At 44.3% G+C, this 227,228-nt stretch overlaps 3 protein-coding genes across 5 annotated transcripts; 1 reads left to right on the forward strand and 2 right to left on the reverse strand.

The window, feature by feature from the left end:
• The first annotated feature begins 3,939 nt into the window (after positions 1 to 3,939).
• LOC121566879 (chloride channel protein 2-like) lies at positions 3,940 to 173,111 on the forward strand. The gene is given in 25 exon segments (XM_045216188.1): positions 3,940 to 4,133; positions 47,343 to 47,493; positions 93,844 to 93,975; positions 94,827 to 94,955; positions 95,067 to 95,200; positions 95,800 to 95,877; positions 105,086 to 105,164; positions 107,616 to 107,741; positions 113,075 to 113,159; positions 114,603 to 114,704; positions 115,100 to 115,156; positions 115,158 to 115,182; positions 115,757 to 115,912; positions 129,589 to 129,658; positions 129,817 to 129,927; positions 134,292 to 134,505; positions 137,102 to 137,235; positions 137,872 to 138,062; positions 144,429 to 144,546; positions 147,333 to 147,403; positions 147,673 to 147,768; positions 163,492 to 163,530; positions 164,999 to 165,103; positions 167,468 to 167,554; positions 172,037 to 173,111. Coding segments are annotated over 25 exon segments (2,745 nt in total). The 5' UTR covers positions 3,940 to 4,088; the 3' UTR covers positions 172,247 to 173,111.
• A 5,583-nt stretch (positions 173,112 to 178,694) lies between these two features.
• On the reverse strand, positions 178,695 to 187,188 carry LOC121566996 (heat shock protein beta-7-like). Its single transcript, XM_041876943.1, has 4 exons — positions 186,942 to 187,188; positions 186,347 to 186,362; positions 181,627 to 181,783; positions 178,695 to 178,865 (listed from the first exon to the last, which is right to left on the reverse strand). Exons 1-4 carry the CDS (start codon positions 187,186 to 187,188, stop codon positions 178,695 to 178,697), a joined length of 591 nt encoding a protein of 196 aa, XP_041732877.1.
• Positions 187,189 to 193,921: 6,733 nt separating this feature from the next.
• Positions 193,922 to 217,857, reverse strand: LOC121566880 (protein FAM131A-like). 3 transcript variants are annotated; one of them, XM_041876776.2, is made up of 5 exons: positions 217,593 to 217,857; positions 202,550 to 202,643; positions 202,199 to 202,381; positions 195,496 to 195,627; positions 193,922 to 194,635 (listed from the first exon to the last, which is right to left on the reverse strand). In XM_041876776.2, exons 2-5 carry the CDS (start codon positions 202,617 to 202,619, stop codon positions 194,031 to 194,033), a joined length of 990 nt encoding a protein of 329 aa, XP_041732710.1. In that variant the 5' UTR covers positions 202,620 to 202,643; positions 217,593 to 217,857; the 3' UTR covers positions 193,922 to 194,030. The 3 variants fall into 3 exon arrangements, with proteins under 3 accessions (XP_041732710.1, XP_041732709.1, XP_041732708.1); XM_041876775.2 differs by lacking the exon at positions 217,593 to 217,857 and adding an exon at positions 217,036 to 217,156; XM_041876774.2 differs by lacking the exon at positions 217,593 to 217,857 and adding an exon at positions 206,150 to 206,569.
• Between the last annotated feature and the right edge of the window lie 9,371 nt (positions 217,858 to 227,228).

Raw genomic sequence — 227,228 nt, forward strand, 5'->3', positions numbered from 1 at the left:
ATGCCTTGCGAATGTTAACCTGTTTAAAGGTCTTACCCACATCGGCTACGGAGAACAAGATCAAACAGACGTCCGGAACAGCTGGTGCTCTCATGCATGGTCTAGTGTTGCTTGCCTCGAAGTGAGCATAGAAGGCATTTAGCTAATCTGGTAGGCTTGCGTCGCTGGGCAGCTTGCAGCTAGGTTTCCCTTTGTCATCCATGATAATTTTGCAAACCCTGCCACATCCGTCAAGCGTCAGAGCCGGTGTTGTAGAATTCAATCTTAGTCCTGTATTGATGCTTTGCCTGTTTGATGTTTCATCTGAGGTCGTAGCAGGATTTCTTATAAGCGTCCGGATTACTGTCCCGCTCCTTGAAAGCGGCAGCTCTAACTTTTAGCTCAGTGCGGGTGTTGCCTGTAATCCATTGCTTCTGGTTGGGGGAATGTACAGTGCATTTGGAAAGTATTCAGACCCCTTGACTTTTTCCACATTTTGTTACGTTACAGCCTTATTCTAAAATGTATTAAATTAATGTTTTCCCTCATCAATCTACACACAATTCCCCAAATGTATAAAAAATAAAAAACTGAAATACCTTATTTACATAAGTATTCAGACCCTTTGCTATGAGATTAGAAATGTAACTCAGGTGTATCCTGTTTCCATTGATCATCATTGAGATGTTTCTACAACTTGATTGGAGTCCAACTGTGGTAAATTCAATGATTTGGAAAGGCACACACCTGTCTGTATAAGGTCCCACAGTTGCCAGTGCATACCAGAGCAAAAACTAAGCCATGAGGTCGAAGGAATTGTCTGTAGAGCTCAGAGACAGGATTGTGTCGAGGCACAGATCTGGGGAATGGTACCAATTTGTTTTTGCTGCATTGAAGGTCCCCAAGAACATAGTGGCCTCCATCATTCTTAAATGGAAGAAGTTTGGAACAACCAAGACTCTTCCTAGAGCTGGCCGCCCGGCTAAACTGAGCAATCGGGGGAGAAGGGCCTTGGTCAGGGAGGTGACCAAGAACCCAATGGTCACTCTGACAGAGCTTGAGAGTTCCTCTGTGGAGATGGGGAACCTTCCAGAAGGACAACCATCTCTGCAGCACTCCACCAATCAGGCCAGGCGGAATCAACTCCTCAGTAAAAGGCACATGACTGCCGGCTTGGAGTTTGCCAAAAGGCACCTAAAGGACACTCAGACCATGGGAAACAAGATTCTCTGGTCTGACGAAACCAAGATTGAACTCTTTGGCCTGAATGCCAAGCGTCACGTCTGGAGGAAACCTGGCACCATCCCTACGGTGAAGCATGGTGGTGGCAGCATCAAGCTATGGGGATGTTTTTCAGCGGCATGGACTGGGAGACTAGTCAGGATTGAGGGAAAGATGAACAGAGCAAAGTACAGAGAGATCCTTGATGAAAACCTGCTCCAGAGCACTCAGGACCTCAGACTGGAGTGAAGGTTCACCTTCCAACAGAGCAACGACCCTAAGCACACAGCCAAGACAAAGCAGGAGTGACTTCGGGACAAGTCTCTGAATGTCCTTGAGTGGCCCAGTCAGAGCCCGAACTTCAACACGATCGAACATTTCTGGAGAGACTTGAAAATAGCTGTGCAGCGACTCTCCCCATCCAACCTGACAGAGCTTGAGAAAATATGCAGAGAACAATGGTAGAAACTCCCCAAATACAGGTGTGCCAAGCTTGTAGCGTCATACCCAAGAAGACTCAAGGCTGTAATCGCTGCCAAAGGTGCTTCAACAAATGACTGAGTAAAGGGTCTGAATACTTATGTAAATGTAATATTTCAGTTTTTTATTTGTAATACATTTGCAAAAATGTCTAAAAACCTGTTTTTGCTTTGTTATTATGGGATATTGTGTGTAGATTGATGAGGGGGGGAAAACAATTTAATCATTTTAGAATAATGCTGTAACGTAACAAAATGTGGAAAAAGTCAAGGTGTCTGAATACTTTCCGAATGCACTGTATGTCTTGAAGGTGCTCAGAAATACGTAAAGGATGTTTTGTATGGCTCTGAGGCCAGGCTGCACTGGTACATGCTGGAACTGTCTTTTATAATCATGTGTTCTGAGTGTTTCTCCATAATCTCCAAAGTATTCTCCTTCAATTTATACCATGCCTACGTGTACCCATCTCATATTTGCTATGCTCTTAGCATTTACATTTGGGTGTCCATATGGGTAAAAAGTCCTGTAGGCTATGAATGAATGGATTAAGGATTTAGGATTATGGTGGCAGTAACATTTCAGAGGAAGGTCTCACCAGAACATTTGATTCCTGAGTGACTGAGTCCAATTCCAGGGTGTGGATTACTGTCTGTCTGGCTTGTGTTCCCAATATAAATGTTATAAGCCATTTTATGGAATCACCTGGCAATGCAATTCAATGACACATAACATATTTGTTTTTTCCCAAAAAATAATTATTGTGGGGGGGGTTATTGAGCTATAAAAGAAGAAAGGAAATACTTTTTGATCTTGTCTCATCACTGCAACTCCCCAACGGGCTCGGTAGGTGAAGGTCGAGTCATGCGTCCTCCGAAACATGACCAGCCAACCCACGCTTCTTAACACCCTCCCGCACCAATGTGTCGGAGGAAACACTGTTCACCTGATGACCGAGGTCAGCCTGCAGGCGCCCGGCCCGCCACAAGAGCGCAATGAGCCAAGTAAAGCCCCCCCGGCCAAACCCTCCCCTAACCCAGATGACGCTGGGCCAATTATGCGCCGTCCTATGGGACTCCAGATCACGGCCGGTTGTGATACAGCCCGGGATCAAACCCGGGTCTGTAGTGATGCCTTTAGCACTGCCATGCAGTGCCTTAGACCGCTGTGCCACTCGGGAGGCCCACGAATGAGCTTTTAACAGACTGATTTCTATCTTTTAATTTTAATGTGATACACACGTGCTCTGCAATAAAAACTAAATAATACATTAGGACACCCCTAGAACGGTATCTTCAGACACTCCCCTCTGAATTTACCTGGCCACTGAATCAAGTATGGTTAACCGCATACTTGGAGTGTCTGAAAGTGGGTGTTGCAAAATAAGTGGTTGGATCAACAGCGATGGGTGTAACATCAGCGCTCCATTATTGGTTAGACCGGCCATTGCCAGGTGCACCCACCGCTGGTCAGCTTAATCTTTACATAGCAGGTTAAGAGAACTAACGTATGCAGGTTAGGAGAATTAACATAGCAGGTTAGGATAATTAACGCTGGCAGGTTAGGAGGATGAGGTTAAGGTTAAGGTTAGGAAAAGGGTTAGGGTTAGGCTTAGCTAAAATGCGTAGCAGGTTAGGATAATTAACATGGCAGGTTAGAAGATTTAATGTGGCAGGCTAGGAGAATGAGGTTAAGGTTAGGAAAAGGGTTAGGTTTAGCTAAAATGCTACAGTTGTCAACAATTGACTCATCATGCAGCCCAATCAGCCACGCAAAACGGACTTGAGTGGCATCAAATCTGCCCAATTAGCTGATTCGCTTTCCATCCATCCCCTTCTGTTGATCCTTCCACTTATTTTGACACGCCCACTTTCAGACACTCTAGGTATGACTCCACTGAATTGACATTCACGATACCTGGAAAATAAAACAGCTTTCAACACAGACACACCAGTTTCTAAACATTTCAGAACAGCGTAGCAGAAGAGAACAACAAAGTATCTTTCAACGTTATATTTGACTGACAAAACGTCAAGGTGCAAGCAAGCGTTTAAAAGATTTTGCTAAAATTAAGCGGAACCCTGAATTTTCGCTGTTCGTAAAACTTCAGAGGACAGACTGTACCATTTGAACAAGCTAGAGGGGCGTGTCGTACAACTCCAAGCCACACAAGTCCCGCCTCTGTGTAGATCCTGGAAGAGATTTGGGGATATAAAATGAAGGAACTCTGGTATGCAGCACTTCTGAGTTCATCTCATAAACGTCATCAGCTTCATGACACATTAATTAGACTCATGTTCTAATCACTCGAAAACAAGAGAGAGCATTTGTGTCTCACTGCAACCTCAAAATATTTCCTCACCCGGTCTCTCTGGCACTTCTGCCTGTAGCGCAAGCCACACAGCGCAGCCATGGCCGGCGACGATCAGCGGGCGCTACAGTATGAACAAACTTTGGTAAGTTAACTTGTTGCCACTTCAACTTCACTTCTTTACAAAGTGACAGCGGTGTGTGTTGGCCGTGGTGCCTGTTGAGCCAATGTCGTTCATTGTTTTTACGTTGCTGAGAAGCGCTCAACCCCGGGGTTGCTGAGAAGCGCTCAACCCCGTTCTCTTTAGAGGAGTTGAGCGTTCCTCAGTTAGCGCCTGGGCTGGTTAGACTACGTTTGGTAAAATGAGAGGTCACGACATGCTTATGACAGAGGTTTATGATTTCACTCTCACAGTTGGTCAAAGAAAGGGTATTTTAAAACTGCATTGAATGGGTATAAATTCGTTCAGTTATTCACAATGTACATACAGTAAAGACAGTCCTTGTCAGGCGCTATTTTGAAAACACATCTGGATTTGGCCAGAACAATTATCTCTCTCTCTCTCTCTCTCTCTATCGCCAACGCTTAATGCATAGGCTACAATAGGTACATAGTAGGAGTAGTAGCGATCTATTCCGTGCACGAGTAAATTGTGTTCTCATCTTCAAACAAACAATACAGTAGTCAGTGCATCTATGTGCCTAGTGCGACCGTGCTTGTGGGTTGCATCGGCATGTTCGACCCAACAATGGGTGCCTTTATTGTTTCCTGGTGGATTGAGAGCCATAATGCGAGGATAATTAATAGGCAAGAAATCCCCACGTGTATACAACAACACACAGTTGACACGTGGAATATTAATAGATTAATTAAGGATGACCTGTTCTAGGGAAGTGAGGGTCGATATAGTTTCAAAGAGGATATTTGACACGTTCTCCTTTGGGCATGACGGGCTCAACAGGTGGTCCGCACCAGCGCACCTGAGGCGAAATGTTTATTAATGTATGCCGCACATATCTGAGCCCTTTCCCCACTTGGTTTAGGCTATATAACCAGTGGAGTGCTTTGACTGAGTGCACTGCTTTGAATAGAAATCAAATGCGTCCTTTGCTGCTGTTTGGTATGGAAACCAACAGCCCCGATACGCACTGTGGTCGACCTAGGCCTATTCTATGGCCCCGGGATTGAATGGGTGAATTGGATCGAGGCGCAGAAGCGGTTGTCAGCCATGCGTGATGATTTTAACCCTAAAAGCGCCAGATTTATAGTTTAAAAGGTAATTTTTGACCCCAAATTGATAATCATTGCAAACAGACACTGTCAGTGAAGCAGTAACACTGTTTTATTAACCTTTTGTAACACTGGTAAATGGTTTAAATTCCCCCAAAATAAGCATTTACTTTTAACACACTTATAGTCAAAACGTGTTGTGTTTCTGTGATACTCAAAAGCTGAGAAATTGTCAATTAAACTAATCTGACATATCGATATTTAGGCGCTGGTGCATTCAGACTTTTAGCTCCAACTTTGGAATGCAATGGGGTATCAACTCGGCAGTGTTTCGGTTAGGAAAATGTGGCTCTGGACATTTGACCGGCTGCATTTAAAATTTAATTGACATTTGAGAAATTTTATGGACACATATGCAGTGGGTGCGTAACCTGATTAGGGCGTCCACTCATGGTGCTCAGAATGACAGAAATCACATTTACATTTTTATTTATCTGCGTAAAAAAATGTATGTCAAAAGCCGGCTATTACCGGCTAATGTAAACCCTGCAACTCAGTTCCAATTGCATCTGAAAGATGAGACTCTTGACTTGGTATAAAGACATTGACTGGAAGCTAAATATGTATTTACATTTTTTGTAATTTTTTTAGTTAGTGGCTGCCACTCCCCACAGAGGCCACATCTGGGGTGGCTCCATATCTATATCTTAACAGGGTCCATACATCTACCTCTGTGCCAAATTTGGTGCTTTTTATCACAAAGTTTACTATTGAGTCCAGATTTTCAGTTTAGCCATGCACCACTAGTTTACAAAATAGATCATTTTTAATTCCTCCATATTAACACAGAAATCATGGTAAATTGTTTTGTTTTTTGTCGGGAACTAGTTGCATGACAGTCCTAACATTTCAGAAGGATAAAAAAAAGGTTTGGAAATTATGACATTTTTGAAAAATGTACCCGTCTGTGCTTTTAGGGTTAAAGTATCTCCGCTTAACTTTAAAGTATCTCGCTAATGTGTAGCCCAGGACAGACCGTCCTAGGCTACACATTAGCGCAGATACTTTAAATGTAAAGGCCCACTGAAGCGCGCAACTGTAACTTCTGAAAAGAACAGTTGGGTCTGTTTTTCTTCTATTTAAAGTTTATTTTTACTGAGACTTCCCCCTCGCTGTGTGTGTGTGTGTGTGAGAGAGATTACACAACGAGCTGCCCTCTGATTCATCGCTGGGCACTCTGTCACCCTTGCGGGGTCTCCAACAGGCTGTCTGTGAGCTCCTATCTCTGAGGAGTCACTGAACCGATTCATTTTCTAGTCTCTCTCTCTCTTTTCTCTCAGACTTCCTCTCTCTATTCCCTTCCTCTTTAGCTACACTGTGAGTCACCGTGACACTGTTCCTTTGTGCCACATTGGCAGCGGCGGTGGTTGTGTGGGCATCGTATGTGAGGTAGAACTGAGAGACTACTGTAGCTATATCAGAAAGACTAGTTCCACATCACGACACCACAACAAACAGCTATAATAAACAAACCAGCTGTCCCACTTACATTGGGTGTTGTATGTCACCCTTTATGTAGTAAGTATGATATAGATTCAATATAGGAGTGCTTATGAAGACTATATGCGTGCTCTATATATGTTTTGGTTCATTTAAAGTGGGACCATCACCGACAGAAGAAAATGGTTGATAAACAGCAAAGGGTGGCCCTCAGCTGTCTACCCCTCTATTTAGTGCATGGCATTCTGCCACACTTGTCCCCCCTCTCTCTCTCTATCACCTTGTCTCTTTGAATTCCAGGTACCATCCCTCTATCCTCTTGTGGCTTCTCACACAGTCCACTCTCAATCTTCCTGTCTCCTCTCAGACATACACATGCACGTGCACACACACACACTCTCCTCTCTCTCTGTCTTGTCCTCTCACTTTCACAGCAGTTTTTATGATTCTTTGGCCCACTTTGACATGCATCTTTTAATGTGACTATTGGCTAGCTCCAGCTCAGGGCCTATCCATAAAGAATAAGTTGAAGTCCAAGCGCTCCGGCGTTCAGGACAAATGGGGCATTAATGGGTTTAGCCCGCAGGAGACGCGATGTCCCTGGACATCCCTAAATGTCAGTTGTCCCTCTCTGAACCCCCCCAATCTGTCTGTGTTCCCACTGTATTCTTTGGAAGTTCTGTATTCCAAAGTAGGCCACGGGACTACAGCGCTAGTGTTCCGAGGTCTGTTTATTTTTTGGAACGCTGTTACATTCTGCTCGTCATTACCCCTGCAACACCCCCTCGTTCCCAGGAGTCTTAACTCATTGATTTTCCTGTTCTTTATTTCTCTCCTCCCTCACTCCCTTCCTCTGTGTCCCTCATTTACAGACAGCAGATTGTCAGGGCCTGTTCTCTCTGGCTGGGTTTAATGGCTTGTTGTTTTTGTGGGGCTCATGCCTCGACCTGGCTAATGGGCCGTGGGTGGGAGTGTGTGTGTCGGTTGGTGAGAGAGTATACTTGTGTGTGTGTGTTCAGGTAATGAATCGTCACACAACCCTGATAGAGGTGATGAGGGGTCTTTTTAGTGTGTGTGGAGAGGAAATTGTTCAGTGGTTCAGATGAGAGCTATTAGAGCTGATAGATAAGGCAGGACTGAGCCACAGGACAACCTTGGGCCACATTGACTGATGTTTGATCTCCTTTAGCACTGAGCAATAGAGCTGTCGTAGAGCTGTCATATAACTGTCATAGCTTTCACTAAATGACAGGCCACTCTGGAACTTAGCATGGCTGCAGATGTGGAGGCGGGAGAGTGGTCATTGTGATTTGTAAATGACATGAATTCCATTATGACATGAGCCTATGTTATGGAGATAACATGGTTTTCCATTGTGACTTATGTAGGTAACATGATTTTCCTTTCCATTATGACTTATGACATATGGGGAAGATGGATGTTATGTCTGGTGGCAACCAAGGTCTATTTACATTCAGAATAAATCAAGGGATTGTTGATGTTTGTGTGAATATTATAATGATGACCCAAGGCTTTATAGGAAGTGAGGGGAACGAAGTGTCAATCTAGTGTGTGTGTGTGTGTGTGTCTGGCTGTGGCACAAGGTAATTTGTAACCAAGTGTTCTTTGCCTGCTGGTCCTTTCTGTGGTAATCTGGTTTTATGTAGCCGCCAGCTCGTTTGATGTCAGCTCCTGTAGCCATAAAGGAATTTTACCTCTGTTAGTCCCACACACTGCATCCCTTTTTCTTTGTCACTCTTTCCCTCTCTTTAACTATCACTACATCATTCCTTCTCATTAAATGATGGTTGTTTTGTCTTGAGGTCCTATGCGCGCACGTGTGTGTGCGTTTACTGGCAGGAGAAAGGGAACCTTGCATAAGTTTGTTAATAAGGCAATAGGGGATTCCAGATAAGATCAAAAGCATGTGAAGTTCATAGGAGCATGTCAAATGAAAGATACAGTGCCTTGCAAAAGTATTCATCCCACTTGGTGTTTTTTCCTATTTTGTTGCATTAACCTGTAATTTAAATGGATTTTTATTTGGATTTCATGTAATGAAAAATATAGGCCTCCTGTAGCTCAGTTGGTAGAGCATGGCGCTTGCAACGCCAGGGTTGTGGGTTCGATTCCAACTGGGGGCCAGTATGAAAAATGTATGCACTCACAGTTGCCTTATTAACAAACTTACTGTAAGTCGCTCTGGATAAGAGCGTCTGCTAAATGACTAAAATGTAATGGACATTGGTGAAGTGAAATGAAAAAAAATAACAGAAGTGGTGCGTGCATATGTATTCACCCCCTTTGCTATGAAGCCCCTAAATAAGATATGGTGCAACCAATTACCTTCAAAGTCACATAATTAGTTAGATTGCACACAGGTGGACTTTATTTAAGTGTCACATGATCTGTCACATGATCTCAGTATATATACACCTGTTCTGAAAGGCCCCAGAGTCTGCAACACCACTAAGCAAGGGGCACCACCAAGCAAGCGGCACCATGAAGACCAAGGAGCTCTCCAAACAGGTCAGGGACAAAGTTGTGGTGAAGTACAGATCAGGGTTGGGTTATAAACAAATATCAGAAACTTTGAACATCCCATGGAGCACCATTTAAATCCATTATTAAAAAATTGAAAGAATATGGCACCACAACAAACCTGCCAAGAGAGGGCCGCCCACCAAAACTCATGGACCAGGCAAGGAGGGCATTAATCAGAGAGGCAACAGAGACCAAAGATAACCCTGAAGGAGCTGCAAAGCTCCACAGTGGAGATTGGAGTATCTGTCCATAGGACCACTTTAAGCCGTACACTCCACAGAGCTGGGCTTTACGGAAGAGTGGCCAGAAAAAAGCCATTGCTTAAAGAAAAAAATAAGCAAACACGTTTGGTGTTCACCAAAAGGCATGTGGGAGACTCCCCAAACATATGGAAGAAGGTACTCTGGTCATATGAGACTAAAATTGAGATTTTTGGACATCAAGGAAAATGCCATGTCTGTGCAAACCCAACATCTCTCATCACCCCGAGAACACCATCCCCACAGTGAAGCATGGTGGTGGCAGCATCATGCTGTGGGGATGTTTTTCATCGGCAGGGACTGGGAAACTGGTCAGAGTTGAAGGAATGATGGATGACGCTAAATACATGGAAATTCTTGAGGGAAACCTGTTTCAGTCTTCCAGAGATTTGAGACTGGGACGGAGGTTCACCTTCCAGCAGGACAATGACCCTAAGCATGCTGCTATAGCAACACTCGAGTGGTTTAAGGGGAAACATTTAAATTACTTGGAATGGCCTAGTCAAAGCCCAGACCTCAATCCAATTGAGAATCTGTGGTATGACTTAAAGATTGCTGTACACCAGTGGAACCAATCCAACTTGAAGGAGCTGGAGCAGTTTTGCCTTGAAGAATAGGCAAAGATCACAGTGGCTAGATGTGCCAAGCTTATAGAGACATACCTCAAGAGACTTGCAGCTGTAATTGCGGCAAAAGGTGTCTCTACAAAGTATTGACTTTGGGGGGGTGAGTAGTTATGCATGCTCAAGTTTTCAGTTTTTTTGTCTTATTTCTTGTTTGTTTCACAATAAAAAATATTTTGCATCTTCAAAGTGGTAGACATGTTGTGTAAATCAAATGATACAAACCCCCAAAAAATCCATTTTAATTCCAGGTTATAAGGCAACAAAATAGGAAAAATGCCAAGTGGGGTGAATACTTTCGCAAGCCACTGTAAGTAACAAGTAAAGGTAGACCTACCAATTAGTTTGTTTTTATTGATATCAAGTTTATGAATTATTAAGCGTCAAACTCTTAATTCTGTTACCAAATCAGTAACTGAATTACTGCAATTAAATTGGCTACGATGGGAAATGTATAGTAGTCACAAACCACAGTTGGGTCACCTGCTACTGTCCTCCCTTCCAATGGCCTACTGTTATGTTCAGCTCATAACTTTTTTTCTTTCTCTTTCGATCTGATGGTCAAAGCAAGACTGTGAAAACAGTCTGGACAACCAGTCCCTTTCACTCTCCCTCTCTCTCTCTGCCTCTTTCTCTCTTTGTCTCTGTCTGTCTGTGTGTGTGCATATTCTCTCCTGTTAATGTCATCTCTCCCGGCTCTTACTGACACCTACCATGACACACACCTACCACCTACCCTCTTTCCATCTACTGTAAAAGCATCCTCACCCACTGAACACCGACTGACATTCGATGTCCATGGACGTTGAAATTTAGTCAATCCACCCTGGCTGGACCAAATCTGAACCAATCATAGACGTCTATGTTTCACAAGTTTGGACAGCACAGTTGAGAAGAGCATGGTAGAGTACATAACAGTAGAGTAGAGTAAAGGACAGTATAATGTAGCCTATTGTACTGTACTTTACTGAACATAGGTGCTGAACTGAAATGCGCTGTCCAAACTTGTGAAACATAGACGTATATGATTTGTTTCAGATTTGGTCTGGTCCGGACCAACCAAATGTGGTCTTGTTTGGGGGCGGTGTTAATTAGAATAATAGCCAGTGTGTAGAATAATACCCAAATATGCAGAGGATATTGCATATTTCTACTTTTGTTTACCTATTCAGGATACATCACCATAAAGAGAATGATATTTATATCCATAATTATGCATTTCTGTATAGTACAGGTCAGGGACCCATGATGTAATTCTGTTACAGGATGTAAATCCACTTCACTTCTACACCTTTCAAACCAAGACGTTTTTCCGCCGACTTTAGCATCCCGACAACTTTTTTCCGACTTTTCTTTATATCTGAAAGGTGTTGTCGTTATCAAAGCCTGAACTTTTATTTTCGTGAACCGACCTAGTCATGATTGCGGTAAAGTTCTGCCTACGGCTTAGTGTGAAATGTAGCTTTTATGCTGAGCCGGCATTGGCACGCACTACACTCTTAAGGTGTTGATTGTTGCTAGGCAGCGCCCATAACTAGGCTGTTACCATCCTCCTGGCAGTTCTAAACTTTGCGAGGCATGTCACTTCACCAATCTCTTCACATAGCCCACCGCATACACTGTTTTCTTAACCACAACTGGATGGATCCATAAAGAATTACTGTTGGAATAAATATCACTGAATGATGAATATATTGGAATAAAGTAGCCTAATGCAACTGAAGACAACAAATTGTTGCTTACTGAAACTCCCAAAGTCATCCAATTGTTATTATACATTTGAAGCAATAGCCTACCTGCGTGTGTTCAACTAGCCTATTTCAGCAATCAGTCTTCATAAATCAATCAATGTCTTTTTTTGTATTTTATTTTTTAATACTGAATCTCCATTTGGATATTGGTTAAGCTACAATTAGGCTGTGGAAATGTTAGCTAAGATGAGGTGAGTACTGCTCATGATCATCTTGTCTAGTTGGCATGGTTATGTAGCTTAACAAGTGGATTATTTTGTTCTTTACTCGAAGTCGCTTAGTAGCCTAGGCCTACTCCCGACCAAAAGCCTGTGACTTGTTTTAATCAATCAATATGATTTTTGTTTCACTGAATCTCTGTCTGTATATTTGGTTAATTATCTGGCTGGGCAAGTAAGTGGAAGTGGTATAGCTCATCTATCATTTTTTTACATTTTAATCATTTAGCAGACTCTCTTATCCAGAGCGACTTACAGTTAGTGAGTGCATAAATTTTTTCATACTCACTGATCAGAAACATTTAGCATGCAATAATGTAGCCTAAATCAAGAGTAGGCCTATCATTTTGCTAACTCACGTATAGGCAATATGTTGTGAAAACTGTTATGAATGTATTGTAATGTTTTTAAAATGTATAACTGCCTACATTTTGCTGGACCCCAGGAGGAGTAGCTGCTGCCTTGGCAGCAGCTAACTGGGATCCATAATAAATAAATAAATAAATACAAACTCCAAAAGCCTGAAGATACTCTCAATGTAAGACCCAAACAAAGCGGAGTGAGGGTAGGAAAGAGATGAAACGTGTATCAAAAAAGCATGGGCTCTGTTTCAAAATATCGCTTTTTTTAAATTTCATATAACAGCGGTTGTGTGGGAAAAATATTATTTGTATTTGATTGTTATATTATTAGCTTACTATAAAATATGTGTGTTGACTGTGATCAGGGTAAGTGAGTATTGTCTGTTTTAATGAACAAAGTAACTAGTGATTTAATGTGTATGGACAGCCAGATTTTTCACTTCAAAATGTTACCAAACAAAAACCATTGATTTCAAAGTTTAACAAACCATACAATAAATAATTTTAACAGTTTCCACTATAGACTGCACAGACCAGAGACTGAATTAATAATGGATTTATTTGTGATGGTGTATATAGTATTAAAATAGACGTCCACCCACATCTGCCCACGCCTACTTCCACTCCTACTTGCCTGCATGTGTACGGGAGGTATAAAATGCTTATCCCGGCAAGAATGTGGTAAAAATGGGACTGTGTGGATTGGGTTCTTAAAAACATTGCCTTATTTTTATGGGCAACCTACTGTAAAGTCTGTCTGTAAAGGGTATTACTGTAGATCAATTACCAAAATATATTTTTTTCAAAGTCAAGGTGTCATGTCATTGCTGACAACCCATTATTTCTGCAGACATCTTTGACTCGTCACATACAAAACTGAGGGAGATCTTACCGAAAATGTTGTTACCAAACTTTGCATCTGCACAGTTCTTCCATTTTACACAGGAAGCGGCACAGGTCCTAATCCAGGCACTTGTCATCTCCCGTCTGGATTACTGCAACTCGCTGTTGGCTGGGCTCCCTGCCTGTGCCATTAAACCCCTACAACTCATCCAGAATGCGGCAGCCCGTCTGGTGTTCAACCTACCCAAGTTCTATCACGTCACCCCGCTCCTCCGCACACTCCACTGGCTTCCAGTTGAAGCTCGCATCTGTTACAAGACCATGGTGCTTGCCTATGGAGCTGTGAGGGGATCGGCACCTCTGTACCTTCAGGCTCTGATCAGTCCCTACACCCAAACGAGGGCATTGCGTTCATCCACCTCTGGCCTGCTGGCTCCCCTTCCTCTGCGGAAGCATAGTTCCCGCTCAGCCCAGTCAAAACTGTTCGCTGCTCTGGCACCCCAATGGTGGAACAAGCTCCCTCACGACGCCAGGACAGCGGAGTCACTCACCACCTTCCACCTTCCGGAGACATTTGAAACCCCACCTCTTTAAGGAATACCTGGGAAAAAAAGATATTGTAAAGTGGTTATCCCACTGGCTATAGGGTGAATGCACCTATTTGTAAGTCGCTCTGGATAAGAGCGTCTGCTAAATGACGTAAATGTTAAATGTGTTTTTGTCAAATGTTCAGTGGAAACTGTTAAAATTATTTATTGTATGGTTTGTTAAACTTTGAAATCAATGGTTTTTGTTTGGTAACATTTTGAAGTGAAAAATCTTAGTCTCCGTGTAATTCCGTTAGTCTAATTGCCCAGCATCAATCCAGTCCTATCATATTCACGGTGTTTCATCATCCATGATAAATACAATACCCCATCTGTAACTTTGTCTAAAGCACAAACTCTAGAACAAAATGAAACGGCCTTTAGAAGAGAAAATAACTATTCTAGTCAACTATTAGCAATAAGGAGGGAGTTGGGACTAAGAACGAATTTGGAGACAAAAGTGTTTTTGATTAGTTGAATAGGAATGAAAGATGGAACTAGAAATGCAAATTTCTTGAAGAAAACGTGGTGTGCTTGTGAGTCCCAAGTAAAGGGTTACCCACTGGCAAGGGGAACGCACCAATTTGTGAGTCGCTCTGGCTAAGAAAAGGAAATAAGCTCCTGTGCTCTGGATAAGAGCGTCTGCTAAATGACTAAAATGTAAATGTAAATGAATGAGTGTGTTGGCATGTTTTAAGGAGCCTTTGATCCAAAGAAAGGTGTGAGGGGTGTGTCGACATAATCCATCATCCATCAAGATTGTGTAAAGATTGTATCTGTGGGGGAGAGGGTGGGGCACTTTTGAATGATAAAAACATATTCCACCTGCATAGCAATCAGTGTTCATAGTTGAGATAAGAGAGGACAAAGAGAGGGAGGCTAGGTGTGACTATTGAGCCCCAACCCAGAGGAGTCTAGGTGCGACTATTGAGCCCCAACCCAGAGGAGTCTAGGTGCGACTATTGAGCCCCATCCCAGAGGAGGCTAGGTGTGACTATTGAGTCCCAACCCAGAGGTAGGTATAGATGGGGTGAATGGTGGGTTCAGAGTCAGATAGTGAAGCCTCTTTCAGTTCCATACCAATTCATCTCACTACTCCGCAGACAGACAGGGAGCAACACATACAGATACCTGTACCTCTGTAATAAAAGGCTTCTTCCCTAAGAGCCAAAGGTCTGAGCACAGGCAGAATTACCATTTATATAGGGTTCATCTAGCAACCTATTTCATTCTCTCTCTCTGTCGGTCTCTTTCATTCTCTCTCACACACACACACACACAGATATATAGAACAGGTAATAAGACTAGCACCAGAGGGTTTGCTGCTCACACTCTCTCAGAAGCACCCACACACATGCATGAGACCAACATACACCCACCTGCTGCTCAACACAATTTCTGCTGCCAATAGACTGAATATGAGCGAATGAGAACGAGAGGAGGAGCAAAAGAGAGGGTGAAAGACCAAACTGCGTGAGGGAGTGTGTATTATCATCCACCAACTAGCCACCCCAGGGGCCACACTATGGGGCCAAAATGAAGGGGATAGTACCAGAGTTAAAAACCATCTCTCTCCTTTTGAAAGTCGATGGGAGGAGTGTACCTGGGGAATGGTAGCCCAGGTAGATGTGAGTTGTCCCCCATCGATCCTGTCTGCTCGCCCTGTCTGCTTGTTCCATCTCTGTGGTCCAGGAGCTGAGCCAAACTTCTGAAGCCTGACAGAGTTCAGTGGAGTCAAAACCCCACCATACAGCCCATCTAAATATAGCAACACCATCCTTCTAGAAACACAGTTCATACTGAAACACTTTTGCACACCTGAAGTGAAGATTTTGTAAATAGAAATCAGGTGTATATAGGCTAAGCCAAAATAAAAACAGTTAAAATAGTCCACCTTCCCCCATTTATAATGGCATAAAATTCTTAGAGCCTCATCTCATCTTGAACTGTCTTTTTAAGAAGTCAGTCTGTAAGGAGGGCCGAACACGCCCCCATTCACATCGACGGGGCTGTAGTGGAACAGGTTGAGAGCTTCAAGTTCCTTGGTGTCCACATCACCAACAAACTATCATGGTACAAACACACCAAGACAGTCATGAAGAAGGCACGACAACACCTTTTCCCCCTCAGGAGACTGAAAAGATTTGGCATGGGGTCCCCAGATCCTCAAAAAGTTATACAGCTGCACCATCGAGAGCATCCTGACTGGTTGCATCACCGCTTGGTATGGCAACTGCTCAGCATCCGACCGTAAGGCGCTACAGAGGGTAGTGCGTACGGCCCAGTACATCACTGGGGCCAAGCTTCCTGCCATCCAGAACCTATATACTAGGCGGTGTCAGAGGAAGGCCCAAAAAATTGTCAAAGACTCCAGTCACCCAAGTCATAGACTGTTCTCTCTGCTTCCGCATGGCAAGCGGTAACGAAGCGCCAAGTCTAGGTCCAAAAGGCTCATTAACAGCTTCTACCCCAAGCCATAAGACTGCTGAACAATTAATCAAATGGCCACCCAGACTATTTACATTGACACTCGCTGTTTATTATCTATGCATAGTCACTTTACCCCTATCTACATGTACAAATTACCTCGACTAACCTGTACCCCCGCACATTGACTCGGCACCCCCTGTATATAGCCTCGTTATTTTATTTGATTGTGTTACTTTTTTATTTTTTTACTTTAGGTTATTTAGTAAATATTTAACTCTATTTCTTGAACTGCATTGTTGGTTAAGGGCTTGTAAGTAAGCATTTCACTGTAAGGTCTACACCTGTTGTATTCGGCGCATGTGACAAATAGAATTTGATTTTTTTATTAAAACAATTCTAAATAAATATTATTTTCACTTTCTGCCTTCTGCCAGTCACCTTGAGTGGAATGTATAGCATACCAAGGCAACTCATGCTAAGTTGACAAATCAAAATATGTCTGCTTCCATTATCGTGTGTGTTTGTGTTCACTCCTGCTATCTATCCAACAGATTTTTGATAGACGTTTTTTTTTTTTTACATATCAGCTGGCTCTCACGAGACAAAGGGCCTACAGGGGATAACACACACCTAAATCACATTGCCACCTCACGCTTGCCCTCAGTCACTAACAACCCCACCATCTCTCCATGGCCGATAAATGTGTCCTTTGATTGCAATCTGCCATTTTATCACCATTTTAAATGTCTGCTGTTTCTTCCTGCTCTAAATGGGGACTGTTTCATTGAGTGCTAAGGCAACCATTCTTTCCAGTGGGGTAGAGGTGCTTAAAGGTAGACCGATATGGATTCTTTTTAGGGCAGATACCAATTTTTGGGTCAAGGAGGCCAATGACCGATATTTTAGGCTGATATTCAATATCATAAAATGTGAACATTTTAATGACAACATTTTCCGGAGACAGCCATGTATGCATTAATGCAACAATTTAATAATACATTTGGCTTTGCTTTTACCCATCTAACTACATAACATAATGGTAATAATTTTATTGGCAAATCTCTTGATAAACTGGGTAACTGAATATGTCATAGGCCTACTCACGATACAGGTGAATGCATATTCAGTAGGAGTGTGTGCATGCGTTGAGTTATTGAGTTTGTTTTGGCTGTTCAGTGGCTGACTTGCTGATCAACAACATTTGCATAGAAGCATCACTCCAGCATGTCAAGCATGTATGGACGGACATCATATAGGCATCGCTGTTGGATTGAGAATATAAAATAACATCTATTCAATGCAAATAGGTCCAAATAGGTGATTTGTGATCACGGATGCTTATGAAACTAGTATTTTAAGGAATATTTTTGTGATCTGAAAAAAATATTTTTTTTCAGCTGTCAGGACGCATCTCTAAACAACTCAACTGCCAGGACGAAATTCGAAACAACTCAATTGGCAAGTTCAGCCATCTGTCAAGAAATGGGCGTGTTGTAACTTGATCCTACTGCTACGATTGAATAGAGCGAGGCTGTAACTCCGCTCCCTTTCACATCTCCTCACGTCTCTCTCCATCGCTCACATCACTTGGTGCGGTTTACTGCTACTATGATAACTAGCTCAATGGCGATGACGTTTGCTAACAAGCCATAAATGTGCATAATATCTAACAAGGAGATCGGGGGTAGGAAAAAAGATGAAACGACGATGCACGTTCTGTCTGAATGACTCAAATCTACCCATCATTTGAGATGTGAGAACACACGCACACTGATATACGGCTTTCTTGGTCCATAAACATGCAGGAAGATTCTTAGATAGCTAAACCTATTGTCAACCTTTTATTTAGACATTTTAAAACACTTCCTGGCTCGTTGCCAAAAATGGTGCATGTTCAAAATGATAACACGCTAACATTAGCTAGCTACGTTGGCTATTAGCTCCTAGCTGATATCTTAGCACCATATTTATCTAGCCAGCTAGCTAGCATAGTAGCTCATATACAGTAGCTAGCTAACATCACATATGAAAGGGTTAGTTATCGTAATCTTTGCTAACAGGTCACATAGCTATCTGCTTAGCTAGCTTGCTTATTGCATGCATGTCTGGGCACGTCCACACAAGCCTTATTAGTGAATTACCTAAACTAATATTTGCAACCGGAGTTTGATTTTGGTTACTGTGTCAATTAATCAATTTCTCAATACTGCACCTTCTGTTGGAGAATGAGCTTGCTTGCTCCTGCTGATTTCACCAGCTTGACATTCTTCAGCATTGTGCAGTGCTCGTGGCTCAGGTGGTGATTGGCGGCTGGCATAGCAGCAGTTTTGCTATCGGCAAAGCCGATAGAGAAGGGGCGATAGACTAGAAAAGGCCAGTATCGGCCCGATATATCGGCACGGCCGATTATCGGTCGTTCTCTAGTTAAAGGGCCTGCATAATGGCTCGGTCTAATTGTTGACAAGGCTGTGTGCAAATACCTCGCATTTGTTTAATAAGTACAGCACTCTAACACACTCCCACACAGATCAAAATAGAGACAGTGGTGGGGTGGGTAGAGACAGAAATAAGAATGTGTGTCATGTGGAAGTTTGTCACTTCGAGAGGGCATTCTGTGAGGCTGGCCCTTCCTCTTCTTGTCCCAGTGACACCACATTGTCAACCATCCTGTTGTCTATCTTTGGGCAAGAGTCACCCAAGTGTGTCACCAAGTCACCCCAGAAACACATACACACACAACACACACACACACACACACACACACACACACACACAGCGTTGGATACACACACACAGCGTTGGATACACACTCAGCTTTGAGGATGTGACCCATCATCTCTATCTCCCAGCAGTCCTGTGACCAAACAAATAAAAAGTCAATGTTTCCAGGAACAGCCCAATCCTGTGACACAGGGGGAGCTAGCCTTCATCAATTGTGAAACCATTTTGATATCACAAGACAAAGGGCGTTGCTGACGCATGCCAGATCTTACAATGCCTGGATAGGTATTTTACCTATCAGCTACAGTGGGGAAAAAAGTATTTAGTCAGCCACCAATTGTGCAAGTTTTCCCACTTAAGAAGATGAGAGAGGCCTGTAATTTTCATCATAGGTACACGTCAACTATGACAGACAAATTGAGAAATTTTTTCTCCAGAAAATCACATTGTAGGATTTTTAATGAATTTATTTGCAAATTATGGTGGAAAATAAGTATTTGGTCACCTACAAACAAGCAAGATTTCTGGCTCTCACAGACCTGCAACTTCTTCTTTAAGAGGCTCCTCTGTCCTCCGCTCGTTACCTGTATTAATGGCACCTGTTTGAACTTGTTATCAGTATAAAAGACACCTGTCCACAACCTCAAACAGTCACACTCCAAACTCCACTATGGCCAAGACCAAAGAGCTGTCAAAGGACACCAGAAACAAAATTGTAGACCTGCACCAGGCTGGGAAGACTGAATCTGCAATAGGTAAGCAGCTTGGTTTGAAGAAATCAACTGTGGGAGCAATTATTAGGAAATGGAAGACATACAAGACCACTGATAATCTCCCTCGAACTGGGGCTCCACGCAAGATCTCACCCCGTGGGGGTCAAAATGATCACAAGAATGGTGAGCAAAAATCCCAGAACCACACGGGGGGACCTAGTGAATGACCTGCAGAGAGCTGGGACCAAAGTAACAAAGCCTACCATCAGTAACACACTACGCCGCCAGGGACTCAAATCCTGCAGTGCCAGACGTGTCCCCCTGCTTAAGCCAGTACATGTCCAGGCCCGTCTGAAGTTTGCTAGAGTGCATTTGGATGATCCAGAAGAGGATTGGGAGAATGTCAGATGAAACCAAAATCGAACATTTTGGTAAAAACTCAACTCGTCGTGTTTGGAGGACAAAGAATGCTGAGTTGCATCAAAAAAAGAACACCATACCTACTGTGAAGCATGGGGGTGGAAACATCATGCTTTGGGGCTGTTTTTCTGCAAAGGGACCAGGACGACTGATCCGTGTAAAGGAAAGAATGAATGGGGCCATGTATCGTGAGATTTTGAGTGAAAACCTCCTTCCATCAGCAAGGGCATTGAAGATGAAATGTGGCTGGGTCTTTCAGCATGACAATGATCCCAAACACACCGCCCGGGCAACGAAGGAGTGGCTTCGTAAGAAGCATTTCAAGGTCCTGGAGTGGCCTAGCCAGTCTCCAGATCTCAACCCCATAGAAAATCTTTGGAGGGAGTTGAAAGTCCGTGTTGCCCAGCGACAGCCCCAAAACATCACTGCTCTAGAGGAGATCTGCATGGAGGAATGGGCCAAAATACCAGCAACAGTGTGTGAAAACCTTGTGAAGACTTACAGAAAACGTTTGACCTGTGTCATTGCCAACAAAGGGTATATAACAAAGTATTGAGAAACTTTTGTTGTTACTTTTGTTATATTTCCACCATAATTTGCAAATAAATTCATTAAAAATCCTACAATGTGATTTTCTGGATTTTTTTTTCTCATTTTGTCTGTCATAGTTGACGAAATGATGAAAATACAGGCCTCTCATCTTTTTAAGTGGGAGAACTTGCACAATTGGTGGCTGACTAAATACTTTTTTCCCCCACTGTAACCACATATTATAGAAATCTAGTGCCACAACCATTGGTTGATACATGCAATGTCTGAGAAAGGGAACACAACCAAACATTTCAGTGAACAATTGTGACATGTTCACAGATGTCTTACTATGACATCATCATGGAATCCATGCAATGACATCACATATCTCTTATTATGACATCTTCATGGAATCCATATAGATGTGGTAGAGGTCAATGGAACTCAACCAAAACAATGGAAATGCCATGGAAACGTGTCGGGGAAAGATGCTGTGGGGGAAAGATCCAGAATCTCCTCATTGCCCCTCAGCACAGTTAGTCTACATTTACACTAGTGTTTATGTGTATTTCACACTACGTTGAGGTACAAATCGGAGTATAATGCTTGTATGGGTGTCAACCCCAATACATGTTCATGTCATTATTCGTTTTTTATGACCATGTTCTTTCTGCTTGCATTTTGTATTTATATTTTGATGTGTGTATTTTCTGTAATTTATGTAATCTATAAACGAGACCTTGGTCTCAGGATGACTCCCTGATAAAATAAAGGTTAAATAAAAATGGTCACCCATCAACTGAATTAGAGTTAAAAACGACTGGGACTACCACAACCGATTTCTGTATGCTAGCTATGCTACCAGCTTACTGTATACGAACAGGAGTTAGCATTTAGCAGTCACTTCTTCTAAACCTGAAAAGGGACAACTTCTAAATATTATGCAGCCAAAACATCCAAATATATCCAAATCAGACATTAGTAACCACATTGTGGGCCTGTTTACAATACATAAATCATGACGGATTTCCACTTTGTTAGAACAGATTTGTTGAATGTGAGCCAAGCCTGCGACCTTCTATCCATTTTTTACATTTTAGTCATTTAGTAGACACTCCAGAGCGACTTACAGTAGCGAGTGCATACACTTTCGTACTGGTCCCCCGTGGGAATCAAACCCACAACCCTGGGGTTGCAAGTGCCATGCTCTACCAACTGAGCCACACAGGAAAAGGTTAATGCAGGGAACACAAATGATGAGAATCATTAGAGGAGTAGAGAATACGCTCTCAACTCTAGTGTAATGATGTTCTCTCATCTTGGGTTTGTAATTAAAGGATTCTAACTGCTGTTAATGAGTCCAGGCTCAGGGTAGAGTAGAGCAGGGGTGTAGTGCTGCCGGAGTGCGGAGGAGCGGTGCTCCCTCACTTTTTTCAATTTGAGAATACACGGAGCAGGGAAAACTACAGTATTTCTGGAAAATTAATTCTGAAATTCTAAATCAATTTGATTTAATTACCACTAAAATTCTATGAAAAATGATAGAATGACAAACCAAATAAATATGTATAGTAGCCTAAAGGTAGGTAAATGTTGGTTTCTTCCCTCTCTGAATGATGAACTATAGGCTATGTGTGTGCACTCAGAGGCCCGTTGGACGCTTGACCACTTTGGCCAATAAGAACGTTTAACAAAAATCCAAATTCACTGTGTGTCTGCCTTGATGTTCATAAAACTTGGGCTGTGGAACCCAGAACGATATGTGACCACTTGGTTACAGCGACACAGCTCTGCCGAGGACACCCAAACCAGAGTGGCCACTGCAAAGCCCAAGGAGCCTGATCCTCACTGGAAGTTGCTGTAGCAATGCTTGGGATATTTAGCTTACATTGGTTGAGACGCAGGGCCCGTTCTAGCTTGGTATGTCAGGGTGGGCAATTGGAAATTGAATATGGCCAAGTTGGACGTAATAATGCATTTAGGTTATAGTTTATTGAGATGCAAAAATACACCACACCAAAAGCTGGATTTTATGGCTGTTTAAAAATGAATTTCCTGAAATTCTACATAGTAATGGTTTATGTTCACTACTTGGTCAATTGATTTGATGGGATGTTTAATCTATGCAAATATATTTTATGAATTGATAGTTCACCTCTCTTTTATTTTATTCTGTAATCGGGAATATTGTAGCCATGTGTTCAAGCTAATCAAATCAAACTGTATTTATGATACAGCGTGTATTCGAATACTAACGTCCGTTTGGATATTTGAATATTCGAATAACCGTGCACATCCCTAGAATGGACATCTGGGTACAGATTGCTGTGTGATGTTTGAATGGATAGGCTGTGAGTACAGGGCCGGCAGAACAGAGCGTTTAATAGGATGTGACCGGTGAGGAAAGCGAGATTAAGTTGGAGCGTTTGGCTGAGAGTTAAAATGGGCCAGCAGCTCTACTACAGAGAACTACGCATGCACACGCACACTCTTCTTTCATGAGATAAACAGTGTTTATTTGAAACCACAGTGGTGTTTGTGTTTGGTGTACTTGATCGACATTAATGGGCAGAAATGTTGTCAAGATGTGAAGACTGCCAACAAACTCGGTCAATACAGTGTCTGTGTGTTTTTGAAGTAACCGGTGAGTTTGCAGAATATTTTGGAGTGATGAGGTGTCCTGGTCAGGTCGGGATGTGGTCAAGAAACTCCGGACCCTAGTTCCAAGAGCATCCAATTTTCATAGTCTCTTTTTGCCTTAGTTTTCATACTTCCAATCTCATGTATTGGATTTATGCATCTCCCTCTCTCTTTGTCCTTTTTTCCATTGGAGTTTGTTTTCTCCTGTAGTTTTTTTTTCTTTTTTTCTCTGTGGATGAAAACAAATTCAACATTCCACTCCTTGGAGAACAGACTGTTTGGCTTTGAATGCCCCCTCTCTTTCCGACCACAACATATGATTACGCGCACACACACACTCACGCAAACACAGACACGCAAACGTACATTCACACACATACGATTACTCACGTGCTCTCACACAAGCCGAGGTCTACCCACACAGTGCTAGTTACAGTGGAGTGTGTATGTGTGACCGGAGTGCTAACTGGTCTACACTGGATTTGATCCAGTACTGACACAAAAATCACAAACTGGCCCCTCTCTCCCTCACCCCTCCTCACTCCACCCTATGCATGTGTGGGCCAGTAGGATGTCTTGGTAACTGCCTCTGGACTTTGTGCTATGAGCCTGCTACTGAGGACCGCTCTGTACTGGGGACGCTGTAAATGTGTGTGTGTGGCCAGCCCATAACTCTTTCCCACAAATATAGTGAAGTACAGTCCGAATGGCTAAACATTCCAGATGGCCCTGTCTTTGTATAACATAGCCCAATAGAGACCCATGAAGGGAGTGAGCTAATTGAACTCAGTTCAATTATTATGTTGGTAGTGTTGACAGTCATTCTACCCCCCGACAGACGCATTGGCATAGGGCCACAGAATGGGTATAGGGCCACAGAATGAGCATAGAGAGTTTGGCTGGGTAACATGGGCATAATGCTCAGTCTCCTGTCTCCAGTGGTATTGTCATGCTAACAGTGTTATCCTGTAGAGATCTGTGTTCTGTCTGTCCCTGACTCACTGTCACTAACTGATGACACAGCTAAAGTGATGTCATCCTCTGTGTGGGGGGCACTGAGGGGCCTCCTGGTAACGATTGGTGTGGGGGGTAGGGTTGGCACTGGTTGCTTGTAGTGCTTTGAGAGCACCATTCACCCAGTCCAAAACGTTCTTTTTTTGTGGCTAGCCACTGACCAGTCCCTTTTATAGCAGATTGCTGATAATATCCACCCTTGGCATTTGCCAATTAAGTGTTTGTGTGAATGGGACAGACGGGTAATCCATTTATGCAGTCATCCTTTCATTTTCCTCCCTCCCTCATCACTCATTCTCCAGTGAAAGCATGTGAAGGGTCCAGGAGGGCAGAGGCATAGGCACTGACTGGTGTCACTGTGCCACCTGTAGACTGGCGGGCACGTCAACTCAGTGTGTGTGTGTGCTTCACACATTAGTGTGTGTTTCACACAGGAGTGTGTATCTGAGGAGAATCAGTGGAATTGTGTTCCAGGACAGTGGGTGCCACCTGATGCCACTCCGCTCTCCTGCCTGCCCTGACAAAGGGGGTGATGACAGGGGACACTGATACTAGGGACTGGTACTGTTCCCATAGTGTGGCCCCTGGGGTGGCTAGTAGGTGGATGATAATACACACTCACTCCCACTGCTGCTGCAGTCCCTCTTTGTTCTCTCTCTCTCTCTCTCTCGTTCTCTCGCTTTCGTTCTTGTTCAGTCTATTTGCAGCAGAAATCATGCAGGGTTTTATAGCAGCAGGTGGGTGTATGTTGGTCTCTTGCTTTAGTGTGTGTGTGTGTGTTGTCAAATGCACTGCCGCTGTCAGATGCTAGACACAGTATGAGCACGTAGGAGGCATCTAAATCCCCTCTCCTCTCTCTCTCCTCCCTCCTTTTTCTGCACCTCTGTCTCTGTCTCTCTCTCGCTCTCTGTCCCTCTGTCTCCGTCAGTGTGTTTGTGAGCATATACTAACTGACTCCAGGTGACATGACCAACCCAAAAAGCCAGAACAATCTGTCTGCAAACAATCTCCAGTCATCCATCAGGGGGGCAGAGACCAGTGTGAGCGTGTGTGCATGTGGTTGTTGCTGAATGTGTTTTGCGTATGTTTTGGTGTGTGTGTGTGTGATCTCTGATTTCACACTGGATGGTTTTACGTTTGATTGAGTTGGAGACAGACGGTGCTGCAGCATTTCTTTACTCTATTCTAGTTCAAGTCGGTTTGGTCCATAACACAGAGCTTACGGATGATATGAATTCATGGACGTGCACGTACACGCGCACACACACTTGACCGAGCACATCTCCGATAGTTTGACCTTGAAAACCACCAACTTGCTTCTTCAGTGTATGCTTTACTCTGCTGTGTGTTTTAAGTAGGGAGAGGGATCGACAAAGTGCTTTCTCTCTCTTTCTTTGTCTCTCTGTCTCTCTCAATTCAAAGGGCTTTATTGGCATGGGAAACATGTTTACATTGCCAAAGCAAGTGAAATAGATAATAAACAAAAGTGAAATAATCTATCAAAAATGAACAGTAAACATTACACTCACAAGTTTCAAAGGAATAGACACATTTCAGATGTCATAGTATGGCTATGTACAGTGTTATAATGATGTGCAAATAGTTAGAAAGTACAAAAGGGAAAATAATGTATTTACAATGGTGTTTGTTCTTCACTGGTTGCCCTTTTCTTGTGGCAACAGGTCACAAATATTGCTGCTGTCATGGCACACTGTGGTATTTCACACAATAGATATGGGAGTTTATCAAAATTGGGTTTGTTTTCGAATTCTTTGAGGATCTGTGTAATCTGAGGGAAATATGTGTCTTTAATATGGTCATACATTTGGCAGGAGGTTAGGAAGTGCAGCTCAGTTTCCACCTCATTTTGTGGAGAGTGTGCACATAGCCTGTTTTCTCTTGAGAGCCAGGTCTGTCTACGGCGGCCTCTCTCAATAGCAAGGCCATGCTCACTGAGTCTGTACGTAGTCAAAGCTTTCCTTAATTTTGGGTCAGTCACAGTGGTCAGGTATTCTGCCACTCTGTACTCTCTGTTTAGGGCCAAATAGCATTCCAGTTTGCTCTGTTTTTTGTAAATTCTTTCCAATGTGTAAAGTAATTATCTTTTGGTTTTCTCATGATTTGGTTGGGTCTAATTGTGTTGCTGTTGTTGTCCTGGGGCTCTGTGGGGTTTGTTTGTGTTTGTGAACAGAGCCCCAGGACCAGCTTGCTTAGGGGACTCTTCTCTAGGTTAATCTCTCTGTAGGTGATTGCTTTGTTATGGAAGGTTTGGGAATCACTTCCTTTTAGGTGGTTGTAGAATTTAATGGCTTTTACTGGATTTTGATAATTAGCGGGTATCGGCCTAATCCTGCTCTGCATGCATTATTTGGTGTTTTACGTTGTACACGAGGATGTTTTTGCAGAATTCTGCATGCAGAGTCTCAATTTGGTGTTTTTCCCATTTTGTGAATTCTTGGTTGGGGAGCAGACCCAAGACCTCACAACCATAAAGGGCAATGGGTTCTAGAACTGATTCAATTATAATTGGTATGTCGAATTTTATGTTTCTTTTGATGGCGTAGAAGGCCCTTCTTGCCTTGTCTCTCAGATCGTTCACAGCTTTGTGGAAGTTACCTGTGGTGCTGATGTTTAGGCTGAGGTAGGTATCGTTTTTTTGTGTGCTCTAGGGCAACGGTGCTCTAGATTTACTGTCAGGGCCCAGGTCTGACAGAATCTGTGCAGAAGATCTAGGTGCTGCTGTAGGCCCTCCTTGGTTGGGGACAGAAGCACCAGATCATCAGTAGACATTTGACTTCAGATTCTAGTAGGGTGAGGCCGGGTGCTGCATACTGTTCTATTGCCCTCGCCAATTCGTTGATATGTATGTATGTATGTATGTGTGTTGTGTGTGTGTGTGTGTGTGTGTGTGTATGTTGAAGAGGGTGGGGCTCAAGCTGCATTCCTGTCTCGCTCCATGGCCCTGTGGAAAGAAATGTGGTTGTTTTTTTTGCCAATTTTAACTGCACACTTTTATAATATCGTATGTTTATCCCCCAACATCGCTTTCCATGAATTTGTATAGCAGACCCTCATGCCAAATTGAGTCAAAAGCTTTTTCAAAATCAACAAAGCATGAGAAGACTTTGCCGTTTGTTTATCAATTAGGGTGTGCAGGGTGAATACGTGGTCTGTCCTACGGTAATTTGGTAAAAAGCCAATTTTACATTTGCTCAGTACATGGTTTTCACTGAGGAAATGTACAAGTCTGCTGTTAATCATAATGCAGAGGATTTTCCCAAGGTTGCTGTTGACGCTTATCAACCTTGACGCAACTCTATCTTGCTCTCTGTCTGTCTGTCTGTCTGTCGCTCTGTCGCTCTGTCGCTCTCTCTGTCTGTCGCCTCTGTCTGTCGCTCTCTCTGTCTGTCGCTCTCTCTGTCTCTATCACACTCACACATGCGCCACACACACTGATTGGTCACAGTATCACATTCTTCTTTTTAGAGGGCATCGACTAATATAGCGAAGATAGTCCCCTGTAGCTCAGTTGGTAGAGTATGGCGTTTGCAACGCCAGGGTTGTGGGTTCGTTTCCCACGGAGGGCCAGTATGAAAATGTATGCACTCACTAACTGTAAGTTGCTCTGGATAAGAGCGTCTGCTAAATGACTCAAATGTAATGTAAAATCACTAATATCACAGTGTTACACACTTTCTCTCATGTGAGGAGAAACAACATCCATTGTTTTGAATGTTGTAAACAATGAGAATTTCAGTTACTTTTATCTGGTGGAGGTGATGTTAGAATGGCTGTTTTCCTTTAGATGGGAGATTGTTATATTGGCTGGTTAGATGGTGTCTGAACAGTTTAGTTTATTAATTCGACCATTTAAAAAAAACAAGCACACATAAAAATTGAAAAAGCCATACATGCACATGAGTAACATCATATAGCATAACACAGGGACTTATTTCCATTGTGGTCTTCTAGAGACCAGATGGCTGGGCAAGATCCAACACGGTTGAACACAGTATGACAACGAGATAATAACGTCTAAAAACCAAGAAGAACAACATATCTCATCAGTTACATCGTAGGGGACATTCATATGGGAACCGAAGACATCCGTTTTTTACTTTATATTTAAAGCTGCCCAGAGAAGGTAGAGGGAGAGGGGGGAGATGGGGGTAGAGAAAGGGAAGCATAGCTGATTGTGATTGATAAGCACGGTCCCTGGTGTTGATGATGTTATTGATCACCATCACAGCTCCCTGCTAATGACCCCACCCCCTTCCTCTCTTCTACCTGTGTCACCACACTGTTAACATGAAGGAGAGATTACAGCACACACGCACACAAACGGGGAGGGAGGGAGAGTTAATTAAGGAAATCTACAGGGGTGGAGAGAGAAGGATGGAAGGAGGAGTAGATCATTTGGGAGGGATGGCGTAGTGAGAGAGGGAGGGAAAGGTGTAGAGAGAGTGATAGAAGGAAGGAAAGGGGTAGAGAAAAGGAGGGAGAAAGCAAGAGTAACTTAATAGAGGGGAGGAAGACTGGGTTCAATTATTGGGTTCAAAGACTGCTGTCCTGTTTGTTAAACATACAGAATATAATGTTATCTCTCCCTGTCTAGAATTACCTCACAATCAATTTTGGCCCTCGTAAAATGTGAAACATTCACTCCCAGCCGAGGTGTGTGTGTGTGTGTGTGCTACCACATTCCTCTGTGAGGTTAAGTGAGCTCCATTGATCTCCTGCTGTCCTCATTAGAAGTGTATTAATCCTCTGAGCCAGTAGAGTCTCTGCAGACCACAATACAACTCCATTACCACAGCTAGGCATGGCAAATGAGTTTAGTCCTATTCTTTTAAAGCTAGTGTCATTTATGTAATTTGTGTATATAAAATATCAAACTGTCGCCCCGACAAAACACTGGGTTAGTTTACTTTTTGGTAAACAAAACCAGGATGGATGTGATAATGTGCTCTATCTGAGAGTCGTCAAGCGGCTGCTGGGCCAGCCACCTTTTGATCAGTAGCAGCCAGTATTAGTTACAACAACCATGTAGGCTACTGTATTATAACAAATTATTTACGAGTCAAGTCAGCAATGAACGGTACAGGAGTAAATGTGTGTGTGTGTGTGTGTGTGTGTGCGCGCTGTGGAGCATGTCAGAAGACTGTGTGTATGGCAGACAGCAGGGGTTTGAACGGAGAAGATGGCTGCCGTTTTACAGCCCTCTAACCAATTGTACTATTATGTGAGTTTTTCCGCGTTATTTGTAATTTATTTTGTACATAATGTTTCTGCCATCGTCTCTTTATAACCAAAAAGAGCTTCTGGATATCAGGACAGCGATTACTCACCTCGTATTGGACGAAGATTTATTTCTTCAACGAGGCGGCCGCGAAGGATATCCTACAGACACCCGACAAGGCCCAAATCCCTGTCATTCGCATGAGGAAGAGACAGAGATATCGTGGACGTAGGTCGGGGTGCCTTGTAAGGATCCGACGGCGAGCGAATAAACTGCCGCTCCCATCAATCCTATTAGCCAATCTTCAATCATTTGAGAATAAATTGGATGACCTAAGATTACGGTTATCCTACCAACGGGACATTAAAAACTGTAATATCTTATGTTTCACTGAGTCGTGGCTGAACGGCGACATGGACAACATACAGCTAGTGGGCTATACGCTACATCGGCAGGATAGAACGGCTGACTCCGGTAAGACAAGGGGTGGCGGTCTGTGTATATTTATAAACAACAGCTGGTGCACAAAATCAAACACTAAGGAAGTCTCGAGGTTTTGCTCGCCTGAGGTAGAGTATCTTATGATAAGCTGTAGACCACACTATTTACCAAGAGAGTTTTCATCTATATTTTTCATAGCTGTCTATTTACCACCACAAACCAATGCTGGCATTAAGATTGCACTGAATGAGCTGTATAAGGCCATAAGTCAACAGGAAAACGCTCATCCAGAGGCAGCGCTCCTAGTGGCTGGGGACTTTAATGCAGGGAAACTTAAATCCGTTCTACCTAATTTCTACCAGCATGTTAAATGTGCAACCAGAGGAAAGAAAACTCTAGACCACCTTTACTCCACACACAGAGACGCATAAAAAGCTCTCCCTCGCCCTCCATTTGGCAAATCTGACCATAACTCTATCCTCCTGATTCCTGCTTATAAGCAAAAACTAAAGCAGGAAGCACCAGTGACTCGGTTAATAAAAAAAGTGGTCAGATGACGCAGATGCTAAGCTACAGGACTGTTTTACTAGCACAGACTGGAACATGTTCCGGGATTCTTCAGATAGCATTGAGGAGTACACCACATCAGTCACTGGCTTCATCAATAAGTGCATCGATGATGTCGTCCCCACAGTGACCGTACGTACATACCCCAACCAGAAGCCATGGATTACAGGAAACATCCGCACTGAGCTAAAGGGTAGAGCTGCCGCTTTCAAGGATCGGGACTCTAACCCGGACGCTTATAAGAAATCCCGCTATGCCCTCCGACGACCATCAAACAGGCAAAGAGTTAATACAGGACTAAGATTGAATCGTACTACACCGGCTCTGACGCTCGTCGGATGTGGCAGGGCTTGAAAACTATTACAGACTACAAAGGGAAGCACAGCCGCGAGCTGCCCAGTGACACAATACTTCCAGACGAGCTAAACCACTTCTATGCTCGCTTCGAGGCAAGCAACACTGAAGCATGCATGAGAGCACCAGCTGTTCCGGATGACTATGTGATCATGCTCTCCGTAGCCGATGTGAGTAAGACTTTTAAGCAGGTCAACATTCACAAGGCCGCAGGGCCAGACGGATTACCAGGACGTGTACTCCGAGCATGTGCTGACCAACTGGCAAGTGTCTTCACTGACATTTTCAACATGTCCCTGACTGAGTCTGTAATACCAACATGTGTCAAGCAGACCACCATAGTCACCGTGCCCAAGGACTCTAAGATTGACTACCGACCCGTAGCACTGACGTCTGTAGCCATGAAGTGCTTTGAAAGGCTGGTCATGGCTCACATCAACACCATTATCCCAGAAACCCTAGACCCACTCCAATTTGCATACCGCCCCAACAGATCCACAGATGATGCAATCTCTATTGCACTCCACACTGCCCTTTCCCACCTGGACAAGAGGAACACCTAAGTGAGAATGCTATTCATTGACTACAGCTCAGCATTCAACACCATAGTGCCCTCAAAGCTCATCACTAAGCTAAGGATCCTGGGACTAAACACCTCCCTCTGCAACTGGATCCTGGACTTCCTGACGGGCAGCCCCCAGGTGGTAAGCCCCCAGGTGGTAAGGGTAGGTAACAACACATCTGCCACAATGATCCTCAACACGGGGGCCCCTCAGGGGTGCGTGCTCAGTCCCCTCCTGTACTCCCTGTTCACCCATGACTGCATGGCCAGGCACGACTCCAACACCATCATTAAGTTTGCCGACGACACAACAGTGGTAGGCCTGATCACCGACAACGATGAGGGAGCCTATAGGGAGGAGGTCAGAGACCTGGCCGTGTGGTGCCATGATAACAACCTATCCCTCAATGTGACCCAAGACAAAGGAGATGATTGTGGACTACAGGAAAAAAAAAGAGGACTGAGCACGCCCCCATTCTCATCGACGGGGCTATAGTGGAACAGGTTGAGAGCTTCAAGTTCCTTGGTGTCCAAACACACCAAGACAGTCATGAAGAGGGCACGACAAAGCCTATTCCCCCTCAGGAGACTGAAAAGATTTGGTATGGGTCCTCAGATCCTCAAAATTATACAGCTGCACCATCGAGAGCATCCTGACTGGTTGCATCACCGCCTGGTATGGCAACTGCTTGGCCTCCGACCGCAAGGCACTACAGAGGGTAGTGCGTACGGCTCAGTACATGACTGGGACCAAGCTTCCTGCCATCCAGGACCTCTATACCAGGCGGTGTCAGAGGAAGGCCCTCAAAATTGTCAAAGACTCCAGCCACCCTAGTCATAGACTGTTCTCTCTGCTACTGCACGGCAAGCGGTACCGGAGTGCCAAGTCTAGGTCCAAAATACTTCTCAACAGCTTCTACCCCCAAGCCATAAGACTCTGAACAGCTAATCATGGCTACCCGGACTATTTGCACTGCCCCCCACCCCATCTTTTTACGCTGCTGCTACTCTGTTAATTATTTATGCATAGTCACTTTAACTCTACCCACATGTACATATTACTTCAACTACCTCAACTAGCCGGTGCCCCCGCACATTGACTCTGCACCGGTACCCACTGTATATATAGCCTCCATACTGTTATTTTATTTTACTTCTGCTCTTTTTTTCTCAACACTTTTTTGTTGTTTTATTCTACTTTTTTATTTTTAAAAAATGCACTGTTGGTTAAGGGCTGTAAGTAAGCATTTCACTGTAATGTCTGCACCTGTTGTATTCGGCGCATGTGGCCAATAAAATTTGATTTGATGAGATGTGCTCATGAGGTAGTCTTGGGGTGTGTGTTCAGCATTTCGGTTGTGTCAACTGTGTTCTGTGAGGGAAGATTTAGGTTACGTCTATGACATTACAGTAATCTCTGAAACTGATCTCTGAATCTCTGAAAGTGTATGTATGCAAAGTCCAGTATCCAGCAGTGAGTTCTCTCTTACGTAACGTGTGTGAGTGTGACTGTGCAGAGACGCCATGCTGCTGGAGTCAAATGTCATGTTATCATTACCTGCATGAGTGACCACAGCTGGTGAACTCTGACCCCCAGGCCAACCCCTACAGTTGCCCTTTAGAACAGATCTAGCACTGATCTAAACCTTCACCATTATAAGTGGAGCCGCAAAGGGGGCCCTAGGTCAATGTCTAGGTAACTTCATCCTACTCCAGACCCCACTGCCTGCAGCTGAAGGCCTGTCTGGGCCCTGCTTTAAAATGGTTCAAATGTATCCTTTTGTCTCTGTATTAATCACTGATCTGATTGGATATGTGAAACCTGTGTTTAACTTTTACTACCACCTACTGTATTCCATTGTGTTAGATCAGGGAGGAGTTCAAGAAAAATAGGAGGTTCGAAGGGATTTTTACAGTAGAGGAATGGAACAGGGCCCAGCCACAGGAGGGTTGCCAGATCATCAGATTATTTGGGTTGCCAGGTGTGTTAGTGTAGATTGTCTGGGTTGCCAGGTTAAGATCCCCCTGGCTTTGGTGTGCGGTGCTGAGAGGAAATGAGACCAGAGCTGATCTTATTGACCACGTGGGGAGAGGTTTGGTCAGCTGCACTTCCCTGTGGACTGGACACACACACACACACAGACACAGTTGAACAGTCAGATCCCTTCCCAGGCTCTGTGTATCCCAGTAATGTGCCAGTGTAATAAACAACAGCTTTCTCTGAGCTGAAGTTTTCATCCCCGTCACATGCTCCAACACACTGAGTGATTTAGCTTGTTTTAGGAGATTAACTTTCTCCGTTTTATCACGAGAGATTTGAGTTTTTATCCACGTCATTCATTTTTTACTTTTTTTTATGTGATCTTCATCATACCTTGTACCATTATCATCAGCATCATCATCGTCTTCTCATCATTCAGACTTTCTATCTCTACTCTTCTTTTCCAATCCAAACATCCTCCCTTCATTTTACATCTCTCTCTCTTTCCCTCTCCCCCTCCCTCTCGCTAATCTGTGTCCAGTGGCTGCAGACTGCAGTGTGTTTCAGTGTAAACTTGATTGAGTTAATCTAATTTCTCGTGATAAAGCTGAGAAAGTTAATCTCCTAAAACAGCCTAAAAGTCACTTGCAGTGTGTGTGTCTAGAGTTTCTGCGGCAGGCTGTATGTGGTTGAGAGAGCAGGACTGCAGGCATTGTGACTGCATCTGTGTGTTAGAGGCTTCAGATTGTACACTCACAAATTATTTAAGTCTTTGTCAGGGGAGAATCTTGTCAATAGCAGTGTAGTGAGACACGTTTGCCACTGCTGCGTAGCTCTTACTCAGCAATATTGTGAGAGAAGCCAGCTCTCTAATCCAATAGAAAAACTCCTCATTCTTTTTCCATAGGGATCAGTTCAGATCTTAGACACCAGCTTTATCTCCCCTAGCCACAAACACCTCAGCCCTATGTCTGCTCTATAGTAAGGTTAGAGGGCATTTATTAAGATAATGGCCAAACTGGGTGTGGAAGAGTGGAGGGTGCTTGCTGATGGCTGCAAGTTTTGACACACACACTCGCTACGGTTGATTGGATATTGTCTCAGCCTTTATTCCATTACAGATATTGATACAGGACTCTGGCACCATGCATTAAACCTCCTCCTCCCTCTCTTCTATCCCTCCTTCTGTTCTCTCTCTCTCTCTCTCTCTCTCTCTCTCTCTCTCTCTCTCTCTCTCTCTCTCTCTCTCTCTCTCTCTCATTCCAGTATCTGTTGCTCTCTCCCCATGTCTGTTCTTTCTCATGCCCCCGTACTCGTCCCCTGTCCTCTTCCCCCTCTCTCAGTAGGTATTGTTACAGCTGTAGGCTCAGTCAGTCACAGATGTCAGTGTTGAGGCTGCTGTGGACAGACTGTCCTGTCCCGTTCTCTACTGCACTGCAACCCTTGGAATGCTGACACTCAGCTTTGTGTGTGTGTGTAATTCCCTGTTGGTACGGAGTGGTGCCGTGCTGATGCCTTACCACTGTGCCACCCTGCCACAGAGAGCATGTGTGTTGAGGGGAACAGTGTAGTCCTCTGTGCCCACTGCCCACACCCTCTGAGTTCTCAGCTCCAAGGTCAGGCCCTTACTTTGTCATATCATACCTACTTTGTCTAATTCAACATTAGGTTGACAGTGTTTCTGGCAGATCAGATTTGACGGCTTGAAAGAACCCATATTCTGTCCTTGTGTGTAGATGTGGAGAGGGAGAGACAGCAGAGATGGAGGGAGCAAACTATAACTGGGTTAGATAAAAGCCCAGTGGGGTGGACAGAGTGAGGGAACAGAGAGTCTAAAGAGAGAGAGCGTCCCAGCAGTGAAGAACGTGCCCAGGCAAATATGGGTTTTCCTAATGAGGCAGAGAGAGGGGGCACCTGCTGATAATTTCAATGCTGTCTCACTCTCACACACACACACACACACACACACACACACACACACACACACACACACACACACACACACACACACACACACCTCCACAGGTTTCCACTTCCCCTGCATCAGTTCCTGTCAGACAGACAGGCATTGATGGCATGATCCTCCCCTTCTCTCTCTCTCCTTCCATCTCTCGTTCCTGTAATCAGGCAGTGCCAAGCTGCCAGCTGCACATTGGCATGAGTGTCACGTTCAAACCAGTGGCTTCAGTGACAGGGGGAGATGCCAGGACAGGGCAGAGCACTGAGCGCGACCACAGACTCACCTGGTGTGTGTGTGTGTTTGTAGTGTAGGTAAAGGATCTATTTTCCTTTGTGTATTGTAGTGTGGTTGACAGTGGTGAGGCAGCAGGGCTGTACAGGGAGGGAACGGTACGACGAGGAACGGTACAACAGTTCTGTCTGTGGGACTAGTGTTGCACGGCATACCAAAACCTCAGTACTTTTTCGAATACTAGAACATGAAAAAAGTGTTACTTTCGGTATTTCTTTCAAATGTGTCTCACGTCATATACGGATTGAGTCTGTTTAGTAATTTGTCTGAATCTTCTCAAGGGGGCAGTAGTAAGCTAGCCAGGCTACTTGCGCTTGCACATTCAGCTGACACAGTGCGAGCCATTTTTAAGAAGCAAGCGATAGGCGAGATAAAATGCCAACAGCATAGTTTCTTCAAAAGAAAACATCATACCTCCACGCCCGCAGCTTGTTGACAAAACCGGCTGCAGGGGCGAACTCTGGGAATACTTTGCTTGCCGAGCAGATGAGGGCCAGCCCACCGAAACAACTAAGCGAAAGGTGTTATCAAGCAGTGCCATGCAAGGGAGGTTTAGTTCCAAAACAACACAAAACTATTTTGCATGTGACATTTGCATTGTAATGTTATTCTACTAGTCTACATGAACATACAGTGCATTCAGAAAGTATTCTGACCCCTTGACTTTTTTCATATTTTGTTACATTACAGCCTTATTCTAAAGTATTAAATGTTTTTTTCCCCTCATCAATCTACACACAATACCCCATAATGACAAAGCAAAAACAGGTTTTTAGACATTTGTGCAAATGTATAAAAAAAAAAAAAACTGAAATATCACATTTACATAAGTATTCAGACCCTTTACTCAGTACTTTGTTGAAGCACCTTTGGCAGCAAATACAGCCTTGAGTCTTCTTGGGTTTGATGCTACAAGCCTGGCAAACCTGTATTTGGGGAGTTTCTCTCATTTCTTCTCTGCCGATCCTCTCAAGCTCTGTCAGGTTGGATGGGGAGCGTCGCTGCACAGGTATTTTCAGGTCTCTCCAGAGATGTTCGATTGGGTTCAAGTCCGGGCTCTGGCTGGGCCACTCAAGGACATTCAGAGACTTGTCCCGAAGCCACTCCTGCGTTGTCTTGGTTGTGTGCTTAGGGTGGTTGTCCTGTTGGAAGGTGAACCTTCACCTCAGTCTGAGGTCCTGAGCGCTCTGGAGCAGGTTTTCATCAAGGATCTCTCTGTACTTTGCTCCTTTCATCTTTCCTTCGATCCCTGACTAGTCTCCCAGTCCCTGCCGCTGAAAAACATCTCCACAGCATAATGCTGCCACCACCATACTTCACCGTAGGGATGGTGCCAGGTTTCCTCCAGACGTGACGCTTGGCATTCAGGCTAAATAGTTCAATCTTGGTTTCATCAGACCAGAGAATCTTGTTTCTCATGGTTTGAGAGTCTTTAGGTGCCTTTTGGCAAACTCCAAGCGGGCAGTCGTGCCTTTTACTGATTAGTGGCTTCCGTCTGGCCACTCTACCATAAAGGCCTGATTGGTGGGATCTGCAGAGATGGTTGTCCTTCTGGAAGGTTCTCCCATCTCCACAGAGAAACTCTGGAGCTCTGTCAGAGTGAACATCGAGTTCTTGGTCATCTCCCTGACCAAGACCCTTCTCCCCCGATTGCTCAGTTTGGCCGGGTGGCCAGCTCTAGGAAGAGTCTCGGTGGTTCCAAACGTCTTCCGTTTAAGAATGATGAAGGCCACTGTGTTCTTGGACCTTCAATGCTGCAGAATTGTTTTGGTAACCGTCCCCAGATCTGTGCCTCAACACAATCCTGTCTCGGCGCTAATACGGAAAATTCCTTTGACCTCATGGCTTGGTTTTTGCTCTGACATGCACTGTCAACTGTGGGACCTTATATAGACAGGTGTGTGTTCCTTTCCAAATCATGTTCAATCAATTGAATTTGCCACAGGTTGACTCCAATAAAGTTGTAGAAACATCTCAAGGATGATCAATGGAAACAATTTTAGTCTCATAGCGAAGGGTCTGAATACTTTAAAAAGGTATTATTTTAATTTATTTTTATATACATTTGCAAAAATGTCTAAACCTGTTTTTGCTTCGTCATTATGGGGTATTGTGTGTAGATTGATGAAGAATGAAAAAATATATAAAAATCAATTTTAGAACAAGGCTGTAACGTAACAAAATTTGGAAAAAGTGAAGGGGTCTGAATACTTTCCGAATGCACTCTATATTCAGCATGACTCTTCAGAAAACAGCTTCAAAGTGTTTTTTCATGTCGTTTTGGAACTAATCTATTCATTTAATACATTCAATTATTTAGCTGCAATGAATAATGAATCATAGGTCTAATTAATGTCATTTGACCCAATATTCTGTCCAGAGATCAGCAAATTAACCCTGATTTATGTTTCAAATTACATTTTAAAACAGTTTAGTATGGTTTTGCATAAGGACAATTTAAGATATTCTTCTGTTATTTAATATGGTGTTTTATTTTAGCAAGAAATTGAATATAGAATATATTCTATTTATTTTAGTTGTTCTACCAGTTACCAACATATTGTTCAATGTTTTAAAAACAAATAAAGCCCAGTGGTTATTCTGTGACTTTAGCTAATACGCATTCTTTTTTTTTTTGCCGTGATATCGTTTTGGTATTGCGTATCATTTCGGTATCGTGATACTACACATGGTATCGGTATCGACGTTACAAATCTGGTATCGTGACAACACTATGGGACTGTCACCAAACCTACAGCACTGGAACAGTACCATACCTAACCCCTCTGTGTCCTGTGTGAATGCTGCAGTATAAAGCAGTTTGTGCCTGTGTGTGTGGTAGTTAGCTGACCCCTAGCAGCCCAGTGTGAGACCTACGTCATTAATCACTGATATCCCAGTGTTCACACAGCTGCACTCTTTCACTCCCTCCCTCCCCTATCCTCCTCCCTCCCTCTCAACATTTAAATTTAGCTCACATAGCAGAATGAATTAAAGTTCTGTACATTCTGCCAACTGCTCCAAACTCTCTCTCTACATGTCTCTTCCCTCCCTTCTGTCTTTCCTGCTTCCTTTCTAGTCCCATCCATCTATCAACCCGCCTCTGTTTTCACCCATACCTCCTGTTGAGCTCTCTCTTTCTCCTCGGTCTGCCCTTCCTCTGCACCTCTCTTTCTTCCCTCACCGCTCACCACTGTTTTCACACACAAACCTCCTGTCAAGCTATCCCTCTCTTCCTTCTCTCCCTCTCTTTTTTTCTGTCCGTCCCTCTTGTCTTGTCTGTTTGTCCTGCTCTGTGCCCATGTTGATGTGGCACACAGAGAGGGGCCCTTGGGTTGGCATGGTACCCTGGCACAAGTGCCCAAACCTTTGTTACAGCCCCCCGCGTTCCCCCCTTCCAATGTACACATCTTAATTTACAGTCATCCATATTTTATTTATCTCAATGTACCCCCCCTCTCAACGTACCCACTCTCCCTCTCTCATTCCCATGATAACATAGTGATCTGTTTGTATGGGTTCTTAGCTTCGTCCCACACTGACTCAGTCTAGAGTGGGCTTCCCCTCCCTCCTCTTTCACTTTCCTCTCTTTCTCACTCTTTCTGTTATTCCTTCTCTCACGTGCTCTGCAGAATCTCATATTTTATTATTCTATGTTCGCTTGTTCACCCTCTTTTTCTCTCCCTCTCATAGACTCATACACACACACACACACTGTAACAGCAGGAAAAAGTGTTCTACTCCCTGGGAAATCCTCTACATGTTATTGTGCAGTGTTATGTTAAGGAAGGTCGCTGATAGAGGAAAACGCACATCTCGGACTCTCCCTTTCAGACTCCCTTTACGCTTTCTCTTTCAATATCCAGCTTTTTTTCTTGACACTCTCTCTCAGATGAAAGAGAGCACACACTTATCTCTCATGTTGTCTCTTCAATCTTCCACTCACTCAGTCTCACACTCATTAGCTGCAGTAAGCGATAGCGTGCTGGGTCAGTGCTGTGCTTGGTCTTTTAGGGTTGACCAGTTGAACCGTGGCCAGCTCATTACTTGCCCGCTGTGTGTGTGTGTTCAGGTCTCCAGTGCTGGCCCTGCATCCTAAGCCCCTAATTTGGGACCCCTCACTGGCACTGCCTGCCTTGTGCTGTCGGCACGTACCACACAGAGCTGCATGCAATACACCAAAGGGGTTAGCTTAGGCCATAGTGGCCTCTGTACCGCTGTCAGTAACTTGACATACAGGGATGCAGGGCTGTGCAGAACCTGGCTGGTAGCTCTTGGGGGGAAAGACAGAGTGTATCTCACCACAGCAGGTCAGGAACAAAGAGAAGAGACAATGAATCTGAGACCCCTTTATAACATCTGAGTTGTTTGGATTCAAAATCTTGAGTTGTTGACCAATAGCATTACTGTTGCGTTAACCTCCAATCAGACATCAGACCTACAGGACGTTATCACAACAGAACCTCTGCTAACCAAGGGTGTAACAGAACTCTGGTTGGAGAGAGCAACACAGAGAAGGCTGAATTCCTGGGAAGATAATAACTCCTCTTACATAGAGTTGATAAGTCACTTCAGTGGCTGAGTTGCCCTACATAATCCTCCCTTGAACACATCTGATTCTGGATCAGACAGAAGTGTTCAAAACTGGACGGCCAGCGCTGTAGTCACTGTAGACAATCTTCAGAGCAGCAGTTCACGTTCCTAGCTGCATCACTTCAGGAGTGTCCTTGTGCCGGGTAGCATTGTCTTCTTTAGATATGCAAATGTACTTAGGTAACACATTCCTGCAAACAAGCTAGAGAAGGAATGCTCCATTCTTCTTGTGAGAGCAAAACACAGAACTGAAGGTGCATCACAAAATCACAGATTGATTCAACATTTCAATGAACATAGACTATTTTATCTGATTGGATTGGTCAATAGCAACTTCAGATGTGGTTTTATCAAGTTTGTCAGATTAATATAAAAGATGATCAGAGATCACTGCATCATAAAAGACATAAAAACTCTCCAACTCTCCTCCCTTTCAGAGAAAATGTATTTGCCTTGAACATGAGAAAATAAACTAAAGAACCAGAATTTTTAAATCAAGAAAGATTATTGAAGTGAAATCAACACAACTTTCAAGCAACTGGTTTCACAAGCAATTTGAAAATGAAGTGTATCTCAGTTTACAGCACAAAACAATAGCATACCAATGGTGAACATCCTACATTTTAGGATTAAGCTCCAAATCTACACTAATCCTGTACATAGAATCGAGACTGTCTGCCAAACCCTAAATCCCAACATCTATGCATTGTGTGACCACTTCTCTGACAAGAGTTGCAAAACCCAACTAAATAGTTGGTTTTACTCTGTGGGACAGAAGGCTAAAATAAAGAGGAGGATTTCCTCTGCCTAGGTTCCGACAGTGCCTGACCATTACAACAAGGCTTTGTGGGCTGTTTGGAATTAGTCTATGTACCTGTCCTAATAGATGCAATAGAGGCTGTTTCGGTAGCTTGGCCCGCTCACACACTAGAGAGCGGCGTGGACACGCACACCACACCAGTAGGTCGGACTGACTGTGCGTCCATCCTGCTATCTGTATCCAAGTCAGACAAGTCGCTTTGGAGCCTATTTGTGCTTTGTTCTAACAAATCTCGCTGCGCGTCATGTAGAAATTACCTAGTCAGATCATGCTCTTTTTCGCATGCTTGAAGTTCTGACTGCAACTGCTTTATTTTGCGCTCTGATATCCTCTGGGACAACACAGTGGTATCAAGCATGTTCATCGCTAGTTTGCTGTGTCACAAATAGTTTTCCCTTAGTCAAAACACAGCAAGCTTTAGAATTGACATCCTCTTACATTTTTTCTTATGCATGCCAATACATTTCCAGTACTGAAGAATTGCATCCCTAGTCGAATCAAATGTGAGACCGTTCTTGCCTTTTTTTAAATCAAATAATTAATACGAGTCGATTGCCGAATCTATTGGCATAAACTCACTATTTACTGTAATTGGGTAATATTTTATAAAAATGCATATTACACTGAGTGTACAAAACATTAGGAACACCTTCCTAATATTGAGTTGCACCCCCTTTTTGCCCTCAACAGCCTCAATTCATTGGGGCATGGACTCTACAAGGTGTCGAAAGCTGGCCCATGTTGACTCCAATGCTTCCCACAGTTGTGTCAAGTTGGTTGGATGTCCTTTGGGTGGTGGACCATTCTTGATACACACAGGAAACTGTTCAGCGTGAAAATCCCAGCAGCGTTGCAGTTCTTGACACACTCAAACCGGTGTGCCTGGCAACTACTACCATACCCTGTTCAAAGGCAATTAAATATTTTGTCTTGCACATTCACCCTCTGAATGGCACACGTGTATATACAAGTCTCAATTGTCTCTTGGCTTAAAAATCCTTCTTTAACCTGGCTCCTCCCCAATATGCAAGAGACTGTAGTTAAGTTACATGAATTGTCTATCAAGAAAAGTCAGTTGTCTATCAAAAGCAAATAGACATATCATTGTAAAATGAACTATACGTTATACAAGGCATAAACTTAAATAACAAGGCAATACTGACATTAATTAAATATTAAGTATCTGAGCAGAGCGGAAGACAAAGAATCCATGGCTTGTGCCATGGCCAATAGCTCTTGGGGGAGAGAGAGAAAGAGTATATCTCACCACAGCAGGTCAGGAACAAAGAGAAGAGACAATGAATCTGAGACCCCTTTATAACATCTGAGTTGTTTAGATTCAAAATCTTGAGTTGTTGACCAATAGCATTACTGTTGCGTTAACCTCCAATCAGACATCAGACCTACAGGATGTTATCACAACAACCTCTGCTACCCAGAGGTGTGACAGAATGGGGGATGGAGAGAGCAACACAGAGAAGGTTAAATTCCCTGGAAGATAATAAACTCTGTTGCATACAGTTGAGTCACTTCGGGGGCAGGGGTGCCCTACAGGGGTGGAAGTGGGGCTCTAAATGGGACTTTCTATTGGCTGCCTGAGACAACAGCCAATTTTGTCCTCATCTTTTCCTCTCACCGTCTCTCTGGCCACATCTTAAAATACTTAGATGGCCTCCTCTGACCACTGAGTTCTCTGGACATGACATACAGCAGAAGGCTAGGGTGGTGGAATTCTAGGATGCATCTCAATAGTCTAAAATGGCTTCCTCATCTGTTCTCTATTGAGATTCACCCCTATTCAGCCAAGGCAGAAGAATACCTAAATTCTCAATTCGAGGGGCTCTAACAATACTGGGACATAGCCACACTGCTCAGTTGTCCACTCCAGCACACTGTGCAGGTCAGGGTCAGAGTTCAGAGGTCACAGAGAGAGCAGCAAGGTCACACTCCTATTGACCCTGTCTGATTTGGTTGTTTGTGTTTGGTCAGAGACCAGTGTTCGCCTGATCCTTGTCAGACACTTGTTTGTCAGGTGAAGATGAGCTTCCATCAACCTGTGTTCATGTCTTATACTTGTCTTATTCATATCTATATCTTATTCAAATCTATATACATTTGCTACTGCCTCTGCCACTGTCCTGTGTCTCAACCATTGTTTAGTCCCAGTTAGGCTTGGGCGGTATCCAGATGGTGATACCTTCATACTGACCTTGTGCCATACCAGGATATTCAGTAGTACGGAACTGATCACAAGGGGCGCTGTTTTTAAACCCCACTGATACTGTTATCCAAAGGTTAGCAATGCTAACAAGTACATGTAAAATCCCATAGAGAATGCTAACTAAATGCTGATGAGCGCATTGCGAACATTCTGTACAGTTTCTGACCTAAACTATACAAGTAACTCAAAAATGCTACTCACATTTTGCTGCACGCACAAAACAAATATTTGCCAGCAAGGCTCTTGATCCAGGAGGGTATTCTATGCTGTTACCAAGCGAATGCTTGATTTTGGAGAAGCTAATCACTTAGCTATCTAGCTAACTAGCTATTAAATTAGCAAACCAAATGCACAACTGCAGAGCATTTAGCACATTTTAGACAGTTAACTTAATAGCTATAAGATATCTAGCTGGCAAACAGTTGTGAATTCCATACTGTAATTAAATCACCTGGCGCATGCTGCACAACAGTGAGTGACTCACAAGGCTCCAGTCTCTCGTCGTTGTGTGCTTGTAAACAAACACCACGTGACATGTGACTGGGGACTACTGTAAGCTTCATAATAATGTGACAGGTGAAATTAAGAACTCAATGTTCTTTATCTCCTAACGTATTACACAAGTTGACTGCAGATATTTACTTAAAAAGTAGCTACAAATATTCAAATGAATGAATTAAAAAACAAACAGTATTGACGGTATTGAAAAACCATCCCGTGGCTTAGTCCCAGTAAGACGTAATTCCCCTCACCCAGGCCTTGTCCTGCCTCCTGCCCCATCTAAGACCTTGGTCAGGGGGGTGAGTCGAGCACATATCTTCAATTCATCTGGGATCAATTAAACCAGCCAGGCACGCAGAGCCGAGTGCCTATTTCTGAGCTGCCTATACTTGGCATAATTATAGGGTTTCAACTCACCATGGCTTTGTTCTGGAAGTGTGTATTTGTTTCTTCTTCTTTGGTCTTCTTTGTACATTCCGGTTTGTTGAGCGGCTTCCACATCCTCATCTGTGAAAAGCTATTTCCGACATCTTTTTTTTTCCGGGCCTCTTATTGCTTTTCCGCCGCGTTTTGAAGTTTCTTTGCTTAAATAAAATGTTGGGCTGAAGATCGTCAATGTAGCCGCAGAGCGCAGCTTAGAATCTTGGGTAATGGAGGTCAGTGTCTGAAGTCAAAAACCAAAATCTCTTCCGCTCCTCACACCCATTTTCCCTCTCTCCGTTCTCTTTTTTTTTAGCACTCTTGCATTCTTTCCAATCCTTCTCTTTCTCTCTTGCTGCAACTCCTTCTCCTTGGATATTCTCCTTATAGATCAGGTGCTTTGTAAATCCGGTAATGACTTTGCTAACAAGTAATGCTGCGGACTTGTCCTGTAGCGCGCGCACACACACACACACACACACACACACACACACACACACACACACACACACACACGTAGACTGTTCAATTCAACCTCTTATCTGATAAGCCTGGGACAGGACAGACAGTCTCAAACGCTCCCCGCTGCTCCGCTGAGCTGAGCAGCCTGTGTTTACTCTACTGAGGCGTTTGTCATCAGCTCCATCATGCTGCTCTTTACTCATACTGTATAAGGTCAAGCAGCTCCTTCCTCTGAGCAGAGGCACATGTGCTCTTATCTGGCAAACACAAATACATGCTCTTGCACATACACACACATACGCATCAGACTATTATACACACACATGCACAGATGACACACATCAAACTACTGTAGTGTTCAGGCATACACATACACCTTTTTTTTGACAGAGTACTCAGCTGCCTATTGATCTGAACATCAAGCTACTGGACCTAATGTACCACAGGTTATCTAACTTTATCTCTGTGTCTATCTGTCTGGCTGTCTATCTTATCTTTCGATCCATACTATGTATCTCTTTCTATCACGCTTTCGACTGCTATCGCTCGAACTTGCTAAAAGCTGCTTCCCTCTGTATCTGTCACAGGTCTTTTCCAGTTCTCCCCTGTTCTCTTTCTCAATTTCTCCCCACATTTCACTCTTTATTTCCTCCTCCCACTGTTTCTTAGACAGCATCACATTCTCAAATGAATGTCTATAAATAGCTTGGTGGTGTGGCTGAGTGTAGCTTGGTGGCAGCTGTGTTTACATGGGGCCAATGCTGGCTGCTACCTCCATCTCCGCCATCATCTCCACTGCCATCATCTCCATCTCCACCTCCATCATCTCTTTCTCCATCATCTCTACCTCATCATCTCTACCTCCATCTTCTCTACCTCCATGTGTCCCTGTCATCTGGGGGTGGCCAGCGCTATCTTCAGCTAGCTGTGTTTAGCCAACAAACACTAGGCTCACACTATAGGGGAGATATTCTTAGGAATGTTCTACCTGTTCAGAACGTCCCTGTTCAGGAAATAACTCTCTGACCCTTCAAGGAACGCTGTTGCATACACTGTGTGAGATCCGGTGTGTCTACTGCATTTGTATGCATGTATATTAGACTGGTGAACTGGTACTGATATTAGAGAGTGTGTGTGTGTGTGTGTGTGTGTGTGGGTGGTTGGGTGGGTACAGGTAGTGAAAATTAAAGTGTCTGTAAATCAGTGAATGTGTGTATGCATATTAGTCTGGTTAACTGGTACTGAGTGTCAGTGTAAATCCAGGAATGTGTGTATGCTGCATAAATAATGTGGATACTGTATGCTGCAGAAATGCCCTGTGATAAATGTTGGTTCCAGCGATTTATATCTTATGCCCTTGTTTTGTGTAATGAGTGTGTGCATGTGTGTGGGTGGGATAAGGGAGGTTTTTATGGAAGATGAGATTAAAGTGAAGGTCCTCTTGGTACAGGAACCTGTGTGTGCATCTGACATTTGTGTGTGATAATGTCTATGTGTGTGTGTGTGTGTGTGTGTGTGTGTGTGTGTGTGTGTGTGAAGTGACTGATATGGTGACCTGTACGTGTGTTGTGTTGTGGATGAGTGAGTGTGTAAAGGGGAGGGGTGAGGGCGGTGGCTTCAGAAGCCTGGCGGCAGACTCCGATGACCTCTAACCCCTAACCTGGGAGGAGGTCCAGTCAGTCGGGGAATAACACAAACACCCAGAGTCAGCACAATTAGCTTAGCTGGCATACTCCCCAACCTGTCTCTCTCTCTCCCTCCCTCTCCCTCCCGCTCTCATATATATTATCTGTCCTTAGACCTGTTGTTCTGGCTGATACAGTCCTATACACTAGATAGGGCCTGGAATTTTTACTGACTTAAATAGACCATCCATTTCAGACCAGGCATACGCCTCGATCAGACTGACATCGTCATTGCGTTTTTGGTACACCAGAAGTACATTCATTTTCAATGGAATGCTGCGATTGCGATGCAGAGGCAGTTGCAGTGCGTTCTGTGTGGCATGTACGTTGGATTTATCTAACATATGCATCAAATTGTATGCGCAGACTTGACAGAACTAGTAGCAAAAGGTGAATGTTGAACTTTGGTTGCACACATAGCCACAAAACATGTTGGATTACATCATGAAAAAAGTTTGACTGCAGAATTTATTACGCAGCATTGATGCAATAACATTGTCATTCTGATTGAGGCGTTAGACTGCCATTGCAATGTGCTGGTGTGACTCATTCAGTCAACAAGATGTGTAAGTAAAATAGTGTTGTAGTAAATAGGGTTGTCTAGTCTGATAACCAGTCCATGCTGGAAGTACATGGCATGTTGTTTTTATGTGTATGTATTGCACAGGAGGCTGCTGAGGGGAGGACGACTCATAATAATGGCTGGAATGGAGTGAATGGAAACCATGTATTTGATGTGTTGGATACCGTTCCATTAATTCCATTCCAGCCATTACTATGAGCCTGTCCTCCCCAATTAAGATGTCACCAGCCACCTGTGTGGATTACCTACTGCTCTCCCTTAATAACCCTTTCTGTGTGTTCTTCCAGATGTATGGTCGATACACCCAGGAGCTGGGGGTGTATGCTAAAGAAGAGGCAGCTCGCATGAGGGAGGAGGGGCGGAGGCGCTCGGTCACAGAACGCTCACGCTCCCTGGAACTCCTGGAGTACAACAAGGGCCGCTGTGCTAAGTGTCGCCGTGAGTACTGACCAATACTGACCACTCAAGCTGACGTACTGTAACCACACCGTATTCTCTGACCAGGTCTCTCGCTCTCTCTGACTGTGCTTTCTTACTGTGAAACATGCCTCACTTCACATCAACTTTCCCAGATACCATGTAGTGAGATTTTTACTAACAAAAGACAACTGGAGTGTATTGAAGGAGTGATTTGAGGGGAGAGTTTTGGAGTGTTTGTGCAGTCAGTGTGTGCATGTGTGTTTGCATGTGTGTGAGCCACCTCATTCCATGTACTGTTGATGGTGATAATAGTGATTATGTTTGGGTGACTGAAAAGGACATCTCCACTGTGTACAAGGACACTATTTGTACTGGGACACAAAACAAGACGCCACACCAGTCTAAATGCTGCAGGGGTATTCAACTGGGGGTCTGCGGAGGTACTGCAGGGGGTCTGCAAAAAAGGAAATGATACATCAGGAAAGCAGAACTTAATATTTGGTACAGAAACCTTTGTTTGCAATTACAGAGATCATACGTTTCCTGTAGGTCTTGACCAGGTTTGCACACACTGCAGCAGGGATTTTGGCCCACTCCTCCATACAGACCTTCTCCAGATCCTTCAGGTTTCGGGGCTGTCGCTGGGCAATACGGACTTTCAGCTCCCTCCAAAGATTTTCTATTGGGTTCAGGTCTGGAGACTGGCTAGGCCACTCCAGGACCTTGAGATGCTTCTTACGGAGCCATTCCTTAGTTGCCCTGGCTGTGTGTTTCGGGTCGTTGTCATGCTGGAAGACCCAGCCACGACCCATCTTCAATGCTCTTACTGAGGGAAGGAGGTTGTTGGCCAAGATCTTGCGATACATGGCCCCATCCATCCTCCCCTCAATACGGTGCAGTTGTCCTGTCCCATTTGCAGAAAAGCATCCCCAAAGAATGATGTTTCCACCTCCATGATTCACTGTTGGGATGGTGTTCTTGGGGTTGTACTCATCCTTCTTCTTCCTACAAACACGGCGAGTGGAGTTTAGACCAAAAAGCTCTATTTTTGTCTCATCAGACCACATAACCTTCTCCCATTCCTCCTCTGGATCATCCAGATGGTCATTGACAAACTTCAGATGGGCCTGGACAAACTGTTCTTGGATGGTTGGGAGAAGTTGCTCTCGGAGGATGTGTTGGTACCATTCTTTATTCATGGCTGTGTTCTTAGGCAAAATTATGAGTGAGCCCACTCCCTTGGCTGAGAAGCAACCCCACACATGAATGGTCTCAGGATGCTTTACTGTTGGCATGACACAGGACTGATGGTAGCGCTCACCTTGTCTTCTCCGGACAAGCTTTTTTCCGGATGCCCCAAACAATCGGAAAGGGGATTCATCCAAGAAAATGACTTTACCCCAGTCCTCAGCAGTCCAATCCCTGTACCTTTTGCAGAATATCAGTCTGTCCCTGATGTTTTTCTTGGAGAGAAGTGGCTTCCTCGATGCCCTTCTTGACACCAGGCCATCCTCCAAAAGTCTTCGCCTCACTGTGCGTGCAGATGCACTCACACCTGCCTGCTGCCATTCCTGAGCAAGCTCTGCACTGGTGGTGCCCCGATCCCGCAGCTTGCTGGACTTTCTTGGACGCCCTGAAGCCTTCTTCACAACAATTGAACCACTCTCCTTGAAGTTCTTGATGATCCGATAAATGGTTGATTTAGGTGCAATCTTACTAGCAGCAATATCCTTGCCTGTGAAGCCCTTTATGTGCAAAGCAATGATGACGGCACGTGTTTCCTTGCAGGTAACCATGGTTAACAGAGGAAGAACAATGATTTCAAGCACAGCACCACCCTCCTTTTAAAGCTTCCAGTCTATTATTCTAACTCAATCAGCATGACAGAGTGATCTCCAGCCTTGTCCTCGTCAACACTCTCACCTGTGTTAACGAGAGAATCACTGACATGTTGTCAGCTGGTCCTTTTGTGGCAGGGCTGAAATGCGGTGGAAATGTTTTTGGGGAAGTGCTCATCAAGCCAATCCAACTTGTGGGAGGTGCTTCAGGAAGCATGGGGTGAAATCTCTTCCGATTATTTCACTAGCAAAGATTTTTCTTTTATATTGCATACCTGCAGTAGACAAGAGGAGAATATCTTCTTTCTAATGATGTCAACTTTATTTCTCAACTCGAAAAATCACCTGCAAATAGGCTACTAGTCAATAGGCTACCAGTGTGGCAAGTGCCACTGGCTGCTGGTAAGCTTTTTTGACTTGGACATACAAGGCTAACCTTTGTTTAACCAGCTAAACAGCTGCTCTTAATGAAAATGTGTTTCGGAGTTACCTTTCTAGCTAATAGGCTATGGTAGAGTTTACACTTCCTCTTCCAATTATACTGTGGGGAGTTCAAAATGATGAAAAACTATATACCAGATCTGTTCATTTTAAAATGTTTATTTCTCCTTGCCATTATCATCATTTACCTGATAAGACAAGATGTTATATAATTTTTTATTTTATTTTTATATTTTTTGCTAACGTATGATGGGGGTCCCTGAACAAGAAAAGGTTGAAGACCCCTGTAGGACTGGGCGATATATCAAATTACTTTGAATGTATGTTTTAGTGTGAAATTCCAAATGCAAGAATCAAAGTAAATTTTTTTCAGTTTTTAGCGTTTGTCCGCTTGTTCTCATGTTGTCTTTTTGTTCTCGTCTCCTTCGCTCCTTCTGTGCTGGGTGGACCTTCCCACTCATACACCAAGCCCCTCCCCCTGCTGACATTTACAACAATGAAGAAGAAAGATCACTTCTTCCTCTCTGACAAGTAGTTTGAACTCGTTATTTGCGTTTGAGGTTTTGTCCAACAGAATCGGTCATGTGGACACTGAAACACATTGAGACATTAGTTTACTGTAATAGAGGAGAACTTAACCTTTTTAACGATACCCTTTTTATGTCTCAACTCCCAAAATGTACAGAGAGCAGACCCTACTAATGTGAGAGTATCAATGAACATTGTTTCTGGAAAATTCCTGCTCAGTTTCTGTCAGACGCAGATTTGCGGTACCACATACCACTTGCAGCATTTTAGCCACAGACTGTTATGTGCCAACTGTCTAGTCTGTGTTTTATATATGAGCATTGGCATCTCAATCTGAGAAAAAAGCATATTCTTATCCAGGTAGGCCACTTTCAACATCTAAGCAAAGTGGACAGGCTAGTATGTTGTTGAAACAGTTGGAGACAGACAGGGTTTGTTCATAACAGTTCAACTGTTATACCTTGTTAGCTAGCTAATAGATCCAAGTTGGCTAGACTTGGAAAATAAAGACTAGCTGGGTATTCACTAGCACATGGGCTTGTGCTTGAGAGATTGTTAGAGACCGGTCTTAATTTTCTATAATGCCTGTTACAAGAAGTTGGTCATTATTAATGGTGGATGTGCAATGTGAATGGTTCAGTTTTTTTTTTTTTTTTTACAAATAGGCAATTTTCATAGACGGGCATGAAAGCTAGATCAGTGATTATTGCAACAAAAGCAGGTTAAACTATTTTGATAAAATAATGACAGTAGTGAGTCTTATGGTTGTGGAATAATTATATTTAGCCATGTATAATACCACAAGCCCTTAATTCATTAGTTTATTGCTGACTGTTTTGAAATGCAGTGTATTGATTTTTATTGTGCAACAAGCTTGTTAAGAGTGTACAAAACATTATGAACTAATCTTTGAAATAGACTGACCAGGTGAATCCAGGTGAATCCAGGTTGAAGATATGATCCCTTATTGATGTCACTTGTTAAATCCACTTCAATCATTGTTGAAGGGGAGGAGACAGGTTAAAGAAGGATTTTTAAGCCTTGAGATAATTGAGACATGGATTGTGTATGTGTGCCATTCAGAGGGTGAATGGGCAAGACAAAAGATTTAAGTGCCTTTTGAACGGGGTATGGTAGTAGATGCCAGGAGCACTGGTTTGAGTCAAGAACTGCAACGCTGCTGGGATTTTCACGCTGAACAGTTTCCCGTGTGTATCAAGAATGGTCCACCACCCAAAGGACATCCAGCCAACTTGACCCAACTGTGGGAAGCATTGGCGTCAACATGGGCCAGCATCCCTGTGGAATGCCTTCAACACCTTGTAGAGTCCATGCCCCAATGAATTGAGGCTGTTCTGAGGGCAAAAGGGGGTGGAGCAACTCAATATTAGGAAGGTGTTCTTAATGTTTTGTGCACACAGTGTATATTGTGAATCGGTCATGAGTTAGAAAAAATGTAGATATGATTTTTAGACCATATCGCCCAGCCATAGACCCCTGCTACAAGGGATTAAGTGCCACATGTTAAACTTGTTCCAGGTGATAAATCTGTGACATTCACATACAGTACATGTCCTTGGACAATCAGGTGTGTCTTGTGCATGTTAATGAGATCCGGATTAATAGAGCAGGACAGTTGAAATGGAACAATTGTTTACACTACACACACTATCAAAACAGCACAGAACTCTAATTTGTGTATGTCAGAGTTCAGTCACAGATCCCAGCTCATTGCATGTGAATGAAGTGCCCTCTACTGTTAATACGTGCTCATTGCAATTTGTTTCCCTGCTCACTTCTGCAGCAAGGTGTATGTGTGTACAGTAATTATTTGTGACAATTCTTTGTGTGTGTTAGGCTGAAGATCTAAAATACTGCAAGAGTTGGGGTGTGTGTGTGTGCATGCTTCTCAGCTCAGTGATTAGTTTCCAGTGTTGTGGCTGTATAGTGTTGACTCAGCTATAGTCTCCCTTCAACCTCTCAACACTGTTTTGTTTGGGGACATGATGCAACTGATGAATTCTTCATACCCAGTTAACACCAGATATCTTCCATGTAGACTCTGTCTTTCCCCTGGAATGACAATAAGGGAAGGAGAGGCGCACACACACAGCTCTGCTCTATGACATTAGCTGTAGAGGGAGATACGGTGGTTTATTCTGTCACTGTGTGTTACTGTCACACAAACACTCCACTCTAGCACGACAAAAGACACCTCTGCCTAGCTCGGCAGAATCTCTGTTTTCATTATTGCTCGCTTTCTCACACGAACACACACACACACACTTTCTCTCTAGGATACACACACTCTCTTCCTCTCGTACGTACACACACACACAGAGTAAATTAAGCTGAACGTTGTAGCAGTGCCTCTCCCCTCATCACACTCAGTTCCAGCCTAGCGCTCCTGGGAGGTGTGTGTGTTGATGATGAGCTGCAGTGATGGGCCTCTGTCTATGCAACGGCTCTATACAGTTGCCTAGGTGTGTGTAATTGCCTATCTAGAGGAGAACATTTGGTAATGACATTCGCAGAACAAATTAGTATTATTTAAAGAGCACACTGAACACTTATCAATCAAATGTTACTTCTATATGGCACATTTTACAAGTACATTCTATCACAAAGTGAGTCATGCTATAATAAATTATAAATGTAGTGGAAGGGTTGCTATTGCATGGATATGCCAGTAGGGGGAAGAGTTGAGCTATAGAACAACTAGAGCGAAAGAGCAGGAGGATGGAGAGAGGAATCCATAGTTGAAAAAGAGAAACGGAGAGAGGACAGGAGAGTGAGGCTGAAATATACAGGCTGGTTCTGTGTTACCACGGTGTTGCGTTACCAGGGATACAGGGTGAAATCTCAACTACAGAGGTTTGGTTACGGTCGCTAGGATCAGCAAGGCTGGGTGGGGACTGTCAGGACGGGGGTACACACACAATTACATTTACATTTTAGTCATTTAGCAGACGCTCTTATCCAGAGCGACTTACAGGAGCAATTAGGGTTAAGTGCCTTGCTCAAGGGCACATCGACAGATTTTTCACCTAGTCGGCTCGGGGATTAGAACCAGCGACCTTTCGGTTACTGGCACAATGCTCTTAACCACTAAGCTACCTTTTCTCTCTTTTGACATTATTAGGATAATATGATAGTTTGATTCTGTCTTATTTTACTGTTTTACTAATCAAAAGTTCACAACAGATTTAATTACGTTAATTATTTTAATTATATAATTTTGGAGACGTAATAATAAACCAACTGATTTGAGGCCATCCACTTTTTGGTTTGCGGTTGAGGGAGATATTTGAAGTAGTGGTTATACAAGTATGTTCTGTGCGTACTTGTGTGTGTGTGTGTGTGAGTGAAACGGGGATTGTTGTGTAATGAATTCTGTTAAAAGAGCTCAGCCATGAGAACAGGCATGAAATATTCAGAGACTAGTCCACTGGACTAGCCGTCACAACACACACACATGGAGAGTCAGAAACGTTCACTCTCTCTTTCACACACACGCACAGGCTGATATTTTCCAGGTGGATCAGTGGGGGTCCCATGCGGGGGGGGGTTTGGAGGGGGGTCAAAGGTACCCCAGGGTTCTGTCTGTAGCCCAGTGGGGGTTGAGGGACTTGATGGGGGGGCAGATGACAGGCCTCAGGGTGCTGTCACTCACTCCTGCTGCTATTGATGTTACATGTCCCCAAGAGGGTACATTGTGCTAGGACACACACACACACACACACACACACACACAACATCTGCAGCTGTTTTTTCAGAGGAATGACACTGTGACAGTCTCTTTTCCTCTGTTCTGTCTTTCTCTACACATCTCCCCTCTCTCTCCCCCTCTCTCTCCCTCCCCTCTCTCTCTCCCCCTCTCTCTCTCTCCCCTCTCCCCTCTCTCTCTCCCCCTCGCTCTCTCTCTCTCTCTCCCCCACTCTCTCTCTCCCCCTCTTTCTCTTCCCCCTCTTTCTCTCCCCTCCCAGTCTCTCTCTGCCCCCCCGTCTCTCTCTCTCCTTCTCTCTCTCCCCTCTCTCAATCTCTCTCTGCCCCCTCGCTCTCTCTGCCCCATCTATCTCACGCTCTCTCTTCTCTCTCCCCTTCTCTTTCTCCCCACCTCTCTCCTTTTCTTCCTCCTCTCTCTCCCCCTCCCTCCCTGTCTCTCTCGCCCCCCTTCTCTCGCTCTCTCTCTCCCCCTTCTCTCTTTCTCCCCCTTCTCTCCCCCCCTCTCTCTTGCCCCACTATCTCTCTCGCCCCACTATCTCTCTCCCTCCACTATCTCTTTCTCCCACCTTTCTCTCTCTGCCCCCATATCTCTCTTCCCCACATCTCTCTCTCTCTCTCTGACTCCTTCTCTCTCTCCCCCCTCCCCCCTCTTTCTTCTCTCTCTGCCCCTCTCTCTTGCTTTCTCTGCTCCCCCTTCTCTCTCTCCTCTCTCGCTCTCTTCTCTCTCTCCCCTTCTCTCGCTCTCTTCTCTCCCCTTCCCTCTCTCAAGCTCTCTCTCTCGCTCTCTCCCCCTCTCTCTCTCCCCCTTCTCGATCTCTCTCTCTCTCTCTCTCTCTCTCTCTCTCTCTCTCTCTCTCTCTCTCCCCTCTTCTTTCTCCCCCTCTCTCTTTCTTCCCCCACTATCTCTTTCTCTGCCCCCGTCTCTCCTCTCTCTCTCTGACTCCTTCTCCCTCCCCCCTCTTTCTTCTCTCTCTCTTCCCCTCTCTCGCTCTCTCTCTGCTCCCCCTCTCGCTCACCCTTCTCTCTCGCTCCCCCTTCTCTCTCAAACTCTCTCTTCTCTCTCCCCTTCTCTCTCTCAAGCTCTCTCCCCCCTTCTCTCTCTCTCTCGCAGCCCTTGGCTCTCTGTTTTGGTATATTCATAGATCTCAGCTGTCCACCTGCTCCATTCTCAGTGCTCAGGGGGGTCAGTATGTTATTTAATTGGTTCCAAGAACACACAGGCACACACACGTTTTTCCCTGCAACCGGTGTGATGTCAGTAGGAGCACGGCATGGCGCCACACGTCACCATGGATACTAGCTGGCGCCAGCCCTCCTTCTCTCCGTCTCTCTGTCATCATCCATCCATCCCTCCCCTCCCTCAGTCCCCCTCTTCTTCCCATCTCTTGCTGCATTTCTTTGTCGGTCCTCTTTTTGTCTCCTTCTCTGGTCCCTCTCCTCTGGGCGGTGTGGTGAAAGGCATTCTGGGATAGACAGGCTAGTGAAGAGGCTGATAGGGCCAGGCAGGAGATGGACAAATGGGTTGTCATGGGAACAAACCGATGACATGGCTGTGCTGCTGTCACTTGTGGCACCGCTTGCATCACATCGCATTGCCATGCCAACCCCAGATGAACTACGTCTGTTTTCTCTCCCCTCTCATCAGCCAGTACACAACCTGCCTTTTCCTTGCATTTCCACTCTTTGTCTCTTTTTCTCTCTCACTCTATCTACTGTCTCCTGTTTTCTACTCGGACCACATGATAGACTTTTATCCCCTCTGTGATATAGAAATTCAGAGGCAACCAGGTTTTTGGCTAAAATGTCCTGGTACTGGGCAAAGTTCATGATGCCGTTGACCTTAACAAGGGCCCCAGGACCAGTGGAAGCAAAATAGCCCCCAAACATCAAAGATCCACCACCATATTTTACAGTAGGTATGGGGTTCTTTTCAACAAATGTAATCGCCTGCAGTTTGATAAACGACATTGGTATTTGGATTAGAACCGGTGCTATGGTCAGATTACATGAAAATTGAGCTCTTTGGCTGTGCACACTAGTGGTAGGTTTGGCGTCTCAAAAAAAGAGTACTTGTTCAACAAAATCTTTCTCTGAGCAATTGTATTAGTATAAAATAATATAAGTTCCCAATTGTTTTTTGCGTACAATATAGCTCTGTGTTTGTATTATTTATTTTATACAGTATTTTTTTGCTCATCTGTATCAAGGATGCCAATAATTTTGGACCTGACTGTATGTGCGTGGTGAGAGCGAGAGAGAGACAATATATGGCGCTACTTTGATAGAATTCTCTGCTCTGCTAAACCATCGTCTGTCACCATCATGATGTCATCGTCGATAGACGATACTAATCATAATATCGCCCAACCCTAGAGTGTGCGTATGGACAGTTACTTTCTAGTCTTAAGTGTAGTATTTCTAATGAAGGCTGACAGGAAAAAATATTCACCCTGGCCTTGTGTAACACGGACTCTTCAATATTCATATTGAACACACACACACCTTTTAACACCAACACTATAGCTCCACACAAACACGTGCTGTACTGTAGACAACCATCATAAAGACCCAGATTTCCAAAGAGTTGCCACCTGCTATTTCTCAGCACTGTTGAAAAATGAAACTATACACTTTTTTAGGTCAACATGTTTATATTTTTTTCTCTCTTTAAAAATTGTCTCTTAACTTTGAGTTGTTGGTGCCAATGCTTAGTTAGTCATGCTTTTAAGACACCATGCTGTTTTGTCCCTTTTTAAAATTCCTACTGTACACACAAAAACACAAACACACTTTTTGAATATTCATGTGAAACACATGAGTGTGTCCTGTCAGTCTGTCGGACGCCATGCTGACTCACTGTGGGGGTGTGTGTACGTCACTTACATTCACCTGCTGGCCAAGACAGGAACGCGCGCACACACCACACACACACATATATATATATATATATATATATACTACCGGTCAAAAGTTTTAGAACACCTGCTCATTCAAGGGTTTTTCTTTATTTTTACTATTTTCTACATTGTAGAATAATAGAGAAGACATCAAAACTATGAAATAACACACAGGGAATCATGCAAAAAAGTGTTAAACAAATCTAAATATATTTTATATAGATTCTTCAAATAGCCACCCTTTGCCTTGATGACAGCTTTGCACACTCTTGGCATTCTCTCAACCAACTTCATGAGCTAGTCACCTGGAATGCATTTCAATAACAGGTGTGCCTTCTTAAAAGTTAATTTGTGGAATTTCTTTCCTTCTTAATGCGTTTGAGCCAATCAGTTGTGTTGTGACAAGGTAAGGGGGGTATACAGAAGATAGCCCTATTTGGTAAAAGACCAAGTCCATATTATGGCAAGAACAGCTCAAATAAGCAAAGAGAAATGACGGTCCATCATTACTTTAAGACATGAAGCTCAGTCAATACGGAACATTTCAAGAACTTTGAACGTTTCTTCAAGTGAAGTAGCAAAAACCATCAAGCGCTATGATGAAACTGGCTCTCATGAGGACCAGCCTCAAACTGCAGCCCAAATAAATGCTTCATGGAGTTCAAGTAACAGACACATTTCAACATCAACTGTTCAGAGAAGACTGCGTGAATCAGGCCTTCATGGTCGAATTGCTGAAAAGAATCCACTACTAAAGGACACCAATAAGAAGAAGAGACTTGCTTGGGCCAAGAAACACGAGCAATGGACATTAGGCCCTTTAGGTCTAGAGTCCAAATTTGAAATGTTTGGTTCCAACCGCTGTGTCTTTGTGAGATGCGGTGTGGGTGAACGGATGATCTCTGCATGTGTATTTCCCACCGTAAAGCATGGAGGGGGAGGTGTTATGGTGTGGGGGTGCTTTGCTGGTGACAGTCTGTGATTTATTTAGAATTCAAGGCACACTTAACCAGCATGGCTACCACAGCATTCTGCAGCGATACGCCATCCCATCTGGTTTGGGCTTAGTGGGACTATCATTTGTTTTTCAACAGGACAATGACCCAACACACCTCCAGGCTGTGTAAGGGCTATTTGACCAAGAAGGAGAGTGATGTAGTGCCGCATCAGATGACCTGGCCTCCACAATCCCCCGACCTCAGCCAAATTGAGAGGGTTTGGGATGAGTCGGACGGCAGAGTGATGGAAAAGCAGCCAACAAGTGCTAAGCATATGTGGGAACTCCTTCAAGACAGTTGGAAAAGCATTCCAGGTGAAGCTGGTTCAGAGAGTGTGCAAAGCTGTCATCAAGGCAAAGGGTAGCTATTTGAAGAATCTCAAATATAAAATATATTTTGATTTGTTTAACACTTGTTTGGTTACTACATGATTCCATATGTGTTATTTCATAGTTTTGAGGTCTTCACTGTAGAAAACAGAAGATCAAAAGTCAAAGTAAAGAAAAACCCTTTGAATGAGTAGGTGTTCTAAAACTTTTGACCGGTTGTGTGTGTGTGTGTGTGTGTGTGTATATATATGTATATATATATATATATACACACACACACACACACACACACACACACACACACACACACACACACACACACACACACACACACAGGTAACCAAGGGGACTAGGGCATGTGAATAAGGCAATCAATATTTTATTCAGTGCCACTGGGGCAGAGGTGTCTGCTGTGATCTTCACCTGCTGTAGTAGCACAGTGTCCCATTGCCATACACTCACTGGCTTTGCAACTTAGCCACTATTGCCATACACTCACTGGCTGTGCAACTTAGCCACTAGAAAAGTGAACTGAGCCAAAATGGCCACCCCTATAGCTATAGACTGGAGGGTTGTTTAGCAACAAAACCGATGCGTGCAACAACCGTGAAGCAAAACAGACAGGGTTGGCTTACAATCAAAGGATTGTTGACAACATGCAAGTTATATTTCCTCTTCAAATCTTTATTGAAAAGATAAATACATAATGCACAATGAGCACTTTCTTTCTTTCCCTCCCTCCTTTCTTTCCCTCATCTCTCTCTACTCATCCTCGGACTCTCTTCAACTCTCCTGTCTTCACTCCACTGTTCTTCTCTGCTGTCCTTCATGTCCGTGATACATCACTGCTCCCTCCACCCCTTCCTCCCTCTCTCCTTATCTGCTGAATATATATATATATATAATCTGTTTATTTATTTCTGCAGAAGAGGAGAGAGGGAGTGGAGGAGTGCAACATGTTTGCTGACGGGAGGGCTGTTGATGCATTATTCTGTTTGCTCCTCCTCCTTCTCTCTCTCTCTCTCTCTCTCTCTCTCTCTCTCTCTCTCTCTCTCTCTCTCTCTCTCTCTCTCTCTCTCTCTCTCTCTCTCTCTCTACCCTTCACTCTGAGCCCCTGTTCCTGAGTTATTATACTCTAATCACCAGTGAGCTGAGAGCTTCACCCACTGACAGGCCAATCCACACACACACAATCTCTCTGTCTTTTCTCCTCGTCCCACAGTAAAGATTCCTCCAACTCTCTGCCTGTCCTTTCCTCTCTATTATAACGTTTGTTCAGTTTTGACATTACCAGTACACTATTATAAAGTAGATTTACTGTGTGAATTGATTGAGCTAGCGTCGCTTAATGAGGTGTTTGTGTATGTGCACCCCATTATACAGGACGGACAGGACACTGAGTCCTGTACTAAAGTGAAAAACCTGTCTATGTGCATGCATGCATTATAATGTCCCATGATTAGATAGTTTGATTAATGAGTCATTATTAGTGATGTTTCTATCCCTCTCTCCATCCCTCGCCTACACACACACCTCTGAATGACTCATCCTGGGTGAGGGTGCTAGCGTGTGTGTGCTAGCACTTGTCTGTCCCCACTTGTAGCATACAACCCTCAGTGTGCTTATGAGTTTGTGCTTTGCAGTGTTTTAATTGGGCACTCTCATTGAGCTTATAGAGTGTAGTTCTACTCTGCCAAGTCAGCCATTACACAATATTGAACTACCTACAGTGGCTTGCAAAAGTATTCACCCCCCTTGGCATTTTTCCTATTTTGTTGCCTTACAACCTGGAATTAAAATTGATTTTTTGGGGGGGTTTGTATCATTTGATTTACACAACATGCCTACCACTTTGAAGATGCAAAATATTTTTTTTTGTGAAACAAACAAGAAATAAGACAAAAAAAACTGAAAACTTGAGCATGCATAACTACTCACCCCTCCAAAGTCAATACTTTGTAGAGACACCTTTTGCCGCAATTACAGCTGCAAGTCTCTTGGTATGTCTCAATAAGCTTGGCACATCTAGCCACTGGGAATTTTTCCCATTCTTCAAGGCAAAACTGCTCCAGCTCCTTCAAATTGGATGGGTTCCGCTGGTGTACAGCAATCTTTAAGTCATACCACAGATTCTCAATTGGATTGAGGTCTGGGCTTTGACTAGGCCATTCCGAGACATTTAAATGTTTCCCCTTAAACCACTTGAGTGTTGCTTTAGTGTTAGATTAATTTGTATTTTAAGAATAATGACTAAAGGATTTCACCCCAAATTCTTTAGCAGTATGCTTCTCTCTCTTTCTTTTTCTCCTTCTTTCTCTCTACCTCTTTCTCTCATTCATGCCCTTCCTCTTTTTTCTCTCTTGCCATATTGTTCCTTAGTCTCCTCTCCCTCTTTCTCCTATAGTGTTTCTCCCTAGCCTCCTCCCTCTCTTCTTATCCTCTCTCTTCTCTCCCTCTTTCTTTGTTTAAATTTTAGTAATTTAGCAGACACTCTTATCCAGAGCGACTTACAGTTAGTGCATTAATCTTAAGATAGCTAGGTGGGACAACCACATATCAGTCATAGTAAGTACATGTTTTCTGAATAAAGTAGCTATCAGCAAAGTCAGAGCTAGTAAGGGGGAAAGAAGTCAAGTGTTAGTTGGGGGGTGGGGGGTGCCGTGGGATTATTTGAGATACAATTTGAAGAGGTAGGGTTTCGGAAGATGGGCAGGGACTCTGCTGTCCTAGCTTCAAGGAGAAACTGGTTCCACCATTGGGGTGCCAGGACAGAGAAGTGCTTGGACTGGGCTCTACACTGGCTGCCTGTGAGTTTTATAATTAATTTTAAGATTATTCTATTGGGTTTTTAAATCAATCAACGATTGTGCACCCCAATACATGTCAGACATGCTTTTAAGCTGTGTACCCAGTAGGTACTCAGCTTAAAAGCATTTCAACAAGCATTTTGCTACAGCTGGCCATGCTTTCCACTTGGCTACCCCTACCCCGGCCACCAGCTCGGCACCCTCTGCTGCAACTTGCCCATGCCCCCTGCTTCTCCTTCACCCAAATTCAGATAGCTGATGTTCTGAAAGAGCTGCAAAATCTGGACCCCTACAAATCAGCTGGGCTAGACAATCTGGACCCTTTCTTTCTAAAATTATCCGCCGAAATTGTCGCAACCCCTATTACTAGCCTGTTCAACCTCTTTCTTATCGTCTGAGATCCCCAGAGATTGGAAAGCTGCCGCGGTCATCCCCCTCTTCAAAGGGGGTGACACTAGATCCAAACTGTTACAGACCTATATCCATCCTGCCCTGCCTTTCGAAAGTATTTGAAAGCCAAGTTGACAAACAGATCACCAACCATTTCGAATCCCACCGTACCTTCTCCGCTATGCAATCTGGTTTCCGAGCTGGTCATGGGTGCACCTCAGCCACGCTCAAGGTCATTAACGATATTATAACCGCGATCGATAAAAGACAGTACTGTGCAGCCGTCTTCATCGACCTGGCCAAGGCTTTCGACTCTGTCAATCACCGCATTCTTATTGGCAGACTAAATAGCCTTGGTTTCTCAAATGACTGCCTCTCCTGGTAAACCAATTACTTCTCAGATAGAGTTCAATGTGTCAAATCGGAGGGCCTGTTGTCTGGACCTCTGGCAGTCTCTATGGGGGTGCCACAGGGTTCAATTCTCGGGCCGACTCTATTCTCTGTGTATATCAATGATGTCGCTCTTGCTGCTGGTGACTCTCAGATCCACCTCTATGCGGACGACACCATTTTGTATACATCTGGCCCTTCATTGGACACTGTGTTAACAAACCTCCAAACGAGCTTCAATGCCATGCAACACTCCTTCCGTAGCCTCCAATTGCTCTTAAACTCTAGTAAAACTAAATGCATGCTCTTCAATCGAACGCTGCTTGCACCCGCCCACCCGACTAGAATCACTACTCTAGGCGGGTCTGACTTAGAATATGTGGACAATTACAAATACCTAGGTGTCTGGTTAGACTGTAAACTCTCCTTCCAGACTCACATTAAGCATCTCCAATCCAAAGTTAAATCTAGAATCGGCTTCTTATTTCGCAACAAAGCCTCCTTCACTCATGCTGCCAAACATGCCCTCGTAAAACGGACTATCCTACCGATCCTCGACTTCGGCAATGTCATTTACAAAATAGCCTCCAACACTCTACTCAGCAAATTGGATGTAGTCTATCACAGTGTCATCTGTTTTGTCACCAAAGCCCCATATACTACCCACCATTGTGACCTGTACGCTCTCGTTGGCTGGCCCTCACTACATATTCGTTGCCAAACCCACTGGCTCCAGGTCATCTACAAATCACCGCTAGGCAAATCCCCACCTTATCTTAGCTCATTGGTCACCATAGCAACACCCACCCGTAGTATGCGCTCCAGCAGGTATATCTCACTGGTCATCCCCAAAGCCAACACCTCCTTTGGCCACCATTTCTTCCAGTCCTCTTCTGCCAATGACTGGAACGAACTGCAAAAATCTCTGAAGCTGGAGATACTTATCTCCCTCACTGTCTTTAATCGTCAGTTGTCAGAGCAGCTTACCGATCACTGCACCTGTACACAGCCCATATGAAATTAGCCCACCCAACTACCTCATCCCCATATTGTTATTTATTTTGCTCATTTGCACCCCAGTATCTCTATTTGCACATCATCTTCTGCACATCTATCACTCCAGTGTTAATACTAAATTGTAATTATTTTGCACTATGGCCTATTTATTGCCTTACCTCCATAACTTACTACATTATAATATCGTTTAGGACCTTGAGCGTGGCTGAGGGGGGCAGGGGGCATGGGCAAGTTGCAGCGGAGGGTGCAGAGCTGGTGGCCGGGGTAGTGGTAGCCAGGTGGAAAGCATGGCCAGCCGTAGCAAAATGCTTGTTGAAATTCTCGATTATTGTAGATTTATCGGTGGTGATAGTGTTTCCTAGCCTCAGTACAGTGGGCAGCTGGTAGGAGGTGCTCTTATTCTCCATGGACTTTAGTGTCCCATAACTTTTTGGAGTTAGTGCTACAGGATGCACATTTCTGTTTGAAAAAGCTAGCCTTTGCTTTCCTAACTGCTTGTGTATATTGGTTCCTAACTTCCCTGAAAAGTTGCATATCGCGGGGGCTATTTGATGCTAATGCAGTACGCCACAGGATGTTTTTGTGCTGGTCAAGGGCAGTCAAGTCTGAGGAGAACCAGGGGCTATATCTGTTCTTAGTTCTTAATGGGGCATGCTTATTTAAGATTGAGAGGAAAGCACTTTTAAAGAACAACCAGGCATCCTCTACTGACGGAATGAGATCGATATCCATCCAGGATACCTGGGCCAGGTCAATTAGGAAGGCCTGCTCGCTAAAGTGTTTAAGCCACCTCCAACGTCGTTTTAGAGAATTTGACAGTACAACCAACCGGCCTCACAACCGCAGACCATGTGTAACCACGCCAGCCCAGGACCTTCACATCCAGCTTCTTCACCTGCTGGATCATCTGAGACCAACCACCCGGACAGCTGATGAAACTGTGGGTAATTTCTTCACAAACTGTCAGAAACCGTCTCAGGATAGCTCATCTGCGTGCTCGTCGTCCTCACCAGGGTCTTGACCTGACTGCAGTTCGGCGTCGTAACCGACTTCAGTAGGCAAATGCTCACCGCTGATGGCCACTGGCACGCTGGAGAAGTGTGCTCTTCATGGATGAATCCCGGTTTCAACTGTACCGGGCAGATGGCCGACAAGCGTGTATGTCGTTGTGTGAGCGAATGAGCTGTTTGCTGATGTCAACAATGTGAACGGAGTGCCCCGTGGTGGTGGGGTTATGATATGTGCAGGCATAAGCTATGGACAATGAACACAATTGCATTTTATCTATTTGAATGCAGAGATACCGTGATGAGATCCTGAGGCCCATTGTCTTGCCATTCATCCACCGCCATCACCTCATGTTTCAAGATGATCATGCAAACAATACATGTATTACTAGTAAGAAGTAATGTGGTATATTGTTACATTTTTTGTGACCTGAGTCTTTTAAGGAGAATATCACAGATGAGACAAATTTCACCTGCCCCTTTAAATGCGGGAGGTTACCGTGGTAATGCGACTCAGTCATGTTTGTGTCTGTGAGATTGAGAGTCTGACTAGTAGCAGCGTTGTCTTCTCTTCCCTAGCAGTTTAAACTCAAAAATTGTTTTGTTCATAAGCTAGGTTGTTTTTCAATGTAAATAGCCAAGAAACACAAGGACTTTCATTTCAAGTAAATTAGACCAATTTTTATGCCTGAGTGCAGTGCTTCTAAAAATGAATTTTTCACTCAGATCTTCACCTGCGCACTGCCCCCAGCAGTGTTGCAGCGCAAGGTGGGATTGGCTATACAGGATTCGTAGTTCTTTGGCTTTGTGTGATTAATTTACCAGCTATGAAAGAAAACGGCAGAAATACTTTGAAATAGCTACTGCAGCATTTATTTTACTATAAATATGATCATACTTGACTATTTTTATTCACAAATGGGAGTGAAATGCTCGCACTGTGGAGCCCTGACCACCTGCCAACTTGGCTAGTGAAATAGACATCTTCCCCGCAAATGCCAAAATCTACCTGCAGGTGGCGGGTGTTTAATTTTAGGCCCTGAACATATTCTATTCTTATTTAGAATAAAGGTGACCTCAAAATTACCCCAAAGGGGTCATATTAGATTGTGTAGAAATGCAGGAAATGAGCTTTAGATGCCCAAAGAATTCTGAGGGAGGACCCACCGACCCCCGTCAGGTTATGTCCCCCCCACTTCTAAAACCAAAGTTGCACCACTGGGGCCTAATTAATTTATTTAAATTGACTGATTGATTTCCTTATATGAACTGTAACTCAGTAAAATCATTGAAATCATTGTATGTTGCATTTATATTGTGTATTTTTTTCCTGTGAAGCACATTGCATTCCATGTCTGGAATGTGCTGTATAAATAAAGCTTGATTTGATTGATTTAGGCTGAGCGGGAGCTGTAGGGGTGGGAGGGCCAAGAGACCAAAGGTGGCAGAACGGAGTACTCTGGTTGGGATGTAGGGTTTGTGCAGAGCTGCTCCGTAGGCAAGTACCATGGTCTTGTAGTGGATGCGCACTTCGACTGGAAGCCTGAGGAGTGTGCGGAGGAGCGGGGTGACATGGGAGAACTTGGGAAGGTTGAACACCAGGCGGCTGCAGCGTTCTGTTTCTTTGATTTCTTTGCCACTGTTTCTCCTAGCTTAGAGTGTAGCTCTACAATGCCAAGTCAGCCATTACACAATATTGAACTACCTACCTCCCTCTCTCTTGCAATATAGCTGATTTCCTTTCCCTCTCTTTTTCTCCCTCTCCTCCTTTGTCTCTACCTCTACCTCTCTTGCTGTATTGCTCCTTTGTCTCCTCTCTTCTTATCCTCCTCTCTCTCCCTCTTTCTCTCTCTCCTACGGTATTGCTCCCTAGCCTCCTCCCTCTGTTCTTATCCTCTTCTCTTTCTCTCTCTTTTGTTAACTCAGTGTCTCTTGTTTGTTCTGTCTCAGATTTATTTGCCTCTATTTCTCCTTGGCCACTGACTCTCCTCTTAGGTCCCAGCCATCCTGAAAGAGCCGTGGTGGATTTAAACAAAGACTCGTACAGGTAACTGCCAAAATAAAGGAAACGCCAACATAAAGTGTCTTAATAGAGCATCGGGCCACAACGAGCCAGAGCTGCTTCAATGCACCTTGGCATATATTCTACAACTGTCTGGAACTCTATTGGAGAGATGAAGACACCATCTTTCCACGAGCAATTCCATAATTTGGTGTTTTGTTAATGGTGGTGGAAAACGCTGTCTCAGGTGCCGCTCCAGAATCTCCCATAAATGTTCAATTGGGTTGAGATCTGGTGACTGAGATGGCCATGGCATAAGGTTTACATCGTTTTCATGCTCATCAAACCATTCAGTGACCACTCGTGCCCTGTGGGTCGGGGCATTGTCATCCTATGGGGGCATAGCCATGGTAGACAAAATAATGGCCTGCCCAGCATTTTTATACATGACCCTAAGCATGATGGGATGTTAATTGCTTAATTAACTCAGGAACCACACCTGTGTGGAAGCACCTGCTTTCAATATACTTTGTATCCCTCATTTACTTGTGTTTCCTTTTTTTGGCAGTTACCTGTATGTGATATGTAGGGCCAGGGGTTCTTCCTGGTCACATCATGGAAACACTCCAGTACCTAGTGATTTATGTTGAATGTTATTTAAGCTGTGCTTTGTATTGACATATGTACTGTACTGTGAGATATATGGCCTTCCAGCACGCACGCACGCACCCATGGACTCACAAACTCTCTTTCTCTCACCCACACATACGTTCCCTAACTGTGTTGTGTGGTTTGTCCCCAGGGTCAGGGTATCCCTACACTCAGGCTCCACCCCGGGACTTTCTGTCTGGTAAACCCAAACAATCATTATGATTATCACCACATCCTAACGTATTAAAACATTATTAAACAATAATAAGACCTACTGAACTGTATTAAACGCATTGAAGGTGGGTCCCCCCATCCCCCCCCCCCTATTAATAATGGCATCAATTAAACAACAACACCATCTGTCTGTCTCAGTGTGAAGGCTTCAAAGTGTGTTTTCTGATGCTGTGTGTGTGTGTGTGTGTGTGTGTACACACATGATTTACTATACTTGTGAGTACCAGAAGTCCTCACAAGAATAGCAAACCAACTAAAATTAAGATAAGTGAGGACATTTTGCCGGTCCTCACTTGGGCCCCGTGTAGCTCAGTTGGTAGAGCATGGTTTGCAAAGCCAGGGTTGTGGGTTCGTTTTCCCACGGGGGGCCAGTATGAAAAAAGTATGAAAATGTATGCACTCACTAACTGTAAGTCGCTCTGGATAAGAGCGTCTGCTAAAATGACTAAAATGTAAATGTTAAATGTAAAAAGGCCTTAGCCTTAGGGGTTAGGTAGGTTTAGGGTTAGGGAAAATAGTTTTTTGAATGGGAATCAATTCTTGGTCCACAAAAAGTCCTCACAAGTATAGTGACATAGGTGTGTCTGTGTGTGTCAGGAACAGGTTGAACTAGGGCTGGCACAATTAATGTGTAACCGTGTAACCAACGGTTATGGATAAAATAACTGGGGGGGGAGTTTAAAGGAGAAAAAAAAGACTGAAGATGGGATGGCCGGGCATTCGTGCAGTAGTCAGTTTCTGCTGTAACATGGACTTTTAACAACATGATTAAACTTTGTTGCCTCTTACTGAAACAAGGGTTAGTGCTATCCGGAATCCTTTGGACGCCCCTACCCTAACCATAACACTTACAGTTGAAGTCGGAAGTTTACATAAACCTTAGCCAAATACATTTAAACTCAGTTTTTCACAATTCCATATTTTTCAGTTCTACCCACACATTTTCTATAGGATTAAGGTCAGGGCTTTGTGATGGCCACTCCAATACCTTGACTTTGTTGTCCTTAAGCCATTTTGCCACAACTTTGGAAGTATGCTTGGGGTCATTGTCCATTTGGAAGACCATTTGCGACCAAGCTTTAACTTCCTGACTGATGTCTTGAGATGTTGCTTCAATATATCCACATAATTTTCCTTCCTCATGATGCAATCTATTTTGTGAAGTGCACCAGTCCCTCCTGCAGCAAAGCTCCCCCACAGCATGATGCTGCCACCCCCGTGCTTCACGGTTGGGATGGTGTTCTTCGGCTTGCAAGCATCCCCCTTTTTCCTCCAAACATAACGATGCTCATTATGGCCAAACAGTTCTATTTTTGTTTCATCAGACCAGAGGACATTTCTCCAAAAAGTACAACCTTTGTCCCCATGTGCAGTTGCAAACCATAGTCTGGCTTTTTTATGGCGGTTTTGAAGAAGTGGCTTCTTCCTTGCTGAGCGGCCTTTCAGGTTATGTCGATATAGGACTTGTTTTACTGTGGACATAGATACTTTTGTACCTGTTTCCTCCAGCATCTTCACAAGGTCCTTTGCTTTTGTTCTGGAATTGATTTGCACTTTTTGCACCAAAGTACGTTCATCTCTAGGAGACAGAACGCATCTCCTTCCTGAGCGGTATGACGGCTGCGTGGTCCCATGGTGTTTATACTTGCGTACTATTGTTTGTACAGATGAACGTGGTACCTTCAGGCGTTTGGAAATTGCTCCCAAGGATGAACCAGACTTGTGGAGGTCTACAATTTCTTTTGATTTTCCCATGATGTCAAGCAAAGAGGTACTGAGTTTGAAGGTAGGCCTTGAAATACATCCACAGGTACACCTCCAATTGACTCAAATTATGTAAATTGCCTATCAGAAACTTCTAAAGCCATTCTGGAATTTTCCAAGCTGTTTAAAGGCACAGTCAACGTAGTGTATGTAAACTTCTGCCCCACTGGAATTCTGATACAGTGAATTATAAGTGAAATAATCTGTCTGGAAACAATAGTTGGAAAAATTACTTGTGTCATGCACAAAAGAAAATATAGTTTGTTAACAAGAAATTTGTGGAGTGGTTGAAAAACAAGTTTTAATGACTCCAACCTAAGTGTATGTAAACTTCCGACTTCAACTGTGCTTAACCCTTATCTTAAAGGAGAAGTTAGATTTTTTTTTACAACCAAAAAACAACAACATGTAAATGGCTTGTTATAGAAGGGTCCAGGCACTTTTTGGGGGATTTCACTTGTTTTTGAGAAACTTACCACAACCAGCGATTCATTTCCTCATCCAGTTGTGCAGTACTGGGGCTCTGAAAGAACATGAGCAAATGCTCCAAAAACACCTAACTACATCATTTTAGAAACGGAAACTCTCTCACTGTAGTAGTGCAGGTCTTTAGATGTTGTACACGTGAAATTGTGTCATTCCGAATTTTATCCGCACTGTTATATTCTATTTTGAGCGACTCGAGCCGTTTCCTCTATCCAGCTGTTCTGTTCTGTGTAGTCTGCTGCTATATGTAACTACCATAATAAAGGAAACTTGGTGTCTTAATAGGGCGTTGGGCCACCACAAGCCGCCAGAACATGCCTTGGCATAGAGTCTACGTGTGTCTGGAACTTCCTGTGTGGAAGCACCTGCTTTCAATATACTTTGTATCCCTCATTTACTAAAATGTTTCCTTTATTTTGGCAGTTACCTATAGAATGGAGAGCGAGGTATCGCTCGAGTTGCAACAAAATGGAATATAACGTTGCGGATAAAGTTCAGAATGACACAATTTCATGAGTACAACATCTAAAGATCTGCATCAATATACGGAGAGCTATTCCATTTCTTACGCTTTGAACACACCGACTGCGTCATTGTGCAAAATAGTATGCAGCATCATCTAGATATGTGTGCAACAAAAGTTCAACATTCACCTTCTGCTACCATTTCTGTCAACCCGTTTACGCATACAGTTTGACGCATACGTTCGATAAATCCAACGTGTTTTTCAGAGTCCCCCAAACGTTTTTTTTTTAATGAGGGTTACATTTATAAAAAAATGTACACACTTAAAAATATATATTTTACTGTGTTAATGTCTTTTTTGTAAATGTTTTGGGGCCAAACAACATGTTGTGAAAAAAGACAATAGTTGGAAGAAATGCAGAGTTAATTGATAAAAATGCCATTGCTACCTCTACGGAAGCACAGTTCCCGCTCAGCCCAGTCAAAGCTATTCGCTGCTCTGGCACCCCAATGGTGGAACAAGCTCCCCCACGACGCCAGGACAGCGGAGTCACTGACAACCTTCCGGAGACACTTGAAACCCTACCTCTTTAAGGAATACCTGGAATAGTATAAAAGTAATCCTTCTACCTAATTGTTAATTATACTGAACAAAAATATAAACGCAACATGCAATAATTTCAACGATTTTACTGAGTTACAGTTCATATAAGGAAATCAGTCAATTGAAATAAATTAATTAGGCCCTAATCTATGGATTTCACAAGACTGCGCAGGGGCGCAGCCATGGGTAGGCCTGGCTCCCAAGTGGGTGGGCCTATGCCCTCGTACTGCCAAATTCTCTAAAACGACGTTGGAGGTGGCTTATGGTAGAGAAATTAACATTCAATTATCTGGCAACAGCTCTGGTGGACATTCCTGCAGTCAGCATGCCATTTGCACGCTCCCTCAAAACTTGAGATATCTGTGGGATTGTATTGTGTGACAAAACTGCACATTTTAGAGTGGCCTTTTATCGTCCCCAGCACAAGGTGCACCTGTGTAATGATCATGCTGTTTAATCAGTTTATTGATATGCCACACCTGCCAGGTGAATGGAAACACACAAACACTAGCTACACTGCCTGAAGTCATGCATTAATCAATGATGTGTGTACTTCTGTGAGGGAAAAACTACAGCTCTTTTCTGCCCAGGGTTATGATGCTAGACTAATAAAAATAAATAAATGTATTAGTATGGGTCTCGTCTGGAGAGAGACGGATGGCTTTGATTAAGCAGTGAGAACTGCAGTGTGACAGAGTGATCAATATACAGGCCAGTTCGCCCTGTTTTAAGAACACTGGAATGATCCATGACCACACACTACACGCCCACACACTCTTATTAATGCCTTAATTAACAGGCCGTGTGTGTGTGTGTGTGTGTGTGCGCTGCTCCCCTATTTGTTCCTGAGGAACTGTGGTACAGACCAGAGGTGAGTGTTTCAATGGGTGTACAGTACATTCGGAAAGTAGTCAGACCCCTTGACGTTTTCCACATTTTCTTACGTTACAGCCTTATTCTAAAATGGATCAAATAGTTTTTTTCCCTCATCAATCTACACACAATACCCCATAATGACAAAGCAAAAACACGTTTTTAGAAATGTTTGCAAATGTATTAAAAATAAAAAACGGAAATATCTCATTTACATAAGTATTCAGACCTTTTACTCAGTACTTTTGTTGAAGCACCTTTTGCAGTGATTACAGCCTCGAGTCTTCTTGGGTATGACGCTACAAGCTTGGCACACCTGTATTTGGGGAGTTTCTCCCATTCTTTGCTGCAGATCTTCTCAAGCTCTGTCAGGTTGGATGGGGAGCGTCGCTGCACAGCTATTTTCAGGTTTCTCCAGAGATGTTAGATCGGGTTCAAGTCCGGGCTCTGGCTGGGCCACTCAAGGACATTCAGAGACTTGTCCCAAAGCCACTCCTGCGTTGTCTTGGCTGTGTGCTTAGGGTCGTTGTCCTGTTGGAAGGTGAACCTTCGCCCCAGTCTGAGGTCCTGAGCACTCTGGAGCAGGTTTTCATCGAGGATCTCTCTGTACTTTGCTCCGTTCATCTTTCCCTCGATCCTGACTAGTCTCCCAGTCCCTGCCGCTGAAAAACATCCCCACAGCATGATGCTGACACCACCATGCTTCACCGTAGGGATGGGGCCAGGTTTCCTCCAGACGTGACGCTTGTCATTCAGGCCAAAGAGTTCAATCTTGGTTTCGTCAGACCAGAGAATCTTGTTTCCCATGGTCTGAGTGTCCTTTAGGTGCCTTTTGGCAAACTCCAAGTCGGCAGTCATGTGCCTTTTTTACTGAGGAGTTCATTCCGTCTGGCCGGATTGGTGGAGTGCTGCAGAGATGGTTGTCCTTCTGGAAGGTTCTCCCATCTCCACAGAGGAACTCTGGAGCTCTGTCAGAATAACCATCGGGTTCTTGGTCACCTCCCTGACCAAGGCCCTTCTCCCCTGATTGCTCAGTTTTGTCTTGGTGGTTCCAAACTTCTTCCATTTAAGAATGTGTTCTTGGGGACCTTCAAAGCTGCATAAATGTTTTAGTACCCTTCCCCAGATCTGTGCCTCGACACAATCCTGTCTCTGAGCTCTACGGACAATTCCTTTGACCTCGTGGCTTGGTTTTTGCTCTGACATGCACTGTCAACTGTGGGACCTTATATAGACAGGTGTGTGCCTTTCCAAATCATGTCCAATCAATTGAATTGACCACAGGTGGACTCCAATAAAGTTGTAGAAACATCTTAAGGATGATCAATGAAAACAGGATGCACCTGAGCTTAATTTCGAGTCTCATAGCAAAGGGTCTGAGTACTTATTTATTTCTGTTTTTATTTTTAATAAATTTGGAACAATTTCTAAAAACCTGTTTTCACTTAGTCATTTTGGGGTATTGTGTGTAGATCGATGAGGGAAATTTTTTTATTTTATAATAAAGCTGTAACATAACAAAATATTGAAAAAGTCTGAATACTTTCCGAATGCACTGTAAGCCCATAGAAATAAGAATGAATAGAATGGGTGTCCCCATTCAAATCAATGATGTCATAATGGGTGGACTCGGGGCCATTGCAAGTGTACCCATAGGAGCAAAGTAGGAAGTAAAAGCAGGAAGTGTACCCAACAATCTATGCTGTGAATTGTTGAATCGACTCAAATTACATATAAAAATATATATTAAATAGTCCCAGTCGATATTAGATAGAACGTTGCGGCCCCACCCGCCTGTGGGGAAACAAACTGGTTACCTAGGTTACCCCAATGGCTCACAGTAAAAACTTGACCTTTTTCAAACGCAAGTTTCTTGTCTGCTTGTTTTAGTCAATAACAAAACTACATTTAAGAAAAGTACAACATGTCTAAATATTACTTTTCAATGTTACCTGCTCCTGAGCGTTCTCACTACTTAGAAAATTTTAATATTGTAGGGCTTCCCGCATGCCCTTTTTCATGACGTTGCAAGCAGCCACGAGAGTGAGTGCTAGCTAGCTACCAACCGGAACATTAAGATGGCCAAGACCAACAACACAAACAAACGGACTATACAGCTACAAGTATTGACTGGAGTTACAAACAAACTATACTAAAGAAGTTAAATGTCTTACCTGTGATTAAATGTTTTCCACACACATAGCTACGTGTAGCCCTACATCGGGTCCCTACATTTTCCCACTCTCCCACGCCAAATAGCCTGAAGCCACACACGGCTCTTCTCACAGGCTTCATTTCCCTAAGTGGGAGCATTGCGAACCGTAGGTCGGAATTTTTGACTTGGTTACATTGAACAACACAGCAACTTTTAGGCATGTTTTGTTATTTCTTTATTATACAAATCGATGACGAGGTTGGCTCTTTTACAATGGGGTCAACGGGAAATAATGTTTGTTTTCCAGAATTTGTGGGCGTGGTCGAGGGGAAATCCTGATGACATGAATATCGACTCTGAGTATTGCATGAGCAACATTAGTTAACATCATTTTAACTAACATTCTACATTACCATGGAAATTATTACTTCACAATACCAGGCTGCCATTGCGAATGTACCAATGAGTTTACCAGTCAAATTGCCAGGGTTAGAGGTTCCAAGCCGTTCTATTCATTCTTATTTCTATGTGTAAGCCTGTGATCTCATAATGTATTTTATATGTATTATACGTATCTATACAACTATTGGCATCAATATGTATGTGCATATTTGAGTGTGTCTACAGTATGTGAAATGCCTACAGTATATATTTATGCACATTTATGAATGTGTTACAAAATCATTGTGATGAGGTATGTGTGTCAGCAGAATGGTTGAAACAGTGAAAAGTGTGTTGCGTAGCTGCAGTGATGGCGCTGGCAGGGATGGCTGCGTTTTATGGATTCTTAACCAACAGTGCTATTTTGTGTGTTTCTTCGCGTTGTTTGTAACTTATTTTGTAAATCAATTTTCAATTTTATTTTATATAGCCCTTCTTACATCAGCTAATATCTCGAAGTGCTGTACAGAAACCCAGCCTAAAACCCCAAACAGCTAGTAATGCAGGTGTAGAAGCACGGTGGCTAGGAAAAACTCCCTAGAAAGGCCAAAACCTAGGAAGAAACCTAGAGAGGAACCAGGCTATGAGGGGTGGCCAGTCCTCTTCTGGCTGTGCCGGGTGGAGATTATAACAGAACCATGCCAAGATGTTCAAAAATGTTCATAAGTGACAAGCATGGTCAAATAATAATCAGGAATAAATCTCAGTTGGCTTTTCATAGCCGATCATTAAGAGTTGAAAACAGCAGGTCTGGGACAGGTAGGGGTTCCATAACCGCAGGCAGAACAGTTGAAACTGGAATAGCAGCAAGGCCAGGCGGACTGGGGACAGCAAGGAGTCACCACGGCCGGTAGTCCCGACGTATGGTCCTAGGGCTCAGGTCTCTCAGTTGGCTTTTCATAGCCGATCATTAAGAGTTGAAAACAGCAGGTCTGGGACAGGTAGGGGTTTCGTAACCGCAGGCAGAACAGTTGAAACTGGAATAGCAGCAAGGCCAGGCGGACTGGGGACAGCAAATAATGTTGCTGCTACCATCTCTTATGACCGAAAAGAGCTTCTGGACATCAGAACAGTGATTACTCACCTTGAACTGGATGAATAATTTTTATTTTATGAGTCGGACGAGAGGGATTTGCCCCAGACACCCGACAGGGCCCTCATCCCCGTCATTCGCAGTAGAAAGAAAAGGCGATATCGCGGAAGGAGATCGGGGTGCTTGGTAAGGAGCCGGCGACGAGTGGCTAATCTGCCTTTGCCATCGATACTATTGGTCAATTTACAATTGCTTGATAATAAAATGGACGAACTACAGGCACGAATATCCTACCAATGGGACATTCAAAACTGTAATATCTTATGTTTCACTGAGTCGTGGCTGAACGATGACATGTTATACACTGTATCGGCAGGATAGAACAGCAGCCTCTGGTAAGACAAGGGGTGGCGGTCTAAGTATATTTGTAAACAACAGCTGGTGCACGATATCTAAGGAAGTCTCGAGGTTTTGCTCGCCTGAGGTAGACTATCTCATGATAGGCTGTAGACCACACTATCTACCAAGAGAGTTTTCATCTATATTCTTCGTAGCTTTCTATTTACCACCACAAACCGATGCTGGCACTAAGACCGCACTCAATGAACTGTATACGGCCATAAGCAAACAGGAAAACGCTCATCCAGAGGCGGTGCTCCTAGTGGCCGGGGACTTTAATGCAGGAAAACTTAAATCCGTTTTACCTAATTTCTACCAGCATGTTAAATGTGCAACCAGAGGTAAAAATAACTCTAGACCACCTTTACTCCACACACAGAGACACATACAAAGCTCTCCCTTGCCCTCCATTTGGAAAATCTGACCATGATTCTATCCTCCTGATTCCTGCTTCAAGCAAAAACTAAAGCAGGAACCACCAGTGACTCGGTCAATAAAAAAGTGGTCAGATGACGCAGATGCTAAACTACAGGACTGTTTTGCAAGCACAGACTGGAACATGTTCCGGGATTCTTCCAATGGCATTGAGGAGTACACCACATCAGTCACTGGCTTCATCAATAAGTGCATCGATGACGTCGTCCCCACATTGACTACGTACATACCCCAACAAGAAGCCATGGATTACAGGCAACATCTGCACTGAGCTAAAGGGTAGAGCTGCCGCTTTCAAGGAGCGGGACTCTAACCCGGAAGCTTATAAGAAATCCCGCTATATCCTCCGACGAACCATCAAACAGGAAAAGCATCAATACAGGACTAAGATCGAATCGTACTACACCGGCTCCGACGCTCGTCGGATGTGGCAGGGCTTGCAAACTATTACAGACTACAAAGGGATGCACAGCCGCGAGCTGCCCAGTGACACGAGCCTACCAGACTAGCTAAATTACTTCTATGCTCGATTGGAGGCAAGTAACACTGAAACATGCATGAGAGCATCAGCTGTTCCGGATGACTGTGTGATCACGCTCTCCGTAGCCGATGTAAGACCTTTAAACAGGTCAACATTCACAAGGCCGCAGGGCCAGACTAATTACCAGGACGTGTACTCCGAGCATGCGCTGACCAACTGGCAAGTGTCTTCACTGACATTTTCAACCTCTCCCTGTCTGAGTCTGTAATACCAACATGTTTCAAGCAGACCACCATAGTCCCTGTGCCCAAGAACACGAAGGTAACCTGCCTAAATGACTACCGACCGGTAGCACTCTGTAGCCATGAAGTGCTTTGAAAGGCTGGTCATGGCTCACATCAACACCATTATCCCAGAAACCCTAGACCCACTCCAATTTGCATATCGCCCCAACAGATCCACAGATGATGCAATCTCTATTGCACTCCACACTGCCCTTTCACACCTGGACAAAAGGAACACCTATGTGAGAATGCTATTCATTGACCACAGCTCAGTGTTCAACACCATAGTGCCCTCAAAGCTCATCACTAAGCTAAGGATCCTGGGACTAAACACCGCCTTCTGCAACTGGATCCTGGACTTCCTGACGGGCCGCCCCCAGGTGGTAAGGGTAGGTAACAACACATCTGCCACGCTGATCCTCAACACGGGGGCCCCTCAGGGGTGCGTGCTCAGTCCCCTCCTGTACTCCCTGTTCACTCATGACTGCATGGCCAGGCACGACTCCAACACCATCATTAAGTTTGCAGATGACACAACAGTGGTAGGCCTGATCACCGACAACGACGAGACAGCCTATAGGGAGGAGGTCAGAGACCTGGCCGTGTGGTGCCAGGACAACAACCTCTCCCTCAACGTGATCAAGACAAAGGAGATGATTGTGGACTACAGGAAAAAGAAGAGGACCGAGCACGCCCCCATTCTCATCGACCTGGCTGTAGTGGAGCAGGTTGAGAGCTTCAAGTTCCTTGGTGTCCACATCACCAACAAACTAACATGGTCCAAGCACACCAAGACAGTCGTGAAGAGGGCACAACAAAACCCCTCAGGAGACTGAAAAGATTTGGCATGGGTCCTCAGATCTTCAAAAGGTTCTACAGCTGCACCATTGAGAGCATCCTGACTGGTTGCATCACTGCCTGGTATGGCAACTGCTTGGCCTCTGACCGCAAGGCACTACATAGGGTAGTGCGTATGGCCCAGTACATCACTGGGGCCAAGCTTCCTGCCATCCAGGACCTTTATACCAGGCGGTGTCAGAGGAAGGCCCTAAAAATTGTCAAAGACTCCAGCCACCCTAGTCATAGACTGTTCTCTCTGCTACCGCACGGCAAGCGGTACCGGAGCGCCAAGTCTAGGTCCAAGAGGCTTCTAAACAGCTTCTACCCCCAAGCCATAAGACTCCTGAACATCTAATCAAATGGCTACCCAGACTATTTGCATTGCCCCCTCCCCCCCACCCCTCTTTTACGCTGCTGCTACTCTCTGTTTATTATCTATGCATAGTCACTTTAATAACTCTACCTACATGTACATATTACCCCAATTACCTCGACTAACCAGTGCCCCCGCACATTGACTCGGTACCGGTACCCCCTGTATATAGCCTCGCTATTGTTATTTTTACTGCTGCTCTTTAATTATTTGTTACTTTTATTTCATATTATTATTATTTTTAATTGTTTTGGTATTCATTCTTAAAACTGCATTGTTGGTTAAGGGCTTGTAAGTAAGCATTTCACTGACAAATAACATTTGATTTGATTTGAACTGCAGAGTGGAAGAGCTGACTGCACAATGAGAGAGAGGGATAAATAGAGAGGGAGAGCGGGACCGGAAAAGTACAGTTTGAGAGTTAGGGGGGATTGGAATGAGGGAGAGTGTGGTCAGGAAGAGAGGGGGAGTTTGAGAGAGAGAGAGAGAGGGAAGGCCTGGGAGAAGGAGAGTGGGGTCAGGGAGAGAGCGGGAGTTTGAGAACGAGAGGGAAAGTGAGAGGGAGAGGAAAAATAAAGGCCGAAAAGAGGGGGAGCACAGAAGTGGACTGACTAAGGGAGAGAAAGTGAATGAGAGAGGAAGATGGAGAGAAGGGCAGATTAACAAGAAAGAAAGAAAGAAAGAAAGAAAGAAAGAAAGAAAGAAAGAAAGAAAGAAAGAAAGAAAGTTTTTCTGCCCTTTGGTAAGCCAGGAAATTAAGCAGCAATCCCAGCCTACTGCTCCTCTGTGTGTCACCATGGATTATTACCCTGGCTCTCTATCCATCTCTCTCTCCATCACTCTCTTTCTCCATAATTTTCTCCATCACTCTCCACCTCTCTCTCTCATCACTCGCTCTATCATATCTCTCTCTCTCTCTATCTAACTTTCTCTCTTCCTCTCTCTCACTTCTGACATTCTCTCTCCACCTTCCTTTCTCTCCTTCTCCTCACATTCTCGCTATCTCATGCACACACATTCACACTCTCCCACTTATGGTAATGATTCTTCATTGTGATCATGAATGGCACCATCTGGCCTTCTACAGTCAGAGTTGACTGTTGTTTTAATGGATCAACTCTGGTGTGAGATTTTAGTTACTGTAAGGGGAAGGGACAAGGGACATGTGGTGAGCATCATCATTGTTCTCATCATCATGATGATTAGCATCATCTTCATAATTTTGTCCTCTCCAACATCATCATCAACATTGCCCTCACTAACCATCATCATCACTGCACTGCCATCATCATTATCAGTATTGTGATAAAAATGAAATAGTAGCATAGTGGGCCTCTGAGTACTGGGTCAGTATCAGTGTTGTAAAAGTCATCAGATTACTTTTATGTGTAATGGAATAAAGTAAAGCCTTTTTCAAATTGGGTAATATTATTACAGTTACTTTGAGAATCACATCTCTACCGGGCTCGTGTTTCCATGAGCCGATCTTGACTTGTTTCCTCATTTAGTTCTCAAGCAAGCAGAGAAAGGCTGTTTGGAGAAATGTCACGACAGCTGCTGTCCATAGAAATGTATAAAGGGTGCACCTCTGATCTTTGCATTGATCGCTTCTGTGATAGCAAAGCCCATATACGACTTTCCCGTCTAGTGGCAAGTGTGCCCTCTGTACATCTCTATGGGTCCGTGTACATGCGGTCTACAGTCGTGGTCAAAAGTTTTGAGAATGACACAAATACTAATTTTCACAAAGTCTGCTGCCTCAGTTTTGATGATGGCAATTTGTATATACTCCAGAATGTCATGAAGAGGAAATGGCGTGACCCTGGACAACACCCTGTCGTTCTCCGCTAACATCAAGGCGGTGACCCGATCCTGCAGGTTCATGCTCTACAACATTCGGAGAGTACGACCCTGCCTTACACAGGAAGCGGCACAGGTCCTAATCCAGGCACTTGTCATCTCCCCGTCTGGATTACTGCAACTCGCTGTTGGCTGGGCTCCCTGCCTGTGCCATTAAACCCCTACAACTCATCCAGAATGCCGCAGCCCGTCTGGTGTTCAACCTTCCCAAGTTCTCTCACGTCACCCCGCTCCTCCGCACACTCCACTGGCTTCCAGTTGAAGCTTGCATCTGTTACAAGACCATGGTGCTTGCCTATGGAGCTGTGAGGGGAACGGCACCTCCGTACCTTCAGGCTCTGATCAGTCCCTACACCCAAACGAGGGCACTGCGTTCATCCACCTCTGGCCTGCTGGCTCCCTTCCTCTGCGGAAGCATAGTTCCCGCTCAGCCCAGTCAAAACTGTTCGCTGCTCTGGCACCCCAATGGTGGAACAAGCTCCCTCACGACGCCAGGACAGCGGAGTCACTCACCACCTTCCGGAGACATTTGAAACCCCACCTCTTTAAGGAATACCTGGGATAGGATAAAGTAATCTTTCTACCCCCCAAAAAAAATTGTAAAGTGGTTATCCCACTGGCTATAGGGTGAATGCACCAATTTGTAAGTCGCTCTGGATAAGAGCGTCTGCTAAATGACGTAAACGTAAACGTAAGAGTGATCAGATGAATTGCAATTAATTGCAAAGTCCCTCTTTGCTATGAAAATGAACTTAATCCCAAAAAAACATTTCCACTGCATTTCAGCCCTGCCACAAAAGGACCAGCTGCCATCGTGTCAGTGATTCTCTCGTTAACAAAGGTGAGAGTGTTGATGAGGACAAGGCTGGAGATCACTCTGTCATGCTGATTGAGTTAGAATAACAGACTGGAAGCTTTAAAAGGAGGGTGGTGCTTGAAATCATTGTTCTTCCTCTGTTAACCATGGTTACCTGCAAGGAAACATGTGCCATCATCATTGCTTTGCACAAAAAGGGCTTTACAGGCAAGGATAGTGCTGCTAGTAAGATTGCACCTAAATCAACCATTTATCGGATCATCAAGAACTTCAAGGAGAGAGGTTCAATTGTTGTGAAGAAGGCGTCAGGGCGCCCAAGAAAGTCCAGCAAGCGCCAGGACCGTCTCCTAAAGTTGATTCAGCTTCGGGATCGGGGCACCACCAATGCAAAGCTTGCTCAGGAATGGCAGTAGGCAGGTGTGAGTGCATCTGCACGCACAGTGAGGCGAAGACTTTTGGAGGATGGCCTGGTGTCAAGAAGGGCAGCAAAGAAGCCACTTCTCTGCAGGAAAAACATCAGAGACAGACTGATAATCTGCAAAAGGTACAGGGATTGGACTGCTGAGGACTGGGGTAAAGTCATTTTCTCTGATGAATCCCTTTTCCGATTGTTTGGGCCATCTGGAAAACACCTTGTCCGGAGAAGACAAGGTGAGCGCTACCATCAGTCCTGTGTCATGCCAACAGTAAAGCTTCTCAGCCAAGGGAGTGGGCTCACTCACAATTTTGCCTAAGAACACAGCTATGAATAAAGAATGGTACCAACACATCTTCTGAGAGCAACTTCTCCCAACTGTCCAAGAACAGTTTGCTGACGACCAATTCCTTTTCCAGCATGATGGAGCACCTTGCGATAAGACAAAAGTGATAACTAAGTGGCTCCGGGAACAAAACATCGAAACTTTGGGTCCATGGCCAGGAAACTCCCCAGACCTTAATCCCATTGAGAACTTGTGGTCGATCCTCAAGAGGCGGGTGGACAACCAAAAACCCACAAATTCTGACAAACTCCAAGCATTGATTATGCAAGAATAATAATAAATAATATAATAATAATATGCCATTTAGCAGACGCTTTTATCCAAAGCGACTTACAGTCATGCATGCATACATTTTTACGTATGGGTGGTCCCGGGGATCGAACCCACTACCCTGGCGTTACAAGCGCCATGCTCTACCAATTGAGCTACAGAGGACCACGGGAATGGGCTTCCATCAGTCAGGATGTGGCCCAGAAGTTAATTGACAGCATGCCAGGGCGGATTGCAGAGGTCTTGAAAAAGAAGGGTCAACACTGCAAATATTGACTCTTTGCATAAGCTTAATGTAATTGTCAATAAAAGCCTTTGAGCGCTACCATGTGTGGAATGCTTGTAATTATACTTCAGTATACCATAGTAACATCTGACTAAAATATCTCATAACACTGAAGCAGCGAACTTTTTTTTTTTTTTTTTTTTGGGGGGGGGGTAGATCAGTTTAATATTGCAGATAGATTGTAACTTCTATCAATGTAATTGTCTGCATCACTTCCAATCCCCCATGTTTTTTTAATATATACTCCCCTTTATTACTTTTCAACCCCACCATCCTTTCCCTACTTGGGGTAAATTAGTGAACAACAATGCTCAGGCCTCTACTTCCAGCCTATACTTACTATCTACACCTTATGGACACAGTCAATTTTACAATAATTCTATTTTACTTGTTTTTTTTGTTTTTGCTCCTGAACTTCTTCTACTCTCAACCTCTCCAATCATTTTCATGATGTCCATCCGGTTTGCTTCTATATGCCATATCTTTCTAACTGTGCTCTTTCCCAAAAGCTCCCAACATACAACCTATATACTTATTATGGACACAGTATGCTTACATTATTAGTTATCTTGTTATTATTTGTTGTTATTTGTTATTAGTCCCATCCTTCAACTCCATTCAACACCTCCCATCTATCTCTTAACACCATCCATATAGGATTTCTATTTGCCATATATATTTCAACCCGTACTGTGATGTTTTACAAAAGTTCTGAACCTTTCTATTCTCATTGCTTCTACAGATTGTGAATTAAAAATAAACATTTTTGCTAAAAGTATTATTATATTATTGATCGATTGACTATGACTTTTCAGATCACCCAGTAATGCTGGCAGCGAACTTCGTGGTCAAAAGTTTTGACCACGACTGTACAACCAGAACTGGCGGCTCGAGAAAAAGATTTTGAATGAAAAGATTGCGCAACAGATCAGTGTACTGTCTACACTCGGTCTGTTTTTATGAAATTGTTTTCATTAAATCGTTTTTAATCATGTCAACAACAACAACGACATCTTTAACCATTGAAAGTTCTGATAGCTATGGAATCCGCGACGCGGTTAGCTTTTTCGGCTGGGACCGCAAGTTTGTGTCCCGGATTCCTGCTAAAAAAAACACAATAGTTAGCGGTTAGCCATCATGCTAACAGATCAAGATAACGCTAGCAGTGCTAGAGTCAAAACACCAGTGGTATCTGTGTCTACGTCTGGGCTCAAATGTGCTAGGTGCGAGATTACATCTACATAGGCGGAGGAAAATAAGGTGGAACTGATAAATTAACATAAATCCTTTCTTTGTTCCAAATGTATCATCATCAAGCATCTTATGGAAGAGATTATCCAGCTGCTAGCTCAGCTGTGGGAAAAACAAGATGTGCTTTCTAAGTACTTTGATGCAGCCCAGGCACACATAATTTCAGTTCTGAATGCCGCCTACAGCCAAGGGGTCGATGAGTCGGGTGGTACTGACCTGCTCCAATCCACTGGACAGATGGTAAGCTCAAGGCGAAGGAGGTCGGGTGGGAGGCAGTCTGGTCTGCCTCCATATATCCTATAAGATCAGATACAGCTATTAAACAGCTTTGCCCCTCTGGAGGCGGACATACCGGCCCTGTGAGTCTGCTCTGATCCTGGGAGTACACCAACAGCCAGCAGCCATCCAGGGAGCACCCTCCACAGCTCAGCCAGTTGCTAACCAAAGGAAACAAGGTCTTGGGCCCTCCATCTCCCTGAGAATTCCGATGCCATCCGCTGCTACTGGTACATGTGCGGTGAGTAAGGCTGGGATGAGTCAAAGCACACCTCCTCCCCCCTGCCTGAGGCAGGCCCATTCTGTTCCCCCTCTTCCTTCCCCATCGGATTCCATCACGACCACCATCGTCGTGGGCAGCTCGATGGTGAGAGACTTTGGCCTGCCTGCGGCCTGTGGGGCGACCAAGGTCCACTGTCACCCAGGCACCAGTGTCCAAGACATGAACTCCCTCCTGCCCACAGTTCTAGCCAACTACTCTAATGTTGGCACCATTGTCACCCACGTTGGATTTAACAACATTCGCTTTCGGCAATCTGAGGAACTGAAGAAGGACTACAACATTCTCTTGAACACCCTTGTTTGCACAGGGAAGAAAACAGTCATCTCTGGCCTCCTGCCGTGCTATAGAATGGGTTTGGAACATTACAGCCGCCTTGCTGCCCTAAACGAGTTCCTGAAGAAACTCTGCAAAGACAGGAATGTCTCCTTTTGTGACAATTTTGAGTTGCTATGGGAGCAACCAACACTCTTTAAAAGAGATTGGATTCCCCCTAACCGCAGGGGTTCCAGGATTATCTCCATCAACATAGCAAACTCCTTAAGAGACTGACGGTCTGGGTTTGGTAGCGCTCCAGTCCTCCCTGTCATAATAAGCAACCGAGGACATGGAAATCGTATGGAAATTAACTGTTAGCTCCAAGGGTATTGTCTGCAATAATCATATGCACATAGAATTGAATTCCACTGTTTGCACTGAAACTGTCTGCCTTAGGAAGAAGCCCACTGTGGGAAGCCCACTCAGTAACATTTAATCAAATGTAAATGTCACTGACATGTCTATCTCGGATCAGCCTCTCAGAATAGCACTAAAAACAAACAATCAACCCAGAAAATGACTAAAAATAGCCCATATTAACAAATGTAGCCTGAGAAACAAGGTTCATGAAATTTACAACTTATTAACATCAGAAAACATTAATATTCTGGCCATCTCTGAAACACACTTGGATAATTCCTTTGATGCAGTAGTAGCTATACATGGTTATAGAATATATAGGAAAGATAGAAATGCAAATGGAGGAGGTGTTGCCATGTATGTCCAGAGTCATATTCATGTGAGGCTGAGAGATAGCAGGAAGTACCAGTGACTCGCTCAATACGGAAGTGGTCAGATGACGTGGATGCTACGCTACAGGACTGTTTCGCTAGCACAGTGGAATATGTTCCAGGATTTATCCAATGGCATTGAGGAGTATACCACCTCAGTCATCGGCTTCATCATTAAGTGCATCGACGACATCGTCCCCACAGTGACCATACATACATATCCCAACCAGAAGCCATGGATTACAGGCAAGAGCTAGAGCTGCCACTTTCAAGGAGCGGGACACTAATCCGGACGCTTATAAGAAATCCTGCTATGCCCTCAGACAAACCATCAAACAGGCAAAGCGTCAATACAGGATTAAGATTGAATCCTACTACACCGGCTCTGAGGCTCGTCGGATGTGGCAGGGCTTGAAAACTATTACGGACTACAAAGGGAAACCCAGCCTCGAGCTGCCCAGTGACGTGAGCCTACCATACTAGCTAAATGCCTTTTATGCTCGCTTCGAGGCAAGCAACACTGAAGCATGCATGAGAGCACCAGCTGTTCCGGACGACTGTGTGATTTAATGCTCTCGGTAGCCGATGTGAGCAAGACCTTTAAACAGGTCAACATTCACAAAGCCGCGGGGCCAGATGGATTACCAGGACGTGTACTCAAAGCATGCGCGGACCAACTGGCAAGTGTCTAAACTGACATTTTAAATCACTCCCTGACCGAGTCTGTAATACCTTAATGTTTCAAGCAGACCACCATAGTCCCTGTGCCCAAGGAAGCGAAGGTAACCTGCCTAAATGATTACCACCCCGTAGCACTCACATTGGTAGCCATGAAGTGCTTTGAAAGGCTGGTCATGGCTCACATCAACAGCATCATCCCGGATACCCTAGACCAGGGGTGTCAAACTCATTTTAGCTCAGGGGCCACATGGAGGAAAATCTATTCCCAAGTGGGCCGGACCGGTAAAATCATGGTATATACAGTGGGGAGAACAAGTATTTGATACACTGCCGATTTTGCAGGTTTTCCTACTTACAAAGCATGTTGAGGTCTGTAATTTTTATCATAGGTACACAAAAATCCAGAAAATCACATTGTATGATTTTTAAGTTATTAATTAGCATTTTATTGCATGACATAAGTATTTGATACATCAGAAAAGCAGAACTTAATATTTGGTACAGAAACCTTTGTTTGCAATTACAGAGATCATACGTTTCCTGTAGGTCTTGACCAGGTTTGCACACACTGCAGCAGGGATTTTGGCCCACTCCTCCATACAGACTTCTCCAGATCCTTCAGGGTTTCGGGGCTGTCGCTGGGCAATACGGACTTTCAGCTCCCTCCAAAGATGTTCTATTGGGTTCAGGTCTGGAGACTGGCTAGGCCACTCCAGGACCTTGAGATGCTTCTTACGGAGCCACTCCTTAGTTGCCCTGGCTGTGTATTTCGGGTCGTTGTCATGCTGGAAGACCCAGCCACGACCCATCTTCAATGCTCTTACTGAGGGAAGGAGGTTGTTGGCCAAGATCTTGCGATACATGGCCCCATCCATCCTCCCCTCAATACGGTGCAGTCGTCCTGTCCCCTTTGCAGAAAAGCATCCCCAAAGAATGATGTTTCCACCTCCATGCTTCACGGTTGGGATGGTGTTCTTGGGGTTGTAACCAGGTCCTGCCGTGTAGTTCTGGGCTGATCCCTCACCTTCCTCATGATCATTGATGCCCCACGAGGTGAGATCTTGCATGGAGCCCCAGACCGAGGGTGATTGACTGTCATCTTGAACTTCTTCCATTTTCTAATAATTGCGCCAACAGTTGTTGCCTTCTCACCAAGCTGCTTGCCTATTGTCCTGTAGCCCATCCCAGCCTTGTGCAGGTCTACAATTGTATCCCTGATGTCCTTACACAGCTCTCTGGTCTTGGCCATTGTGGAGAGGTTGGAGTCTGTTTGATTGAGTGTGTGGACAGGTGTATTTTATACAGGTAACGAGTTCAAACAGGTGCAGTTAATACAGGTAATGAGTGGAGAACAGGAGGGCTTCTTAAAGGAAAAACTAACAGGTCTGTGAGAGCCGGAATTCTTACTGGTTGGTAGGTGATCAAATACTTATGTCATGCAATAAAATGCAAATTAATTATTTAAAAATCATACAATGTGATTTTCTGGATTTTTGTTTTAGATTCCATCTCTCGCAGTTGAAGTGTACCTTTGATAAAAATGACAGAACTCTACATGCTTTGTAAGTAGGAAAACCTGCAAAATCGGCAGTGTATCAAATACTTGTTCTCCCCACTGTATATATGTGTGTGTGTGTGTATGTATGTATGTGTGTGTGTGTGTGTGTGTGTGTGTGTGTGTGTGTGTGTGTGTGTGTGTGTGTGTGTGTGTGTGTGTGTGTGTGTGTATATATATGTGTTAGAAAAAATATATATATGCGAGAGAAAAAAACAAAAAAACATGGGGGATTGGAAGTGATGCAGACATTTACATTGATGGAAGTTACAATCTATCTGCAATATTAAAGCTGATCTACCCCCTAAAAAATATATAATATATAACTTGTTACTTTCCACACAGAGTAATATTGTAAAGTAACTTTTTTGTTAAATGTGACGAGTAATATGTAACTGGTCAACACTGGTCAGGAGTTGTTCCTGGGCAGCACAAAATCCAGATCCAGGACAAACTCCTCCCCAAGATCTGAGCAGGACAAACTACTCCCCTTGATCTGAACAGGACAAACTCCTCCCCAAGATCTGAGCAGGACAAACTACTCCCTTAGATCTGAGTAACAGGTCCCAGCTGCCCTCTTAGTAGGATGAGGGATAGAAGGGTTGTTGCCTTGACAACATAATGTCTTCATTAAAGATTATGGTGTGTGTGTGTGTGTGTCTGATTGTGTCATTTTGGACTAGGATCAAAGTGTGTATTGACTGAGAGAGAGAGATTGGGACTAGAGCTCTCCACTTAGACTCACACTGAGATAGAAAGAACAGGAGAAAGTAAAGACATAAAACATGAGTTCAGAAAGAGACGGCAAGTTGAATGTAACAGAGGCAGATTTGGTGAGTAGACGGTGAGAGATTTACAGAACCAGTCAAAAGATTGGACACACCTACTCATTCCAGGGTTTTTCTTTATTTTTGCTATTTTCTACATTGTAGAATAATAGTGAAGACATCAAAACTATGAAATAACACATGGAATCATGTAGTAACCGAAGAAGTGTTAAACAAATCAAAATAGATTTTATATTTGAGATTCTTAAAAGTAGCCACCCTTTGCCTTGATGACAGCATTGCACATTCTTGGCATTCTCTCAACCAGCTTCATTAGGAATGCTTTCCCAACAGTCTTGAAGGAGTTCCCACATATGCCAACACACTGTTGTGTTTTATAGCGTTTATACTACAGTCAGGGAGTTGAAGTGTTGTTTTATAGGGGTTAGACTACAGTCAAGGAGGGAAGGGTTGTGTTTAATAGGGGTTACACTAGAGTCAGGGAGGGAAGGGTTGTGTTTAATAGGGGTTACACTAGAGTCAGGGAGGGAAGGGTTGTGTTTAATAGGGGTTACACTAGAGTCAGGGAGGGAAGGGTTGTGTTTAATAGGGGTTACACTAGAGTCAGGGAGGGAAGGGTTGTGTTTAATAGGGGTTACACTAGAGTCAGGGAGGGAAGGGTTGTGTTTTACAGTGCCTTGCAAAAGTAGTCATCCTCCTTGGCATTTTTCTTATTTTGTTGCATTACAACCTGTAATTTAAATTGATTTTTATTTGGATTTCATGTAATGGACATACACAAAATAGATACTCCTATCTCCGCTGTGGAGCTTTGCAACTCCTTCAGGAGATCATGTGACAGATCATGTGACACTTAGATTGCACACGTGGATTTTATTTAACTAATTATGTGACTTCTGAAGGTAATTGTTTGCACCCGATCTTATTTAGGGACTTCATAGCAAAGGGGGTGAATACATATGCACGCACCACTTTTCCGTTATTTATTTTTTTTGAATTTTTTGAAACAAGTTATTTTTTTCATTTCACTTCACCTATTTGGACTATTTTGTGTATGTCCATTACATGAAATCCAAATAAATATACATTTAAATTACAGGTTGAAATGCAACAAAATAGGAAAAACGCCAAGGGGGATGAATACTTTTGCAAGGCACTGTAATTAGTTAAATAAAGTCCACCTGTGTGCAATCTAAGTGTCAAATGATCTGTCACATGATCTCAGTATATATACACCTGTTCTGAAAGGCCCCAGAGTCTGCAACACCACTAAGCAAGGGGCACCACCAAGCAAGCGGCCCCATGAAGACCAAGGAGCTCTCCAAACAGGTCAGGGACAAAGTTATGGAGAAGTACAGATCAGGGTTGGATTATAAAAATATATCAGAAACTTTGAACATCCCACGGAGCACCATTAAATCCAATATTAAAAAAAATGGAAAGAATATGGCACCACAACAAACCTGCCAAGAGAGGGCTGCCCACCAAAACTCACAGACCAGGCAAGGAGGGCATTAATCAGAGAGGCAACAGAGAGACCAAAGATAACCCTGAAGGAGCTGCAAAGCTCCACAGCGGAGATTGGAGTATTTGTCCATAGGACCACTTTAAGCCGTACACTCCACAGAGCTGGGCTTTACGGAAGAGTGGCCAGAAAAAAGCCATTGCTTAAAGAACAAAATAAGCAAACACATTTGGTGTTCGCCAAAAGGCATGTGGGAGACTCCTCAAACATATGGAAGAAGGTACTCTGGTCAGATGAGACTAAAACTTAGCTTTTTGGCCATCAAGGAAAACGCTATGTCTGGCGCAATCCCAACACCTCTCATCACCCGAGAACACCATCCCCACAGTGAAGCATGGTGGTGGCAGCATCATGCTGTGGGGATGTTTTTCATCGGCAGGGACTGGGAAACTGGTCAAAATTTAAGGAATGATGGATGGCGCTAAATACAGGGAAATTCTTGAGGGAAACCTGTTTCAGTCTTCCAGAGATTTGAAACTGGGATGGAGGTTCACCTTCCAGCAGGACAATGACCCTAAGCATACTGCTAAAGCAACACTCGAGTTGTTTAAGGGGAAACATTTAAATTACTTGGAATGGCCTAGTCAAAGCCCAGACCTCAATCCAATTGAGAATCTGTGGTATGACTTAAAGATTGCTGTACACCAGCAAAACCCCTCCAATTTGAAGGAGCTGGAGCAGTTTTTCCTTGAAGAATGGGCAAGAATCCCAGTGGCTAGATGTGCCAAGCTTATAGAGACATACCCCAAGAGACTTGCAGCTGTAATTGCTGCAAAAGGTGTCTCTACAAAGTATTGACTTTGGGGGGGGTGAATAGTTATGCACGCTCAAGTTTTCAGTTTTTTTGTTTTATTTCTTGTTTGTTTCACAACAAAATATATTTTGCATGTTGTGTAAATCAAATTATACAAACCCCACCAAAATCCATTTTAATTCCAGGTTGTAAGATAATGAAATAGGAAAAATGCCAAGGGGGGGTGAATACTTTCGCAAGCCACTGTATAGGGGTTACACTAGAGTCAAGGCGGGAAGGGTTGTGTTTTATAGGGGTCAGACTAGTCAGGGAGAGAAGAGTTGTGTTTTATTGGGGTTACACTAGAGTGTTTAGGAATATGGACATGGCTGGGTCGTATCTGCTGATGTTCACCCTTTTTCTTCCAGCTCCTGTCCCCTCGCTGTCTCCCTCAAGCACTTTTTTGTCTCCTTCTCCCTCCCTCCCTCCTCTCTTCCTCCTTCCCTTCCTCCCTCCTCTTCTCGCTCCTATTTGATATGTAAAGTTAGAGTTGAGTGGTGTGGTTTGCTGTCCCGTTCTATCCTAATGCCATTAGCTGGTGGTCGTATACACAGCCAAGCAGGCCTAGCTAATTGAATCTCTTTCTTCTCTTATGTATGATCATCTAATGCATGCACCCTCCCTCTGATACGCCTTATTGGCATGTGTGTGCAGAATGGAACATTTATGATGTAGGTTATTTTTGATTTAGTAAACTGTCACCTTGCATAACAAATCGTGTGGGTAATTTGAAAAATTACGTTTCACGTAAGATGTTCCGTATTCTGTACGGCGTATTCACAATTGGTGTCTTATTTTCCCTTTTGCGCTTACTCATTTACTCACTGTGTTCAATATTTCCTTTCTCTCACTTGTTCATCTTCACTCATTCATTCTCTCAGCCATTTAGTGCTTGGCACTGGAAGCGGACGCATTCTGTATCCAAGGCAACCTAAATTAGTCTCAGCAGGTATGTGGGTATTATTGCTAGAGCCGAAGAGAGGGAAGGAGAGGGAGAAAGCGAAAAAAAGAAGGCTAAAGGATAGTCCAAGGGAGACAGGAGAGGAGAAGGAGATGGAGGACCAAAGAAACTAGGGAAAGAGGAAGAAATGGAAAAGAAAAGTGGAAAGAGAGTGAAAGCAAAGAAAGTTCCAGTAAGGACAGGAAGACAAATACAAAGAGAAGAGATAGAAGGTAAAGTAGTATAAGAGTAATGAAAGAAGTTAAAGCCGTGGGTTGAAGAGTGATGAGAAAGAGAGATGGTGAGGAAGGAAGGGTGGAAGGAAGGATGGGGTAAATGAGAAAGAGAAGAGGGATGTAGGGAAATGGCATGCAGGTTATTGCCTGCCGTAAAGAATTACGCTGGTAAGCGTTTTAATGTGTGTACTGTGTACCCCAGGAAAACCAGTGAGCCATAGCAGCACAGACGGAGCTAACCACATTACTGCTCAGAGACCAGACAAGAATACACCTGCTGCTGGTTGGAACACACACACACACACACTTTTATATATACATGTACAGTACCAGTCAAAAGTTTGGGCACACCTTCTCATTCCAAGGTTTTTCTTTATTTTTACTATTTTCTACATTGTAGAATAATAGTGAAGACATCAAAACTATGAAATAACACATATGGAATCATGTAGTAACCAAAAAGTGTTAAACAAATCAAAATATATTTTATATTTGAGATTCTTCAAATAGTCACCCTTTGCCTTGATGACAGCGTTGCACACTCTTGGCATTCTCTCAACCAGCTTCATGAGGTAGTCACCTGGAATGCATTTCAATTAACAGGTGTGCATTGTTAAAAGTTAATTTGTGGAATTTCTTTCCTTCTTAATGCATTTGAGCCAATCAGTTGTGTTGTGACAAGGTAGGGGTGGTATACAGAAGACAGCCCTATTTGGTAAAATACAGAGTCCATATTATGGCAAGAACAGCTCAAATAAGCAAAGAGAAACAACAGTCCATCATTACTTTAAGACATGAAGGTCAGTCAATACGGAACATTTCAAGAACTTTGAAAATTTCTTCAAGTGCAGTCACAAAAACCATCAAGCACTATGATGAAACTGGCTCTCATGAGGACCGCCACAGGAATGGAAGACCCAGAGTTACCGCTGCTGCAGAGTATAAGTTCATTAGATTTACCAGCCTCAGAAAAATAAATGCTTCACAGAGTTCAAGTGACAGAAACATCTCAACATCAACTGTTCAGAGGGCACTGTGTGAATCAGGCCTTCATGGTCGAATTGCTGTAAAGAAACCACTACTAAAGGACACCAATAAGAAGAAGAGACCTGCTTGGGCCAAGAAACACGAGCAATGGACATTAGACCGAAGGAAATTTGTCGTTTGGTCTGGAGTCCAAATTTGAGATTTTTGGTTCCAACCGCCGTGTCTTTGTGAGACACGGTGTGGGTGAACAGATTATCTCTGCATGTGTAGTTCCCACCTTAAAGCATGGAGGAGGAGGTGTTATGGTGTGGGAGTGCTTTGCTGGTGACACTGTCTGTGATTTATTTAGAATTCAAGGCACACTTAACCAGCATGGCTACCACAGCATTCTGCAGCGATACGCCATCCCATCTGGTTTGGGCTTAGAGGGACTATAATTTGTTTTTCAACAGGACAATGACCCAACACACCTCCAGGCTGTGTAAGGGCTATTTGACCAAGAAGGAGAGTGATGCATCAGATGACCTGGCCTCCACAATCCCCCGACCTCAACCCAATTGAGATGGTTTGGGATGAGTCGGACCGCAGAGTGAAGGAAAAGCAGCCAACAAGTGCTCAGCATATGTGGGAACTACTTCAACACTGTTGGAAAAGCATTCCAGGTGAAGATGGTTGAGAGAATGCCAAGAGTGTGCAAAGCTGTCATCAATGCAAAGGGTGGCTACTTTGAAGAATCACAAATATGATATTTTGATTGAACACTTTTTTTGGTTACTACATGATTCCATATGTGTTATTTCATAGTTTTGATGTCTTCACTATTATTCTACAATGTAGAAAATAGTAAAAATAAAGAAAACCCTTGAATGAGTAGGTGTGTCCAAACTTTTGACTGGTACTGTCACACACACACACAGACAGCAGCAAGTAGCCTAGCAGTTAAGAGCGTTGGGCCGGTAACCGAAAGGTCGCTGGTCGAATCACCGAGCTGACTATATGAAAAATCTTTCGATGTGCCCTTGAGCAGGGCACTCAACCCTAATTTCTCCTGTAAGTTGCTCTGGATAAGAGCGTCTGCTAAATGACAAAAAAGTTACATGTAAATAGCAACAAACAAACACATCTCGCAAAACACTATCTCACACATGCTGACTAGAGAGCAGACGGGGCTCTTTGAACACAGCTGGGCCGTGGGCGAGATGATGCAACGCACTGAGACAGACAGTGATGGTGTTGATTGGAGAGTGTGTGTGTGTAGCCTAGTGTGCTAGAAACACGCATGTTGCTCTGTCGCCATCCTGCGCCAGTACAATCTATTCCCCTTTACAATAGTACACACAGGCCGTACTATACAGAATGGAGGAAAGTGGAGAGACAGAAATGGGGAGAGCAATAATACTTTAGATGAGAAGGAAAAGGAAGAGAGGAAGAGGGGGATACAGAAAGAAGAGGATATATTTGATACTTTTTGGATTATTCTCCCTTTCCTCTGACATAATCTTGTAGTGTGGTAAAGTAGCATTAGTTTGGTTTAGTACATAGATGAGAGAAGACTGAATAAGATGACAGGGGAGCAGAGCAGAGCAGGCCTAATGTTAGGACAGTGTTGTTTAGAACATTGGTGAGATGAGAGAAGACTGAATAAGATGACAGGGGAGCAGAGCAGGACTAGTGTTAGGACAGTGTGGATTGTCTGATGTGACACAGTCATTAAAGTTGAGGACTAGAGGGGCCCCTGCTGCTAGACGTCTTCACTCTGAGGAGAAATAAGGACAGGAGAGAGGGGAGGAAAATGGGGGAGGAACTGGTAGAGGAGGCAGTATAGTATGTGTGTGTAAGGGGGGGTAGAAAGAGGAGAGGATGGGAGAAAGAGCTGTGCAAAAGTTGACATCGACAAATGGGCAGTTGTGGGTGTAGGGGGTTACAATGTATGATGGGTATGTGTGGTCCTGACTCCAAGGTGGGTAATGTAGTTTTAACTATGCTAAACTTATCTCCTCCGTCTGTAAGATCTGTTGGTTTGTTTGTATTGTAGTTCTGACTGACTTGACTGACTAGTGCTGTAGTAGTAACAGTGTTGTTGGTGTTGTCTAACAGTGTGCACCTGTATCGCTCTTCCTTCCAGTCTGTACGGTGCGCTGTCAGAAGTTCCTCATCTCTCGTGTTGGTGAAGACTGGATCTTCCTCATCCTCCTGGGTCTACTCATGGCTCTGGTCAGCTGGGTGGTCGACTTCGCTATCGCCATCTGTCTACAAGGTAAAGGAGGAGGGAGTTGGAAGGGAGGGAAGGTGAGGTAGACTTGGTCTAATGATGGCTCTGGTCAGCTGTACACTCTGTTCCTTTGGCTGAATCATTTCATCTGACGCCTCTCCTGCATGCAGCTAAATAAGACATTAAACCACTCCAGATCATTTCAGACACTGTGGCTTACGCACGCACACCCCTCAAACCAGGGTGTGTGTGTTCATGATGAGCTGCAGTGCAGATTAATGTCTCCCTGAGCTGCAGGTGTGTGTTTGTGTGTACGATTAGCTTAAATCTGGTTTAATGTCATCTTTGCAGCATGACACTGTGTTTGTGTGTGTAGCATGTATGCTGTGTGTTCAGAAGGTGTGTGGGTGTCAATGTGCTTTATCTTCAGTCAAACACACATTTACACACATTGCTGCGGTGTGTCAGGTGGCAGACTGATGCATGTGGAGAAAGTGAAGCGGGGAGAAGAGTGAGTCATTTAGAAGCAAGACGCTCATCCAGACAAATCCGCTCATCCCCCCTTTCTACACACACGCACACACATACACACGCACGCACACACACATACGCACACATACACACGCACATATACACACACTTTTGATCTCTCCCTGTAAACTTTTGGGAGAGTCCTGCGGGTTCTACTGTTGTCAGATATTTGGTCACTGTACTAATGAGTAGGGCTGGGATTTGCCAGGGACATAACGATATGATATTATCACGATACTTAGGTGCCGATACGATATGTATTGCGATTCTCATGATTTCTATATGTTTTCACGATTTATATATTGGATGTACTTTTACTTTATGATTGACATCAAGTTGATATTGGTCTGTGTGCGTGTCCACAGCACAGAAGTGGATGTATGGAGGCCTGGAGAGTAATGTGTTTCTCCAGTACCTGGCCTGGGTCACCTACCCTGTGGTGCTTATAACCTTCTCAGCTGGCTTCACACAGATACTGGCCCCACAGGCCGTAGGTAAGACACACACACACACATTCTGACACAACCATACACAGATACACCCTCCACATACACACACACATACTGACTGCACCATAGCACAATAACCCCCTCTCCCCCGTCTAGGTTCAGGTATCCCAGAGATGAAGACCATTCTGAGGGGTGTAGTGCTGAAAGAATACCTCACCTTTAAAACGTTTGTGGCCAAGGTTATCGGCCTCACCTGTGCCCTGGGCAGTGGCATGCCTCTGGGAAAGGAGGTAAACACACACACACACACACACACAGTACACAGTCCTTTGACGCATACACACACATACACTGTTCTCACAGTCAGGCTTGTGTGAGTGTGTGTGTGTGTGTGTAGCTGTCACTTGTTTCTGCCAGTATAGTACAGTCTGTTCCAGGAGTTATGCAGACACACACTCCATTTGACAGCCAGCAGATGCAATCTGGCTTGAAGACTAAAATCAATCAATATATAGCTGTGATTCACAAGACAAGGGGTTCTCAAAGTGAAACACGCACACAGAGACTGGTGCTGGCGTGGGGTTGTGGTTACACGTGTCATGTGACCCTGTCATACAGCAGAGAGAGAGAGAGATTTTTAAATAATAGATGGGTGGTTTTGGCCTGAGCTAGCTGTGCAGATGTTTGTGTCCTGTGGACTAGTTGTATTGGGGAGAAGTGTTGCTTCTGAACACCAGTAGTAGGTTAGTCTGCGGGGGGTGTCACTTTCAGATACGTTTCCGTTTTAAACCTCTGGACTTGACTCGTTTTTCTATTCGGAAGTGAGTAATACTGAAGTTGTGAATGATTTCCTAAAATACATTTCAAGTAATTCTCTCTCCCTCTCTAGGGTCCATTTGTTCACATTGCCAGTCTGTGTGCTGCACTCCTCAGCAAATTCATGTCACTGTTTGGTGGAATCTACGAGGTAAACCACACCTGGACACACATATACACACATACACACACGTTACCACATTGTTATCAATATGGTCTTTCAGAAAGGAAACACCATGCAAAAAATATGTTTAACCATTTATGAAGAAATTAATAATGCAAGTCTTGGCGATATAGGCTCTGCTCCTTCAGGGTAGCTCACTGCCCAAGCAAAGCGTCAACAAAAATATAAACGCAACATGTAAAGTGTTGGTCCAATGTTTCATGAGCTGAAATAAAACATCCCAGAAATGTTCCATACGCACAAAAAGCTTATTTCTCTCAAATTTGGTGCACAAATGTGTTTACATCCCTGTTAGTACGAACAAAATTCAAATGTACAGTGGGGGAAAAAAGTATTTAGTCAGCCACCAATTGTGCAAGTTCTCCCACTTAAAAAGATGAGAGAGGCCTGTAATTTTCATCATAGGTACACGTCAACTATGACAGACAAAATGAGAAAAACAAATCCAGAAAATCACATTGTAGGATTTTTTATGAATTTATTTGCAAATTATGGTGGAAAATAAGTATTTGGTCAATAACAAAAGTTTCTCAATACTTTGTTATATACCCTTTGTTGGCAATGACACAGGTCAAACGTTTTCTGTAAGTCTTCACAAGGTTTTCACACACTGTTGCTGGTATTTTGGCCCATTCCTCCATGCAGATCTCCTCTAGAGCAGTGATGTTTTGGGGCTGTCGCTGGGCAACACGGACTTTCAACTCCCTCCAAAGATTTTCTATGGGGTTGAGATCTGGAGACTGGCTAGGCCACTCCAGGACCTTGAAATGCTTCTTACGAAGCCACTCCTTCATTGCCCGGGCGATGTGTTTGGGATCATTGTCATGCTGAAAGACCCAGCCACGTTTCATCTTCAATGCCCTTGCTGATGGAAGGAGGTTTTCACTCAAAATCTCACGATACATGGCCACATTCGTTCTTTCCTTTACACGGATCAGTCGTTCTGGTCCCTTTGCAGAAAAACAGCCCCAAAGCATGATGTTTCCACCCCCATGCTTCACAGTAGGTATGGTGTTCTTTGGATGCAACTCAGCATTCTTTGTCCTCCAAACACAACGAGTTGAGTTTTTACCAAAAAGTTCGATTTTGGTTTCATCTGACCATATGACATTCTCCCAATCCTCTTCTGGATCATCCAAATGCACTCTAGCAAACTTCAGACGGGCCTGGACATGTACTGGCTTAAGCAGGGGGACACGTCTGGGACTGTAGGATTTGAGTCCCTGGCGGCGTAGTGTGTTACTGATGGTAGGCTTTGTTACTTTGGTCCCAGCTCTCTGCAGGTCATTCACTAGGTCCCCCCGTGTGGTTCTGGGATTTTTGCTCACTGTTCTTGTGATCATTTTGACCCCACGGGGTGAGATCTTGCATGGAGCCCCAGATCGAGGGAGATTATCAGTGGTCTTGTATGTCTTCCATTTCCTAATAATTGCTCCCACAGTTGATTTCTTCAAACCAAGCTGCTTACCTATTGCAGATTCAGTCTTCCCAGCCTGGTGCAGGTCTACAATTTTGTTTCTGGTGTCCTTTGACAGCTCTTTGGTCTTGGCCATAGTGGAGTTTGGAGTGTGACTGTTTGAGGTTGTGGACAGGTGTCTTTTATACTGATAACAAGTTCAAACAGGTGCCATTAATACAGGTAACGAGTGGAGGACAGAGGAGCCTCTTAAAGAATAAGTTACAGGTCTGTGAGAGCCAGAAATCTTGCTTGTTTGTAGGTGACCAAATACTTATTTTCCACCATAATTTGCAAATAAATTCATTAAAAATCCTACAATGTGATTTTCTGGAATTTTTTTCTCAATTTGTCTGTCATAGTTGACGTGTACCTATGATGACAATTACAGGCCTCTCTCGTCTTTTTAAGTGGGAGAACTTGCACAATTGGTGGCTGACTAAATACTTTTTTTCCCCACTGTATGTACTCACTACTGTAAGCCGCTCTGGAGAAGAGCGTCTGCTAAATGACTAAAATGTAAAAACAAAAAAATATGTTATTGAGCATTTCTCCTTTGCCAAAATAATCCATCCACCTGACAGAAGTGGCATATCAAGAAGCTGATTAAACAGTTTAATCATTACACAGCTGCACCTTGTGCTGGGGACAATAAAAGGCCACAAAAATGTGCAGTTTTGTCACACAACACAATGCCACAGATGTCTCAAGTTTTGAGGGAGCATGCAATTGGCATGATGAATGCAGGAATGTCCACCAGAGCCGTTGCCAGAGAATTTAATGTTCATTTCTCTACCATAAGCTGCCTCAACGTCGTTTTAGAGAATTTGGCAGTACGTCCTTACAACATCAGACCACGTGTATGGCGTCGTGTGGGCGAGCGGTTTTCTGATGTCAACATTGTGAACAGAGTGCCCCATGGTGACGGTGGGGTTATGGTATGGGCAGGCATAAGCTACGGACAACAAACACAATTGCATTTTATCGAAGGCAATTTGAATGCACAGAGATACAGTGATGACATCCTGAGGCCCATTGTCGTGCCATTCATCCGCCGCCATCACCTCATGTTTCAGCATGATAATGCATGCACCCATGCCACAAGGATCTGTACACAATTCCTGGAAGTTGAAAATGTCCCAGTTCTTTCATGGCCTGCATACTCACCAGCCATGTCACCCATTGAGCATGTTTGGGATGCTCTGGATTGACGTGTACGACAGCGTGTTCCAGTTCCCGCCAATATCCAGTAACTTCACACAGCCATTGAAGAGGAGTTAAACAACATTCCACAGGCCACAATCAACAGCGTGATCAACTCTGTGCGAAGGAGATGTGTCAGACTGACTCCATCCGAGTAGCACAAGATATTACGCTGCTCGACTGCTGGACAGCGCACATAGCAGTCCACAGTAATTTGGTCCAGCACGATGGGTGATAGATATGAGTCACGCACCGCTACAGTAATGACTGTAGCAGAGTGACTTGCATCAGGGTATAAGATGCCTCCATACACACAATGTACAAGCATGCATGATAACTTGCTTAACAGGCTACTACTATCCTAAAAATAGTACACTCCATAGATATGCCTAACCTGGTGCTTCATGAGCACTACAGCGAGAATGAAGATAACAGACCTATTTAATAGACAACTGAAATAATGCATGTTTATCCTGTAAGGGGGCAATCTGGGATAAACCAGACGACAAAATTGATTGCACCAGCCAATAGATAAATCACAATAATACACAAAAACCACACAAAACATAAACTGTAAAAGCAGCACGCAGTTAATGAACATATAGTTCATGTAAAAGCCTCATAGCATGGGTTAAAGATCTGTGGAACTGGATAAAAATGAATTAGTCTGCCATCGTACTGCGACGCTGCAAGCAGATGCTGTGGAAGGGGTGGCTAGTGTTGCCTCTATAGCACCATGACCTCGTGTGCTCTTGCCAATAGCAATAGTAACAACCATGCCAACGATTATGTGCAGATAATACAGGACTTAACACGACATTGTTAGCACGACTTTCACACTGCAAGGTGATGGAAGCAGAGCCTAATCATGCACATACTCCTCGAATGCAATATCGGCAGCCATGCCATAATGCAACACTGTGTGCAGATAATGAAGCAAGAATATTAGAGTTTACGAGCATCACCACAGCATTAAGAGTTGCAGCATAACACATGATAGAACCAGTATGTGAGACATGATAACAAATTGAAACAGAAGCTGAATTAATAACAGGAGCTAAAACATGATACTAGAATGAAGCGATCACTACAATTAGCATACAATACAATAGCATATGGTAGAATTGTTATCACTAAAAACGACTAGACTACGAGATGGACCGACAGGGAGGGACAATCTACAGTCGTGGTCAAAAGTTTTGAGAATGACACAAGTATTGGTCTTCACAAAGTTTATTGCTTCAGTGTTTTTAGATATTTTTGTCAGATGTTACTATGGTATACTGAAGTATAATTACAAGCATTCCATAAGTGTCAAAGGCTTTTATTAATACATTAAGTTTTGCAGTGTTGACCCTTCTTTTTCAAGACCTCTGCAATCCGCCCTGGCATGCTGTCAATTAACTTCTGGGCCACATCCTGACTGATGGCAGCCCATTCTTGCATAATCAATGCTTGGAGTTTGTCAGAATTTGTGGGTTTTTGGTTGTCCACCAGCCTCTTGAGGATCGATCACAAGTTCTCAATGGGATTAAGGTCTGGGGAGTTTCCTGGCCATGGACCCAAAATGTTGATGTTTTGTTCCCCGAGCCACTTAGTTATCACTTTTGCCTTATGGCAAGGTGCTCCATCATGCTGGAAAGGCATTGGTCGTCAGCAAACTGTTCTTGGATGGTTGGGAGAAGTTGCTCTCGGAGGATGTGTTGGTACCATTCTTTATTCATGGCTGTGTTCTCAGGCAAAATTGTGAGTGAGCCCACTCCCTTGGCTGAGAAGCAACCCCACACATGAATGGTCTCAGGATGCTTTACTGTTGGCATGACACAGGACTGATGGTAGCGCTCACCTTGTCGTTTCTGGATGCCCCAAACAATCGGAAAGGGGATTCATCAGAGAAAATGACTTTACCCCAGTCCTCAGCAGTCCAATCCCTGTACCTTTTGCAGAATATCAGTCTGTCCCTGATGTTTTTCCTGGAGAGAAGTGGCTTCTTTGCTGCCCTTCTTGACACCAGGCCATCCTCCAAAAGTCTTTGCCTCACTATGCGTGCAGATGCACTCACACCTGCCTGCTGCCATTCCTGAGCAAGCTCTACACTGGTGGTGCCCCGATCCCGCAGCTGAATCAACTTTAAGAGACGGTCCTGGCGCTTGCTGGACTTTCTTGGGCGTCCTGACACCTTTTTCACAACAATTGAACCTCTCTCCTTGAAGTTCTTGATGATCTGATAAATTATTGATTTAGGTGCAATCTTACTAGCAGCAATATCCTTGCCTGTGAAGCCCTTTATGTGCAAAGCAATGATGACGGCACGTGTTTCCTTGCAGGTAACCATGGTTAATAGAGTAAGAACAATGATTTCAAGCACCACCCTCCTTTTAAAGCTTCCAGTCTGTTATTCTAACTCAATCAGCATGACAGAGTGATCTCCAGCCTTGTCCTCGTCAACACTCTCACCTGTGTTAACGAGAGAATCACTGACATGATGGCAGCTGGTCCTTTTGTGGCAGGGCTGAAATGCAGTGGAAATTAAATTAATTTTCATGGCAAAGAGGGACATTGCAATTATTTGCAATTCATCTGATCACTCTTCATGACATTCTGGAGTAAATGCAAATTGCCATCAAAACTGAGGCAGCAGACTGTGAAAATTAGTATTTGTGTCATATGTAAAATGCATGACACATGATTAAACATGGCTAATAAATACAGGGCCTAAACCTACTGCTGCAGATAAGATGACTAATGTCACTGAAAGATACCGTTAAATGTATGCTAATAGTGTGACTCATTGCAACATTATGCACTAATGATCTTGCAATACTCTGGTTAGCTCATAGCAGAAGCCGCAAGTGTAGCTATACAAGCACACTATTCCAGACAAGTTTGCATGTTAAATTGAATGTGTTTCTAGCTAAATGTATATGGAAAGGTTACAGAAGTCAGAATATGTACAAAAATGTAAGTGTGACTGCCGGCACAAGTCACGCTAGCTAATGTGACTGGAAGGCACCGTAAATGTATCGCTGATACTATAGTGTCTTGCAGCGGTCTCGTGAACTGCGCGACACATAATGGACTACTATCGATATTGATTGCTTAACTAATTAAATTAGCGGCCACATGAGACCAAATACTATCAAATCGGCGTGATAAGCACCATCTCCTTGCTCATGTCATCAAGAAAACATTGCTACTCACTGTATATCGACACATATAGGCTAGCGTAGGCTACTTCCTCCTAAATGGGCGAGGGCAGATTCTCCGTGATGAGGTGTGTTAACCAAGCGCACAGACCCTGCCTGAAGCTGGCATGGGAACTAACAAAGTATACAATAGTCACGAGACTAATCTGCTAGCTAGCTAGTTGTAGCCGCTATTGATTGCCAACAGTAGAGCAGCGATGTGGATTGATCCTCGCAATTAATTACGTCCCCTCAGCAGGCAGACGTGCCACATGAGCATATTGAACGACACAGGCGAGGTTCAAACACAGCTAGCGAGCATTCGCTAAGAGAATTTCGTATCAGAAAGCGACAGCATGACGAGTAACGGCTAGCTACAGGAGCAGGGTCAATGCTGCAAAATAAGCTAATGCATACTAGCAGTAGCAGCAAGCAGCAGCATGATATATGAGCAGAACCGATCAGCTTAATAGACCGCCAAATAAGGTAGGCGTGATTGTTACTAGCATCTAATTGGTGCAATCTCAGCTTGATGCGTCAGCTGAGGCGGGCACTCGGGTTCCCTTTCTGAACTGGCTTCGCTTTATTAGTCCTTTGCTTTCTTCTTTCAGCCTCTGATATTTCACTTCCATACCCTAACTTTTTTAACAGTACTCTCCCTTATACACCTCAAATTTAAACCACAGTACAAACACAGTACATCTTGTCACTAGATCTATCCATCATCTAGTGTAGCCACTGATCAAGCAGTCAAACCAACTCCACTATCTTTGAGATGCCATAGTAATTCACTGAACAGACTCCTCTCTCCCTTAAGACAGAACTGTACTGTAGGTTAGTTTTATATGGAAAAGTTTCCTTGTTTCTCTGAACTCCTAAATCAGGCCGATCGACATCATCTTTCTCTCCCTCTTCCTCCCTCACTCTCTCTGATGGGGGTAAGAGAGGGGAGATGGGCTGTGATAGCTCTGTAAGTGCTTAGGAGGAGCTGTGAGAAACACACAGTTCTGATTCTCCAATCTGTTTGTTCCTCCTCCTAATTGACTGCTCCTGTCTGCGTCGGCTCAATACCACACCAGGCCTGTTAGTGGGCTGGCTCAGAGGATAGACTTGACTTGGAGAAAAAGAGAAACACGTCACACATTACCAGTTTACAGAATGTTTTCTCTCTTGACTGTTCCTCTGAGTATATGTCCAGAATGCATAGGTATTTATTTGCTTACGTACGCACCCCACACACACACACACACACACACACACACACACACACACAAACACACAGTACATACATTTACGCAAGTAACATAACATAATAAATATTTCAACCAGCATGTTATTTGCAAACTAATTAAATAAACCTCATCTGTAATCTCCCTAGCTATACTACAGGGAGCGATAAATAAATGTAGGGATACATAAATTAAGAAAAGCAAGGGAGAGCGAGCGAGATGGAGGTAAAGACAGACAACCAGGCAAAGAGGAGTAGAGAGATAGAAAGTTGAAAGACTATGCTTGTTCCGCTTGGGCCTTAGGGGACAGAGGGAACGAGAGAGAGGGAATCTTTGACTCATCTCTCTGCACTCTGAAGATGAGACCGCTGTTCCCTCTGTCAGTGTGTGTGTGAAGGGATGGGGGCCGGGGGGACAGGGGCAATGAAGAATCTTTGAAGCAAACTCCCAAGTCCCCTCAAGTGTGGAGAACTCCTTTGCTGCATACCCCTGTCTGTCTGTCTGTCTGTCTGTCTGTCTGTCTGTCTCCCTCCCCTTAATCATCTTCTCCTTCTCTCCCTCTACTCCCTCTAGCCTCTTTCTCCTTCCATCATCCTCTCTCTCTTTCTACCCCTCCTCTCTGTGTTGTATCTGTACTGTAAATTAATATGGTGCATTTTATGGCATACTAATGACAAGTGTGTGTGTGTGTGGGGGGGGTGGTGTTTAGTACACATACACACTCACCACTCTGTTTCACTAACATGCTGCTTAAAGGAGCCAAGCCTCATAGGAAACAAGGTAAAGCATGGCTGGAGATGAAGGGCAGAACATCCGCCATAACTTCCTCCTCTCCAGGACTCCATATCCCATTTCTCTACCACCTGTTCAAATTACATAACTGTAATCCATCTGTAATCCATCTGTAGTCCCATGCCATACTGTGTTTGCAAAAGTTTTATTACAATCGACTGTACCGTGTGGTTGTTTGGGCAGTGTCATTGATCCAATCTCTTCGTGCCATCTAGCAAAGTAAAGCAAGTCAATATTATCAAAACTGTTTTATGAAAGACGTTTTATATTTGCAGGAATGTTCTTTGCTATTTAGAGTGCTGAGAAATGTAGACTATGAGAGTTTGTGGTCCCGATGCCGATTGGTTTTGGCACCAAATATAATATTTTTTTGTGATTCCACACAAATTACTCTTCCATCCATGCATTTGTTCATTCATATTGGAGAGGGGTTCTTCATATTTCTTGGTCGGAGTGAGAGTGACAGGCAAACGGAGGCAAACGTTTTAACTCAGTGTTTCCCAAACTCGGACCTGGGAACCCCAAGGGGTGCACGTTTTGTTTTTTGCCCTAGCACTACACAGCTGAACCAAAACATGCACCCCTTGGGGTCCCCAGGACTGAGTTTGGGGAAACGCTGAATTAATTAAATGTACCCATTTGAATCTTTGAGAATTGTACTTATAAGTGCCTCATGAGCTTAGTTCAACTTTCATACCCCATCAGAACCCAAAATATAAGCTTGTTTCACTCCAATGTTTGTTTTACAAAGTACATGTAAACACAATTAGCCTCAAAACATGGTTAAAACTAGAATTGTGATATCATGGATGGTCAGTCCTTGCATCAATAGCTCTGTCCATGAATCTGAGAGTGGATACACTTCTCCAGCCCTATCCCTCAGCTTTTTACTGAAACGGGTGAGAGGAGGCTTTGTTATTGTTTAATGGTGAAATGCATTATGGGTAAAATGTATTTAAACTCTGCATTTCATCCACAACAGCTCTGACAGGGGAAGGTTGGGCTATACTTGCTTATGTGCATGCTAATTGCTATCAGGCATTACAGAGGCCTGCCCAATCCAGTTGATAATGCTCTTCGTCCTGTTTATGATTTTGTTAATATTGTAGTAGCCTACTTTTGGCCCTTATCTATTCCCCATTTCTGCACATAAAAGCCCTAACCTTGGACAGAAAAACGTAACATCCTTGTCTGCCTCGTTCCACACTGCTAGGTCTACATCCACCCCGACAACGGCCTAGCCTACCTCACAGGGTGTGTGTGTGTGTGTGTCTGTAAATGTAAATACACCTCTCCCTATGTGTTTACAGAATGAGTCGAGGAACATTGAGATGTTGGCAGCTGCCTGTGCTGTGGGGGTCGGCTGCTGTTTCGCTGCCCCTATAGGAGGTGAGTGACACCAACATCCCACTGGACACAAACTGGTGGAATCAACGTTGTTTCAGTGTAATTTGTCAACGTATTCTGAAGTGGAATCTACTTTGGATTTGCAAAAAGTCATCAACGTAAACTGTTGTTTTGAGGGTGAAATTTCACCAACATGATTGTCATCATGGTAACCAAATTTCAACATAGACAAACCTTGTATAAAATATGTTGAATTTGTACCTTTTAAAACAACGTCAGATCTTCAACGTTATATCCACTATCCGGAAAAAGGGTCCCATCCAGGGTTTTAATGTAGCCTAGCCCTTAGCTATGATGTTTGTCACTGACTATTACCAATGTGCTATCCTGAGAATGATTGTTGAGAGATCTCCACTTAAAAACTAAATAGATACCCTGTTGCTATCGAAGTCATTCCAAAGGATAGGTTTAACAGAGCAAATGAAATGTGACCATACTTTATCATTCTTATATCATCAATGATGCTATTTAGGCCTATATATACGTATAGCATTTGCAAAGTCATCAACAGCTATTGTCTCAATTCAACCCAGGATTCAACAGAAAATACATTTACATTTACGTCATTTAGCAGACGCTCTTATCCAGAGCGACTTACAAATAGGTGCATTCACCTTATAGCCAGTGGGATAACCACTTTAATAGACTACATAGGCCTATGGTTTCAAGCTCTGGTTGATTTCAAATGTAATGACATTTAGTGATATTGAATTGTTTGGTTGTCAACACAACCAAATATATAAAATAAATATTATTATTTTTATTATTATTATATTTTTTGTAGGGCTGTCAAAAATAGCGCGTTAACGACGTTAATTAGTTGTTTGCTGTTAATTACGTCAATTTTTTTAACGCATTTCACGCATGCGCAGTGTGACAAATTATTCAGGTCAGGAAAGTGGTTGGGAGCTAGAGGCGAGATGGAGCAAGGTGAGCAAAGTGGGCCTATTGACGGATTCAAATATAAAAAGAATGATGATGGTACAGTTAACAAGTACAGGTTATTTGCAAGATTTGTAGAAGGAGTTTCAATTTCACCGGAGCTGTTCAAGCTGTGAAGTACCATGTCAACGCAAACATGCGTTTGCTGGGCCGTCAGATTCAGCAAGTGGTTTGCGCCAGACCACGCTGAATGTTTGCAGGCAATTAACAAAATCAACCTCAGATAATTTGACCAACACAATAGCAAAATGGATTGCAAAGGATTGTAGACCCATTAGCATTGTAGAAGACTCAGGTTTCCTTGATGTTTGCAAGTGGCGTCTCAAGACTCATTCTATAAGCCACCGTCAAGAGCCACAGCCAAAGACAAATATTATGGTGTGTAGTATGTTTCAGCTTGATTTAAAACACCATTATTTGGCTGTGTTAATAAACAGACATAATATGAAAATTATGTATCTGTGTCCTGTTATTTATCTTTTGGTATGCATTTCAGAAAAAAAATGGTTAGGATTCAGGTGTAATTGCAAATAGTGATTAATCATGATTAATCCACTGAAAATTCTGATTAATTTGATTAAAAATTTTAATCATTTGACAGCCCTAATTTTTTGTTGTAGTACCTTTTACCCCTTTTTCGAGATATCCAATCGCTGCAACTCCCGTACGGACTCCGAAACACGATCCTGCCAAGCTGTACTGCTTCTTGACACACTGCTCGCTTAACCTGGAAGCCAGCCACATCAATGTGTCGGAGGAAACACCGTACAACTCCGTACAGCATGCGCACGCCCCGCTACAAGGAGTCGCTAGAGCGCAATGGGACAAGGACATCGACATCCCGGCCGGCCAAACCCTCCCCTAACCCGGATGACGCTGGGCCAATTGTGCACTGCCTCATGGGTCTCCCAGTCGTGGCCGGCTGTGACAAAGCCTGGGATCAAAGCCGGGTCTGTAGTGACGCCTCTAACACTGCGCCACTTTGGAGGCCCAAACATAAAAATGTTGAAGGAGATGTGTCTTCTGCTTAGATAGTTCCATCTGTGCCACTGACTTAGTCTGGCTTTAATTCCAGTTTGTCTACAAATTAATAATTTATATGTTGGATTCACGTCTCCATCTCAACCAAAAATCTATGTTAAAGAATAGGACTAAATCAAACATGAATTTGAAGTGCATTTAAACTTTGGTTTGATTTGATTTAGTGATAACACATTTGAAATTCAACTAACTTTTGGCAGTCTTTTTGAGTGGGTGAGTATATAGGTTGTAATCTCATTGATCAACGTCTCAACCAAATATTATGCAATTATTCACGTTGAAATTACGGGGTGTGCCCAGTGGGATAACACTCACTGATTGATACACTGGCTGGGTCAGAGATTGCAAGGTTTACTCCTTCCCCCTTCACTCCCCTGATTGGGGCATAGTTACTTTGATAATGTTCCTGTGCGTTCCTGAGAAATTGATTAATGTGTGTGTGTTTTGTAGGTGTGCTGTTCAGTATTGAGGTAACGTCTACGTTCTTTGCGGTGAGGAATTACTGGAGAGGGTTCTTCGCTGCTACCTTCAGTGCCTTCATCTTCAGAGTCCTGGCCGTGTGGAATAAAGACGAGGGTAAGACCGGTCTACATGTATACTGAACAAAAATATAAACGCAACATGTAAAGTGTTTGTCCCATGTTTCATGAGCTGAAATAAAAGATCCCTGAAATGTTCCATACGCACAAAAAGCTTAACATTTTGTGCACACATTTGTTTACATCCCTGTTAGTGAGCATTTCTCCTTTGCCAAGATAATCCATCCAGCTGACAGGTGTGGCATATCAGGAAGCTGATTAAACAGCATGATCATTACACAGGTGCACCTTGTCCTGAGGACAATAAAAGGCCATTTTAAAATGTGCAGTTTTGTCACACAACACAGTTTTGCCACAGATGTCTCAAGTTTTGAGGGAGCGTGCAATTGGCGTGCTGACTGCAGGAATGTCCACCAGAGCTGTTGCCAGATAATTGAATGTTCATTTCTCTACCATTAGCCGCCTCCAACGTCGTTTTAGAGAATTTGGCAGTACGTCCAACGGGCCTCACAACTGTACAGTCGTGGTCCAACGTTTTGAGAATGACACAAGTAATGGTCTTAACAAAGTTCGCTGCTTCAGTGTTATGAGATATTTTTGTCAGCTGTTACTATGGTATACTGAAGGCAGTAAAAAGGTCGCTGTTCTAATAGGATAGAAAAGCATATGCTGTTAAGTGCTCTGGATAAGAGCGTCTGCTAAATGACTAAAATGTAAATGTAAATGTAAGTCTAATTACAAGCATTCCATAAGTGGCAAAGGGTTTTATTGACAATTACATTAAGTTTATGCAAAGAGTCAATATTTGCAGTGTTGACCCTTCTTTTTCAAGACCTCTGCAATCTGCCCTGGCATGCTGTCAATTAACTTCTGGGCCACATCCTGACTGATGGCAGCCCATTCTTGCATAATCAATGCTTGGAGTTTGTCAGAATTTGTGGGTTTTTGGTTGTCCACCCGCCTCTTGAGGATCGACCACAAGTTCTCAATGGGATTAAGGTCTGGGGAGTTTCCTGGCCATGGACCCAAAATGTCGATGTTTTGTTCCCCGAGCCACTTAGTTATCACTTTTGCCTTATGGCAAGGTCCATCATGCTGGAAAAGGCATTGGTCGTCACCAAACTGTTCTTGGATGGTTGGCAGAAGCTGCTCTCGGAGGATGTGTTGGTACCATTCTTTATTCATGGCTGTGTTCTTAGGCAAAATTGTGAGTGAGCCCACTCCCTTGGCTGAGAAGCAACCCCACACATGAATGGTCTCAGGATGCTTTACTGTTGGTATGACACAGGACTGATTGTAGAGCTCACCTTGTCTTTTCCGGACAAGGTGTTTTCCGGATGCCCCAAACAATCGGAAAGGGGATTCATCAGAGAAAATGACTTTACCCCAGTCCTCAGCAGTCCAATCCCTGTACCTTTTGCAGAATATCAGTCTGTCCCTGATGTTTTTCCTGGAGAGAAGTGGCTTCTTTGCTGCCCTTCTTGACACCAGGCCATCCTACAAAAGTCTTCGCCTCACTGTGCGTACAGATGCACTCACACCTGCCTGCTGCCATTCCTGAGCAAGCTCTGCATTGGTGGTGTCCCGATCCCGCAGCTGAATCAACTTTAGGAGACGGTCCTGGCGCTTGCTGGACTTTCTTGGGTGCCCTGACGCCTTCTTCACAACAATTGAACCACTCTCCTTGAAGTTCTTGATGATCCGATAAATGGTTGATTTAGGTGCAATCTTACTAGCAGCAATATCCTTGCCTGTGAAGCCCTTTTTGTGCAAAGCAATGATGACGGCACGCGTTTCCTTGCAGGTAACCATGGTTAACAGAGCAAGAACAATGATTTCAAGCACCACCCTCCTTTTAAAGCTTCCAGTCTGTTATTTTAACTCAATCAGCATGACAGAGTGATCTCCAGCCTTGTCCTCGTCAACACTCTCACCTGTGTTAACGAGAGAATCACTGACATGATGGCAGCTGGTCCTTTTGTGGCAGGGTTGAAATGCAGTGTAAATGTTTTTTGGGGATTAAGTTCATTTTCATGGCAAAGAGGGACTTTGCAATTAATTGCAATTCATCTGATCACTCTTAATTACATTCTGGAGTATATGCACATTGCCATCATCAAAACTTTTGACCACGACTGTACACATTTCCTGGAAGCTGAAAGTGTCACAGTTCTTCCATGGCCTTCATACTCACCAGACATGTCACCCATTGAGCATGTTTGGGATGCTCTGGATCAAGTGTACGACAGCGTGTTCCAGGTCCCACCAATATCCAGCAACTTCGCACAGCCATTGAAGAGGAGTGGGACAACAGGCCACGATCAAAAGCCTGATCAACTCTATGCATAGGAGATGTTCGCGCTGCATGAGGCAAATGGTGGTCACACTGGATACTGACTGGTTTTCTGATCCATGCCCCTACCTTTTTTTTAAGGTATCTGTGACCAACAGATGCATATCTGTATTCCCAGTCATGTGAAATCCATAAATTAGGGCCTAATGAATTTATTTCAATTGACCGATTTCCTTATATGACCTGTAACTCAGTAAAATCTTTGAAATTGTTGCATGTTGCGTTTATTTTTGTTCAATGTATATGGGTCATTCCACCAATTCGGTGCCTACAGTGAGGGGAAAAAAGTATTTGATCCCCTGCTGATTTTGTACATTTGCCCACTGACAAAGACATGATCAGTCTATAATGATCAGTCCAAAAAAATCCAGAAAAACGCATGTAAAAAATGTTATAAATTGATTTTCATTTTAATAATAATAATAATAATATGCCATTTAGCAGACGCTTTTATCCAAAGCGACTTACAGTCATGCGTGCATACATTTTTTGTGTATGGGTGGTCCCGGGGATCGAACCCACTACCTTGGCGTTACAGCTGAGCTACAGAGGACCACACTTAATGAGGGAAGTAAGTATTTGACCCCTCTGCAAAACATGACTTGCAAAACCCTTGTTGGAAATCGCAGAGGTCAGACGTTTCTTGTTGTTCGCCACCAGGTTTGCACACATCTCAGGAGGGATTTTGTCCCACTCCTCTTTGCAGATCTTCTCCAAGTCATTAAGGTTTCGAGGCTGACGTTTGGCAACTCGAACTTTCAGCTCCCTCCACAGATTTTCTATGGGATTAAGGTCTGGAGACTGGCTAGGCCACTCCAGGACCTTAATGTACTTCTTCTTGAGCCACTCCTTTGTTGCCTTGGCCGTGTGTTTTGGGTCATTGTCATGCTGGAATATCCATCCACGACCCATTTTCAATGCCCTGGCTGAGGGAAGGAGGTTCTCACCCAAGATTTGACAGTACATGGCCCCGTCCATCGTCCCTTTGATGCAGTGAAGTTGTCCTGTCCCCTTAGCAGAAAAACACCCCCAAAGCATAATGTTTCCACCTCCATGTTTGACGGTGGAGATGGTGTTCTTGGGGTCATAGGCAGCATTCCTCCTCCTCCAAACACGGCGAGTTGAGTTGATGCCAAAGAGCTCCATTTTGGTCTCATCTGACCACAACACTTTCACCCAGTTCTCCTCTGAATCATTCAGATGTTCAATAGTATAATTGTAAAGTGGTTATCCCACTGGCTATAGGGTGAATGCACCAATTTGTAGTCGCTCTGGATAAGAGCGTCTGCTAAATGACTAAAATGTAAATGTAAATTGGCAAACTTCAGACGGGCCTGTATATGTGCTTTCTTGAGCAGGGGGACCTTGCGGGCGCTGCAGGATTTCAGTCCTTCACGGCGTAGTGTGTTACCAATTGTTTTCTTGGTGACTATGGTCCCAGCTGCCTTGAGATCATTGACAAGATCCTCCCGTGTAGTTCTGGGCTGATTCCTCACCGTTCTCATGATCATTGCAACTCCACGAGGTGAGATCTTGCATGGAGCCCCAGGCCGAGGGAGATTGACAGGTCTTTTGTGTTTCTTCCATTTGCGAATAATCAACTGTTGTCACCTTCTCACCAAGCTGCTTGGCGATGGTCTTGTAGCCCATTCCAGCCTTGTGTAGGTCTACAATCTTGTCCCTGACATCCTTGGAGAGCTCTTTGGTCTTGGCCATGGTGGAGAGTTTGGAATCTGATTGATTGATTGCTTCTGTGGACAGGTGTCTTTTATACAGGTAACAAACTGAGATTAGGAGCACTCCATTTAAGAGTGTGCTCCTAATCTCAGCTCGTTACCTGTATAAAAGACACCTGGGAGCCAATAATCTTTCTGATTGAGAGGGGGTCAAATACTTATTTCCCTCATAAAAAATGGAAATCAATTTATAACTTTTTTGACATGCGTTTTTCTGGATTTTTTTGTTGTTATTCTGTCTCTCACTGTTCAAATAAACCTACCATTAAAATTATAGACTGATCATTTCTTTGTCAGTGGACAAATGTACAAAATCAGCAGGGGATCAAATACTTTTTTCCCTCACTGTATTGAGATGTGTCAAAATAACTTTTGATTTCACCTAATTTTAACATTCTGTCATAAAGGGCACATGTTCAACTCAATAAAAAACAAGTTTCCCCATCTCAGTAGGTTAAATAAAAAAATACTATAGTAAGTGCCTATCTAGTGTCAAATAAAGTAACAGGGTTGTTAAATTGGCCATAAATCAGCCATAAATCCCCTTGTGAAATGGGGAATGGAAACTTGTTGTGTGTAACAGGAAGAGGTAACTGAGTGCAAGCTTCACAATGTGTTTTGTTGTTAAGATTTCTACCATCTATCTATGGGCAACAGGTTGACGTGTTATGCTCGACCCGCTCAGTTGTCCACCGCAAAACACCAGAAAATGGCCAGAAAGAGTACAACCAGCTCTCCTGTTTTTACACCATGATTAGATGTTGAATTTTTCAGTTCACGTAACAGGGTTGACATTAAAATGAGGGACAGATGTAAATGAATCACTAATCACATTAAATAAATAATAATCTTCAGAAATGACTTTGTCAAAGCAATAGCATAACTAAGGCTTTACAATGATGTTGAATTTGGAGACATTTCGGGGTTAAGTGGGTTCTAGAAGTCAGAGGGTGCACGGAGGGATGTCAAAATGCTGAATTTTGGCACTTTAGCAAGCCTTTATTCATATAAAAAAAATCTGATTTGATTGAATTATCCATGTAGTCTATATTAAAGGGCACTTCATTAAAATTCAATATTGGTGAACAATTTCTACTTAAAATATCCAAGGGACGCAAAAGGCACTCATTTCATGGAACAACCCATACAGTATACTGTATATTGTCACAATCAATCATTGAGGTAAGGTCTGTACTGTATATAGCCCCTTAAAAACATTTTGATAATGATTAATCACTCTCTATTTCTCTCTCCATCCCTCCCTGACTCCCTCCTACACAGAGACCATCACAGCTCTGTTTAAAACCCGTTTCCGTCTGGACTTCCCCTTTGACCTCCAGGAGCTCCCAGCCTTTGCTGTCATTGGGTGAGTCTAAGTTGTCTTCAATTAGCCAGTGCGCTCTTCGTTGCCTCTGTTAGCCAGTGAGCTCTTCGTTGCCTCTGTTAGTCAGTAAACTCTTCGTTGCCTCTGTTAGCCAGTGAGCCCTTCGTTGCCTCTGTTAGTCAGTGAGCCCTTCGTTGCCTCTGTTAGCCAGTGAAAGCTGGTGTGAGTGTTCAGGAGGATAGCCTCCTGACTTTAGTCACCTAACATGGATTATTCAGCCAACAAGGTTGTGCTTTTAGGATCTCTTATTTTAGCTTGCTGTTACCGTAGTAGCGTAGCCTCCGAGCTTACTACATAACTGTATTAGACCAGAGCCTCTCTCGCTCTCGTCTCTCTATCTCTCTCTCTTTCTCTATTTCCATCTCAGAAGAAAGAACAGCCCTGTGCTTAACTCTGCATGGGCTCCCAAAGAGAAGAACATCCCTCTCTTTTTTCTCCTCTTTCCTCCTTTTTGTCTGGAGGATGTCGTCCCACTCGTGATCTGAGCAATGACACTTTGACTCATAATCGAACAAAACGCTGCCTCCGGAGAACAGCCGTCTTATCACACTTTTAGAGAGCGAGTTTGTGTGTGTGTGTGTGTGTGTGTGTGTGTCTGTACGCACACCTCTTTGTGTGTATTTCAGTATCCTCTCCCTCGCCAATGCCTTGATGTCTTATGGGAAAAGTCGGTCAGTGTTCCAGTTAACTCGGACAGAGAGAGAGAGGGGGAAGTGTGTCTCCTGCTACAGGCTAGCTGGGGCAAACCCTTGTGTAGTAAACCCATTCTAGCCTCTGGATTTATGTTTCTAACTTTCACTGGTACTCAGATGTGGCGTTCTGAGAATATATACACGTGCACACACACACACATAGACACAAACCAGTGGAGGCTGCTGAGGGGAGGACGGCTCATAATAATGGCTGGAACGGAGTAATGGAATGGCATCAAACCATGTGTTTGACGTATTTGATACCATTCCACTGATTCCGCTCCAGCCATTGCCACAAGCTTGTCCTCCCCAATTAAGGTGCTACCAACCTCCTGTGACACAAACATACACACAAACATTTCAGAGAATGGCTTTAAAACATGTACAAATGATTCTCCCTCATCTATTCTTTTATTCAGGAGTATTTGACAGAATTAATTATGCAGGAACATGAATTTATGAGCGTTCATATACTTGGCTGTAGCTGAGGGGGAACTTTGGAAAGTACTTCTCAAAGGGCTCTGTTTGATTCTGGTGGCTGGAGAAACTCTCTCTCTCCTACTGCCACTTACACAAAGTGGACACATACTGGGTACTTACTTAAAACAGAAGCATATATACATGTAAACCTGTCTCTCTCTCTTTCTCCACCTTTAATTTTCTTAATTTAATCTCCCTCTCCCTCCTCTCCTCTCTCAACCCTCCCTCCTCTCCCCTCCTCCTCTCTCCACAGTATTGCCAGTGGTTTTGGCGGGGCGTTGTTTGTCTACCTGAACAGACTGATAGTCCAGTTCATCAGGAAACAGAAGACCATCAACAAGTTCCTCATGAAGAAGTAAGTAATGATGTCATCATCATCAGACAGCAGCCCCTACTGGGTCCCAGAGAGTCCCTGTATCCTAGTGTCCCACTCACATACACACACACACGCACACACATAGATCGATTACGCTGTGAAAGCAGCTCCATTGATGCAGTTCTCACCACAGCAGAGATAAATTAAGACATTCATCTTGACGAGTGTTTATTAATGGATGGTGTTTACTCATCTCCCTACCAGACTGATGAATTAACTATCCTCAGATTCTAAACGAATGTAATGTTCTGTATATCACTCAGCCGTGGGAAGGGTTTGGGGACAGTTTGGTTTTGAAGAATAAACAGTAATGACTAAACACCCTTTTGCTTCCTCCTCCTCTCCCCCTCCTTCCCTCGTGCCTCTTCTCTCAGGCGTCTGCTGTACCCAGCCCTGGTCACTCTGCTGGTGTCTACGCTAACCTTTCCCCCGGCTCGGACAGTTCATGGCAGGCAAGGTTAGTTCCGCTCAGTTTTTATTTTTTTACATAGAGGCACAGTGTATCTCCCACCCTCTCCTCTTTCTCTCTCTGTAATGAGAGGGTGAGTCAGACTCTTGATGTATTTCTGCCACAATAAGCTGTTGATTCTGTTGCTCCTTAAAGTCTAGCTACAGCATCACACACAACTACACACCCTCTTTCAGCCCCTCACTCAGCTTCACAAGCCTTAAGCCAAACCAGTTCAAATTAAATCATCACATCCATTGCCTAAAGTGAAACCGCTTTCCATAATGGTCTTCCTAATAAAATGGATGTGTTGTACCCAATTTCAAATCACCCCCTAGCACCTACCCCATGGCACTTCATGTAGATTGGGATAGCGCTAATGTAATCGCTTTTCCTTGCCTTCTGAAAGGCTAGGATTAATTGTTGCTGTGTTGCTTATACCTATCCAATCCTTCCATATCTACTTAAATGCTTTGGGGTAGGAGCTAGGGACCAATATGGGATATATAAAAATGTAAAACGCCTGTAGACTTTAGCCCTCTGTCTGTCTGATATGTTGTCACTTCCTGTTTCCCCCATGCAGCTGACCCAGAAGGAGTCCCTGGTGACGTTGCTAGACAACCGGACATGGGCCAAGCAGGGCATTGCCGAGGAGTTTGACTACATCGGCAACTCCCAGGCCTGGAATCACCCCCAGGTCAATGTCTTTGTCACCCTCGTCCTCTTCATCGTAATGAAGGTAGGCACACATCATCATCATCCACTTTGTTCTCATCGCTCCTCTTCTTGATCATCATCTGTTCTTTTTTAATTCCCTGTTACTTTACTCCCTCCCCACTACATGTGGCGTGTCTCAATAGTCTGAAGTAATGTCCTTCCCATTGACATGACAGGTGAAGGTAATATGACAGGGTCCTGTCCATTCATTTCAATGAAAGGAGAGGAGGCCGTTGTGGAGTATTGAGACCCAGCTCTGTGTTATATGAGGGTTAGGCTTGTGGCGTATTGAGACCAAGCCCAGTGTTATATGAGGGTTAGGGTTGTGGCGTATTGAGACCAAGCCCAGTGTTATGAGGGTTAGGGTTGTGGTGTATTGAGACCAAGCCCAGTGTTATATGAGGGTTAGGCTTGTGGCGTATTGAGACCAAGCCCAGTGTTATATGAGGGTTAGGCTTGTGGCGTATTGAGACCAAGCCCAGTGTTATATGAGGGTTAGGCTTGTGGCGTATTGAGACCAAGCCCAGTGTTATGAGGGTTATTTTATTTTATTTATTTCACCTTTATTTAACCAGGTAAACCAGTTGAGAACAAGTTCTCATTTACAACTGCGACCTGGCCAAGATAAAGCAAAGCAGTGCGATAAAAACAACAACACAGAGTTACATATGGGGTAAAACAAAACAAAAATCTAAAAAATACAACAGAAATACAATTAATATACAGTGTGCAAATTTAGCAAGTTATGGAGGTAAGGCAATAAAATAGGCTATAGTGCAAAATAATTACAATTTAGTATTAACACTGGAATGATGTGCAAGAGATGATGTGCAAATAGAGATACTGGGGAACAGATGAGCAAAATAAATAACAATATAGGGATGAGGTAGTTGGGCGGGCTAATTTCAGATGGGCTGTGTACAGGTGCAGTGATCGGTAAGGTGCTCTGACAACTGATGCTTAAAGTTAGTGAGGGAGATAAGTGTCTCCAGCTTCAGAGATTTTTGCAATTTGTTCCAGTCATTGGCAGCAGAGAACTGGAAGGAATTGCGGCCAAAGGAGGTGTTGGCTTTGGGGATGACCAGTGAGATATACCCGCTGGAGCGCAGACTACGGGTGGGTGTTGCTATGGTGACCAATGAGCTAAGATAAGGCGGGGATTTGCCTAGCAGTGATTTATAGATGGCCTGGAGCCAGTGGGTTTGGCGACGAATATGTAGTGAGGACCAGCCAACAAGAGCGTACAGGTCACAGTGGTGGGTATTATATGGGGCTTTGGAGACAAAACGGATGGCACTGTGATAGACAACATCCAATTTGCTGAGTAGAGTGTTGGAGGCTATTTTGTAAATGACATCGCCGAAGTCAAGGATCGGTAGGATAGTCAGTTTTACGAGGGCATGTTTGGCAGCATGAGTGAAGGAGGCTTTGTTGCGAAATAGGAAACCGATTCTAGATTTAACTTTGGATTGGAGATTCTTAATGTGAGTCTGGAAGGAGAGTTTACAGTCTAACCAGACACCTAGATATTTGTAGTTGTCCACGTACTCTAGGTCAGACCCGTCTAGAGTAGTGATTCTAGTCGGGTGGGAGGGTGCAAGCAGCGTTCGGTTGAAGAGCATGCATTTTGTTTTACTAGTGTTTAAGAGCAGTTGGAGGCTACTGAAGGAGTGTTGTATGGAATTGAAGCTCGTTTGGAGGTTTGTTAACACAGTGTCCAATGAAGGGCCAGATGTATACAAAATGGTGTCGTCTGCGTAGAGGTGGATCTGAGAGTCACCAGCAGCAAGAGCGACGTCATTGATATACACAGAGAAAAGAGTTGGCCCAAGAATTGAACCCTGTGGCACCCCCATAGAGACTGCCATAGGTCCAGACAACAGGCCCTCCGATTTGACACATTGAACTCTATCTGAGAAGTAGTTGGTGAACCAGGCGAGGCAGTCATTTGAGAAACCAAGGCTATTTAGTCTGCCAATAAGAATGCGGTGGTTGACAGAGTCGAAAGCCTTGGCCAGGTCAATGAAAACGGCTGCACAGTACTGTCTATTATCGATCGCGGTTATAATATCATTTAGGACCTTGAGCGTGGCTGAAGTGCACCCATGACCAGCTCGGAAACCGGATTGCATAGCGGAGAAGGTACGGTGGGATTCGAAATGGTTGGTGATCTGTTTGTTGACTTGGCTTTCAAAAACTTTTTGAAAGGCAGGGCAGGATGGATATGGGTCTGTAACAGTTTGGATCTAGAGTGTCACCCCCCTTTGAAGAGGGGGGATGACCGCGGCAGCTTTCCAATCTCTGGGGATCTCAGACGTTACGAAAGAGAGGTTGAACAGGCTAGTAATAGGGGTTGCGACAATTTGGCGGCTAGTTTTAGAAAGAAAGGGTCCAGATTGTCTAGTCCAGATGATTTGTAGGGGTCCAGATTTTGCAGCTCTTTTAGAACATCAGCTGTCTGGATTTGTGTGAAGGAGAAGCGGGGGGGCATGGGCAAGTTGCAGCGGAGGGTGCAGAGCTGGTGGCCGGGGTAGTGGTAGCCAGGTGGAAAGCATGGCCAGCCGTAGCAAAATGCTTGTTGAAATTCTCGATTATTGTAGATTTATCGGTGGTGATAGTGTTTCCTAGCCTCAGTGCAGTGGGCAGCTGGGAGGAAGTGCTCTTATTTTCCATGGACTTTACAGTGTCCCAAAACTTTTTGGAGTTAGTGCTACAGGATGCAAATTTCTGTTTGAAAAAAGTTAGCCTTTGCTTTCCTAACTGCTTGTGTATATTGGTTCCTAACTTCCCTGAAAAGTTGCATATCACGGGGGCTATTTGATGCTATTGCAGTACGCCACAGGATGTTTTGTGCTGGTCAAGGGCAGTCAAGTCTGAGGAGAACCAGGGGCTATATCTGTTCTTAGTTCTGTATTTTTGAATGGGGCATGTCTATTTAAGATTGAGAGGAAATTACTTTTAAAGAACAACCAGGCATCCTCTACTGACGGAATGAGATCTATATCCATCCAGGATACCCGGGCCAGGTCAATTAGGAAGGCCTCTCGCTAAAGTGTTTTTGGGAGCGTTTGACAGTGATGAGGGTGGTCGTTTGACCGCGGACCCGTTACGGACGCAGGCAATAAGGCAGTGATCGCTGAGATCCTGGTTGAAGACAGCGGAGGTGTATTTAGAGGGTAAGTTAGTCAGGATGATATCTATGAGGGTACCCATGTTTACGGATTTAGGGTTGTACCTGGTAGGTTCGTTGATAATTTGCGTGAGGTTGAGGGCATCTAGCTTGGATTGTAGGATGGCTGGGGTATTAAGCATATCCCAATTTAGGTCACCAAGCAGTACGAACTCTGAGGATAGATGGGGGGCAATCAATTCACATATGGTGTCCAGGGCACAGCTGGGGGCTGAGGGGGTCTGTAGCAAGCGGCAACAGTGAGAGATTTATTTCTGGAAAGGTGGATTTTTTGAAGTAAAAGCTCAAACTGTTTGGGCACAGACCTGGATAGTATGATGGAGCTCTGCAGGCTATCTCTACAGTAGATTGCAACTCCACCCCCTTTGGCAGTTCTATCTAGACGGAAAATGTTATAGTTGGGGATGGAAATTTCAGAATTTTTGGTGGCCTTCCTAAGCCAGGATTCAGACACTGCTAGAACATCAGGGTTGGCGGAGTGTGCTAACGCAGTGAATAACTCAAACTTAGGAAGGAGGCTTCTGATATTTATGTGCAGAAAACCAAGACTTTTACGGTTACAGAAGTCAACAAATGATAGCTCCTGGGGAGTAGGAGTGATACTGGGGGCTGCAGGGCCTGGGTTAGCCTCTACATCACCAGAGGAACAGAGGAGGACTAGAATAAGGATACGACTAAAGGCTTTAAGAACTGGTCTTCTAGTGCGTTGGGTACATAGAATAAAGGGGACAGTTCTCCGGGCGTTGTAGAAAAGATTCAGGGCATTATGTACAGAAAAGGATATGGAAGGATATGAGTACAGTTCAGGTAATCCTAAGTGTTGGGTAACAATGAAAGAGATAGCGTCATTTGAGGCATCGATTGAGCCGGTCTCGGGCGTGTATGGGGGAGGAACAAAGGAACTATATGAGACAGTTTGAGAGGGACTAGGGGTTCTACATTGAAATTGTATAATAAGAACTAACCCAAACAGCAATAGGCAAGGCATAATTGACATGGGAGAGAGGCATAAAGCAGTCACGTGTTATTAGAGAGAGCTAAGACACAACTGGAAATAGCGATAACGTTTGGGCTAAGACTAAACAGAATAAACAGGACAGAGTACCGTGTAAAGGAACAGTCCAGCAGGCATCAGCTGTGCAGCTGAGTGATCATAAGGTCCAGTGAACAGCAATATGTGAGTCCGAGAGCAGTTCAAATTGGTGCTTCAGCACAGCTAGCAGGGAGCTAGCAGGCTAGCTCAAGGCTAACTGGTGCTTGCTATATGGCAATGGTAATGGTAATCAGCCAACAACAGGTTGCAGCTAGCTAGCTGGTTGTGATGATCCGGCGCTAGGGTCCAGTGATTCCGGCAGAAAGTCCAATAAGCTATGGGTCGATAGCACGCTGGGTCGATAGCACGCTGTGCAGACTGGCCGACGAATTGTCCAGGCTAGCTAGAGCTGGCTGGTGGATAGTGTAGGCCACGGACAATGGTGAAGACGCTAACGGTGACTAATAACAGGTAGCCATTTAGTTGCAGCTAGCTAGCTGGTTGTGATGATCCGGCGCTAGGGTCTAGTGATTCCGGCAGAAAGTCCAATAAGCTATGGGTCGATAGCACGCTGGGTCGATAGCACGCTGTGCAGACTGGCCGACGAATTGTCCAGGCTAGCTAGAGCTGGCTGGTGGATAGTGTAGGCCACGGACAGTGGTGAAGACGCTAACGGTAACTAATAGCAGGTAGCCAATTCAGATTGCGGCTACACACGTTTCAGCTTACGGTTCTTGATGAAAGTTATAAAGAAATAATAGAATCCTTTCCACGTTGGGTGAGGCGGGTTGCAGGAGAGTATATTTAGTTAAAGAATGAAAGTAAAAAAATTGAGAAATATAGACAAAAAACAAGAAACGGGATATTTACACAGGACGAAAAATAAAAGCGACCGTACTGCTACGCCATCTTGGAAAAGGTTAGGGTTGTAGCGTATTGAGACCAAGCCCAGTGTTATATGAGGGTTAGGCTTGTGGCGTATTGAGACCAAGCCCAGTGTTATATGAGGGTTAGGCTTGTGGCGTATTGAGACCAAGCCCAGTGTTATATGAGGGTTAGGCTTGTGGCGTATTGAGACCAAGCCCAGTGTTATATGAGGGTTAGGCTTGTGGCGTATTGAGACCAAGCCCAGTGGTATATGAGGGTTAGGGTTGTGGCGTATTGAGACCAAGCCCAGTGTTATATTTACATTTTAGTCATTTAGCAGACACTCTTATCCAGAGCGACTTACAGTTAGTGAGTGCATAAATTTTTTTTTTTTCATACTGGCCCCCCGTGGGAATCGAACCCACAACCCTGGCGTTGCAAACGCCATGCTCTACCAACTGAGCTACACGGGACTACATGAGGGTTAGGGTTGTGGAGTATTGAGACCCATCCCAGTGTTATGAGGGTTAGGGTTGTAGAGTATTGAGACCCATCCCAGTGTTATGAGGGTTAGGGTTGTGGAGTATTGAGACCCATCCCAGTGTTATGAGGGTTAGGGTTGTGGAGTATTGAGACCCAGCCCAGTGTTATGTGAGGGCAGGTGAAGCATCATGTTATTACCTTGTTGGGATTTGATTAGGTTTTTATGTAGCCTTTGTTTATCCAGGTTCTAGCAGCTCAAATGAGATGTCCCCTTTTAAAAGAGGGATGGAGAGAGACAAACGTGGGTGGAGAGGGACTGAGGGGAGTGCTAGAGCAGTTATATTAGCATTAGATATTGATTGTGATGATCCTGCTGTAATGGAAGAGAAATACACTCTCTACTTCGCTTTCTCGCTCATCCTAGCGCGCTCTCTTTTTTTGCCTTCTGTACTGTATCTCACAAAATCAGAAAAGAAAACGTCATTAAACTTTGTGGAACCCAGTGAGACCAATCTACGCTACTCTAAATTAATCTACTCCAATCTACCCAATTCTCTTTCTCTCTCTCTCTCTCTCTTTCTCTCCACTTCACCCCTCTCCCTCATCCTCTCTCTCTCTCTCTCATGGATACAGTAGGGTGCATGCGTGCGTGTCCATCTTGTCCTCTCCTTCCTCTTCTGTTCTGTCCTGAAATGAGACACCTTTACTGTCACCCCTCTGACAGTGCTGTTCCATCCCATCCCCCCGTTCCTACAACGTCACTCCCAAGGGCGTAACTTGGCCAGACCAGTTTTTGGACGTTGTCACTACTTTTGTGTGTGTCCTCAATAGAGGTAGTATTTTTGGCCTTTGCTGTGACGTAGTTACACACACACGTACATGCATACGTAATCAACTTCACTCACGTAGTTGCTCTCTTACAGAACATAGACGCACATACACACACACACACACTAACTCAGTCGCACACAAAACATGTCTGCTGGGATGATGTCTAATTACATGGTGTAGTTTAAAGAGCCCAGAGTGGTAGTTCATTTCTCCCACGCTATGCAAATGGCCCAAGCTTTTATCAGACATGATATTACTCATAGGCTGTCTTCTCTATAGCAGACTGATCGTTTTTAGCTAGCACACTGCATTGAGACAGCTTTTTGACCCCTATAGGTTTTTTGCAGTCCTTCTCCAGTCCTCTGTTGGAGGGTGGTGGCAGCCCAGTAATTGGAGTGGGAATAGGAGTAGGGCCCTTGGAGGCCCCTAGGGGCCCGGGCGATAGACTGTCCTCTGGTTCTGTCACACACACACACACCCTTCTGCCGACTGACACATTAAATAGAGTATAAATGTCCCCGCTACTGCGTCAAAACTTTTCCCCTTGACTCCGCTTTCCTCCCCACCCCTCTCTCCCTCCTCTTTCTCCTTTGCTCTTTCTGTCAGTCATTTCTCCCTCTTTTTTATTCCGTTCTTTGTTTCCTTCCGATTCCCCGCTTTCTTTTCCCCGTCCATCTCCTCTACGCCCTCTGCTCTCTGCTCTCTTCCTCTTTCCCTTTCCTTTCTCTTCTGTCCTGTTTCTTCCCTCCTTTATCTCCCTCTCATCTGGCTCACTCATCTCTCTCTCTGTGGGATAAAACTCATCTGGCTCACTCATCTCTCTCTCTGTGGGATAAAACTCATCTCATCACTCATCTCTCTCTCTGTGGGATAAAACTCATCTGGCTCACTCATCTCTCTCTCTGTGGGATAAAACTCATCTGGCTCACTCATCTCTCTCTCTGTGGGATAAAACTCATCTCATCACTCATCTCTCTCTCTGTGGGATAAAACTCATCTCATCACTCATCTCTCTCTCTGTGGGATAAAACTCATCTGGCTCACTCATCTCTCTCTCTGTGGGATAAAACTCATCTGGCTCACTCATCTCTCTCTCTGTGGGATAAAACTCATCTCATCACTCATCTCTCTCTCTGTGGGATAAAACTCATCTCATCACTCATCTCTCTCTCTGTGGGATAAAACTCATCTCATCACTCATCTCTCTCTCTGTGGGATAAAAGGAACTGTTAGTGACGGTTTAGCTGACGTCTTGTTCACATATGGGAAGGCAGGTGTGAGCCCTCGGGAACAGGTGTGCGTGTGTGTGAAATCAAATTTTATTGGTCGCATACACACATTTAGCAGATGTTATTGTGGGTGTAGCAAAATGCTTGTGTTCCTAGCTCCAACAGTGCAGTAATATCTAACAATACACAACACTACACACAAATCTAAAATTAAAATAATGGAATACATTTTTTTATAGAAATATTAGGATGAGCAATGTCGTAGTCCGGAGTGTATAGATGGCTGGATAGATAGATATGATGGGATTTATAGACATTATGGACAGTATGTGGATAGAATATGTAGTATAGCCTCCCAAGTGGCGCAGTGGTCTAAGGCACTGCATCGCACTGCTTGAGGCGTCACTACAGACCCGGGTTCGATCCCAGGCTGTGTCACAACTGGCCGTGACCGGGAGTCGCATATGGCGGCGCACAATTGGCCCAACATCGTCCGGGATAGGGGAGGGTTTGGCCGGGGGGGTTTTACTTGGCTCATTGTGCTCTAGCGACTCCTTGTGGCGGGCCGGGCGCCTGCAGACTGACTGTATTTGACCATATTCCCAGTCACCTTGCAGTGGTTCGTGCTTTCAGTTTTGCGCGAATGCTGCCATCTATCCACGGTTTTTGGTTTGGATAGGTTTTAATCGTCACAGTGGGAACAACATCCCTTATGCACTTCCTGATGAACTCGGTCATCGTGTCAGTGTATACGTCATAGTGTTTCTCAGAGGCAACCCGGAACATATCCCAGTCCACGTGATCAAAACAATCTTGAAGCATGGATTCCGGTTGGTCAGACCAGCGTTGAATAGACCTTAGCACAGGTACTTCCTGTTTGAGTTTCTGCTTATAGGAAGAGAGGAGCAGAATGGACTCGTGATCTGATTTGCCTAAGGGAGGGCGGGGGAGTGCCTTGTACCCATCCTGGAACGGAGAGTAACAATGGTCTAGAGTTTTTGAAGAGCGAGTACTGCAGGCAATGTGTTGATAGAACATCGGTAGCGTTTTCCTCAGATTTGCTTTATTAAAGTCCTCAGCTACAATAAATGCGGCCTCAGATTATGCAGTTTCCAGTTTGCACAAAGTCCAGTGTAGCTCCTTGAGAGCCATCCTTGTATCGGCCTAAGTGGGAATATACACAGCTGTGACAATGACCAAAGAGAATTCTCTCGGGAGGTAATGCGGTCGGCATTTGATTGTGAGGTATTCTAGGACTTGAGTTCCTGTACGTTACCACAATCACACCATGAGTAGTTAATCATGAAACATACACCCCCGCCTTTCTTCTTCCTGGAGAGTTCTTTATTCTTAGCTACGCGATGTACTGAGAACCCAGCTGGCTGTATGGACGGGACAGTATATCTAGAGAGAGCCATGATTCCGTGAAATAGAGTATGTTACAGTCCCTGATGTCTCTCTGGAAGGAGATCTTCGCCCTGAGTTCGTCTACTTTATTGTCCATGGACTGAACATTAGCGAGTAATATACTCAGAAGTGGTGGATGGTGTGCATGCCTCCTGAGTCGGACTAGAAGTCCACTCCGAATACCTCTTCTCCACCGGCGGCGTCTTGGAGCAGCCTCTGGGATAAGTTCAATCGCCTTGAAGGGTACGACCAAAGGATCCAATTCAGGAAAGTCGTATTTCTGGTCGAAATGCTGGTGAGTTAACGCCGCTCTGATATCCAAAAGTTATTTCCTGCTGTATGTAATAATGCATCAAACGTTCTGGGCTAATAATGTAAGAATTAACACCAGAATAACACCAAAAAAGAGACTGAAACGTTTCTTAGGAGCCAGAAACAGAGCGTCCATGTCTATCGGCGTCAACCTCTTGTGTGTGTGTGTTCTCCAGCTCTGCCTGGCTCTCTATAAACCCTATAAACCTCTCTATTACCATAGAAACCTCCATCTCCCTTTTACAGGCCCACACTCACCTGTGGCCCAGTTTTACTGTGTGTCTGTATGTGCTTTTGCCTAGAGAGCGAGAGAAATGACAGACGAGAACAGAGTTAGAGAAGAGACATGGAGGACGCAAGAGTCAAAATAAACTAGGAAAAGGGGAGTTTAAAGGAAGTATAAAGACGTGTATTAAGGAGAAATAGGAGAGGACTAAAGCTGTTATGCAGTAGTCTGTTACAGTAGACTGTTACAGGAGGATGTTACAGTAGGATGTTGATGGGGTGGATGTTCCTGTTGTTTTGCAGTGATTGCATCAGCTATTTTATGACCACCTTCCGCTGTCATTCTGTAAAGGTTTTTGGTTCTGGCACAGAAGGTCAGTATTCAGGTTTTCTGTGACTTGGGATTACGTTGTGTGTTTGCGTGTGTGTGCGTGTGTTTGGTAGTTGAAGTCCCCTCTTGCCGCATTCCAAGGTCCCCCTGGTCTGAAAGTCATATCGGAGGTATAGTAGGTGATATTCTACTCTTCTCTGAGGCCATGATGATACAGTAATAATGAAGTCATATCTGTCGGCTAGGCAACCCTGTGGCAGGGAGGCAAGAACCCAGGGTGACTGTCACTGGGCAGGAAGTAAACGTCACAACGGGAATTAGCTGCCCTGCCTGCTGTCCTAGTGACTGCTGATGAAGGGGAAGTGATATCATTGCACGCTGCCTACATTATTTGCCTCTCACCTGTGTGTGTGTGAGAGTGCGTGCGACAGAGGGGACTAATTACTAGAGCAGTAGAGCTGACCATGTCCAAATAATGATTTTATATCAAACACGGCAGTCAACAGAAACCAAGCCAAGTCTCCTCTCAGAGTGAGAGTGAGAGTGAGAGTGAGAGTGAGAGTGAGAGAGATTAATGTTAGGTAAGAATATTCAGTTCTAGGGAACCCTGTAACCTTAAACTGAATAAGTGGATTGATTTACAGGTCATCTGTGGAGTGTCTATTCTGCAATGCGTCTTTATAGAAGTACACAAATGCACTATACACACTCACAGACAAATACTCTTTTTTTCGCTCTACCGTTCTCTACACACTCACACTCCTCCAGGTGCCATCTTAGTTCATACCTCCTGAAATAACCTTAAGCCCATGTTATGAGTTTCCAGATCCCTTAAACCCCTCTCCCTTATTGAGGTTTGCCTGGCCAGACTGTGTGTTTTCATGGAGCACCTTTTTGAGAAGTTAGATTGTCGTTTTTGCCAACTGTTGAGATCAGAGCCATTTCCGGACCATGTCCATCATGGTGCATGGTAATTGACAGCATAACAGTTATTAGGTTAGGCTATTATGTGTGTGTGTCATGCGTGTCGTGTCAAATGGCAACCCGCCACACACATTATTCTCTGCCATGCTCCATTTTCCATCAATAACTCCTGGCGTGTGTGTTTGTGCCATGACACATATGTGTGAGTGACGCAGTAATCCCGTGTGTGTGGGATAGGTGTGAAAGCAGCGTAGGGTGTAGAGTTACTGACAGAAATCCATTAGATCACACTGGCAGCTGGGCTTAATTATTGCTAACTAGAAAGAGAGGGAGGGAGCAGGCAGGAAAGAAAGAGAGCAAAAGACAAAGATGGGAATGGGGGAAATGGAGAAGGAGAGAGAGGTGGGTGTAATTAAGACCAGGCAGATAGTTGTAGAGAGGTTTATGTAATGGCCACGTCACACTTCCATGCTCTCCTTGCAAAAACTGAATCCATAGGGAGCTGTGGCTCTCCTTCTTTGGCTTGTGTGAAGTTGTATATGGGGTTGTGGCTATATTGGACAGGTGTGCGTGTTGCTTGTTTGCCATGCAGTGTATTTGTACAGTGTGTGTGCTTGCTTTTGTGTGTGTATGTGCGTGTATGTGTGTGTCACCGGTGACTAGGCTTGGTCAGTGTCCAGATTTTCATACCGGCATACCGTTCCTCTGCCATCCCGGGATTTACGGTATTACAGGCATAGCACACAAGGGGGGCGCTAAAAACACACAAAAAGCCCATTGTGCAACTATTACCAGAATACTAACAAAATTAGCACAAGTAATATCAAAATCACATCGACGCTGTTCGCTAAATGCTAACGAGCGAAAACAAACAAACAAACTAATTGCAAATCCAGGCAAATCCAGCTCATAAAGTTATACAAGCATAGCTAGTAGCTACCGAATGTCATTTTCGGTGAGTGTGGACATATACAAGCGAAAGTGAACTAGAGAAATTGTGCAAATGAACAAAGTTGTGATGCAAGCTTTTCTAAAGGAAGAGCAGCATGGAGCAGAAGGGAGGAGGAGAAAAAAACGCTAGTAGGAAGCACAGGGAAAAAATGGCAGCTGTACAGATAACTCATCCAGAGCTCTTTGACTTCTGGCAGAAAATCATTCTAAGTTATCTGATGGCAAACATTTAGTGAATTGCATACAAGTGTAACTTCATCACCTCATGTGTGCCGCACAACAGAGACTCGCCGATAGATATAGAACGCTACCACAGGAGGTTGGTGGCACCTTAATTGGGGAGGACGTGCTCTTTTGGTAATGGCTGGAGCGGAATCAGTAGAATGGTATCAAATACATCATACGTGGTTTCCATGTGTTTGATGCGATTCCATTTGCTCTGTTCCGGCCATTATTATGAGCCGTCCTCCCCTCAGCAGCCTCCACTGAACGCTACCGCTTTTTCCCATTGCGCTATTTACAAACAAACATGTGACTGGCTCAACTGTTCTGGGGAACTATGGTAATAATAATGTAAAATAATGTGACAGGTGAAGTGAAGAACGCAATCTGCTTTATCTCCTAACATATTGCACAAGTAGCTACAAATATTCAAATGTATTGATAAACTTCAAATAAATAGTTTTGACTGTATTGACGTTATTGAAAAACCGTCCCGTGGCTTTTTCCTAATATCCCGGGATACGGTAAAGCCTAGCACCAGTGGCTTTTTCCTAATATCCCGGGATACCGTAAAGCCTAGCACCAGTGGCTTTTTCCTAATATCCCGGGATACGGTAAAGCCTAGCACCAGTGGCTTTTTCCTAATATCCCGGGATACCGTAAAGCCTAGCACCAGTGGCTTTTTCCTAATATCCCGGGATACGGTAAAGCCTAGCACCAGTGGCTTTTTCCTAATATCCCGGGATACCGTAAAGCCTAGCACCAGTGGCTTTTTTCCTAATATCCCGGGATACGGTAAAGCCTAGCACCAGTGGCTTTTTCCTAATATCCCGGGATACGGTAAAGCCTAGCACCAGTGGCTTTTTCCTAATATCCCGGGATACGGTAAAGCCTAGCACCAGTGGCTTTTTCCTAATATCCCGGGATACGGTAAAGCCTAGCACCAGTGGCTTTTTTCCTAATATCCCGGGATACGGTAAAGCCTAGCACCAGTGGCTTTTTCCTAATATCCCGGGATACGGTAAAGCCTAACACCAGTGGCTTTTTCCTAATATCCCGGGATACGGTAAAGCCTAGCACCAGTGGCTTTTTCCTAATATCCCGGGATACGGTAAAGCCTAGCACCAGTGGCTTTTTCCTAATATCCCGGGATACGGTAAAGCCTAGCACCAGTGGCTTTTTCCTAATATCCCGGGATACGGTAAAGCCTAGCACCAGTGGCTTTTTCCTAATATCCCGGGATACGGTAAAGCCTAGCACCAGTGACATGTATTTTTGTTTAACTCCTCTAATTAGCCACCTCTCCCGTCGGCGGCGGCCACATCTTCCAATCAGCTTGTTCCGCTCATTACCCAGAGTTCAGTTCATTTCAGGGTTTTCATCAAATTAAGGCAGTGTGTGTCAGTTCAATCTCATCCCGATGGGGACCTGTGTTATCTAGTTCGCGCCTGGGAAGAGATGAGTCTATCACAATGGAGTATTTTCTGTCATAATGCAGAATAAAAGACAGTACTGATCAGAAGTTAGAGCAGCTGAGTTAAATTGAGGATTGTCCTGTTGACTAACTGAAATGCCACACTGTTCCCTCTGTGACTTTGTATCTGTGTGTCTGTCTCAGTTCTGGATGTCTGCTCTGGCCACCACCATCCCTGTGCCCTGTGTGACTCTTTCTCTCTGTCTGTGTCTGTCTCAGTTCTGGATGTCTGCTCTGGCCACCACCATCCCTGTGCCCTGTGGAGCCTTCATGCCCGTCTTCGTCATTGGTAAGAGAAGTGTGTGTGTGTGTGTTTCAGCAATAATGTTAACCCTGCAGATATGATATGCTATGCTATTCAGTCTTGTGAGTGTCTGTGTACCAGTTTGTTACTCTCTCATTAACTGTGTGTGCATGTGCGCGTGTGTGCGTGCATTCGTGTTCTAGGGGCAGCATTTGGCCGTCTGGTCGGGGAGAGCATGGCCGCCTGGTTCCCTGATGGCATCCACTCTGATGGCACCATCTACCCCATAGTGCCAGGAGGGTACGCCGTTGTGGGTGAGTTACTGTAGAAACACACACACACACACACACACACACACAAAGACAAAGTTTGGTACATCTAGACACCATTATTGTAACAATTAGGAAGTAGAAAGCCAGATACAATAAGACACTGCTAGACACTATAGTAATATAAAGACATTTATGTCAAAGATAAAAACTAAATGATGCGCTTTAGATGTCCCCTTTGGCAAGATGTCTCTTAATGTTGTTGCTATGAGTGATATTGCTGTTAGCGTTGTTGTTGACGGTTGTGCTGATCATGCTATTGTTCAGTGTTGGGGTTGATGTCAACTGTGTTTGTGTCTAATGGGTGCTGATGTTGTTGACTCACTTCTAACTCAGCTTTCTGTCTCTCTGATGATCCCTCTTTCATCTCAGCATGGCTAGATTTGTCCTCTCCTTCTCGTTCTCTCTCAAATCAAATGAAATGTCTCTCTTTCTCTCTCTCTCGCTCTTTTTCCTCCCTCCATCCTTATGAAGTTAGGAATAATCAACCTTCCTTCCCTCCCTCCTCTCTATCACTCTCTCCACTCCTCCTTTCTCTCATCTCTTTTTCTTTCTTCAATAATGGTTACAAAATATTGAAGAAGTTTAACCTCTTCATCACTAGGCACCTGGCTAAAGTGCCTGCCTCGAAAATACATGCCCAAATTGAATAGAGTATATCTCCTCCAAAACGACAAGGGCTATAAACATAGCAAAAGAAAGGTAACACATGTGAGATGTATCTTGAAGTGAAATAATTAATGTGGGTATTACTGTGTCAGACTACATGAAGCTAGAACACAGCATCAATTGGGAGGTTTTGATTCCACCTGAAAAGTAACTTCAGGTTTTATAGGGAATGCTTTATTGGACTTATGCAGCTGCAGCCCCTAAACACTATGGGACCATAGCCCAATATCTGATGAGTACTTATGTGAAGTTTGATGCCAGTAAAGTAAACCAAAGTTGTAGGGGTTTTAGTTGAAGTATGTTTAGGCGGATTACCAAATGGAGACATTTGGGTAGATTTGGGCACCATCAGTGCCATTTGACTTTTATCAGGTACCAGAAAGCAAAAGTCATTTAATTTCACTAACATTGTACATTCCATCAAAATACAACTGTTTTGATGTTGTTTCCAATGTTCTCCCAGACCTCTATACGTGTTGACTAAAGTGATAAATCAGTGACAAGAAATAATACACATACAGTGAGGGGAAGAAAGTATTTGATCCCCTGCTGATTTTGTACGTTTGCCCACTGACAAAGAAATTATCAGTCTATAATTTTAATGGTAGGGTTATTTGAACAGTGAGAGACAGAATAACAACAAAAAAATCCAGAAAAATGCATGTCAAAAATCTTATAAATTGATTTGCATTTTAATTAGGGAAATAAGTAGTTGACCCCCTCTCAATCGAAAGATTTCTGGCTCCCAGGTGTCTTTTATACAGGTAACGAGCTGAGATTAGGAGCACACTCTTAAAGGGAGTGCTCCTAATCTCAGCTTGTTACCTATATAAAAGACACCTGTCCACAGAAGCAATCAATCAATCAGATTCCAAACTCTCCACCATGGCTAAGACCAAAGAGCTCTCCAAGGATGTCAGGGACAAGATTGTAGACCTACACAAGGCTAGAATAGGCTACAAGACCATCACCAAGCAGCTTGGTGAGAAGGTGACAACAGTTGGTGCGATTATTCACAAATGGAAGAAACACAAAAGACTGTCAATCTCCCTCGGCCTGGGGCTCCATGCATGATCTCACCTCGTGGAGTTGCAATGATCATGAGAACGGTGAGGAATCAGCCCAGAACTACACGGGAGGATCTTGTCAATGATCTCAAGGCAGCTGGGACCATAGTCACCAAGAAAACAATTGGTAACACACTACGCCGTGAAGGACTGAAATCCTGCAGCGCCCGCAAGGTCCCCCTGCTCAAGAAAGCACATATACAGGGCCGTCTGAAGTTTGCCAATGAACATCTGAATGATTCAGAGGAGAACTGGGTGAAAGTGTTGTGGTCAGATGAGACCAAAATCGAGCTCTTTGGTCTCAACTCAACTCACCGTGTTTGGAGGAGGAGGAATGCTGCCTATGACCCCAAGAACACCATCCCCACCGTCAAACAAGGAGGTGGAAACATTATGCTTTGGGGGTGTTTTTCTGCTAAGGGGACAGGACAACTTCACCGCATCAAAGGGACGATGGACGGGGCCATGTACCGTCAAATCTTGGGTGAGAACCTCCTTCCCTCAGCCAGGGCATTGAAAATGGGTCGTGGATGGGTATTCCAGCATGACAATGACCCAAAACACACAGCCAAGGCAACAAAGGAGGGGCTCAAGAAGAAGCACATTAAGGTCCTGGAGTGGCCTAGCCAGTCTCCAGACCTTAATCTCATAGAAAATCTGTGGAGGGAGCTGAAGGTTCGAGTTGCCAAACGTCAGCCTTGAAACCTTAATGACTTGGAGAAGATCTGCAAAGAGGAGCGGGACAAAATCCCTCCTGAGATGTGTGCAAACCTGGTGGCGAACTACAAGAAACGTCTCACCTCTGTGATTGCCAACAAGGGTTTTGCCACCAAGTACTAAGTCATGTTTTGCAGAGGGGTCAAATACTTATTTCCCTCATTAAAATGCAAATCAATTCATAAAAATTTTGACATGCGTTTTTCTGGATTTTGTTGTTGTTATTCTGTCTCTCACTGTTCAAATAAACCTACCATTAAAATTATAGACTGATCATTTCTTTGTCAGTGGGCAAACGTACAAAATCAGCAGGGGATCAAATACTTTTTTCCTTCACTGTAGCATTCTATTGTAAGTAAACTTCCGTGTGGGCCTCAATTTAGCCAATAAAAGTGTTATCATACAATAAACACAGACTCGATTGTGATCCTTGCAGGACTAGCTAGCTAGCTACGCTAAGCTAGCTAGCGAGCTAAGCTAGCGCTAACTTACGTTGAGCTTCAGTTACTCAAATAGATATTTTAGAATGTATGTTTTGTACTCATACAATAAATTAGTAATAATAGTATTAGAAGTAATAAATAACAATGGGATTACGTACTCTTCTGATGCTTGAGTAGGGCCCTGGACACGATAACCTTCGTTCTCGTCGTTGGGGTCTGGTTCGTCCGGTCTAAGCAGGTCCTCATCGTCCGATTCAGAGTCAATGGGGATACATGGAGTCCAACGTTCATCTGTTACAATTGCTAACGCCTCTGTAACTGTATATTTCTTACTAGAGCCTGCCATATTTTTATAAACTTTGCGTTTTCCCTCCGAAATTCAAGTGCTGTTGTGCGCTCTGCGTAACCGTGCGTAATACAGCAAGTCAACTAATGTGATACAATGAGGTGCTCACATGGATATTTCAACAACCGGTTGGTCGATTTTGACATGTGACCCCTCTATCGAAAGTTCTGGATCAGTAGAATTAGATTAGCACAATTCCAAGTCACTGGGATTGCTTTATATATCCAGAAGATGGAGACAAAACAGTGCCTGCTGTGATTGAAACAAACTACTGACTTCATCTTCAAATACATTCTTGGCCATGTAAAACGATGTAAACTCTTTGAAATCGACTCGGAATGAGAGAGAGACACTACTTTTGGTAACAAAAACAACAAAGGTAAGACGCAGTTTGTTGTTGTGATAAAAATAATTAAAGTTTGTTATTGACGTTCTTTGATTAATAGTTTAGTGAGTGTTGGTCATAGAGGAACACGCCTATAAGTTATCTGTCTACGAATATACGGGCATGCACGGTTTCAAAATAGAGTACTGGTTTTGCTATATGCTTATATATTTGCTTGGAGTCTGAATATTATTTCATTTGGGCAACAACAGTTTAGCTAGATTCACAGTTGAGGCGCTTCTCGTTCCAGTAGTGTATATATATAACATTCAGGTATTCACACGTTTAAAAACCGTACTACGTCATTGTTTGAGATTGCGAGAGGAGTACCCCGGATATGGGGAACCTCGGGATGAAGAGGTTAAAAGATGTAACTTTTTTTATCTTTGACTTTGTGAGGTACAGTCATCTCACCCATCCCCCATCCCTCTCCCCTCTCCTCCCTCCCTCCCCCATCGCCCCTCCTCACTTTGTTGTCACAGTATTATTGATGAAGGCTCAGTATAGAGTTGAGGTGATGAGAAGTATGATTGCACTGATATTGCTATTACTACATTAGTAATGTTAATGGGTAGTAATCATCTGTACCTATTCCCTGTACTCCTACTCTCTTCCTCTCTCCTCTTCTCCTCTCATCCTTTCTTCCTCTCTCCTCCCTTCTCTCCTCTTCCCTCCCTTCCTCTCCTCATCTCCCCCTGTCTTCCTCACCCCTCTCCTCCTAGGTGCGGCGGCCCTGTCTGGAGCGGTGACCCACACAGTGTCGACGGCGGTCATTGTGTTTGAGCTGACGGGTCAGATCAGCCACATCCTGCCGGTGATGATAGCGGTGATACTGGCCAACGCCGTGGCCCAGTCCCTCCAGCCCTCGCTATATGACTCCATCATCAGGATCAAGAAACTACCCTACCTCCCAGAGCTGGGCTGGGGACACCACGAGTACGTAGGACTACACTTCTATCTATCTATCTATCTATCTATTCCCGTCTTTCTCCCCACTTAATTTGTACTTCTATTTATCCCGCTTTCTGTCTTTTTCTCATTCTCTTTAAATCTCTCTTGGTTCCTCTTGCTGGGTTGGGGACTAGTGAGCAGAGCATATGAGCGGAGTGGAGCGGGAGCGAGCGTGGAGCGTGAGCGGACGGATTTTGAACAGAGCGCAGAGCGGCATTTTTAAAAGGACGGAGCGTCGCCCTATGTCCCGCTCCAATTTCGCTCGCTCACACCAAGAGTCTGAAGCATGCTCAAGCCTGACCCAGAATCCATCTGTTTAATTTAATTTGTGTCGTCCAAGAATTTGTATTTTATAGAGCGAGGAGCAGCAGCAGCAACAAGAGAAAAGCGTAGAGGAATTCAAAAGTTTATTCACTGCAGGCAAAGGCCCAACCATAACAAGGGAGAGAAAAAGAGAGCTGGATGTAGCATTTTTAAAAATGATTTTCATGGACTATGAACCGCTGAGTAAAGGAGAACGCGAAGGGATGCAACACTTCGCCAGCGCAGCTCAACCGGGCTACACCCCCCCCCAAGAAACTATGATAAATCAGTACTTTACTTTGTCAAATTTACATCTGAGATGCCCCATTCACATGCTTCAGCTGGCGATCAAAAACGCCGTTAACGAGCACGACAACATTAATAGGCTGTTAGTGAAAGTCGGGCACCTGGTGAAAAGTGTACGCAAGAGCACAGAGGAAACCGACCAATTAGGTGTCCGCCCCACAAATGCCTGCGCCATTCGATGGAGCAGCCAGCTGCGGATGATTCAGTCGTTCATCCGGTTGTTCCAAAAAGACCCGTTATGGCAAAACAAACTCAAGTCTAATGTTGCTAACATCACCCTGAATCAAGTACCGCAGCTGACGCACCTTGTCCGTGTGCTGACACCACTAGCAGACCTCACAGACAAAATGCAGAAGGAGCTGGGGAACCTGGGGATGATCCTCCATGCTGTCACAGAAATCAAATCCCTGCTCACCGATTACACTCACGCTGCACTTCCAATGGGCATCGCTGCTTTTGCAGAAACATTGGCAAACAACGTGTCAATTCGCTATGGAATATACTATACTGATTAACATCTCATTTTAGCGTCAGTGTTAGATCCCCGTTTCAAGACAGAATGGATAATCCGAGATGAGTCTGTATGCAACAAATTCGGGAAAATAAAGTAAGGCTGTGGTTTAAGCTAAAAGTGAAATACATGCAGATTTCGTTCCTTTTTTGGAGTGAGCGGGGGGGCGATTTGAGTGGAGCGCGATGCAAACTGCGTTGAGCGCTGAGCGATAATGAGCGGACTGGCCTGATGTGGCTTTGAGCGGGGGGAGCGGAGGGGTGAACAACTCCGTGAGCGAGGAGCTGAGATTCTCACCGCTCCACTCCGCTCATATGCTCTGCTAGTGAGGGGACGATTGAGGGGACTAGTGGTTCCTCTTGCTGGGTTGGGGACTAGTGAGGGGACGATTGAGGATTGAGGGGACTAGTGGTTCCTCTTGCTGGGTTGGGGACTAGTGAGGGGACGATTGAGGATTGAGGGGACTAGTGGTGCCTCTTGCTGGGTTGGGGACTAGTGTGGGGACTAGTGGTGCCTCTTGCTGGGTTGGGGACTAGTGTGGGGACTAGTGTTTCCTCTTGCTGGGTTTGGGACTAGTGAGGGGACTAGTGTTTCCTCTTGCTGGGTTTGGGACTAGTGAGGGGACTAGTGGTGCCTCTTGCTGGGTTTGGAACTAGTGAGGGGACTAGTGGTGCCTCTTGCTGGGTTTGGGACTAGTGAGGGGACTAGTGGTGCCTCTTGCTGGGTTTGGAACTAGTGAGGGGACTAGTGTTTCCTCTTGCTGGGTTTGGGACTAGTGAGGGGACTAGTGGTGCCTCTTGCTGGGTTTGGAACTAGTGAGGGGACTAGTGGTGCCTCTTGCTGGGTTTGGGACTAGTGAGGGGACTAGTGGTGCCTCTTGCTGGGTTTGGAACTAGTGAGGGGACTAGTGGTTCCTCTTGCTGGGTTGGGGACTAGTGAGGGGACATATTTCTTTTTTTATTTGTGGGAATACGTGGGAAAGGATTTCCTAAATTATAGATTTTTTTGCTGAATTCCTGGCGATTGTATACGTTTTTTTAACCAAAAACTAAAATCCTAAAAAATTTGATTTTTTGCTGTCGTGTCGGAGGTTGGCATGCTCAGCCTGTCTGGAGGGAAGGAAACCTGTCTAGGGAACCGTGTGGCCGGGGTAGAGGGGTAGAACCACAAATGTGCTGAGGCAGAACCTGCTCTCTCTCACACTGTCACCTCCTATACAGTACAACTATAACGTCCAGATGCAACCTCACCTCTGGAGCTATAAGTTCAGGACTGACTTGGATGTAGTTCCAAAGTAATCTCCAAAAGACAGAGGAATTGACAGATTACATTTTTTTTAGGCTTAACTATTCACTCCCATTTTCTAATAGTTGTCACTCACTGACTGTATAGGTGGTGCTAATAACTCCTCCCTCTCTTCCACTCCTCCCCTCGTCATCCCTCTCTCCTATCATCCTTCAGGAAGTATAATATTCGTGTGGAGGACATCATGATCAGGGATGTGACCTACATCACCCTCAACTGCTGCTATAGAGACCTGCATGATGTACTGCTGGCTGGACACCTCAAGACCCTGGCCCTGCTCGAGTCCAGTGGTGAGACACGCACACACACACTCATACTTTACAGACGCAGACACGCACACACACATATTACAGACACTAAAGAACATTTTCAGTCAAATAAATGCTCCCCTACACACACATTCAAGTTATGATAATATTCTTATAGAGTATGCCAAGTCTGTCATAATTGTGCAGCAATGCCAAAGCAATTAACTGGGGCAATTATTTTAAACAAACAAACACACCCCCTGTTGTGGACACACACACACACTCACACTCAGACGCCTGGCTGTTCTCAGTTACATAACTCACCATGCAGCAACATGTGTTAGGAGTCCCCTGCAGTCTGCACATTAACTACTGTTCTAAAATACCTCTCTTTCTCCTCTCCTCCATCCCATCTTCCCACTCTGTCCTCCCCCTCTCACTCTAATCTCCTGGCCCCTCTCTCTCCATTTCTCTTCTCTTCCATCATCCCTCTTGTTTTTATTCTTATCTGTCTCTCTCCTCTACCTTTCATCCCATCTACTCTGTCCTCTCTTCACCACCTCACTCCCTTCTTACTTGCACTCTCGTCTCATATTTCTCTCCATCCATCTCTCCCTTGCTGCCCCTCACTTTCCCTGCTCTTTCTTTCTCCCTCTCTTTTTCTCCAAACCCCCCCAGAGTCGATGATCCTGCTGGGTTCTATTGAGCGTGCCCAGCTCCAGGCCCTCCTGTCCCTACAGCTGGGCCGGCCACGGAGGCTGGAGTACCTGAGAGACCGGGCTACTGCTGAGAAGAAGCGCCTGTCGATGGTCTCCCACCCGGGCAGCGAGGAAGGCTCCCAGAGGGTTAACCAGGAGGTCCGGTTCCAGGTAAGTACAGTCTTGACAACCCACACCAAGCTAAACATTACACTCTTCAAGGTCAGTCATGTCTGGAGTCTCCAGTACAACACCAAGCTAACAGTACACATAAAGCTGTAAAGTTGGGATGTTTACCCAAAACGTCTTGAAGACAAGATCAGTGGAGGAGGATAGGATACCAGGTCAGCGTTCTAGTCCCATGGTTGATATGTGAGAGAAAAGGTTTTAACAAGCCTTTATTGTCCCATCAATAAGAGACCGCGTGAGAGAGAGACTGAAAGAAGGAGTGAAAGAGAGAGAGAGACAGACCGAGAGAGGGAGAAACAGAAAGAGAAAACAGAGAGAGGGACCGACGGAGAGAGTGACAGTGACAGAGAGAGAGAGAAACAGAGAGAGGGGGACCGACGGAGAGAGTGACCGACTGAGAGAGTGACAGAGAGAGACGGGGACCGACGGAGAGAGAGACAGAGGAGGAGAGAGAGACAGAGAAGGAGCGAGAGAGAAACAGAGAGAGAGACAGAGAAGGAGAGAGAGAAACAGAGAGAGAGGGATCTGTGTGTGTGCGCGCATTCGGTTGTGTGCGTGTGTGTGTGTGTGTGTGTGTGTGAGCACTGGCACACAGAGCTGAAATTGGGGTTTTGAGGCTGCCAATGTCTAACTTTGTTTTGAGGGCTAGCACTACTGTATTCAGAATACTGATCTGGTTCCTCCTCCCTGCGCCACCCCTGCACCCCACCCCAGGCTAGTGGGGTTCTACTCAGCCATTCACAGCAGGCCAGGTGGAGGGAGGAGGAGGAGGAGGGGAATGGAGTGGGTGGCGGGTAAGAGGGGAAACAAGCGTTTTCTCCCGCTTTTCCCCCCAGGACGCCAGGGTTTGGATATCCAACTATTCATCACACACACTCATTTACAGTGGGGGAAAAAAGTATTTAGTCAGCCACCAATTGTGCAAGTTCTCCCACTTAAAAAGATGAGAGAGGCCTGTAATTTTCATCATAGGTTCACGTCAACTATGACAGACAAATTGAGAAAAAGAATCCAGAAAATCACATTGTAGGATTTTTAATGAATTTATTTGCAAATTATGGTGGAAAATAAGTATTTGGTCACCTACAAACAAGCAAGATTTCTGGCTCTCACAGACCTGTAACTTCTTCTTTAAGAGGCTCCTCTGTCCTCCACTCGTTACCTGTATTAATGGCACCTGTTTGAACTTGTTATCAGTATAAAAGACACCTACCTGTCCACAACCTCAAACAGTCACACTCCAAACTCCACTATGGCCAAGACCAAAGAGCTGTCAAAGGACACCAGAAACAAAATTGTAGACCTGCACCAGGCTGGGAAGACTGAATCTGCAATAGGTAAGCAGCTTGGTTTGAAGAAATCAACTGTGGGAGCAATTATTAGGAAATGGAAGACATACAAGACCACTGATAATCTCCCTCGATCTGGGGCTCCACGCAAGATCTCACCCCGTGGGGTCAAAATGATCACAAGAACGGTGAGCAAAAATCCCAGAACCACACGGGGGGACCTAGTGAATGACCTGCAGAGAGCTGGGACCAAAGTAAAAAGCCTACCATCAGTAACACACTACGCCGCCAGGGACTCAAATCCTGCAGTGCCAGACGTGTCCCCCTGCTTAAGCCAGTACATGTCCAGGCCCGTCTGAAGTTTGCTAGAGTGCATTTGGATGATCCAGAAGAGGATTGGGAGAATGTCATATGGTCAGATGAAACCAAAATCGAACTTTTTGGTAAAAACTCAACTTGTCGTGTTTGGAGGACAAAGAATGCTGAGTTGCATCCAAAGAACACCATACCTACTGTGAAGCATGGGGGTGGAAACATCATGCTTTGGGGCTGTTTTTCTGCAAAGGGACCAGGACGACTGATCCGTGTAAAGGAAAGAATGAATGTGGCCATGTATCGTGAAATTTTGAGTGAAAACCTCCTTCCATCAGCAAGGGCATTGAAGATGAAACGTGGCTGGGTCTTTCAGCATGACAATGATCCCAAACACACCGCCCGGGCAACGAAGGAGTGGCTTCGTAAGAAGCATTTCAAGGTCCTGGAGTGGCCTAGCCAGTCTCCAGATCTCAACCCCATAGAAAATCTTTGGAGGGAGTTGAAAGTCCGTGTTGCCCAGCGATAGCCCCAAAACATCACTGCTCTAGAGGAGATCTGCATGGAGGAATGGGCCAAAATACCAGCAACAGTGTGTGAAAACCTTGTGAAGACTTACAGAAAACATTTGACCTGTGTCATTGCCAACAAAGGGTATATAACAAAGTATTGAGAAACTTTTGTTATTGACCAAATACTTATTTTCCACCATAATTTGCAAATAAATTCATTAAAAATCCTACAATGTGATTTTCTGGAGAAAAAATATCTCATTTTGTCTGTCATAGTTGACGTGTACCTATGATGAAAATTACAGGCCTCTCTCATCTTTTTAAGTGGGAGAACATGCACAATTGGTGGCTGACTAAATACTTTTTTTCCCCACTGTAGCTCTCTCAGCGCTCTCGCTTTCTCACTCTCTCTGTTTTTCTCGCTCTCGCTCTCGCTCTCGCTAAAAACAAAAAAAACAAAAATAAAAGCATTGTAAGTTTTAATTTTCTAAAGTTGGTGTGGGAGAGTTGGAAAAATAATTGTTATCAATCAATAATGACAAACCTCCTGGCATTGACAAGCTACTGAGGATGGTAGCTGACTCTATAGCCACTCCTATCTGTCATATCTTTAATCTGAGCCTAGAGGAAAGTGTTTGTCCTCAGGCCTGGAGGGAAGCCAAAGTCATTCCACTACCCAAGAGTGGTAAAGCGCCTTTACTAGTTCTATTTATATTTATTTATTTATTTATTATTTCTATTTATTATAGTTCTAACAGCAGACCTATCAGCTTGCTGCCAGCTCTTGGCAAACTGTTGGAAAAAATGGTTTGACCAAATACAATGCTATTTTTCTGTAAACTAATTACCAATAGACTTTCAGCATGGTTATAGAGAAGGGCACTCAACATGTACTGCATTGACACAAATGACTGATGATTGGTTGAAAGAAATGGATAATAATACGATTTTGGTATCTGTACTGTTAGATTTCCGTGCAGCCTTAGATATTATTGACCATAAACTGTTGTTGTTATGGCTTTTCAACCTCTGCCATATCGTGGATTCAGAGCTATCTATCTAATAGAACTCAGAGGGTTTTTCTTTAATGGAAGCTTCTCTAATGTCAAACATGTAAAGTGTGGTGTACCGCAGGGCAGCTCTCTAGACCCTTTACTCTTCTCGATTTTTACCAATGACCTGCCACTGGCATTAAACATAGCCTGTTTGTCCATGTATGCTGATGATTCAACCCTATACGCGTCAGCAACCACAGCTAATGAAGTTACTGAAACCCTTAACAAAGAGTTTCAGTCAGTTTTGGAATGGGTGGCCAGTTGAGGAGACTAAATTACTTGGTGTTACCTTATATTGTAAACTGTCATGGTCAAAACATATTGATTCAATGGATGTAAAGATGGGGAGAGGTCTGTCCGTGATAAAGAGATGCTCTGCTTTTTTGACACCACACTCCACAAAGCCAGTCCTGCAGGCTCTAGTTTGATCTTATCTTGATTATTGTCCAGTCACATGGTCAAGTGCTGCTAAGAAAGACCTAGTTAAGCTGCAGATGGCCCAGAACAGGGCAGCATGTTGTGCTCTTTATTGTAATCAGAGGGCTAATTTTAATACTATGCATGCCAGTCTCTTCTGGCTAAGAGTTTAGGAAAGACTGACTGCATCACTTCTTATTTTTATAAGAAAGATGAATGTGTTGGAAATTCCAAATTGTTTGCATAGTCAACTTACACACAGCACTGACACACACACTTACCACATCAGACATGCCACCAGGGGTCTTGTCACAGTCCCCAGGTCCAGAACTAATTCAAGGAAACATACAGTATTATGCAGAGCCATGATTGCATGGAACTCCTTTCCATCTCATATAGTGCAAGTGAACAGCAAACATGGTTTAAAAAAAACAAATAAAGCAACACCTCACGGCACAACGCCTCTCCCCCATGTGACCTACTTGTTGTGTGTATGTACTGTACTAACTGATAGATGCACACACTACATGTTAATGTTTTTAAATGTATGTCAATTGTAAAGTATTTTGTCTGTAATGTCTTTTTCGTTATGTGTCGGACCCCAGTAAGACTAGCTGTCGCCATTTGGCTTCAGCTAATGGAGATCGTAATAAATAAAAAATATCTCTATCCTCATCACCACTTTCTCTCTTTTCAGCTCTAGTGTTTCTTCCATTCTATTGACTTTTCTTCTCACTTTTTCATTCTGTCTCCTTCTTTAGCTCTCTGCATATTCTCACTATCTCATCTCATTCTCTCCCTCTCGATTGCTTTTTCTATTCCTCCCTCCATCAGGCTGTGTGTGTGGGGGGGTAGTAATAGTGGTGAGATGAGACAGAGAGCAGCCCATTAGATTGATAAGTCAGGAGGAGAGTGAAAGACAATAAAATACAAATTAGATATAGAGAGGGGTGGAGGGAGGCATGGGTGGAGAGAGGAGGAGGAAGAGAGGGGGAAGGAAAGAGGGAGGAGAGAGTGAGGCACATGTTGATGTCCAGAACAGCATGTGAATGTGTCAGTAAGGGAGTTTGCCTGTAAGTATAACTTGTTATTGGATCATTCTGTCGCACTGAATACCTTCCCACAGTGGGACCATTTCTCCAAACGAAACTACAGTGATGTGTGTGGAATGTGTACAGGGGATGTACAATGCCTTCGGAATGTAATCAGACCCCTAGACTTTTTCCACATTTTGTTACATTACAGCCTTATTCTAAAATTGATTAAATAACAAAAAGTCCTCAGCAATCTACACACAATACCCCATAATGACAAAGCGAAAACAGGTTTTTAGAAATCTTTGTCAAATGTTTTTTTTTTAAAGATAAAAAAAAAAGATAATACCTTATTTACATAAGTATTCAGACCCTTTGCTATGAGACTCGAAATTGAGCTCAGGTGCATCCTGTTTCCATTGATCATCCTTGAGATATTTCTACAACTTGATTGGAGTCCACCTGTGGTAAATTCAATTGATTGGACATGATTTGGAAAGGCACACACCTGTCTATATAAGGTCCCACAGTTGACAGTGCATGTCAGAGTAAAAACCAAGCCATGAGGTCGAAGGAATTGTCCGTCGAGCTTCGAGACAGGATTGTGTCGAGGCTCAGATCTCAAAAACATTTCTGCAGCATCGAAGGTCCCCAAGAACACAGTGGCCTCCATCATTCTTAAATGGAAGAAGTTTGGAACCACCAAGACTCTTCCTAGAGCTGGCCACCCGGCCAAACTGAGCAATCGGGAAGAAGGGCCTTGATCAGGGAGGTGATGAAGAACCTGATTGTCACTCTGACAGAGCTCTAGCGTTCCTCTGTGGAGATGGGAGAACCTTCCAGAAGGACAACCATCTATGCAGCACTCCACCAATCAAGCCTTTATGTTAGAGTGGCCAGACGGAAGCCACTCCTCAGTAAAAGGCACATGACTGCCCGCTTGGAGTTTGCCAAAAGGCACCTAAAGACTCTCAGAGAATGAGAAACAAGATTCTCTTGTCTGATGAAACCAAGATTGAACTCTTTGGCCTGAATGCCAAGCGTCACGTCTGGAGGAAACCTGGCACCATCTCTACGATGAAGCATGGTGGTGGCAGGATCATGCTGTGGAGATGTTTTTCAGCGGCAGGGACTGGGAGACTAGTCAGGATCGAGGCAAAGATGATCAGAGCAAAGTACAGAGAGATCCTCGATGACAACCTGCTCCAGAGCGCTCAGGACCTCAGACTGGGGCGAAGGTTCATCTTCCAACAGGACAACAACCCTAAGCACACGGCCAAGACAACGCAGGAGTGGCCTCGGGACAAGTCTCTGAATGTCCTTGAGTGGCCCAGCCAGAGCCCGGACTTGAACCCAATCGAACATCTCTGGAGAGACCAGAAAATAGCTGTGCCGCAATGCTCCCCATCCAACCTGACAGTGCTTGAGAGGATCTTCAGAGAAGAATGGGAGAAACTCCCAAAATACAGGTGTGCCAAGCTTGTAACATCATACCCAAGAAGACTCGAGGCTGTAATCGTTGCCAAAGGTGCTTCAACAAAGTACTGAGTAAAGGGTCTGAATACTTATGTAAATATGATTTTTAATCAATTTTAGAATAAGCCTGTAACCTAACAAAATGTGGAAAAAATCAAGGGGTCAGAATACTTTCCGAAGGCACTGTAGGTACAGCATGTACTGTACTATTGATTAAATGTATTCAGAGTGTATAGTAACTGTGTATGTGTAGATCTCCACAGAGGAGTCTTCCTTCAGTCCCACCCCTACCCCCTCCATGAAGCCACTGAAGCCTGCCCTGAAGAGACCCTCTGTGGTGGACCGCCCTACTGAGATACCCATGCCCACAAGTAAGCACAAGCACAAACACACACACACACACACACACACACAAACCCTCGGTCAGACCTTAACTCCATAGAGTCGATTGACGCACCGGTGTCAGTTTAAGCTGGCTGTTTTTTTTCCACCGCATCGCCGACATTGCTCTTCCGCATCTACGGTGAAAGGTGGCAAAGCTAGAGCGGTGTTTGTCAGATCATGAGACATCCCAAAAATCGGTCTTCTCACGAAAACGTCTGTTATGAACACTCTATGGAAAGGGGAGACTCTCATGAACACGATGATGGTATCCACTCTACGACCCCCACTAATGTCAGGGGACTAGTCTGAAGGTAATTGGTACCGGTTTTAAAGAAAATAATGGAAGGATGAAGGTAGTTTTGTGCCTACCCAAATAAATATATACAGTACCAGTCAAAAGTTTGGACACACCTACTCATTCCAGGGTTTTTCTTTATTTTTACAATTTTCTACATTGTAGAATAATAGTGAAGACATCAAAACTATGAAATAACACATATGGAATCATGTAGTAACCAAAAAAGTGTTGAACAAATCAAAATTATTCAAATAGCCACCCTTTGCCTTGATGACAGCTTTGCACACTCTTGGCATTCTCTCAACCAGCTTCATGAGGTAGTCACCTGGAATGCATTTCAATTAACAGGTGTGCCTTCTTAAAAGTGAATTTGTGGAATTTCTTTCCTTCTTAATGCGTTTGAGCCAATCAGTTGTGTTGTGACACGGTAGGGGTGGTATACAGAAGATAACCCTATTTGGTAAAAGACCAAGTCCATATTATGGCAAGAACAACTCAAAAAAGCAAAGAGAAAAAACTGTCCGTCATTACTTTAAAACATGAAGGTCAGTCAACACGGAACATTTCAAAAACGTTGAAAGTTTCTTCAAGTGCAGTCGCAAAAATCATCAAGCGCTATATATAATAATAATATAATATGCCATTTAGCAGACGCTTTTATCCAAAGCGACTTACAGTCATGTGTGCTAGGATTAAACTGGCTTTCATGAGGACCGGCACAGGAATGGAAGCCCCAGAGTTACCAGCCTCAGAAATTGCTGCCCAAATAAATGCTTCAGATACAGTTGAAGTCGGAAGTTACATACACCTTAGCCAAATACATTTAAACTCAGTTTTTCACAATTCCTGACATTTAATCCTTGTAAAAATTCCCTGTCTTAGGTCAGTTAGGATCACCACTTTATTTTAAGAATGTTAAATGTCAGAATAATAGTAGAGAGAATGGTCTAAATTATTTATTTCATCACATTCCCAGTGGGTCAGAAGTTTACATACACTCAATTAGTATTTGGTATTATTGCCTTTAAATTGTTTAACTTGGGTCAAACGTTTCGGGTAGCCTTCCTCAAGCTTCCCGCAATAAGTTGGGTGAATTTTGGCCCATTCCTCCTGACAGAGCTGGTGTAACTGAGTCAGGTTTGTAGGCCTCCATGCTCGCACATGCTTTTTCAGTTCTGCCCACACATTTTCTATAGGATTGAGGTCAGGGCTTTGTGATGGCCACTCCAATACCTTGACTTTGTTGTCCTTAAGCCATTTTGCCACAACTTTGGAAGTATGCTTGGGGTCATTGTCCATTTGGAAGACCCATTTGCGACCAAGCTTTAACTTCCTGACTGATGTCTTGAGATGTTGCTTCAATATATCCACATTATTTTCCTTCCTCATGATGCCATCTATTTTGTGAAGTGCACCAGTCCCTCCTGCAGCAAAGCACCCCCACAGCATGATGCTGCCACCCCGTGCTTCATGGTTGGGATGGTGTTCTTCGGCTTGCAAGCTACCCCCTTTTTCCTCCAAACATAACGATGGTCATTATGGCCAAACAGTTCTATTTTTGTTTCACAGACCAGAGGACATTTCTCCAAAAAGTATGATCTTTGTCCCCATGTGCAGTTGCAAACCGTAGTCTGTCTTTTTTATGGCGGTTTTGGAGCAGTGGCTTCTTCCTTGCTGAGCGGCCTTTCAAGTTATGTCGTTATATAGGACTCGTTTTACTGTGGATATAGACACTTTTGTACCTGTTTCCTCCAGCATCTTCACAAGGTCCTTTGCTGTTGTTCTGGGATTGATTTGCGCTTTTCGCACCAAAGTACGTTAATCTCTAGCAGACAGAACGCGTCTCCTTCCTGAGCGGTATGACGTCTGTGTGGTCCCATGGTGTTTATGCTTGCGTACTATTGTTTGTACAGATGAACGTGGTACCTTCAGGCGTTTGGTCCCAAGGATGAACCAGACTTGTTGAGGTCTACAATTTATTTGCTGAGGACTTGGCTCATTTTTTTTTGATTTTCCCATGATGTCAAGCAAAGAGGCATTGAGTTTGAAGGTAGGCCTTGAAATACATCCACAGCAATGGACATTAAACCGGTGGAAATCTGTCCTTTGGTCTGGTGAGTCCAAATTTGAGATTTTTGGTTCCATCCGCCGTGTCTTTGTGAAGGCCAGATTCAATATTTTATCAAGTAATTTCTTTATATATATTTCTTTATACCTAAAGGGGTCCTACATTTCAAAATCAACTAGCTAAATGATCCATAGTATGACCAGCCCCACGCCCCCTGTCCCCCCAAGGGCTTAGACTTTTAAGAACTATTAAACTTATTTATTTACTTAGAGCCACTTCAATGGTCTCTCTCTTTCTCTTCTCTTTCTCTTTCTCTTTCTCTCTCTCTCTCTCTCTCTCTCTCTCTCTCTCTCTCTCTCTCTCTCTCTCTCTCTCTCTCTCTCTCTCTCTCTCTCTCTCTCTCTCAGGTCCACAGGACCACTCTAGCAGCGCCTTAAAGAACCTCTTCTGTGTCAACCCTGAGACAGAAGGCCTGGAGGTGAGACACCTGTTTTAAAACACACACACACTCACACACACTCCCCTTACCTCCTACCCTTCTCCTCCAAGCTCAGAATCTCCCAACTCTCTCCTACACATAACCTCTTCCTGCCTAGTCCTGCTCTCCACTCTCTCTGAGTGACACCTCCACACAACCACTTGAGTTGGGAGACTCGAGTGTCTGTTTCTGAGAGTGGTGGGGTGAGCGTTTGCCCAGCGTTGCGGATGCGTTGTGTTAATATTGTTCTTGTCTTTGGCCGCTGGAAGAACAAGAATGTCAACATCAACATAGAGGGCACTGCATCGAGCTCTGCGACTCCTGAGTTTAGGAGGCCACCCAAGCGTGTCAGGATTTCCGTCGTGGTAAGAATGCCGGGAATGCTTGGGGAAACTGCCCAGCAACTGGTCAGCCATCCAATCAACCAATCGCCATCCGCTGCAGGGCTAATCCATGCCGATGGACTGTGATCTGTGCCATCGAGCCAAATGTGTTGAACGTCCTCCTCCCTGTCTGTGAACCATTACTGACCTCTGACCCCTAGTCCTCCTCTTCTGATTGATTGGCTGTTAGAACGCAAACTGAATGCAAACATCGTCAGAATGCAAACTGATTGGTCAAGAGGTCAGTAGGGGTCATGGAGAACTCGACCGCCCCTATAGCTATGACACCCTAAACCGCAAAAGACTGGACCACAGACACGGTTTGTAAACGTGGTCTTTCCTCGGTCAGGGTGGTGTGGTTAAGTTGTGGTCAACTTAAGGGATGTGGCGGTTCAACCAAAGCATGCTGCTACGCTGTCCATCATCAGCCATGTCATTAGAGGCGTCCAATCAGTGACCTTCTACTGGTTTGTGGGTGGGGCCTGGAGCGCTACAGTCCGCCCTTCCACAGAACCAAACCCCTCCCACTTGTTCATCTGCTGTAGTTCTTCATACCATTTGTCATGAGGACACAAGTTATACTAGGGATAGAGGGAGGGGGGTGAGGGATGGGATGGGATGGGAGTGGGGTGGGGGGAGGTGTGTTGCTCAGTTGGTAGAACATGGCACTTGCACTGCCAGGGTTGTGGGTTTGATTCCCGGGGACACCCATATGTAAAATGTATGCACACATGACTGTAAGTCGCTTTGGATAAAAGTGTCTGCTAAATGGCATATATTATTAGCAGAAATCAGAGATGTATCATGTTGGTAAGACGGGCAGTTCTAGTCCTCCTGTTCAATGGCAAAGCAATTACAATTACAAACACCAAGCAAACCATAAACCAAAATACACTGTCCAGTTACCAACACTGCTACGGTCAAACAGTGACGCATGTCCATCCATGAAACAACCGCCCAATTCTGAATTACACCATGATAAAATGTTGCATTTACGCCCCATGACAAAATATAAAATGGTAATTATTGTTTTATTCATAAATAGTCAAGAGAACAGCTATCTGGAAATTAAATAGGGAAAGGTTTTATGTCATTAAACATAGATTTGATCTCATATCCATAGGCTACATGTATCCATATGTCATAAAATCATCCGTTCATCATATATGTAGAAGTAAAACCTTGAACCATTTGATCGCTGTCCTCTTGATCACGTGGATTTCATTCGCTAGAAACCACCACCCAGCTTAGATTTATTTTGGGGTGAGCATGTTATCTACGTTCTACACACAGTCACACACACACACACACGCAGACACACACACAGACACAAACACACACACACACACACACATTCAGAAAAGTCTAGTATTTTTAAGATAGAAAGAGACTATTGATAGAGATCCATTCTAAACAGTGTGTGTAATATTAGTAATTCAAAATGTGCCTAGCCTAAACCTAATGCTACAATATTGATGATCTGGATGTTTGGGTGAAGTAGAGACATATTAGTCATAATAAAGCTTTGATGAGCTAATTAGACACAACTACCTTTAGTGTTGATTATAGTTATTAGTATTCAGAGGGAGTGTGTGTGTACTCAGAAACAAATGTATTAAACTATTTTCTCAAGACTTCCGACTAAACTACTGTACACCCCAGCATCTGAAAGAAATCAAGTTATTACTTCTCTTTCTCCCCCTGAGCTGTAGTTCACAGTCCCCTTCTCTCTCTAAATTACTCTAATTTCCCCTCTTTTTCTCTACCCCTCTGTGTCACTATTCCTCTTTCTTTCCATCTCCTTTTCATCCCTTTCTTCCTCCCTCCTCCCCACCTCCTCCCTCCTCCCCACCTCCTCCTCCCTCCTCCCCACCTCCTCCTCCCTCCTCCTCCCTCCTCCCCATCTCCTCCTCCCCATCTCCTCCTCCCTCCTACCCACCTCCTCCTCCCTCCTCCCCACCTTCTCCTCCCCTCCTCCCCATCTCCTCCTCCCCATCTCCTCCTCCCTCCTCCCCTCCTCCCCATCTCCTCCTCCCTATCTCCCTCCTCCCCATCTCCTCCCTCCTCCCCACCTCCTCCCCATCTCCTCTTCCTTCCTCATTCCTCGTTCCTCCTCCCCACCTCCTCCTCCCTCCTTCCCACCTCCTCCCTCCTCCCCATCTCCTCCTTCCCACCTCCTCCCTCCTCCCCATCTCCTCCTCCCCATCTCCTCCTCCCTCCTAATCACCTCCTCCCCACCTCCTCCTCCCTCCTCCTCCCTCCTCCCCATCTCCTCCTCCCTCCTCCCCACCCTCCTCCCCATCTCCTCCTCCCTCCTCCCCACCCTCCTCCCCATCTCCTCCTCCCTCCTCCTCCTCCTTCACCCTCCGGTCTACCTTCTTTCCTGCCTTCCCTCCTACCTCTCTGTATCCAGTGTGAAATATTGACGCAGGGTAAATTACATGAGTATTCCATCCCAGCCTTTAAGAGCTCAGCGTTTTCTAATTATTTCTCTCCTCCTCTTGACGAGAGCAGACCAGACAACACATCACTGAGGGGTTTCATGCCTTATTAATGGACGTTGTGTTTGTCCAGATTTATTATCCGCCTTTAGAATCACACAGGGAATGGCATTGTCAGCGGGTGTGTGTGTTACTTTGTTGGCTTGACCTGAATTGAAGTCTGTTGAGTAGTTGGATGTGTGGATTGCAGTGGACCAACACTGGGGGTCAAGACACTGAGGGATGGAGCAGAGGACTTAGATTAGATTAAGAGACAGACACACACAGATGCAGAAAGATCAATAGATAGATAGATCAAGAGGAAGGGGGAGAGAGATGTCACCTGTTAAATCCACTTCAATCAGTGTAGATGAAGGGGAGGAGACAGGTTCAAGAAGGATTTTTAAGGCTTGAGACATGGATTGTGTATGTGTTCCATTCAGAGGGTGAATGGGCAAGACAAAAGATTGAAGTGCCTTTGAACGGGGTATGGTAGTAGGTGCACCGGTTTGAGTGTGTCAAGAACTACAACACTGCTGGGTTTTTCACGCTCAACAGTTTCCCGTGTGTATCAAGAATGGTCCACCACCCAAAGGACATCCAGCCAACTTGACACAACTGTGGGAAGCATTGGAGTCAACATGGGCCAGCTTTCGACACCTTGTAGAGTCCATGCCCCAACGAATTGAGGCTGTTCTGAGGGCAAAAGGGGGTGCAACTCAATATTAGGAAGGTGTTTCTAATGTTTTGTGTACTCAGTGTATATCTCCGAGGCATATGTGATTGGGTGGTTGTGTCACCCTATTCCCTGCTGACCCGGACCCCAGGCTCTGATTGGCTAATTCCTACAGGATGTACAGGATGGAGGGAGAGATTGATCACTTGGGAAAGGGTGGAGGGAGGGAAGAGAGGAGGGATGCTGCTCTCTAATCACTCTGTGGAAGCAGCACAGCAAGCAATACAGCTTCAGTACGCTCAGTCTCTCACCCAGTCACTCACTGTGTAGGGCTGGACACACACTGTCTCTCACCCAGTCACTCACTTGCGAGGGCTGGACACACACCCTGTCTCTCACCCTGTGGAGGACTGTACCGGAATTCTCTCTCTCCCTCTCTAACTCACTCACTCATTCACTCACAGACACACACCCACATACACTCATTCTTCCATACACACACACATACTTACCCAAACACACTACCCTTGGTACTTACATTCATACACTCACTCTTGCGTCTCCACATATCCACACCGCCCCTGCATATTTGCTCACTTAATAGACTAGCTCATCTTTATACAAGCATATACTTTACATGTACAGTCTCACCTGCTCTGTCTCTCTCCCAAAAACACACTGCAGGTGGTAGCTGTTCTGTATCAAACAACTACGTCTCTGTATTAAACTGATTCTTCTACACACACACACAGACACAGACACTGTCACGCTCTGACTCTGGGGACTCGTATTTGTTGAGTCAGGGTGTGTATTTTCTGTGTTGTGTTTTGCTTGTTGATTTTCTATGTTTAGATCTAGTATGTGTAGATCTATGTTGGCCGGTGTGGTTCCCAATCAGAGGCAGCTGTAGCTCGTTGTCTCTGATTGGGGCCATACTTAGGCAGCCTATTGGCACTAGTGGGTTGTGGGATCTTGTTCCGTGTAAGGTATGTTGTTTGTGTGCTACCTTGGACTTCACGTATCGTTTGTTTATTGTTGTGTCGTTGTGTTTATTCGTTAATAAACATGTATGCATATCACGCTGCGCCTTGGTCCGTCCCGTCTATAAACGATCGTGACAGAAGATCCCACCAAACGAGGACCAAGCAGTGTGCCCAGGAAGAGCGAGTAGCGATGTCACAGGTGGGCAAATTGTGGTCATGGGAGGAGATATTCGCAGGGAAAGGGCCATGGGCGAAGGTATATGCCCAGGCAGGAGAGGAACAACGGCAACACGGAAGCCGGCCGAGGAGGAGGCCCGAGAAGCAGCCCCAATAAAAAAAATTGGGGGGGCTAAAGGGGTGGTCGGGGAGCGATAGAGAAGAGCCCCGACCACTGCACCCGGTTGGGTTTCGGATTGGGTCCCTACGACCGTGGGAAGAGGAGTGGGAACAGTATTACACTGAGGAGTCGGAGGATGACGACGACGACGAGTATCTGTTCCCTAACTCGTGGGGGCTCCCGGAGGAGTCCTCACGGGAAGAGGAGTGCCGACGACGGAGACCCGAGAGGCACCCCAAGGACATTTTGGGGGGGGGGGCACACGGTGTGGACGACGAGGCAGCAGGAGGCAGTGACAGGGCAGATCTGCAAGTTAGGAGAGGAGGCCACCATGTTACGGGGGCTATTGGTTCAGAGGGAGCAGGAGTTATTAGGTCAGAGGGAGGAGCTACAGGAGGCAAAAAGGGAGAAGGAAGGTGTAGAGGCACGGCGAGAGGAGCTGGTTAGGCAGCAGAAGGAGCGGGGGTTAATAAAGGAACCCAGTCCCGCTCCTCGCACCAAGAAAGTGGTGCGCGTTGCCAGCCCGGCCCGGCCTGTTCCTGCCCCTCGCACCAAGCCAGTGGTGCGCGTCGCCAGCCCGGCCCGGCCTGTTCCTGCACCTCGCACCAAGCCAGTGGTGCGCGTCGCCAGCCCGGTCCGGCCTGTTCCTGCCCCTCGCACCAAGCCAGTGGTGCGCGTCGCCAGCCCGGCCCGGCCTGTTTCTGCCCCTCGCACCAAACCAGTGGTGCGCGTCGCCAGCCGGTCCGGCCTGTTCCTGGCCCTCGCACCAAGACAGTGGTGCGCGTCGCCAGCCCGGTCCGGCCTGTTCCTGCCCCTCGCACCAAGCCAGTGGTGCGCGTCGCCGGCCCGGCCTGTTCCTGCCCCTCGCACCAAACCAGTGGTGCGCGTCGCCAGCCCGGTCCGGCCTGTTCCTGTCCATCGCACCAAGCCAGTGGTGCGCGTCGCCAGCCCGGCCCGGCCTGTTCCTTCCCCTCGCACCAAACCAGTGGTGCGCGTCGCCAGCCCGGCCCGGCCTGTTCCTGTCCCTCGCACCAAGCCAGTGGTGCGCGTCGCCAGCCCGGTCCGGCCTGTTCCTGTCCCTCGCACCAAGCCAGTGGTGCGCGTCGCCAGCCCGGTCCGGCCTGTTCCTGCTCCTCGCACCAAGCCAGTGGTGCGTGTGTCCAGTCCGGCACGGCCCGTGCCTGTCCCACCGGTGCCTGGTCCGGCACCGGTCAGCTGCTCCACTCCGGAGCCAGAGCAGTCCACTCCACCGGTGCCTGATCCAGCTCCGGTTAGCTGCTCCACTCCGGAGCCAGAGCAATCCGCTCTACCGGGGTCCAGTCCAGCTCCGATCAGCGGCTCCACTCCGGAGCCAGAGCAGTCCGCTCCACCGGTGCCTGATCCAGCTCCGGTCAGCGGCTCCACTCCGGAGCCAGAGCAATCCGCTCCACCGGGGTCCAGTCCAGCTCCGGTCAGCGGCTCCACTCCGGAGCCAGAGCAGTCCGCTCCACCGGTGCCTGATCCAGCTCCGGTCAGCGGCTCCACTCCGGAGCCAGAGCAGTTCGCTCCACCGTCGTCGGGTCCAGCTCCAGTCAGCGGTTCCAGTCCAGACCCAGATGTCAGCCCCTCTCCAGGTTCGGGGTCTCCCACACCAGGGTTCAGACAGGGCTTGGTACTTCGTGGGAGGAAGGAGAGGGGAAGCAGCGCGCCGAGGTCCAGACCAGACCAGGGGCGCAACAGGGAGGTGGAGAGTAAGTGGTGGTCACGCCCGGAGCCGGATCCGCCTCCGAGGCGGAATGCCCACCCGGCCCCTACCCTGTTATGTTTATGTTGTGCGGTCGGAGTCCGCACCTTTGGGGGAGGGGTACTGTCACGCCCTGACTCTGGGGACTCGTATTTGTTGAGTCAGGGTGTGTATTTTCTGTGTTGTGTTTTGCTATGTTGATTTTCTATGTTTAGATCTAGTATGTGTAGATCTATGTTGGCCGGTGTGGTTCCCAATCAGAGGCAGCTGTAGCTCGTTGTCTCTGATTGGGGACCATACTTAGGCAGCCTATTGGCACTAGTGGGTTGTGGGATCTTGTTCCGTGTAAGGTACAGTGGGGAAAAAAAGTATTTAGTCAGCCACCAATTGTGCAAGTTCTCCCACTTAAAAAGATGAGAGAGGCCTGTAATTTTCATCATAGGTACACGTCAACTATGACAGACAAAATGAGGAAAAAAAATCCAGAAAATCACATTGTAGGATTTTTTATGAATTTATTTGCAAATTATGGTGGAAAATAAGTATTTGGTCACCTACAAACAAGCAAGATTTCTGGCTCTCACAGACCTGTAACAACTTCTTTAAGAGGCTCCTCTGTCCTCCACTCGTTACCTGTATTAATGGCACCTGTTTGAACTTGTTATCAGTATAAAATACACCTGTCCACAACCTCAAACAGTCACACTCCAAACTCCACTATGGCCAAGACCAAAGAGCTGTCAAAGGACACCAGAAACAAAATTGTAGACCTGCACCAGGCTGGGAAGACTGAATCTGCAATAGGTAAGCAGCTTGGTTTGAAGAAATCAACTGTGGGAGCAATTATTAGGAAATGGAAGACATACAAGACCACTGATAATCTCCCTCGATCTGGGGCTCCACGCAAGATCTCACCCCGTGGGGTCAAAATGATCATAAGAACGGTGAGCAAAAATCCCAGAACCATACGGGGGGACCTAGTGAATGACCTGCAGAGAGCTGGGACCAAAGTAACAAAGCCTACCATCAGTAACACACCATGCCGCCAGGGACACAAATCCTGCAGTGCAAGACGTGTCCCCCTGCTTAAGCCAGTACATGTCCAGGCCCATCTGAAGTTTGCTAGAGTGCATTTGGATGATCCAGAAGAGGATTGAGAGAATGTCATATGGTCAGAACTTTTTGGTAAAAACTCAACTCGTCGTGTTTGGATGACAAAGAATGCTGAGTTGCATCCAAAGAACACCATACCTACTGTGAAGCATGGGGTGGAAACATCATGCTTTGGGGCTGTTTTTCTGCAAAGGGACCAGGACGACTGATCCGTGTAAAGGAAAGAATGAATGGGGCCATGTATCGTGAGATTTTGAGTGGAAACCTCCTTCCATCAGCAAGGGCATTGAAGATGAAACGTGGCTGGGTCTTTCAGCATGACAATGATCCCAAACACACCGCCCGGGCAACGAAGGAGTGGCTTCGTAAGAAGCATTTCAAGGTCCTGGAGTGGCCTAGCCAGTCTCCAGATCTCAACCCCATACAAAATCATTGGAGGGAGTTGAAAGTCCGTGTTGCCCAGCGACAGCCCCAAAACATCACTGCTCTAGAGGAGATCTGCATGGAGGAATGGGCCAAAATACCAGCAACAGTGTGTGAAAACCTTCTGAAGACTTACAGAAAACGTTTGACCTGTGTCATTGCCAACAAAGGGTATATAACAAAGTATTGAGAAACTTTTGTTGTTGACCAAATACTTATTTTCCACCATAATTTGCAAATAAATTCATTAAAAATCCTACAATGTGATTTTCTGAAAAACAAAATCTCATTTTGTCTGTCATAGTTGACGTGTACCTATGATGAAAATTACAGGCCTCTCTCATCTTTTTAAGTGGGAGAACTTGCACAATTGGTGGCTGACTAAATACTTTTTTCCCCCACTGTATGTTGTTTGTGTGCTACCTTGGACTTCACGTATCGTTTGTTTATTGTTTTGTCATTGTGTTTATTCGTTAATAAACATGTATGCATATCACGCTGCGCCTTGGTCCGTCCCGTCTATAAACGATCGTGACAGACACACACACACACACACACACTCACACCTCTCATCTGTGCAGTGCCCTGGTTTTGGAGAGGTGTACAGGTTTGTCAGTAGCACTTTATTTTATTTTAACTTACCGTATATATCTACTTAGAGTACATGGTAGTAACCAATGTGTTGAATTCTGCTAAATGTGTAAAAACTAGTGGAAACTGGACTGTAAAATGCAGTGCTAGCGGACTGTCAGTCCATGTTGGTGTCAGTGGTGAGTGGAGATGTTGTTGTCAACTCCAGACACATCTGACTTCTGGTTGCATAATTCTATAGTAGGGAGGTCACCTTGATGGGCCGGGACCCACGGCAACTTTTTCCAGGGTTATAGTTAGGTCAGCCACTGCAGGCGGGTGGATAAATGAGCTCAGGGCTCCCATCATCCCCTAGGGCCTGAGGCTGGGAGAGGGGTCAGGTGTACGCTTCCGCATTGTCTCCGTGCTGCTGTGCTGTTTGCTGCTACTTGGCTACCTGCCAAACTATTCACGTTTTACTTTTAATAAACGTTTAATCAATCTCTGTGTTCAACAAATTTACCAACTTTTTAGTTTTGTCCTCACTCATCTTTTTTCGTTAAACTTTTTCACCCCGGACGTTTTATCCCGAGACAGAAGAGTCATTTTCCTGTGCGTTTTTGCTGCCAACTTTACTTTATTTTTCCTTTTTTCCATCGCAACTTTTTTCCCTCATTCAACTTTTTCACTCCGGACGCTTTATCTGGACATGGTTCGTCAACATCTTCAACAGCCGAAGCTAAGTAGTAACATTAACATGATGTCTTCTAATTGCAGTCGCTGTACTCATAATATACAGGAGAACGATCGCCTTACGGCGAGAATAGCTGTGCTACAAGCCCAGCTTCAGACGCAATCGTTAGGCAAGGGTAATTTCAGTGTAGGAAAGGAAGAAACAGCGTCTGTGCCACCAGTAAGTACAGATAGTAACGTTAGTATAAATCCCCCCGCACAGTCCCCGCAGCCGGACAACTTTCTCATGGCTTCTGGAGGGAAATACTGTTGGAATGATCAACCGGTGTCGCTCATTCAGCCGACAGAAACTTTCAACCGGTTTTCCCCATTATGTAGCGAGTCGGAGTCTGAGTCTGAGTCTTCTCTTGTCTCTACTCCTCCCGTTACGGGGTCTGAGACGCCGAAGGCTCCCACCATTAGCTCTGACAAATTGAAAACCCTAGTCATTGGCGACTCCATTACCCGCAGTATTAGACTTAAAACGAATCACCCAGCGATCATACACTGTTTACCAGGGGGCAGGGCTACCGACGTTAAGGCTAATCTAAAGATGGTGCTGGCTAAAGCTAAAACTGGCGAGTGTAGAGAGTATAGAGATATTGTTATCCACGTCGGCACCAACGATGTTAGGATGAAACAGTCAGAGGTCACCAAGTGCAACATAGCTTCAGCGTGTAAATTAGCTAGAAAGATGTGTCGGCATCGAGTAATTGTCTCTGGCCCCCTCCCAGTTAGGGGGAGTGACGAGCTCTACAGCAGAGTCTCAGCACTCAATCGCTGGTTGAAAACTGTTTTCTGCCCCTCCCAAAAGATAGAATTTGTAGATAATTGGCCCTCTTTCTGGGACTCACCCACAAACAGGACCAAGCCTGACCTGCTGATGAGGGACGGACTCCATCCTAGCTGGAGGGGTGCTCTCATCTTATCTACCAACATAGATAGGGCTCTAACTCCTCTAGCCCCACAGTGAAATAGGGTGCAGGCCAGGCAGCAGGCTGTTAGCCAACCTGCCAGCTTAGTGGAGTCTGCCAATAGCACAGTCAGTGTAGTCAGCTCAGCCATACCCATTGAGACTGTGTCTGTGCCTCGACCTAGGTTGGGCAAAACTAAACATGGCGGTGTTCACCTTAGCAATCTTATTAGGATAAAGACCTCCTCCATTCCTGCCATTATTGAAAGAGATCGTGATACCTCACATCTCAAAATAGGGTTACTTAATGTTAGATCCCTCACTTCAAAGGCAGTCATAGTCAATGAACTAATCACTGATCATAATCGTGATGTGATTGGCCTGACTGAAACATGGCTTAAGCCTGATGAATTTGCTGTGTTAAATGAGGCCTCACCTCCTGGTTACACTAGTGACCATATTCCCCGTGCATCCCGCAAAGGCGGAGGTGTTGCTAACATTTACGATAGCAAATTTCAATTTACAAAAAAAAAATGGCGTTTTCGTCTTTTGAGCTTCTAGTCATGAAATCTATGCAGCCTACTCAATCACTTTTTATAGCTACTGTTTACAGGCCTCCTGGGCCATATACAGCGTTCCTCTCTGAGTTTCCTGAATTCCTATCAGACCTTGTAGTCATAGCAGATCATATTCTAATTTTTGGTGATTTTAATATTCACATGGAGAAGTCCACAGACCCACTCCAAAAGTCTTTCGGAGCCATCATCGACTCAGTGGGTTTTGTCCAACATGTCTCTGGACCTACTCACTGCCACAGTCATACTCTGGACCTAGTTTTGTCCCATGGAATAAATGTTGTAGATCTTAATGTTTTTCCACAAAATCCTGGACTATCGGACCACCATTTTATTACGTTTGCAATCGCAACAAATAATCTGCTCAGACCCCAACCAAGGAGCATCAAAAGTCGTGCTATAAATTCTCAGACAACACAAAAATTCCTTGATGCCCTTCCAGACTCCTTCTGCCTACCCAAGGACGTCAGAGGACAAAAATCAGTTAACCACTTAACTGAGGAACTCAATTTAACCTTGCGCAATACCCTAGATGCAGTTGCACCCCTAAAAACGAAAAACATTTGTCATAAGAAACTAGCTCCCTGGTATACAGAAAATACCCGAGCTTTGAAGCAAGCTTCCAGGAAATTGGAACGGAAATGGCGCCACACCAAACTGGAAGTCTTCCGACTAGCTTGGAAAGACAGTACCGTGCAGTACCGAAGAGCCCTCACTGCTGCTCGATCATCCTACTTTTCCAACTTAATCGAGGAAAATAAGAACAATCCAAAATTTCTTTTTGATACTGTTGCAAAGCTAACTAAAAAGCAGCATTCCCCAAGAGAGGATGGCTTTCACTTCAGCAGTAATAAATTCATGAACTTCTTTGAGGAAAAGATCATGACCATTAGAAAGCAAATTACGGACTCCTCTTTGAATCTGCGTATTCCTCCAGGGCTTAGCTGTCCTGGATCTGCACAGACTCTGCGAGGGCCTGGGATCGGGAGAGACACTTAAGTGTTTTAGTACTATATCTCTTGACACAATGATGAAAATAATCATGGCCTCTAAACCTTCAAGCTGCATACTGGATCCTATTCCTACTAAACTGCTGAAGGAGCTGCTTCCTGTGCTTGGCCCTCCTATGTTGAACATAATAAACAGCTCTCTATCCACCGGATGTGTACCAAACTCACTAAAAGTGGCAGTGATAAAGCCTCTCTTGAAAAAGCCAAACCTTGACCCGGAAAATATAAAAAACTATCGGCCTATATCGAATCTTCCATTCCTCTCAAAAATTTTAGAAAAAGCTGTTGCGCAGCAACTCACTGCCTTTCTGAAGACAAACAATGTATACGAAATGCTTCAGTCTGGTTTTAGACCCCATCATAGCACTGAGACTGCACTTGTGAAGGTGGTAAATGACCTTTTAATGGCGTCAGACCGAGGCTCTGCATCTGTCCTCGTGCTACTAGACCTTAGTGCTGCCTTTGACACTATCGATCACCACATTCTTTTGGAGAGACTGGAAACCCAAATTGGTCTACACGGACAAGTTCTGGCCTGGTTTAGATCTTACCTGTCGGAAAGATATCAGTTTGTCTCTGTGAATGGTCTGTCCTCCGACAAATCAACTGTACATTTCGGTGTTCCTCAAGGTTCCGTTTTAGGACCACTATTGTTTTCACTATATATTTTACCTCTTGGGGATGTTATTCGAAAACATAATGTTAACTTTCACTGCTATGCGGATGACACACAGCTGTACATTTCAATGAAACATGGTGAAGCCCCAAAATTGCCCTCGCTAGAAGCCTGTGTTTCAGACATAAGGAAGTGGATGGCTGAAAACTTTCTACTTTTAAACTCGGACAAAACAGAGATGCTTGTTCTAGGTCCCAAGAAACAAAGAGATCTTCTGTTAAATCTGACAATTCATCTTGATGGTTGTAAAGTCGTCTCAAATAAAACTGTGAAGGACCTCGGCGTTACTCTTGACCCTGATCTCTCTTTTGACGAACATATCAAGACTGTTTCAAGGACAGCTTTTTTCCATCTACGTAACATTGCAAAAATCAGAAATTTTCTGTCCAAAAATGATGCAGAAAAATTAATCCATGCATTTGTTACTTCTAGGTTAGACTACTGCAATGCTCTACTTTCCGGCTACCCGGATAAAGCACTAAATAAACTTCAGTTAGTGCTAAATACGGCTGCTAGAATCCTGACTAGAACCAAGAAATTTGATCATATTACTCCAGTGCTAGCTTCCCTACACTGGCTTCCTGTTAAGGCAAGGGCTGATTTCAAGGTTTTACTGTTAACCTATAAAGCGTTACATGGGCTTGCTCCTACCTATCTTTCCGAGTTGGTCCTGCCGTACATACCAATACGTACGCTACGGTCACAAGACGCAGGCCTCCTAATTGTCCCTAGAATTTCTAAGCAAACAGCAGGAGGCAGGGCTTTCTCCTATAGATCTCCATTTTTATGGAACAGTTTGCCTACCCATGTGAGAGACGCAGACTCGGTCTCAACCTTTAAGTCTTTACTGAAGACTTATCTCTTCAGTAGGTCATATGATTGAGTGTAGTCTGGCCCAGGAGTGTGAAGGTGAACGGAAAGGCTCTGGAGCAACGAACAGCCCTTGCTGTCTCTGCCAGGCCGGTTCCCCTCTCTCCACTGGGGTTCTCTGCCTCTAACCCTGTTACAGGGGCTGAGTCACTGGCTTGCTGGTGCTCTTTCATGCCGTCCCTAGGAGGGGTGCGTCACTTGAGTGGGTTGAGTTACTGACGTGATCTTCCTGTCTGGGTTGGCGCCCCCCCTTGGTTTGTGCTGTGGTGGAGACCTCTGTGGGCTATACTCGGCCTTGTCTCAGGATTGTAAGTTGGTGGTTGAGGATATCCCTCTGGTGGTGCGGGGGCTGTGCTTTGGCAGAGTGGGTGGGGTTATATCCTTCCTGTTTGGCCCTGTCCGGGGGTTTCTTCGGATGGGGCCACAGTGTCTCCGGACCGCTCCTGTCTCAGCCTCCAGTATTTATGCTGCAGTAGTTTATGTGTCGGGGGCTGGGGTTAGTTGGTTATACCTGGAGTACTTCTCCTGTCTTATCCAGTGTCCTGTGTGAATTTAAGTATGCTCTCTCTAATTCTCTCGTTCTCTCTTTCTCTCTGAGAACCTGAGCCCTAGGACCATACGTCAGGACTACCGGGCATGCTGACACCTTGCTGTCCCCAGTCCGCCTGGCCTTGCTGCTATTCCAGTTTCAACTGTTCTGCCTGCGGTTACGAAACCCCTACCTGTCCCAGACCTGCTGTTTTCAACTCTTAATGATCGGCTATGAAAAGCCAACTGAGAGACCTGAGCCCTAGGACCATACGTCGGGACTACCGGCCGTGGTGACTCCTTGCTGTCCCCAGTCCGCCTGGCCTTGCTGCTATTCCAGTTTCAACTGTTCTGCCTGCGGTTATGGAACCCCCTACCTGTCCCAGACCTGCTGTTTTCAACTCTTAATGATCGGCTATGAAAAGCCAACTGAGATTTATTCCTGATTATTATTTGACCATGCTTGTCACTTATGAACATTTTTGAACATCTTGGCATGGTTCTGTTATAATCTCCACCCGGCACAGCCAGAAGAGGACTGGCCACCCCTCATAGCCTGGTTCCTCTCTAGGTTTCTTCCTAGGTTTTGGCCTTTCTAGGGAGTTTTTCCTAGCCACCGTGCTTCTACACCTGCATTACTAGCTGTTTGGGGTTTTAGGCTGGGTTTCTGTAAAGCACTTCGAGATATTAGCTGATGTAAGAAGGGCTATATAAAATAAAATTGATTGATGATTGATAGATGGAGAGAAATTGATAAACACAGGCACACTAAATACACACTTTTATTACACTAAGGTCACACATAATCCCTATTCACACGGGGACTAGTATTACTATAGAACATGGGTGTCAAACCCATTCCACGGAGGGCAGAGTGTCTGCGGGTTTTTGGTTTTTCCATGTAATTATTACCCCAGCATGTCCGTTTTTCCAGTGGACGATTCAGACGGGATCAGTTTGGCCAAACTGCACCTGTAATAATTTTTTTCCTCATTCAAAATTGACCGTTTTGACAGAAGCCTTGAGGCTCTTCTAGGTGTGACGAGATTTCAAATGTCTAGGGATACCCTGATATTGACCCAATGGCCTTCAGTTCGGAGAAAGTAATAATGCATATCAATAAGAACCATGAACTGTAACCTATGCAGACATTTAATTAACTGACATATTTGGCAATTTATCAATTCATTGGCACAATATCGTCCACTTCATCTTTTAAAAGAGAAGTATGGCTCTAGGAAAGTTGATTTGTGACAAAACTGATAATTAATCTGTAGGCTACGTGTATAGCACTTTGTTTTAAGCATCAATTTGTTCCCATGTTCTTACCCAAACTGGATGCAGCACCTGTTAAACTCTGTAATATCCCTCAAAAAACAGGGATGATGATTCGCACGGGACAGGTGTTATCAGTGGACCTGGGAGTTTGACCAAAAACACTAGGTTTTTGGGGCTGGGAAAATAATCTTCCTGCCAAGTAAAAATGACTGACATGGCAGATTCGGACAGGACTAAAATTACGAATGTGGTGATTTGTGCTCGTGCACATAATTACATTACCTGAGCTCCCCCAGTAAAACGTATCCTTTCCAAATTGGGCTATACACACACCTTTTGACATTGACACACACACACACACTCAGCACTGTAGAACTCTCTCAGATTTTCAGGCCCACCCGGCACATTTTTACATTTTAGTCATTTAGCAGACGCTCTTATCCAGAGCGACTTACAGTTAGTGAGTGCATACATTTTTCATACTGGCCCCCCGTGGGAATCGAACCCACAACCCTGGCGTTGCAAACGCCATGCTCTACCAACTGAGCTACACGGGCCCCTGTATCCAAACTGTAGCCATCATCACTCCCATTTTGTCACTGTGTTCAGTTTGACCGCTATGTGGCCATGACATGGACAAGTGTTTTATTTGTAGTATGAGTGTACTGTGTGTCATTGGGTTTGTATTTCAAGTTATTTACTGTCATTTAGACGTTGTGCTTGTCTGTAGCGTTTGTGTGCGGCCGTGCATACAAGTCTTTTTGGTGTGTGTTTGCAGTGTAAGTGTGTTGATCTGTTTCCTGTCCCTCTCCTCTCAGGATGACTTCGACGTGGATGATGACATGACCATCAGAGAGGTGAGACCCTATTACACACTTTCTCTCCCTCTTTCTCCCTTTTCTCTCCCTTTTCTCTCAGTATGCTACAGTGTATTGATTGGGTATCAGGGGAATAATAAGTCACTGTGTATGAATAGCCTTATCAAAGCTGGAATCTCTATGGGCATCTATTATCTCTGCACCAGAGACCACAGCTAGACACTGTGTAGCCAAATAAAACAGGAAGCAACCTAGCCTTAACCCTCTAAAGTCAATGTCCGCGCCCCCTGCGGTGAAAGGTGACAGAGCTAGAGCGGTGTTTGTCAGACCATAAGACATCCCGAAAATCGGTCTTCTCACATAATTGTCTGTGGCGTCCGAACGGTTTGGCCTACAAACTATTATGACCCCTCTATGGAAAGAGGAGACTCTACGACCCCCACAAGCGTCTTGGGACTCGTTGGAAGTCGATACAGCCAAGCTGCCAACTTCTGTCTGTAGTGTCCAAACAGTATGGGCTACACACTAATATGACCCGGGGCAATGTGTGTATACGGCGAATATAGATGGCGAACCGACAGTGCCCCGAAGCTCTGTCTAAAACGCTAATACGTCTATATGTACAGTACCAGTCAACAGTTTGGACACACCTACTCATTCAAGGGATTTTCTTAATTTTTTACTATTTTCTACATCGTAGAATAATAGTGAAGACATCAAAACTATGATATAACACATAGGCAAAGCTGTCATCAAGGCAAAGGGTGACTATTTGAAGAATCTGAAATATAAAATATATTTTGATTTGTTGAACACTTTTTTGGTTACTACATGATTCCATATGTGTTATTTCATAGTTTTGATGTCTTCACTATTATTCTACAATGTAAAAAATAGTAAAAATAAAGAAAAACCCTTGAATGAGTAGGTGTGTCCAAACTTTTGACTGGTAGTGTATATATACCGTCTATTGAATGGGGTAGGAGAGGGATTGAGATTAGTGTTGGGGTTTGCAAAGTTATTTGGTTGATATTAGGAACAATTGGATTTTAGATTAAAGCTGAAATGCTTGGTGGTACGTCAATTTAAATAGTCTGAAATGTTTCCACTGATAAGCGCTTTAACTGTTTTATTCTCACCTTTGTTCTGAACATTATTCCATAATCTCTTTAATCTCAGGTGTTTCCCTTTCAACTGATACCATGCTTATTATGCATATCACTCTCATATTTGCTATGCTATTAGCATTTACATTTGAGGAAGCCCATATAGGTAACAATCACTGGAGTTTAAGGCGTTAATTTATACATTATTCCAAAAGGAATGTTTTTGTCTTCTGAAATATTAATGAATGCCTTACTGAATTAAAGATAAAAGCCATATCCATTCTTTCATCACCATGGATGTAAAGACCAATTAAGTATTCTATGTGTCTAAGAGGGTTTGAGTACTTCTATAATGTTTCTCTCCACTCTCCTCTTCATCCTCCTCTTCCTCGGGTTTGCAGATTGCAGAGTGGGAGGAGAACCAGCTTGACGAGCAGGTGAACTTTGACAACTGCAAGATCGACCCCGCCCCCTTCCAACTGGTGGAGCGCACCTCACTACATAAGGTCTGTCTGTCTGTCTGTCTGTCTGTCTGTCTGTCTGTTATACTGCTCAGTACAACCCCCTTTTGACTAAATAGCTCCAGAATTAATATTGTACAATGAGTATTGTAGATGGATAGTCCAGTGTTAATTCTCTTATAACCACTGCATTGCAAGCGCATGTGCACACACACACACACACACACACACAGGGGAGGCTTTTGAGCAGTGTTGATTTAGTTTTCCTACTGCGACACACACTCACATAGACACACACACACTCACATACATACACACTACAGAGCGTTTTTACACACACACACTCTCATTCTCACTTGCCTGGCAGGCCTAATGTCCTCCATTCATAATGCCCCCCCCCACCCCCCACCCCCTCTTCTCCCCTCCTCAACTCCCTGCTCTGTGTGCCTGCTGTTTAAACATTTAAGAGTGGGATTTTGCACCAATCCATCAAGCTCTCCCCTCCCCCAACCTCCCTCATCGCACACTGCCAACACCCAATAACACATACAATCTCCCTCCACATATTAGTGTGTGCATTAGAGCTGGGAAGATAAACCGAAAAGGATCGAAACCGACCATATCGATCACTTATCACAGGCATTTTGCTGATGTCGTTCATTACGATAAGTAGCCTATACTAGAGAAATGTGAAGTTTATAATTAAATACGTTTGCTAATATGGGTGATTGTTAATGGGACAATTGATGGTAGTACATCCATCAAACTAGTCAGTGGTGTAAAGTACTTAAGTTGTTTTTTGGGGTATCTGTACATTACTTTACTATTTTATATTTTTGACAACTTTTACTTCACTACATTCCTAAAGAAAATAATGTACTTTTTACTCCATACCTTTTCCCTGACACCCAGATGTACTCGTTACATTTTCAATGCTTAGCAGGACAGGAAAATGGTCCAATTCACACACTTATCAAGAGAACATTCCTGGTCATCTCTACTGCCTCTGATCTGGCGGACTCACTAAACACAAATGCTTCGTTTGTAAATGATGTCTGAGTGTTTGAGTGTGCCCCTGGCTATCTGTAAAAAAATATATTATAATAATTGAAATTATGTATACTTTTGATACTTAAGTATATTTAAAACCAAATACTTTTAGAGTTTTACTCAAGTAGGATTTTACTGGGTGACTTTCACTTTTACTTGAGTCTATTAAGGTATCTTTACTTTTACTCAAGTATGAAAATTGATTGCTTTTTCCACCACTGAAACTAGTAGTAGTAGTTTAAAGGCCCAGTGCAGTCAAAAACATTGTATTTATATATACATATTATGAGGTTGGAATAATACTTTGTGTTAGAAAACACAGCCTGAAATTTCAGCCTGTTTTGGTGGGATAGAGTTTTGGCCTTCCTGCCAATAACAGCTAGTTTTCAGTTTTCCCTCCCAGACAATCCTAGCAAAAAAATTCTCCTTGCTAAGAAGCTATTTTTTGTTTATTTTTGACAATTTTAATTGAAAACAATCACAGTAAGGTACCTAATTGTTACCCAGAAGTTATTTGATATTGAGATTTTAAAAAACAGCTGCATTGGACCTTTTAAATATCTTTTTTTTTTTTTTACTGTGGTACACATTCTCATAAACCTATCGTTCTATTTATCGTTTTTGCATCAATTCAGACAATTTATTGCTTGATGGATTTTTGTCCTGTGTGTGTGTGTGTGTGTGTGTGTGTGTGTGTGTGTGTGTGTGTGTAGGTGTGTGTGTGTAGGCGTGTGTATCTAATGGACACTCATGTTTGTTCTCTTGCATCTGTCAGTCTGGGTGATGTGTGTTCCATGCTGCAGTATGTTTGTGTTTGTTTGTTTCCTGGTACATTGTAATGGAAAACTCCCATTGCATGAAATATTTAAATGACTAAGGTTGTTCTATTCCCTGTGATTTGGGTTTAGGCTCAAGCTGCTGTCTGTGTGGTTCACTTGACGTTCTAGCAGTTTACAATATCAGTAGGGATGTTGTACCTTTCCCAACAATCTAGCTCAGTGGTGCTCAAACACCTGATTACACTAATCAAGGTGATTACTTTTGATTACTTGCTGATTACTTAATTAGTTGAATGAGGAAGGAGCCTGCACACCATGCAGCTCTCCAGTGACCACTGAGCTGACTGTTCTAACTGCTGTAGTTTAATAGCTGCTCTAAGATTTTCACAGGAGGCTATGTCTCTAAAGGAATGTCAAAAGGGAATCTATGGTTGGTTGTGTTCTAGCGGTTTAAGGCGTTCGTTCCAACTGTTCTAGACATTGATTCTAACAGTTCTAGCTGTTGGTTATAAGTGTTCTAAATATTGGTTCTAAGTGTTCTAGCAGTTGGTTTCTAAGTGTATTGTTCTCTTGTCCCCAGACCCACACCATCTTTTCTCTGCTTGGGTTGGACCATGCCTATGTCACCAGCATCGGACGACTCATCGGAGTGGTCTCCCTGAAAGAGGTGAGTGACACGGATCACCTGGAGTTGACCACATCAACATGACACTGTCGCATTATCATCATCATCAATTACAGCATCATGACAGCCACCATCGTCATAACAATGTCCATCATCTTCCTCACTGTCACAATCATCTGCATAACGTAACGTTATGACTATAACTACTGTTCCCTGAAGGATGGAAACGAGGTACAACATACTATGGGGGTAGTCGCACTCTTGTGACTTCGGTTGAAGGAACTAAAATCAGGCCTGACAAGGCCAATGAAATCTGCGCCTCGCTGGAAGCCCCGCCTTCCACAGGTGATATGCGTGAGGCTCGGATTCATTCCTTCAATTGAATACCGCTCTTCACAAAGGCCAGGAACGTACGGTGTGGGGCCAAACAGGTGTTTTACCTCGTTTCCCTTCTTCAGGGAACAGTACTTATAGTCATAACCAATGTTCCCTCACATTTTCTGGGGACGGAAACTTGAACATTGAGAATTTTGTGCATCTTCCGGCGCAGTTTTAGACAGTAGCCAATAGGCTATTGTGGCTATTTGAGCATAATGTAGGCCTACCAACAAAACCAATGGAGCAAATCCCATATTATTTTCACATGGAAATAGCTTCTATGATATAGCCTACAGTAGCCTATATATGGTGTTCAATGCAGGCCTACATTGCATGAGACTTTTAAAAACGTTTTTACATTATTATTTTTTACTTGGCCTGTAACACCATGGGCCAAATAGGAGACTGTAAATTGCATTGTATGATGCAAAAAACACTTTAAAAAATATAATTTATTATTATTACCATACAGATAATTATTATTACCATACCCTTACCCCACTGCCTATTGGCTTATTTGCATATTCAAGCCTGTCTCAAAATACAACACTGCCCCTTTAATTAAGACATAAGCTTTTTACCTGACTGGTTTTTCAAAGACAGCTGAAATGTAGCCTACACGTTTTGTGCTCTTGTAGGAAGCAGTAATTCCCCATTGCTGACCAATAAAGCTGGACTAATAACTGGCTAACTAGCAAAGAATATCAACAAATGCGCACACGTGCGGCTCTGATCTGGACTGAAAAGCGCATTCACTCGCGGGTGATTGAAAGACCGCTAGTGGCCTACCGCTGCCAATAGAATTCTACTCCGTTGCGCTCTGTCTCTGCCTACAACAAAATCACAGACTCAATCTTGCAAAGTTAGATTTGTTTTGGTTTGTTGCATTGAAAAGGGGCTTGATATAATGTTGATTCGATCACAGAAAAAACTTGCGTTTCTGCCCGGCATGGCATTTTTTCTGTGCAGCAGTCCTGGAGGAAGTGCGCAGCCGCTCACGCGCGCACCTTAGAGGGAACATTGGTCATAACGTTACATTACCTTTCAGTCAGTCAACTTCGGTACAACATACTGTGGGGAAATGGAATCTTGCCCCATCAGACCCCAACGGATTTCATTGGCCCTGTCAGCCATGATTTTAGTTCCTTCAACCGAAGTCATGAGAGTACAACTCCCCCCATGGTACGCCAATAGTATGTGGACACCTGCTCGTCGAACATCTCATTCCAAAATCATGGGGATTAATATGGAGTTGGTCCTCCCTTTGCTGCTATAACAGCCTCCACTCTTCTGGGAAGGCTTTCCACTAGATGTTGGAACATTGCTGTGGGGACTTGCTTCCATTCAGCCATGAGCATTAGTGAGGTTAGGCACTGATGTTGGGCGATTAAGCCTGGCTCCCACTCGGCGTTCCAATTCATCCCAAAGTTGTTCGATGGGGTAGAGGTCAGGGCTCTGTGCAGGCCAGTCAAGTTCTTCCACACCAATCTCGACAAACCATTTCTGTATGGATCTCGCTTTGTGCACAGGGGCATTGTCATGCTGAAACAGGAAAGGGCCTTCCCCAAACTGTTGCCACAAAGTTGGAAGCACAGAATCGTCTAGAATGTCATTGTATACTGTAGCGTTACGTTTTCCCTTCACTGGAACTAAGGGGCCTAGTTCAAACCATGAAAAACAGCCCCAGACCATTATTCCTCCTCCACCAAACTTTACAGTTGGCACTATGCATTCAGGCAGGTAGCATTCTCCTGGCATCCGCCAGATTCGTCCGTCGGACTGCCAGGTGGTGAAGCATGATTCATCATTCCAGAGAACGCGTTTCCACTGTTCCAGAGTCCAATTGCGGCGAGCTTTACACCACTCAAGCCGACGCTTGGCATTGCGTGTGGTCATCTTAGGCTTGTGTGCGGCTGCTCGGCCATGGTAATCCATTTCATGAAGCTCCCAACGAACAGTTCTTGTGCTGACGTTGCTTCCAAAGGCAGTTTGGAATCCGGTAGTGAGTGTTGCAACTGAGGACAGATTATTTTTACACGCTTCAGCATTCGGCGGTCCCATTCTGTGAGTTTGTGTGGCCTACCACTTCACTGCTGAGCCGTTGTTGCTCCTAGACGTTTCCACTTCACAATAACAGCACTTACAGTTTACCGGAGTAGCTCTAGCAGGGCAGTAATTTGACGAACTGACTTGTTGGAAAGGTGTCATCCTATGACGGTGCCATGTTGAAAGTCACTGGAGATTGCATGGCTGTGTGCTCGATTTTATACACCTGTCAGCAACGGATGTGGCTGAAATAGCCGAATCTACTAATTTGAAAGACTGTCCACATACTTTTGGCCATGTCGTGTATGTTGAACCGAAGTTGACTGACTCAAAGGGAACTGTCACCACCATCACACACACAGTCCACATTAATGAGCTCCTCTCTTTCTGGCCCTTCAATTGGTGACAGACAGTGAGACAAATTACTGGTTAATGTTCCTTGCAGTCTCTCCTCTGTCTCTTTTTTTTCTCTCTCTCTCTCTCTCTCTCTCTCTCTCTCTCTCTCTCTCTCTCTCTCTCTCTCTCTCTCTCTCTCTCTCTTGCTCTTTTCACAAACAAAACAGGCAGAAACACTCTGTCTTTGTAAAATGGGAGATTTTTGCTAAGCACAGTGTTGTTCCACTGGCTGACATTTAGGCCTTTTATTTGGTATTAGACAAGCAGACAAAAACAGCAGTGAGATAAGCCTCACCTCCCCTCGTCTCCTCGCCTCTCCTCTCCTCGCCTCTTGTCTCTGTCACATAGTACTACTGCATTCAGCTCTCCTTATGCCTCCTGATAACTGGATACACAGGGGAGGGTGTGTATGTGTGTGTGCAACCTGAGTCTCTGCTTAGAAACAGCTGTTGGCCAGACGTCTGTCATGGCTGGGGAATGAGAGGGATGGAGAGTATGACATGACGTCTGATCGGGGCTGTTGTTTGGTCCAATAAATGTTGAGTTCCATAACCATAAAATGTGTCCGTCTTTACTTTATTATAGACTTGGGCAGTAACCAGATTGTCATACCTTCATACCGACCTTGTGCCATACCGGGATATTCGGTAATACCCCACTGAGCCTTTGTAATCTGAAGGTTAGCAATGCTAACAAGTACATGTCAAATCCCATAGAGAATGCTAACGAGCGCATTGCAAACGTTTTATACAGTCTCTGACCTAAAGTATTTGCAAGACAGACAACCCAGCTCATAAAGTTATACAAGTAACAAAAAAATGCTATTCACATTTAGCTGCACACACAAAACAAATATTAAACAGCAAGGGTCTTGATCCAGGAGGGGTTTCTCTGCTGTTACCAAGAGAAGCTTGATTTTGGAAGAAGCTAACTACGTAGTTAGATAGCTAACTAGCTACTACATTTGCAAACCAAATGCACAACTGCAGAGCATTTAGCACATTTCAGACAGTTAACTTAATAGCTATAAGATATCTAGCTGGCAAACATTTAGTTGTGAATTCCATACTGTAACTAGATTACCTGGCGCGTGCTGCACAACAGTGAGTGACTCACAAGGCTCCGGTCTCTCGTCGTTTTGTGCTTGTAAACAAACACCACGTGACATGTGACTGGGGACTACCGGTAAGCATAATGAAAAATTCATAATGAAAAATTGTGACCGGTGAAATGAAGAACGCAATCTTCTATCTCTTAAAGTATTGCATAAGTTGACAGCAGGTATTTACTTAAAAAGTAGCTACAAATATTCACATTTATTAAAAAACTTCAAAGAAATAGTTTAAATGATATTGACGGTATTGAAAAACCATCCCGTAGCCATTTCCAAATACCCCGGTATATGGTATACGGCCCAAGCCTTCTTTATTACCATGGTAGCATAGCCACACTCCCTATATTATCACCTAGAATCACCATAGCAACCACCCTGTAATATTGCCATGGTTAAACCTCACCATTCTGCTTTGGTCTACACATTGATAACACTGTCACTGTACAGATTGAACTGTCCTTTCTGATACTAAGCCTTACTTATTTTCAATCCCAAATTGACTGGTACTCAATAACTGTGACCCGTAGTCCCTAACAGGCTAGGGGTTGGGTTTGGATTGTTGACTGACTCTTCCTGTATTATCTCTGTAGCTGCGGAAGGCCATCGAGGGTTCTGTGGCGGTGAAGGGGGTGAAGGTGCGCCCCCCTCTGTCCAGTTTCCGGGACAGCGGCACCAGCGGCACCAGCAGCAGCAATAGCGAGAACGAAGCCACAGAGCTCCACAAGCTGTGGGACCGCCACAAGTCCATGTCCCTCCCCCGGGAGCACCTGGCCTCTGACTCTGATGAGAAGTCCCAGTGAGGGGGATGGGGACAGGGGGACGTTGACAGGTGTATGGGGACAGGTGGATGAGGATGGGGATGGGTGTGTTGGCGAGGAGGGTGGAGGAGTAGGAGGAGCGTAGACGCCCCCGCCTCAAAAAAAACAACCGTTGCTGCAACCTCAGGGCTTGGATCAATATTTAATTCTGGAATATAGAGTTATCTCCTCCTCCTCTTTCTCCTCTCCTAACCTTCCTCTCCATCCCTCTCTCCTTTACCCCTCCTCCCGGTGGGCCTTTGGGCCCTGCACTTACTCAACTCTTAAGGTGGAGGGATGGACTCACCCTGCTCTCACCCCAACCAGAACAGAAGAGATCTGGGTGTTAGGGAGGGGAGAGGCGAGATGGGTTAAGGTATCACTGCTTAACAAAGGTGGTCAGAACAAAATGTATAGAATGTTGTTTGACTATAAAAGGGATAGCATTTTTTTTTTTTTGCTGACTTGGGTATTGGTGAGGAAATATTCAAAGTTTGTTTGCATTTTGTGGACCTGTAAACGTTTCTTTCTGACCAGTCTTCCATATGCAGACGGTTCAACGGTGATAAGAGGATAGGCTTGTGTACCGGTATGGATGTTAGTGTGAGTGTATGTATTGAGTGCATGGACGTATTGGTTTGTCTGTATTTAGACAAAGGCGGTAGCGAAACCAACCTTCTGCTTTTCTTACTTTGTGATTTTAATCTTATCAGACACATTTCAGTCTTATCATTCCTGCTCTGTTCTATTTTGTTCCCATCTGGTTTAGTGACCTGGAACTGTAAATACGTATGGAAGGAAGCCTAGTGGTTAGAGCATTGGCCCAGTAACCAAAAGGTTGCTGGTTTGAATACCCGAGCCGACAAGGTGAAAAATCTGTCAGTGCCCTTGAGCAAGGCGCTTAACCCTAATTTACTCCAGGGGTGCTGTACTACAATGGCTGACCCTGTAAAACAACACATTTCACTGCACCTCTGTATGTTTTTGTTGTATTTTTTCACCTTGCCTCTGTAGAGAGAACCACATACTGTTCTAGTCTCACATTGGGAGACATCTTCACCACTCTCTCTCTCTTTCTCTGTGTTGCATTAGTGAGTCTGGGTGAGATAATAGTATACTCTATGCAAACAGATGTACAGTATGTATGTAGGTATTCTGTAGAGTGGTGAAAGCATGTGTAAACACAATACCTTTCAGCATGCTTCAACACACATGCTGTGAACTCTTTAAGAAAACATGGCCTCAAACACACACACACACACATATACACACACACAGGTTTTAATAAGAGCCAGTCTGCACACTCCAAGAGAAGAGGGTTTTCTCTAAATATAGCTCTTAATAACCCTGACTGAGTGTGTTGGGCTAGAGAGGGAGGGAGGGATGGAGGTTTTGAAGAGAGGGAGGGAGGAAGAGAGGAAGAAGAAAGGGGGAAGAGAGAGAGTGAATGGAAGGCTGAAAGATGACAGAATGAAAGCTTTTTCTGTTATTTAAGTTGCTGCTTTAGGGTGTTTTTCTTCAATAGAACCCAGGGTAGCTTTCTGGTTCACATCCCCACTGAAATTGTTCATTGTCCAGTAACACTATGGTGATCAGAATAAGGTCAGACCAAATAGAACAAGTTTGATTAATGCTGACCAGTAGCTAACTGATTGAAACTAGATATCTGAACTAACTGACCAATGACAAACACTACAGCCCATCCATACTGACCAATAAAAAGCTGTCAGCATTACAGATCAGTGATCTATACATGACCAATGATAAAGCACTCCATTCCTACTACAGTATGAGTTATCAATAGGCCTACTGATGTATAGAGCAGCCTAGAGGAGGTCTGGTTAGATGGTTAAGAATCTGACCTCTGCTTTTTACTTATTCATGTATTTTCCTCACAACAGTCTCTGGCTTAATGTGCTGCATATTTTCCTTAGTCATTTGATTGTATTTAACTATTAATTATGTTTTGCTTGGTGATAGAAGCTCCATACTGCACAAGCCCAGTGTGCAGCTTCCAATCAGATCTCAGAAACACTCCCTCACTGAATTGTGGGTATACAAATATCTATATATATATATTTTGTAAGTATGGCTACTACTCGTTTTCTTTCAGTCTTTCTTGCTCACTCTCGCTTTGATTGATTGATTGATTGATTATCAGGCAGGGTTCATTTTGTGGCTTCTTTCTTCCTCTCTTCTTTGTAATGTTTTCACTGAAAGGCCTGATGCCTCTGAAAAGGACTGAGCAGAGTCACTTCCTGTGTCAAACACTCCTTCCACCTGCAGTTGTTGTTATTTTGATTTTACTGTTGTTTTCTCCCAGTGACATCAAGATTTCTGCTCACATATGCAAGCTGAGAGCATCTGACTGTGGTTATACACATTCAGGTGCCTTATTCAGTGCCACATTGAACAAAGTACAAACACACACACACACACACACACTGACATTTCAACCACCTGGATGTGTTATTGCATGAATATATTTTATTTTCAGTGGTGAGTTATTGTCTTGTTCACTGCCACTGAAAAGAAAAAACACACACACACTAACATCTTCACAGACTGACATGCCCATCCTGACATGCAGAGAGACACTCACACACCTTGAATGAAGGCATGGCTTTGCATGAAATAGTGCATGTGACGTTGATGGCTGTGTTTTTATATTGATCAGAAAAAGCTTGAACAAAACATATGAGGAGAAATATGCTGTTGTGTTTATCATTGTAATGGACAATGTCATGATGATGATGATTGTGATGGTGATGATGATGATGGCTATCGGTTGAATATGTTGTTTTTATCCTCACTTATTTTCTATTTTTTCTCATTGAATTAATTTTGATCTAGGTTTGATTGGCATCATGCATTCATTCAATGAGCTTTAATCATGGCTTATTTTGGGAAAGGGGACAGGGCTTTTTGGGGATGCATGAATTTAAAACTTTGCTATAGGTTTACAGATTTAATATATTTAACATATCAATGCTGTAATATATTATCATTCATTTAAAATCTAACTGATTGTCATTGCTATCTATCGAGTTGTTCCTGCAACTCCTTTTTAGTTTTTGTTGCGTATTGCTCTTCCATGTCTGATTGTTATAAAAAGGTCCAATGCTCAATGTTTTTCCAACCTTGCAGCATGTCCCCAACATTTCTACATTGTTTATATATGTAGTTTGTATAATGCAAGTAACACTATAACGCTAGCAGAATGAGACCCACTACCTGAAGTAGCAGGAACATTTAAAGAATGTTTAAAGGACCCATGGGTGTTCTAATGCTCTGTGGTCCGTATGACATCATCATTTCACAAGTGCCTACATCCTCTCAGGCCTCTGCATGGTAACAGGGGTAGGATAGGTTTTCTCTGTAAATCAACGTGAGAAGTTTAAGGGATAGAAATGACTACCCATGTTTCTGCATTTGATAGTAGTCATACACACACACTCACACAGAGGAGGAGGATGATGTGTCAGTGCAGTGTGCAATTATCCCTAATCACCATGGCAACTCGCCTTTGTCATTCCCCAAGCTTGTTGAAGGGAGCAGCAAAAATACACACGTTTGATTTGCTTTAGTTTAGTTTTATTTAGTTATTTTTTGGATGGGTTTTTCATTATTTTGTGTTTCTCTGAAGTCACTCATCGTTTTCCTTTTCCTTGCTTTATGACATCTCATTTGCTACCAGATAGATATATTAGGGCAGGCACATATTTATTAATAGAAGAAGAATATGTGATTTGTTGTTTTTTGTTTATTAGGTAATCAACTTGTGCAATAACGATTGTTCATCTCACTTTCTAACCAGATTTTAATCTATGACTTGACATGAATGCTAGAACCTTATTTTTGTAAAGAAATTGAAAAATGTAAAACAATATGTATGTGTAAGAGGGAAACTAATGGACGCACAGGTGTGTGTGTGTAGACGTTAAGGAAAGAAGGATGGTTTGTGTGTGTGTGTGTGTGTGTGATGACACACACACACACACACACACACACTGTCTGTTTGGTCCCAGGGCATTTCTGGATTCTGCTGCTTGAACTGTAGTCGTCTGACTCTGGACTGTATGATGTGTTATAGGCCCACTACGGAAACCCACTGGTGTCAAACCAGACAGACCTTAACAAGTCCAGTGCTATTTTTCACAAGAACAAATAAAACAATGTTTTGTATATCAGGGATGAATAAAGAGATTTTAACAAATGGGAGTCTAGAATCTTGGTCATCCTAAGATCTTCCTTTCCCTCGTCCTTCCTCTTTTTCTCTCATCCCCCTCTCCTCTCCTCTCCTCTCCTCTCCTCTCCTCTCCTCTCCTCTCCTCTCCTCTCCTCTCCTCTCCTCTCCTCTCCTCTCCTCTCCTCTCCTCTCCTCTCCTCTCCTCTCCTCCCAAGAAGCTGTAGAACAGCAACTGGTCTTTTTTTCTATCGCTCTTGTTCTTTCCCTCTGCAGTGTGTTTGTTGTTAAAAACATCTGTTTTTCGGGGTGAAATACCATCTGTACTGAAATAGGCAGATAAATGCTTAATTATAGCTAAATGGGTTCATTCATTAAGTGGGCTTCTCTATCCTTTGGCGGGCTTCAGGGGTGAAAAGTATACTTCTCTCCCTGTGGAGTCCATCTTCTCTGTCTGTGTTCCAGACAGCTGTGCAGTAGAGTAGGGTGAGTTTTAAAGTGCCGTGCCCCTGCTGTTCCAGATGAGATTACAGTCCCATCTCTGACGCCTTGTTCTGAATTATGTCCCAGTGTAATCTGTAATCCCTGTAATCTGACCAACAGTCAACACTGCAATCTGAGATGAGACCCAACACTGACCAATCCTGTTAGAGATTTGGATTATTCATGTCTGTCTGTCTGTCTGTGTGTGAGAGAAACAGAGAGTAAGTGTATGAAGGAGAGAAAATGACTAAAATGTAAATGTAAAATGGTCCAAAACAAAACGGCTATCTGTGTTTTTTACCCATCTTCTGTAGTTTAATGCCTTACAAGTCGTTTGTATTGCGGTGGTGGTGCCGGTGTTAGTCCTTGATGGAGGGGGTAGTGCCGATGCTAGTCCTTGATGGAGGTGGTGGTGCCGGTACTAGTCCTTGATGGAGGTGCTGGTGCTAGTCCTTGATGGAGGTGCTGGTGCCGGTGCTAGTCCTTGATGGAGGTGCTGGTGCCGGTGCTAGTCCTTGATGGAGGTGGTGGTGTCGGTGCTAGTCCTTGATGGCGGTGCCGGTGCTAGTCCTTGATGGAGGTGCCAGTCCTTGATGGAGGTGCCGGTGCTAGTCCTTGATGGAGGTGCCGGTGCTAATCCTTGATGGAGGTGGTGGTGACGGTGCTAGTCCTTGATGGAGGTGCTGGTCCTTGATGGAGGTGCTGGTGCCGGTGCTAGTCCTTGATTGAGGTGGTGGTGACGGTGCTAGTCCTTGATGGAGGTGGTGGTGCCGGTGCTAGTCCTTGATGGAGGTGGTGGTGACGGTGCTAGTCCTTGATGGAGGTGGTGGTGCCGGTGCTAGTCCTTGCTGGTGGTGGTGCCGGTCCTTGCTGGAACAGCTGTACACATTCTCAACACAACCACTTTGAGTTTCATCTCCTGTCCCAGGCGATGTGGACTTCATATTGATTAATAATACATGAAGGTGTCACAGCAAAGGTCCTCCTCCCCAGCTCGGCAGAGAGTGAGGAGGATACAAGGGGGGGATATTTTAACTGTGACTCATAGTCAGACAGGTAGATTGATGAAATTGCTGCTAAAAAAAGTGCAGATGGCTCTATGAAGAAAGTTTCCCTGAGCAAACTAAAATCTGTCTGACTTACGACTCTGATACGTGTGTGTGTGTGTGTGTGTGTGTGTGTGTGTGTGTGTGTGTGTGTGTGTGTGTGTGTGTGTGTGTGTGTGTTTGAGAGAGCGAGAAGCTAGGAGAGCGGAGATGAAGTATGACAAGCATGAGATTTCTTTTTGCTTCTCTTAAAATCTTGTCAGACCAATTATCATCCAGGATATTACTGGCTCTATGGCTCTGGACAAGTATTCATTGTTGTCAGGAAACGCGCAAGAAATAGCTAGTCACTTATTCATGAACAGAGCTCTCTCTCTCTCTCAGTATGGAGTTTCTTTGGGGTGGTCTGTCCGTAACCTGGTCTGGACTTTTTGACCAGGGTGCACTGTGTGTGTATGTAATAAACCAAACCACATGGTACTTACTTTAATATGGTGCAATGTTAATGATACATTTTGTATTTTGATACATTTTCTTTATAAAGATCATACATTTATTCATTCAACAACAATCAACATCAACACCTAAACAAATAAAAAATAAACTGAAATCAAATCATCAATTTTTTATCGATAGCGTTTCAGGACATCACATCTCTTTTTCATATAAAACTGGAGGGTGAAAATAGAAAACCATCTGAAGTCAGTCTAAAAGGTCAGAGGCGTGCCTCGGAGCGCTATGCGGGGGGTGCAGGGGGCTCCAGCACCCCCATAGTGGGCTTCCTCCTGACACTGACCACCAGCATGCCCTCAGGGGTCAGCGTGCCACTTATCGACAGGGGGTCCATGTCCGTCGGGAGCATGGTCTTATGGGTAAACGTATCACTGACTCTCCCATTCTCCAACACCTGAGGGAGAGAGGGTAAGCGAGTGGAATGAGGGAGGAAGAAAGATGGAGGAAGAGGCCAAGTTGAGGGAAGGAGAAATAGAAGAGGGGGATGACGGAGAGGGCAAGCAGAGAGGAGTAAAGGAGAGATGGAGAGGGAATATAATGAAGGAGGGTCAAGGAAGGGGGTTGGTGAGAAACTGAAGTAGAGAGAGGTCCGTACATACAGATCTGCTATCTTTTGATCAGTCTGTTGTCGTAGCAGGAAATGCAAATTGTAGTGTATTCTACGTTTTTAAAAAGGCTTCTAAAGTTTTGTAATTTCCACTTAACAATGTCAGACTTTATTTGCCCTAATGAAAAACATATCAATCCCTACAAAAATGTCCCTTAATTATAATCCACATAATAATTTCCATTTTCTGTTGCTGCAGGAGAAGCAGGGTCAAATTAAGATGTTGTGGAGCTGAGATCAGGCAGAGGATTACAACAAACAGTTTTGACCAGAGATCATTGTTCCTTTAAGCAGGGCTTTGGGGCTGCATGGGGAATGGTTGTAGGTTTTATTAAGTGGTTCTCTGGCTTGTTAAAGAGGAGCTCTGACATGGTTGCCTTACAGCCTCAACAGCAAGAGCCCTAGTGACATTATAAAGTACAGTTAATGGTCAGATATACAGTGGGGAGAACAAGTATTTGATACACTGCCGATTTTGCAGGTTTTCCTACTTACAAAGCATGTAGAGGTCTGTAATTTTTATCATAGGTACACTTCAACTGTGAGAGACGGAATATAAAACAAAAATCCAGAAATTCACATTGTATGATTTTTAAGTAATTAATTTGCATTTTATTGTATGACATAAGTATTTGATCATCTACCAACCAGTAAGAATTCCGGCTCTCACAGACCTGTTAGTTTTTCTTTAAGAAGCCCTCCTGTTCTCCACTCATTACCTGTATTAACTGCACCTGTTTGAACTCGTTACCTGTATAAAAGACACCTGTCCACACACTCAATCAAACAGACTCCAACCTCTCCACAATGGCCAAGACCAGAGAGCTGTGTAAGGACATCAGGGATACAATTGTAGACCTGCACAAGGCTGGGATGGGCTACAGGACAATAGGCAAGCAGCTTGGTGAGAAGGCAACAACTGTTGGCGCAATTATTAGAAAATGGAAGAAGTTCAAGATGACGGTCAATCACACTCGGTCTGGGGCTCCATGCAAGATCTCACCTAGTGGGGCATCAATGATCATGAGGAAGGTGAGGGATCAGCCCATAACTACACGGCAGGACCTGGTCAATGACCTGAAGAGAGCTGGGACCACAGTCTCAAAGAAAACCATTAGTAACACACTACGCCGTCATGGAATAAATCCTGCAGCGCACGCAAGGTCCCCCTGCTCAAGCCAGTGCATGTCCAGGCCCGTCTGAAGTTTGCCAATGACCATCTGGATGATCCAGAGGAGGAATGGGAGAAGGTCATGTGGTCTGGTGAGACAAAAATAGAGCTTTTTGGTCTAAACTCCACTCGCCGTTTTTGGAGGAAGAAGAAGGATGAGTACAACCCCAAGAACACCATCCCAACAGTGAAGCATGGAGGTGGAAATGTAATTCTTTGGGGATGCTTTTCTGCAAAGGGGACAGGACGACTGCACCATATTGAGGGGAGGATGGATGGGGCCATGTATCGCAAGATCTTGGCCAACAACCTCCTTCCCTCAGTAAGAGCATTGAAGATGGGTCGTGGCTGGGTCTTCCAGCATGACAACGACCCAAAACACACAGCCAGGGCAACTAAGGAGTGGCTCCGTAAGAAGCATCTCAAGGTCCTGGAGTGGCCTAGCCAGTCTCCAGACCTGAACCCAATAGAAAATCTTTGGAGGGAGCTGAAAGTCCGTATTGCCCAGCGACAGCCCCGAAACCCCGAAGGATCTGGAGAAGGTCTGTATGGAGGAGTGGGCCAAAATCCCTGCTGCAGTGTGTGCAAACCTGGTCAAGACCTACAGGAAACGTATGATCTCTGTAATTGCAAACAAAGGTTTCTGTACCAAATATTAAGTTCTGCTTTTCTGATGTATCAAATACTTATGTCATGCAATAAAATGCAAATGAATTACTTAAAAATCATACAATGTGATTTTCTGGATTTTTGTTTTAGATTCCGTCTCTCACAGTTGAAGTGTACATATGATAAAAATTACAGACCTCTACATGCTTTGTAAGTAGGAAAATCGGCAGTGTATCAAATACTTGTTCTCCCCACTGTAGCTGTAAAATACAGATGCCGTGTCTTAATTTGATCATCCTGTTGTTGCAGGAAATGCAAACTTGTAGTGTATTTGAGGTTGAAAAAGGCTTCTAAAGTTTAATGTCCACTTTAAAATGTCAGACTTGATTTGCCCTAACAAAAATGTGTCAACCCCTACAAAAACTGTCCTTTCATTATAATATACAAAACAAATCACATTTCCTGTTGCTGCAAGATTATTTTACTGCTGTAGCAAACTGGCTCAAATTAAGATATGGCATCTGTATACAGCTCTCCTATAGCCTAACCCTTCAATGGGATTCACACTTCTCCCTCATCATCCACCAGTACACAATAACCAAGCACATCATTAAACAGGACACACACTACACTACACACACACACAAACCACACACTCACACACACGTCATTGCACTTATCATTTGTACCTACAGTGTGCACACAGACACATCCGCTTTCAATAATGGGTACCCACACATACACACTATGCCCTTCACACACTCTCACCTTTTCAGCATGGATGACTATGTTGTGGTTGTAGGCCATCACCACTATGTCCTGTGGTTGAAACTGACTGACGTCAGCTGACATGTAGTAACTACCCCCAACAATCTGACCACGCCCATACTGGCAGAACGACCTGGCACAGTGCCACTTGTTGGGCCTGGAGGGAAGAGCAGACAAAACAGTGAGTGGAGACATTAATATATTTATTTATTCAACTCTTATTTTCAAGCTCATGAGTGATCAAGGATTCAGATTTGGAACATAAAGCTCATTTAATGCCCATCAGGACAGGAAAGAATCTGAGTGGTATACTACGAAGCAAGCTAGATCTACTCAGGCTTTTATAAAGCTAGCCAGCTTCAGTTCGCTTCACATTCCAGGTCAGCAGGGCTGGATCAAGGCATAAGCAACATAAGCGGTTGCTTAGGGATACTGGCCACTAGGGGGCCCCCGAATCCCCCAAAAAACTCATTTTAGGTGTACGTTAGAAATTTAGTTGTGCATCAGCAGTTTTTCTCTTGTTTTGTCAGTCACCGACAGTCACTCAATTAGCCATGTCAGCTAACAATTTTAGATTGGTAAATTAGTCTAGCCAGTTACCTAAACTTGTAGTAATCATGGCTGAATACCGACCGGGCACTCAGAACACGTACCCAGGGGCCCTGACCTCCAGTGGGCCCCCATTTGATTTTGTTGGTCACTCTCACGCAGATATCATTGACATGGCAAAATGTGTAGAATTGCAGAAAACTTGCTTTAAAACTGCAATATTTTCTCTATGCCCCAAGCCAAATGTGTAGAATTGCATGAAATTAACTTCTTTTTTTTATGTATCTCCGCTGTGAATAGGGGAGCCGCTTGGTGGGGGGGCCAGGTCAAGCTTCATCCATACTACACAGTGGATATTGCTCCTCTGCCTGGCACTAACTCTAGAAGGCTCGTAACTGCGCGTGCATGTCGCACATGGCTAGTCAAACGCCAAAATCTTCATTGAGACAATGCTGAAACATTAATCCATGAGCGAGTCAGTGCCACATTTTCATTTGTTCCAAAATCAAAGAAAGGTTATCTAGGCTTTTATAAATGCCGTGTTTATTTTATTACTTATCTTTAATGCAGTCTTTGGTGTGCTTTAGTGTGCTTATCAATGCATCTTTCTCCCACTCCTATCGCTCCTTCTATCTGTAGAACAGCTTGTTGCATTGTGGCCATATACATATAATCCATAGAAGGGTTTTGGAACCTCTAAACCTGGCAATTTGACTATTAAACTCATGGGTGCACTAGCAATGGCAGTCAGTCTTGACTTGAATGGGAACTGCCACTACACTCAGTGGACAGTTTTTTAGGTACACATATCTAGTACCAGGTCGGACCCCCCTTTGCCTCCAGAACAGCCTGAATTATTCGGGGCATGGAAACGTTGCTCAATTGGTATCAAAACATTCCCCACACCATTACACCACCGCCACCAGCCTGTACCGTTGACACCAGGCAGAATGGGGCCATGGACTCATGCTGCTTACGCCAAATCCTGACTCTGCCATCAGCATGACGCAACAGGAACCAAGGATGTTTTTCCACTCCTCAGTTGTCCAGTGTTGGTGCCGCTTCTTCTTTTTTTTAGCTGATAGGAGTGGAACCCATTGTGGTCGTCAGCTGCAATAGCCCATCCGTGACGAGGACCGATGAATTGTGTGTTCCGAGATGCAGTTCTGCACACCACTGTTGTACTGCGCCGTTTGTGGCCCGCCTGTTAGCTTGCACGATTCTTGTCATTCTCCTTCGACCTCTCATCAACAAGCTGTTTTCGCCCACATGACTGCCGCTGACTGGACGTTTTTTGTTTGTCGCACCATTCTCGGTAAACCCTACACACTGTCGTGCTGGAACCGAGGCTTGTTTGAGATGCTGCTTTTTCTACCAGCATACATGTAACTGCACCTGGAACCGACGATCATACCACGCTCAAAGTCACTTAGGTCACTAGTTTTGCCCATTCCAACGTTCAACAGTAACTGAATTCCTTGATGCCTGTCTGCCTGCTTTATATAGCAAGCCACAGCCACGTGACTCAATGTCTGTCGGAGCGAACCATTTTCATGAAGGGGGTGCTGTACCTAATAAACTGGCCACTGAGTGTATGTCTATTACAGTGTATGTCTGAGGTTGGTTGCAGCTGTCATTTGCCTTTTGCAAATGTCAAAATATAATCCTGTGAAAAACGTGCAGTTTGGAAAGCAAATTCTGTCATTACTAAATGTGTCGTGATAGGTATTTTAATGTTACACATTTTTTTACACACTAAAATATATTTTTTATAATAAAATATTTAATCAGTCCTTTTCCTCAAATGAAGGGGATGATGACACGATCTTTGCGAGAGGGAGGGAATCTGATTTCATTGGTCCTCAACTTGTGACAGACACTTCATTCAGGACAAATGGAGTTAGCCCTGAGTTATGCCGCATTCAAAACAACTGGGAACTCAAACATTTTTTTACTCCAACTGGGAAATATTGTTTTAGAACTGTCATTCAACTCGGAATTCCAAACTCGAGCACCGTTTATCGCCAGTGCTAACATGCGTCCTTTGACCCGATTGTGTCCACATGCTGATTGTGCCCACCTTTGCAGACAGGTGTAGATTATCAAAATACACATTATGATCTGATTGTGATCAGATCTGATTGTGATCAGATCTTCCTGCCCACCTGCGGAGGTAGTCAGGCACACATCGTGTCTGGATATCTCACAAGTGTAAATGGATCTGGACAGTGAAACCGTTTAAATCATCCTTATTCCGCCTAAAATCACTGACAGGTGGCACTATTGATCTATGACATCAACATGTATTAAAACAAACAAATCAATATTATTTTGAAAGAATATCTGTCAAATAATTTTCATACAGGGAGGTACCAGGAAATCTGGTCACAATGCGGACACAGTGGACAAATGAGAGACACGTTTTAATACCATGTGTAGATGCATATCTGAAAATGTGGGCACAATCAAAATGTGGACAAGATCAGGACACAGGACACATTTTAGCGCCAGGTATAAACAAAGCTAAAATGTCAGTTCACTTGTGGTTACAGTTGATTAATATTATGAAGAATTTGGCAGTAGAGATTGGACCAAGCCTCCCTGTCATATAAATGTTGATACCAAAGACTTACTCATAAATGTTGTTGTTTTTTTGTGTTTTTTTACATATTCACTTTATTATTTACAACATATTTTCTATGTAAGACAGAGAACAATATGAAAGTAAACACATTCATATTTCCTGATATATTTCACAATATTGTTTAATAATCATTTTGATTTGGGTTATTAGACATCCAGTAGCATCACAAAGTCCATAAACAAAGTCTTTAAAGCGATCGTTATAATAAAATGAAGTGGTGAGAATCACAGAGTCTCAGAGACACTCCATATTGTATGTTTATGGCTCTGAGGGAGCTCCTTTAGTTTTATATTCCCTCTTTGGCATTTTAGCACCAATGAGAGTTTCACTGCCTCGACACTGTCCAACACACAGGCCCCTCATATTGCCTATTAGAGCACTTTAGCAAAGACACTGGGGACGGGCTGGAGCCACAATGGCAGTTCATACATTCTGACAGTGAGACTTTACAGTAGACATCACCCACTGTTCTGGTTCATTATCTTGTTTGAGATGCTGCTTTTTCTACCAGCATACATGTAACTGCCACAGTCTCTAGCACCTTCTGGGTCATTCCACAAATACAGTGCCCTTTGATGTTTTAAGTAGAAATTGTGCTCCTATATTGATTTTTATAAGCCTGTTATATTAAATTAAGTGCCCTATAATATAAACCACATGATACATGTAATAAATCAGATATTTTATATAAATAAAGATTTGCTAAAGTGCCAAAAATCAGCATTTTGACATGTCCCACTTATAGGAAGATTTTAACCCACTTAACCCTTACGTTTTCATTATCATTGTAATGCCCTAGTTGTTCTGTTGCTTTGACAAAGTCATTTCTGAAGATTATTATTTATTTCATGTGATTAGGGATTCATTTACATTCCCTCATTTAAAGGACAAGTTCACTTTTTTTTGGTAATGGCATGTTATAAAAGTGTTCAGACACGTTTTTTTGCGATTTCACTTGGTTTTGAGAAACTTAACCCATCAGCAATAGACTTCCTTCCTCAGACTCGTTCTGCTGTATGGGGGCCCGAGTGTGAGCATGCCCATGTCATTTCAATGTGCGAGCATGCGCATGTCATTTCAATGTGCGAGCATGCGCATGTCATTTCAGTGTGCGAGCATGCCCATGTCATTTCAGTGTGCGAGCATGCCCATGTCATTTCAGTGTGTGAGCATGCCCATGTCATTTCAGTGTGCGAGCATGCCCATGTCATTTCAGTGTGCGAGCATGCCCATGTCATTTCAGTGTGCGAGCATGCCCATGTCATTTCAGTGTGCGAGCATGCGCATGCATTCTCGTTTCTCATATCACCACAATGGGAAGGAGAACAAAGGGCATGCTTGCACATGGAAATGTATCACTCGAGTCCAACAAAATGGAATATAATGTTTCGGATAAAGTTTGGAATTACACCATTTGTGTGTACAACATCTACACTGAGAGCTTTGACGTTTCTAAAATGACATATTTGGGTGTTTTTGGAGCCTTTGTTCATGTTTTATCCGTGGCCCCCATACTGCAGAACGAACCTGAGGAAGTCTATCGCTGGTGGGGGAAGTTTCTCAAACGCAAGTGAAATTGCAAAACAAGTGTCTGGACACTTCTATAAAATGCCATTTAAATCGAAAATGTTGATTTGGTTAAAAAAAAAGTGATCTTTAAAGGTCAACCCTGTTACTTTAACAACTCTTGTTTTAATAAGGTAAAACTATTTTTAAAATTATTTTTTCAAAAGAAACATTGGACATGTAAGAGTCAAATCATAGTGTAAAAGCAGGTGAGCTAGTTGTACTCTTTTTGTGGTAGAAAACTGAGCGTGTTGAACATAACTAGTCAACCATAGATAGATGGGCTAGAAATGTTTTAACAAGTTAAATTTTTTGGTTAAGCTTGCCTTCAATTGTCCTTCCCTGTTGCCCCTCAAGGGCACAGCGACAGATGTTTTAACTAGTTGGCTCTGGATTCGAACCAGCAACCTTTTGGTTACTGGCTCAGTACTCTTAACCGCTCATAACCACTAGGCTACCTTTCACTCAAGGTGTAGGAGCCTAGCCCTGGGTAGCTCCCGCTCCATTTAACCACCGCTTACCGTTGATGTTATTCTACCCAAACCCCCCCACTCACCTGGGTAACCCGTAGGAGTCCTTGTGGTGTCGGCTGAAGGGGGCCAGACAGGGGGGCTACATCCCCCTCCTCTCCAAACAGGCTTTGGGGGTCCCACCCCTGCTGCCTCCAGGAAGGGATCAAACAGGGGGTCCGCAGCCCCACCACCAGATCCCTCTGACCAGTAGGTGCTGGAACTGCTGTAGCGGGCTGACGAGTGGTACGAGGAAGAGGAGGAACGGCTGGATGAAGAGCTGGTCAGAGCCATGGTGAGAAGTGGTGTCTAAAACACACACACACTGAAACTACAACTCACTCAGTAAGATTATTTTACTACTAAGTTCTTGTCAACACACCAAGACAAAGCTGGTGGCTCTGTTGTCATTTAGAATCAGCCCAGGCACACTTCAGAAGTCAGTCATTCCTTTTTCCCACTGCACACACACTGACACTGAGCTCTCTGCTGTCTCTCTGGGTGTAATTTAACAAAGGCCCAAAGCATTCTGGGAAAGAGGCGTGCTGTGGCCCCAATGTGTAGCCGTCTTTTCTCCTTGCAAAGTGGTGTGTCCAGCGATGGTGCCGTGAATAACGGTAAGAGATAAGAAGTGGTGTGGCCAGCGATGGTGCCGTGAATAATAATAATATGCCATTTAGCAGACGCTTTTATCCAAAGCAACTTACAGTCATGTGTGCATACATTTTTACGTATGGGTGGTCCCGGGGATCGAACCCACTGCCCTGGCGTTACAAGCGCCATGCTCTACCAATTGAGCTACAGAGGACCACGGTAAGAGATAAGAAGTGAAACCCTCCTCACACACACATACTCAACCCTAAGTGACATAGAGATTAGTGAGCCAAGGGGTGTTTTAGATATGCGTTAGAGATAACAGAATGAGAACAACAGGTTGAAAAGGTTGTGGGAACATTGTGCGAACTTTGCTTTGTAACTGTCGTCTGACCATCATTACTCTTGGATGCTATGCTTATGCTTGTATGCACTTTATGCCAGTACTTTATGCTAGTACTTTATGCCAGTACAAAGCTGCTGACGTTTATTTGTATGTCTATTAACTGTTACATTAGCAGCTGGGATTACATTTGGAGAAATGTATTAATGTATATTATTATTTATTGAAATCATTCTATAAAATGTTCATGAAAACAAGTTAGTATCATAGCACTTATGGTATGTTCTATTGATTGAGAGATAAAAACGTTTTTTTCCTATAGGGAATGGCCTTTGTTTACGCCAATCCCCACTAGACAATGACAGGCAGTCAGTGTTCCTTTATGATTTAAAAAATAGCATTGTCTAGTTCCGTGTGTGTGTGTGTGTGTCCCAGTGTGCATGTGTATGTGTGTGCATGTGTGTTGTGGATGTTACAGGGGTGAGTTGAGTGAGTTCTGTCCTTTTCAGCAGTAGTAAAGGTTGGTCCAGAGACAGTAAATTGCTGTGTAATGAGCTGAGTTAATGGAAAAGCACATTATCAAATCAAATACATTCAGCAGCTTCTTGGAATCCTATGTGATTGTTAAGTGCTTCCCACAAACTCTACGACTTAATTCCCTCCTTCGAGCCAGGAAATCACACAATTATACCAAGTCAGGATTTCATTTTATTTTTGCAAAGAACATTAAGGATATTTTATTAAGAACTTCAAATTATGTCAGGTGCAGCAAACAAAAGCCAGTTCATTTTTTAAATCAAGTGGCAATATTCAAATTGTACATTCAGCCAAAAGAAAGAGAGAAAATAAAGAAATGAGAGAATGGTGATAAAATATGAAATATCTGAGGGATTAGAGTGGTGTTTGTGTGTGTGTGCCTTCTTGTGTGTGTGTGCTTTATTGTGTGTGAGTAATGGCAGAGATGGAGATTCACAGTTCTCAGTAAGAGGAGCAACAGGAAGAGGTGACATGGTACTTTCACTCTGGTTCTTATAGTTGTAGTCTTTGTTTCATGGTTATCTTGCTTCTGGCGAACAGTGGGAGACAGTGCTCTTGGTATATTGCATCTTTTCACGTATAAAGTTGCTGCATTTCCTTCATCGGCTCTGTGTATCAGTTGCATTCAGACAAGAGAATTACAGCAAAGTCTGTGTGTATGCAAGTGTGTTTTAATGTGTGTCTATGTGTCTGTGTGTTTTTAGATGCATGTGTGTGTGTTTTAGATGTGAGTGTGCCACGACATTACCTTAGTGTCAACTCACCGCTCAGCGCACAGGGAATTGTGGGTCATTTTAATTAAGCACTGCTGTGGCGGTAGAGGCTAATGTGGGTTAAACACAGCCCAATTCTCCTCTCCCAGCTTTACTCTCTAATCTGTGAAGATTACACTCTAGCTCTCTAATGAGACGTTTACAGCAGAATGCTGTTGCCTCCTAGTTCTGTATGCAGGCCCTGTAGTGTCTAGACGTTCAACAGAAAGCCTGTAGTCTCTAAATGTTCAACAGAAGGCCTGTAGTATCTGGATGTTCACCCTGTGGGTGTGGGGTGCTGAGGCAGTGACTCTCTCAGGCTCTGTCCAGGAAGCTAGGCTAGGGCGATGGGACCACTGCAGGCTGAATATCCATATTCTACAGTACATATCCACTCCTCCCACTCGCCACTGCCACTGTCTGTCAGAGGTTTTTTTCTAATGGCGATTTCCCGGCCGTTTCTATTACACACACACAAAGTCACACAGACAAATAAGTCACGCACACACACAACCACACACAGAGAATCTGGAGCAGCAGTGAGAACCTCATTCTGTGATAAGTGCCCAATGTCAGTGCTGGCCTGGAGCAGCAGGCCACCCACAGAACATGTTGCCTCTCTCTCTCTACAAACACACACACAAAGGACATGCCTCCCTTTCAAATCCATCTGTGCTGCACTAGGATAGAGACACTCATTCCCATTGGTTGACGCAGTATAAATCATAGGACATTGATCCAATCACAGGACAGTGGCGCCACCCCTTCACATCACCCGCCTCTTACAGCAACCATTAGCAGCTTTTGGGGGCAATTAACCTCAAAAGACTCATATTAGGACAGAGGGGGAAGGAGAGACAGGAAAGATAGAGACACATGGCAGGAGAGGATAAAAGAAAGAGAGAGATATACATCTTCCATTGCTCTACGTGTCCATCAGTTGTTTTTCATAATCGCTGGCTAATTGCCTGTCGGCAAAGGTAGCACTCAGCCCTGCCGTCCCCCAGTTACATAAGACAGGGCTGCTGTGAATAAGGACAGGGGAGGGAGGAAGGGAGAGAAGGAGGGATAGAAGGAGAGGGAAACAGACAAAGGGTGAAAGTGGGAGACAGGAGATGCGGGAGAAAAAGGGGCAGAGACAGAGAGGAGCATGGGATGAGAAAGGGGAGAGAAAATGAGACAGATGGAGAAGGAGCGGGAGACAGAGTGGGAAAGGGAGATGTAGAGGGAGACGGAGAGGTAGAGGGAGACGGAGCGGGAGAGGGAGATGTAGAGGGAGACGGAGAGGTAGAGGGAGAGGGAGAGGGAGACGGAGAGGGAGAGTGTGTGTGACAGCTGTGTGTGAACGAGATGCCCAGAACCAAGGTGCCCGTCACACACCACCAGGGGGGCACTTTCAGTGAGTGTGCCGTGCAGCCAGAATGGGGGGACAGAAAACAATGCGACACACGTCACTGCATCAGGACAAAATCACAACCTTGCCCCGGCCACAAACATCCCCTCTCTGTAATGTCAGTGAAAGGACAGTGACGCCGAGTGTCCCTCCAACTAGATAATACTCAAACCCTACAATCCTCTAAAGAACAGGACAAGCTGAAAACAGATGCAACAGGATCTAACCTTCCACAACTCTAGTTTCACATTTAACCCTTGACCTTGTCAAAGAGGAGGTCCACTACCATATGAGCAACTTTGTACAGATGTAATTGAGGCAGATAGACAAACAGTGCTCTGCTCACTGTTCCTTTAATTTAATTGAGTTGCTAATAAGTGAGAAAGTCATACCCCAAACAGTCTCGTCAACCATGATAAATGAATGCGCGTAACACTGCATTAGAATAGACAGCTTTACAAGACGCATTTTAGAAAAAAGACCCAGCTGTCATAGTGTCTTTATAGATATTGTGAATAGTTCTGTGTAGAACCATAATGTAAATGTCAGCATGTTGTGGATGTCAAGTGGATTTATAGCTCTGGCTCAATGGTGGGTTAACATTTGTCATTGGAAAGAATGAATGGAACTGACCTGACCGTATGAACAATCAGAACACAGGAGGTCAAAGGTTATAAATGAAGGCACAGCCGTAATGGTTCCCCCTGAGTTTCATTTGTGTTTCAGACTCGTTCAATCCACTAGTTGTTAGAGGTGTCATCATCAAATAATTGAGTTGTTTTGTTTCAGATCATGGTGCTAAGATGTATGATCCACCTCTACTTTTAAACATCTCTCTGTCCTAGTGGCAGAAAGTCTAAAAAAAACATTTTTAGTTTCCAAAAAGCGAGAACGGTAATTGGTCTGTTGATGTCCTTTCCAAAAGCACCATGTAGGCCAAGCCTTTCACCTTCAGTCAGAAGGCACCATGTAGGCCAAGCCTTTCACCTTCAGTCAGAAGGCACCATGTAGGCCAAGCCTTTCACCTTCTGTCAGAAGGCACCATGTAGGCCAAGCCTTTCACCTTCAGTCAGAAGGCACCATGTAGGCCAAGCCTTTTACCTTCTGTCAGAAGGCACCATGTAGGCCAAGCCTTTCACCTTCAGTCAGAAGGCACCATGTAGGCCAAGCCTTTCACCTTCAGTCAGAAGGCACCATGTAGGCCAAGCCTTTCACCTTCAGTCAGAACACTGCTATACTAAAACACTGTTTAAAGGGAATCGCTGCATTCGTTTTTTTTGGAGCGGACACACATGCAAGCTTGATGACCGTGTATTATTTTACCACGCACACACACACACACACACACACAGAGGCTTTCCTGAACAATCAGTGAAGGGTTGAAGAGGTGAGCTGAGCACTAATTCTGTGCTTTAATCGTGAATACATTTCCTTACACACGCAAGCACACACACACACACACACACACACAAGTTCGCTGAGATAGAGGATGAGTGAGCAGTGGCTTGTTGCGTAGGGCCGGGATATACTGACACTCTGAACCAAATGGGACTTCCTGAGTTGTATGAGTGATAGTCCCTCTGACCGAACCAATTTAAGGTTCCTCAGATCACCATGGCAATGGAATGATTTCGATTTATTTACAAAAAATGCCCTTTTCCTGACATCATTTGAAAAAGAATGGAAAGAGAATAAACGTGGAATTTTGCTTTAGGAGCAGCTTTGACAGGGAAAAAAATAAGAGCGATATAATTACAAAGAAAAGGAAACTTTTCTATTGAGGATCATGTCAATAACAAACCGTATCACAGTATCCTCTTTCAAAATTAAATAAACCTTTTTTTGTTCACATTTGTATTTTTTTCCCGGTATACTATATCACACAGTGATAACAAAGAAAGGAGAAATCTACAGCCACATTAGCTTCGTGCAAAAAACACATACACTGGCATGCCGCATGGGCAAAGATTAAAGCAAAACAACGCATACAAAAATATAGAAAATCTCCAATGCAACTCAAAACCTCACTGAAAACTATGTTTCTGTCTTTGTACAACAATTTCTCCACCAAACAGCATCTCTTTCACCAAAGGGTCACTTCTGGAACATTCTATTGGTGTTTTTGTCTTCGTTGTTTTTTAAGACAACCATTGGCCTTCCATATAGGAAACAATAGAACCAAAAACAAAATCTGGTAGCTATAGTATGTCATTATGATGGTTAGTCATAAAGATATTCGGAATAATTATAATAACAACAACATGTTGAATGATAGAAAACTAGTACAATAAAAGCATGTCATTTCTGTCAATCATTTGTGACAAATCTTTTTTTGTTTTTAAAATACATATTTCCTGTCACTTTTAAGACATTCCAGCGTTTGCTCATAACTGTTGGTGACAGGTTACATACGGTAGTTTGGCATACTCAGCAAGCCATGCCCAGAAGGATGCTAGGGGTCATGGTCCTCTGCTCAGACGGTGCATGCATCATCCAATGATTGTGTGCCACGTCATTGACCGTGCCGTCGGACACCAGATTGGTATAGCATATGATGTGGTTAGCTGATAGGTAAAATACCTATCCAGGCATTGTAAGATCTGGCATGCGTCAGCAACGCCTGGGCAGAGGAACGCGCCTAACATCTCTTGCAAAGGAGAGGAGGGGTTTCAGGTTTCAGGATGCAGTGGAACCTGTCCACCAGTGGGAAACACTGTATCTGGGTAGGGGCAGGGGAAGGGCGGGGTTATACAGAACAGCCCAAACTACAAACCGACGTGCTCAAGACCAGGTCAGCACACAAGTTCAGTTCAGCACTTGCAAACACATGCAGAGTTTTAAGATTCAGTCTTTTCCCTGTCAGTTGTGTCCCTTTTAGTTCTTAGCAGTTTCTCGCTTTCTTGTTGTGGGTGGGTGGAGCACTGAACCCCACTGGCCAATCCGTGTGCTTCTTACTGAAACCACAGACCAATCGTTGGGCTTCTTACTGGAGGCTGTGACAGCCAATCCAGCTCACCTGCTTCACATTGATAGAAAAGATTGTTTGGACGCCTCAAGACAAAAATATATTGATACATATCAAATCGCCAGGGGGGCAGGCGGGTAGGGGATTGAAATGTTGCGATCAGGTCAAGACAGAGGGGTTACACTGCAGTAAGAGTTCAAGTCATGAAAAAAACATGCAGAGGCCATGGGAGGGACGGAGAGATGGAGGGAGAGATGGACGGAGAGATGGAGGGAGAGATGGAGGGAGAGATGGACGGAGAGATGGACGGAGAGATGGACGGAGAGATGGAGGGAGAGATGGAGGGAGAGATGGAGGGAGAGATGGACGGAGAGATGGAGGGAGAGATGGAGGGAGAGATGGAGGGAGAGATGGAGGGAGAGATGGAGGGAGAGATGGAGGGAGAGATGGAGGGAGAGATGGAGGGAGAGATGGAGGGAGAGATGGACGGAGAGATGGACGGAGAGATGGAGGGAGAAACAATGGATGAAACAAAAATCAATGACAGGGGAGTCATTCGTTTCCCTGCTCTCTCTCCCTCTCCTCCTCCTCCTCCTCTTCCTCCTCTTCATCCTCGTCCAGAGACACCACTCCGGAGGAGGCTACGTCTGAGACCTTCCTGTGGGTGGCATAGTCAGGTGGGTACACCTCGCCATCTCCTTCTCTCTGGCACACGGTGCCCTCATAGTCTTTGCAGGGCGTATCGTCGTCCTCCCCGGGCGACAGGTAGGTCTCGGAGTAGGTCACAGAGTAGCAGGGCGATTCCTCCCCCCCCGGCCGGCCCCTTCCATCCCCCAGGCTATTGAAGTCCCCTCTCCCTCTAACACCCTGCCCCACCCTCTGGAGGCGGGCCAACAGCATCTCCTCCCCCCCTTGCAGGGCCGAGAGGATCTTGGCGGCCAGCTCGGCGGCATTACCGTGGTTGTTGCCGCAGTGATGGGTGAGATCTCGCAGTAAGGGATGTTGCTCATCCAAGCTGCAGAGGCTGGAGCAGAGGGTGTCTGTGGAGGTGGGGGAGGGCCCGTCTCCTCCTCCTGCCCCCTCGCAGCACGGCCCCCGCAGACCCAGGTGCTGACACACCTGACTGTGAAGAAGGTCCCTCAGGTAGGGGGGCACCTCTGGAGCCAAAGAGGGGGGAGAAGAGAGACAGTGAGTGTACTGAATGATCCTGCCTAATGTCTGACCATGCCTGACGAGGTCACGTAGTCAGGAAAAACTATGAGCCCTACTGATGAGAGACAATGTATTGTTATGGAATGACAGCAGACACGTTAAATAATGAAACTGACTTATCAGGCTAAATCTGGAAAGGGTGGAGGTTATAGGATTCAAGCTGATCCTAGATCTGCGCCTTTGGGGCAGCTTCTCAACCATATAGTGTTACGGAATAAAATACGTCATACTAAATTAAAATAAATGACATTATCAAGCAAAACAAAGCTGTCATATTTGGTGCAGTGGAGTAATCAATCAGCCTAAAAGCATTGGCATCCCCACAATAGATTCACACACAAACATACACACACACACACACACACACACACACACACACACACAGTAAATGTATAGTCCACTCACACAGCCAACAAACTCATATAGCAACCCCCACCCCCAGTCTGCAGCAAAGGAATCAAATTAAACTTGCAGGAGGGATATCAAATTGCGCCGGGGAACAACATTTTTTTAAATGAAAGTAGGGCACTGGGACAATAAGAGTTCCAGACAGCCTCGTCACCACACAGAGAGAGGAGACAGAGAGAGGTGGGGGGATGGGGAGAAAGGTACGTGCAGGGCCTGGAGGGTATAAAGCAGGGGAGGAATAAATGAAGGTATTAGAAAGGAGGACCATGCACTCTTCAGTGATACTCCAGTTGTAATAGGGTAGTTTTGGCTCAAATTTGGAAGTTAAAAAATGAAGTTGGTATCGTTAGATGTTTTGGAGGTGGTCTGATTATGTGTGTGTGTCTGTGTACAGTACCTGTGCTTTGTGTTGTGGGCTCGTTGGCGGGAATGAAGTCCTCATCATATGAGTCGTCATTAGAATCATCTCCGTCCACGGATGACCAGGCTCTCAGCTTTGCCTCCGCTATGGCAAACTGCTCCGCCACACCTGCACACACACACACATAGGTTAGACATCATATTCACAAACATTCAATACACACACTCACACATACAGGTTTGTACAGTGGGGGAAAAAAAGTATTTAGTCAGCCACCAATTGTGCAAGTTCTCCCACTTAAAAAGATGAGAGAGGCCTGTAATTTTCATCATAGGTACACGTCAACTATGACAGACAAAATGAGAAAACAAAATCCAGAAAATCATTGTAGGATTTTTAATGAATTTATTTGCAAATTATGGTGGAAAATAAGTATTTGGTCAATAACAAAAGTTTCTCAATACTTTATTATATACCCTTTGTTGGCAATGACACAGGTCAAACGTTTTCTGTAAGTCTTCACAAGGTTTTCACACACTGTTGCTGGTATTTTGGCCCATTCCTCCATGCAGATCTCCTCTAGAGCAGTGATGTTTTGGGGCTGTCGCTGGGCAACACGGACTTTCAACTCCCTCCAAAGATTTTCTATGGGGTTGAGATCTGGAGACTGGCTAGGCCACTCCAGGACCTTGAAATGCTTCTTACGAAGCCACTCCTTCGTTGCCCGGGCGGTGTGTTTGGGATCATTGTCATGCTGAAAGACCCAGACACCTTTCATCTTCAATGCCCTTGCTGATGGAAGGAGGTTTTCACTCAAAATCTCACGATACATGGCCCCATTCATTCTTTCCTTTACACGGATCAGTCGTCCTGGTCCCTTTGCAGAAAAACAGCCCCAAAGCATGATGTTTCCACCCCCATGCTTCACAGTAGGTATGGTGTTCTTTGGATGCAACTCAGCATTCTTTGTCCTCCAAACACGATTATTTTTTCTCAATTTGTCTGTCATAGTTGACATGTACCTATGATGAAAATTACAGGCCTCTCTCATCTTTTTAAGTGGGAGAACTTGCACAATTGGTGGCTGACTAAATACTTTTTTCCCCCACTGTATTTGTATTTATTATGGATCCCCATTAGCTGCTGCCAAGGCAGCAGCTACTCTTCCTGGGGTCCGGCAAAATTAAGGCAGTTATACAATTTTAAAAACATTACAATACATTCACAACAGATTTCACAACATATTAAGGGTGTGCCCTCAGGCCCCTACTCTACTACCACATATCTATAATACAAAATCCATGTGTGCGTGTGTGTATAGTGTGTATGTTATCCTGTGTGTGTATGCGTGTGTCTGTGCCTATGTTTGTGTTGCTTCACAGTCCTCGCTGTTCGATATGGTGTATTTTTATCAGTTTTTTTCTATCTGATTCTACTGCTTGCATCAGTTACCTGATGTGGAATAGAGTTCCATGTAGTCATGGCTCTATGTAGTACTGTGCGCCTCCCATAGTCTGTTCTGGAGTTATGGAATGTGAAGAGACCTCTGGTGGCATGTCTTGTGGGGTATGCATGGGTGTCTGAGCACAAGTTTTTCCAAAACTTTACTAAGGGTTGGTAACAGGCTGACTGGTCGGCTATTTGAGCCAGTAAAGGGGGCTTTACTATTCTTAGGTAGCGGAATGACTTTTGCTTCCCTCCAGGCCTGAGGGCACACTTTCTAGTAGGCTTAAATTGAATATATGGCAAATAGGAGTGGAAATATAATCTGCTATTATCCTCAGTAATTTTCCATCCAAGTTGTCAGATTCCAGTGGCTTGTCATTGTTGATAGACAGAGATAATCAGGTTAGACATCATATTCACAGAAATTCATGCTTTTTTGATTGACAGGTCCTTTCTGTGGAAGACAGAGTACAGGGATAGACAGCAAGGTTCTAAACCGGAGAGGTCGTAGATCATACAAACATATAAACATGTCACCTGGGTATGTATGCAAACACTGCAAATAATTCACAAATACAACACACAGGTAGAGTGCATTCGGAAATTGTTCAGACCCTTTGACTTTTTCCACATTTTGTTTCCCTCATAAATCTACACACAGTACCCCATAATGACAAAGTAAAAACAGGTTTTTAGACATTTTTGAAAATGTATAAAAAATTAAAAACGGAAATACCTTATTTACATAGGTATTCAGACCCTATGCTATGAGACTCAATTGAGCTCAGGTGCATCCTGTTTCCATTGATCATCCTTGAGATGTTTATACAACTTTATTGGAGTCCACCTGTGGTAAAATAAATTGATTGGACATGATTTGGAAAAGCACACACCTGTCTATATACAGTGAGGGAAGAAAGTATTTGATCCCCTGCTGATTTTGTACGTTTGCCCACTGACAAAGACATGATCAGTCTATAATTTTAATGGTAGGTTTATTTGAACAGTGAGAGACAGAATAACAACAACAAAATCCAGAAAAACGCATGTCAAAAATGTTATACATTTATTTGCATTTTAACGACGGAAATAAGTATTTGACCTCCTATCAATCAGAAAGATTTCTGGCTCACAGGTGTGTTTTATACAGGTAACGAGCTGAGATTAGGAGCACACTCTTAAAGGGAGTGCTCCTAATCTCAGTTTGTTACCTGTATAAAAGACACCTGTCCACAGAAGCAATTAATCAATCAAATTCGAAACTCTCCACCATGGCCAAGACCAAAGAGCTCTCCAAGGATGTCAGGGACAAGATTGTAGACCTACACAAGGCTGGAATGGCCTACAAGACCATCGCCAAGCAGCTTGGTGAGAAGGTGACAACAGTTGGTGCGATTATTCGCAAATGGAAGAAACACAAAATAACTGTCAATCTCCCTCGGCCTGGGGCTCCATGCAAGATCTCACCTCGTGGAGTTGCAATGATCATGAGAACAGTGAGGAATCAGCCCAGAACTACACAGGAGGATCTTGTCAATGATCTCAAGGCAGCTGGGACCATAGTCACCAAGAAAACAATTGGTAACACACTACGCCGTGAAGGACTGAAATCCTGCAGCGCCCGCAAGGTCCCCCTGCTCAAGAAAGCACATATACAGGCCCGTCTGAAGTTTGCCAATGAACATCTAAATGATTCAGAGGAGAACTGGGTGAAAGTGTTGTGGTCAAATGAGACCAAAATCGAGCTCTTTGCCATCAACTCAACTCGCCGTGTTTGAAGGAGGAGGAATGCTGCCTATAACCCCAAGAACACCATCCCCACCGTCAAACATGGAGGTGGAAACATTATGCTTTGGGGGTGTTTTTCTGCTAAGGGGACAGGACAACTTCACCGCATCAAAGGGATGATGGACGGGGCCATGTACCGTTAAATCTTGGATGAGAACCTCCTTCCCTCAGCCAGGGCATTGAAAATGGGTCGTGGATGGGTATTCCAGCATGACAATGACCCAAAACACACGGCCAAGGCAACAAAGGAGTGGCTCAAGAAGAAGCACATTAAGGTCCTGGAGTGGCCTAGCCAGTCTCCAGACCTTAATCCCATAGAATATCTGTGGAGGGAGCTGAAGGTTCGAGTTGCCAAACGTCAGCCTCGAAACCTTAATGACTTGGAGAAGATCTGCAAAGACGAGTGGGACAAAATCCCTCCTGAGATGTGTGCAAACCTGGTGGCCAACTACAAGAAACATCTGACCTCTGCGATTGCCAACAAGGGTTTTGCCACCAAGTACTAAGTCATGTTTTGCAGAGGGGTCAAATACTTATTTCCCTCATTAAAATGTAAATCAATTTATAACACTTTTGACATGCATTTTTCTGGATTTTTTTGTTGTTATTCTGTCTCTCACTGTTCAAATAAACCTACCATTAAAATTATAGACTGATCATGTCTTTGTCAGTGGGCAAACGTACAAAATCAGCAGGGGATCAAATACTTTTTTCCCTCACTGTAAGGTCCCACAGTTGACAGTGCATGTCAGAGAAGAAACCCAACCATGAGGTCGAAGGAATTGTCCATAGAGCTCAGAGACAGGATTGTGTCAAGGCACAGATCTGGGGAAGGGCAAAGGGTGGCTACTTTGAAGAAATGCAGTTAACTCTAACTCTATTGAACTTATCCTCTGCAGCAGAGGTAACTCTGGGTCTTCCTTTCCTGTGCCGGTCCTCATGAGAGCCAGTTTCATCATAGCGCTTGATGGTTTTTGCGACTGCACCTGAAGAAACTTTCAAAGTTCTTGAAATGTTCCGTATTTACTGACCTTCATGTCTTAAAGTAATGATGGACTGTCGTTTCTCTTTGCTTATTTGAGCTGTTCTTGCCATAATATGGACTTGGTCTTTTACCAAATAGGGCTGTCTTCTGTATACCACCCCTACCTTTTCACAACACAACTGATTGGCTCAAACGCATTAAGAAGGAAAGAAATTCCACAAATTAACGGTTAGAGCGTTGGGCCAGTAACTGAACCGTCGCTAGTTCAAATCCTCGTGCTGACAAGATCGAAAATCTGCTGATGTGCCCTTGAGCAAGGCACTTAACCCTAATTGTTGATAATGACCACTCTCTGAGGGAGTCTCAGGGAGAGTTGGGATATGCAAAAAACACATTTCCAATTCCCACGTGTATTAATACACACTTGTACATGAAATAGGACAAATATAAGCACCCACCAAATGATTATTTTACTACACACACACAGGGGACACGGTGACCGTGGGTTTTCTCTGTGGCTGAGGTGACTCGGCATGTGACAGAGCCAGAGAGAGGAGCTGACCAATCACCACCAATCACTGTCACCAGCTAGCCAATCACAAATGACCTGTTTCTCTCAGCTGCACCAATGGCCTTCCTTTCCTCATTCCTCTCCTCTCTTTTGTATTCTATCCAATCCCTCTCTTTTCTCATTCCTCTCTTCTCGTGTATTGGTCATCTCTCTCCCTTAGCAACGCACCTTGTGTTCCTCTCCTTTCCTCATTCATCTCATTTTCCTTTGCATTTCAATCTCCTTCTTTTTCAACTTATTTCGTTTTCATCGCACTCTCTCTTTCTCTCCTCACCCCTCTCATCTCATTTCAATGTAAATTTTCTCTCTCTATTTCCCTCTCCCCTGTTCTCTGCAGTCATGCGTTCTGTATTAATGTGTTGATTCACACAGAGATCAATTCTACCATTCATATTCTACTGTGGCTCAGCCCTAAACTCAGCCTTCACACACAGGAAGGCCCGTCCTCCGACACATACCACTAGTCTCGTTCTTTACATTTCTGTTCCTCATTGTCTTTCTCCATCTTATACACTCAAGGTTTACATCCATTCTGCATACACGTGTGTGTGTGCGCTATGTTCCTGCAGAGATTGGCTCTTCTCGCATGCAGACATGTTTAGACCAGCACACTCCCAGAACACTTTGATGGCCTCTACAGAGTAAACCCATGGACCTGGCTCCAACTGAACTCAATGTGAAAATCAGCATATTTCACAGATGATGGCAGAGGGCAAACACTGCAGTTTCTCTGGACCCCCCCCACACACACACACACACACAGTAACATTTTACACACTCTCACACATACAAACACACACTGAAAATTACACTCTTCTATACACACTCTCTCTATCACACTCACACAGTCTAAAGTGTGAAATAAGCTCCTTTAAGTGTTGGTCAGGGCTGACAGCCAGACTCCTGCAGGGGGAGAACCACTGTCCAAGAATGTGTGTGTGTGTGTGTGTGTGTGTGTGTGTGTGTGTGTGTGTGTGTGTTAGAGAGAGAGGCCGAGACGGAGATGTGTGTGTGCTGGCACGGGCTGGTCCATCAATAGGACAACCCCACATGGACACAACCACCACTGTACCTCCCATTCAGCTGGCTTAATCTATCATGAGAGCCAGCAAACAGACAGACACACACACACACACACACACATACATATCATATACAGTGCATACATAGGGGAAGGGGATAGAAGTGTTTGCATGCCTGTATGTGTGTAAAGGGGGCATATTGGGTGGAGAGGAGAGGAGAGGAGAGGAGAGGAGAGGAGAGGAGAGGAGAGGAGGGACACAGAGAAAAGCGCTCAGTCACGCCGGCACTAGCCAGGAGCAGAACCTTACTGTGCAAATTAACCTTGAGAGGCTGCACTGCAGCGAGGGAGGGAGAATGGCGAGAGAGAGGGTGAAAGACAGAGAGGAATGAGGAGAGAGAGGGTGAAAGACAGAGAGGAATGAGGAGAGAGAGGGTGAAAGACAGAGAGGAATGAGGAGAGAGAGGGTGAAAGACAGAGAGGAATGAGGAGAGAGAGGGTGAAAGACAGAGAGGAATGAGGAGAGAGAGGGTGAAAGACAGAGAGGAATGAGGAGAGAGAGGGTGAAAGACAGAGAGGAATGAGGAGAGAGAGGGTGAAAGACAGAGAGGAATGAGGAGAGAGAGGGTGAAAGACGAAGAGCGAAGAGCGAAGGAACGAGGGACCTAGAATGGGTAGAGAGATAGACGGAGACAAGGTAAAAGAGAGAGGGATAGGGAGACAGAGTGAAAGAGAAAAAGAGGGAGGCAGACAGGGACAGAGGAAAAATGAGTGGCATAGAAAGAAGGGGACAAAAAAACTGAGAGAAAGAGGAACATTTCACAACATTTTAATACCTAAGTCATTGGTGCAAAAAACATTCTCAGTCAACTTACCTGTTAAAGTAAAACTAAATGATCCTAATGATAAACAAGGTAGGCCTACTGACCTGCAGCGAAGCGTGCCTCCTGTTCTCCCTCAGTGAGATCAGAGTAGTTGTTGAAGTCAGACTCCAGAGCTGTGGGGGTGTCAGTGGGCTTACACCAGCCCTTCCACTCTATCAGGTGGGCCACCCTGCCCTGGGCCATGCCTGTAGGCCGCGTCACATGGTCCTTCATCGCCTGGGAGATGCCTAGAGGTCAAAGATTAGAGGGCAAGGGTCACATACATGTAAAGTATAAAGACTATAGCAGGCAGGCTTTGTTTTTGTTTTGTGTGTGTGTGTGTGTGTCTGTGTGTGTCTGTGTGTGTGTGTGTCTACGTGCGTGTGTTTGCGTTCGGGCGCAATGCTCGTATTTACCATGTAATGAAGATCTGGCTAACGCCGCAATCTCTTGAATGGTAAGTGCTCTTCTCGATTTTGGTAACATTTCAACGGTGTCTTCAACATTTACCTGTGAAGGAAAAAACAAGCACTAGTAAAGAATGACTCATACACTACATTAATGATGACAAGCAGTATAGGCTATTATACAGATGCACTCTATATGCTATGACTACCAAGAAATCCATTCAAACTGATCTAAAAGAGCACTCATGTTTTTAAGGAAGAGAAAATACCTCTGTTTTCATTGCTTTTACACACACGCACACGCACACACACACACACTGCATCAAAGATATGAAGGGCCATTGCAAGATTATTATGATGAAACGACAGAACAACCCCCCTCCTCTCTACTCTACTCCCTTGGTCTGGTCTATCCCTCCTCTCTACTCTACTCCCTTGGTCTGGTCTATCCATCCTCTCTACTCTACTCCCTTGGTCTGGTCTATCCCTCCTCTCTACTCTACTCCCTTGGTCTGGTCTATCCCTCCTCTCTACTCTACTCCCTTGGTCTGGTCTATCCATCCTCTCTACTCTACTCCCTTGGTCTGGTCTATCCATCCTCTCTACTCTACTCCCTTGGTCTGGTCTATCCATCCTCTCTACTCTACTCCCTTGGTCTGGTCTATCCCTCCTCTCTACTCTACTCCCTTGGTCTGGTCTATCCATCCTCTCTACTCTACTCCCTTGGTCTGGTCTATCCATCCTCTCTACTCTACTCCCTTGGTCTGGTCTATCCATCCTCTCTACTCTACTCCCTTGGTCTGGTCTATCCCTCCTCTCTACTCTACTCCCTTGGTCTGGTCTATCCCTCCTCTCTACTCCCTTGGTCTGGTCTATCCATCCTCTCTCCGCCCTTGGTCTGGTCTATCCATCCTCTCTACTCTACTCCCTTGGTCTGGTCTTTCCATCCTCTCTACTCTACTCCCTTGGTCTGGTCTATCCATCCTCTCTACTCTCCGCCCTTGGTCTGGTCTATCCATCCTCTCTACTCTACTCCCTTGGTCTGGTCTATCCATCCTCTCTACTCTACTCCCTTGGTCTGGTCTATCCATCCTCTCTCCGCCCTTGGTCTGGTCTATCCATCCTCTCTACTCTACTCCCTTGGTCTGGTCTATCCCTCCTCTCTACTCTACTCCCTTGTTCTGGTCTATCCATCCTCTCTACTCTACTCCCTTGGTCTGGTCTATCCATCCTCTCTACTCTACTCCCTTGGTCTGGTCTATCCATCCTCTCTACTCTACTCCCTTGGTCTGGTCTATCCATCCTCTCTACTCTACTCCCTTGGTCTGGTCTATCCCTCCTCTCTACTCTACTCCCTTGGTCTGGTCTATCCCTCCTCTCTACTCTACTCCCTTGGTCTGGTCTATCCATCCTCTCTACTCTACGCCCTTGGTCTGGTCTATCCATCCTCTCTACTCTACTCCCTTGGTCTGGTCTATCCATCCTCTCTACTCTACTCCCTTGGTCTGGTCTATCCATCCTCTCTACTCTACTCCCTTGGTCTGGTCTATCCATCCTCTCTACTCTACTCCCTTGGTCTGGTCTATCCATCCTCTCTACTCTACGCCCTTGGTCTGGTCTATCCATCCTCTCTACTCTACGCCCTTGGTCTGGTCTATCCATCCTCTCTACTCTACTCCCTTGGTCTGGTCTATCCATCCTCTCTACTCACCCCTTGGTCTGGTCTATCCATCCTCTCTACTCTACGCCCTTGGTCTGGTCTATCCATCCTCTCTACTCTACTCCCTTGGTCTGGTCTATCCATCCTCTCTACTACTCCCTTGGTCTGGTCTATCCATCCTCTCTACTCTACTCCCTTGGTCTGGTCTATCCATCCTCTCTACTCTACGCCCTTGGTCTGGTCTATCCATCCTCTCTACTCTACTCCCTTGGTCTGGTCTATCCATCCTCTCTACTCTACTCCCTTGGTCTGGTCTATCCATCCTCTCTACTCTACTCCCTTGGTCTGGTCTATCCATCCTCTCTACTCTACTCCCTTGGTCTGGTCTATCCCTCCTCTCTACTCTACTCCCTTGGTCTGGTCTATCCATCCTCTCTACTCTACTCCCTTGGTCTGGTCTATCCATCCTCTGTACTCTACTCCCTTGGTCTGGTCTATCCATCCTCTCTACTCTACTCCCTTGGTCTGGTCTGTCAATCCTCTCTACTCTACTGCCTTGGTCTGGTCTGTCAATCCTCTCTACTCTCCTTCCTTAGAACGGTCTGCCCATCCTGTAAAGTCACACCGCAGACATTGTATCTGGTGTTGACACGCGCTTTTGTTCGCCATCGCTTTTTATAGCCTAACTTGGTCCACGTGTTTATAATGTCGACAGCTAGCTGATCCCACGTCAAGCTAAGCTTGCGCATTGCTAATTCATGACGGTAGAACGAAATGACAGTTTTTGGGGCGCTCTAAATACTGAAACGTTTTGAAACAGCCCTGAGGCAGGGGCTCTGCGAGCTCAGATGTTCCCGCGCTGGCGATTGTCACCACTACCGAGAGGCGTGATAATCCTCTAGCGCCGCAGAGGAGAGAGACCCGAGCTCTCACATCACTTTAGAAAATCGGGGAGATATGACATGCCTTCGAGTTTCACATGACCCCAGGCGCCACTGCACTTTACAACGCCGTCACACCTCCTTCTACCTCTTCACCCACTCTCCCCTACTGCCCTACTGAACGCGAGCTGGGAGCTCGGAATGGCGAAGGCATCGGCGGCATTCATCCCCACACAGACGGGTGAAGATGATGGCACTCTTGTGCTTCACATGCACGGACACACACACACATCCCTTCTGTAAAATAACGAGGACATGCCCGGTGTTTTACTGACAAGCCATGGGCTAATCTGGCACAGTCTAGTGAACAGAAAGCAAGGTGCCGAGGTTGCCATTACTCAGTTTAAAATCCGAGACTCGCCTGTGGCATTCGCTGTCGTTTCTGTTGAACCATTCATTTACCATAAACTCTCTATGGTGACAACAGTTCTATGTAGCATTCTCAACACAGAAAAATAAACGAAAACATCAACAGCACCGGCACCGGCAGTAGGCTATATATTTATTGAGTAATTGGCTTTCCGCGTATCTGTTCGGTGTATTGAACTCCCGGTCGCCAAAGCTGCAGACGCAATGCCACAGGTTTCATAAGAGAACCGACAAAGATATCGCCGTCGAACAGGAATTTATTTACAACTACTGCCCTTATGTTAAGATTAATTAAATAGAGAAAATATTATATTAAAGTTCAATTTGCCAAAATAAACTAGGATGGCCCAAAAGGTTGCAAAACAGGTGCCAGAGTGACGTGCATATAGCGACAGGGAGACACAGCAATGCCCTACTACAGGCTTTTCAACACTGGACAGCTCTACTTTAGTTCCTTTGAATTGAATACGCTGAATATGAGGCATTTCCGCAAGTAGGGTATGCTGTAAAATGATATCACAAAAACAAACACTGGCTACACGCACACAGACACCCACATACACACACGCAAAGATTGCATGCAATAATAGGCTTCCATAGCAACAAAGTCATTGGCATCAGTGAAATGTAGGCTAATACCAGTGTTCCTTCATCCGTGACAACGCCCCTTGTTTTCTCGCAGAAGAGCAGCTTTTCCATAGAAAATAGGATGCAAATCGAATCCCTCTTCTCGAACATGCCACGCTGCTGCGTGTGTTTGCGGAGCTCGCCTCCTCGCGACCCTATGCCTGTGTGCTTCGAAAACGGTTATCCTTTGCTCAACTTTCCACTAAAGGAGCATTGCTATAGCAACTGATCACCAAGGAGCAATTTCTCTCAGGATACGTGGATCTGTGATTCGTAGATGACGTCACATGCACCACCGATGGCCACAATACCGCTTCTTTGCTGCTGCAACCCCCCGTCTTTTACTCCTATTCTCAATCTAGTTATACGTTCATATGTTCCTCTGGAAGACCAAAGCCTCAAATGCTTTTTATAGGTTTCAGAGGCGACACTGTCTGTCTACAAACAGATGCGACATCTATATTGCTTGTTGAACGTGGAGAGAGGACGGGCCGACACGCGAGCACCCGCGGAGCATCAGTCTGGCAATGGGCACGCACGCACGGCTCTGCGACAGTGCCTGAAGGGTCACCAAGCGGCAAACAAGCATAATGACCCTGGCCGTTCTATTCCAACGCCGAGATATTTAATAGAGCCGTGTAGAGAGGAGAGAGAGGAATATTTTGGCGGTGCTAATCATCTCCTCGTTCCTGCAGCCTGGCTCATTGCGAAATCCAGATGGTGCGCGCTGATCGATAAAATGAGATGAGTCGGATTTATCATTAGCTTTGAGTGAATTATTCCAGCAACCTGCTAACTTCTATTTACTTCTTTATAGCCTGCAGAAGACTGTCAATAGAGAGAGATAAAATGGATTAAATGAGATAGGCATATATAATCTGTGAGCCGGTTCATTGCATAATTGTTTCCACCTCTGGATAGGCCTATACCTAAAATTGATTAGATATTGCCAAATCGTTAGAAAATTGTGCCAGTCAGTAAATAATATTAATACATTGATTTTGTATTGTAGATATGTGATAGTAGAGTAACAGCAGCACCTGCTCAGGTTGAATCAAACCAACCCAATGTCAACGTGGCACTGCGGCCAACCTCCGGGTACAGAGAAGCCAGGCAGTCAGTCAGAAGAGGTGAAGCCTACACAGTAAATGAGACTGCAGCATTGGCCGCCGAGCCGCTGCCGACCCAACCGTCCAACTCTCCGTAGTAGAGCTGTTTAATTGCATTTAGGCCAAGGCAAAAAGGCATTACATTCAGTGCCATTGAGATTCCCATTTGAAAGCTGCATTAAAAATTAATTGCTAATTACTTTGAATGACTTCATATAATAATTAGAAAACTAACTGGTGAACATTTAATGAAAACCAAAATGGAGGAACCCAAAGTGGGAATCACTCGTTAACGACTTGGACGGCTTAGTTAATTAGGTAATTATTAAACCAGAAAAGGTTGAGAAAATAATGTTCTGCTTCACATCGCGAATTACTACTGACTTCGAAGAGAACTCAATTCAGAGCTAGGCTACTGTCAGCTTTGATTATTTGGGTGCCCCTGCGGTCTATAATGGGCGATCCCATTGCATTAGACAAAATATAAGCTACACTTAAACGAGCAACACGGAGGTTTATGTAATTGTAGGCCTATTCCAAATAGGCTACTGCGGTTAACACACATAAACATATTGGTGAAACAAATGCTCAGTTCAGAACTGCTGCTTTAGGCTGATGGAAAATGATGTAAACGCACCCATTATAACAGCGATGAACAATGATGTTCCACCTCATGCAGCGCATTATCGAGTAAACAGTATAGGCCTAATCAATTAGCATTCCTCCAGTGCAAACATCTCCTGTGATAGAGGGTCGCGCATGAATGCTCTGTGTATGATAGCTGTTAGCTGGGCGGCAGGGCCAGGGGACTCGGAGGTGTCAAGTAACTATGTGTGGACCGAGACAAAAAAAGGGTCAAACTGTGAGAATCAGCACCTCGCAGTGGTCGTGTCCCTAGTGGCGCGTGGAGATGAGTCTGAGAGCTAAGCAGGTCCGCGTGTTCCCCAAGAGTCCACGCGCAAAGTAGGACCGTCGACCGCAACTGTCGAAGGGAGAGAATTTATAGGTGAACAAAAATCACCATGCCAACCATTCCTCGAGAGGGACTCAGCAGCCACTGCAGGGGCTAACCCAGAGGGAGCGTTTAGAATGCCTCAATGTAGTGTCTCTTAGATAAGGCCGATTATTAACCACAGTTAAAACCTATTTAGAATAGTAACGCAAACGCCAGGGTCCACTTGAAGTGAGATACCACGGGGGCTATGGGAGGGGGGCTGTCCTCGTCCACTTTGCAGTCATGCTACGTCATGCAGGCAAGGCTCTTATGTCGTTTGTATTTTTTTCCAACACAGACTAAGCTATATGGAGGTCCTGTGTAGAGGGGGCCAGTTACCATCCCTGCTAATCAAATAAAGCAGAGAATATAATATGCCATCGCTTTACGAAAACACACATTTTATTTTCCACCCAAACACCCCTCCAACTGGCTGCATGCACTTCAACCGCCGTCCATTATGAGTGCCAAGGCACTAACCAATAGGCCCAAATGGAAAAAGCCTATGGGCACGTCGTGCTCTAGTGAGCTCAAATGGCACCATTCCTTCAGACAGTTTCCTCAGGCTGGAATTGGCACTGCGCAAAAACCTAACTGACCAACACTCCAGAGAAATAGTCCGAATTGGTCTTGTTATTTCATAGCAACACAATCTCACACTCAATTAGTGTAAATATGTACAAAAGGTATTTCTGCAGATTTCGTGCGTTTTTGTGTGGCTTAATTCGTGTGAAAATACACACATTTATGTGCGACTTCATTCGTAGGAAAAGACGCACATTTCCGTGCGACTTCATTCATAGGAAAATGAATTTTTGGGGGGCAAACTTCGGAACAATCTTGGAGCAATGCATTTTGGGCAATGGTGTTCTACACTGCCTTTTTTGTGTCCCACATTTATTTATACAAAATAACAAACGTGTTACCCCAATATTTTTAATCACCCAGGTTGTCACCGAAATACTTATGATATAATAGTAGCCTTACTTTTTTATTTTATTTTTATTATTGCCACTGCTGTTTTCTATGCTTGTTTTTGCTTAATACTTTGGGATACTGGTGCTATGTTTTTTTGTGGTATCAATTAAGGTATTTGATTGTGGAATAGGGATACATTTTCATGATGGATAATGAATTTATCAATAAATATGGGGAAACAGAAGACCTTAAAAAAAATCTGTTTGGTTTAATTTCCCCTGGTGCAACTGCATGGTAATTGCACCTACAACGAGTCTGGACTGTGATCAATTAAGCCATATCAATGCAGTTAAACAGGTTAATGTAAAATAATGAATTATGTTGGCTTACACTTATGGCACTTCCAAGGCCGTTTCATGATGATTATTACGGTCGTGTCAATCATGTTATATACTTAGGCTATTGTAACAAGGCATATGCCAGCATTGTAGGCCTACTGCCGCTGCCCAGAGACCTACTAGGCTTTCATGGCAACGGCCCTTAGTGCTCACTTTGCCACGTGTGAGCCCTGGTTAGAGTCCCTGTTGCAGCTTTCACTTTCTTCTGCTACACTGGTGGCAGCATTTGGGATCATGTCCAGCTCACATCTAGTTATGTGATCTAGTGGAGGGAAGCATTCTGTTTTTCAACATTGTGTTGGGTGTAATTACATTGATATTTCTAGTGAACAATGGATAAGCAACAATGGGCATGACGGATAGAAGTAGTCACTACAGGTGTGATCAAGCCTTACATCAAAGTTGCCTGAAGCTGAATGGAAAATGCTATGCCCTGACCAGTTATTCAGAAGAAAATCCTCTGTGACTGTCTAATTTACAATGGCGACCTATCATTCAGGGCAGCTAAAAATAAAACAATAAAAATGATATGTTTTGTGGGGAGGTGTTGCCTGTTTTGCATGTTATTTTGGCAATAATGTTTGCAAACAATGTACAAGAAAATCATTGAGTTAATAAAGCCGCATACAAACATGGTCTCTTTTTTGCTTTCTTGAGTAAGGCAGCTCCAAAATGCAGGTGTTTCAGCCTAGCTCAGTGCTTTCTGTGGTGGTGGGGCAGCCAGCGGAAAATACGGAGCGTAGGGGTTGGTAATGTTCTCTAGTTGCTCTGTGATTGGCTCAGTGTTCTGTCAATCATGGGGACACTAAGTCACTGCTAAATCTAAGGGTAGAGCTCGAAAATTCAAGCTTCCTGGGTGCTGCCATAGAGTTACATTAGAAGTGCCTATCCAAGAAGGCTCAAGGTCATTGGCCACAGATAAAATGACGTCAAATCACATTATAGCTACAGTAGCTTTGATTGGACTGATCATGTCAACATCATACTTTCAAAATCTTAGCTAGCAGTCATCATCATGAATCAAGTCGACAATCTACTGGCAAATCATTTTTAATCCTTGTCATATGAAGATAGATAATGAAGAGAAATTATAGATAAAACGTATCGGTGCTCATCGGCCATTGGACATAAACATTACACAACAAGTTGGAAATCGCAAATTCAACATTGAGTGGTTTGGAAGGAATCAGTGGCTAACTACAAGCATTGCAAATCAATCACTAGCCTGCTATTCAGTGGAGTGGCTGTGTGGTCCCAATTCTGGGTTTAAGGGTCTCTTTTCCAAGCTTAAAATGATAAACATTCAACATTGGCCATGTTGTCAATCCAGCATGATTTCTGCCATGTTCAAAACAACTGTTAACTCGGAACTGGTAAATCTGACATCAGTGAGTTCAAGACAACTGGGAACTTGGGAAAAACGAGCTCCGACTGGGAAAATATGTTTTGAACAGTCATCCAACTCGGAATTGTAAGTCAGGAACTCGGGCCTCTTTCTAGAGCTACGACCAGAAGATCACTGACGTCATCATGATCCGACCTTGTTTTTACTGAGCTCCCAGTTGTCTTGAAAGCACCATAAATCCAGAGAATGCCAGACTTTGATGACAAAGTTTGACTGCCGCGCCACCTTCCTGTTCAAGTCAGCACAGCACAACAAGGTGAGTCCAAAAATGTGTTGTACGCTGCTGCCAGGTGTGTAGCAGTGGTGTTGGGACTGCTGTTGTGACTCTGCTGTTGGGACAGCTTTATGTAGGCCCTAACAGTTTGTGGGCACCGTTTGTCACCGTTATAGTGCAATTAATGTATTGTTTAGTGTTGTGTAGTGTAGTGGCTTTGCTGGCATGCATCCCCAAAAATGTTTGTTTGTTTGCCCCACCAAGATTTACATGCTAAAATCACCACTGATAATTTACAGTGTGGACCCAAAACAAACACAACCTACACATTTACAAACGACCTATTTAAAGTGTTATTACAACCATGGTGTTCTTTTGATACTGAAGCTTATATATCAAATAACCTGACAATGATCCACATCATATGGGTAGACAAATAATGTAAGTGTGTTATGCAGCAAAACACAACTATCCTTTTTTTAGGATGCAAACCAGTAATATCAAATCACTGTTGATCCATCCTGTTCTGATCTAATGAGATGGATGTAGGATTTTCTACGGCCTAGAATCGAGGCCTTTCCCAGTCATGAAGGACGGAGGTAGGCCCCTCTTGGTTCTCATTGGCGAAGACGGCACTCAAGTTAGGGGTTATATGTCAGATTCTCCTATACCACTTTGCCCAACATGTTATACCCCAGAGGTTGTAAATAAACCCTTTTTAAGGTGATATAACTTGTATCATTATTATAGGGCTGTGAAACCCATAGCCGAATGGCTTCAGACTGAGCATTTCTCACTATTTATATACTGATAGCAATTTCCATTTTATAACAGATACTGTCCATTTATTTACAGTAGTGTGTTGATTAATTATTGCTTTCTTCAGTGGAAATACAGAATATGTATAAAAATGCCAAATGTACCAAAAGCTGAATCAAGCAGAGATTTACAACTATTTAACCATGTTAATCATTACTGAAACATGCAAACTACAAACACTGAACCAGTTAAAGATAATGAATATATGACAACTAGATACAAATATTTTATTAAAAAGAATTCATACAAAAGTCAAGAGTTGGCTATAACATGAGTACAAACAAAGTGTGTGTGTATATGTGTGTAAGTGTTTGTGTGCGTGTGTATTATGGTGTGTATTATAATTTCCCATCATAAAAATGTATCCCCATTCCCCAATCAAATAACTTCATACGAAAAATCGTTGTATTTTTTCTCCAATTTGGCAACCCTCATAAAATTCGACATAGCCTTGTATAAAATGCATTATGAAAGAAATTGTGTAATGTACACGAAAAAGTGGAGCCTTGTATTAAATGCATTATGAAGAACATTTTGTAATGTAGGCTCCATGAAAAAATGTATTTTCCTACGAATTAAGTCGCACAAAAATGTGTGTCTTTTTGTACATATTTGCATGAGTGAGATTGTGTTGTTCATAAACGCTTGAGTCATTACTTGGCACAGTCGTGGTCCCACTTCCAGTGAGGGAAAAAAGTATTTGATCCCCTGCTGATTTTGTACGTTTGCCCACTGACAAAGAAATTATCAGTCTATAATTTTAATGGTAGGTTTATTTGAACAGTGAGAGACAGAATAACAACAAAAAAATCCAGAAAAACGCATGCCAAAAATGTTATAAATTGATTTGCATTTTAATGAGGGAAATAAGTATTTGACCCCCTCTCAATCAGAAAGATTTCTGGCTCCCAGGTGTCTTTTATACAGGTAACGAGCTGAGATTAGGAGCACACTCTTAAAGGGAATGCTCCTAATCTCAGCTTGTTACCTGTATAAAAGACACCTGTCCACAGAAGCAATCAATCAATCAGATTCCAAACTCTCCACCATGGCCAAGACCAAAGAGCTCTCCAAGGATGTCAGGGACAAGATTGTAGACCTACACAAGGCTGGAATGGGCTACAAGACCATCGCCAAGCAGCTTGGTGAGAAGGTGACAACAGTGGTGCGATTATTCGCAAATGGAAGAAACACAAAATAACTGTCAATCTCCCTTGGCCTGAGGCTCCATGCAAGATCTCACCTTGTGGAGTTGCAATGATCATGAGAACGGTGAGGAATCAGCCCAGAACTACACGGGAGGATCTTGTCAATGATCTCAAGGCAGCTGGGACCATAGTCACCAAGAAAACAATTGGTAACACACTACGCCGTGATATACAGGCCCGTCTGAAGTTTGCCAATGAACATCTAAATGATTCAGAGGAGAACTGGGTGAAAGTGTTGTGGTCAGATGAGACCAAAATCGAGCTCTTTGGCATCAACTCAACTCGCCGTGTTTGGAGGAGGAGGAATGCTGCCTATGACCACAAGAACACCATCCCCACCGTCAAACATGGAGGTGGAAACATTATGCTTTGGGGGTGTTTTTCTGCTAAGGGGACAGGACAACTTCACTGCATCAAAGGGACGATGGACGGGGCCATGTACCATTAAATCTTGGGTGAGAACCTCCTTCCCTCAGCCAGGGCATTGAAAATGGGTCGTGGATGGGTATTCCAGCATGACAATGACCCAAAACACACGGCCAAGGCAACAAAGGAGTGGCTCAAGAAGAAGCACATTAAGGTCCTGGAGTGGCCTAGCCAGTCTCCAGACCTTAATCCCATAGAATATCTGTGGAGGGAGCTGAAGGTTCGAGTTGCCAAACGTCAGGCTCAAAACCTTAATGACTTAGAGAAGATCTGCAAAGAGGAGTGGGACAAAATCCCTCCTGAGATGTGTGCAAACCTGGTGGCCAACTACAAGAAATGTCTGACCTCTGTGATTGCCAACAAGGGTTTTGGCACCAAGTACTAAGTCATGTTTTGCAGAGGGGTCAAATACTTATTTCCCTCATTAAAATGCAAATCAATTTATAACATTTTTGACATGCGTTTTTCTGGATTTTGTTGTTGTTATTCTGTCTCTCACTGTTCAAATAAACCTACCATTAAAATTATAGACTGATCATGTCTATGTCAGTAGGCAAACATACAAAATCAGCAGGGGATCAAATACTTTTTTCCCTCACTGTATGTAATAGTTTCCACCAGTTGTTCCAATACAAAAACGATAAATATTGTAGTTAATTCTATTTGTCAATCACTGAATGATGGACCAAGGTTGCAAAGCAGAAGCACGGAAATGCCATACAAGTGTTTCAGCACTTGGACAGCTCCTACTCTACAGTGCACTGTGTGATCGCTGTTTTCAATGAATAGGCTTGTGGAGCTGAGTGCAACATAATATAATAATAATATAATATGCCATTTAGCAGACGCTTTTATCCAAAGCGACTTACAGTCATGCGTGCATACATTTTTTTTTTTTGTGTATGGGTGGTCCCGGGGATCGAACCCACTACCTTTGCGTTACAAGCGCCGTGCTCTACCAGCTGAGCTACAGAGGACCATCACTACATAATCAACCATGCAAGTGCCAATAATAAATGACAAGTTCCATTTAGTAGGCTGTCAGTTGATTACAAAAACCTGTCTCTACTGGATATTTTCTTTCAGTAATCAGAGTGGGTCTATATTGTCAAAACATAACTTATATTTTGCTCTCCTCTCAAGAAAACCGTTTCTAGTTACAGCATGTAAAAAGAATAACTCTTCGCTCGATTAGTCGCGGGCAACCATCTCTGCTATTGCGGCCAATATATCTGGCCTCATCACTCACGAGCTCAAGTTGCTTGCGCCAGGAGGATTCAATATCTGGCATTTAATTGGATGTGTTGAGATCAAATGCCTCAGGGTGTGTTGTAACTTGGAATCCATGGCTCGCTCGCTAATTAAAGTATTGTTCAGAGGGGTGATGGATGCACGTGCTGTTTTGTAAATTAGATTCATGGAAGAGGCTTGGAAGGCGTTGGTTTGTCATTTGAGCCGGTGGCCGCTGGCTCCCTTTTGATGTGTGTTGATTTCCAACCCTCACACAGATTGCTGTGGGGTAGACGAGCCATGCACTGCGCCCTCTGTTACCCCCTTGGATCACACAGAGAGACCCACACATCTCACTTCCCGTTTCTATGACGACAGAATCGACATGATGCTGAGGTCGTGTTGTGTTGGTGAGAATTAGCAAACCAATAAACACAAATAGCCTACCGACCGGCACCACTCCCGAGCTAAATGCCAATATTTACATGTCTAATACCTGCCAAGTAAACAATGGTTTTCACTTGCCTTTGGATTGACAAATGGATCAGGTTATGCCCTTTTTTTTATCACAGTAGTCGCCCCACAACACAAACAACATTATATAAGACCTAAAACAACAGATGAATCAATCAGTAAAAGGCAAAGCCGCATCCCTATGTGATCAGGTCTCATGGCAATCTCTAGGATTCCATAAAGCCGCAAGTCCCTGGTCCACAGAGCAGTGCAATGAGGACCAATCTGTAAAAAAATATATAGCTAGGCCAAAATAAAATAAAAACTGATTCAAAAGCCTATGTAGCCTAGAGAAAACAAATTACGAATGGGAGGGGGTGTATGATTTGGAGCGTTGTAATCTTATAGGCATAGCCTAGGATTTGTGTATATTGTCTTCGGCAAATTGAATGGTTTACGACGTCAGATTGCACAACAGTTTCTCTGCGAGCGGATCACCAGGACATGAAAGACTCGCGGACATCCGTAATCTGTGCATACATTTTTTATTTGCTCTAGGCTATATCTTTTATATATGCTTTCTTTCGCTATTTAGGCGTAGATATCCGTGTATTTTAAATCTACATGTGTCTGCTTGAAGAGCAAGTGTCTATTACGCTGTGCACCAAGGTGCCTCGCTCTCTGTCGTTGTCGTGGAAACACGAGCTAGACCATGGCCGTGCGCCTCCTGTCTTCCGGGCTCACTGAAAGACTTAAGAGGAAATCAACATAATTATGTCAAGGCCAGCTGCGCAGTGATATAGTTATAATGGGCAAACAGGTGGGTCTTGTCTTGTAACCTACAGCAACGACAGGTCTGTGTAGACTATTACTGGGGTGACACTGATAGCCATGCACCGCACAGAACGCTACAAAGAAAGAAAGCTTGAAGCAGCTCATCTAATTCAGTTCTATGGACAGCAATATGATTACATTGACATGTTACATTCCTGACAAGTGCTGATAAGCGCTCTGACGATGATAGCACAGTAGCCTACAAGCCATCATCATCATCAAGTGTCTGAAGGAGCGATGACTTGATAGGCAATTAGAGGGTCTGGCTTCCAGATTTATAGGCATATCAAATAAATCATCCCTGGTTTGTTTTTATTGCTAACAATATTGTATTTCGCTTGCTGTGGATGATAAGCGACTGTGCGTTTGTGTGTGCGCGCGGCTGCGTGCACTGATGGATGGATGTGGGGTGCGTGTGATTTATCGCTACTGCAAGGCCCCATCAAATGAATCACGTTTCCTCACGTTTCCAGAACCGAGCGAGGGACATATCGGTGGGAAACACCAGTGAAGAGGAGATGGGAAGGCACGTTGACTATGGGGACAGACACTGAGACAGACAGACAGACAGACAGGGGAATCTTGTAAACAACCAGCGGGAGAACACGACAACTGCGGTGTCAACCGAGGAAGCTTGTCTCTCGGAAACAGCAAATCAGTCTGTGGGCTATGTAGCTCATGCCCCAACACAATGATATATTCGATTTAAATTATGCGTTTCCGGACGAGGGTAGCCCCCTATGTCTTAAAAATGACTAATTACAGCTTAGTCAATTCAACGATCTTATGATGTATGACGGCTATAAAGCCATGTCTGTAGGAATAGCTCTTGGAATAGCCCGGATAACATGAAGACAGAAAGCGCAGATAAGAACAATATGCTGTCTTACCTTGCAGCTAAACTGGGTCAATGCAGTCAAAACCATGGTGCCGGCGGGAAGAGTCTTGTCATTCAAACATAAAACCTTCAGCTCCGCATCCTTTAACAGCAGAATAATCACTTCACTCTCTCCTGCCTCGCTCATCAAAAAGCTATGCGAGATCAGCTCTCGCGGCATCTCGATGCCAACACTCCCTCCCTCCCTCCTCATCTCCTGCAGCTCCTCCAGAAGAAAGCCCCCGTCCCTCCCTATTCTCAACTAATTGACTATTATCAACAGATTTCTGGTCTATCTAGAAATCTCAAAGATGAAAACAAGGTTTACAGTCCAGTTCAATACACAAACGACTCATTGCACCTCTTACATTTCCCGTGCACAGGACTCCCCAATTCACACCAATATTTTATGCAAAAATAAGGCAGTTTTGGACGTGCTTTTAGGATCACAACAAAATTAAAGAACTCTTACCAACTGGCGTTTTGGAACCAATACAGACGATTTTCGCTTCTTAGACAAGTAGCCTAACCTACACATGTTTTCCTTCTGCAAAAAATACCTGAGCGTACCTTATAGATCTGAAGTCTCTCTCTCCTGTCTCTCCCGGGAGTCTTCTCTGGGTTCCGCAAGGATACGGCGTACTGCTCACACCCCTCGAGTGACGCCGAGGGCGGGGAAATGTCCAACCCGTTCGTCCAAGTTTTCACTTGCTTTTTGTTAATGCTTGGCTTGCTTGTGAGTTCTGTATTTTCTATGTTGCTTCTGTATTGTCTTTGCGCAGTTTTATCATTACAATATTCATATCGAGTGTAATCTATCTGCCTGTAGCCTAACCGTGCCCCTCTCTCTCTACGTCACTGAGGGAAGGATCGATGTTGGCGTTTCAGCACCACCGCGGCTGGACAGCGCACGTCTGCTTGGGCTCCGAGGCGGCGGCGGCAGCAGCATTGGCTTCACGCTCCGCTGGTGGGGGTTCCCCCTCTTTGTCACACTCCAGTGAAATCCACACACCAGCACGGGGCGCCCCGCGTTCTTCGTGTAGCTCTAGCCTACTAGCGTCATTCGGCCTTGGCTAGCAGAGGAGTTGCAGGTTGCATTGGTACAAAAATCTCACGCGAAAACTGCCTTTATACACCAGGCCGAGTTTCCACCTCCCTTTTCGCTCTACTGGAAGTGGAAAGAGATCTGATTGGAGGATGTCACCGTGTAAGGACCAGCCTATTTCATAAAGGGGGAAGGGCTAGAAGTTATCTCAATTAAAAGTTGAATTTCTCAGCAGATGCGATTGCAGTGAGGGCCTCTGATAGCACACTGAGATAACTTATTACAATTTATTAAACTGAAAGCATTGATCTAACTCAACTCCTGTGGGTAGGGTCTAGTTAAAGATGCAAGGCGTGATTAAAACGTTACAAGCATAGCTTTTAAAGATGAAAGCTTAAAATGGCCTGCCCTTCAAAATGCAACACAGGCATTTTCCCCAAAACGCAGTCTTTTCATAAAGAATCCGGAATCAGGAGTACATTTAGGTTATTATCGTATTTGTGCCGACATCTTACAGACAAGAACCCCCCTCCCCCTTCTTTCGTTCTTCAATGTGAGAAAATACATAGTCTACGGCTAGCTGGCAGGTGGTAAAGACCATACAGACATTGTTAGGCTATCAATCAATCACATTTATTTATAAAGCCTTTTTTACAACAGCAGTTGTCACAAAGTGCTTATACAGAAACCGTGCCTAAAACCCCAAAGAGCAACGCAGATGTAGAAGCACGTGGCTAGGAAAAACTCCCTAAAAAGGCATGAACCTAGGCTATAAGCTTTGCATATTGCTTAGCCTATAGATCCTATTTATCCATGCTTTACACTAGGCAACGGGAAAGACAGTGCATTCGGAAAGTAATCAGACCCCTTGACATTTTTCACATTTTGTTAGGTTACAGCCTTATTCTAAAATGGATGAAATTGTTCTCCCCCCTCATCAATATACACAATACCCCATAATGACAAAGCAAAAACAGGTTTTTAGAAATGTTTGCGAATGTATTAATAATAAAAAACAGAAATACCTTATTTACATAGGTATTCAGACCCTATAATATGAGACTCGAAATTGAGCTCAGGTGCATCCTGTTTCCATTGATCATCCTTGAGATGTTTCTACAACTTGATTGGAGTCCACCTGTGATTAATTCAATTGATTGGACATGATATGGAAAGGCACACACCTGTCTATATAATGTCCCACAGTTGACAGTGCATATCAGAGCAAAAACCAAGCAATGAGGTTGAAGGAATTGTCCGTAGAGCTCAGAGACAGGATTGTGTCGAGGCACAGATCTGGGGAAGGGTACCAAAAAATGTTTGCAGCATTGAAGGTCCCCAAGAACACAGTGGCCTCCATTATTCTTAAATGGAACAAGTTTGGAACCACCAAGACTCTTCCTAGAGCTGGCCGCCCGGCCAAACTGAGCAATCGGGGGAGAAGTGCCTTGGTCAGGGAGGTGACCAAGAACCCGATGGTCACTCTGACAGAGCTCTAGAGTTCCTCTGTGGAGATGGGATAACTTTCCAGAAGGACAACCATCTTTGCAGCACTCCACCAATCAGGCCTTTATGGTAGTGGCCAGACGGGAGCCACTCCTCAGTAAAAGGAACATGACAGCCCCTTGGAGTTTGCCAAAAGGCACCTAAGGACTCTCAGACCATGAGAAACAAGATTCCCTGGTCTGATGAAACCAAGATTGATCTCTTTGGCCTGAATGCCAAGTGTCACGTCTGGAGGAAACCTGACACCATCCCTACGGTGAAGCATGGTGGTGGCAGCATCATGCTGTGGGGATGTTTTTCAGCGACAGGGACACTAGTCAGGATCAAGGGAAAGATGAATGGAGCAAAGTACAGAGAGATACTTGAAGGAAACCTGCTCCAGAGTGCTCAGGACCTCAGACTAGGGCGAAGGTTCACCTTCCAACAGGACAACAACCCTAAGCACACAGCCAAGACAACGCAGGAGTGGCTTCGGGAAAAGTCTCTGAATGTCGTTGAGTGGCCCAGCCAGAGCCTGGACTTGTACCCAATCGAACATCTCTGGAGAGACCTGAAAATAGCTGTGCAGCGACGCTCACCATCCAACCTGACAGAGATTGAGAGATTATGCAGAGAAGAATGCGAGAAACTCCCCAAATACAGTTGTGCCAAGCTTGTAGCGTCATACCCAAGAAGACTCAAGGCTGTAATCACTGCCAAAGGTGCTTCAACAAAGTACTGAGTAAAATGTCTAAATACTTATGTAAATGTGATATCGGTTTTTTATTTGGAATACATTTGCAACAATTTAATCAATTTTATAATAAGGCTGTAACGTGCTACCAGGGACATAAAGAGGTGAAAAATACCAACTAAAAATAACCTAAATAAATGCGTGGTGTTTCGATGGAAATTAGAAAATAACGCAGTGAGGCTCCATAACCTTCGGGTCGGGACTATTTCAGGACCATGGACAGCGGTTGGCATGAAGTAACAGGCCCACGTCAATTGTAAAGCCATATTGATTTAATCAGGCCTGGCCTGAGTAATGAGAAAACTCCATTTGTGGTACCATATTGTATTGGACAGAAGTATTGATGTGAGAAGTCATGCATGGCAGGGAGGGAGGACACAGTAATGGTATTTTGCTCTGTCTCTCTAATATAGGGCCTACTAATTTTCTCTTCTTCCTCTCTCACACACGCACACACCATTTGCAGGGGCACTTGGAAAGCTTTGCTGGAGGGGGTCTAATAGACATATCCGGATGACTAAAACAACAGCAGCAGGTGCATGGCTAGCCTAATTAGGCACTGCGCTGTGGTGGTCTACCTCTCTGCCCTTCTCGCCCCGCGAGCGAGGAAACATTTGGTGTCATTTATAAAAATCACTAACTCTAGCCAAGGGAAACCTATCTCAGAGTCACTTAGGGCATCCAATGCGGTGCTGCTGCAGTTCAAACATGGAGTGGTGGGATTGAGCTAAGAGCGGCCAAAATAGTCCCTACATACTCAGATTCCATCTGTGCCATGCTACAGTGCATTCGGAAATGCACTGTAGCCCTTGACTTTTTCCACATTTTGTTAGGTTACAGACTTATTCTAAAATATATATTTTTTTAAATATCCTCATCAATCTACACACAATACTCCATAATGACAAAGCGAATACAGGTTTTTATTTTTGGGGGCTAATTAAAAAAAATAGATATTCCTTATTTACATATGTATTCAGACATTTTGCTATGAGACTCTAAATTGAGCTCAGGTGCATCCTGTTTCCATTGATCATCCTTGAGATGTTTCTACAACTTGATTGGAGTCCACCTGTGGTAAATTCAATTGATTGGAAATGATTTAGAAAGGCACACACCTGTCTATATAAGGTCCCACAGTTGACAGTGCCTTTCAGAGCAAAAACCAAGCCATGAGGTCGAAGAACTTGACCGTAGAGCTCAGAGACAGGATTTTGGCAAGGCACAGATCTGGGGAAGTGTACCAAAAAATGTCTGCAGCATTGAAGGTCCCCAAGAACACAGTGGCCTACATCATTCTTAAATGGAAGAAGTTTGGAACCACCAAGACTCTTCCTAGAGCAGGCCGCCCGGCCAAACTGAGCAATCAAGGGTGAAGGGCCTTGGTAGAGAGGTGACCAAGAACCCGATGGTCACTCTGACAGAGCTCCAGAGTTCCTCTGTGGAGATGGGAGAACCTTCCAGAAGGACAACCATCTCTGCAGCACTCCACCAATCAGGCCTTTATGGTAGAGTGGCCAGACGGAAGCCACTCATCAGTAAAAGGCACACGACAGCCCATTTGGAGTTTGCCAAAAGGCACCTAAAGGACTCACAGACTATGAGAAACAAGATTCTCTGGTCTGATGGAAACAAGATTGAACTCCTTGGCCTGAATGCCAAGCGTCACTTCTGGAGGAAACCTGGCACCATCCCTACGTTGAAGCATGGTGGTGGCAGCATCATGCTGCAGGGGTGTTTTTCAGCGGCAGGGAATGGGAGACTAGTCAGGATTGAGGGAAAGATGAACGGAGCAAAGTACAGAGAGATCCTTGATGAAAACCTGCTCCAGAGCGCTCAGGACCTCAGACTGGGGCGAAGGTTCACCTTCCAACAGGACAACGACCCTAAGCACAGAGCCAAGACAACGCAGGAGTGGCTTCGGGACAAGTCTCTGAATGTCCTTGAGTGGCCCAGCCAGAGCCTGGACTTGTACCCAATCGAACATCTTTGGAGAGACCTGGAAATAGCTGTGCAGCGACGCTCCCCATCCAACCTGACAGAGCTTGAGAGGATCTGCAGAGAAGAATGGGAGAAACTCTCCAAATACAGAAACCGTCAAACATGGAGGTGGAAACATTATGCTTTGGGGGTGTTTTTCTGCTAAGGGGACAGGACAACTTCACCGCATCAAAGGGACGATGGACGGATGGGTGAGACCTCCTTCCAAGGATGGGTATTCCAGCATGACAATGACCCAAAACACACAGCCAAGGCAACAAAGGAGTGGCTCAAGAAGAAGCACATTAAGGTCCTGGAGTGGCCTAGCCAGTCTCCAGACCTTAATCCCATAGAAAATCTGTGGAGGGAGCTGAAGGTTCGAGTTGCCAAACGTCAGCCTCGAAACCTTAATGACTTGGAGAAGATCTGCAAAGAGGAGTGGAACAAAATCCCTCCTGAGATGTGTGCAAACCTGGTGGCCAACTACAAGAAATGTCTGACCTCTGATTGCCAACAAGGGTTTTGCCACCAAGTACTAAGTCATGTTTTGCAGAGGGGCCCAATACTTATTTCCCTCATAAATTGATTTGCATTTTAATAACATTTTTGACATGCGTTTTTCTGGATTTTTTTGTTGTTATTCTGTCTCTCACTGTTCAAATAAACCTACCATTAAAATTATAGACTGATCATGTCTTTGTCAGTGGGCAAACGTACAAAATCAGCAGGGGATCAAATACTTTTTTCCCTCACTGTATATCCTCTGGCGTGTTGATGTCGATGTCCTCTCTAGGCTATCCATAGCCAGAATGATTTTGCAGTGCATGGGGATCGAACAGGTTTCCTGTTATATTCACCAGAGGTGTAGGGAGGGTGAAGTCTCTCAATACCAAAAATATATAATTATACAGATGATTAACAAAACGTGCACACAACAGTATTCATATATTGGACTTTGTGGTAAAAATTATGTGAATTAAATAAAATGTCACTTTTGACAACGGTTTTCATACCTTGTCCATAATGTAGAGGCCTCTGGGATCTTCATTGAAGAGGTATGGGAGGAGGAAAATGGCTGCTGTGACTGAGTCCTAGAAGGTTTTAGAGAAACCATTCATTCAAATTATTTGTAGATGATACATGTGATCTGCTTAACATTATGAGACAAACCAATACCAATTTTATATTCCTTTGTGTGCCTTGTCAGTATACCTGCAGACACACACAAATACAGTGGCTTGCGAAAGTATTCACCCCCCAGTTTTCCTATTTTGTTGCCTTACAACCTGGAATTAAAATGGATTTTTGGGGGGTTTGTATCATTTGATGTACACAACATGCCTACCACTTTGAAGATGCAAAATATGTTTTATGGTGAAACAAACAAGAAATAGGAAGAAAAAAAACAGAACTTGAGCGTGCATAACTATTCACCCCCCCAAAGTCAATACTTTGCAGAGCCACCTTTTGCAGCAATTACAGCTGCAAGTCTCTTGGGGTATGTCTCTATAAGCTTGGCACATCTAGCCACTGGGATTCTTGCCCATTCTTCAAGGCAAAACTGCTCCAGCTCCTTCACGTTGGATGGGTTCCGCTGGTGTACAGCAATCTTTAAGTCATACCACAGATTCTCAATTGGATTGAGGTCTGGGCTTTGACTAGGCCATTCCAAGACATTTAAATGTTTCCCCTTAAACCACTCAAGTGTTGCTTTAGCAGTATGCTTAGGGTCATTGTCCTGCTGGAAGGTGAACCTCCGTCCCAGTCTCAAATCTCTGGAAGATTGAAACAGGTTTCCCTCAATAATTTCCCTGTATTTAGCACCATCCATCATTCCTTCAATTCTGACCAGTTTCCCAGTCCCTGCCAATGAAAAACATCCCCACAGCATGATGCTGCCACCACCATACTTCACTATGGGGATAGTGTTCTCGGGGTGACGAGAGGTGTTGGGTTTGCGCCAGACATAGCGTTTTCCTTGACGGCCCAAAAACTCAATTTTAGTCACTTTTGACCAGAGTACCTTCTTCCATATGTTTGGATAGTCTCCCACATTCCTTTTGGTGAACACCAAACGTGTTTGCTTATTTTTTTCTTTAAGCAATGGCTTTTTTCTGGCCACTCTTCCGTAAAGCCCAGCTCTGTGGAGTGTACAGCTTAAAGTGGTCCTATGGACAGATACTCCAACCTCCGCTGTGTAGCTTTGCAGCTCGTTCAGGGTTATCTTTGGTCTCTTTGTTGCCTCTCTGATGAATGCCCTCCTTGCCTGGTCCGTGAGTTTTGGTGGGCGGCTCTCTCGACAGGTTTGTTGTGGTGCCATATTCTTTCAATTTTTTAATAATGGATTTAATGGTGCTCCGTGGGATGTTCAAAATTTCAGATATTTTTTTATAACCCAACCCTGATCTGTACTTCTCCACAACTTTGTCCCTGACCTGTTTGGAGAGCTCCTTGGTCTTCATGGTGCCGCTTGCTTGGTGGTGCTCCTTGCTTAGTGGTGTTGCAGACTCTGGGGCCTTTCAGAACAGGTGTATACAGTTGAAGTCGGAAGTTTACATACACCTTAGCCAAATACATTTAAACTCAGTTTTTCACAATTCCTGACATTTAATCCTAGTAAACATTCCCTGTCTTAGGTCAGTTATGATCACCACTTTATTTTAAGAATGTGAAATGTCAGAATAATAGTAGAGAGAATGATTTATTTCAGCTTTTATTTCTTTCATCACATTCCCATTGGGTCAGAAGTTTACATACACCCAATTAGTATTTGGTAGCATTGCCTTTAAATTGTTTACCTTGGGTCAAACATTTCAGGTAGCCTTCCACAAGCTTCCCACAATAAGTTGGGTGAATTTTGTCCCATTCCTCCTGACAGAGCAGGTGTAACTGAGTCAGGTTTGTAGGTCAGGGCTTGTGATGGCCACTCCAATACCTTGACTTTGTTGTCCTTAAGCCATTTTGCCACAACTTTGGAAGTATGCTTGGGGTCATTGTGCATTTGGAAGACCCATTTGCAACCAAGCTTTAACTTCCTGACTGATGTCTTGAGATGTTGCTTCAATATATCCACATCATTTTCCTTCCTCATGATGCCATCTATTTTGTGAAGTGCACCAGTCCCTCCTGCAGCAAAGCAACCCCACAGCATGATGCTGCCACCCCCGTGCTTCATGGTTGGGATGGTGTTCTTCGGCTTGCAAGCATCCCCCTTTTTCCTCCAAACATAACGATGGTCATTATGGCCAAACAGTTCTATTTTTGTTTCATCAGACCAGAGGACATTTCTCCAAAAAGTACGGTCTTTTTCCCCATGTGCAGTTGCAAACCGTAGTCTGGCTTTTTTATGGCGGTTTTGGAGAAGTGGCTTCTTCCTTGCTGAGCGGCCTTTCAGGTTATGTCGATATAGGACTCGTTTTACTGTGGACATAGATACTTTTGTACCTGTTTCCTATAGCATCTTCACAAGGTCCTTTGCTGTTGTTCTGGGATTGATTTGCACTTTTCGCTCCAAAGTACGTTCATCTCTAGGAGACAGAACGTGTCTCCTTCCTGAGCGGTATGACGGCTGCATGGTCCCATGGTGTTTATACTTGCGTACTATTGTTTGTACAGATGAACGTGGTACCTTCAGGCGTTTGGAAATTACTCCCAAGGATGAACCAGACTTGTGGAGGTCTACAAAACAAATGCAGAGGTCTTGGCTGATTTCTTTTGATTTTCCCATGATGTCAAGCAAAGAGGCGCTGAGTTTGAAGGTAGGCCTTGAAATACATCCATAGGTACACCTCCAATTGACTCAAATTTTACATTTTAGTCATTTAGCAGACGCTCTTATCCAGAGCGACTTACAGTTAGTGAGTGCATACATGTTTTTTATATTTTTTATACTGGCCCCCAGTGGGAAACGAACCCACAACCCTGGCGTTGCAAGCGCCATGCTCTACCAACTGAAATACAGGGGGCCCAAATTATGTCAATTAGCCTATCAGAAGCATCTAAAGCCATGACATCATTTTCTGGAATTTTCCAAGCTGTTTAAAGCCACAGTCAACTTAGTGTATGTAAACTTCTGACCCACTGGAATTGTGATACAGTGAATTATAAGTGAAATAATCTGTCTGTAAACAACTGTTGGAAAAATTACTTGTGTCATGCACAAAGTAGATGTCCTAACCGACTTGCCAAAACTATAGTTTGTTAACAAGAAATTTGTGGAGTGGTCGAAAAACGAGTTTTAATGACTCCAACCTAAGTGTATGTAAACTTCCGACTTCAACTGTATATACTGAGATCATGTGACAGATCATGTGACACTTAGATTGCACACAGGTGGACTTTATTTAATTAATTATGTGACTTCTGAAGTAATTGGTTGCACCAGATCTTATTTAGGGGCTTCATAGCAAAGCGGGTGTATACATATGCAAGCTCCACTTTTCCGTTATTTATTTTTTTGAAACAAGTTATATTTTTCATTTCACTTCACCAATTTGGACTATTTTGTGTATGTCCATTACATGAAATAAAAATAAAAATCAATTTAAATTACAGGTTGTAATGCAACAAAATAGGAAAAACGCCAAGGGGGATGAATACCTTTGCAAGGCACTGTAAGTGAGTCAGCCGTTCAGTCATCTGCGCCCAATGCAGCTATAGCCTTCAACATATTGTTACATGTTCTTACCTCTTTGTTGATTCATATCCATTGAATTGTGTCCATTTTCAAAATTTCTAAAAAGGGAGAAAGTGTCAAATAACAGCCATTCGCACAAATATGAAAAGATCGATGGTATCATCATAAAACAATATCATTTTAGATGATGAGAAACCTTACCTTAAATTTAGATCTTTCCATTTGTCAGTTAAGTGCCTGCACCTGCTGTCTTATCAAATCAAAATATTTCAGATGGGCAGTTTGGTTCCTGCAAGAACTAAAGAG

The sequence above is a fragment of the Coregonus clupeaformis genome, chromosome 5, assembly GCF_020615455.1.
Source record: "Coregonus clupeaformis isolate EN_2021a chromosome 5, ASM2061545v1, whole genome shotgun sequence".
In the NCBI taxonomy this organism is placed as follows: domain Eukaryota; kingdom Metazoa; phylum Chordata; class Actinopteri; order Salmoniformes; family Salmonidae; genus Coregonus; species Coregonus clupeaformis.

Coding starts and splice junctions, on each gene's coding strand:
- LOC121566996 (XM_041876943.1), bottom strand. CDS start 187,188: ATGGCTCTGACCAGCTCTTCATCCAGCCGTTCCTCCTCTTCCTCGTAC. Junction 178,866..181,626: donor TAGTCATCCATGCTGAAAAG/GTGAGAGTGTGT, acceptor TCTCTCCCTCAG/GTGTTGGAGAATGGGAGAGT.
- LOC121566880 (XM_041876774.2), bottom strand. CDS start 206,248: ATGTTCGAGAAGAGGGATTCGATTTGCATCCTATTTTCTATGGAAAAG. Junction 202,382..202,549: donor AGCCAGATCTTCATTACATG/GTAAATACGAGC, acceptor TTTGACCTCTAG/GCATCTCCCAGGCGATGAAG. Junction 195,628..202,198: donor GGAGGCACGCTTCGCTGCAG/GTCAGTAGGCCT, acceptor GTGTGTGTGCAG/GTGTGGCGGAGCAGTTTGCC.